At 46.0% G+C, this 279,517-nt stretch overlaps 1 protein-coding gene across 4 annotated transcripts; it reads right to left on the reverse strand.

Moving 5' to 3' along the window:
* Positions 1-67,765: 67,765 nt before the first annotated feature.
* On the reverse strand, positions 67,766-224,624 carry KIF26A (kinesin family member 26A). 4 transcript variants are annotated; one of them, XM_053361939.1, is made up of 16 exons: positions 224,235-224,624; positions 212,382-212,648; positions 152,106-152,621; positions 129,951-130,117; positions 101,663-101,846; positions 86,449-86,658; positions 84,035-84,128; positions 81,853-82,115; positions 81,400-81,583; positions 80,730-80,889; positions 79,578-79,740; positions 75,216-78,546; positions 72,513-72,721; positions 71,993-72,013; positions 70,034-70,184; positions 67,766-68,931 (listed from the first exon to the last, which is right to left on the reverse strand). In XM_053361939.1, exons 1-16 carry the CDS (start codon positions 224,367-224,369, stop codon positions 68,753-68,755), a joined length of 6,234 nt encoding a protein of 2,077 aa, XP_053217914.1. In that variant the 5' UTR covers positions 224,370-224,624; the 3' UTR covers positions 67,766-68,752. The 4 variants fall into 4 exon arrangements, with proteins under 4 accessions (XP_053217914.1, XP_053218000.1, XP_053218159.1 ...); XM_053362025.1 differs by having other exon boundaries at positions 72,531-72,721; positions 224,235-224,620; XM_053362184.1 differs by lacking the exon at positions 224,235-224,624 and adding an exon at positions 212,920-213,366 and having other exon boundaries at positions 72,531-72,721.
* Between the last annotated feature and the right edge of the window lie 54,893 nt (positions 224,625-279,517).

Below are 279,517 nucleotides of genomic sequence, written 5' to 3' on the forward strand. Positions count from 1 at the left end.
CAGGTAACAAAATGTTTTGGACAGCCCTTAGCATCTCTCTCTCTCTCACTCACTCACACACACACACTTTCAGGTTTTCTGCTGCTTCAGATTACAGGTATAGATGGATATAGGTATATGTGTTACCTTTTTCTTTATTTAACTACCACCATAAATGAGGCTGATGGTTTCAGGGAGTTTTGTACAACATCCCTCCATTTCCTCCTCCCTCAGTCCGCCAACATTTTCCCCAGCTGGCTTAGCATGACAGTTCCTTCGAATACACACTCCCTAATTCGGTCCATTACTTCAATAAACCACATTCTTTCCTCTAGACCTTTAAAAAAAAAAGACAATAAAAACTGGGCAGGAGGCATGAAATTACTAGCAAAATATACTTCGACATAACCAGACTTTTATGCTCCACAAATAAAAGATATAGCAACTACCTAATATATACATTAAATTTAAAGGGCTTGGGGTAGGCAAGAATTAAAAACTTCCCAGCGAACTGGGTGGATGGTTAATAATTATATATATAAAACAGTGCAGTGGCTGGGAGCAGAAGTCGTCTCTAAAGGGCAGCCAGAAGGATCTTTTATGTCCTGATCAGGAGTTGAAGCAGCAGCCCTTGTAACTCCTTAGAGATCACTCTCTAAAGAACAGGCAAAGCAGGGCTGTCTTTACACAGGGGTGCAAGGGGTACGGGGCACCTGGGCGCTGAATTCTGTGGGGTGCCAAATGTATACCTTTCGATCGGAAGAAGTGAAAAGCAATGGAGCAAAAGTCCCCACCACCCCTCCTCTGTCGCTCTGTTACTCCGTAGCGTCAAATATTCCCGACGAGTCAGGAAACAAAAGCAGTTTTTTCCACTGTGTTGTTGTTACAGGTGAGCAATTCCCCCCACCCCTAAAAAAAAGGTCAACAACTTTGGCTTCCCTCCTCCCCAAAAAAGCTCAATAAACTAAATTTGGGGGCGCTGGGCAGATCTTTGCACCCCAGCAGATCATATGCTAAAGATGACCCTGAGGCAAAGGGTTTCATTTCTTTTATTTCCAATCAGGAGAGAAAGCTGAAGGGACTGACGGACCACTTCCTGTTGCTTCAAGGACTGGAACCCCCTACTAGCTGGCATTCAGCGCCCGCCCCCCTCAACTAAATGTATTGCCCTGGGGCAGCCTTTCACAACCTAGTGCCATCCCCACCCCTCGCAGATGGTTTGCATTGCAATTCCCTTCATCTCTAATGTTTAGCCAAGCTGGCCAGGGGTAAGGGAACTTATACCTGAAAACCACTGCATTCTGAGAGCTTCAGTCTCACCCACTTCAGAGAACAACAGCGCAAAAGAAACATGTGCTACTTCCTTTTCCTCTGCTTACAGTTCTCTGTTAAAATTATTTCCCTGCATTTCTGCTATCAATCTCTCAGGAAACCTCTTGGCCCCAGATTGAAATGTGCCATCCGTTCCTATCAGGCCTGTGTTTTATCTTCTGCTATTCTGGCATATTTAGACGGGCAACTGTTCGTCTGCTTCAAAGTCATGCATTGGCTGTGACGTAGAGGTGGGCAAATATTTCAATTTCACTTTCTCATTTTTCCAGTCTTCAGGTCTCCACTTCTCCAAATCAGCAGTTTGTGGTTAAAAAAAGAAAAGAAAAGTCCTCATGCAGATTCATCAGCATTTTAGCAGAAATCTCTCCTAGTTTGGTATGCTATTTTGCCTAGCATGCACATTTTCGCAAAGCAGTCTTGCCTAATACAAGGCATCTTTGTATGCTATTTTCACTAATAATATATAGTGTTTATATGCACATTTTAGCCCCACCACATGCATTTTTGAAGACATTACTTGGCTGGAGAAATGCAATCCAAAATTCGGAAAAGCACAAATTTTGAAGGGTGGGTGTATTTTGGTTCACATCTTCTTTTAGAAATGGCAAATTGGGTTAGTTTACATTTAAACACAAACTTAATCACACTTTCTTCCCCACCCCTAGCTGTGACCCAACTGGCCATATTCTTGTCAAGGAAACTAACAACTATATGATTTTTAGAAGACATCTGAAGGCAGCTCTGTACAGGGAAGTTTTTAATGTCTGATGTTTTAATTTGTGGGAAGCTGCCCAGATTGGCAGCTATCAGTCAGATGGGTGGCAAATAAATTATTATTATTATTATTATTATTATTATTACCCACCGACAATAAAGCATCTGATGCTAGTCTTCCAAGGAACCATACAGTTCAAATGGGAGGGGTGCTCTCACCAGGCTAGAAGACATTTAGCTGGCTCCCATATATTTACTTCAGAGGAGGCTGGCAGCAGCAAAGGGCAAATGGCAATGATGGTCAGTCTCTCTTCCAGCCTCCAAGTGCAGTTCTGTACCCTTCCTGGCCAGGTGAAAATGGACCAGACCAATGCAGAGAGCAGCTCTTGAAGGTCTCACAGCAAGACTGACAAACCCAATTTCTCTGCAGGCTTTAATGCACCATCTCTGATGAAACTGACTGCTAAATTTTAATCAAGACAGTCTTTCTGAGGAATTGCGCAGTTCTTATCTTGGCAATTTTGGTACTGCTTCCTCTCACTTTCTAATTAGACAGTAGCGCCAGGAGGATGAGTCCAGGCTATTCAAGAATCCCATTCCCAACCTCCTTCATTGTGCTTGCCATTGATTCTCTTCTCGGGATGAGGGCCAACGTAAAAGGGCCTCAGGTGACACTGACCACTTTGCAAATTGCATTTGTAAAAGAAAACCAAAAGAAAACCTTCAATCCAGCCTCTCAGTGTCTCATTTGCCTTTCATATGCAGCTATTTTCCCTGTCAATAAGGGTATAATTTAAATCCACAGTGATCAATGACTGTTTAATATTTCCCTAAAGTGTATTTTCTCTGACAACACTGGAGATGTATAATAATGGCTTCCACCCTTTTTCTTGTCCTGTACACAAAATATCCTTCCTATATAAGCCACAGGAGAACTCAAGAGAGCTGCTATTTTTATCTTTCAGGGCTTATCTTGCTGCCATCACAGCCAAATGCATAGTCATTTTCTTGGTTGGTTAGCTACATAAAGTCTTCCACTGCTGCCTAGCAGCCTTTTACACATTCTCAAATCAGTCGTATTCCATGGTGGGAAAATGTCTGTTTTCACCAATTTCTTGTGAAATTCTCTTTGCAAACCAGATTAAAGAAGATGTTGAAACCAGAACGGGGCCTTATAGGTTCCAGCCCTGAAGCAAAACATAAGAACTAAGGGAGCTTCTGGCTGAGAAGATGCAGCTCTCTCTTAGTCAATTCTTTGAGGGGGGCATTAAACAAATTTTTTCATTGGATTTTATAAGTTCACGAAGCTAAAAATGAAAGCCATAAGTAAGGGTTGTTAACAAATTAGAAACATCCCATATTCCTTGCCCTCCTACCTTCCTAGCGTGGTACAGTTGGATTCTCATGCTTGTGTCAGTGTTGTGTCATTGTGCAACTTGGAGAAATCAGGAGGAATCTGGGTAAAACAGTCCATCATAGTTGAGATGAAAACGAAGACCATCAATCAGTGCAGGGGTTCCAACTTGAGGGGAGGGGGGAGAGCAGGTAAGCCCCGCCTTGCATAATCGATCAGATGATGTGGTGTGCGCACACACCATTTGAATGGCAGTGCCCATCAACTTCGTAGTGAGTCCAGCCCCTCAAATATTTATTAAGAGGCAAGTGTGGGGGCTCCTGGGGGCCAAGGAACTGTAGTCCCGCCATCTTTTTTTGAGAGGGCTAGGTCCCCTCAAAGTTCAGAGGGCCCTGTGTGCAATGTTGAATGTGCGACATCATGACATCGCGCCAGGCCCCCTCAATTCTCTGGAGAAGGTGATGCCCCTGTTAGGAGGACGAAGGGACGTCGACCCCTAGAAGTTGGCTCCTATGAACCTGTGGCAGCAATGCTATTGAAGGTCCATATATTTATGGTCGTCTTCTTCTTCTTTGGCGATCACTCGTAGCCCTGTAAGATTGTCATCCATAAACACGTTTTTAACAATGAGTCCGTAAGTGACTGTGGAGGCCAATTCTGGATCCACACGTCCTTCCACAGTGGGGACATTGGTTTCTGGGCGGGAGCTGATCACGGTGTGGATTTGCCAAGCGTGCAGCCATCACTGTCAATGAATGAATGATAATGAATTATAATTGGAGGCCAGGCAAAGAATAAGGATTGTGTTTGCCCTCATCCTGCTCATGCTCTCTTGGGGAAATCTTTACGAGAGTCTTCATCTGAAGACTTGCAACATACCTGCTAGCAATGCATGTGGCTGTTTCTTCAGTATTTCGTATTTTCTCACAGAGAGGTCCAGGTCTGGTCTATCATGGACCACTGGGTTAGGGAAGCTCACATCAGATTCTGAAGCAGGATCCCTTCCTGCCACTTACCAGATCCAGACCTGCTTAGCTTCAGTACAGTCACTCTGTCATTTACCACTAGGTTACTGCTTGATGTGTAGCACTGTTGAGGTATAACCCCTGTAAAATATGTTACTTGACTGTGCCCAGGCAACGTGGGACTTCAGTCAATGGTTAATACTTGCCTGTGTGATGTATTTCTATTGACAGATTCCTTGGCAAGGTTCAGAATTATTTTCTGGCATTCTCAGTATTAAGAGAGTTGACCAAACTCTACCTGGGCTCTGTAACATTGTGATTCTGAACAAAGGGACCTGAATCTTGACCTTATACCCAAGTACACCCAAGCCTGATGATATACATCTGGTAGACAGACCCTTTGTAGGCTCAGGAAATGGAATGGCAGCCAGCAAAACATAATAATAAAGTGGAGTCATTGACAATTCCACATTTTTTAATGGAGCCTAAAATCTGCCTTCTGAGGCTGTCTCCTCACTATCCCTCATGGAAAGTCTAGACCTGGGACCCATTTTTAAAATGGAAACTAAAATTGGATGCCTTCCACCGTGAGAAATGGATGAGGATGAGAATTGTGCCTCAGAGGGCTGTTTGTCATGTTACTTATTTCTGGGTTATGCAGATGGAGTCAATCACATCTCCACCTATCCCAGGAAGGAAGGAAGTGTGCACAGATCATACTTGCTGTCAACCTGTGTACAGAATGCACAGATCTGACTGAATCTTTCTCAACCTCAGAATAAATGAGCAAGGTGACAATCAACCCTAAGTAACACATAGTCATTGTCAAACAAGGAAACAGAAAAAAGGAATGTGCGGGTTCCGTATTTACATACACAATACAAGAGAAGAGCTGTGATTTGTTTCAGTGGCAGGCTTCAAGTTTTTAAAAAAGTTTTGTTCTCCACTAGGAATCTGTTCATTCCATTTCTCCCCATTTCTCATTTTTCAAGTCTTAAGTTCAGTTCAAATGTTTACAGGGTGTTGGTTGTTGCTGTTTATTAAAAAGCGTGAATTTTTTTGCTAATTTTCACTCACATTTCTCCTAAGATACCATTTTTTGTATGCGCTTTGCCTAGTATATACACTATTTGAAGCTATTTCGCCATGGATAGGGTGGGGGTTTTGAATGTTGTTTTCACTGATAGGCACATTTTTTATTTCACCCTTTTGTGGGAGAATTGCATTGCAAAATACAAAGAAGTGCAAATTTCAAATGAGAGTTGTGTGCTGGTTCTTGTACTGGTTTGGGAAGTGCAGAATCTGATCCCATTAAGATACAAATTAAACATATTCTCCCCCCCCCCAATTCCCTATGTTCCACAAAGCAGTGAGAAATCACACTTCTCTGGAAGGGAATAGGAGCCCTTGCTGCACTTCAATCCTCCTGGCAATCAGTATTTTTTTTCCTTTTAATCATCTGGCTTTCAGAAGTTCTGACATCAAAATAAAAACCCCTGATAAAAAGGCCACTCCTCTGTCACAACTGCCTCTTGGCCAGACATGAGATTAGTATACAGGCCACCTTCCAATCCAAAAGCATGGCAGAAATTCTTTAGAATCACAAGCTCCTTTGTTGCTTGACACAAAAGATGCACCATTCTCTATCCATTTCAAATTGTAGTATTTTCCTCGCCATCCATTTAGAGCTCGAACAGGGTTTGTTGGTTTGTTTCTATTCCCCCTCCCTGCTTTCCTCCTAAACTGGGGTTCGTGGCAGTCTCTGCAAATGAACCATTCAAAGAGTGTGAAAGGGGTTAAGCCAGTTAAAACCCAATGAAATTTCTTTTCGACAGTCCCAACAGCATGACAAATTGAGAGGAGAAGCCGGGGCACGTGAAAGGAGGACGAATTTCAGTCAAGCCACCCCGCAATTGTGAATGCCAGAGCGACTGGATCACTCAGAAGTCATCATATCCTGAGCATCGCTTCATTGTTAACGTCTATATTAGCATTGTCATCCCTATTGGGGGCGGAAATCATGCCTAAAATTGTGGTGGGTGGTTGTTGTTTTTTAAAAAAATCCTCCCTTCATAAAAAAAGCAGAAACAATTTTCTTTCTTGAAAGAAGACGGAGCAATTTGAGCTGGTGAGAAACTAGCAGATGAAACTAGTTGGAAACAATAGAGACCTTTCTGTGCTTCTCCAAAGGGAGCCCTCATCACTATTCTATATTTTCCCACTGAATTATTTCAGCTTTTTCAGAGAACGATAGAGAGAGATTGTGGTGACACGTTCCTCTTTGCTGCATTGCACTTTGTTTCGCCCCATTGTTATCTTGATGACTGTATGTGCTGGGCCAGCCCAATACATTCTGCTGCCTGAGGCAAGGGACAAGATCACTCACACATATCCCATTCCAACTAGCCAACTAGGCCAGCTGTTGGATCTTGCTTCAACACTGATGACAGAGTAGCATCCTCCACCGCATCGGAGTGCATCAGGCTGGCCTAGATGCCACCCGGGGCCAGGGGGCTCAGAAGGAATGACTGTAGAGCTACTGCTGCCAACATCACAGCATATGTTGTTGTTGTTTAGTCGTATAGTTGTGTCCAACTCTTCGTGACCCCATGGACCAGAGCACGCCAGTCACTCCTGTCTTCCACTGCCTCCCGCAGTTTGGTCAAACTCATGCTGGTAGCTTCGAGAACACTGACCAACCATCTCGTCCTCTGTCGTCCCCTTCTCCTTGTGCCCTCCATCTTTCCCAACATCAGGGTCTTTTCCAGGGAGTCTTCTCTTCTCATGAGGTGGCCAGAGTATTGGAGCCTCAGCTTCATGATCTGTCCTTCCAGCGAGCACTCAGGACTGATTCCCTTAAGAATGGATATGTTTGATCTTCTTGCAGTCCATGGGACTCTCAAGAGTCTCCTCCAGCACCATAATTCAAAAGCATCAATTCTTTGGCGATCAGCTTTCTTTATGGTCCAGCTCTCACTTCCATACATCACTACTGGGAAAACCATAGCTTGAACTATACGGACCTTTGTTGGCAAGGTGATGTCTCTGCTTTTTAAGATGCTGTCTAGGTTTGTCATTGCTTTTCTCCCAAGAAGCAGGCGTCTTTTAATTTCGTGGCTGCTGTCACCATCTGCAGTGATCATGGAGCCCAAGAATGTAAAATCTCTCACTGCCTCCATTTCTTCCCCTTCTATTTGCCAGGTGATGGGCCCAGTGGCCAATATCTTCATTTTTTTGATGTTGAGCTTCAGACCATATTTTGCGCTCTCCTCTTTCACCCTCATTAAAAGGTTCTTTAATTCCTCCTCACTTTCTGCCATCAAGGTTGTGTCATCTGTATATCTGAGGTTGTTGATATTTCTTCCGGCGATCTTAATTCTGGCTTAGGATTCATCCAGCCCAGCCTTATAAGTTAAATAAGCAGGGAGACAATATACAGCCTTGTCATACTCCTTTCCCAATTTTGAACCAATCAGTTGTATCACAGCATATACCACCTGCCTAATGGTAGGGCCAGCCAGCCTACATTGAGTTCTCCTATCCCAACCATGGATCCTTGTGTAGCCTCCACACACAAGAGGAAAAAATCTTTATGCTATTTTGGATTGTTCTAAAGGAGGTCTATTCAGACATATGATAAGACACCTGGCCTGGCAAGGCAGAGCCCTCCTACAAAGCAGAGGCTGCTGAACAGACTCGAGTTACGGTATTGGTTAGTGGTTTTTGTTGGGGAGGTACTAATTTATATTATTTATATTTTTTGTAATTTTGTTTTCAGAGCTTGTTATGAATTACGTGGAAATTGTTCAATTTTGTTGTGTACTTTTCGATGTGTTTTATTTATTATTTATTGTATTTGACTACTTTTGTAATCATGTAACTCTTTTCCTTTTGTAAGCAACCTTGAGCATGGTTCTAACTGTGGAAAGGCAGCATACATACAAGATGGCTATAATTGTTAGGATGGTGTTACATGTTCCATGAGCTCCGGTTTCTGTCATGGTGTTCCTTTGCACCAGAAGTAGCTTAGTCCTGCTGGCCACGTGATCTGGAAAGCTGTCTGTGCACAAACGCCGGCTCCCTCGGCCTGAAAGCGAGATGAGTGCCACAACCCCATTGTCGCCTGGACTTCACCGTCCAGGGGTCCTTTACCTTTACCTTTTTTAACTTTCATGTTTGCAGTGCTTACATACTGATTGTATTTTTATTACAGATGTATTTGCCACAATGGGCTCCCTTGGGAGGAGGATGGGATATAAACAGTGGCATAGCATGGGGGTGCAGGGGGGGCCGGCCGCACCGGGCGCAACATCTGGTGGTTAGGGTTAGGGGGCGCAAATCCACGGGTTAGGGGGCGCAAATTACTTGCCTTGCCCCGGGTGCTGACAACCCACGCTACGCCACTGGATATAAATTTGGGAAAGAAACGATATTTAAATATGAATATTTGTTCAGATTAATGAGGAAATGGGGTGGATTTTGGGAGTGCACGAGAAAGTGACACAGAGAGGTGAGAGACTGATCTATCCAACTCTCCCTCTTGTGGGCTTCCCACAGGCACTTGGTTCATCACTGTAGGGAACAAACAAGATGCTGAACTAGATGGACCTGCCATTTGTAGCATTGGCTTCTGCTGTTAAATATACAGGTCATTAAAATAACCTATGAGACGTCCCTCCCGATTCCCAGCATCCTAGGCCAAAGGTAGCCAACATGGTGCTATCCAAATATCATTGGACTACAACTCCCATCATCCCTGACTATTGGGTGTCCTGGCAGGGGCTGATGGGAGTCCCAACAACATGTGGAGGCAGCCACATGGCTGCCATTTCCCTAGATGGCCTCCAAGCTTACCTGTTGATAAACAGGACTTTCTGATGCTGAACACGTGTCATGAGCCTCGCAGCAGCAGGAGGGGCACCTGAATGGTGGCAACCAGAGTTGGAGGGGAGAGCTCTTCCCTTTCTACCCTGACCTCCCTTGGGGAGAAGGAGCCAGGATGCTGGCTCTCCGACCTGACTTTCCTCCAGAGCTGAGAGCCTTAGCAGAAACTCTGTAGGGCTTGGGGCAGCCGAAGGAGGAGGAAGAACTGGGGGTGGTGTTGGAGTGGTAAAGCCTTCATCCTACCCAGGGTTCCATAAGGGAACACCAATAGACACAGGCCTTTATTAATACAAATGTACATAGGGTCCATCTCCTAAAAAAATCAGAGAGAGGCTGTACTTTGATGCTCACAGGAATCATATTTTATGCACATCCAACTACATAGGTGATTGCCACTTAACCAACCAGACAATTGCAGCCATTATAGCCATCCTTCCCATCACAGTTACAACACAGTGTCACCATTCTGAAACAACTCAGATATTTTGGCTCTTCTGATTAGCCCACCCCATCTTTCTCATGTGCATACACATAACCATCTTCCAGGGTCTTTGTTGTCTTCTGACAAATTGCTCTGCACATTAGTGGTCTGCCAATGTGCGCTTTCAGTTATCTATGTTGATATTTTTGTTCTCTTCTTGACCTAAGATCTGATGTAATTACTATTCTTGGCCGATCTCCCAGTGTTTTGTTCTCCGGGTCATATCTTGTATGTTTACATTTCATTCCTTTCAGTTGTGCTGGGAACTGTAAGAGAACACAAGCTTAAAAACAGACTTAAAAACAGTCTGTTTGTTGAATTTGAAGTGCTGGTTTCGACCTATAAAGCCATAAACAACTCAGGACCCTACATAACCATCACCAAGTGTGCCTCATCCATGAGTGGTCCTGAAGGTGACAACACGAGAACGGGCCTTCTCTGGGGTGGCTCCCCATTTGTGGAATGCTCTCCCCAGGAGGTTTGCATGGTGCCTTCATTATACAGCATTAGGGGCCAGGAGAAAACATCCCTCTTCAACTGATGTTGCCTGATTAACATCCTACACCCTTTTAAATGTGCTTGTGGGAGAGGCTTTATTGGAATGTGTCCGTCCCCGCCCCCCGCCCCCTGTTTTTATTAGGTATTTTATGTTTTTATCTTGTATTTGTGTGTTGTGAATCATCCTGAGATCTACAGATGAAGGGCAGTATACAAATTTAATAAATAAAATAAATATTAGGAAATCAAGAAGAAGAAGAAGAAGAAGAAGAAGAAGAAGAAGAAGAAGAAGAAGAAGAAGAAGAAGTTGTTGTTGTTGTTGTTGTTGTTGTTGTTTGGATTTGATATCTGCTTTATCAGTACCCTAAGGAGTCTCAAAGCAGTGAACAACCTCCTTTCCCTTCTGTGAGGTGAGTGAGGCTGAGAGACTACAGAGAAGTGTGACTAGCCCAAGGTCACCCAGCAGCTGCATGTGGAGGAGTGGGGAAGTGAACCTGGTTCACCAGATTATGAGTCCACCACTCTACACCACCCTGGCTCTCATAGAATCATATAGTTGGAAGGGACCCCAAGGGTAATCTAGTCCAACCCCCTACAATGCAGGAATCTCAGCTAAAGCATCCATGACAGAAGTAGTGTGCAAAGCTCTAACTGCACAAATTGAATTCAGAAATGAAACAGAATTGGGGGGATTCTCCTACAGCGGCAAGGACTGAGCAGGAGCCTGAACAGAGGGTGTGATCCTGCTGCCTAGAAGCAGGTGGCACCTTAACAGATGGGAACGGATCCACCTACATGTTTGCATGTTTCACCTTTCAATAAGACAAGTGACTCTCACAAGTGAGCATGCCATGCCTCGTCTTTCAAAGCTTGGCATGCTGGATACGAAAACTTGTTGGGGCATCTTTGCAGCTTCTGTCCAGGTCTTAACTTCTTGCCTGCTCTTGACCTCCTGAATGATGACTCTTGAGCCTGGCATCTGCTGCTGCTGAGCCTGTACTGTTATTTGCCTGAATAAAGATTACTTACTTACTTACTTACTTACTTACTTACAAGAGCCTTTGCTTGTGTGTTTTGGGGCAGGAGCCCGGACAACACAGTTCTTCCTAGGTTCCCACGTTAAGTTATTTCTTCGTTATTTACATTTACATGTATGTTCCCCCCTTAAGACCTGCAAAGCAGCTTAGCACAAGGAATTAAAACATAATGGCAGCATCATAAAAATATAATTCAATCCATTATCAGTCGTAAAAGATTACTAATAGGACAAGGAGAAATCCTAGAAGCAAAAGGGCCATATGAGATAAATATGTTTTTATCAGTCACCAGAAACATAAACAAAAAACTTCAGCAAGGGTCGGGGACCGACAAACCTCCCTAAGGAGCAAGTTCCAATCTCCATTGTACCATTTATGTTTCAAGCAGACCCTGAAGCGTTCAATCAGATGCTTAAAAGACCAAATCCTTGCAGACTTCCATCAGACAAAAAACAGATGTTGCAGTCAATTTGGTTAAAACAGGGAGCCACTGTAGAGACATCTGGATTGTTAAATTTGCTCATTTTTGGTGGAGCCAGAGATGCTTCTTAGCGCTGCATTCTGAAGCCGGAGGTTCTGTGTAATAATGAAGCCTGGCAGAGCTACAAACGAGGAATTAGACTAATCCAATCGGGATGTTACCAAAGCATGTAAAACTGTTTTCAGACTTCCAAGGGTCAAGCAGGATTTAATCCTTCCAACATTTACAAAAAGAACAGCGAGGCTGGCTGAAGCAGATTTGCATTTGGATTTTAACACGGGTCTACGGAGAATATGAGATTCTGAGACGATTCAGAAAAATCCATCACAGTCATAGGCTGGACTATTTCAATCTGTGCCCAGCAGAGGAACTGGAAGGCAAGTGACTACCAGAGACGGGGCCTGTGATGGTGCCAAGTTATGAATCACTCCCCCCTCCCCCTGCAGACATGTTCACCCAGTCCTGGGCAAGGGAACCTCTGGCTCAGGGGCCAAATGTGGACCTCAAAGCCTCCCTCCCTGGCCCTTGAGACTCTCCTCACACCACACCTATCTCACCCAAGCAGCACCTCTCACTAGCTCTGCTTTGCACCCTCCACATGAAATGAAATGAAATTCATTATGGTCCCAGACCAGCTTCACATACCGTACTAAGCGAACATAAAACACAACAGAATTAAGTTTGAATTAACAATTGAATATAATAATAAACAATACGAATGTGACAGCCATTAGAAATGTACCCTCCGCATGTGTTTTCGCATGCTAACAATATGACATTGTACTCTGAGAACGCCTCTCCTTTGCCTGGGTGGAGGAGAAAGAGAAGCACATTAGTGTGTATGAAAACTAGCCTACCGTATAAAATTTGCATGTGTCGCTCCTCCCACTTTTGCCTCTGGCCCCGCCCATCTCTGCATGGAAGGTTGCCCAGAAGACGGTGTGGCCCTCTGGTTGAAAAAGGCTTCTCACCCCTGACCAGGAACCCCCTTTGTCATCCTACAGGCCAGTCCCCAACAACTTGGTGTCCTCCAGGCATTTTGGACTAGAACTCCCAAGACCATTGACTATGCTGGTTAGGCTGGATGGGACAACCTCCAGAGTGTTGTGGAAGCCTAGGCACTAGACAATGCCCATCCTAGTCTTTTAATATGAGCAATTTTAATGGCTTTTTATCTACCGGTTTTATCTCCTGATTTTATATGTTATCTGCTGTTTTATCTCATTACTTAGAATTGTACTTAATGTGTTTTATTACTGCAAGCTGCCTCAAGGCGATTTCATAGACAGAGAGAGAAATGTTGCATGTTAATAAGCACACAAAAGAAGTAAATAAATGTGGACTTTGGACTTAACCTCTCTCTGTGTGTGTCTTTTCATTTTCTTGTTTTTACATCAAGGAACCAATCCTTTTAACCAAATGAGGCTCACTGGAGTTGTGAGCTATTCCCCAAGTTGCAGAGCTGAAATGGGAAAACAACATGGGATCAGATGAAGGACTAAAAGCCCTTGTTGGGCTCTGTTTGCAGAAGAGTGGACAAATGAAGCTGGATCTTCGACAGTGAAAGCAGCAGCGAGTTGGGTATTTCTGGGTTGCTTAGGATCATAGAATCATAGAAGTGTAGAGTTGGAAGGGACCCCAAGGGTCATCTAGTCCAACCCCCTGCAATGCAGGAATCTCAATTAAAGCATCCAGGACAGATGATCACCCAACCTCTGCTAAAAAAAAAACCTCCAAGAAAGGAGAGTTCACAACTTCCTGAGGGAGTCCGTTCCAGTGTCAAACAGCTCTTATCATCGGGAAGTTCTTCCTGGCGTTTAGTTGGAATCTCCTTTCTTGTAACGTGAATCCATTGGTTCGGGTCCTAGCCCCTCCAGAGCAGGAGAAAACAGCCCTTGGGATATTTGAAGATGGCTATCATATCTCCTCTCAGTCTCCTCTTTTCCAGACTAAACATACCCAGCTCCTTCAATTGTTCCTCGTAAGGCTTGGTTTCCAGACCCTTGATCATCTTGGTTGCCCTCTTCAGCACACATGCCATCTAAGCAGAAAGTACTAGCTATGACTTAAAAAAAAAAAATTAACAATTTCAGCATAACAAAATTTCAAAATATATCATATTCATTATTTTCCCCTTTATGGAGGGTGGGATCAGACCAGTGGGGTGGGTGGGGAGCCACACACCTGCTGTTGGTGATTGAATGAAAGTTCCCATCGGCGTTAACAGGAGTTTTCCTTCCATTGTGAATAATATAAATGCCCGCCCCCCGCCCCAATTCTGACCAGAAACTTGATGGGGGCAGGCAAAGGCTTAAAACCACTTCTCCCCATGGCCACGATCTCGCCCTTGCCTCACCTCACACTTGCTCCTTGCTAGAACGAAACCCAGTGACACAATTCTGAACTACATGAAAAGTGTCGCATCAACTTTGGGCCTAAGCCAAGCTAAGTAGGTGCATAAATCACACCTTATATTTCTACCCTGAGACAACGGCACTTCGCTATATTAAGAATGATCTGTTCAGAACAGCCCTGGTTGGAGAGACTCCACCAAGGCTCTGGGCAGCCAGCCAAGGAGTTTTATACCGGCCTGCTTCCCAGAAGTCAAGGCTGCCATGACAAAGGGTTGCAAACCACTTATTTTGACATGGCCACCATTATAAGCAAAGGGGGCGTCTGTTTTTATTACCATGTTTGTGGTCTGAGGTACAGAGATAGAGTCAACAGCACCAGACAGAGGTGAACTATACAGATCATCAGCTGTTGCTGTTTTTTCCTTAATTCACTCTGCCTTCAAAGCTGCACGTGCTCAGTTTATGAGCACATAAAACCCGGCAGAGTCCAGAGCCTAGAAATTCCCATTTAAAGATACTAAACCTTAATCATAGGGAAGGGACATGGGTATTATTTTAAAAAAAATGTTGCAAAGGAAAGCAGGAGCACACCGATCACAGACAAGGAAGGTGGTTGCAAGCATATTGATAAACACACCGGGTCCCAGAAACCTGATTTGTCATGCCATTCTGTTATGTACTGAGTTGAATAGGATCCAAAATGCAGCAGTCTGATTGGTCCTAGAACAATAGGCTCCAGAATGCAGCAGTCTGATTGGTCCACAGAAGCCACCCAATCCAGCTCTAGGTGGAAGTGAATCTGCAACCTGATTGGCCTACAGGAGAATCCCGGAATTATCCAATTACGTGGGGCCCATTGTGTAAATAATGTATATAAAGCAGACATTCTGGGGGAACTTCCATTCCTCCTCACCACTATGAGCTGAATAAAGAGCATGAAATCCACTCCAATAAATTACATTTCCTCCAAGAGCCCTTTCAAATTTAAAGTCCTAATTCGTACATTACTGGATCATGAAATTTTCAGGCAGCAAAAGCTGTGCCAGCGCAGGACTGGTTTCAGGGGTGCCAACTTGAATAAAATATTGGGGGGGGGGTGGAGGTAAGCTCCGCCCTGCATAATCAATCACAAGATGTGGCACACACATACGCCATTTGAATGACAATGTCCTTCAACTTTGAGGGCCCACGGTCCCTTCAAATATTTTATGGGGGGCGGGACTGAAAGACCTCAGCCCCTAGAAGTTGGCTTCTATGGTGGCTGGTGCCCATTGGAGCTGGTGGGGCTTAAAGCAGTAGGCCAATGGTAGGAGGAGCCAGAAGCAATGACAGGTGAGACCACAGCCAATGAGAGGTAGAGCTGGCAGAATTCTAGTTTTGGACCCACCCTCCTCCCTGCTGAGTTCTGCAAAGGCAGTGTTGAGACTGAGGACAGGAAATGAAATGAATGTACAAGTAAGAAGGCAGTTCAGTGGGGGCTGGCTGAGGGCAGACTGCCGTTGTGCCCCTCATTTCCCCAAATTAGACAAATTCATGTGGGAGAAGACTATCAATGGCTATTTGCCCTGATGGCTATGCTTCTGAGTGCCGCTTGTTGGACTACAACTCCCATAATCCCATAGCTAGCAGGGCCAGCGGTCAGGGATGGTGGGAGTTGTATAGTCCAACAACAAGTGGAGACCCAAGTTTGAGAAACAGTGAAATCCAACAAGGTTCTTATGCTAATTGAATCAGCCCAGATAGCATGGCAAGTGATCAGCAAAGATGGACGTTGTACAGGTTCCCTATCTCTGCTTTAGACTAAATAAAGCTGGAATCCCTTGCTTTAAAAGAAAAAGTTAAGAAGCCAGTAGCAGAGGCAACAGTAAGAGCAATAGCAAATATGTCAAAAGATGTACTTTATTATTATTATTATTATTATTATTAAAAACACCATCTAGAAATAAATCAGCTTTGAGAAACTATTGTTTGAGATGGCAGGATAGACTGTTGTAATCCTGGTTCTGGGTTTTCACAGCTTTCAGACTGCTGCCGGCAGCCCCTTGGAGGCCTCCTCTCACCCAGCCTACGCAGCTCCCCCTCCAAGTTCTGCAGCAACACCCTTTAAAACCTATTTCCAGCTCAGTGAAGGGGGAAATGCGGCTGGTTTCCCCTTCGCCACTTTCTGCCACTAAACAGATGGCAACTGCTGGATGCCAGCGACAGAGCCCGGCCACCGAAACTTTATTGGAAGCTCCCACCAATGTGAACGAGCATCTTCAAACAAGCTAATTAAAAGGGCTCTTTTCATTAGCTGGGACCATCTGTTAGGCCACAGACCTGGTGGAATTGCAAGCCCGGTGGAGGTGGCTGGAGGTGGGGACACATAGCGCGAGGCCTCTAAAAGCAATGGCAATGACAAGCTAATGAGGTTTTTCGGCAAGCCTCAGATCGGAAGCCTGTGCATAAGAAAAGAAGTCATTCCTGCCTCCCTCTCAAACGAGACATTAATTATTAGCTAGGCGGGAAGACCTTCCGAAGGTTGGTTTGTTTTGCCAACGGGGTCTCCAAATGCTTTCTGAGCTGGGGCTGGCTCACACTAGTGATGTCATCAAAATTCATCCTTACCTGCTTTGGAATATAAACAGGTTGCGCTAGGAATGCTTGACTGTATTACAAAATCAGTGCAATCCCTCTCAAATGTTTTTCTCCTGCTGTTGGGTGCCCTCCAACACTACCCCTCTCTCTGATACCTGAAATGCTTCCACAGCAGCCCCTCAAGTGCCTGGGAGCTAGGTCGGGGTGACTGCCATTTAGTTTGAGGAAAACATTCCCCTCTAGGTGAGCTTCTGTGAGGTGGAGGATAGAGGCAAAGTGAAGCGTGAACCATGCGTAACATTTACCTTTGTACAGTAGGTTAGTGTCTACACTTCTCTTTACTCTCTTCAGACATTATCGGAGTTAAGGGATTCATTCCGACAGAGGTGGATTTAGGGAAACATAGCCTATTCCCCCGCACTGTGTGCTGAGCCAAGAGGATGCTGCAGGATGTGCTGCATTCAATGATGTAGAATGGAAGGCACCAAATTTTGACGTCACACAGAGCACTGCTGGATTTTGAAAGCCCCAAGTCTGCCACTGATTCCAGCCAGGCAAAAACACTCAGAGGGTGCAAAGCAGGGCTGAACGAAGGGTGTGTCCTGGGAAGAGTGGGGAGGGGGTGGCAAGAGATGAGATGTGGTCTCAGGAGAGTTGGGGGTCAGAGAGAAAAGGGGGGGTTGAGCTATCAGAAAAGAAGATCCCCACCCCCAAGCTATGGAAATTTTGTTCCCCTGAACAACAGACTCCAGCTAATGAAGTCCAGTGCCCTTGGAAGTCTATGTCCCAGGATTCCTTTGACATGGGATGCCACTTAGCAGTACAGTACATCCTTTACAGCATGATGGGTGCCTAAATTTGGAACTGAGCTTGGGAGCTTTCTGATTTAATGATGGCCTGGGGGGGGTGGCTAAGTCACACATGTGTGTTCTTCACTTGACAAATGGCAACTTCCAGTGTTGACTTGCACATGTGAACGGGTCATCCCAGTCGTCTGCAAGCTATCAAACATAGGATGACAATGATGTTTATTCTCCATGGAGCAAAGTGTTAGAGGTTCCCAATGAGACCTCTCATCCAGTCATTGGCCAGGAGAAGACCTGCTTAGCTTCACTATGGTCTCTGCATCATATATATTACTTTTCTACAGAATTTGGGAAAGTTCCCAGTTCTTCCAGGGGGGGAAGAAAAAACAATCTGGAGAACTTGGATTACTTTTTCCCAATGATACGATATAGTTCAGGGAAATGACTCTCCCTGGTGCAAGACAGCCCAAGCTGTTTAGCAACTTGAATTGAGCCCAGAAGCCAATGTAGATGAGCAAAAAATCGGAGTCCTACAACAATTTGGTCCAATACACTTTTCCTCGTTCAGTTTCCATTGGCAACCCTATTCGACACAATCACAACGGTGGCCCCACGAGCCAACAACCCAAAGAGTGAACTTGGGTGACACTAAGACAGTATGCCATTATTAGCACTATTTTGCGACCCTTAGACAGTTACCTTAAAAAAAATTCTTTGCTCATTTTATAGCTCCACTCCTACCAGCCATGTGACCGCTAACATTATGCCTGCGAACCAGGATAGCCGCCAAATAGCCGCCTTCTCAGCCAATATCACTTACTGAGGCATGAAGAGCCAAGCTTCAGCTGTGAATGCATGGCAGAGCAGCAGCTGACACCCGTCTCTTGGAAAATTAGGTTGGGGTGCAAGAGGATTCTTGCTGCTGGCTTTCATTCATTGACTTGGAAGAAGGGAAGTCAGGCTGCTCTTGTCAATGAAGCAGCGATCGCTAGCAGCTGGCTCAAATTTCCCATTAACAAGATCATCTCCATTTGTGTGCCAGGGGTTAAAGAGGGGAAGATCTAGAGCCCAGCCAAAGAAAATATATGCTTGCCAGTTGCCACCTCCCAGCTAACATTACCGAGGTTAGGAACAAGATAGGAACATAGGAAGTCTGTCCTACACTGAGTCAGAACATTGATGTATCTAGCTTGTTAGGCGCTACCCATGCTATTTTTCTAGAAAAAGAGGTGCCAGAGCTCACCATGAACTTGTTCTCTCAGAATGGCAATTGCACCCACCTGAGAGGCGCCAGAACTGAGCTCTGGCTGAAGAAAAGCCCTAGGCTCTATACTGACAGGATTTCAGTCCTACCTGGAGATGTTGGGGATTGAACTTGATACCTTCTGCCTGATAAGCAGGTGCCGTACGATGAAGCCACAGCCTTTCTCTGAGTAGTCCTACCCATAACACTACCAGTGGTGTCAGCAGGCCTCTGAACACCAGTTTCTGGAAATCGCAGGTGGTGGGGAGAGTCCTGTTGCACTCATGTCTTGCTTACCTGAAGGAGCTATACCTGACTATACCAAGGAGCGTCTCCACTCCCATTGTTCAGCCCAGACACTGAAGTCCAGCTCCGAGGGCCTTCTGATGGTTCCCTCACTGTGAGAAGTACGGTTACAGGGAACCAGGCAGAGGGCCTTCTTGGTAGTGGCACCCACCCTGTGGAACACCCTCCCATCAGATGTCAAGGAAATAAGCAACTATCTGACTTTTAGAAGACATCTGGAGGAAGCTCTGTTTAGGGATTGAATGAATGAGTCCTGTTGCGCTCATGTCTTGCTTACAGGCTTTCCACAGTATTATGGTTGACTACTTGTGAGAACAGGATGTTGGAGCTGATGGGCCACTGCTCTGATCCAGCAGGCTCTTGGTTTGGTTTGGTTTGGTTTGGTCTGGTCTGGTTTATATACTGCCCCTTCATCACAAGATCTCAGGCAGTTCACAAGATAAAAACCTTTTTAGAAGATGCAACTCGGGTGTTAATAAATCTGAACAGAATACAGTTGCAGAAATGGAGAAATAAAACTTTTATTTTTAAAAAATAAAATAAACCAAAAACTTACCTTGTAACAGGGGTGCCAACTTGAACAAAATATTGTGGGGGCCCAGGTAAGCCCCACCCCACATAATTGATCACAAGATGTGGTGAAAGGCAATAATAATAATAATAATAATAATAATAATAATAATAATAATAATAATTTTTTATTTATACCCCGCCCTCCCCAGCCAAGGCCGGGCTCAGAGCGGCTTACAAGCAATAATAAAAACAAGAAGAATGATTACAACTTAAAAACAAAAATAAAATACAACATTAAAATAATGGAACATTAAAATATTAAAATGTATCCTCATTGCAGGAGGAGAAGGAAAAGAAAAAAGAAAGAGAGGGAGGGACGGAGGGAATCATATTGGCTCCAAGCCAAAGGCCAGGCAGAACAACTCTGTCTTACAGGCCCTGCGGAAACAAATCAGATCCTGCAGGGCCCTGGTCTCGTGAGGCAGAGTGTTCCACCAGGCCGGAGCCAGAGTTGAAAAGGCCCTGGCTCTGGTTGAAGCCAATCTAACTTCCTTAGGGCCTGGGACCACTAGGGTGTTGTTATTTATGGACCTTGAGGCTCTCCGTGGGGCATACCAGGAGAGGCGGTCCTGTAGGTACGAGGGTCCTAGGCCGTGAAGGGCTTTAAAGGTCAAAAGCAGCACCTTAAATCTGACCCTGTACTCCACCGGGAGCCAGTGCAGCTTGAAAAGCACTGGGTGAATATGCTCCCATGGCAGAGACCCCGTGAGGAGCCTCACTGCAGCATGCTGCACCCGCTGGAGTTTCTGGGACAGCTTCAAGGGCAGCCCCGCGTAGAGCGAATTACAGTAGTTAAGCCTGGAGATGACCGTCGCATGGATCACTGTGGCCAGGGCGGGGCGGGAAAGGTAAGGGACCAACTGCTTGATGCGGCGAAGGTGGAAAAATGTCGCCTTGGCTGTTGCTGTAACTTGCGCCTCCATGGAAAGGGAGGCGTCAAGGATTACACCCAAACTCTTAATGGAAGGCAATGGCACTAATTGGGCCCCCGCAAGAGAAGGGAGTTGGTCCCTCATCCCCATGCCATCCCGACCTAGCCATAGGACCTCTGTCTTCGAAGGATTTAGTTTCAATCGGCTCCCACGAAACCATCCAGCCACAGCTTCCAAGCATCTGGTCAGTGTGTTCGGGGCCGAGTCGGTGTGGCCATCCATCAGCAGATAGAGCTGAGTGTCATCAGCATATTGGTGACAGCCCAGCCCAAAGCTCCGGATAATCTGGGCAAGGGGGCGCATAAAGATGTTAAAAAGCATCGGGGAGAGAATTGCGCCCTGCGGCACTCCACAATGCCCATTGACTTGGGGGGGGGTGTCTGGCGAGTGGGGCCCCTCAAATATTTTACTGTGGGGGTGAAGGGACCTTGGCCCCTAGGAGTTGGCTTCTATGCTATTGCCAGTAAATAACCTATAAGGCAAAAGATGTCATGTGACAAAGACACATGAGAGCAGAAGCAGCAAAGCAGGCTGGGAAGTGCTGGGACTGCACAATCATTTGGGCCTACTAAAGTTATTCAGGCCTAACTGCTAACTGTTGAGTCACTCTGACATGTGACTTAGTAGCCAGTTTCACCTTGTGTTCTCTGTAAGTTTTTCATCAGAGTCAGTCTGCCTTAGCTGTGAACAGAGTCAGTATGTAATCTCAGTCAAACTGTTTGGAACCATGTTGTTTATGAAGAAGTTTGTTTTAACTCAGTAAAGCTTTTATTCTTTAAAACTCTGCATTATTAATTTACGCTGCACGTCAGGTTATGGGCCCAGTGTTTTATGGATGGCGAATTGCTAAAGCTGGAAAATCAGGGTGCTGTTGGTGAGGACCTCGAAGGGACTGAAGGTCCAGTGGTGAGGCCGCGTGCAGCAGACCCGGTGCAGCAAGGAGCAGAAGCCATGTCAGCTCAGCAACCTGTGCAGTTTATTTATCTTGGCAACACTGCCCAGATGGAATGTCTGAATGGTAAGAACTACCTGACTTGGGCTCTCAAGATTGAACTGGTTCTAAAACATGATAGACTTTGGCACTGTGTGGAAACGGGTTTGAATCCAAAACCCTCTGAGCAGGAACGTGAAGAGCCAGAGCGCGTCAAAAGAAAACCAATGAATGCAGGGCAAAGCGTGATTCCTGTACAAGCTGATGCATGTTAGGGAGAGGTGGAAGGGAGGGGAGCTCAAAAATGAGCAGAAATGGAAGAAAATGATCTGGAACATGCTATTAGAGTGCAGGTTTATTATACAGAAGCCTGCATAAGCTTGGTGCTCATTGGCTGGCAAATCTGTGATTAGCTATACTTCAGACATGCCTATGGTCAGGAGGTCCAGCAATTCACAGAAAACCAGGGAACCAGGGGAAAGCTCAGCTGCCTATAAAACCCACGCAGGGCTGGTGTTTGCCCTCCCTCCAGGTGATCTTCCTGGGTGAAGCAGAACAGGCAATCTTTTCCTCCTCCACTTGTTGGGAGATTAAAAAAAAAAAGAGGTTGTAAAATCTTCCATTTCTTGATTGTGTGTGGTTGTAAATGCCAACTTGTTTTTAATTAAAAGGACAGAGCGTCAGCAGTTTAACAAGGCACAGGTTTTTCGTTTTGCTGGAAGGGTTGCTCCGGCGAGGTTGACTCTGCAGAGCGTTTGATCATCAGACGTGCATCTGAGCACATGCTGTGAATGAAATGGGCTTTATTCTAAAGTTCTGAGTCCCATCCGGACTGTGCATTTAAAGTACAGTGGTACCTCGAGTTACAGACGCTTCAGGTTACAGACGCTTCAGGTTACAGACTCCGCTAACCCAGAAATAGTACCTCGGGTTAAGAACTTTGCTTCAGGATGAGAACAGAAATCACATGGCGGCGGCACAGCGGCAGCGGGAGGCCCCATTAGCTAAAGTGGTGCTTCAGGTTAAGAACAGTTTCAGGTTAAGAACGGACCTCCAGAACGAATTATGTTCTTAACCCAAGGTACCACTGTAGTATAATACTACTTGAAACAGTCATGGCTTTTCCGAGTGCTGTAGTTTAAGGGTGCTGAGAGTTGTTAGGCAACCTCAATTCGCATCACAGACCAATAGTTCTCAGAGTAGCTTTTCCCAGGGGACTCTGGGAATTGTTGCCAGAATTCTTTGAGGGAAAGTCACCTGGCTGTGAACTGAAAGGCGATTATCGGTTTTAGCAGTGCATGAGCAAGAGGCCTTAAGAGATGTGTGCCCAGAAAAATTAAAGTGGGGATATTTTCTTGGTAAACTGAACACTAATGAATATCATTTATGCTAGGGCTGCGATATTTCCAGAGGTAAAAATCCAGACCCAAAAAAAGGTGTTGCACTTTTTTTGCATGATAGTCCAAAAAGTTTTGGAGTTCACCCTCTGGCTGGCCACCGCAACACATATTGTTAAACGTAAGAGTGTCAACAGTTGAACTCTTTTGTTGATATAAAGGTGATTTGGGTACCTATGAATACTCCAGTCCAAATAACATATAATATGCTTTTGCTTGATAACTACGGCCACATCAGATGTTATGCAGTGGTTTGCAGGGTTGGGGTTTATAAATGTTTCGTTGGGTTGGGGGATACATTGTTTGACTGTTTGCAATGCTATTTGGCACCATTTGCTTTTCCTACCAGCTGCTTTTTTCGTTCATTTTTAGGAAATATTGCCAATCAAGAAGCATTATGAACAGCTCCAGGCTTTATGCTTGCTGCATAGAACGCTGGTGTTTTCCCTAACAAATACATAATGTATGTCACATGAATAGGTATACACATTTTATTCATAGGGCCTTCTCAGTAGTGGCACCCGCCCTGTGGAACACCCTCCCATCAGATGTCTAGGAAATAAACAACTATCTGACTTTTAGAAGACATCTGAAGACAGCCCTGTTTGGGGAAGTTTTTAATGTCTAATGTTTTATCCTGTTTTTAATATTCTGTTGGGAGCCACCCAGAGTGGCTGGGGAAACCCAGCCAGATAGGCGGGGTATAGATAATAAATTTTTTTTTTTATTTATTTATTTATTTATTTATTTATTTATTTATTTATTTATTTATTATAGATCTGGTAACCTGATTATGCCAGGGTTCCTAATCAGGTGTTCATAAACCTTTATTTATCATATCTACCTGTTCTGTGTTTGCTACCGAAAACTGGTTTAATGTCAGACGCTTCTCATAGCAATCAGCTGCCCAGAATGAGTAGGATGTCACAATGTGATGATGAAGTCATTAAATATCAATCAAATATAAAAAATACCTTGTGGATTGATACAACCAATCAGATTTGGTTATGTTATGAAGTCATTGAAGGCAACTGACAGTGAGGACAAATAAGGGCATTTTAAATGAATGGTGCCTTTGCAAGGAGTTCCAAAAACATTTGTGGTGAAATGGTACATAGCTTTCCTTCAGCTCTGTTGGTAATCAAGTCTTCCTGTTTTGAACAACTACAGTGTTGTTGTTGTTGCTGCTGCTGCTGCTGCTGCTGCTTTTCAAAAAGACTTACACTAAAAACTACATCAAACTTTTAAAAAGAAAGATGATTAATGAACTCTCGCTGTAGTGCACATTGCTGCGGGGGGGGGATCACTTCCTGCCCTTCCCCTCTGTTCAGGTCAGGTGTTTGGTTATTATTTAAATGCAGCTACTTAATCTAATTGTAAAATATTCTTTCCCAAGAGAAGCAAAGAGAAGGAGGGCAAATAACAGTGGGCAAATTTGCTGATCTTTCAAAGTCTTTGATCACCAGCTAAAGGATGTTGTGTCCATTCCGCTCACTTTTCAGAATAAATTGTGAAGGTTTATAGAGAGAGGCAAATGGGGCCGCAGCGCTTGGGTTGCTACTGACCCTTTAATTAGAGCAGCAGGGTGGAAGTAAATAAACCCTGGCTTCTCTCTTTTATGACCTTCGATTTCTGACAGGGACAAGCTATACTCAAGAAACCTTTTAATAACCACGTTCCTTGCCGGTAGAGGGGGAAAGTGTTTGATCTTTCCTCTACAGGACGGTAGTTTCAGGCCAGGTGTTGCTGACATCGCAAAATGATTCACCTAAAAGCAACAGAAGAAAATAAAAATCCAGCGGTATTGGGGAAGGACATTTCTTTCTGTCGATGATCCCTGGGCTTAGTGGGAAAGCACATGGGGAGAACTGGGGTCCTTTAATGAGCATAGGCCATTGTTATGTAACTGCTGCGCTTCAACAAGCACAGTGTTTTATGGAAGAGACTGGCCTCTTCACTCTCGGCAATCCAAAAGAAAAGCAGACCCGGAGGGACAACAAATGGAAAGCAGAGAAGAAACCTTGCCTGTGACCTTTGCTTCTGCAACTCAGCTGCTCCCAGCTGCTCTAAAATCTTCTACTCTCTTAAACATGTTTTCCCTTTCTCCCTTCCTGCTCCCGAGGTCCTCACAGGGCACCTATGTGGTGCCACCCTTCCTTCTCCCTTCAAAACCCACCCCTTCCATGAAGGTTTTGACTTAATTATAACGCAAGAACAGCCCTGCTGGATCAAACCAAATACAGTGGTACCTTGGGTTAAGAAAATCAGGTCCGTTCTTAACCTGAAACTCTTCTTAACCTGAAGCACCACTTTAGCTAATGGGGCCTCCCGCTCCCGCTGTGCAATTTCTGTTCTCATCCTGAAGAAAAGTTTTTAACCTGAGGTACTATTTCTGGGTTAGCGGAGTCTGTAACCTGAAGTGTCTGTAACCCGAGGTACCACTGTAGAGTCTGCCAATCCACAGTGGCCAGCCAGAAGCCCGTGGGAAACCCGCAAGGAAGACCTGAACCATACAGCACTCTCCCCTCCCGCAATTTCCAGAGACTGGTACTCAGCATTATCCAACGTGATTGGAAGGCATTTCCTGAAATAGTGACTCATCCAAAGATACCCTGCGAGTTTCAAATTTACACAAACAATTCAACACTGGCCTTTCCAAGTCCCAGTTCCAGCATGCTGACCGTTACACCAGGGATGGCAAATGTATGGACCTTCATATGTTGTTGGATTCCGATTCCAGTCAGTCCCAGCAGCCAAGGCTGATATTCATGGACAGTGAGAACTAGTGAGAACTGATGGTCAGGGGCAGTGCCCCACGGAGGACCTTAAGGTCCACAAATAGCAACACCCTAGTGGTCCCGGGCCCTAAGGAAGTCAGATTAGCCTCAACCAGAGCCAGGGCCTTTTCAACACTGGCTCTGGCCTGGTGGAACGCTCTGTCTCACGAAACCAGGGCCCTGCAGGATCTGATTTCTTTCCACAGGGCCTGTAAGACAGAGCTGTTCCACCTGGCCTTCGGCTTGGAATCAATTTGATTCCTTCCCCCTCTTCTTTTTTCCTTTCTCCTCCTGTGATGGAACTCCTATTTGGGGACTTCCCTGGCTTTTTTCTGGTCCAATGCTGGATAGTTAGCATTGGTGAAGACGTGACGTTTCCATCCCCAAAAAAGTTTTTGATTTGAGTTTCCATTGAAATGAGGCTGTATTTTAATGTTTTAATGTTTTAATGTTGTATTTTAATCTTGTTTTTAAGTTGTATCTCAATCAATTTGTTTTATATCGGGTGTTAGCCTCCCTGAGCCCGATCTTGGCTGGAGAGGGCGGGGTATAAATAAATTTTTATTATTATTATTATTATTATTATTATTATTATTATTATTATGTCCCAGTATCTGAAGGCCACAGGTTTCTCATCCCTGCACTACACCATACTGGGGCTTAGCTCGCTAGGTGCTCACTTCCAATAGCCACGTGGTCAAACATCTACCATAACAGATCATCGACTGAGAATATATTACTGAGGTCTACAAGCCCCATTCAGACACTGGGCTATGAAATGTCCATAATTCCAAGCAATCTGTAAGAGCTCAGAACTTCTTTCTCTTTCAGCCCATAGTTGGAAGATGCTGTCCATTAGCAACCTGGACTGTTCTACTGGAAGACATTCCCTCCTCCTTTTGTTGGTCCTGATTACTGGAAGGCTGCCCCAGACAGTCTTTCCAAACGTTCTTTGCATTGCAAGCACCGATTAATGTGTCTGAATATTTTCACACCTCTCCGAGAACCCATTTGACGCCCTTTGGCAAATTCTTAAGGAAAGAGCGTTTCTTTTGTTTTTGTCTGATTTCGTTTGATTAAAACCAACGCAGTTGTGTTTAGATTCAGCATGCACTTGGTAAAAATTTGGGAGTCCTTCTTTGATTTATAGCTCCGGGAGGTTTCGCTGCCTTGCCAATTAAGATTCAGTAATACTTTTGCTAGTAAAAATGGGACCTCATCAGGAAAGGACTGCTTCAGTTTAATATGCATATAGTAATTACCTATTTTGGGGGGTGACATTTAATAGACTGAAGTTCATTGCTGATCGTTTCATCCTTTTGTAAGGGAGTTGCTGGGAAAGGACGCGCACTTAACATTTGGGGATCTGACAGAAGAGGAGAAAATTATACCTCTTGGCTATACCCTTTTGATCTTGTCTGCTCTGCCAAGGTGAAAAATAAGGTGTGTTTCATACCAGGGATTTGTGGCGTATTTGGGATTGTTGCCTCCTTGCTTTGACTGATTCTTGATGTTCAAGAAGATCCTAAACTTCCCATCAATGCAGCTTTTGTTTTCGTGCTCCCCCTTCCTTTATTCTTACCAAGCAATAATAATAGCAAATCATTGCTTTTTTTAATAGAGAGTTTTGGAGTGTTTAAAGATTTCACGTACGTTATACACCCCTGAAGTAGCCAAAATAACAAAGGTGTGATTGCCAAAGGAGAAAAATCAGGCTTCCTCAAACTCAGCCCTCCAGATGTTTTGGGCCTACAACTCCCATGTTCCCTAGCTAGCAGGACCAGTGGTCAGGGATCCCTGTAACACAGCTGCCCTTCTGTTTCTCGCCTCTGAGCCAGTGGCAGTTCCCAGACAAATAATAATAATATTCCAACACTCAGCAGCAACCCTTCTCCTAACTTGGGGTGCTGCTGTAGGTTAAGTGCACCAGTGTCCTGCACCTCTCAAAAAAGCAGGGGGGAAGTGCTTTTAGGAAACTCCCCAAAGGGTAGAAGTAATTCCAGAACTACTTTGCTGCATGTGGCTGCCACCCTAGCGCTCTCTATTTCTCTTTGGAACTGCAGACAGTTTGTGCAGATAAAGGCCTGCACAAACTCACACACATGTTCCTCATGAGGAGGTGCATATGAGATGGAACCAGCATTGCATTTTTGGAGTGAGCATCACAGGATCTGAAGCACCATATTTTGCACGACTTCATTTTGGATTTGTGGGTCGGTTGGCCCAAGTTTGAATTCCCCGCAATCCCTGCAATTCTGGGCACAGTAACTGAAGAGCGGGCACCACTGAACATTGCATGACTTTCTTCTGAGTAATCCTGCACAGAATTGGGTGCTCGGATCATAAATTAAGAAAGAACCTTTGAAGAGATCACTGGATGGGTCGGTGATTTTAAGAGCACATCTTCTCTCTACAGGTCAAGACATGTAAATTAACCATCAGGGAGTTTCTGAATCAAAAATGGGTAAACAGTACAGGGAACCTCTTGCAAAACTTCTAATAAATCCCATCTGGCCCTGCCATGAAGCTTGCAATTTCCTTGGTGCTCAGTACCCAAAGCTTGCCACTTGTAAAAATCATTCTCCAAAGCCTTCATTTTTCTGCTTAGCTACAAAAAAAAAAAAATCCTTTTAACAAGTGCATCTCTGAGCTTCCTCAGTTGGAGCGAGAAACTTCCCTTCTTAAGTATCTCTTCATTGCAGAGATATTTTTTTCTCTGTGTGTAAAAGAACTGCAGGGGTACTCCAGGCTTGACGATTTGTGCAGTGACTGCATTTCACTTTTTGAAAACTCCCTGTGGCCTTAAGTGGCAAATGGCACAACAGCCCAAGAAAAAAATGCTATTGATTGATTTTTTTCCCCCAGCCTCAAGATGCATACTCCAGTTTTTCTGCAGAAGCTGATGTGGACGGGGATCAATTGACAAACACAGGTCATCCTCTCTAGGGTCTAACTAACAGCCACCTTCGGTGGGGATACTCTGTGAGCACATGGTTCTAGTCCACATGAGCTCAGTCCTCACACTCAGCTGAACTAACGCCTAAGTATGTGTAGCTTAAAATAACTCAGATCTGTCCTGTGTTACCTTTTGCTTTCATGCAGAAAGACATTAAAGGAAGCTGATGTGGAAATAGGAAGAACTGAACTGAAGGCTGAAAAGAATGGCAAACAGAGAAACACAAATTCATCCATCTCTCTCATTGGTGGAGCTGGTACATTCCAGAACTCTTTGCCTTTCTCCATGACTATGAGAATTGGACGGGGGATATGCAGAATAGTAAATTTTGCGGAATACATTTTGCAATATAAGAAGAGCCATGCAAATCTGCTAAAGTCTAATGTATGCAGCTTGCAGAATCCTGCTTTTTCTTCTTGCAGAACTGAGATTGTGGAGCACAGAGACATTTGATTATTTTCTCTTTTAAGCCTGAAGGGTGGAAAGCCAGCAATTGGAGAGCAATAGCCTGAATTGCATTATGCTGGTGTGTTTGATGAAAGGGAGCAATGTACACTCATATGTGGCAAGTTGTTCTTGTCTATAATCACCACCAGTTCATTTGAGGTATCTGAAATAGTTTCGTTTTACCTCTGCCATTTACGTTTGAAAAATGCAGCAGAAGTGTTGTCTTGTATTCAGGGAGGGGCAGTGAATTAATTGTGCACGGTTCCTTTGAGGACTTCCCCATCCTCCACATTTAACCCCCTCCCTCTCTTCCTTCGGTTGTAGGGCACTTCCATGCTGTTGCTGCTTTCAGGTGGGACTCCCAAATCCAAGTTGTGGAATGACAGCTGTTTGGGAGCTCTGGCACACACAAAAAACCTGCTTCCCCAAAATATAAGCCTGCTTGCGTTAAGGAAAGTGACGAGAAAATGCCCCAGAGAGTGTCGAGTAACACTTGCTTTGACACAACATCACCTAACCTCCCTGCAAATAGGTCAGAATGAATGCTCATTAAATAGCCAGGTTTGTCTAATCTGCCTGCAAACAAATCAGGATGCCATTGGAACCACCTGCTGCAAGCATGTGTTAAGAGCCCTGCCACGGAACTGCCTATATAACTTTGTAAATGTATCAGTCTAGCTTCCAACACCTGCATAGAGCCTGAATTCAATAGTCAAGGTTCAGTAGGCAACACATATATATGGCCTTGTTTTCAGGGGTGGAGGAAGAGGAGGACAGGGGTGGTGTTAATCATGGTGTGACAGAATGATAACGTACTAGATGATATTCCAGTCATGAAAAACTTCACACCGCCCTCCCAAAATAAAATGTTTATGTGCTTGGGTATAGTGCACATCCATCATCCAAACTGCCACATGAAAACATAAAAATCTGCATGTTCTGATTTATTCCTATCGCCAACCCATTCCCCTGCTGTATTTGGAACTTTATGAAATGGCACATTTTCCGCACATGTCGAATGCGCTTTGCACCCTGAGCTGAGTGGTGTTGCCTCCCTCTCCAGCTGCCATTGGCCTCCCTGGTCCAAAGGAGGTGTGGGGTCCACAGTCCACCCTCCCTACCATCTGCTCCAGATCTCAAGGTGTTTGGAAACCAGCCACGAACCAGCAATGGACTCTGACCCAGAGCCTTGTGTTGCTTCAGTGAAGCTTCTGTGTGTTCATCATACACAACAGCATTTGCCCCAGACAAATGCTCCTTATAGAAACGGAAACCTGGGTCTTGTCTGGAAACATTTGGGATGTGGCTGAGATATGTTGCCCAGCATAGCTTGTAAGAGAGAAGTCAAAACAGAAGGTGTCTCTTTGCACCAGTGGTCTGGAAGGGGGTGGTGGTGGTATTCCCAGTCTGTTGGCAAGGAATGCTCCACACGCTGGATTATTCCAATCAAATGCTGCTCAGGAACCAGCATGTTGATAAAACAAGAACTGTGTTCCCAAGCTTTGAAGATTTGGTGGTGGAGTAATGATATTTGACACTTTTCGCTCCAGAACTGAATCAACCTGCACCTTTTACTGGAGGCAGGTTCTTCCCCCACATCTCAGAGTCATCCCTTCATGTGCGTCGTGTGATGTACGAGGCATCAGCTCACAGATCTCAGAGCTTTCCATTTCTGTGAGCTCACACACTCTGAAATCATTAGCCGTTTTAGGAGGCAGTCTGCCATGTAGCTACACCCTGAATTGCAGCCCACTCTGCTGTCTTGCAAATAGAGGAGGGAAATATTTGGTAGTGAAATTTGTACACACGCACCCCAGCTACCATTGGATCCTTCTGGGTAGGAAGGGTATAAAGGACTTCCTTCTTCCAGGTGATTCCCCCACTGAGCAACACAGTCTTTCTCGTCTCCGGTGTGGGACAAGATGTGAACCTACAGCTACCCTTTAAAATTCACACTTGTTTGGATTTTGTGATGCTGTTCTCCAATTATTGGACCCATCTAGTCCAACACCCTCTTCACACAGTGGCCAGTCAGCTATCTGTTGGCAATGGCATAGCATGGGTTGCCAGCACCCGGGGCAATGCAGGAGGCAATGCAGGACATGTACATTCAACTGCCTAACAGCATCTGCATCCCCAGGAGATGGCAGATGCAGAGCTAAGAAAAGAAGAGTCATTTCATTGTCTGGAGAGGTCACTTCCTGGTTCACATGGGGAAGCTATTTTCGATGGAGTCCAACAATGTAGGCGCACAGCTGTATTGAGGCAGCACTGGGTGTTCAAATTTTGCACCCCTAACTATTTCGCAGCCAGGGCAACTGCCCCTAGGAGCCCCCACGCTATGCCACTGCCTGTAGGAAGCCCTCATACAGCACCTGAGTGCAGCAGTGCTCTCTCCCAGCAACTGGCATTCAGAGGCAGAATATAGCCATTACAGCTAGCAGCCAAGAGTAACCTTATGAATTTATCTAATCCCCTTTAAAGCCATCTAAGTTGGAGACCATCAGGACGTGGGTGGCACTGTGGTCTAAACCCCTGAGCTTCTTGGGCTTGCCGATCAGAAGTCAGTGGTTTGAATCTGAGCAATGGGGTGAGCTCCCGTTGCTCTGTCCCTGCTCCTGCCAACCTAGCAGTTCAAAAGCACGCCAGTGCAAGTAGATAAATAGGTACTGCTGCGGCGGGAAGGTAAACGTTTCCATGTGCTCTGGTTTCCATCACGGTGTTCCATTGCACCAGAAGTGGTTTAGTCATGCTGGCCACATGACCCGGAAAACTGTCTGTGGACAAGCAACGGCTCCCTCAGCCTGAAAGGCAAGATGAGCACCGCAACCTCTAGTCGCCTTCGACTGGACTTAACCATCCAGGGGTCCTTTGCCTTTACATCCACTGTTTAACTATGCACTGTCAAAAGAAGTGCTTTCTTCTGCCTGTGGAGGTGTGGATTAAAATGGACATATGAGCGAGAATAGCAAAGCTAAGTACATTGCAAAGTGCTTGCAGACATTAGACAAAACTGCATCTAAAAACGTGTGCAGGGAGAACTGAGCAGAAAAATGTTGATCAACTTTCATGAGAACCTTCTTAATGATGCAGTTGAACTTAAGGCTGGAAAATGAGGATCCGAGAGAGCCCCAGACAGACTGTTGTGACCATCACTTGCTCACCCAACTTTGGGAATGGCAATCGAAACCCTGTCCCACCATGCACAACCCTAACAGTGTTGTTATTCTACACCTTTTGGCTTACGAAACCTTGCCCTCTTTCTCAGTCTCACTTTCTTCAGGTCAACTTTCTGTGTCCTTTTGAAATGGCTGTTTTGTTTGTATTACGAACAAATAAACTGATTAGCAGATGGCTGTTCATTTGTTTCTCCTCTGTCGACTTTAATGCAGCACAAATGGAAATCTTATTTAAATGGATAGTCCCGAAGCTCCTGGGAGAGCAAACCTCCTGGACACTAAGTGCCTAGTTTCCCCCCACCCCACCCCACCATTTATTTTTGCAAACAAAGCAAATTGGTCCTATAACAGGGAGCTGTTTATCTTTTATGTTTTGAACATTTGGTGGCATACAGCATCGTTAAAATATATTGACCCACAAGTTCAAACCAAATAGGATTGAGAATTAACTCAGATGTTAGCCCTGCACACTTCATCTGGAGGGATGTGAAGATGTAGGAATTTATCCTTCAGGTGGCCTTTCCTTGCCCTGCATGAAAAAGGTTCCAGATGCATGGTCCAGCATCTCCAGGTAGAGCCAGGAAAGACTCCTATCCAAAACCCTGGAGAACTCCTGCCCATTGGTGCACCACAACCCCATAGTCGCCTTTGACTGGACTTAACCATCCAGGGGTCCTTTACCATACCTTTTTACGTTTACCTAGCCCAGCATACCATAAAGAAGGCTGACCACCAAAGAATTGAGGCTTTTGAATTATGGTGCTGGAGGAGATTCTTGAGAGTCCCATGGACTGCAAGAAGATCAAACCTCTCCATTCTGAAGGAAATCAGCCCTGAGTGCTCACTGGGAGGACAGATCCTGAAGCTGAGACTCCAGTACTTTGGCCACCTCATGAGAAGAGAAGACTCCCTGGAAAAGACCCTGATGTTGGGAAAGATTGAGGGCACAAGGAGAAGGGGACGACAGAGGACGAGATGGTTGGGCAGTGTTCTCGAAGTTACCAGCATGAGTTTGACCAAACTGCGGGAGGCAGTGGAAGACAGGAGTGCCTGGCGTGCTCTGGTCCATGGGGTCACGAAGAGTCGGACACGACTAAATGACTAAACAACAAAGCCCAGCATCTTGCTCTCACAATGGCCAAACAGATGCCCTTGGGAAGCCGAGAAGCAGGACTTGAATGTAGCAGCGCTCTCCCCTCCTGTGGTTCCTAGCATCTGGAATTCACTGCTTCTGACAGTGGAGGTAGAACACAGCCGTCAGGGTTAGTAGCCATACAAAGATGCACTGCTTTCGAAAGCGTAGCTTCATCTGGAAAGGTCGGTGGGCGTCTCTGCTTGATTTGCCAAGACAATTCTATTAAGCAGCCGTCAGTGAGAATGTTTCAGCATTCTGAACCAAGGGAGAGCAAATGGAAATATGAATTAGGCCCATCTCCAGCTTAATGTCTGTGTTCTGCAGCCCATTCCTTATCTGTCCCTTTGTGAATGTCTGCAGCAGATATATCTCTGACACGCAATGGTGATGAATGCACTTAATCACTGATGCAAGCCAGGAGTCTTTAAATGAAGCCTTTTTTCTCTCCCCCTTCTAGCTGACTGTTCGAGCAAGCCTAATTTGGAAAATCTGTCATCTTCCATAGTCTGAAATTGGAGGCAATAGTTTAAAGCCCAGACTTGGTTAGCACGGCTGAAAGCTGAAAGCACGGCAAAGGCAGCATAAACAAGAGTCAGCTCAGTGGTGTTGATCACCAGTCACGCAAAGACCCTAGCAATTCTGCCTGTTACAATGAGCCAGTGAAATTCGCCCCTGATGCCCCATCTGGGCCATCCAGTGAAGGCACCAATCAACATGCAGTGGTGTGTGGCGAGCCATGATGATGTCACAGAATACACCCAATTAAAAACTTGCACAAGATAGAAGCAATGGTGTCTCCCCTACAACAGATAGCTCAGTTGGGAGAGCATGACACTCTTAAACTTAGATTTGCAGGTTCAAGCCCCATGTTGGGCAAAAGACCCCTGCATTTCAGGGGGTTGGACTAGATGACCCTTGTGGTCCTTCCAACTTGACAATTATACTATTCTGCTCCTCCCTGAACAGGGATTCGAATTCCCTGGAGCCCAGTATAGCTTGCAAACAACCCTTTTGTCAGGGAAGGAAGGATTGCACCTCCCTATCGCCATCATTATTAACTTTCAGAAAGAACTTGGAAAAATTCCTGTTTACCCAAGCATTTGGTGGCTGGAGAATACTGATCCTGCTAAACTTGAAATCACTGGTTGAGAGAACATTTTTAACTGTAGTTGCTTTCAGATTTTTTTTTTAAGACTAACTGCTTTGAGATGTTTTTAATCCAATGTTTTTAGAACGTTTTGACCATTTTAGAATGTTTTTGCTTTTAAATTACGTAACTCTTTCCCACCCAGGGCTCCCTGGAGAGGAAGGGTGGGATATAAATTCAATAAATAAAATACATTTCAAAGTAGAATGTGGCAGCAACTCATTCTCACGCGCTGGGTCATCCAAGCCACGCAGAGAGCTCCTGGGGATTTGGTTTCCTGCCCAGGGACTCTATAGTCACTGCCTTGCGCTCACCCCAGCAGCGAGCATGACTGCACAGTCGGCCAGCAATCACGTGGGTGTGCAATTGGGCTCGCCTGCAAATTCCACCCAGCTTACATTCTTCAAGCAGCATTTCAAGTGGTTTTGTTTTCCCCTCTGCTTTGTTCCCGCTGCGTGCCGTTTTCGTTGTGCGCACTCACAAAATGTGCTAAGGCGCACCAAACAGATAGCAACTTGTTGGGCATCGGTAGTAATCCAACTTATCACCATCAATTCGGTTGCTGGTTGCTTATGGCCATTCACTCTACCCCCCCCCACTCCCCTTACACTTTAATTTCAGGACTCAGTAGGCAAGATCATAGCAGTTAGTTAACGAAAGTATGCTCGTTTAATATATATATATATTATTTTTTAAAAACCTCCCCTCTCATCGGCTCTCAGAGGCGGCCTGCTCACCTCTTTTATTGCAGCCTCTGATCTGAGAGCTGAGCGTTTGAAAGGGGAGTTTTGCAGAGATTTGCTCTCTCTTCTGATGTGGTTGGAGGAGGAATTAAGCGAGGCCTCTTGCTGAGCCCAAGAAGAGCTGGTGTTCAGAACGTTGGAAGGCTTCCCCGACCATCGGCAGCCAGAGAATTTGGGGTGGAGCAAAGAAAAAATGTGCTCCAGATTTGGGAGAGGGGGAACTCTTAGCAAATTAGCATCCAACCCCCTTTTCCCTGCCCCTCGGCTTAGTTTCAGCTCACAGCCGTGGCAAGGAGGGACAACTAATCCCATCCAACCCTTGTCTGTCTCTGGATGGCCCTGCTGCAGCTGCTCTTATGCCCACTCCCAGGGTGTCTTCCTTGTTACCTTGCTTCTGTCTACAACCCTGGAGCTACAAAAGGAGGGAAGGGAAAGGGGGAGAGAAGTGACCCAAGCCGCTCCCCATCATGTTTGGCTCCCGTAAACGGCAGCCACTGTGAGATTTTGTAGCTGCGGGTGCTTGTGTTGCATCAGAAGCAACTATATATAAAATCACTTGTGGAGTCACCTCCTTCATGCCTGTTGCTGTCAGGGCTCGAGTCAAGCGTAGGTCGTCAACAAAGCAGTAAATCACCCAAGGCCAGTCAAGTTAACTCTTTATTCAAGGAAACAACCATAGCTCAAGCCTAGCGGTCTCAGCAACTCTTTCCAGGAGGTCTTGCCCTGCTGGAGCAGTTGCGAAGGCTGAAGATCCCCACCTTCCCAGTGCCCACTTGGACTCCTCCTTCCCAGGGTCTTTCCCACACAGCCTCAGGATGTGTCTGTGCTCTGACCGTTTCATTTCTCTGTGAGTTCTAGGAGACCAGGGGAGAGGAAAGATGGTCACAGCAGGAGGGGGAGACTCCCTGGCTTCTTCAGCAGCCTGTCTCCACTCTACCTCTTGGCCCTCCCCACCTCCAGCCTCTGCTTCAGCCTCAGAGTCTGAACTGCTGTCTGCCACAGACTCTTCCTGCTCACTAAACCCTGTTACCTCTTCAGCTTCCAACACCTCCTCCTCCCAGTCTGCTCCTTCTCCCTCTGACCACTCACTGTCATCCCACCATCAATCCCTTGACTCAGAGCCTTCTTCCCTCCTACCACTCAACTACATCCAGCAGGGTCATGACAGTTGCTGTATACCAATGGCTTATGTTGATATAACACCCGCCACTTGCTGGAGGAGCATAGGAGCCCTGGATTTTAGCCTGCCAAGGGCATTGAGGCAGAAAACCCCTGTCCTCTTTGGGCGAGAGCCTCCCCTCGCTCCTCCCCGCTCCTCCCCGCTCCACCCCCATATTCCTAGCTTTCACTTTAAAAAGAAAAAGAAAACGGTAAGGGCACACTCACGCTATAGATTTAAAGCAGGGAAGAAGGGCAAACCAAGTTGATGGACTATGCCAAAATGGCAAAATTGACTGGAAAGCTCAGGAACCAAGAAGACAAGAACTTTAAAAAAAGAATGGGGGGAAATTATAATTTATTTAGGAGACCATTGTAAGCAGATGAAAACATTAGCAGGATTTTAATCTCACTTGAAACAAAATAAAAAAAATCCTTCCAGTAGCACCTTAGAGACCAACTAAGTTTGTTACTGGTAATAACAAACTTAGTTGGTCTCTAAGGTGCTACTGGAAGGATTTTTTTTATTTTGTTTCGACAACAGCAAACCAACACAGCTACCTAACTGTAACTTAATCTCACTTGTAAAGTAACAAAAATTATGGATAATTCAGATGGATTTTTAAAAAAGGTGGATAACGGATTGATATGCAGTTGTAAATGTTGATATTAGGACCCATGGAGGGGATGGGGGAAAGTCTTAAGATTCAGTGCAATCTGTCTCTCTCTCTCTCTCTCTCTCTCATATATATATATATATATATATATATATATATATATATATATATTTCCCCGAAGAATCCCAAGGTCTGTTATTTGCCCCTCACAGCACTACAATTCCCAGCATTCTTCACAAACTACAGTTCCCAGGATTCTTTAGGGGAAGATGTATGCTTAAATGTGCTTTCAATGTGTGGTGTGAATGTGATCTAAGTTTCTAGCGTTTGTAGAACCCGAGATTCGAGGCAAACTAGGCAGCCACTATCCTCCCCATTGCTCTCGTTAGAAACTTGTAACCTTGCAGTTACATGTTTTTGTTTCTTTGTTTATCATGTTTTCGTTGCCCCGTGCCCCAAGAAACGTTCCTACAGATGCTCACACCAGCAACACAGATGAATTGTGGGAAATCTTCTTATTGCACCATTCCAAAATGCTCAAAGCAGTTTAGAAAAACGCTGGAGGCCAAGTGAAAAAAAACCAAGAAAAGGAGGGGGAGGGAACAACAGAGCAATTAAATAACTCCAGCCATTAGCTCATTAGATCCCCCAGCCAACATGAAAGGCCTTACAGAAAATCAGATAAAGAAGGGCATCTCCTAATCTTCCCAGACATAACATTCCAAAGCCTTGGATGTTACCGCTGGAAAGGTTCTGAAGCCTCTTGAATCCTGGCTGCTGGATTCAGACTCTACACAGTTACTGGTAATGTAACGAGCTTATTAAAGAGGACTATATATGGCTCCCTGGCCTGTCTCCAAAACACAGGCCTGCAGCAGATGTTCTCCTGTTCCATGGGAAGAGTTGCTGATTTGGATCTGATTCATTGCACAACTGGTTCTACAACCTAGTTCTATCCCGTGCGGCCGTTATTTCTTAATAAACTAGATAAAGGTCCTTGAGTTTGCAAGGAAGAGAATGTAGGAAGGAGTGGAGAAACCTGGTCTTCTCTCCAACTCGGCTTCCCGTTTCTCATTCCTTACCTTCCCAGCAGTTGTTGACTCCATTGCCTCAAGGAGGGCAGGGACAGGCCTGCTTTTTGTACCTGCCACTGCCCTGGGCCTTGTCTCAGCACCTGGCAGGACAAACCCGCTGCAAGGTCAGCAAATCACCCTATTAGATTTATCACAATGACATTACCGGGTTGTTGCTCCTGGGAAGTGGAAGGGAATCCTCGGTCCATGAAACCTATTACATCCACAAGGCCTCAGAAGTTGGTCCGCCATGCCGTTTTGGGTGAGCCACGCCCACCTTTCCTTCACCCAGTGGTTTTTTTCCTAAATAAATGTCTAGGGGTACTGTCATTTTCCTACTCATATTGAAATATTGCCCCTCAATTAGGCCATACTTAGATTCACAAAATGTTTAGGGGCATGCGTACCCCTATGTACCCCCCAGAAAAAAAGCACTGGTCATACGTGACATCATTCCTGCACTGCAGGGGGGTTGGACTAGATGACTCTCAATATCCCTTCCAACTCCACTATCTATCTATCTATCTATCTATCTATCTATCTATCATTATTTATTTCTATACCGCTTTATATTTTTAATAAAAATCTCAAAGAGGTTTACAGCATATTAAATCAATAAAACAATAGCCCGGCTGTTATGTACTGAGCTGAATCCCAGAACAATAGGATCTAGAATGCAGCAGTCTGATTGGTCCACAGGAGCCACCCAATCCAGCTCCAGGTGAAAGTGAATCAGCGACCTGATTGGCCTGCAGGAGCAGCCAATCAGGCTTCTGGAGGAGGTGAATCCGCAACCTGATTGGCCTACAGGAGCAGCACGGAATTAGCCAATCACGCGGGGCCCATTGTGTAAATAATGTATATATAGCTAGACGTTTTGGGGAAAGATTCATTCATTGCTACTATGAGCTGAACAAAGAGCATGAAATTCACACTCGACTTTGAGTATATTTCACCGGCAATGTTCCTCTGGCCTCATGAGGAGCCTCTTCAGTAGGGCTGGTGAGTCTGGACCCTGCTCCCTTGGCCAAGTGGAAAGGGCCTTGCAGGGAGCAGCCTTCATGCCTCACAGCCGGGTGATGTTCCTCCGGCCTCATGAGGAGCCTCTTTTGCAGGGCGTGATTTCAATTCCATGATTCTATGATCATATATGAAGTGGTTCTTCTGAACTCCTCCAGCTTCTGGAGACAGACATCAAAACGGGATATGGACCTGGATTATAGGTGGTTTCTGGATATTTGGATTAGGTTCATGGGCCCCCACAATCTGACTCTCCTGAACCAGATGTTTGTGGATCTTGCTGGCTGGAAGGCTTATAGGAACTTTCCACCCACGCTGACCGTTTGATCAACATTGGAGGTTATATTACACAGACAAGTATTCACTCAGGAGATTCTCCTCAGTGTCCTAGGTTGTGGTTGATAAGATTAATGAGGGCTGTAAGATGTGGGTTTTGTTTTAAAATGTCGGACTTGTGAGTCAGCCATTGCAACAGAACCGGTCAAGACTGTGTACATTTTATACTGATGAAAATGCTCACGAAGGAAAATGCCTGCCCAATATACTATGAAGAAGCAATTCATCATCAAGCAATAATCTTAAAAAAAAAAATCACCAATAAAAGGCATGCACTGTTTCAAGTGCAGATACAAACTGGGATTTTTAAAAAAAATCATCTTCAAAGGAACACTTGAGAATTGTGAAAAGCAGGGCTGGTGAGGCATTTGTGGTTCAGAATAAAGACAGTTATAAATAAATTCAATACAAAGGCAGGCTGGGATGAAGATCTCCACTTAAAGGGGGTTTACCAAGCACCGAAAATACACCATTGAAATGCAACAGGAGGGGAAGGGGTTTATGTGGCGCTGTGGGATAAACCAGAGAGCCCAGGACTTGCCAACCAGAAGGTCGGCGGTTCGAATCCCCACAACGGGGTGAGCTCCTGTTGCTCAGTCCCTGCTCCTGCCAACCTAACAGTTCAAAAGCACAAAGTGCAAGTAGATAAATAGGTACCGCTCTGGTGGGAAGGTAAATGGCGTTTCCATGCGCTGCTCTGGTTCGCCAGAAGCAGCTTAGTCATGCTGGCCACATGACCCGGAAGCTGTACGCCGGCTCCCTCGGCCAATAAAGTGAGATGAGCACCGCAACCCCAGAGTTGTCCATGACTGGACCTAACGGTCAGGGGTCCCTTTACCTTTTTACTAAAGGCCTAATGATTCCTACATCATATGGAACGGACTTCCTGATGAGACGGGATCTACAGGAGGTCCTCTCCTGCAGTGATTGTTTGGTATATGAGGAATGTGACTATCCTCCGATGCTGTATAGGACTTTGTACACCTTTGTATCAGCACCTTGAACTGACATGTGTTCCTATGCTCATTGTCACTGGAAGATTATGGTGAGTTTGTAGGTATGCAGAGAATGCATTTGCTTATTTTTTCACGAGTCTAACATCCCATCCAATAACAGCTTGCAATCGGAGACAGTTGCATCCCATCTAAATGGGAAGGGGTGGGTGGTTCAAAACATTTTACCACCTGAGGCCCACAAGGCCTTCTCATTTGGCTGCTGTGGTCAAGCCACGTCAACCAGCCCAACACATGTTGTCCTATGCGGCACCAAGTGTGTAGTAGGTAAAGATGTGGCTGCACAGAGAACAAATTTTCAGGCATTGCCTAATGATCATTGGGGCTTCTGTGCAAAAACCAGTCCACTGACATCATGGCAATGTTAGGTGATTGACAGGCAGCCAGCCCAATGGGAGTTCCCCAACCCCTACTTAGAGACACAGCAGAAGACTGAGAGGGCTATACAACTTGTGTGAGTCATCAAGCTGAATGAAGCTCAGCAGCCTGGTGGGTTTGGCGGGGAGGCTAAACCCAGATGGGTTTCTAAGCACCTGGCAAGGCACTATCTGTGGCTCTTGGACGGCATTTGGTTGGGTGAATCGCAAGTTGTGCAGGCCTGCAAAAGAGAGACCCTGGTATTGCAAAAGGCTTAAGTTATTGTGTTTGTGATCCCTGTGGAAGGGAGACCATGTGGCGGTATGGGAGGGGGGTGGCTGCCCTCTCTGGATCTGAGCTTTTAAGACTGCAATATGTGAGGGCGATGAAGAATTATTCCAATGAAAAAGAACTGTATAAATGGAACAGGGTTAGAAGCGATGCTTAGAGATTTATACTCTCCTTTATTCACAAGGCCCAAGCACTATAAATAATGCACTCTGCAGAGCTACAATAACCTCTCCATTGACAGCTCATCTGTAAAAATACACTGATCCTCTTCTTCTAATGTCTCTTAAAAAGCTCTTCTGAGAGTCTAACACTTTTGTCATCCCCAGCACAAATTTTTGTGCAGTAGGGACGGCATTTATCACAGACAATGCAGCCCAAAGAGCCGCAAGCTGGAATTGCAAGCTGAAACCAAAGGCTTATATACACAATCCCATTTTTTAAAGACTTATAAAAGGTAGCAAACGACTTCTGGATTTTCTCGCTACAGCTGAGTGCTGAGCTTCCATGGGTGAAGTATAAACTAGAGCTTAGCCTGGTTTCATGTTCATTTTTGTGCTAGTTGAAAAGCAGCTCCAATTTTCAACATTCACAGCAAAAGCATTAAGGTTGCATTGATAGTGTTTGCTCATTGTATATACTGTCGGCTCTCCTTTGCCTTCACTGTCCTTGGCTTCATTGTACATTTCCCCTATACAATCACTGCTCTGTAATCCAATCAGCTGGGATGAACAATGCGAATTTTGTCAAGGATGACGTTAGGGGAAATAGCTTTGCAGAAATGTGTGCATTAGGAAAATTTGTACCTGAATGCTGGTGAATTTTCATGGGGACTTTAGAAAGAAAAATCACAAACGAATGTGGGAACTGAACTTAAGACTGGAAAAATGAGAAAACCCAGAGAAATTGAAATTGACGGCATGCCCTCCAATGAAAATAAGGGTGTCCAATTCCATAATTACAATAATAATTTTATTATTTATACGCCACCCATTAAAACATTGAAAACACATCCCTATGCAGGGCTTCCTGCAGATGTCTTCTAAAGTTTGTAGAGTTACCAGTACTTATCTCCTCGGCTCAGGGGTCATATAACTCCATACCACCCAACATTTGTCTGATGAAAATATGGACATCCTAAGGAGAAGCAGGACATTCTGGGATCAAATCAGAAACTGAGATGGCTTCTGTAAATCCAGGACTGTCCCTGGAAAATAGGGACACTTGGACGGTCTGTGACAAACACGCCTCTCCCTATGGGTGGCCTTGCAAGGACCCCGTGCATGCTGTCTTGAGTTCTACAGAAGAAAGGAGAAGTTAAAATGTAATAAATAAACAAATCACCGCTATTTACACTCTACTATTGGTGCTTGGGGGAAGATCTGTGGCCTTTTTTCACCTCTAGGACTTACTACAAAAAGGGTTGTGTGTTCCTTTGCCTGCTTCCTAATGACCTAACTCCCATAAGCCTAAAGGACCTTAATTTCGTGCAGAAATGTGTGTCTCCCTTAGATCACCTCAGCCTTCTCTCTTGTGGTTTAAGTCAACATTCTCTCCCCGTCTCATGCTATTCTGGATCTAAATATAGAAGGAGGACACACGCCCAGGGCTCATTGCTGATGATTCTAAATGTAGATAATGACTGCACTTTGAACAGCAATCAAAGAAATCAATCAATCACCAAGATGACCTCGTGGCACAGAGAATCTTGTTAATCGCTGGTATTTAAAGGTATCTCTGATTACCTCATCTTAGGTCTGTAGAATATTTAAGTCTTAGAGAACAAGTTCAAGACAGAGCAATGCTTTGCTCAGCTCATGGTTTACTCCAAGTTCCCATTGGCTGGAATTTGTGGGTAGAATTTGGACTAGGGACACCAGGATTTAAATACCCACTGGGTGACCTTGGGCCAAGCACTGTGTCTCAGCCTAAATTACAGAGTTGTTCTGAGGAGGTAACAGGAAGTGAGGAACCATGTACCCCAACTCGATCTCCTTGGAGAAGAAGAAGTTTGGATTTGATATCCCACTTTATCACTACCCTAAGGAGTCTCAGAGCAGCTAACATTCTCCTTTCCCTTCCTCCCCCACAACAAACACTCTGTGAGGTGAGTGTGGCTGAGAGACTTCAGAGAAGTGTGACTAGCCCAAGGTCACCCAGCAGCTGCATGTGGAGGAGCAGGGAAGCGAACCCGGTTCACCAGATTACAAATCTACCGCTCTTAACCACTACACCACACTGGCTCCCAGTGTATGGAATATAAATGTAATAGTAATAATGAATAAGTCCTCAGGCAGTGGGGGTTGGGGACAGAGGGTGCTCCTAGTTGAAAACCTTCTTAGACCAGAAGTTGATTTTGCCAACACTAAAGTTTGGCCTGTAGGGACGCGGGTGGCGCTGTGGGTAAAACCTCAGCGCCTAGGACTTGCTGATCGTCAGGTCAGCGGTTCGAATCCCCACGGCGGGGTGCGCTCCCGTTGCTCGGTCCCAGCGCCTGCCAACCTAGCAGTTCGAAAGCACCCCCGGGTGCAAGTAGATAAATAGGGACCGCTTACCAGTGGGAAGGTAAACGGCGTTTCCGTGTGCTGCGCTGGCTCGCCAGATGCAGCTTGTCACGCTGGCCACATGACCCGGAAGTGTCTGCGGACAGCGCTGGCCCCCGGCCTCTTAAGCGAGATGGGCGCGCAACCCCAGAGTCGGACACAACTATCCCATACGGGCAGGGGTACCTTTACCTTTTACCTTTTTAAAGTTTGGCCTCTCCCAAAAGTCTTCTCAGTTCTTATCACAGTGGACCTCCCTATGGCAAGGAAGGAACCATTTGAAGATCCTGGAGCTGGTAGTGATTGCTTGCACCTGTACTTCATTTACAGCAGAGATCAGTCACTTCAGGGCAAAATCTGCCCACAGGACCTGCCCGCACTGAGCTATCTACACAGATGCATGGGTGTAAATGTGACAGAAATGGTCACAGCCCTGCCCAAAGTTCTCTTTCAGGGCTATGTGGTAGAACCCTGATCTAGCATCTTATCAGCCCAAGACTCCTTAGGCTTTTAGTTGGACCTATTACTCCATCAATCCTTCAAAGATGCTTCACATTCTACTCCAATACTTTTGAAATTCGAGGACTTTGTTCGTTCACTGCCACAGAGACATTCTCAGACCCTCTAAGTGTCCCTGTTTTCCAGGGACAGTCCTGGATTTACAGAAACTGTCCTGGTTTCTGATTTGATCCCGGAATGTCCCGCTTTTCCTTAGGACGTCCCTATTTTCATCAGAGAAATGTTGGAGGGTATGGAGTTATCTGCCCCCCCCCCCGAGCCATCTGAAGGCAGCCCTGTAAGTTTTTGTTTAAGGTTTGATGTTTTATTATGCTTTTATATATGTTGGAAGCCTCCCATAGGAGCTGGGACAACCCAGTCAGATGGGTGGGGCATAGATTGGAAAACTGTTGTTGTTGATAATGAATAGGACGCCCCTATTTTCATCGGAGAAATGTTGGAGGGTATGCATTCTCAATTTCTCACCTACTGAAATGAGAGTCGCATGTATAACTCCTGGGTTCTGTCTTCACTTACGGCAGAGTAAAATCACTCCTGCATAGAATCTGGCCCAACTTTCAAAGCAGTAGCTTCTAATGAAACACCTGGCTGCATCTCAGACTTTAGCAAACATGGTGCCATCACACCCATCGCATTAGAGTCTCCTTTAGATCCTCAAACATCAAAAGAAGCCTTTAAGCCAAGCGAATTCTTCATCTCCCAACCATCGCACATAATTTACACTGAATGCAAAAACGGCCAAATGGAATTTAGATTTAACGCAGAGCCATTTACCTATCTTTACATCTCCAGGAAGCAGAAGGAACTTTTAAAAAAAACACAATTTAAAGCACGAATGCATTTCACCTATATAATCCTACCTAGGTTTTGAGAGATCGCATGCGCTGCTGTCATAGAAGGCCACATGTGCTGGGCAGGCAGATGCCACGTGGCACTAGAAGCCTGTTAAAACAGTGCAGAGCAGTGTTCCTTGGTCAGAGCGAAAGTCATTCAGTTGCATCACACGGATCAGCCAGATGTGTAATAATTTTCTTTAGTTAGCTTGGCCGCTCTCCTGGACAGCCATATGTGCAGATGGCAGAGAAGCACATGATGCACAGCTCCCTGGGATGCTTTTACTGCCACTGATCAGCCATCAGAGCAGAGAAGCCACTTCCTTTCTTTCCAACCTTGATATGACGCTTTCTATAAAGAGGCAACCTCTGACTGTGGCTTACCGTCACATTTAAAGCAAAATGTGCTGAACGAGTGCAGCAAAAACTGTGGTGGAGACAGCTGAGGAAGGTTGGCTCCTGCTCTTCTCTGTCCAGATCTCCATAATACACACCAGACTGATACTCACATTGGGGCTGGCCCTATCTTTAGGCAGAGGGAGGAAGTCACCTCAGACAGCAGAGGCTGAAGGGCAGAGAACAAGCATGGAGGTATGTCCCGCACAGCCTGGCCCACACTCCTCAAGTTAGTTTGCTGTCCTCAGGAATGGTGAAGGACACGGTCAGTTTACCAGCATTGAAGAAAAGTTGGACCAGCTATCTAAGGTTCTTTACCACATGTCCTCTCAGGAGGCTGGCAACACAAGACCAGGCCTTTTCGGTGGTGGCTCCCTGCTTATGGAATGCTCCCTCCCAGGGAGGTACACCTGGCTCCATCACCAGCTGCTTTTAGGTGCAAGGAGGAAAGGTTCATTTTCAGCCAAACTTGGGCCTTCAGCTTGGAGAGTTTTAGATACTGCAGCCTCCTTTAGTAGATGGGATATGTATTTGAATGTGTTTTTGTTTTTATTAGCATTTCTTTTGTTTGTTTCATATTGATCTTCATCTTTCTGTTCTATTGTAGCTTACATTTGTTTTTAAAAAGCGACAAATAAGTGTAACAACAACACCTTTCTTTTTTATGATTTTCAGTTTTATACATTTCAATAATTTTACAATCATTTTAGCATTTCAAAACTCTACTTCCTTCCCCCTCTTTCTGTGGTTCCTTAAATTTATTTTTTTATATTTCCTGCATATTCCAAATTAACTTAATTTGCTCATTTATTCATCTACTTTAGATATCTACTCTTATAAAACTGCAGGTTGTTACAATAATCCTGCCAATGTTCTCATCTGTTTACAGTTTACTTGTAAATATTCAATAAACAATTTCCATTCTTTTATGAACAGGTTGTTATCTTGATTTTTTATTTTTCCAGTAAGTTTCACCATTTCTGTATATTCCATAAGTTTTTGTGTGGAACAACAGCAACAGCAACTTTCATTCTTGAAGGGCAACTTTCAAGACAATTTTCTATCTTTGTGTGTTTTGCACATGCTGTGGCACTCATGTCTGTCTGATTGGCCACAGGATGCTGAACTAGATTGGCCACTGGCCTGATCCAGCAAACTCTTCTTTCTTATATTCTTAAGACCCACAGACTGGGGCAGTGAATGGACAAATACATGCATGATTACAAGGGACTGAGCCTCTTGGGCTTGCTGATCAGATGGCCGGCGGTTCGAATCCTGGCGACGGGGTGATCTCCCGTTGCTCTGTCCCAGCTCCTGCCAACCTAGCAGTTCAAAAGCACACCAATGCAAGTAGATAAATAGGTACCTCTGTGGTGGGAAGGTAAACGGCGTTTCCGTCACGGTGTCCCGTTGCACCAGAAACAGCTTAGTCATACTGGCCACATAACCCGGAAAGCTGTCTGCGGACAAACGCCGGCTCCCTCGGCCTGAAAGCGAGATGAGTGCCGCAACCCCATCGTCACCTGTGACTGGACTTAACCGTCCAGAGGTCCTTTACCTTGATAAGCCCATGCCCTCCAACATTTCTCACTCTGTCCCAACTGACCCTCCTCGTCCCTCCAGTTTTGTCTGCCCTCCCAGCATTTCCACCACCGGGCCGCGGCAAACGCATCCTCCACCATCCTAAGAAAACCCCTTAATCCCAAGAATATTATTGGCACAAAAATGGAAGCAAGAAGAATTGCCAACGAAAGAAGAATGGCAGATGAAATTAACGGACTATGCAGCATTAGATAAATTAACAGGAAGGATTCGAAACCTGCAGGACCAGAGATTCTTAGAAGAATGGAGTAAATATGTGAACTATTTGAAAAGCAATTATAATGAACAGATTATGCTAGTGGGACTGCAAGAAGTTCTGTAAGGAGGACTACTTGAAATATTGCAAGAAAGACTATGAAGAGAATTATTCGTTAATGATAATTAAAAGTAATAGAGAAATTAAGAAATGCAGAACAAGTGATAAAGAACGGAAAAGCTTCAGAGGTTGTTGACGGAAGTCTAAAATATTGTATAAGATAAGGAGTTATGTTAAATGATTGTTGGAAATGATATGTTAAAATAACCAATAAAAATGTATAAAAAGAAATAAGAAAACCCCTTAATCCCTGTTTTATTTTATTATTCGGTAGATGTACAAAAATAAAAACATACACCAATAAATAAATTTTAGAAGGGGGTGAGATTAGACCCAGATGCATGAAGCATTTCTTTTAAGAACCCCTTGTGCTTCTCTCCTCTCCCCCTTTCTTCCTGCCCTCTGCCTGCACCTCTGAGCGGGTGCTTCATGTGAGGTTGGGCATCGGTGACGGCCACCTCTCTTCCTCCTCGCCTGCTCTCCAGCACCGGCTAAGAGGTTCCCAAGGGAGGAAGCCAGCAGTTGCAACCATGGAGAGGTCATGGAGAGGCAACAGGATGGTGCGTCTACAATCCAATGCAAGGGAGCCAGCCGCAAGAAATGTTGCCTTCTAATAGGGTTGCCATATTTCAAAAAGTGAAAATCCAGGCACAAAAGTTGTTGAGCCAAAGTAGCGGCAAGGATACTAATTGCTAAAAACTGGGGGGGGGGGGAGAGAAACTGTGCCAACAAAAAAGGCAAGACAAACTGTTAGAGTAGATTGAACTGGCTAGATTAACAGAGATCACACTAGACAAGAGTTTCAAAAAGCATGGGGGGAAATGCAGAGAATACTTCACAAAACAGTGCCCTAAAATACATACCTGGACTTGTTTCGATTAATGTCTGCAAGAGACTTTGTGGATATTTAAGTTGTAATTAGAAAAGTCTTAATAATTATCCATGAAGGAAACAGTTTATAAGAAGTAAATAAGGAGTAAACAAGATAAAGGAAGTCTTTTATTTGGTTTTTTGTATTGTTTGTATGTTATGCTCACTGTATGTTATGTTCACGTTTAATGAGGGTGGATTTGTGTATTGGGGGGTTACGTTATGTTGTAAATTTTTTTTTAATGCCTGGGTTTTCCGCAAAGTGAGGCAAGGAGGCTGATTTCGAGCCACAATGTTAGGTGCCAACGTTCATCTCTCAGATGCAACACTGCCAAGGGTCAAAAGTCTTGAACCCAGGCCTGGGAGATGGTCAAGCCAAGCATGAAAGAAGGATGGAGCATTCCTCTTTCCCAGGCTGTGGGCTCAGCAGTCTGCCTGCCACAGACTTCCCGTGTCACAAGTTATGTTACTCCCCCCCCCCCCGGAAAGGGGCTGCTAACCGGCAGGCAGCACCAAAATGCCAATTTTAATTAGGACCCTGATTTCCAAGCACATGTCGTAATTTATTCAGAGCGAGGGGAAATGCTCCTTGCCTCACAGGCGCACGCTTTGCAGGCTGCTGAGTTGAGCAAAACCAAGTTCCCCTGCATTCCCAGGAGGCTCAGGAATAGTGGGGACATTAAAAGGATCTGTCTGCTGGGGTGGCAGATTTAAGATGAATGTGTTAGTAGTGGCACAGTCTCCAGAGCCAGGGGAGGATAGGAGGCAGGGGGCGAGAAGTCATTCCTGGATTTCACTAAGGAGATGGCACAGAGAGAGAGAGCAAGAGAGAAATGGGGAAATGTTCTCACTTTGCTCCTCATAATCTATTATGTCTGCACTGCATACATTCCAGCTCCCCCTGTTTACAAGGGACGGACCTTTTTTTTGTTGACATCCCTCTCTGGTAGAGATGAACAAATCTGTCAATTTCCACTTCTCCCCCCCCCCCCCCGCCATGTTATGTTCAGTTGCTCCACATTTCTGTATTAGTTTGCAGTTTAAAAGCATCGTAGCATGAATTTCTCTTAGTGTTCACCTTTGCATGAAATTTTGCTGAATATAAACGTTATTTTGCAAAATAATTCCCTGTGATATAATGCACTTTGGCATCTTAAAGGTAAAGGGACCCCTGACCATTAGGTCCAGTCGTGACCGACTCTGGGGTCGCGGCTCTCATCTCGCTTTACTGGCCAAGGGAGCCGGCGTACAGCTGGGTCATGTGGCCAGCATGACTAAGCCGCTTCTGGTGAACCAGAGCAGCGCACGGAAATGCCGTTTACCTTCCTGCCGGAGCAGTTCCTATTTATCTACTTGCACTTTGACGTGCTTTCGAACTGCTAGGTTGGCAGGAGCAGGGACCGAGCAATGGGAGCTCACCCCGTTGCGGGGATTCGAGCCGCCAACCTTCTGATCGGCAAGTCCTAGGCTTTTTGGTTTAACCCACAGCACCACCAGCGTTAGTGGGGGCATTAAATGGCCAGGGGCATCTAAAAAGACTTCTACCTAAGGATGGGGGACCTGTGGCTCTCCAAGTGTTGCCTGGTGCTGATGGGAGTTCAAATTTAGCTGTATTGGGGTGGTACAGGTTCTCCATCCCTCCACTGTATTTTTCATACCCTCCAACATTTTTCCGATGAAAATAAGGACGTCCTAAGGAAAAGCGGATCAACTCAGGAACCCGGGTGGCTACTGTAAATCCGGGACTGTCCCTGGAAAACAGGGACACTTGGAGGGTCGGGTTTTTTAAAAAATAAAGCCCACAGGCCTCTTTCCCAGTTTACAGCTTGCTTGTTGGTTTTCCAAAGCTGGGCCTTGAAAGAGATTGGAATCTGCCCCGGCGACGACAGAGAATGGAATCTGCATCAGGTGAGCCTGGCAAACGTCAGCTTTGGTGCCTCTGCCAAGCCCATGGCGTGATCCTCCCCTTCGGCATCAAATGACAGAAGCAAAGCAAACACTGTCAGGAGCGTCTTCGCACTGTGCCAAGCTTGCCCGAGGGCATGTCGCTCTTCTGAGTGCTTTGGTCTCGCTGTTGCTGCCAGTCACTGACAGCCATGAAAGAGCTGAGCAGCAGCTGCAGGGCGCCTGGAGTTGTTGAGGGACGCTCTCCCACATTGCATCAGCCACATGGAGGCTGGCTGACATAGCCTTCCCCTGGCACTTTCCCCACGCCCCTCCATGGCCCTGACCGGCAAGGGGCCATAGCTCCACTGCTAGAGCTTTGCGCTGGCATGCAGGAGAGCCCAGGTGCAAGGCTTGATTCTCTCTCCAATTTGGCACAGAAAGCTGAGGAGTAGAGTTGTGCATCAGATTCGGCCAGAGCCCAAAGCCTGGATCGAATCGGGCAGATTTGGACAGAACTGGGCTTCGGCTGAGTCGGGTGGAGGCAACCAGGGCAGTCAGGTGGCAGGGAGGAAGAAGGAGAGACAAGCAGCCTCTGCAAACAGCCTGGGCTGTTTGCAAAAGGGTTTGCAGGCAGCCCTTCTGATCGGCAAGCCCTAGACTCAGTGGTTTAGACCACAGCACCATCCACGTCCCTCTAGTCCAGTAGAAATATTTTTTTTTTAAAAAAATAATAATTATCCAGTGGCACCTTAGAGATCAACTAAGTTTGTTCTTGGTGTGAGCTTTCGTGTGCATGCACACTTCTACAGATACACTGAAACAGAAGTCACCAGACCTTTATATACAGTGGTACCACAGGTTAAGTACTTAATTCGTTCTGGAGGTCCGTACTTAACCTGAAACTGTTCTTAACCTGAAGCACCACTTTAGCTAATGGGGCCTCCTGCTGCTGCTGCTGCTGCACTGCTGAAGCACAATTTCTGTTCTCATACTGAAGCAAAGTTCTTAACCCGAGGTAATATTTCTGGGTCAGCGGAGTCCGTAACCTGAAGTGTATGTAACACTGTATAGTGAGAGGGTGGGGAGGGGTATTATTCAGAAGGGTGGTGGGAATGGGTGATTGGCTGATAGGTGTGGTAAACCTGTTGACGACTGTTAACGACTGCAATTGGTCTTACAGGAAAAAGCAAGGGGTGAGATGGCCAAGCAGTTGTTAACAGTCAACAGTCAGTCAACAGGTTTACCACACCTATCAGATGATCACCTATTCCCTCCACCTTTCTGAGTAATACCCCTCCCCACCCTCTCACTATATATAAAGGTCTGGTGACTTCTATTTCAGTGTATCTGAAGAAGTGTGCATGCACACGAAAGCTCATACCAAGAACAACTTAATTGGTACCACTGGGCAACTTTTTAATTATATATATATATTGACTGCGTCAGACCAACATGGCTACCTACCTGAATCTAGAACCATCTAGTCCAGTATTACAGTGGGTCTCCTGGGTTCTTTCCCAACCCTACCTGTAGATGCCAGGGTGCCTTACGCACACAAAACAGATGCCATGAGCTGCTGTCGTCCCCCAACTTGTGTGCAGATGCACATTAAGATGAGCATACAGAGTCTTTAATAATGGCGCTCTTATCGAGTTAGGGACCGCTCCACTTAGAATTTGGAGTGCTAAATCCAAACCGGGGTTCCTTCCGAGGACTTAGGAAAGACACACGAGTGCCAGATTTTCAATGGGCATCCCCATGTAAAGCGATTAAAAGATTTGCCTCTGTGCTTTTCCGCAGGCAAAACAAACAAAAAAACAAAAAACCCGAAATACGTAAATAAACAATTTATGCCTTTTTCTGCAGCAAAATTAGGTTGATCAATTAAGCCTACTGCAGAAAAAAGGCAAATTAGTCTGATTAGTCTCAGCTACTTAAATTCAGAAACAGATGCCTTGTTTTGTGAGCCTTGCAGAGATTAAAGGCAGCGTTCACACACAAAAATTGGATTATGCACTTAAGACAATACCTAGCATTTTTATCCCAGCAGATGGGCTTCCACCATTAGTGAGAGAGGGGTTTTCCCCCCCTCCTCTTCTTTAATTGCTACTGAAATTCATCTGAAGCTGCTAAGAATATCTGCTTGGCCAGATTAGCAATGGGCGCCCAGGTTGATATAGCACCTACGTACCTCTAGCAACAAGCATGGCATACAGAGAGTAGTAGACCTCTCAGTTTGTCCAATCTGAAGCTCTCGTGCAAATTCATCACCATTTTAATGTGAATTTTTCCTAACATACACATTTTGGCAGAGCAATTTTCCTTAATGTATGTATGTATGTATGTATGTATGTATGTATTTATTTATATTATTAAAAAACACTATTAAAAAAAGATAAAGGGGGGGAGGAAATACAACAAAGGGACCGGTGCAATGCGTTCCCTGGAAAACATTTGTTAGGCGAATATTTGTATAACGAATCCATGGTTTCAACTGATTCCTATGGGAACATTTCTAATCTGGGATTTCTCTGGGCCCACCCCCTTCATGGTTTCTTCCTGAAATGGCTGCAGCCAACCAGCAAAGCACAAATTAGCGAGGAAGTGGGCAAATTCTATCTGTTTGGATATCTGAATCCATTGTGTGTATAGTGAGCTTTGGCCATAATTATTTACATTTGGATAAGAGAATTTTCACATAGTGCACACGTGGATAGCAGGACCTATATGTCTTAAAGTTACCACATGCCCATAACCGCCACTGTAGTGCATTTTTGAAATTAAAATACCATTTACCCTGAAGGCAGCCCAGCGGTCAGTCTCATCGGCACCTCAGTTTTGAAGGCCTGTCGAAATAAGGAAATGGGAGAAACCCCAGGGATGCAGGAGAAGGTGCTCATCTTAGCACCTGGGCAGGTTCATATAGTAGGGTTGCCATATTTCAAAAAGTAAAAACCAGGACATGCCACATTTTGGAAATTCTCCCCGGACGTCAATTCCGCCTTTGAAATCCTGGTAATGGCAGATACAATATTCCAGGTAAAAGAACCCCTGGATGGTTAAGTCCAGTCAAAGGCGACTATGGGGTTGTGGCACTCATCCCGCTTTTCAGGCCAAGGGAGCCAGCATTTGTCCACAGACAGCTTTCCAGGTCATGTGGCCAGCATGACTAAATTGCTTCTGGTGCAACGGGACACCGTGATAGAAGCCAGAGCGCACGGAAACGCCGTTTACCTTCCCACTGCAGGGGTACCTATTTATCTACTTGCACTGGCGTGCTTTCGAACTGCTAGGTTGGGAGGAGCTGGAAGAGAACAATGGGAGCTCACTCTGATGCGGGGATTCAAACCGTCGACCTTCCAATCCAGGTAGCCAGGTCCAAAACCAGTGCTTTTTTCAGCCAAAGCTCACAGGAGCTCAGCTCCGGCACCTCTCAGGTAGGCACAATTGCCATTCTAAGAGAACAAGGGAAAAGTTCATGATGAGCTCTAGCACCTGTTTTTCTAGAAAAATAGCACTTACCGGAACCCATTAGCCTGGACCCGAATTAGCAGTAGAAAGTGTGTTTCTGGGGGGAAACAAAGCACCCTTCCAACTGTCAAATGCAAGACTGTGAGCTTTGGAGTGAGCTCCACGTCCTGCATTGCATGCAAGCAAGCAAGCAAGCTGATGCATAGATAAATTGAACACTGAAAGTTGTACTGGGCTGCACCTCCTCACTTGCATGTGTCTGTTCTGGGAAAACCATTTTTAAGAGCTATTATGCTCAAGGTTTGGATTCTGAAAAGCAAACTGCTTTTCTTGGCTTCGTCATTCAAGGATGGGCTTGGCTCCTTGTCTAACGTTCCCTTTGCAAGGAAACCACAAAGAGAAACATTGCAAATCAGCAAGCTCTCATTTTATGTTCTTGGAACACTCAAGGCGCTAATAGCCAACAGTCCTGGAAAGATCGTAGCACTTATTTAATTTCATTTCGCCTCCACCTCCTCCACCCAAGGCCTGTTGTTGTTGCTGCTGTGTGATCTAACCGGGGGGGGGGGGAGGGGGGAATGGTGCAGCTTTATAAATGAAAATAAACTTGAATTCCCAGAGGCTTTATGGAATAGTATCCCTTGGGGTGTGAAATGTTAGCTATATGTGTGTCTGTATAAAGACACATGCACCCTCTTGTTGCTTTTCTTTTTCGGTTCCATGTCTCTAAAACAGGCAGGAACTGCTCTCCTTTGCCCTTTCTCTAGCGTTTTTTAGCAGAGATCGGGGGGGGGGGGATCTGTCATTGATGCTTTAGCTGAGATTCCTGCATTGCAGGGGATCAGACTGGATGGCCCTTAGTGCCCCTTACAACTCTACAATTCTATGATTCTAAGTGCTGACTATTCCATGGGGTTGAGACGTGGGAGCAAGTGGGAACTGGGAATGTCAGCACAAGAAAGCAAAGCAGCTTTAAAATATTAGGAACAAACACAAAATCGCCCTGGTAACATGGGACAGGCCAAAGATTCTGCCTATGCAGCAGGGAGAAAAATAAGCCCCAATGACTCAAAAACCACATGCGCTTGGATAAATACATGCACACATCAGCTGTTGGCATTGCCTCTTTACAGATTTGTTTTTATAGCTTATTTCAACTTTTATTTTCTGTTTTTGCCTCTCCCCCCCCCCATAGCTTTTAAGGAGGGGAACCTCTGTCTCCTTTCCTTTCTGCTTGTCTTCTGCAGTTGTATCAGCTTTCTAAAACTGAAGTATGTCAGTCAAAGCTGTGCTTGGGGTTCTGCCTCCCTCCTCCTTTCCTGCTGAGATATTTTGCACTGTTGTTAGTGAGACTCATTGGGAAGGCATTTAAGGGGGCACAACCCACAACACGGTGCCTCTGGAGCAGACTTCATAAGATGGGTGGAATATTTTTCAGACGTCAGTAAGTCAAGACCACAGTCACTCGTTCCACAACAGTTTTGGCTGCCAAAGAGAAGTTCTGCTTATTTGATAATAACGGAAAGGGCCATAGCTCACTCTAGAACATCTGAATTTCATGCAGAAGGTCCCAGGTTCCATCTCCAGGTTGGACCAAACATACCTGTCTGAGGTCCTGGAGAAGCGGCAGCTGGTAGTCAGTGTGAAAAATACTGAGCTGGATGCACTGATGGTCTGGTTTGGTATAAAGCATCTCCCTGCATGTCTAATACCTTGACTTGCCCATTTGAAAGCAAGTTATGGTGCTGGAGGAGAGAGCCCCATGGACTGCAGAGCCCCATGGTCCTGAGAGCCCCATGGACTGCAAGAAGATCAAACCTCTCCATTCTGAAGGAAATCAGCCCTGAGTGCTCACTGGAAGGACAGATCATGAAGCTGAGGCTCCAATACTTTGGCCACCTCATGAGAAGAGAAGACTCCCTGGAAAAGACCCTGATGCTGGGAAAGATGGAGGGCACAAGGAGAAGGGGACGACAGAGGACGAGATGGCTGGACAGTGTTCTCAAAGCTACAAACAAGAGTCTGACCAAACTGCGGGAGGCAGTGGAAGACAGGAGTGCCTGGCATGCTCTGGGATCACGAAGAGTCGGACACGACTAAATGACTAAACAGCAACAACAGCCCAAACTGTGCATAGACTTACCCTCTAGTAAGCAGGCAGAAGATTGCAGCCAAAGAATTGAAGGCTGGAAAAGACTTCAAGCCCCTGACCTATGCAGGAAACACACTGCAGCACCCTGATAGATGAAGCATCCCTGGTAGGTGGTCATCCAGCCTCAAAAGGGAGTCTGCAACCGTCACCTGTTCAACTGCAGTAGTGGATGGGTGGAGTGGCAGCACATCACCGCAGCCTACTGAGGTAGAGAGAGGGATGGAGGTTTGTACTTCCAGGAAGTTCTTAGAATCGTGGAATTGTAGAGTTGGAAGGGCCCCTGAGGATCATCTAGTCCAACCCCTGGCAATGCGGGAATCTCAACTACAGCATCCGTGACAGCTGGCCATCCAATCTCTACTAAAAACCATCAAGGAAGCAGAGTCCACAGCTCCCAAGGGAGTCCCTCCCATGGTAGAACAGCTCTTACCACCAGAAAGTTTTTTCATGATGCTTAGTTGGAATCTCCGTTCTTGTAACTTGAAGCCATTGGTTCGAATCCTGTTCTCCAGAGCAGGAGAAAATGAGCTTTCTCCCTCTTCCATGTGACAGCCCTTGAGATATTGGAAGATGGCTATCATAGCTCCTTTCAGTCTCCTCTTATTCAGGCTAAACATACACAGCTCCCTCGACTGTGGCTTGGTTTCCAGCCCCTTGACCATCTTGGTTGCCCTCTTCTGTGCATGTCTTCCTGTTGTTTAGTTGAAAAACCTTTTCTGGTGCTACCTTCTGGAGCAACAGATCTTCTGGAGCCCTCCAGATTTTGTTGGACTACAGCTCCCATCACCTCTAACGACTGAACATGTTGGCAGGAAGAAGAAGAAGAAGAGTTTGGATTTGATATCCTGCCTTTCACTCCCCTTCAGGAGCCTCAAAGCGGCTAACATTCTCCTTTCCCTTCCTCCCCCACAACACTCTGTGAGGTGGGTGGGGCTGAGAGACTTCAGAGAAGTGTGACTGGCCCAAGGTCACCCAGCAGCTGCATGTGGAGGAGCGGAGACGCAAACCCGGTTCCCCAGATTACGAGACTACCGCTCTTAACCACTACACCACACTTGCTCTCAGGAACTGATGGGAGCTAAGAGCCCTATAAGTTCTCCATCTCTTCCCTGATACACACACTGCCATTGAGGGCAGGTGCTGAGAATGGGGCTGTTTCCTTTTGAGTCAGGGAATGGTGGGTGGAGAAAGATTTTCCTACCCCCTTGGCCTCTCTCTGGCCCTCTGTTCCATTCAACTCATTGGCATATCCAGTCGGCAGCCATAGATCCATATGTTCCAGAGACCCCGTCCACCTCCACACCCCCACCCCAGACACAGGGATCCACAGAAAGAATGAGGGAGAGCATGTACTCTAAAGAGAGCTGTCGTGGTAAAGATCTACAGTACAAGCGCACACCTCTCGGAGTCAGTTTCCCCTAAGGTGTAGGCATAAATCTTGTGGAACACACACGCTGTCAGGGTTATGTCTCACTCTACATATTTTACAAACAGATTCCTGCAGGTCGCACTCTGCAAGAGGCAAGTTATTCCCACACAGAATATATGAGGACAAACCTGCCTTATGCTGAGCAGGCTCCATCTAGCTCAACGCTCGCTTCTCTGGCTGGCAGCACCTCTCCCAAGCCCCAGGGCAAGTCCAATGCGTCTTTAATATCCCTTGTGCATTGGCACAGCCCAGCCTCTCCCAACCCTGTTTCTGCTGGAGGTTCTCCAGAAGGGTTGATAAAAGGTAAAAAGGTAAAGGACTCCTGGACAGTTAAGTCCAGTCAAAGGCGCTATGGGGTGTAGCACTCAGAACGTCAGCGAATCCTCGTGACGGGGTGAGCTCCCGTTGCTCGGTCCCTGCTCCTGCCAACCTAGCAGTTCAAAAGCACATCAAAGTGCAAGTAGATAAATAGGTGCCGCTCCGGCGGGAAGGTAAACGGCGCTTCTGTGCGCTGCTCTGGTTTGCCAGAAAAGGCTTAGTCATGCTGGCCACATGACCTGGAAGCTGTACGTCGACTCCCTCGGCCAGTAAAGCGAGATGAGTGCCGCAACCCCAGAGTTGTCTGCAACTGGACCTAACGGTCAGGGGTCCCTTTACCTTTAAGATGTGACATGATAGAAGTATATAAATTTATTCACAGCATGGAGGAAGTGAATGGAGACTAGCTTTTTCTCCCTCTCTCGTGACACTAGAACCTGGTGGCATGAAGCTGAAGGTTGGAAGATTCAGGGTAGATAGAAAGAAGTACTTTTTTCTAACAGTGTGTAATCAAACTGTGGGATTCGCTCTCACAAGAGGCAGTGATGGCCCCAATGTGGTGGCTTGAAAAGGGGACTAGACAAGCTCTTCTAGTCTGTAAGAGCTGTTCAACAGTGGAACAGGCTCCCACGAGAGGTGATGGGCTCTCTTTTCCTTGCAGGTTTTGTTGTTGTGAGGATTAAACGAGGAGGAAATAATAATAATAATTCCTACACAAACTGAGTTTCTATCCTAGCCCAAATCCCAGGCTCAGTCCTTGGCAACTCTAGCCAGAGAAAGAAAATAACCTGGAGAGCTGCTGCAAGTCAGAACAGACAGCACTGGGTCGCTGCCCATCAAGTGTACATCAGCTTCTGACATTCCTATAAGTTAACATGGATATGGCAGAGACAGAGCCTAGGACTTTTGGTATTCTTTTTTCTCATAAAATTTATAACCCACATTTCCCTCTCCAATGGGAGACAATCAACTAACAAAAGCACAGGTTTTTGTTTTCATTTAAAAAAATATCTAATGATACTACAGAAGACAGTTGGGCACACAGGAGGCCTGAGTTCAAATCCTGACGCTGACACCATGGCATGAAAGGCTTAGAGGACACACCAGTCAGGAAGCTAGAGGAGATCTGGGTGGTCCAGTCTTTGCCAACCTTGTGCCCACAACTCCCATCAGTGCCCTATGCCCATTTCCCCCTAAAATAAACATTTTTGTAGACCTTCCCCCCCATAAAATGCACACTGCTGTGTGCATTTTAAAGAAACAAACCGGTACGGACTAGCAAATTATTTTTGAATGTAGATAAAATGAATTTCTCCTCCATCCCAATATGACAAATCCGAGTAGTAAATCAGAACCAAAGAAAAACAAAGAAGGGGCAAGAAGGAAGCTGGAATTTGGGGCCAAAGGATGACGAAGCATATGGGAACACTCAGGAGCTCAGGAATACCTTGGTGATCAAGCAAGGCTTAAATAGAAACAGGAAGTCGTCTTTTACTCTTTCCTGCCTGGGAATATCTAATTTGGAGCCTGAGTCACCTGCATCTCAGTTGTTCACCATATGAGGCTGCTGTCTGGAAATCCCAACAGTTCCTGGCAGTATCGATCCACCATTAAAACAAGTTTCGTTGAAGTTAATGGCTGAGTGAGGAATGGGCAGGAATGTTTCAATGAAGGTAAAGGGACCCCTGACCATTAGGTCCAGTCGTGGCTGACTCTGGGGTTGCGGCGCTCATCTTGCTTTATTGGCTGAGGGAGCCGGCGTACAGCTTCTGGGTCATGTGGCCAGCATGACTAAGCTGCTTCTGGTAACCAGAGCAACGCATGGAAACGCAGTTTACCTTCCCGCTGGAGAGGTACCTATTTATCTACTTGCACTTTGACGTGCTTTCAAACTGCTAGGTTGGCAGGATCAGGGACCGAGCAATGGGAGCTCACCCTGTCGTGGGGATTCGAACCACCGACCTTCTGATCGGCAAGTCCTAGGCTCTGTGGTTTAACCCACAGCGCCACCCGCGTCCCTTCAATGAATGTAATGCAGCATTATTCTTTAGCTTTAGTTTTTGCTTTCTCTTGCTATCTGCCCCATGCCTTTAGGATGGAAGGACCTATGTATTTATATCCACAACAGATTTCCTGAAGTTTGCAACTGAAGGTCCTTTGTGTCATTAAAGCTCAGTAAGGAAATTAACCAAACAAAACAAAACAAAACAAAACAAAACACAAAGCTCTGGTTTCTCTGCTACTGCTCATGACCCCGTCTAATTACATCTTCCACAACAGAAGCTGGATTAATATCTGAAGAATAAATGTGTGCAAATTCATGGTGGGGCAGAGTCGCGAATGTAACAAGAAAGGAAGCACTATTATAAATTAGAGGAGAACTGGAAGAATGAAACCAAGTGACAATTTCCCATCTGCAGGTCCAGTATGATGAATGGGTGGCTTTGCAGAGAGAGAGCTGCGTTCCATTAGTTGTGTGTTTCACGTCCCATGACATGTTTGTGTTGCATTTGTGGGTTGCAAGAGCAGCAGCTGAATGGGTCTGTGGATGGATTCAGTGGAGATTGGCCCATAAGGGCAAATGGGGCATTGCCCAGCCAACCTCGGTCTGCCCTCTCCCGGTATGCCCCGCGGAGGACCTTAAAGTCCATAAATAGCAACACCCTAGAGGTCCCGGGCCCTAAGGAGGTCAGATTAGCCTCAACCAGAGCCAGGGCCTTTTCAACACTGGCTCCGGCCTGGTGGAAGACTCTGTCTCATGAGACCAGGGCCCTGCAGGATCTGATTTCTTTCCGCAGGGCCTGTAAGACAGAGTTGTTCCACCTGGCCTTTGGCTTGGAATTAACTTGATTCCCTCCCCCTCTTTCTTTTTCCTTTCTCCTTCTGTGATGGAACTCCTATGTGGGGACTTCCCTGGCTTTTTTCTGGCCCACATAGGACCAGTCTGGATAGTTGGCCTTGGCGAAGATTTGACGTTTTCATTCCCAAAAAGTTTTTGATTTGAGTTTCTACTGAAATGAGGCTGCATTTTAATGTTGTATTTTAATCTTGTTTTTAAGTTGTATTTTAATCAATTGTTTTTATACCTGGTGTTAGCCGCCCTGAGCCCGGTCTTGGCCGGGGAGGGTGGGGTATAAATAAAATTTGTTGTTGTTGTTGTTGTTACAAGTCTATGAATCTATGACTCTATGGTTCTGCCTGTCACTGCGAGAAGCAAAGCTACAGGGAACCAAGCAGAGGGCCTTCTCAGTTGTGGCACCCTCCCTGTGGAAAGCCCTCCCATCAGATGTCAAGGAAATAAGCAACTACCTGGCTTTTAGAAGACATCTGAAGGCAGCCCTGTTTAGGGAAGTTTTTAATGTTTGATGTTGTTGCTCTTTTATTAATATTATGTAGGAAACTGCCCAGCATGGCAGCCAGATGGGCGGAGTATAAATAATAAATTAATATGATTATTATTAGCATTGGCTCTGGCACCACCTATAATAATAATAATAATAATAATAATAATAATAATAATAATAATAATAATAATTTATTATTTGTACCCCGCCCATCTGGCTGGGTTTCCCCAGCCACTCTGGGCGGCTTCAAGAAAGATGAAAAATACACTAAAATGTCACATATTAAAAACTTCCCTGAACAGGGCTGCCTTCAGATGTCTTCTGAATGTCAGGTAGTTGTTTATCGCTTTGACATCTGATGGGAGGGCGTTCCACAGGGCGGGCGCCACTACCGAGAAGGCCCTCTGCCTGGTTCCCTGTAACTTGGGCTCTCGCAGTGAGGGAACCGCCAGAAGGCCCTCGGAGCTGGACCTCAGTGTCCGGGCAGTACGATGGGGGAGGAGACGCTCCTTCAGATATACTGGACCGAGGCCGTTTAGGGCTTTAAAGGTCAGCACCAACACTTTGAATTGTGCTCGGAAGCGTACTGGGAGCCAATGTAGGTCTTTCAAGACCGGTGTTATATGGTCTGTTTGGCGCTCCCTGCCTTCCACCCTAGCAGTCCCAAAGGACACCAGCCACCAGTCTGTTAAAAGACCTCTTCCACCTGCTCAACAGGGCACAATGGTGCCCAGTAGTTCCCATTAGTAAACCATTTTGCAGGTCAGTGGTGTCTACACTACAAACATAAGGGGTTTGGTATCGTTTTATTTACATTGACTACTACCCCAAACTCCTAGGAACCATGGTTTGGTGAAGGTTCTGAAAATTCTCCGTCAGAGAACTCCATGTCCACTTGGGAATCAACAGCTCCCAAGTTGTTAAAATGGAAGAGAGAGAGGAGGGGTGCTTCTGTAAGCCTTATGGCAGGGTGGGGAGCCTGTGCCCCTTCATCTGTCGTCACACTCCAATTCCCATCAATGGTCAATAGTCAGGAATGATGGGAGTTGTAGTCCAGCAACATCTGGAGGGCTACAGGGCTACCCAGCTCTTGTGCCAATGAGTCAAACATGAATTGGGGATTGTCTGCCAAGGCAAATCTGCCCATGAGGCCATCTATCTGCTTGACTCTACATCTTGTCCTTGAGTCTACATTTACAACTCCTGATTTTCTAACATGGCCCTCAACATATTGTCCTTCCTGCTGTCCAGTAGGAGAGCCAGCTCTGCTTCAACCCTTTTGGATTTCCCAAGATGCACTGCCTCATTCACAGATATCTGCCAATTGATCCATCTTTCTTTGTTGTAGGGTTTGGTTAGCTTAAAAAACAACAACAACCACCTGGATTGATCTCTTTTAACTGATAGCCTTGTGTATAACGATTTTGTAATTTGGGCTGTTTACCTTCTGAGTAATTGCTATCTCTGCAAATAATGGTATGGTTACAAAAAGACAAATAATTGGAATTTATGTTTATAGATGGAGGGTCCGTAAGAATTCCACAGAAAACAGCTGGAAGTTCAGATTGTTCCTCTAAAGCAGAGGTAGCCAAACATGGCCCTCCAGCTGTTTTGAGACTAGAATTCCCATCACCCCCGACCACTGGTCCTGTTAGCTAGGGATGATGGGAGTTGTAGTCCCAAAACAGCTGGAGGACCATGTTTGGCCACCACTGCTCTAAAGCATTAAAAAAACTATAGTCTATCTTCTTGTAGCACACTCTAGCCAATTCATTCATCACTGGCAATATAAACTTTTATGAAGCAAAGGACATGGACGCATTCTGCTGTATGAAGTAAATCGGAGACCATGACCGTCTAAATCAAGTATAGGCAAACTCGGCCCTCCAGATGTTTTGGGACTACAACTCCCATCATCCCTAGCTAACAGGACCAGTGGTCAGGGATGATGGGAATTGTAGTTCCAAAACAGCTGGAGGGCTGAGTTTGCCTATGCCCAATCTAAATGATGTTGGATTGCAGTTCCCAGTACCTCTGACCATTGGCCATGCTGGCTTCCTAATGCCTGATCAACAAGAGATAAATCTAAGCACTCCATCATGCTCTGCCAGTTCACACGCTGTTCCTTTGGAGGTAGGCCACAGAGGATTCAGTTACCTGACTCCAAAGCACCATCCATAGTCCTGTACAGTGGTACCTGGGGTTAAGAACTTAATTCATTCTAGAGATCCACCTGAAACTGTTCTTAACCTGAGGTACCACTTTAGCTAATGGGGCCTCCCGCTGCTGCCGCCGCATAATTTCTCAAGGAGACTAGAGTACGGTTGCACATATCAAAAGGCATCGTTCATCTGAAGAAGGCTGCCGCTGAAACAACGGTTGAGCTCTGCACATACTCCAGCCTCAGCCCTGCTTGGAACTGTCCAAGATGCCACTGAAGCCTCACCTCACCGCCATGCTGCAGAAACAACATTTGAGCTCTGCTCTTATGTAGTCTCTGGCCTGAGCCCTGCACAGAGCCATCCAGGATGTCACCTCACACACCCCATACTGCTGAGGCCATTGATCAGTACACAACAGTGCTACAGCTGCTGTAATATGTAAAGCACTCCATCTCCACCCCAAATCACCCCAAATCATTTCATCTTCCCCTTCAACCTAGGAGGAAAACAAATTGGCCTCCCCATTTCAGAGCCATGAATATGGGTGGTCAGGGAAGGTCAGCCCTTCTGCTCTAGTATGTCACAAGGTCTATGCTCAACAAGAATCTTCAGCCAATCCCATCTCCCTGCATAATTTCCATTTTGGCAAATAATAACTATTATTATTATTATTACTATTATTTCTTATCCCCCCCCCTTCATCGCAGAACAATTTGAAATTCAGCATTAAAAATAGTTTAAAACTAACAACAATCACAAGAACAGGGTGGGTCTTGAAAATATATTATCTCAGGTTTTAGAGATCCATCTTCAACATACAATGAAATCTATACATTGAAGGTGCCAGACACACTTCTGTTTTTGCATAGGATATATTTGATACATGCACATTTTTACATTTTGAAATGTAATTTGTTAAGTGCTATAAACAGAAGAGGGAGTGGTACTGAGGACCCCAAGTCAGCTAAGCTTTTTGCAGATGTCTGGGGATGAGAGCAATTTCCAATATCTAACGGGAATTCTTCTTCCGGTCTACACTGTCCTGTGGTTGTTTATTTTTTATTTTAAATGCACAAAACGCCTCTGGGTAGGCATGCATAATTAAACCCCGTATAGTGAATAATTCAAATAAAATATAGAATGAGGAGAAGATTAAATCCATTAAAAGTTAAAATTACATAGTTTTAATTTTCCAAGGTCCTCTTGAGGCTGTTCCATCCACTTTCCTTATGACAGCTTGTCTAAGCCGATTGCAATCTCACGTCCCAGGCTGAGGTGCAGGCCTCCGGATCGGATCGGAGGAAAAGCGATGAGGAAACAAGGCTCTGGTGAACAATGGGGTCCTCCTGATGTTGCTCCAGGCCCTCTGCCATTAAATTGACACACCGATGACATTTCCTATCCACCCTAGGAACTCTCATACTTCTACCTCCAGGGCCCACTTGAGACGGCTGAAAATTCCTAAGGCCCACCTGTCACAAAATGGTGGCGTGAGGGCAGAGCTAGTCACAAAATGGTGGCCGGTGGAGGTCACGTTTGGCATAACCATCTGGGAATTACTGATATTTTCTCATGAAAGTGGCCTAAGATCCCCTGGTTTTACCTGTGAGAAACACAAGTTCTACACCTGATATATGAGATGAAATGTTTAGCTGTTTGGATCATTGCTAGTGCATGTACAAATAAACATTTGCTAATGAACCTGCGACGGATGCAGATCGTACTGCCGTCACTGTATGCACATTCAGGAGTGGCCTGAATAGTTGAAGAGGAATCCTGTAGGATATCAATCAAAAGAAGCGGACTCTCTCTGAATGTGGCGGCTTCTCCATCACTGGAGGTTTCTAAACAGAGGTCAGGTGGCCATCTGTCAGGGATCCTTTGGCTGTGATTCCTACATTCCACTAGATGACCCTTTGGGGTCCCTTCCAACTTTTCAGATCTGCGGTTCTATGAAAGCTGCAGTCCTAACAGAGCAGGGGGAAATAACCATGGACATCATTTTGGGCTTTCGGTTCAGGTGTAAAAGTTCCAAATGCAGTAGGAGCAATGGATGGAGCCAACTCACCAATTTTATTTGCATCAATGCTGCCAGGGAATACCTTCAATAGATTTTCATATATTCCCTTTTGGGACTACCTGCCAGCGCTGGGCTAGACAAGAGGCAAGGGGGGGGAGCAAGTTGGGGGGGGGTTACCTTAGTACAGTAGGCTAGTTTTACACACACACACACACACACACACACACACAGCATTATCAGAATTTAAGGACACATTCAAGCCAGACTGAAACCCTCAAGAAAGTTATGAAACAGGGATGGTGAGGGAGAAGGGTTTTTCTTGTTGTTACGGTTTTCGCTGGGGAAGGAATATGGCGTGGCAAGAACCCTGAGGCCAAACAGAGCAACTTAGCAAGATGCGTTGGCCCTCTGGGCTGTTTCCTGTCCATGTCCTAAGAGAGCAAACCCCTCCATGTACGTCCTTCCATTGCAGTTACAAGGATGCTCTACTCTGTTCTTTAAACTGCAAGTAAAATATTGTGTTATAAATCTTGTTATAAAACTTATTTCAAAAAATCCTCACTAACCCCCAAGAGGATTGTTTGAGGTGAAGTGAAGAGGGTGTTTGCTGATCCCGAAATTTAGGCTCTGTTGATACATGGGTCCATGTACAAAATCAAGGCTTCTAGGTGGCGCAGAAGCATCTTAACTACAACGCTTGACATTGCTGGGCAACTCCTGCGTTGCAGCAGGGACAATCGCTGACACTTTCCCTGGTCCTCTTTAAACAAAATAATAATAATAATAATAATAATAATAATAATAATAATAATAATATATTATTATTATTATTTATAGCCCACCCATCTGGCTGGGTTTCTCCAGCCACTCTGGGCAGTTTTCAACAAAAAATTAAAAATACATTAAAACATCAGACATTAAAAACTTCCCTAAACAGGGCTGCCTTCAGATGTCTTCTAAAAGTCAGAGAGTTGTTTATTTCCTTGACGTCTGATGGGAGGGCGTTCCACAGGGCGGGTACCACCACTGAGCAGGCCCTCTGCCTGGTTCCCTGCAACTTGGCTTCTCGCAGTGAGGGAACCAGCAGAAGACCCTCGGCGCTGGACCTCAGTGTCCAGGCTGAATGATGGGGGTGGAGACGCTCCTTCGGGTATACTGGGAAGAGACAATTTAGGGCTTTAAAGGTCAGCACCAACACTTTGAATTGTGCTTGGAAACGTACTGGGAGCCAAAACAAAATAAAACTCTGACCCAATGCTCTGAACTGTATCGGGTGGTCATTTAAATTTCCCACAATGCCCCGACACAGCTGTGCTCTGGGGCATTGTGGGGTTTTTAAAATGGCGTCTACCTTCCCTTTCAAGGTAAGCCTGTCAGTAGCAACTAACAGAGGAAGGAGCCCACTCAATATTATTACTATTATTATTATTATTATTATTATTATTATTATTAATACCCCACCCATCTGGCTAGGTTTCCCCAATCATGGAGGCAGCCCTGGACAGAATAGTACCCAGTCACTGAACTCAGGAGACACGTAAACAATAGATGCATATTTTTATTCACATGGAAAAGCTGAAGCAAGCCATTATAGTATACATTTATACAAAGGATTTTGGGCGGAAAAAAACCAACCCCATACAAAGCAAGATGATCAGAAAATATGGTTCCTTATGAAATGCCATTATTACATACACTATCAAACCATTCTGAAAGTTTTATTTTTGTTTGGCAACAGTTTTATCAACAGTTCTATCAACCTTAAAAATGGTTCCCTTCCAAAAACAAAAAAAAGCACAAGATTCATGCAGCATGTATAGAAAGAATCCTGAGAGTTTGCCTTCCTTAGAAAAAACTGTAAAAAGAGATATCTGCCTTTAAAAGTTCATAAAATGCAAATGCTATATTTATTGTCAAAACTATACAAAAATATGGACCTAACTTAATATTTACTTTAAAAAAGAAAAAGAAGACCTTTTTTATTAAAACCTCATTTCCTTGTGATTTTGGTAATAAACGTAATTCTTAATTCCTGCTCTCAGAAAGAGAAAGAGAGAGGGAAAAAAGCCACAGTGTTGTTTACAGACTTTCTCAGGTTAGATTACATTAAGGCAGGCACTGGCAACTTCAAATCCAACAGGCCAGATTAACCACCTGGCACCCCAATGTCATGTGGTAGGGTCATCATTTGGGGGGTACAGGCACCTTTTCCAATGAAAAGGCTTACTGTGATGGATACAACATGTGATGCCAGCCCCCTGGGGTCAAGAAATCCTAGAAAAGGGGATCTGTGATGAATGAGGTCCATTATCAAAGTGAGGGCCAAACTACACATTACGCAAAAAATGTCTGCATTAATGACCCAGTAGCTGCTTTCCCCCCCTACTCAAAGCCACCTTAGGCAATTCCCAGCACAGAAATGGCTGGATAGAGTGCTTAACCCACATCCACCCGCTGCTCTTCTAGCTCCTCCCCAGAGAGGAATTGCCCTAAAAAAGCAGCAGGTAGGGAAAGGGTTAAGCACCGTCCCCTGTGGCTGCTTCTCTGTTGAAAACTACCCAGTCCCAAAGTGGCTTTGATTAGGAAAAAGCTGTTGCAGTGTTAATGCAGGCGTTTAATGCGTGTTTTAAGGCATAGGTTGGCCCTTGCTTACCAAGACTTACTCTTGCTTTAACTCTTCCCACGTACACCCCAAATGGGCCATTCTAGAGTAAGTGGTTTTAGGCTAAGTTGATTAACTGAGTTTTCAGCCCACTGATCAGATAATTAATTAACGGGCTAAAACCACGTGCACTTGAATAACAAATAAAAACAGTGGTTTCAAAGCAGGGGGAAGTATACGTCCTTTGAAAAATTACACACATGTGTGTTGCAGCTTGGAAGAGGAATTCCTGCCTTCTTGATTGAGAGAACGGGGAGAACTCTCTCCCCTGTGAGAGTGCCTGCCATCCTCATCTTTTGCCAAGTATCTGTATTCAAAACAAGTTTAAACAGCATTTTACAAATCTTCCCTTTGATGAATCAGGAGGCACCTTTTAATCAATTGCAAGGTTTTTAATCGATTGTTCCAACCGACTAAGCAACCAAACAGTTCAGCCCTACTATTTGTATACAAAACGTGGAATTAAAAACATGTTCCTCGTGATCTGCAAAAGGAAGAGTACAAAAAATGAATACAAACCAGGCTATTTGGAATTTCATAATACACCTTTCCAATAGATAAATGTTCATAAAAATATCTTGAATCCTAAACCATGAAAAAGCAATTATAATACAATTATTTTTTGTTGTTGTTGTTCTGCTACATAAACCAGCTTTTCCATGAAACAAGGAGGCAAATTCAGGTATGAAAACATAATTTACTTATTGCTTTTGCTACAATTTTTGTTTTTTACATATAGTCATAAATTACACTATACAGTATAAAATATTTCATAGGAATACATTTTATGGTCTGTTTAGGTTTGCTGGTTTCAATTCTAGCAACAAATACAAAATTGAAAAAACAAGTCAACAATGAACAGTAAAGGCACTTCCGCTTTGCAAATAGAGTTGGTTCCTAATAGACTTTTCTTTTCTGCTTTCCTCTATTAGAAAATCAAGTTGATCTTTGTACATTTCATAGGTTGCTGAGGCACCGTAAAGGTTTAGAACATTCTAATTCCTCCAGGCTCCGAGAACATTCTTTGTCGCGTTAAGTCTTCATGTTTCCACCTCCGCTTTCCAATACTTCAACCACCACCGCCACCCATCTTTTGAAAGTTTGGCTCCACCTGCTCACGTCCCTTGCAGACCCGCCTTCAAACTTCCACTTCCCGCGCTCCATCCTGGGTGTCACAGATCACCCCAATGTCAAAGCAGGTGACTATCATGACGTGCGACTTGCACAGATTCACACACTGCTCCAGTTCCTCAGTCACTTGTTCCAATGCCTCCAGGTAATCTTGCGACTCCTTGTCGAGATCAGGGTCAACCTCGACTGTTAGCATAAAGAGAGTTAGCATAAAGAGAGTTAGCATAAAAAAAGTGGCTTTGTTATCCAAACAGCAGTCTCTCTCGGAATCAACCCTGTTGAAGCTGTTCACCTGGCAAATGTCACAGGTGAGCAGCAGTTGCATCATGCTGGCTTCAAGCAATGCTCCCCTCACTGTGACGTACCACACAATTGCACCAGGAGTTTGCAGAGTCTGGCGATAGCCTCTCTTGCATCTCCTGTGATGAACTGGCCACCCTCTTCCACTATTTTTATGGTGGGGAAGGAGGGCATAGTAACAACTATGTTCTGATCTTGTTGTTCAGAGGAATAGCCACTCCAGTGAGACATGATTGTCTGTGTAGGGGATATGGTTGTTTTGTTTGACAACCGCTATTCTGGTAGCAAGCAACTGGTTAAGGAAATGCAACCAACTTCTAACCAATCTAGAAATCCCAGTTGCTGGGACTCGCTAAAGGGGAGTGGCCTGGTGCACTCAGTTCCTGCTTTCAGAATTCCCACAGGACTCTATTTGGGTTCGCCACTGCAAGAACAGGATACAGAGTCCAGCCACTGGCCCAATGTGGCAGGCTCTTCTCATGTTCTTAAGAGCTTCTATCAACTTATGCAAAAACATGCCATTTGTGGGAGGCAACATCCATTTGTCACAGTGAGAACCCAGTTCCACCCTAAAGTCCACACTGGCTCTGATGCATGTTAGGGACACAGGAAGCTACACAGACTCAGGCTACTGGTCTATTTACCTCTGCCTATTATCGTTTATTTTATTTATTTCCTGAAGTGTTCCATGATCCACACTTTTCATGAAATCATATCAAGGCGGCATGCAACACATACAAAGTACAATTCAGTCAAAACGTTCATAACTGGGGGGGAAGCACCATTAAAACCATCAGTAAATACTGATTGGTTACAAAGCAAAAATCATGTCGCAAAGCCACAAACTGATGCAGAAATGGGGTGAACTGAACTTACGACTGGGAAAATGAGGAACCAGAAGAAAGTGGCAGATTTCCTCACCCCTAGTCTGTATTTCTGCACCATCTACACACAGAATCTTTATCGCGACTTGCTGGGAAATACTTACATTCTCCTTTCCACTTGCTTGGATCCAACATCAACCTACACTTTGTTTCCTCCAACTCATCTTTCAAGAACTCATGCTTTGCTTTCACTTCTCTAATCCGCTGGTGGCGCCTCTCCAGGATTTTCAGCTTGGTATTAAAATATATCAGGCCCTTTGGGGGAGATGAAAATTACCGATTTGTTAATTTCGCTGGCCATCTGCCTGCTACTCTCCAAAAAAGCCCCACAAAAACCTATTGCCCTTATCATTCCGCTTCAACCACTGTTGTGCAGCACAAGCACAGAACATTAAACAGCAGAAGGGTTTTCTCCCTCCCTGCTACCCTTGCTGGAAGTGGACTTCCATGGATGCTAATCTAATAAAAGCAACATGCTATGAGCACTTAAGGCATTTACTGCCACTCTCCCAGCTAATGTACTTCCCTACGAAACTCTTAAATTTCAGCTGTTACGAACAGAAATGGTTTCCTCATCACTGCAAAAAAGTAAATAAGTTTTAGTAAAGGAAAGGAAGGCAAAATCTGAGTGGGCAAGATTCCCAATCCATCCTTGTGCCTCTCTCTCTCTATATATATATAGTGCCAAGTCATATAAAATATCAAGGAGAATCAATGAAGTTTAAACAACTCCATAGGCCTGTTGGAATAAGAAGGTCTTCAAGAGATGCCTTCAAGCACAAAAGCCATGATGCCTACGGAATCACTGCTGGAAGGATATCCCACAGCACGAGACTGGTGATGCCGAGTGGTCAACTTCTATTTGATGCCAGTCGGGCCTTTGTAACATTGGGGACAGCTAAGAACCCATTGGTGCTGGAGGAGACTCTGAGAGTCCCATGGACTGCAAGAAGATCAAACCTATCCACTCTTAAGGAAATCAGCCCTGAGTGCTCACTGGAAGGACAGATCCTGAAGCTGAGGCTCCAATACTATGGCCACCTCATGAGAAGAGAAGACTCCCTGGAAAAGACCCTGAAGTTGGGAAAGATGGAGGGCACAAGGAGAAGGGGACAACAGAGGACGAGATGGTTGGACAGTGTTCTCAAAGCTACCAGCATGAGTTTGACCAAACTGTGGGAGGCAGTGGAAGACAGGAGTGCCTGGCGTGCTCTGGTCCATGGGGTCACGAAGAGTCGGACACGACTAAATGACTAAACAACAACAACAAGCACTCCCTAGTGATCAAGCTGGGATGTAAGGGCTCCGGCTGGACCTTAAGGAACCCTGACTCAAGTTGTTCAGGGCTTTGTATTTCAACACAAGTGCCTTGAACCCAGCCCAGTAATATATTGACATGCAAAGAAGGACTAGACTGGAATATCTGCAAGGGGGTGGGGGGGGGGGAGAAGACGTGCATATGCTTGCTTAACCCTTCCCACACACTCCTTGTTTCCTCCGCAGCATCTTCCCCCAGGTGCTTTTTCTCCATTGAATTGGGAAACCCAGATTCATATCTGAATGTGCGGATGGGATTGGGAGGAGAGAAGTGTTGCAGAAGAAAAGCAGGGGGAAGGGCTGAGACTCACACGAGCACATCCCTGATTTGGCTTCTCCAGGAGAAATCCTCCATGTTGCTATGTGCACACACTCTTCCTGCCTACCTCTTCTTTGATGCAAATGCTCCCCACTTTCTACTCACCCTAAGGGTTCTCTCTTGTTGCTGTTAAGTTTTAACAGACTGCAAGCCTGAGATTAGAGACCCCCCCCAAGTGATCTGTAAGAACAGTAACTGTGGGGACAAGCTAAATCACATCAGGTTGTATCCAATACTACCCATACTCAAGGTAGACCCATTGAAATTTATGGACGTGCCTGCTTTAGGTCCATTTATTCCCAACGGGTCTGACTCTGAATAGAAGTGGGTTGGCTACAACTTGTCCTCTTCACTTGGCATTCCTTAGCAAACACGGCAATTGGAAATTCTGTTTTTGGTATAAGGAAGATCCAAAGATATGACTTACCTTTTCAACATCCTGGAAAGGCTGTTGGTAGAAGAAAAAAGGAGAAGAAAAGTTACCCTTTTTTTAGTATTAGGGGGTAAAAATGGCACCAGACAAATGACTGCAATCCCTGTCACCAACTCAGAATTAACTGAATTGTTTTCCCAATTACAAGTAAATTAAACTCACAACATCTTGAATTTAACAGAATTCTAACCAGGATGCTTTATGCCATTAACATAAAGAGTTAATGACCCTTTGGTGAAGAAAGCCCATAAAATTTCATCAAGCAGGCAATGATTATAAAGCCTTCTCGTAACATATTAATTGATATTCTCCACTCACTCCATCAGCTACGTTAAACACAATTAATGGCAGACAGCAATTATTTTCTATGGGCATGGTACCCCAACATATGATTTTTTTTAAAAGGATAACGAAAGCGCTTTAATTGCATTCCATTCTCCCCTAATGCCATGCGTGAGATTTAGAGCAACAACCCTGCCTTGAATGCTGTGCCGTTTAAATTGTCCGGAGTTACCGTAAAATATGTGCTGACCTCAGTTTCCTCTTGTCTGTGCCGCTGTAATCGTTCCACATCATCAATCTCATAAACTTTAATTTCAAATGGCTCTTTCAAAGTGCCCGGCAAGGGTGGTAGATCAACCCACTGGCCGGTGACACTCTGCTTTCTCCCCAGGGACGCAGAATCTGGAAGAGGAGCTGGAATCAGTCGACGGCGCTGGAAACCTGAGATGATTTCAGAAAAGGGGGGGCAAAGCAAAACATGGAGCTTTTTTTTGCATTTTTCATCTAGCAAATCCATAAGCATTCCAAGCCAGACAAGCAGGCAGCTTACATCCACCTGCAGACAGTTAATAGTTATAAAAACCATATTTTAGCTTTGGAAGGGACTGCGAGGGTCATCAAGTTCAACCCCCTGAAATGCAGGAATCTTTTGCCCAACGTGGGGCTCCAACGCATGACGCTGAAATTAAGCATCTCCTGCTCTAAAATAAATGCATTGCTATCTAGATGAACATAGCCATGATCCCAGAGATTTAAGTCCACTTGAACAAAATGGGCTCACTTCTGAGCAACCATACAAAGCATTATGCTGTTGGGATTAGTCACCTTGCCCCCCCCCAAAAAAAACCTAAAACGCAGAGCAACATCAGAATGTATAGGAGTGCCAAAGCTCTAAGCACTCCAAAAGTTAAGAAGTAATTTATTGACAAGACGACAATTCCAATTGAGAAAGGGAACTGTTTGTCATTTTTTTTAAAAAAAAAAAGGCAAGACCTTAGAAAGCATTTCCTGGGGCAAAAGCAAATACAAATCCATCAGCCAGTAATACCTTCTCAATATGTGTGCAACCTTACACAGCTGTTAATATTGATTTGTGGGAGAGACTTAAGAGGTTGATGTGCTATGAAAAGAGAACAGCTGCAGCCAGGTCTTTAAACTGATTGCTCTACAATGAAGCAAATTGGTCACTGAGGCCAGGAAGCATACCATGATAGATACACACAGACACAGACACAGACACAGACACAGACACACACACACACACACACACACACACACACACACACACACACACAGAGTGTAATATATGTGTTTGTGTGTATAAACATATTAGGGCACTGATATGAAATGGTGCCATTCACAACCTTTCATGAGTTGTGAAATTGGGTACCATTGCATCAGTTCCTGCCCACTCCCATTCAGCATCATGCGGAGCAAAAAGGTCCATTGTTTACTAACCTGCCAGGGGCAGGTAGAAGAAAGATGGAGAGCACCTTTGTTATTTTGATAATGCAATCCATTTAATTCAGTGAACAGGAACCCAATCTCTCAGTTTCCTTAGTTTGAAATTTCTGAAAATGCTAACGTTTTCACCGTCTGGTGTTTCCAATGACAATAAACATATGATTAATTCAATATCTAAGTTTGTACCCAATTGTATCTCTCTGCTTAGGGAAAGCCTGTTTACTCCACTGAAGGATTCTGCACCCTTCCAAAATCATCTCCAGGTAGTTGGCGGGCCCCTTTGGGCAAGACCAATACAGTGTGAAGAGTGGAGGTGTTTAATTTGGCAATGCATAATGGACTACTGTAAATGATCTTATACTTGTAAACCATTTGAGGGGTTGGGTGGAGAAGGAAAGTTGATATTGTTATTACTGTTGTCATAGCGTTCGTTTTTTGTTTGTTTGTTAGTACTCATAGTGAAAATGTCTGTTGTCCCCATCTGAAAAATCAAAAGCTGCTTTAGCAAGACACGCTTCAGGGGGAAAAAGCTACTTTAGCAAAATAAGCCCCGAATGAATTGCTCTCTAACTTGGCTTGTCCACTATCAAACTAGATAATCTCTTACTCATTTCTTCCAGAAGTTGGAGGGGATGCTAGTCTAAGTAAACACTTATATGAGACGAAGCCACTTGGAACTGATTAAACAAGTGAATCTCCAATCTATTTCTAATTTCAGTTGATTGTCTAAATGCGTTGTAAAACTAATGAAAGCCTTAGGTTTGTAGCTAATTAGCAGCATTAATCACAAAGTTTAGTGCATTCTTTTTTTCTTGAAAAAAAATTCTTTTATATCTTATTTATTTTCACTGGGGGACCTGCCAATCAGAGTTGTGCAAAGAGACGAATTAAATTCTGAAACGAAGCACGGCATCTTAAAAGGAATAGTTTTTAAAAGTATGATGAATTTGAAGGATTCCTCCCCAACCACGCCTCAAAAACCACAGTCTTAAATGGGGATGAAGGGCAGAAAACAGGCTATTTGGGTTGCAAAGCAAAGCTGAAACAATCTCAGGGAGGTTGTGCCCCCCCTTAATTAAAACAATGAGGGCCCTGATCTGATTGGGACCATAGTGCATGAGGGGGAGGTTAAACCCCCACCCCTTCCCCCGCTGCGATCATGGAAAAATGAGCTCCTTGTAAAATAAACAGTGGTTTGGGGGCGGGGGGAGAGGACCACCTGCCTCAGGCATCAATATAACTTATTTTTTTACAGGCTAGCAGCAAGGAAGAGAAATGTTAAACCTCTCCCCCTGACACGTGGGGGTACCAATCCAGACCACCGCCCCCACCCGGTGCTTGGTTCCAATTTCCTGCTTCAAGCAACACATCTGGAGTAATGCGCAAGGGAACCATTTAAATCCAAGGAAATGGGAAGGCTCACATTAGGATAGTTGTGTGCCCCCCCCCCCGCCCCAGCTCCTTTCCTTACCTGTTGATCTTTTCTTTGGGGATTTCAAACTTCTCATGCGACCAGGCGAAGACATGCCACTTTCGCTCATGGAATCGTGCGCCGAGGATGCACTGCCGGTGGCTTCGCTGTCGCGGATCATGCTTTCGTAACCGCTGCTGCCGCCGCTGTGGTAGAAAAGAGCCGTCCGGCCCATTGCTGGGGGCAGCTCCCCACTCAGGACGCTGCTGTTGTCGCTCCCGTGCCCGCTGCTGTAGCGCTGAGGCCGCCTTGGGGCAGTTATCTTGCTGTACGGAGACGGCAGCACCGGGACCTGCGACTTCTCATCGCTCAGATTAATCCCGCTGTCGTTGCCGCTGTCAGAGTCCGTCGACACCCGGAAGTGGCTCATCTTGACCGAACTGCCCGACGCCAGCTCGTTGACACGGCTGTTGGCTGCCCTGATGGCCTGTTTGGTTCCCATGATGGTTCCTCGACCAGGCTTGCTGCTTACGCCTTGCAGAGACCGCGGCACGGCTTTCCCACTCAAGGGGATGCCGGAGGTCTTCCCAACGGATGGCGCCAACGATTTCACAGAGGAGCTCAAAGACTTGGACCCGCTGGCCGAAAGGCTGCGGCTCTTATTCCCGTTGGCCGGTGTCTTCTGGCTTGCAGCACCTTTGGCCTGGCTGTTTTTGCCAGGCAAAGGTGTGGTGAGTGATGGAGGCGACGTCAAGCCAGAAGGGACAGGGGGAACTCCAAGCCTTGGAACCATCCGGCCATTCCTGCCATTCCCAATGCTGCCATTTTCTCTACTCAGGTTGGCTTTCGATCCGACCGACGTCAGGCTGTCACACCTCTCGAGGGACATGTGGCTCCCATATCGATGGACAGCTTCATTTTTGGATGCCTTTGCCTTCAAACTAGAGGTCGCTTTGGGCAAGGAGTGGTCTGCCTTTAGGTTGCCTCTGCCGCCACTGTTTTCGGTAGCGCACAACCCAGCTCTCAATCGCAAATCAAACTCGTCCTCGTTCTTCGATGTAGTGGCCCTAGCAAGGTCCAGTCCTGAGGCCTTGCCCACGCCGTTCGGTATCCCTCCATTTTTCTGCTCAAGGCTTGATTTACGCACAGGGGGTGCTGGAGGTATTGTACCACTTGGTCTGGGCAACATGCTGGATTTTTGCTGCAGGGTTTTCTTTTTCAGGCTTCCGGTGGCAAAAACAGCTTCACAACTTCCCCTGCTCATAGCTTCTGCAGCCGCACCGCTGCTGTGCGACACAGGAACCACACCCAGTGTTGTAGCGCCTCTCCTGAGTTGCGGCATTTTTGTGACAGCATCGGGTTTTTTAGCCGCTCCACTGGACGTTTTGCAGGCCATTTCGCAACCATCGACAACCCTCTGTGAACAAGCAAGCATTGTCTGGGATTTTGTTGGCCTAGCTGTGCCATCTAAATGTTGGGCAGTCTTCGCCGACTGCTTCTCAGCGCTGAACATGGGAGAGTTTGGAGATATCAGCGAGTCTGCTTCCAAATGATCACCTGTACGAACCAGCCAGGGGTCTTCAAACATCACATGCGGTTTCTGCAGTTCCTTACAGCTGAGGGTGCTGTTGTTGTTGTGGGTTGGGGATGAGGTAGCTTTTGTTCTCCGGGGAAGACTGGAGTGTATCGTTTCTATCACCATTGTGTTTTGAGAGCTGGAAGGCTTAGCGTACGCTGGCTGGTCGGTGATGCAAAGAGCACTTTCTGTCTGAGATGCTTTGGTTACGTCGCAGTTCTGAGGACTCCTGTTGACACCCGGTGATGCTCTGATGGAAATCATGCTCTTGCTCTCCGGCTCCGAAAAGCAGAAGCCGCTGTCGTTTAGGGCGGCTTGCAAGGGAACAGGCGCGTTGGGAGAACCCATGATAAAGGGCTCCTCAGACTTGCTGCAGCTGTAAGAGGACTGAGCAAGAAAACCATCGCCGGACCGGCAGCCATCGCTCTCAATCGTACAGATGCTTACTTCGCTTAGCCACGAGCTGATGGAGGAACGTCTGCTACTGCTCGAGAATGGGTCTTCAGCAAAAGGCACAACGATATCAATGTTGACACCGGTGGCACTTGCCTGGGAGGTATAAGCATCAAACTCATCATTTATACTGCTGATGATACTAACTGGCCTGGATCCAGAGGCAAGGGCCTGCAGGGAGCAGTCGCTGTTGAAGCTGATGATGCTGGCAGGCCTCCCGTTATCCAAGATCCCGCTGATGGACAACTCCTCAACAACCGTGAAGACAAGCTCATCCTCGCCGTTGAGCTCCACGGGCTGCTGCAACGTCACCGTCGTCGTCAGGATATCCCGGTCGAAGCACTTGCTTCGGAAAGAGGACCGGAACCTATGGACCTCTATGCCATCTCCTTGGTGTTCTGTGTTGCTGGTTGCCGAAAATGTGCTTCCTTCAGGGTTAGATTCAGATTCGCTACCCACTTGCTTGCTCATTCCCACGGGCGGCGTCCTGATTGCGTTACAGTGGTCAAACTTCAGGTACGTTTGCTTGGTCCTCATTGGAGACTCCTGCTGCTGCTGAGGGGGTGGGGGTGCAGGGCTGGGCAACGGCCTCTTGGCATACAAAGATTTCTCTTTTACAACTGGCTCAGCGACGGCTTGGCTTGGCTCTTGATCCTTAGCGGTATTACATGCCGGCAACTTATAGGAGTCCTCTTTCTCTCCGTCCGAGTCCGCTCTCTTGCCTTCAGGCTTGGCTTGCTGTTTGGCGTGTTCCATCTTCGCAGGAGGGGCCTTCTTCTCAGGGCAGCTGCCATTGCGCTGGAAGTAAAGGCTGTGTCCTTTTTTGGGAGGCCCCGTTTCCTGCAAGGCTGGTTTTTTAAACCCCCCAGGAGGAGACGGTGGTTTTGGTTTGGACTGTTCGCTTTCCGTACTCGCCGGGACGGTGCCGCTGCAAGACGTGCCGGGGGCTTCCCCACCAAGGAACTTGGCAGGCTCTTCGCTTCCGTCGATGCATTCCAGCCGCTCCTGCAGCTCTGCGAAGGTGTTGCACTTAAAAAGGTCTTTGTCGGAGCTCTTTGCGAGGCCAGGGGTGTCCTTGTTTCTTTTCTTGTTCAGGGAAGGGATGATTGGAACAAACTCTGGGGGGCCTTCGTTATCTGTCAGCTCCCGGTCCGACAAAGCTGCACCGTTGGGACCCACGTAGATGACTGTGTCGCAGGACTGTTCGCTGCTTGAGGAATAATCGGTCTCGTTGGAAAGGTTCAGCACAGGAATGTCAGGGTCAAGAGCTACAGTCCTTGGATGAAATGGCCTCAGGTGAGGAGGTCTTCGTATGTGGCCCTCTTCACATGAGCTTTCTCCTCCAGAAGAGCTGGATGCATACTGTCAATTGCACAAAACAATAAAATGCATTTTTTCGCATTAAATGCATTAAGCAGGGCAGGTATATCCCTCCCACCCAATGGCATTTGCAGTTCCACGCCCCAAATCTTATTCTCTGCTATAATTATGAGCAACATTTATAAATAATCATGCTGCAGAAAATTTGTTTGGCTCCCTGTAACAGATTTAGAGCACTTGGTCCATTCAAGCAATGAAGAAACTGTAGCCGCCCACAACTGAAAAGAACCTCAGCTTTGTTTTGCCTCAGTAGAAGCACCGATCCTGGTAACTTCTGGTTTGTTGTTGTTGTTGTGTTAACTAAGAGGTTCTCTGATTATGATGCTCTATCATCTTGTAGTATCCTATTGTTATTATTTATAGTCTGCCTTTTTCCCAGACCAGGACTCAAGGCAGCTTATGGATAGAATATTAAAGGAACTTCAGGGGATATCAGAGGCAGCCTCCTCGGAGCAGAAGTGGCGGTAGTTTCCCATCCCTTTGAAAAGCCCTCAAATGCACCCACCTCCTGCCCTACTGCCTACAAAAGGGACGGCACAGTTCAGTGGGGAGCACTTCATAGCATCTGCATATGCAGTCTCAATATCTGATCTGCTTCTGTGCTGCTACCTTCCGAGAAGTGATTTTATTGCTGGGTGTAATGGGACAGTCACTGAGTTACTGCATTTTTAAAAAATAAAAAAGCACTTGTTGCTTTGCAGCTTGTATCAGGCAAGTAAGATCCATGAGTTAATGCCTGAGACACACTCAGGGCATGCTGCCGCCACAAACGATCTCCACTCTTTAGAGGTGTAAAAACAGCAGGCATTATCCCTGGGCCAAACATATAGTCTACCACACTGTTCTTCAAGCCTTGGTCTCCAGAAGTTGTTGGACTACAAATCCCATCATCCTTAGCTAGCTAAGCCAATCGTCAGGGGAAATGGGACCTGCAGTCTAACACACGGGGACCTAGGTTGAGGAATTCTGAGGTAGAGGAGAGAACTCTTGCTTCGCTGGTTTTGCGCACCAACCTTGGATTTCTTCTTCCTCATCCTATGGATACGGGAGGCAAGCTGGATTGTTGTGAGACTTTCTGCATAATTAGCCGGGGAATCCGATATGTGAGCTAGCATGGTCGTCCTGCAGTTGATGTTCCCAAGCGATTCTCTCAGCAGCATGGTCAGTTTGTTGTCCCTGGGGAACACGAGAGAAACACAAATGAGAACACGAGAAGAGCTTTGCTGGAGCAGACCAAAGGCCCGTCTAGTCCAGCACCCTATCCTTACAATGGCCAGCCAGCTGCTATAGGAAGCCTTGAAGCAGGACCTGAGTGCAATGGCTCAGTGTCTATAATAACTTACAATTCTTTCCTTATGCTTTCTAAGCACCACTTGCAGTTTATTCACTTGTGTTTGTTTTCTAAGGTTATATGCGAGTGTGAGATTTTCCATGCATGAGCCATCTCATGCTCACGTATAACCTTCAAGGAGAAGAAAGCAATCCAGCCCAATTTTGCAATAAAATAAAAATAGCATGCGCCTTATTGTGCTATTCTCTTTTTTTCCTTCTTTGAAATAATTTTTATTTGGTTTTACAAGTATAAAACTGTAACAATACAATCATACACATCCACATTTACAGATTCCTCCAAATCTCTTGACTTCCCACCTCCCCTCCATGGGTCCTATTATTAAACCTTTTCTACTGCATCTTTCCCAATAATCTGTATTTTGTATAACTCCATTGTCTCCATAGTACTGGCTACATTACAAGTGTTATTGTAAGCCTGCTAATGTTTTCATTTGCTTCTAGCGGTCTCCAAGATAAATTATGAATTTTTCCCATTCTTTGTTAAGACCGGTGCTATTTTCACACTGCTTTCATACTAAAAGGAACAAAACAACGCTGGCCTTGCAAGAGACTTGGGGGAAAGGCTTTTTTGGGGGGTCGGGGGAAAGAACTAACAGGAAGCAGCTACATGTGGACATTATCCGGACACAGCGGAATCCTTTCTGATTGCTTGGGGAAGGAAGTAATTAAATCTGGGGCTGTAACGTCCAACAGTGTAACACCTTTAAGGCACCATCTGACCTGGACTATAGGTAGGTGATAAGGCTTTGAAAAGCAATCTGAAAATCAGGTCAGAGGCCACGAGTTTCACATGGGTAGAACAGTGCACTTACTTGTAGGGCACATGTTTGGCATCATTGATTAAGGCCAGAATGACACTGCCCAAGGCGGACAGAGACAGGCAGAAGGAGCCCCCTCCATCTCGACTCTTGCTTAGAACCTTCTCACAGCTTCCCAGGTCAATGAGATGTAAACGGCTGCGTCCGCCTGACACTGAAAAGCAACAGCAACACCACTTACACAACGCTCACTAATCCAACCCTGGCTGGAATGGCAGAGAATCATCTAGTCCAACCCTCTGCAATGCAGGAATCTCAGCTGAAGCATCCATGACAGATGGCCATCCGTCATGGAATTAAATGGTGATGGGTGGATGGATGTAAAGCTTCAGTGAACAGGCAGAATTAGCTGACCAATGCACCAAATTCTAGGGGCAGTCGGTATCTAAGTCACGGCTCCCGAAGAACTCAGCTTACTTTCATACAGCATGAACCGACTTGAAAAGGTGCAAGGATATGTCAAAGGGACGAGCTTGTTGAAAGAAAGGGATAGAACTTCCTTCAAAATCCCATTGGCCAAGCAGATAGGACTGTCTGCAAAGGCGTACAACTGCCCTAACCCAGTAAAATGAATTCTTGACTAATATTAACCCGGTTCCACATGGATTCACTCTTCTAAAATAAGCGAAGGCAGTACGAATTAAATGTGAGCAGATCAACGTACTTCCGCCTTTTCCGCCTTTCTCCATGCGATACTGATAGATGTGGAGGGTGAACAGCATGTGTGAATTCCTCCGATCCTCTTCGTTGCACTCGGGTTTGCTCGTACTCCTGGCTGCCAGGGCTGCGTCGAGGAAGAAAGCAGCCTTCTCTGCTGTTGGGGCCCTTAACTCGCTTTGATTTTGAAGCTGGAATATAAACAAGAAAACGACTAATTAAGACGGGGTAACTGATCCCCCCCCCTCTGAACAGACCAAAGCCTCAAGGGTGCTAACGGAAGTAAATATGTACACTCTGGGATTAGGGATTAAAAATGGGAAAAAAGCAATTAAAAAGTATCGTCTTTAAAATTGGTGAGAATTGTTGTCAGATGAAAGGAATTCTTAAAAACATTTATATAAATAAACCAGGGAACAAGGGTAAACCAGAATTTCAAAACTGCCCTGAGAACACATACCTGAGTTCCGCATATCGGATCCTCGCGCAGATAGACCCCTGGGGACTGTCCATCCTGCAGGCTGCCTGTGGCTACTTCAGCTAACAAATCCTGAAGGTTTTCATCTTTCCCACTGATCTCCACAGCAGACACTCGAATGGAGAAACGAGTGCCGGTCTTCTCCTTCCGCTCGTTGATTAGTTTGAAGAGCCATGAGATGGCACAGGGAACAATGCCGAGACTTTGGGTGGAGTTATCCTTTCCAATCATTGTGTAGGATTTGCCTGGAAGGGAAAGCGGAAATTTTATAATCATCAAGCACATAGCAGTAGCCCCCGTGCTGTCTTGCTCCGGAAGGCAACGGGTGTGTGCATCAGCACTGTTCTTCTTACTGAAGAGAAAGAAGTAGGGGAGGGATGTTCTCCATTTTGCCTCTCTTTGTCCCTGTAGGTTCCTGTGTTGCGCTTCCTGTGTGGCTCATGGCGTAGAGAACCTTAGTCCCAGGGGCCAAATGCCAGGCCTCTCTGTTCACCCATCAAGACTCTACCCAGGCCACACACCTCACTAGCCTTCCTCTGTACCCAGAGAGGACGGACAGAGATAACAACAGCAACAACAACAATATATTATTTATACCCTGCCCATCTGGCTGGGTTTCCCCAGCCACTCTGGGTGCCTCCCAACAGAATATTAAAAACACGATAAAACATCAAACATCAAAAACTTCCCTAAACAGGGCTGCCTTCAGATGTCTTCTAAAAGTCAGTAAGTTGTTTATTTCCTTGACATCTGATGGGAGGGCGTTCCACAGGGCAGACACTACTACCGAGAAGGCCCTCTGTCTGGTTCCCTGTAACCTCACTTCTCGCAGTGAGGGAACCGCCAGAAGAGTCTCAGAGCTCGACATGCATTCATGTGTCTGTGTGAAGAAACTTACGGCTGACTGAAATGTCACCAACTATACAAAAGTTAGGACTCCCCTCATTTGTTTTACCTGCTTTTACCTCAGGCCCTGCTGACCCCTGGTATGCAGCCCCTGGAAGTCCGCCCTCAAGGGAAAGATGGCTGCCTGCCTTTAACACAGCTGCCCGCCCCGTCAATTACTGTGCTTATGGGGCAGAGAAGAGGCGACATCACTCAAGATGCCTCAAGGAACACTGTGAGGTGAAATGGCTTTCCCCTCATTGAACCTGGAAGTGGAGGCTAAGAGTCTGAAGTATTTCTCCGCTTTGTGGTGATTGAGGGTTGACCATGAAGTCCACAACCCATAACTATATCGCCCATGCAGCTCTCTGCAGCTGAGGGATTGGCAGTCGGCCGTAAGAAGAAACCATCTGTCTTTCAGGAATGAGAAAAAAATACCCCTGTTTGAACATGCCCTTATATCAGGGTGGTCCAACCTTTTTTGGTTGTCTTTGGCAACATTAGAGGCCCCTGCGCGCCCTGACAGGGTCCAAGAGTGCTCCCCTTTCCTTCCCAAAGGCTAGTTGGTGCTTTGCCCGTTTTGAGAAGGACGTGCAAGGGCTCTAGGACTCTGCCAGAGCCTTGCACCTCCTTCCTAAAGCTGGGCGCCTAGCTTAGCCAGCTTTGGGCAGGGGGTGTCAAATTTTGGCCTCACTTCCCTCCAACCTCACATGTGCATGACAAGAGAGTGTGCGGTCCACTGGTTCCATGTTAAAGTACTCTTGTGGCCCACTTGGTATAAAAGGTTGGGCCGCTCTACCTTGGATTATAGATAACTCCAAACACAGAGACAATGGGAGAGAACAGATGTAAAAAGTACCTTTCGCGTATGTCATTATTAATCCTTAGGTATTAAACTCAATTAATTTCTCCCAGTCTTGGCTAACTTTCCCCTCCCCTCCCCCAAGCCAATTAGTTTGTTGAAGCCTTATGGATCTTTTGATTTTTGTCATACCTTTCCCTACCAAAAAAAAAAAAAAAGAGCTGTTCCTGAAGCAACGAGGGTGTATGTTTGCGTGTGTGTGGCTGAATTTTCCCTCTGCCCCCCCCCATGGATTGAAAGAAAAAGTGGGGGGAACCTTAAGGTCCCAATGCAAAAATAAAGCGGGAGAAGTTCGCAAAGCTAATTAAAAAGAAATTCTAATCTATTCATATACTCCAGGTTTATTGTTCCAAGGGCTGACAGCATGTAATTACCAGACTGACATAGTAATTAACTGTAATGAATTTGGGAGCTCACCAAGCTTGACATGGCCAAAGCAAAAGATGCAGCCATCTGCACCGTTCACGACAGACTGGATTACTTCTGCGACTGTTCCGGAACAAACCTCAGCCTAGAAGGGAAGTTGGAAACCCGTCACGGAGCACGTAATCGGCATGTGCTTTCCCATGCCTTCGACATGAGAGAAAAAACCCAAACACAATGTTGTTGCGCATTTCATGGCATTAGTCGTATTATTTTAGTGTCTACATCTCATTTTCGCCCCCTCTAATAAAAGCTACTATCTAAGCCCACAATAGTTTCGTATCCCATTATCCCAGCTCCCATGGAGTATCAATTTTATGACCTCGGTAACAAAGGAGATGCTCTCCATCGAAGCGTAGGGCTAATATAATATCTCATCCATGCATTCTCAGTAATAAGCAGTGGCTTCACTGCTAAGGAGCTCCACCAGACATTGGCTTAGGGAAGGTGGGGGGACGAGCGGACGGATTCCGGAGCTTCAAATTAAAATTTTGAAAGTTCTCTTGTTTTATCTTTTGGGTCTTGTCTACAGGGGAAGGTGTTTGTGTCAGGTCCCCACACCCCCAAAAAATATTCTTATTATTGGTCCATATCCAACACAACACAGCCTCCTCTTCTTTCCCCTCCAGCCCCACAACCATGCACCTTCAAGTAAGTTTTGGAGGGTTAGGGCCCCCTCCAGAGCAGATTTTTTGGGGGTGCAGACAGAACAGGGAATGAAAACCCCAATATGTTGCGTGTGTGAAGCACTAGTTGCCACCTGCTATTATTTGAACTTAGTTGGTTGCTAGACAGAAAAGTTTCCAAGCAACTTAGGAAACTTGTGAGCAATATGGGAAGGGAGTGTGCTATCCCCCCCCCCCCATGGCAGAAATGCACACCTCACCAGTTCAAACAAGACAGGGGCACAGGGGAAAGAAGTGCAAGTCAACTCACACTTGCTCTCTTACTGCATTCTAGTTTTCACTTTATAGCACATTTTGCATTACTTCCAGCCTTCCAGAGAAGTTTGGGTTGCCTTGCATTTCCAATCCATTTGCGTGTCAGGATATCAAATAACATGGTAGAACTAGATGCTCTACTTTGATGTCTGTCAAACACTAAAGCTTGCCAAATGCTTAACATTTTGAAAAAGTGAGGTTTTGACAGAGCTTTGAAACTGACAGAAATCAGAAGTCTACAGTGTAATCTTTTTGCACCGTTCAAATCCCAAATTCAAAAAATCAATTCAAGCTTATACGTGCTTCTTTTCTGGTCTCCACGGCTATGAAAGAGAGACGTCGGCATACATGGAACCTGCAGAGGGAGATTTGGGGAGGAGGGAGGCCCATTACCCCCAGTCTCAACCTACTTCTGTCAGACACCCACACATTTCCTTAGTCCAGGCACCCCCAAACTCGGCCCTCCAGATGTTTTGGGACTACAATTCCCATCATCCCTGACCACTGATCCTGTTAGCTAGGGATGATGGGAGCTGTAGTCCCAAAACATCTGGAGGGCTGAGTTTGGGGGTGCCTGTCTTAGTCCAATTCCTCTTTCTTCTTCTTCTTCTGCTTAATCAAGTGGGTGACACTGCCAAGTTACTTGGGGCCAAGGGTTCATGCACCACCTCCTCCCTCCCCTTGCATGTGCACCCTGATGCTCAGCCTAACTTCCTGGTTTGAGCAAATCACAGTTTGCCATGCATCTATGTTGGGGAAACTGTGGTTTGCACAAATAATACCGTGAAAATAACCGTGAGAGATGAAGGTTTCAAATTGTTGTGGGAAACCAATGTGAGTACAACAGGCTTTCAGTTACCCCTGCAACTTATGGAGGACAATAGGAACAGTGATGGAGTGATGGGTTAGAATACCAGCATATTGATTTGGAGCTATGTGTTGTTAAAGAGTTTGAAGTTTGGAAACCGTGATCTTCATGGTTAGGAATTCACATGCTCCACACCCTTAAAACACAGCATAAAAACCACTGCTCTGTTGTGTCCTTCTCAGCTAAACACCTGAAGATGTGATAGATGTGGAATACCTCCTAAAATATCTATAAATGGTCTCCCGAACCTGAGGCTTAGAGAGGCATGTGATTGTGAACTGTGCCACTGCAATTCACAGGTTGTGTGTGTGTGTGTGTGTGTGTGTTGCTTTAAATAACACAAGGAAGTACAGCAGGGAAGTATTCATAGAGCAGAATTATCTCCACAGATATTGCTTCTTAATTTCACATCTGGGCTAAATTAAAACAGCGTGAGACCTTGCGAACTGACTATTAATTAGCATGCCTTCCCAGTAATTAAACCAACTAATTCAAAGGGGGGGAAATTCATCCTAAAAGCTGCGAAGAATTCTCCTGCTGAAATTAAAATGCCACGGCAGCGACCCAAATTATCAGCATTATATCCTCAGTTCTGGTACCTGGGAAGCATCCTGGGGGAATACAGCATCAAAGGCAAACATCTTTGGGACGGCTACTGCTCCTCTTCGGTGGCCAGCATTGGAAAGGCTGCTTGTAGATGGGTCATAAAGTGTGATCTGCTTTTTCCGCGGGTCCACCTTCAAAAACGACATGGATTCCGATGTGTCATGTGTTCCTTGCGACGGGCAAATTCTCACCATCACTTTTACCTGCAAGTCGTCAAAAATGCATGGGTTTAACTCTTTTTAACTCCAAACAAAAACTGAGCTCAGACTTAAGATCATGGCCACTGGGCCCATCACCTCCTGGCAAATAGAAGGGGAAGAAATGGAGGCAGTGAGAGATTTTAATTTCTTGGGCTCCGTGATCACTGCAGATGGTGACAGCAGTCATGAAATTAAAAGACGCCTGCTTCTTGGGAGAAAAGCAATGACAAACCTAGACAGCATCTTAAAAAGCAGAGACATCACCTTGCCAACAAAGGTCCGTATAGTTAAAGCTATGGTTTTCCCAGTAGTGATGTATGGAAGTGAGAGCTGATCGCCAAAGAATTGATGCTTTTGAATTATGGTGCTGGAGGAGACTCTTGAGAGTCCCATGGACTGCAAGAAGATCAAATCTATCCATTCTGAAGGAAATCAGCCCTGAGTGCTCACTGGAAGGACAGATCCTGAAGCTGAGACTCCAATACTTTGGCCACCTCGTGAGAAGAGAAGACTCCCTGGAAAAGACCCTGATGTTGGGAAAGATTGAGGGCACAAGGAGAAGGGGATGACAGAGGACAGGATGGTTGGACAGTGTTCTCGAAGCTACCAGCATGAGTTTGACCAAACTGCAGGAGGCAGTGGAAGACAGAAGTGCCTGGTGTGCTCTGGTCCACGGGGTTACGAAGAGTCAGACACGACTAAACAACAACAACAATTTCACCACCCACATAGGAAACGGTCTTATAGTGAAGGTAGACTGTTGGTCAGCATTTGAAATTCACTGGGTGCCAGATGCATTTTGCACCTGGCTACTGACCACTTGCGACCAAGTGTAGATGCCAGGGCACCAGAATGGCGCCTGACATCTCCACCATCTGGAGGTGCATGCCTGGCGATCCTTGGATCTGGACTGTTTTCACACACTAACAACACATCCAGTAGAATTCTATCTGTTGTATTTTATCTACACAACCGGAATGAATTTCAGGAACCCAAAAGTAGTATTGAAAAATATGGCTTTCAAGCCATCTGCCCCACAATGACAACTAGGCATTCAGTTTTGGTGACTGCAACCCTGGTTTAAGGAGCCATTTGGCACCTAGATTATACAGTATATCTTAAGTTTCTAACGCTGCTTGGTCCACCCAGCATAGCTCTATGCCACTTGGAATTGGCTTTTTGACAGGGTTCTTTTCCAGCTCTGGCTAGAGATTCCGGATATTGAACCTGGGACCTTCTGGATGCAAAGCATGTGCTCTACCACAGAGTTATCTTCTGCTATGGCCTGTGGGCTAGCACAAGAAACACTGTTCTGTTCTATTCATTGGGCTATGGCCCTTCCCCTAAGTAACAGAATGGAGGAAGGTTTGCATATTTATCATCTGAAGACTGTGACAAGTGTTGGCTTGCAAGAATGAATGGGGCAACAGGGAAATAACCTTGTATGTAGAGCACTGACATCATTTCAAATGCCGTGCTTTTCCATGGAGCCTTCACACACTCAGCTGCCAATCATTTAAAAGCACATGGTTGTCAAGCAGGGAGAAATAAAGTTGTGCAAATGCAAGTGTGAACTAGCCTACAGTCTTGGTAGTACCTGAGATAGCCGTTACCCCTCCAACTCATCTCTAGGGCTGGGCAGTAACAGGTTTTCAACATTGCGATATATCACCAGCTAAACATTGCGATATACGATGTCTGAAATAATAATGGAGCTATGCAGAGACATTGGCTGGCTTTATGGTTTTCCCCACATTGTGATTTTTGCATCACACACACACACACAGTTCTTGATACACTGCCAGGTCAAAAATTATGAAACTGATATCACAATATGGACTTCAAACCCGTTTTGGACAATATAGTGATATATCGCCCAGCCCTGCTCATCTCCTCTGCAGTTGCCCTGATACAACAGCTTCCTTGGGTAAGCAGGAACTCCAAAGCACCCATACATTCTAGCTTCCCCCTTCCCCTCTATTCTAAAAGGAGCACCAGTTCAAAGCGCTATGCTGTGCCCAGATATAACTGCTTATTTTATCCATCTCAAGAAATATTCCTTGGCACGCAGCACTGTACATCTTTTTTCCAAATAACGAAGAGGTTAAATATCTACTAAGGCCTCCTTGGCTAGGAAAAAAAAAATGTTGCTCTCAGGAACGCAACATCACTCAAACACGTTAGCTCTGCAAAGTGGTCCTCTTATTCTTCTGCTGTTTGGCTTTCTTTCCCTTCTCCGCCTCCCCCAGCGCCTAGGCTGATATGAATATGAAAAGACAGTCCTAGAAAATAAGCGAACCTTAAAATAAAAGAAGCAGTTGCTTCAAAGGGGGGGGGAGTGTATTGTAGGTGACACATTCAAGGCTGCGTGAAGCTCCAAGCAGTGCATGCATGCTAGAGAGCTTCCTCCGACCTTGACATATCGCCAAGAGGGCAGGAAAACGCTCCTCTCTGTGCAAAAATACACAAAAAAGAGGACACCACTTCAAAAACGCACCGAATTAGAAGGAAACTGCAAGCACACGTCATAGAAGAAGAAGAAGAGTTTGGATTTGACATCCCACTTTATAACTATCCTAAGGAGTCTCCAAGCGGCTAACATTCTCCTTTCCCTCCCACTGTGAGGTGAGTGAGGCTGAGAGACTTCAGAGAAGTGTGACTAGCCCAAGGTCACCCAGCAGCTGCATGTGGAGGAGCAGGGAAGCGAACCCGGTTCACCAGATTATGAGTCCACCGCTCTTAACCACTACACCATGCTGGCTCCCTGAGGCTGATGGCAGGGCCCTCCCAGAGATGGAGAAGATACCCAGCAGCTGCATGTGGAGGAGCGGGGAAGCGAACCCGGTTCACCAGATTACGAGTCCACTGCCCTTAACCACTACACCACGCTGGCTCTCCAAATACACCGGTAAACTGTGTTTATCTGCACCGAGTTTTACACTCAGTGTGGGATTGTGGCTAAGGTAATCACATTTCCATCCTGACCTTAAGAAGAATGTTACCTTCAACAGCAGCAATTTGCTGTAGTGTCTTAAAAACAATCACTTGGCTATACGAAAAGGCTGACCCTTTTCACACCCAGAGCCTAAAATATGTCTTCCCATAACGGCTCCTATACTCTTAAGTTAGGCCTGTAAACAGAAACAGAAATTATAATCATAATCTTAATAAATTCCAAGCGAATAAGAGGGGAAAAACCAGGCCAACATATTCCTTAGGAGTTTGTTGTTGTTTAGTTGTTTAGTCGTGTCCAACTCTTCATGACCCCATGGACCAGAGCACGCCAGGCACTCCTGTCTTCCACTGCCTCCCGCAGTTTGGTCAAACTCATGTTTGTAGCTTCGAGAACACCGTCCAACCATCTCGTCCTCTGTCGTCCCCTTCTCCTTGTGCCCATAATTCAAAAGCATCAATTCTTCGGCGATCAGCCTTCTTTATGGTCCAGTTCTCACTTTCATACATTGCTACTGGGAAAACCATAGCTTTGACTATACGGACCTTTGTCCTGAGGAGTTATTTGAGCTAATACCTGCCAGAACCCAGCACTGGGAAGGTGTCTCCTATCTAGAATTAAGAGTTGGCTCTTGGAAGGATTGTTTTTCACTTCCTACGTATCCTTTTTAAAGAAGTAAGCCAGCCCATAGTTCCCACTCAGCTGTCTTGTGTGTGAATGCAATAAGGAAATTAACTCTTCTCTCTGTAAGCTTTATGGGGTGGACAAGGACGTACAACATAAATAAAAACGTGTACGATTCAAACTTCTCCAATCAAGTAATGTGTACAAAAATGCACATATTAGAGTGCACATATGTGCATAATTTTAGGGGAAATGACATACAAAAATATCTGCCACTGGGGGAAACGGCTTGGTGCATATTTCTCAAAGCTCCACTTAATACTGAAACCAAAAACCTGTTTATTAGTTATGTTGAAGAATTTTCATGAGGATTTTTAAAAAAGAAAAAAGAACCCTCAACAGATTGCAGCAGAATTGTGGAGAACTGAATTTTAGGGAAAACGAGAAACTGAGAGAACCAAAACCGATGAATTTGTCCAGCCTTAGCCCCAAGCAGCAAAATGTTTGGGGGCCAGCCCCGATAGCCCAGAGGTGACAAATTGCTGTTCTTCCCCCAATTCCTATCCGCTCTCTATTGTGTCTCTCAGACAAAGCAACATGGAAGAAGCCAGACAACTACGAATGGCAGCAGAATCCATGGTTTTGTGGGTGTAAGGCACTGTCTCTATTTTCCTGGGGTTGCCTCTAGCTCTCTGCAGGGAGATGTGAGGCCGTGAGAAGGGGTGGAGGAAAGCAGGTGAGGAGGAGATCAAAAGGACATCTCAAGGGGAAAACTTCTTTTTTTTTAAGAGACTTACAGGCCCATAACCATGGGGGCGATTAAAGTGTTTCAATCACAATTCATCGCCCTAGGGATAAAGGTGATTCCCCTAGAGGCCACAACCTGCCCAGTCAACAAGAACAAGAGGAAAAGCCCAGACTTGAACGCCTGAGGACATCACCACCCGCATCCAGGGGAGCTGAGAAAAAGCTATACACTTGCAAAGTCAGCGGCAGAAAGCTAGCAATTTCGAGGAGTAAAAACAGGATGCGTCATCATCATCCTGACACCGAGCCCCTAATTTTCATAATTCATTGTGCCTTGCCCTTCCCCTCTCCTCTCACAAGTATGCAATCTCAGTTATGCACACTGATGACTGAACAAATTTAAGGGGATGAAAACACCTGCCATGTATTCAAATGCTTTTATTCCCTTAATTAAGCGTTTTTTAAAAACTTATTTTTTCTCTCCTGTGCAACAAGAACAAGTGACCTCATCTGAGAGCGAGAGAATTGAGGACTTCGCACAAAAACACTGAAAATGAGTTTGAATTGGCTTCTGGTGTACACATGTGCAAAGAATTCAAAAGTTACTTTCCAAAATGATGAAACAAGAGGCAGAGATGGCCACCAACTTTGGCGGCTTTGAAAGGGTTTTCTTTCTCCTAGATGGAACTACCTTCCCAGGTGGATGAGCCCCATGTGAATAGAACAAATTCATAGAGGATAAGGCTACTTAGCCACACACTCTTTTTGAAGAGCTAGGGCAAGGGTAACCAATGTTATGACCTCCAGAAGATGTTGGACCACAACTCCCATCATCCTGACCACAAGCCTTTCTGGCTGCGGCTGATGGGAAGTACAGTCCAACGACATCTGAAGAACACCATGTTGGAGACCCAAGGGCTGGAGAACTGCAAAATGATTTCATTCGCACCATCGCGGTCACAGAAAGATATTGAAGATGTCTGCCGAAATTTGTTCAGAGCATGCATTTGTATACCATATATATCTATATTCTCCATCTGTGCATTTGACAAACATTAAAATCTGAAGAGAAACATATGGTGACCTTTTCTGTCACACTTGAATATTCCTTGGCTTTCAGTTCCCTTCTTTCTGCCTTTTTAAAAAAGGACCTAAATCAGATGTGCCTTTTGGCTTAACCCATCAGTCCTCATCCCTAGCAAAAATGAAGTCTACATGACTGTACATAACTGCAGTTAAAGCTCTGTTGTACTGTTTGACAAGAGCTGAACGCAAGCTAGTGGAGAACCAGTCTGGTTTGCTAGTTTTCTGTTTAGACTTCTGTGTTGCTCTTCAATATAAAACTTTCAGGGCAATATACATAAAAACCAACTGAGCTAACTGGTGTTAGCAGCAAGTGAGAAAACTGGGAGAGCCTGTTTGCAAGCTATTTATTGGTCCCTCGCCCTGCAAACTCAAGCCTGAGATACCATCTTTCCTGATACCAAATGTCTTGTAGGCATTTAGGGCAGGTAAGCGCTGTGGGTTAAACCACAGAGCCTAGGACTTGCCAATCAGAAGGACGGTGGTTCGAATCCCCGGGACAGGGTGAGCTCCCGTTGCTTGGTTCCTGCACCTGCCAACCTAGCAGTTCGAAAGCACGTCAAAGTGCAAGTAGATAAATAGGTACCGCTCCGGCAGGAAGGTAAATGGTGTTTCCGTGCACTGCTCTGGTTCGCCAGAAGCGGCTTAGTCATGCTGGCCACATGACCCGGAAGCTATACGCCAGCTTCCTCGGCCAATAAAGCAAGATGAGCGCCATAATCCCAGAGTCGGTCACGACTGGACCTAATGGTCAGGGGTCCCTTTACCTTTACCCTTAAGCCAGAGGTAGCGTCTCTGTGTCACACAAAGTAGTAAGTCACCAAATGACTAAACTGAGATGTCAGGGTAATCAGAAAGAAGGACTTTTAACACTATATATTGTTGACACTATTCTGCTGGTGGGGGACCTCTGTTCCATGGGCCCATTCAGGCCTCCCAATTTGGCCCGCAAGACCATTCTGGCCAGGCCACACCCACCTGACACTCGCCTGACATGTGCCATCAGGTGTGGGGCAGGTAAAGCTACAGCTGTACCCTAAAGCCTTAGGAGTGTGGTCCTGGTTGTTTTCAGCTGTGGCTGGCTGGCATTCAGTGCTGTTTCGCTCTGCTTTCGGCAGATATCAGAGCACCCAAGTGGGATTGATATCCGGCCGAAAGCAGCACAACTTGTATTCGGCGCCAAACTGAAACAGCACCAAACACAAACCACCCTGCAAAGGAATAACTGGGAACACACTCTAAGCCACGTGCTTCCAAGTGCTCCTTTGCAATGCAGCAGGTGTTGGACCCATTCCTGCCATCAGGTGAAAAAAAGACTGCTCACCTATCAATGAGGCTCATGTGGGGATGGCCGCTCTTGAATCGGGCCCTGTTTGGAAAAAGTGGTCCCCGTCCATCAATAGGACTACTTCCTTCTCTTTTGCTACAACAGGGCAAGGGGCAAGATGGCAGACGTGACTTTCAAAGACCTAAATCCACATTGGCCGTGCAATTTCAACTAGCCTGTTTCTTTGGAAGGCTTTCTGCTAAGAACCAAGTTGTAATTTCTGCAAATTACCCTAAAACAAACGCACGCAAGGCAGCCCCACTAAGCATCCTCCTAAGAGCGGATGCTTGTCTTTATTCATGAAGCCGTCTGTATTATGCAAATCACACAACTATCTTGCTAATTAACTGCCTCTGTAATTCATGTGGGTTTTGTACACTGTAGGTTAACATTAAACTGCTGAACTTCCCAGATTTATATATTTGAGCCAGTCTGGGGGAGGGGGAGGGGGGTCAGTAGAATTACTAAGGGAAATCCTATTAAATTCCAAGCCTGTTTGGTTAAAGAGAGAGAGAGAAGAAGAAGAAGGGGGGAAAAGAAGATAATTGCACGTGCTGAAAAGGCTTCAAGGGACAGGGGTTTTCATGTGAATAAATAATTTGGAAAGTTCCTGGAACTGGATGGGCAGGAGGGTCAGGGTGTACCTGGTAACTAACTGTTAACAATGGGTGTTCATTTAAATGTCAATGCAGTGGATGGAAGGAAGATATCCTGGGAATGTCCTTTCCTCTCATTGATCTGGTTGTCAACATATAGCAGGAGTCAGGGGAAAAGAAAGGTTACCAAAGCAAAACATACACATGCACACAAGTTGTAGTCCTCCTGTTCCTGCCACTTTTAAAGGCAAATTAAGTGGATATATGCTGAAGTCGGCAAAAAAAGAAAGAGAGAACAAAGATTTCCCCCTCCTTTCAAACACTCATTTATGCGTACACAGCAAAACATTTAAAGAAGACTTGTAAACAGCACAAAAAAGACAATTCTCTTTTAGCATTTTTTCTTTCTTTCCTAGGGGAATAGTCCAATATAGGCAGAAAACAAGCACTGGGTTATTATCAATGAAGTCAACGGGCCACTAGGCTATTCAGATGGGGCTCATCCACCTGGGAAGGTAGCCCATCTAGGAGAAAGAAAACTGATGCAAAAACCCCACGGCTTTCAGGGTTATCTTTGGAAGAAGAAAAGGCTAAGGTGTAAACCCTACACAAATCCGGAGTGGAGTCCCTAAGGCCTTGTACACCTCCTTCAGGCAACTCCTGCAGCCAAACTGGTGTTCTTCATCCTTTGGACCACATCAGCAGCCCAGGACCTCCATACACACCGCCCAGGCGTTCAACTTCAGTTCTGGAGGTGCACGCCATTCTCTCTCTAGACAAACGGATGCCAATAATAACTGGGCGATTCATGTCCACTGAGTCTAACGGGTCTACAATGAGTATTACTTAGTTGGATTCAACCCAGGGGGCGTCCAACAACCACCCAGAAAGCAGTGGTGGATGGGGGCAGCAGCAAAGAGGTCCAGGATCTAAAGCCTAGAAGGGGTGGAAGGGAGAGGGTGCTCAACGCTTCCCTTGCCCACAATACTCCCGGGTTGTTTTGGAGAATGTCTGCGGAAAATCGTCCATAATTGCAATGGGTGGTGAAAGGGTTTAGCATTTCCCTTCCTGCCTGCTCTGTGTCCCCACTTGAAATTGCCCATGTTCTATCTAACCAATGGGCCACGCCGCCATAACATGTAGTAGTTACAGCCTTAGTTCAGAGTTAAAGGTGTTTTGTGGATTTAATTGCAACTGACAGATATATAACCCTTGCAAAATTGGTTTACTGTGTGCAGTTCTCAGACGCCCCTCCATGTACTGCTTCTGATAGCATATGGCAAATTTATATGCAAAAATGGCTACGCTAGGAGAGACTATCAAACTCTCGTGGGAGAACGTCAAAGAAGCACTTTTATATTGTCGCCGTTAGAAAGTGGCCTCTATTAAGCAAAAATTGATTCCCTGCTTCCCCAAAGGTGTGCACAAAACCATTTTATTTTATTTTATTTTCAAAGTAGGCACAGAATAGAAGAAAATATGTATTTTCTATACAATTTTCCACCTTTGGTTTCATTCATTGAACGTATTAGCTGGAGCGACTTCATCCTACTGTGTGCATTAATCATTCATATAGCTGCACAATGCATACAGGCTGTCTGGGGGCTGTTTTTTAGGATTGTTTTCTCTTGTTTTGCTTTACAACAATCCTATGAGGGAGATCACCACGAGTTTCATTTTCCAGAGAGGGCTATGGAGGGTCTTCAGCATTCAAAGGAGGAGAGGGAGAGGGCGATGCCTTTGACCCAACCGTAGGCATGGACTGAATTTTTTTCCAAGAGAGCAAGATGATTTATATTGGAAGCTGCATTGCAGTCATTAGGAAACAAGCGGCAATAAAGATGACAAAATTAAGTAGCTATTTGTTATCCATCAAACAACTATCATAAGGAGAAGTGATTAGGGCATACAAGCAGCTTAGGAAAAAGCCTACAGGATCAGTAAATCATGTTAGTGGGACTTGGCTATGGCTTGGGGAAATGAATAAGAAAACAAAAAAGACCAAATGTCATTTTAAGAAATGATAGAAGGCAAAACGCATGATTTTTCCAAGTACGTTGTTGGATGATTCAAGTTCTCTCTCTCGTGCAATTATGGGCATGCGCGTGCATGCACACCCTTCAATTGTCTGACATCAAAGGATTCTGTCATTCCAACAATTGTTGTTTTCTTAAAAAAAACAAAACCTGACAGGAGCTTAGGAAAAAGACAGGCATTTACAGTTACTCTGGTAAGCGATGCTGCGCTACAAAGCGTGTACAGAATAGAACCCCAGGAAAAACAACATTTTTTCACAGGGGAGAAGGGAAGTTCCTTACTAATCTACATAGGTTGGGGGGGCAGTCAAATTAGAATGCAATGCAGCAGCCGTTGCAAAAAGGATGTCTTTTTTTTTTAATACCACAATCTGATAAATTATCTTAAGTAGCACATTAATGTCAGAAATTGAGCATAATCTAACTTCTTTTGGTAGCAGTATTAAATGGCTTTCAAACATCTTTCCTACTAGTCTGACATTAAATTTAATAGCACTCAAAGAGACGCGAAAAAAAATGTTTCGGTTCTTCTTTTAAAAAAGGGGGGGCAAACTACAGCACTATTGCCTCTTAACCAAGATCCTGTTGAAATGATGTGAATTCTGAGGTTATTGGCACTTCTAGGGAACAAGATAAGTAATTTGCTGTGTAACATTAATCAAATTAACAGGGCCATAAGCATTCCATGTTGTATGTGTGTGGCCTAGCACAGAGTTGCATCTCTCAAGCATGGCTAATAGACTTGGAACACAGGCTTATGCATTCATTTTCTCTCCGATATTTCCAGTACAAATGCATCCCTCACCTGAACACCATTTGGTGGACATTTGTATTGGGACATAAATTTAGGAAAACATGAGCAACGATGGCATCACCTGTTGACTTTGCCTGTAGATGGCTTCACAGGTGCCCAGCATGGTGCGAAACACTCCTCTGAGTTTGGTGACTTGGGATGTTTGTACTAGCAATGAAGGTGTCCTCGGAATATTCCCACTATTGGCTTAAATTAGAGGTTTGGTGCAGATGCCAGTTTAACCGTAACGGGGCATCATCTCTGCAACTACATGGTTAACCCTAACCAGGCAACGAAAGCCCACTTCTACTCTGGTTGCACAGAATGGCTGGTTTGGTGCAAATGTTACAATAAACTATGGTTAGAGTCAAGAGGGTAAAGGTAGCAGAAGAGGAAGAGGAGAAGACGGGGGAGGAGAGGGGAGGATTTGTCTGGAAACCTTGTGATAGGGAACATTTTTTTACATGGGAGAGACTTGAGGGAAGATTGGGGAATCAGCAACTGGAGGTCTTTGGTGCCAAACACAGCCCCTTTAAGAGAATTATGGGGTCCCAAAGTAACCAGCCTAGAAGGTGTGGCATAACTGACAGCTGTGGCAATGAGGCTTACCGCCACCGTCACCTTAAAGGTTAGGACAGATTGAGAACTTTGACCTCTGGAAGTGGTCTTCCAGCAAATCTAGTTGCTGACGACGACACTAAATTAGCTCTTTCCAGCTCCATGATTCCATGAATTAATTCTGTCATAACTGTGCTTAAAATGTTAACACAAGTCTATGCTCCTTTTTCAGCTCTCCAGAAACGAGTTCTGAAGTTTAAAGCGGTAACCTTTTCTCTAGCTCAATCATAAGAGCCAGCTTTCATCTGACAAGGTAATTTAGAGAGATATACACTGGGGGGAAATTCTTGCAAGTTGTAATATGTTTCTTTAGTTCTTGCGCTCCTTTATTCGGTTGTTTTTTTTAAGGCACTATTTCACAAGAGGGGGGAAATCCAATGAATGACAGTAATCGAATCAATGGGGGCTTAATTTGCTAAAGAACAACACATGTTTAGATTCTACGCTCTTAACAAAAGAATCCCTCAAGATTGGCTTTTCTGCATGTATGTTTATGTAGTCAAAAATAATCTGTCTGCAAAATCTCTAGCAAGGAACTGAATCTGTAGTGGTAGCCAACAAGCTGTGCAGTGCCATTCCTGATTTATGCCCTCTGGGCACGGATGGGATTGTTCCCAATGCCACGTCTGTCGGTGAAACCTGAAGTTGCCCGTGTAGGAAATCTACCTGGCTGTTAACAACACTGGTGAAACTCTCACACTAGTGGAAAACTGCTGGTGTGAAGGAAATTCTGGATGTACCAAGGGGTCGGCCAGCTTGGCCTCAACCAAGGATGTATGCCCAGGGGGCACAAAAATCGTGCTTCTCTGGCTCAAAATGGATAGGAGACAACCTGCCCATCCACACACTCCCCAGGCAGCTGCTACACTGCTTTGGGTGGCCAACATCTCCTTGCCAAGGGCACAAGGGATGGTGGAGGGGTAACACCTCCTTGCCAATGGAACAAGGGATGGGGGGGTGCACAGATACATCTTCTTGCCCAGAAGGGAACGAGGAATGCCAATACGTCTCCTTGCCAAGGGAGCCTAGCGATGCCTCTAGATATAGTTCTAGGCATGAAACAGGAAGAGCAGAATCTAAGTGCAGGTCCTGTGTCTGTGCAGGAGTCAGTCCTACTGTTGATGATGCCGTAACACTACGTGTACAAAATAAGTGGTGCACATGGAAAGAAAACAGAGAGCCCAAGATTACCGTCTCCCCCTCAAACTCATGGACAATGCAAAGGATAAGATTGTAACTAGCTTACTGCAGCACAGCCCCAGAAATATCCATGTGCAGGATGGGATCACACCATCTAGGAGCAAAGAAATAGGAGCTTGCTGGTGGAAACTTTGGTGGTGGTGGGGTGCTTAACCTATAGGGGTGGGTGTACTTTGCACAGACAACAAAGACTCATCAGCCAGGAGAACCAAAAATATATAAAGGGAATAGCACTTGAGATCTCAGCCTTGCCTCAATACTTTAGATATCAGCATAAACCAACTCCTCTTCTTCAAATGAAGCTGCAAGGCCAAGGCACTCCAAGTAAGCAAAAGAGAGAGGCTCATCAGGGAGAGGAGCCCATCCCTCAAAGCATGATTCCTGAACATCCTTCATTTCTTCCCTGCAAATGCTCTAAGGAAAGAGAGGGATGTGTAGAGCTACTCATAAACACCAGCGACCACAGAAATGTCTCCTACCACCTCCTCACTGCAGTTAAGACAAAAAAATTCTACATATGTTTCAAGTATAGGGAAATAAGCCAATGTTAATATTCTCTGCTGTTCTCCAGAACCCTAAAGAGCCATCCACATTTTGCACCGTTAGTTTGGCCCTGGCCATATTATCTTTCTTTTTCACTGAGAATGACTTTATCATATACAGTGTGATGCAGAATATCAAAGGAATTAAAGCTTCTTGACCTCAGTTCCAATTTGTATGATCACTCAGTGGGGATTTCCTTGAAGCTCGACTTGGTACTTTAGTACCTCCCTGAAATGGAAATCGGCAGTAACCTGTACAATTATGCATTCCAAAGCTACTTCGTGTTCTTTCTAAACCTTGGGAGAGTGAATTAAACACTCCAAGATTTCAGCTGCAAAAACACGGCACTCGTTAAGAAACTTCATTTTGCGATTCCATTCTTGGGCCCAAATTCCGTGTTGCATTTTGAGGACCTAGGAGCGCTCCTGCAAGTCTCTTCCATATCAAAAACACAAAGCATGGGACCATAGTATCACAGAGCTGGGATAAATCCAGTGGCTCACCGGATCAAATCCCCCCAGTTATGGGCCTCAGATGTGGTGTGACTAGCAAACTCTTCATTCCTGAGCACCATTTTGAAGGTGGTGTATTTCATCATCATCATCATCATCATTATTATTATTATGCAGTATATCAAATTTATGAAATAAGTAAATAATAAACGTTGCTGCCATAAGAGCAGCTAAACATCTCTGGGAACCTTGCCATACCTGGTATTAGTCACCCCTGTTAGATTAATTTTCCTGGAAATGTTTCTTCCTTCCTTAAATTAAGATCGTGCAGGGTTCCCCTTACTGACACAGTCCAATGATCCATTTAACCTGCCGTTTTGCCTCTCGTAGTAGACAAGCCAAAATGCTTCAATGAACGCTTAGTAGGGCGTCTTTTTTCTTCTACCCAAAATGGCAGAGTGTCCTTCTGCTGGGTAGAAGGAACCAATGGGCTGCTGGAGAAACTTCTAAAGCAGCAGTAAACCTTTCTGCTGTTGTTCAAAAGAAAGAAAAACTTAAGGAAACCCACTGCTACAGGCTCCTTAAAAAGCCAGGTTCAGCTACACTGTCTGCTGCCTCCCCTCCACCCCACCCCATCAGATCGTTGAAAGAAGCTGGACATAAGATTTGGATCAGTTCTAGTATCCTATAGTAGCATAAAGGGAAATTCCAGACAACCTGTTAGTTATTGAGCATTCATTCTGATTTGTTCGTAGGGACGTCAGATGATGTTGCGTCAAAATAAATGCTCTCTCACACTTTCCAGTGTATTTTCTTGTCATTTCCCTTACTGAAAGAAGCCTGTTGCAGCTTCCTTGTGAAAGACCTTCCAATCAATTGCAATAGCACAACCTGATTTAGTCAGCATATGACTAAAGTCATTGTATGTGATTTGGAGCTGTCTATATGTCTAAACCACTGAGCCTCTTGGGCTTGCCGATCGGAAGGTCAGCGGTTCGAATCCCCATGACAGGGTGAGCTCCCATTGCTTGGTCCGAGCTCCTGCCAACCTAGCAGTTCGAAAGCATGCCAGTGCAAGTAGATAAATAGGTACTGCTCTGGCGGGAAGGTAAACGGCATTTCCGTGCGCTGCTTTGGTTTCAGTGTTCCGCTGCACCAGAAGCAGCTTAGTCATGCTGGCCACATGACCCGGAAAAACTGTCTATGGACAAACGCCGGCTCCCTCGGGCTATAAAGTGAGATGAGCGCCACAACCCCAGAGTCGTCTGCGACTTGACTTAACAGTCAGGGGTCCTTTACCTTTTATACATTTAAAGAACATTTAAAGCATATGACCACCCCCACCCCTCAAAGAAACCTGGGAATTACAGTTTCTCTCAAGCAGAGTTATAATTCCCAGCACCTTTAAAAACTACAGTTCCCAAGAGTCTTTGGGGGACTGACCTCTGAAGCAGTCTGTTCCACTGCTGGGCACTCACACCAGAAAAGCTATCTGAAAATCTTGCCCACCCACCAAAAAAAAAGAGAAAATCTCTGCAGCATGCAGTTCAGTTTGGTACAGTCATACTTCGGAAGTCGAACGCCTTGCATCTCGAACGTTTTGGCTCCGGAACACCGCAAACCCGGACGTGAGTGTTCCGGTTTGTGAACGTTCTTTGGTACCCGAACGTCCGACGCCGGTTCCGCAGGTTCCGATCGGCTGCAGCCAATCAGAAGCTGCGCCTTGGTTTCCAAACATTTTGGAAGTCGAATGGACTTCCAGAACGGATTCCGTTCAACTTCTGAGGTACGACTGTATAAAGATTTGCCAACTGCAAATCGAAACCTGTCCACTGTGATCTGAATCCAAGCAACCCACAGCTTGTTCATCCTTGTCCAATGGTTGCAAAGACTTGATGTATCAGATCAGCCTCCTAAGGGACAGAAACATCATTGCTATCCAGTCTTGATTCCAGACACATTTGAGTTTTTTACGATTCCTGTTGGGTTTTAAATGCTAATGAAGGAGTAACAAAGCGATGGAGAGATCAAATACCTTCCCAATCCCCGGGTTTTCTTTGACTTTCGACACAGCTCTTAAAAGGCATGGCGGTGCAGGAGGAGGACACATCTGCAGAATGCCACTGAAATTAGTGGCGTAGATGGAGAATTCATGGGAGGGCAGCAATGGGGCATGGTGCTTCTTTCTCTTCGAGGACAGGTTAAGTTTCTGGGCGGCTCTGAACAAAGTAATATTGAAGAAAGAAAGGAAAAAAAGGACAGTGTTATTATCTAGGAGGAGCAATTTAGGCCAGTAAACCAGATGTTCAGTGCCATCGCTGCCTGTTGAACAAATCAAGCCATTTCTTTTTGCAATCAGAATTCATGAGAACCTTTCGCCAGGAGATTAATAGAAGGAAACAGGGGCCAAAATATGGCTGGCATGACATTTGTGCAATTTCTCTCTCCAGTAGAGTTTCAATTATATCCTTTTTTTAAAAAAAGAGACTTTTGGCAAGAGCTAAGAAGAAGAATCAAAGGTTGCCAAAGCCTCACGTCATTAAATGCTGAAATCATCCCCTTGTCACTCGCAGGCCCAGATGGACTTTGCCACTGCTATGTTCACTAAGAAGTTATATTTTGTACAAAATAGACAAAAGGGAAAAGACTTCTGGCTATGGTTTACACAGGAGTTATATTTTGTACTTAACAAGGTAAGAGACAAAGTGGCTTCTGGCTATAGCATAAGCCAGTTGGGTTGTGAGCCCCACTAGGGGAGGTGAGGAGAGACAGTTGCATTTTCAAGCACACAAAAAATGAGAGCCCATGGCAGAATTCAGTTTGGTTCTTTGACAACAGAAAATGGATCAAATTCAATGTCCCTAATTTTTCATGTGCAGGTAACATTTCTGCATGGAGGAGCATTTGGTCATGAGAGTTCCAACCTGTAGTCTGATCTGGTTGAGCCCAGACTACAGCTTTACACCCACATTGAGAACTTGGCCTACAAAGTGTAGAATGCCTATTTTGCTTTGATGGAGCAGAACATGATCTCCAGATACAGAATCTCAAGCAATTCAGCTGGGACCAATTGTCATGTGATTCCTCCCCTCCTAGAACTGTCTCCCAATACCAGCAGTTATGAGGGAGAACAATACAGCAAGATCAACTCCATTAGTTTTGGCTGAGGCAAGCTGATATTCGGCTCCTCCCCTCTCAGACCTGTTTTCCTCAGCAGCCATTTCACCTGATCCCAACAATAATCATGAAAGGATCTGTATTTGTATTTGCTTCCTTTCCTGCTCTCTTTTATATTGTATCTAAGGTATACAAATACTTAGGAAGAAATGCCTTGGAAGAAAGGTATCGTGTAACTGGATTAAGCAAGTAACAGTGCAATCCTACACATGCCTATTAAGAAAAGAACAATGGACTTACAAGAAAGTGTACAGAGTTGTATAAGTAAGGAAGACATGCATGAACATTCATCCAAAATTAAGAGAAATATTTGCCCACTAGAAAAATGGCAGAATCTGAAGCAACATCTAGTAACAAAAGTAAGGCTGAAAGGCAGCGTGAACCAAGGGGCCACAGAAAACAGTTCCATCTTAAAAGCACAATTTAATTTACATAATGTTTACATAAATGTGATTGACAACTGGCATGAGGATGTCTTGCAATTCAAGGACATTACTGCTGCATTTTTGGTCCTCATACTTAAGTTTATTCTCTACGGCCAAACATCCACGTCTCAAAACGTTCCCGGGTTTATAAACGACACTTCCCATATTTTTGATTAATAGGGAATATTATGCATATTCTAGCTTCCATTATGTGCTATAACATGGAAATAACAAACAGGGGGGAAATAGCTCTGGTGAATACTTTCAAAGCTCTATGAAGGGATGTACACGGAATCCTGATAGATTAATGATTGCTTCAATACAGTCTGCAAATGGAGTCCCCTTGGGAGAAATATATAAAAGAGGATGCCAAGATTGAATTTACACATCCAATGTTTATTCAGACACCCAGGCTGAGTGTTAATAGCCAGATACGTTTAGCATACACAAGGGGATCGGCGAATGAAAAATGTAGGTCAAGTATGCTGTAAAGGTGTAAGTTCTGCCATAAAAGCCAAGGCCACAAACCAAGTTAGCCGTGCTCAGATGCACTGAAATCAACGGACTTAAATACATCTGACTGTGTTGGATTATGGCGTAACTTTTAAAAATAAAAAGAGCCAAAGCTGCCCACTGGAACTGGTAGGGTAAAAGTCAAGAATTCTAGCCAACGACAGGCAGAGCCCAATAATTCTAGGTATTCCTCCTCTCTGCCAAGTTCTACAGGGACAAAATGGAGGCTAAGGAGGAGGAAACTGACAGCCAGGTCTGCCTCCTGGACTGGCTGCATAAGAAGGCAGGAAGTTTAGGGTTAAACCATGTCTAGGATGCCTAGGGAAGGATGTCAGTTTCAGCAACTGATTTTCATAGAGGAAGACCACCAGGAATGAGTTGCTCTGCTCATTAGGCCTGACGCTCATCCAAGTCTGTGGAGATGGTGTTTTTGCTAATAAAGAGTTAACTCCATCTTTGAACTGTGCAATTACTGATCGGCACACTGCTGTGACACGCTGGCATTTTGAGAGGAGGGGAAAACTTCTTCCTATCCACTTTCTCTGCACCATGCATAATTTTATGTGCCCCTTATCCTATCGCCCATTCCAACTCGCCTTTCCCTGAACTAAAAAGCCTTCGAACAATTTTAGGGAAAAGCTGAAGCAGCTGCTAGAGAGGGTCATTAACGATAAGAAAGGCCAAAGGCAATGCTAATTTTACTTCACGTGGATCTTTAAAATATATACCAGACATTACAGTGCCCTCAGAGCACCCATTTGTACATGAAAGCATTTGGAAGAGCATCATCTGCCTTCTTAGTCACTTCTGAAGAGTATTAGCAGTATTGTTGGCACCGACAATTTCCAGCAGCAGATTCAGTGCATGAAAAGAAAGGGAGCCCCGGCTGAAAACAAGATGGAGGACTTAGATGCATGGAATGCAATGATCAAAAAGGCAAGGATTACCCAGTTACCCATCGGATCTTGGAATGACCACAAGAGAGCCTAGACTATTTATACATCAAATGCAAGACAGCTGCTCCCCCAGCATCTTTTGAGTTTCTGAGCCACTGAGCCAATGTCAAGAGGCAGAGCCGCAGTTTGCACCGCACATGATGCCTCTTGCAGCAAAAAAAATGAGCAGCTGCTACCTTGGTGGCCTTCCTTGGAGGAATTAATAAAGCTACGCTGTAACCAAAACTGGCATGGCACCGCGCCTGAAACAGCAACCGAGAGAGCAAGCAATTTTAATTCCCAGAGTGCTCACCGATTCCAGAACATGCTTAGCAGTTCGCCCACATGGCAGAAGGAGGGTAGCGCTTAGCCCCATGACAAAAGTAAGTGAAATCTGTTTTGTTTTCCCATCAAATGCCTCGGATGTTGACATAGGTGGGTCATACCAACTTGTGGCAGAATTGCACTTTGGGTGAAACCCAATGGCAATTCTAGGAGAAAACGAGAAGATGTTCGGAAAGCTTCTTCCAAATCATTGTTCTGTTTAGGCGCCGGACTTTTCTGTGACTGCAGCCAGCTGTGCCACGCCAAGTATCTGCCACAAAAAGAACGTTGCAGCAATTTGTGCATATGGTGGACATAGAGATCTGACAAGGAAAGCCTGCACTGGAAACTTTCAATGAATACCACTTATGTAGTAAGAGGAAGGCCATAGTTCAGTGGTAAAGCACGTGTTTTCCATGTAAAGGTTCCCAGTACAATCCTTGCCAACTCCAGTTAAGGTGTGGAAACCCTGAAGATCTATCTGCCACTCAGTATAAGACAAGGCTGAGTTATATGGACTAATGGTCTGGTTTCAAATATGGCGGCCTTCTACATAAAACAAAAAGAGTAAGGCTGCATGCCTTTCTTTAAAGCACCTTTCCCCCTCCTCCCCAAAAAAGGAATCCTGGGAATGTAGTTTGTTAACAGCAACCCTCTTGGGGTAAACTACAGCTCCCAAGAGTCTTTGGAGTGTGTGTACTTTGAATATATGATGTGTACACAGCCTAAAATCTAACACAATTACGAGGACAAATGAGCGATAACATGGTTTCCATTTACCTTCTTCAAGCTTATCACTGACATATTTCAAAAGAAAGAGCCTGTGGTTGATTTCTAGCTCATGCACGTGACATAAATTAGTTCTCTCCTTCTGTTCAATCCCTAGCATAATTCCCAGACACAATCCGCAAGGCTGAGAAATGAAGGGATGCAGAAGTCGAGGAGGACAACAATGAGATGGAAGGACCACATGTTTGATTCCTGGTGAGGAAGCTCCTCAAATTCTGACTAAGGTTAAGACGCACGCACTATTCCTTTCCTTGCGCTTACCTAGCCTTCTAAAAGGACTCCAGAAAAAGACACCAAGGCACAGACTTTCAACAGCTTTCCCAATTAAGGCTTCTGAAATGCCGCTGTATATTATTTTCCCCTCCGACTGTGAGATCTACTGTCTGCATTTTGCTTAACTTTTCATCTTTAATAGAAGTTGTCTTTTAAGATGCTCCAGAGAGTTCTTTGCTCATAGCTAGGTGTCACAGCAGAAAATAAAAAATGAATATATGGCACAAGGAGGAGCACTCAAATATCAAGTGACAAGGGACAGGCCTCTAACCCACTCTTTCCTCTGCACAATTTACAGATTGCTCAGTTGGCTGCTGCGCATGGAAGGCAAGGCAAAGCACACAGGGAGCCAGAGAAGACCAATTAACTAATGGCCTGCATCTGGAGAACAAAATGAAAAAGGAGGTGACAAACCCAGGTACACAAAGAAGTTCACACTGGCCTGGTTTGCACATAACACAAAACCATGGTCTAAAACACAACATGGTTTACCCAGTAACTTTATTGCAAATGATTAGCGTGCTGGTGCATGCTGTTCACTTACTCCTTACTCCTTCTTCCATGCAGTATAAGAAGCAAACTAAAATATGGGCTTAGCCCATACATTTGGGTTTGCTTCCTCTCTCATCCAGCACACGGAGGGGACACTGAAATGAATGGGCAACGGGCAACAGCATGCTGCTCAATCATGATAAGCCATGCTTTGTTTTAGACAATGGCTTTGTGGTACATAGGGACGCGGGTGGCGCTGTGGCTTAAACCACACAGCCTAGGACTTGCCAATCAGTAGGTCGGCGGTTCAAATCCCTGCGACAGGGTGAGCTCCTATTTCTCGGTCCCTGCTCCTGCCAACCTAGCAGTTTGAAAGCACGTCAAAGTTCAAGCAGATAAATAGGTACTGCTCCGGCAGGAAGGTAAACGGCGTTTCTGTGCGCTGCTCTGGTTCGCCAGAAGTGACTTAGTCATGCTGGCCACATGTCCCAGAAGCTGTATGCCAGCTCCCTCGGCCACTAAAGCGAGATGAGCGCTGCAACCCCAGAGTCGGCCATGACTGGACCTAATGGTCAGGGGTCCCTTTACCTTTACCTTTGTGTTACATGCTGTTATGGACCGGGAGTCAGCTTCACCTGCTGAACAGCAGCCTGAAGAGGGAGAAGACGGAGTGACTCCACCTGCAGCTGATCAGTCTTGAAGGACTCAGAGGTGAAGGCGCTGATATGAACAAGCTGGCTTCAGCCTTCTTAAGGCAGGGCTTCCAGTCTCACTGGAAACAATGCTTATTGGGCCTGGTCTGACCTTGCTGCTTCTTGCTCCTCTTTTCCTTTGATCATCGGATTCCCTGACCCCTGGACTGTCTGGCCATGTTGCCTGACCCTAGGACTGGACCTGACTTTGGATACAGACTCTGCCAATAGGCAGGTACACCCCAGAGACTCTGTTGCTTGGCTGGGTTCCCACTCCACTGAGTTCGCTCGTCATTGCTCAGCACGAGACTATGACACATGCCAAAAATGTTTGCTGAAATGTGTCTCTGAGCCTGATCTACAAGCTCCAGAACAGGGGTAAGTAAAGGTAAGGCTGTTTGTTTGTTTGTTTGTTTACTGGATGTTAATGAGCCAGGAACTCAGAGGGGCAGTTGCATACTTAGAACTGAGGACGCAGAATATTAGCTCAGTGCCAGAAGACATACACTGAATGAACAAGGAGCCAAGTTCAATTCCTAGTATCGCCTCTTTAAAGGATCTGAAAGCAGATGATGGAAAATAACTTTCCCAGTCTCAGACACTGGAGAGCTGAGGCCTTTCAGTATGGACAATACAAAGCTAGACAGGAAAATAATCTCACCAGATACAGTGGTACCTCTGGATGCAAACGGGATCCGTTCTGGAGCCCCGTTCGCATCCAGAAGCGAATGCAACCCGCGCCCACGCGGGTCGCAATTCGCCGCTTCTGCGCATGCGCGTGACATCATTTTGACCGTCTGCACATGCGCGAGCGGCGAAACCTGGAAGTACTTAGCCCGAAGCTATTTCAACCCGAGGTATGACTGTATAAGGCAGCTTCCTATGAACAGTGCACATTTAAGGACACAGCCTAGGAATTTGTTTACAGTACCTGGACTGAGATCACAGTCATCTCTCACTACTGGTTTTCCTCTAAGCTCTCTTTATTTCACCAGCTTAATTTAGGCGTGGGTGTGGAACAATTTTGCGGTTGCCATTGTTGAAGGATTAGGCGTTGATAACCCTTGCTGATCTGCTGCACATCACCCAGAGATCAGCCTTCTGTCCATCCCACTCCAAATAAAGGCGCAGATGCCATCATTGAGGAATAGAGTAAAAGAATGCCAGCCACCAAGCGTTCTTTGAAATCTGACTGCAGATAAGACAGATACAACCTTTAAAGAGCAGTGGAGAAAGCTGAGAAGCATCCTAGGTTCATTGAATACAGGTAGCATTTTTTTCCTGATTCTAGGTTTGTGGGGTGGACAGAATTAGTTCTGCAAGGCTGAGGAAAACGTCAGGTATGGCTAGTAGTGATAAGCTAGCATCTGTGACATTAACCAAGAGGATTATACAAACACATACCAATCTCTAGAGCAGTTTGGCAACCATTTTTTTAATTTAAAAAATTCCATTTTTTTTTAACATAAGGTGAAAGAATTTAAGGGAAAGTAAACATGCACAGGATGCTCTAAACTTCCTCTTAAAAGCAGGCAACCTAACTTGAAACACTGATGAGGAATGAGACTGAAGGCTGATCCGGCTGACATGGAAATTATGACGCCTCTAGGAAGGCTGACTCACGCTGAAGGAGCTGCTGTGACTTTTCTTCAAATATTTTGTCTGTCTTCATTACAGATGTATGCATCTGCCTATTTCCATTCCATGTCAGTTTCATATGCACCTAAATTATAGGTCCATTTGGTTCAAATTTTGGGGAGGAATTTAAAAACACACATTAAAAATGTGAATTTAAATAGTACACAATTCCTACAAATACAACTGTAGAGTTAGAAGGGACCCCAAGGGTCATTTAATACAACCGTCTGCAATCTCAACACGCAGTTCCCCATCCAATTTGAAACCACACCAGCCCCTGCTTAGCTTTGCAAATGTGCTAACAATTTTTATAGCTGCACCACTAGGAGGGAAGTGGTGCAGCACACTCCTAGTGGTGCAGCAATAAAACTGCTAGCATATTTGCATAGCTAAGCAGGGTAAAGTTATTCCCCTAAAATACACCCACACCCAGCCATGCTGCAAACACGGTGACCTGCAACTAAAAGGGGAACCGCGAGAAACACAGCAAAAGCTTTCTACCTTCTCTTTAAGTTTGCACAACAAATCTGTTCCTGAAAGATTGGGGGGGGGCTGTGTACTCTTATACAGAAGGCTGTTCCCTCACCACAAGACAAACCCCCAAAGAAAAAGCCCATGTAGTTTAATCTTTAGATAAGCAGAACTGTCAACATCTAGCCTTAGAGTCTATGTCAGTTCCTGATCTGCGTAGGGAACACTTAATGAGGTATTGAAAATGCAGTTACTGCAAAGTCAACAATGTTTACACACCCTACTGAATGAACTAGAGCAGGCAAAAGCGCCTCAATTGAAGCATGCTACTTCTGGACCCGAAAAAGCAGGGAGGTTGCATATTTTTTAATGTGCCACTTGTTTCCCTAACAACCAGCATGAAGTTAGCAGAACAACTTGAGCCTAGTTCTTAATTCCACCAAGAAATCTGTTTTTCGAACTGGAGTCCCACAGGCACAAACAGTAAGTGGATGACATGCAGGCATGGCCAAACTTGGCTCTCCAGCTGTTTTGGGACTACAACTCCCATCATCCCTAGCTAACAGGACCAGTAGTCAGGGATGATGGGAATTGTAGTCCCAAAACAGCTGGAGGGCCAAGTTTGGCCATGCCTGCTAAAGGTACGAGTGAGCAATCATAGGGTTCTCACTTAGAGTTTTCCAGCTGTTGGTCACATGCTCCAAACCCTACCCATTTGTGGGTGGAGCTTGGGACCAACGAATGACAGCCACACTGCAGGTTCCAGTGGAGGTCCTTAATATTATCACACCCTTGCCCTTCAGCTCAAAGGATGATAAGGTGAGGGTGGGGGAATTCAGCTCCTATGCTAATGGAAGCCCCAGCAGCCTTCATTTTTCCACGGAAATGCAAGGGAAGAATTAAGTTGTTTGTATTTTTTTCTTATACAGGGCCTACTGGAGAAGTGATACTTTGGCCAAAGCGTCTTGAATGTCAACTTGAGAGCAGAACCATTCAGCCACGATTCCTAGAGTGTAGATTTGGGGAACTGTCTGGTAAAGTAGAGCTAATTGCTTGAGAGACAGACAGACTGGGAAAGGGGTATTGAGTGAGTGGACTAAAATCCTTCCCTAAAGTAAAGAACATCCTTACTTCAGCTCTCTCTGTATGTATTTTTGTTGTTTTAAGTGACCGCAAAGCGACGGAACAACAGCAACAGTTGCATTACCAACAGTTTTCTAACAGAGTCAACTCTGCAAGCAGAGCACTTGACATTTTGGCCCACAATACCGCACTGAAGAGGAAAGCCACTTCTAACAGAAACTTTACTGGCAGTTCCAATTGCTTGTCCTACAAAGTTGCTGCTTTACATTACGGCTCACAGAAAAGCATACGCAGCAGGACAAGAGACCAAAATGGCATTTTGATTGACATCTTATGTTGACTGAAGGCCACTTCTCACCCTGCATTTCAAAAGCAAAGAACTCTCCTCCCTTTCTTTGGAAAGAAAGAAGAAAAAGAAAAACATGCAAAGTATTTTGTTTGAGTAATACATTTATCTGGCCCCCAGCCAGACCCGTGAACTTCAAAACTGCAGAGAAGTTTTGGCAGTTCATGGTTCTGGCTGGGAGCCAGATGTGCATATTCCCCCCATTCCAGAAAGACATTTGCATGCTTTTTGAAAGACATGAGCTTTATCCTGTGTATTTAAATGGTAACACGAGACGCAGACCTCATTCCTCCCAGATGCAATGAGGAAAATCAAGGTCTTCTGAGACCAAGATTTGGGGAATAACCAGACTTCATAAATCACAATGAAACTATTAAATTCTATCCCATTTGCCTTCACTTTTATTCCAAAAGGGAAAAAAGTAAATAAATAAAAATGCTATATTATATTCCTGTGTGCTCCATCTACATTCAGTTCACTTCAAGAGTGGTGTTTCAGCAAAAACCGTGCAAATTTGCAGATTGTTAGTGTGATCGATGGGTGGAAGGGGAGTTCTTGTTTGGGACTTTAAAACAAACAAACCAAGAGGAGCAATAATAACTGCTTTGCTGGATCAGACCAAGGTCCATCCAATGTCCAGCATCTGTTGTCCAGATGCTAGTGAGTGCTCAGAAGCAAGACAGGAAATGGAGATGGATGTGCAATCTCTTTAACATCCAAATGGACTAAAAACATAAAGCCAAATGGTGCAGAATGTGACTAGGAAGAAGAGGAGCTGCATTGCTCATTCAAAATTGTACCAGATCACATACCCCAACAGGTGCAAAAGGCACTCAAGTCTATATTCAACTATATTCAATATGGTAAGTATACGAGCAATGATATAGCAGTGCTTTCAGGGGAGGGGCAATTACATTTTAAAAGATAAAATATATTGCACAGCAAGTGCTTAAGAAGTGCAATAACCACAATGGAAAAGCTATCTTTCAGAAAGATGAGTCCACTATGCCCCTGCAAAACACACCTTCGAATACAAAATTCAGAAAATATACTGGCACAATTTGGTGCACCGTGTGGCAAGAAAATGCCAAGAAATATGGGCTTTAAAGTTTTATTAGAATAAACTCATGCTTTGAATACAGGAGATAACATTTCAGGTGATTGTGGGCCTTTTCTAAAAGCTGGAATTTTTTTTGGCCAGGGGATGTTGAAGAATTATATCTGATCTGGCTATCCCATCTTTGCAGACTTTTTGAGTCCCAAAATGCATCACACATTACATTATATGCAGGGGAACAAGCTTGCATGGGGCCAGTACCCCACCATATATATGGACTTTCTGGATGGGTATTGTGATTACCAGAGCTAACTTTGAAAGCAATCTGGGTCCCAACCACTATATGGTTGACATCCTTTCTCTACGATTAATCAGATCCACTTTCTTGGAAGTTAGTCCCATTGATCTCGGTGGGACTTACTTCTGAGCATACGATTGGTCTGCCAGACACATGAGCAAGTCACACAAACACACACAGAGAGCACATCAGTGGACAAACCCTCAAGCTTTATTGGGCTATGCCTGGGAGTCTTCAATCATAACACTGGCATTTTCTGGACCAACAGCCAAATGGCTTACTCAAGGGGATACTTAAATTATTCTCAGATTTATAGGTTTTAATGGGCACTGACAGCAATAAACGATGCATTACAAATCATAGCTGCGCTGGCGTGCCAGGTGACAAGAGAGTTTTCTCTAAATGTTATGTTGTGATGTAGTAGTTCTGAGCACAAAGGGAACAACAACAAAAGTTTCTAAAGCCTCTATCCCATCGAGAGCCTTCCACTTATACAACTTCAGCTCCAATAGTTTCAATGGGACTTAGGCATGACCAATTTACACAGGATTGCACCTGACCTTCTGGAGCAACTGGAGACAAAAGCTCAGAGTATTTAAAAACCAAATTCTCCACCCAAAATTATTCACATTGTCATTTTTCCCCCATGACGACCTACATGAATATTCTTTAATGGCACCAACTCTTCTGAGAGCAACATGGCAATATGTTGATAGTTCTGGAAGAACCCTTGGGAAATTAGGGGTGCCTAAAAACCAAAGTAGACATTATAAGGTAAACACAGAGTTATCAGCCCTGGATGGGGGATGTTCAACTCTTTCTCCAGCTACCAATTATCTCCTTCAAATACACCTCTGACCATTTTTTGCTTCACCGCCCCTTCAGGCTATGAGCCAAAACCTTAATTAGTCCAAAGATAGGGTCCTGCATTGAGCACCCAGTAGAAGATCAGAACACCCATTTGCCAAGGCAGCATCTAAATGTCAGTGAAATCAATGGGATTTACAGCTCACCCTCCATAGCAGCGTGAGGAGCTGAAGCCAGAGTGGAAGGAAGTGCGCTGAGAAATACAGACTTCCTCAAAGTTAGTGCTGGTTCTAGGTTTTGGAACCTGAAGATGCCCTTAGTGGGGCCTGAATGGACCTTGCTTCCACCTTCAGCTAACCACTCGTTTGCCATCTCCCTCTATAGCCAAAGCTATGGTTTTCCCAGTAGTGATGTATGGAAGTGAAAGCTGGACCATAAAGAAGGCTGATGGCCAAAGAATTGATGCTTTTGAATTATGGTGCTGGAAGAGACTCTTGAGAGTCCCATGGACTGCAAGAAGATCAAACCTATCCATTCTTAAGGAAATCAGCCCTGAGTGCTCCCTGGAAGGACAGATCGTGAAGCTGAGGCTCCAATACTTTGGCCACCTCATGAGAAGAGAAGACTCCCTGGAAAAGACTCTGATGTTGGGAAAGATGGAGGGCACAAGGAGAAGGGGAGGACAGAGGACGAGATGGTTGGACAGTGTTCTCGAAGCTACCAGCATGAGTTTGACCAAACTGCGGGAGTCAGTGGAAGACAGAAGTGGCTGGCGTGCTCTGGTCCATGGGGTCACGAAGAGTCGGCCACGACTAAATGACTAAACAACAACAAAGGGATCCCTGACCATTAGGTCCAGTCGTGGCCGACTCTGGGGATGCAGCATTCATCTCGCTTTATTGGCCGAGGGAGCCAGCGTACAGCTTCCGGGTCATGTGGCCAGCATGACTAAGCCGCTTCTGGAGAACCAGAGCAGCACACTCCCCTTTGTTAAATCCACGCCAAGCATTTAAAGCACCAAATTTAAGTCATGGAGAATCCTGGGAAGTGTAGTTTGTGAAAGGTGCTGGGAACTTTAAGGGTGTGAGATCAGAAGCCATAACAAAGTACAATTTTTAGGATTCTCTGTTAAAATTGAAGAATATACAGTGGTGCCCCGCAAGACGAACGCCTCGCAAGACGAAAAACCCGCTAGACGAAAGGGTTTTCCGTTTTGGAGGCGCTTCGCAAAACGAATTTCCCTATGGGCTTCCTTCGCAAGACGAAAGCCCATAGGGAAATCTCCGGGACAGCGGGGAAGCACAGCGCGTCTTTCCCACTGTCCTCGGACCTCCTCCGAAGGCTGCCGGTGGGGCGGAGAGACCTCCTCCCGCCGCCAGCCTTTGGAAGGCTGTCCTGAAGAGAAAAGCCCTTCTCCACACCGCCAGCCTGGCAAGCGGTCTCCATAGGAACGCATTAATTGATTTTCAATGCATTCCTATGGGAAACCGTGCTTCGCAAGACGAAAAACTCGCAAGAAGAAAAAACTTGCGGAACGAATTAATTTCGTCTTGCGAGGCACCACTGTAGCTTCGAATGTCAGGTGCAGGTGTGACTGCAGAGAGAAGCCACAGCAAGGAGGAGGAGGAGCAGCAACAGTGAGGCAAAGAGGCTCTAGAGAAGAAGAAGAAAAGTTTGGACTTGATATCCTGCCTTTCACTTCCCTTAAGGAGTCTCAAAGCAGCGAACAATCTCCTTTCCCTTCCTCCCCCACATCAAACACTCTGTGAGGTGAGTGAGGCTGAGAGACTTCAGAGAAGTATGAACAGCCCAAGGTCACCCAGCAGCTGCATGTGGAGGAGCAGGGAAGTGAACCCGGTTCACCAGATTACGAGTCCACCGCTCTTAACCACTACACCATGCTGGCTCCCTGAGGCTGATGGCAGGGCCCTCCCAGAGATGGAGAAGATACCCAGCAATTCTAACATAGGGAGCCAGTGTTGTACAGTGGGAACAGTGCTAGATTTGGACCGGGGAGACCCAGGTTCAAATATCCGCTCAGCCATGAAGCTCACTGGGTGACCTGGGTCAACCATACACACACACACACACACACACACACACACACTCAGCCTAACCTACCTTACAGGGTTGTTGTGAGGATAAAATGGAGGTGGTGAAGGGAACCGGTACGCTGCCTTCAGCTCCTTGCAAGGAGAAATGGTAAGAAACGTACTTAACCAATAAAATAGCAAATATCCCTGATGCCAACCCTACTGATAATGAACCAATATAGTAGTAGTAGTAGTAGTAGTAGTAGTAGTAGTAGTAATAATAATAATAATAATAATAATAATAATAATAATAATAATAATTTATTATTTATACCCCGCCCATCTGGCTGAGTTTCCCCAGCCACTCTGGGCGGCTCCCAATCAAGTGTTAAAAACAGTACAGCATTACATATTAAAAACTTCCCTGAACAGGGCTGCCTTAAGATGTCTTCTGAATGTCAGGTAGTTGTTTATCTCTTTGACATCTGATGGGAGGGCGTTCCACAAGGCAGGCGCCACTACCGAGAAGGCCCTCTGCCTGGTTTCCTGTAGCCTCACTTCTCGCAATGAGGGAACCGCCAGAAGGCCCTTGGCGCTGGATCTCAGTGTCCGGGCTGAACGATGGGGGTGGAGACGCTCCTTCAGGTATATGTTCGATGAAGTGCTTATGAGCACCTAAGTAGCTATCTGGAGCCCGGCCATGAAGTCTAAAGTATTGGGTGCATTTATTTGTAAGTGCCAAGGGTGATTAATAGCAGCAATAACAACAGGAGAGGCAAGGCTGCCGGAGTCCCACATAGAGAGCGCTTGGGACAAAGGCAGTCGACTGCGGCACTGAAACCACGCTCCTTTTTAATCCTGTTGCTGCTATGAATTATAACGCGGGAGACGGACATAAAGTATGTTATTACAGCATCATCTGTAATGCAAAGATTAACATCTCTCCTGCAAACAGCACCCAGGGGCAAGCAAACAAAGTCGGAGCCACTGAAGAACCAGACCGGCCTGCAGGCTCTACAAGTGTGTATATATATGATGAATGCCGAAACGCTTTCTATCATTCAGCAGTAAGAAACAAATATATACATATCTATTCACAATGAGCAGCAGTCGGGGTTTTATCGCTCAGTCTGTCAAGGCTGTCAGCCCCAGAGAGGCATTACAATAGTTAAATATCTAATGGTACCGAAGAGCCGGAATGTCACCAATAAAGAGAGAGAGAGAGAGAGAGAGAGAGAGAGAGAGAGAGAGGAAACAGGTGCACGCTGTCAAATTACCGCCCGCTTGGAAAGTCACGATTATCGCTTTAACTATGGAATGCTACAATCCCCAGTGAAGCAAAGCCCACCCCCCCAACCCGAACACAACAGCTGGTGCTCCCAGACCTGGAGGGGAGGGGGCGGGCAGGCGGGGAGATATCGAGATCGGTGCAAGTAACGAAGGAACGAGGTTAAAGAGGGGGGAATGTCAAAGGAGAAAGAGAAAAAAAGCTGGCTGAAGCAAACAGACCAGGGTTTTTGTTTTCTTTATTTTTTGAGATCACACCCAAACGTTGGTGGAGCGTAGGACAACAAAGAGCGAAAAATAAAAAATGGAAGGCACAAGAGAAATGAGGACCTCTGGTTGAGGAGAACCTCTGGAGATGAGTTATGGGAGTTGAGGTAGGGGCTTGGGGAGAGAGCCGGTGCTTCAGATTTGCAGGGTGGTAGCCACGGGGGGCAAGTGATGGTCTGGCTTTATCACTAGCATCCTCTCTAAAATTTCAGTTTTCTTTAATCTTGTCTCTCATTCAGGTGTGTCCACTCTCCCAGAGCAGAGTCCAGGAAGGACCAGCCACACTGCAGCTGCAGAAGGAAAGGAGGAGTTGTGACCCAAGAGATTGTACAACACACCTGGAATGGGACTGACTAAACCAGGAGAGCATTTCTCATGCCTGTTTTATCATCCGGCAAAGGCACGAGATTTACAGTTTGATGAATGTGATGTTGATTGGTTTTTAACGTCTACCAATATTTTCCCAACAAATATTCTATATCGTTTTACGTAAACCGCTTACAAGTTTGTTTGTCTATTAAGAGGCACATAACTCCTATAATTGGGACCCGCTTGAGGGCATCTGGGTGGCCATCTGGGTGAGAACAGGACTCTGGACTAGTTGGGCCACTGGCAAAATCCAGCAGGCTCTTAGAATCACAGAACTGTAGAACTGGAAGTAACCCCAGGGGTCATCTAGTCCAACCCCTTGCAATGCAAGAATCCTGCCCACGGCCATCCCTGGTTGGGCTTGAACTACCAACCTTTTGGTTAACAGTCAGATGCACTAGCCCACGGTGCCACTGGTGGCTTCTAACATTCTTAATAAATGAATAAATAAAAATGCATACAAGCAAATCTCTAGCCCAATAATTTGAATTAAGTAGTACTGTAAATAATTTTTGAGCAGAAGAGGGGGGAAAGTTGGAGGGGGAGTCCTATCTAAAGGGGGCCACCCAAACAGGCCACTGGAGACAGATTGTGCCAAGGCACCACAAAATGTTAACAAATGGGAGGTGAAAACAGAAAACCAGGGCGGAGGGGGCTGGAGTGCAGGAATCTGAGCAGAAGCACTCAGCACTGCAACATTTTGTTGTCTGCTGCCTACTATCCTTGACAGATGCTGATCAAAGACTCCTTCCAAACAGTGATTTTACCAAAGCCATTTCCCTTCCCCGGGACACAATCCCGCCCCTTGTGCAGGGGTGTGGCTAGCCCCCGCATCACAGGGAGTCCCCGCCACGCCACGCCCTAGGCCAACAAATCTGGTCAGCCAGGGGGCGTGGTGCGCAGCATTTAAGCAGCCGGCGGGTGGGAATTCGCCCCTTTTTTCTGGTTCCTGCTCGCGCAGTTCACCCACCCTCTTAATCCTTTTGACCTTGCTATGGACTTTGGTTGGTCGCCTGCTGAAGGGGCCTGGTAGGAATTTTTTCCACTTGGCAAACTGGCACCAGCCATTTGGTTTTTCTCCTACCTCGTAGCAAATCATCACAACTTTGTAAGGTTTGGCAGTAAGGCATTGGAGTATTTGGCTGGAGGTGAGGAAAGGTAGTGGCCATCACCTACCCCTCGTATTTCAAGGGTATTCTGTTAAAGGAACGGGACGCGGGTGGCGCTGTGGGTAAAAGCCTCAGCGCCTAGGGCTTGCCGATCGTCAGGTCGGCGGTTCGAATCCCCATGGTGGGGTGCGCTCCCGCTGCTCGGTCCCAGCGCCTGCCAACCTAGCAGTTCGAAAGCACCCCCAGGTGCAAGTAGATAAATAGGGACCACTTACTAGCAGGAAGTTAAACGGCGTTCCGTGTGCGGTTCTGGCTCGCCAGATGCAGCTTGTCACGCTGGCCACGTGACCCGGAAGTGTCTCCGGACAGCGCTGGCCCCCGGCCTCTTGAGTGAGATGGGCGCACAACCCTAGAGTCTGTCAAGACTGGCCCGTACGGGCAGGGGTACCTTTACCTTTACTGTTAAAGGAATCCGGGGGAATTGGTGTCAAATGTCTTTCTTCCAACACAGGGGGAGGGTTCAGGGCCTTGCCATGCAATTCAGTTTCACATTAGGCAAGTAGGGTAAAACTACTTCTACATCTGAATGCAAGTTGGGGGACCACATTTTTTTTAAAAAAAGGACACTGTGCAAAGAAAAGCAGCGTATGAAGCAACAAGAACGCTTCTCTCTAGTTGGGCTAGCTTTCCGCAGGCAGGGAGCTACTGAGAAAGGGGAACATTTTCCCTTATGTGATCTAAATTGGAAAAGCCCCTGGAGGGGTGTATCACTTCATTCTCCTGAATGTGCAGATCCTGCCCCTGAAGACATTTCAGTTTCCATCCTGTTCCCTTTGGTTTCTATCCTGCCGGTGTTTAATAAAAACTAAGTATTACTTCACTTGCCTTAAGGACCTGTACAAATTAGGACTGCCACCTTTTGTTTTTAAGAAAACACAGCAGCCCTGCCCTTGATGGATGATTGACACAGTGGCAGTCTCAGCAGAGCACCTGGGCCGTAGCGCTGGGTTCGCCTTGCACTGCAAAGGGTGCCTCTACATGTGTGTGTGCCTTTGGCTTAGTCTAGGATTAGCTTTTCGCTGAGATAGGCAAGCGCTCACAGCGCAGCTAATAGAATAGGCTTCCAACTGCATTATTGCGGATTCACAGAAAGAAAAGGAGAAATACTTGTGCAACTCAGCCTGTTGCGCAGAATGGAGAGGGAAGCATAATAACAATTATCGGCAACAATGGTCTGGGCATTGGAGAAAAGAAAAAAGGCAGACTCTTGCATGCCCAGAAGTCCTGAAACACTGTCAAACACTCTGAACACCAGTTGCAGGGAATCGCTCAAGTCCTGTTGATGGCTTCCCACAGGCACCTGGCTGGGCACTGTGAGAACAGGATGCTGGGCTGTATGGACCACTGGCTTGACTCAGCAGCATTCTTCTTATGCCATTACTGAAGAGAAATGGCTGGAAGTGGTGGTGGTGGTGTTTTACTCCCTTGTGAAGCAGACTTCAAATATTTCCATTTTACAGGCGGACAGGGTGATAGTGGCACTACTCACTCATTTACAACTCTGGTTGGCTGCTGAAACTCAGCCTCCCAGTTCCAACGCACATTCATTTCTTGCATTTTCCTTCCTTGTCCAAGCCTTCCTTCCCCTGTCGCCACACGCACACATACCCCTCCCACCAATCCTTTTGCTCTCTTTCCCAGTCTCCTAACTGCAGCCACCAGCCGCACATTTGCACACCTTCCTGCATCCAGACTGATCTCATTCTCTTACGCCGATAGCCCCTCTGATCCCATTGGCTCCACATGCCCCCTTGTTAACCCCCATCTCTAGTTTTGGATTGACTCTCCCATTCATTGCTGCAAGCCCCCCTCCTGGCTGTTCTTTTCTGTTCCGATGCCATTTGCTCTGGTCTGAAATTGCCTGCTTCTCCCGTCCCTCCCTCCTGCCTGATCCCTCAGTCCCCCTCCTGATATTCAGTCTATTAACCTCCCTGACTTCTCCATGGCTGTCAGCCTTCACAATCCCTCCCTTTCCCCAACTGCCATCTGCAAACATGTTCAACTCCAGCCCTCCCACTCCTGAACGCCTCCTGCAGGTTCTCTCCCCACCTAATCTCCCTTTTCTCCTCCACTACCACTGTGCCTTTGACCGGTTATTATTCTACATATCCTCTTTTATTTGATTCGCCTACCCTCAGAATATAAACTCTTCCTAGCAGGGAGTTCGTCTCCTCTACATTCATAAAGCACTGTGGAAAATGTGCAAAGCTGCATTAGAGAGGTTAAATCGCTTTTCCGAGAGTCGTTGCTGACTTCCAAGTTAGGCTCAAAAAGCTTATTCAGATTAAGCACAGTTCTCCTCTCCCCGACAAGTGCTAACATAAAACAGAATACAAGCCAGGCAAACATCGTTCTGTTTGCTGTTCATTAGAGAGAGACGCCACTTGAGTGCCACAGCAACGAAGAAAACAAGGGCCATGCACAGTGAAAGGAGACGGCAATTTCCAAACAATCTTGCTGCCTTGGCTAGCTGCTCTCCGTCATTCCAAGGTGCCAATGAACCAGACTGTGCATGCAACCCAAGAGTGACCACACTTTTAAAGGCCTCAATGCGTCAATGTGCAGTCCAAGAAGAACCACCTAATATCTTATACACACTAGGGAGCAACCCTCTGAACAACCCAAGGGATTTAATGCGACAGTGCAAGAGGTCTTGGGCAGCATGTCTCAGATCATATGATACAACTGCTTAGGAAGGGCTCCAATACAGGAGGAGGAAATGACAGAGGAGAGGAATGAATGGCAGGAACCTGGGTTGGAGGAGAGGTGGTCTCCCTCCCCCCCCCCATCAGTCGCTATGGGAGGGGGAACAGGGATGTCAGTTCTTAGCCCCCCCCCCATAAACCTTCCTGTACAGTGGAGAGTCTTGGTGAAGACGTGGGAGAGTCTGAAGCAGCCAGATGAGAAGGCAGAACAGGAAGTGGCAGCGACTGAACAGGAGCCCAAACAGGAGGGCGCAGTCTTGTCACCTAGAACCAGGTGCAGCCTTCACAGATGGGAGCAGACCCACTCACCCCGACAGAGCACATGTTTGCAATCCCCACATTCCTGCAATGTGAGTGAGTCTCATGAGTGAGCGCGCCAAGCCTAGCCTTTAATAGCTTGGCGGGCACGGCAACTTGTTGGGACATCTTCATTGCTTCTATCCAGTTCTGAACTACTTGCCTTGCTCCTGAACTGTGAGTCCTTAGCCCAATGTCTGCTGCTGAGTCTGTACCATTACATGCCTGAATGAGGTATCTCCCCCCCCCCCTCACAAGTAAGAGCCTCTGCTTGCTTGTTCGGGGAGGGAGCCAGGCCAGAATTCCTCAAGTCCCCTTACAAACACAATTAGCACAAATACGAGTCTGTAAAGGCCTCCAAAGATCCATGCATCCACTGTGGGTATGCTTGGCCACTGCAGAATATGGGATGCTGGGCAAAATAGAGTTTATTTTTGATCCAGCAGGGCTGCTCTTGCGTAATACCAAGTATTTTATCTGTCACCTTCAAATCTTGCCCTATGTGCAAAGGAATCAGAAGGCTGTTTTAGCTACACAACAACGCTTCAAGGTAAGGTGAATTGCCCAAGGACACACCAGGAGCTTCACACCTGCAGGGGGAGAACACAGGCTTTGTACGAAAAAGGTCCCCAGGTCCCCAGCATCCTTTAGGTATGGTTGGGAAGAAGAATTTCTGCCTGAAACTCTGGAGTGCTGCTTCCAGCCAAGTGTTGACAACGCTGAGCTAGATGGACCAATGGTTTGACTTGATGATGTTCCTAATCCAGCACAATAGTGAATGCTGAACCTTAGGTCAAAACAGTGTATACCTATGTGTGGCGTTTCCTATGTCTTGAGATTTGATTAACCCACTACTACAGACATAACAGACAGGGGGTGAGGTCCCTTGCAGAATTTTAAACATGTGCTCATTGAAGACCTTGCTATTGTTAGACGAAGAAGGCACACAGGTATAGAAAAGAGTTTCAATCTCATCCCCTCCTATTCCCAGGGTTGGTCCCATACATTTTGGAACCTGAGGCGAACCGCAAAATGCCCCTCCCCACTAAGGAAGAAAAAGTGAGTGAAGATCTACAAGTGGGGAATAAAGATCTACTACAACGCGGGTGGCGATGTGGTCTAAACCACTGAGCCTCTTGGGCTTGCTGATCAGGAGGTCAGCGGTTCGAATCCCTGCGACAGGGTGAGCTCCCAGTGCTTGGTCCCTGCTCCTGCCAACATAGCAGTTCGAAAGCACATCAAAGTGCAAGTAGATAAATAGGTACCACTCTGGCGGGAAGGTAAACGGCATTTCCGTGCGCTGCTCTGGTTCGCCAGAAGCGGCTTAGTCATGCTGGCCACATGACCTGGAAGCTGTACGCCGGCTCCCTCGGCCAATAAAGCGAGATGAGCGCCACAACCCCAGAGTCGTCCGTGACTGGACTTAATGGTCAGGGGTCCCTTTACCTTTACAAGCTTGTAGAGGCAGCATTGGGAGGGGGACTGCCAATGAGACGTCAGATCCGGCCTCCAAGGAGGGTGCCACAGCGATGACTGCCACTATAGCAGTGGCCGCAGTGGCAAGCAAACCTGGGAGGCTGGCTCTGCTGCCCCTGCAGATTCTGCCACCTGAGCCAACCTGAGCCTCACCTTGCGTCATGTGTGGGCCGGACTTTCCTATTCCTGCCAGATCCCATTCCTGCCAGATCAAAGAGGTACGTGAAGATGAAACACTCCATCCTGCTTTGTCTGCAGTGCAGTGAAAGTGCAGCTTTTCCTTTTTGAAAGCACAAGAGGAATTTTGTGCACAGGCGGATTCTAACTGAGGTACTTGACGCCCTTTCCACCTGTGGTTTGCATGCAGCAAACCATTTATCCGGATGCACCTCCTTCACACAGCAAGAACCGAGATCCATCGTACCCTGCAGAACTTTTAGCATCGTCCAATGCCTGGCAAATCACATGGGCATTGCATTCAGAAGACATTTTCATCATCTTAATACGGTGTCGAAGTCACCCTGGGCTGGCTCGACCACATGGCGTGAAAAATCTGCCTTTTGTTTAACAAGCACCCCTCATTTAAAGAGACTTCCCTGTTAGCACTCTTAGCAACACTTAAGGACCACCATATAAACTCAAAAAAAACCCACCCAACCAACCAAAAGTCTATGCAGGTTCGCTGCACAGCCTCCAGAAATTCTACATGCAGCACTGTTAAAAGGGCTAACTTGGTATCTGATGAGTCACAGAATCCATTTGCTTCTAGTGACCTACTTAACTACTAACCCAGTTATCTCTCTCTCCATCTGTCAAGACGGGTTTTAAATCATGCCAGCTCTGTGTGTGCAAAAGCTGCAGTGCCAAGTTATTCCCAGAGGGACGGGGGGGCACGTTGAGTAAATGTTTCTAGCTATTAAATATAGAAAACTGGAGGACTACATCATCAACTCAGTGGAGAAACAATGCCCACATTTAACAGCTAAGCCAAGTCTCAGGATGACAGCTTCCAAAGATTTAGCTGCAAATATTTCTAAAGCAGGCTATTTTAAAAATGCGTAGTACGTCTCCATACACTTTCCCCTTCCCTCCACGAAAATTATGAAAAGCGCTGATCATCTCAGAATAATCAGGTTTAACAGGTTAGAAGTAATATATGCTTCTAGTATCCTTAATACATCATAACCTCCTTTCGCGGAATTTGAATCCCTGTCATTCCAAACTACTGATTTTTTTTCTCTATTCTTTTTTCTTTTTAGGCTGATGCTTTTAACACGTTTCTATGGTTACTACCCAAGGTCACATCACAGAAGCCTGGACAGCAAGCAGTTCAGAAAGACAAAAGGCAGTTCACATCCATTGCTGTATTAAATAATGTATGAATGTTAAGGCACTCACGTTGTGGGGGGGGGGGGAGGTGAAAAAGAAAATTGTATGCACACCTAAGTCCAGGGGTCTCTGTTATCCAAGGCAGCACAGGAAGTATGTTAATGATTTAGAGTGTTTTGATGAATTTTCTTTTGGCACAAATGCTCTAGAATATATATTTTGACCTCAGATCTGCATGGGCAAATCGCTGAAAAATCCGAGAGAGGGAACTGCTGGAATAACTATTTTGATAAGGACACTTTAGCAGAATAAGATAGAGATTCCTTGCTGGAGGTAGATCAGGAGCTGCCCCAAATTTCCTTTCGGAAAATGAGCATCCCAGTCCCATGCACGCTTCCTTAGAAATCATCACTATATTAAATGGGGATTGCTCCCAGTTTGCAGTCTTAGTGCTCACACCTGCAAGAATTATAGCCATAACTGAGATAGAGAAGGACTTTTCCCTCCAGACCAAATGACCAAGGTCCCCTAAAGCTGTTTTTGCCTGCTCTGAATAGTTTTGAGTCTCTTGTTCAAGTTGTTGGTCGTTGACATAATGCAGGTCACATAAGCCATGAACACCATATAAACGTATGGTAAAAAAATAAAATAAAAAACACTGTGTCCCATAACGCATGAATGAACCAATAAATGGCTAGTCCTAGATCTGAAAATGTTGAAGATAAGTGGTTAATGTTATGTTTAGATATATCGGGGTGGGGAACCTCAGACCACGCACCAAATAAAACCATCTGGGACCTTCTACCTGCTTCTTAGACCATACACCTTTCTCCAGGGTGACACAACTCACTAACCCTGCTAAAGTGATTTTGCCTAGCTAGGCTGGGTTTTTTGATTGCAATAACACCTCTTTCATGTTTGGATGGAGATATATGCACCTTTGCACAATCCCATGTTCAATCCCCAGCGTCTCCAAGGTGGCCTGGGAGAAATGGCCCCCGTCTGAAACTCTGGAGAGCAGTTGTCAATCAGGTGATGAAGAAGAAGGAGTTAAGGATATTGACGAGGTGAAACATGTGCAGAGAAGGGTGACCAAGATGGTCAAAGGTCTGGAAACCAAGCCGTATGACGAATGGTTGATGGAGCTGGGTATGTTTAGCCCGGGAAAAGAGGAGACTGAGAGGATATATGATAGCCAGAAACTCCAGCGGGTGCAGGATGCCGCGGCGAGACTCCTTACAGGGTCCTCACCACAGGATCACATTCCCCCAGTGCTGTACCAGCTGCACTGGCACCCGGTGGAGCACAGGATCAGGTTTAAGGTGCTGGTTTTAACCTTTAATGCCCTATACGGCCTAGGACCCTCGTACCTACGAGATCGCCTCTCCTGGTATGTCCCACGGATGTCCTTACGGTCTTCAAATAAAAACATCTTGGAGATCCCGGGCCACAGGGAGGTTAGGCTGGCCTCACCCAGAGCCAGGGCTTTTTCGGCTGTGGCTCCAATCTGGTGGAACGCTCTGTCACAAGAGACTAGGGCCCTGCGGAACTTGACATCTTTCCGCAGGGCCTGCAAGACAGAGCTGTTCCACCAGGCCTTTGGCCAAGGCACAGTCTGATCCCCTCCTTCTGCAATCCTCATAGAACTCTAGCCCAATGCTTGCCATTAATTTGACTCTGAATTGATTTTCGAACAAATGGATTTTAGAATATATTTCAATTAATTGATTGTTATTTCATGTAAACAGTGTTATTTTTACTGTTGTTAGCTGCTCTGAGCCCGGCTTCGGCTGGGGAGGGTGGGATATAAATAAAATTTTATTATTTATTATTATTATCTTCAAATATCGAAAGAGCTGTCATTCGGAAGATGGAGCAAGCTTGTTTTCCCCTGCTCTGGAGGGTGGGACTCCAACCAATGGATTCAAGTTGCAAGAAAGGAGATTCTGACTAAACATCAGGAAGAACTTTTCTGAAAGGAAGAGCTGTTTGACATCGGAACAGGTTCCCTCAGGAGGTAGCGAATTCTCCTTCCTTGGGGGTTTTTAAGAAGAGGCTGGGTGGCCATCTATCATGGATGCTTTAGCTGAGATACCTGGATAGCAGGGGATTGGACTAGATTACCCTCAGGGTCGCCTCCAACTCTGCAATTCTATGATTCTGTGATTTATTTGTTTCTAGCCTTCAGCCAAAGATCCCACAGTGGGTTAAAACAGTAAGACAATACTGAGCAAAATGGACCAGTGATAAGGCAGCTTCTTAAGCCTCGAAGGTAGTCAAGGCCCCCCCTGAACCTGCCCCCAGCTCCCCAGTTCACAATAAACAGCAAAGCGAACCATTTATCAGAACTAATTGAAGCGCCTGAGCCTTGGAAGAAAAACACATTAGTCATTTAGCAGTTGTGCTAATATTGCAATGCTTTTCTTCCCATTTCATTAGGGGCACAATGTTCCAATGGCCTAATCATATGCTCAGTCACTGCTCAGCCAGTACCCTGAGACATGACAAGCTGTCTTGCTAGGCCTACACTTGATAAGGTGCCTGCTCTCCCAGTCACCTCAATTATTGACTGTATTTTATGGTCAATCTAATGGCCAAATGCTTATCAGCAAACCATCAGGTGCCTGTAATAGGAGAGTGACCCTCAGTTTATATGTACCATTAATGCTCATTAGTGAATAATTAGATTCTTTAATCCGCAAACTCAGAGGCATGCAAATATGACCAAGCATTCTGGTTCTAGAAATAAGTCTACTAAATGCTTCCTTTTGAAGATAAAACATCCAAATACAATTCTGGGCATTTGAGCAGTAAGGGCATGAAATCTGCAACGTGGCAGGTGGTTTCAAAGAGATTTGTCCTATCCGGAAAGAGATTTGGGGTTCTTGTTTTTTAATCTCTCAAATTGTAAAAGAACATTTGTAACTGGGGAGAAAGAGGAGGAAAGGCATATATTCCGTCTACATATACTGGTACAGAAATAGGCATTTGAGTAAGGCAAGAAGATAATATATTTATTCAGCTGGTTTTCAACATCCCACTTTACTCTCTCAGCATTCTGCCATATTCTAGTGACCCAAGTCACAGCAGGAGGCTAGGTAGATAAAGGTCTGGAGTTTTGTAAATAACATACAAAAAGGTAACAAACAATTATATTTAATTACAAATAATAAAAATTAGTACCTTCAAAATAAACTTCACATAGTTGTATACAGCTTAAATGCACTTTCTAGAAGCATAAAATCTATCCCTAGAGATTCTTAACGCCTTTTTTATGCATTGTCCTTATCTATATATGCACTTGTTCCCAAATATGATAGAAGCCACATTAGCTGAGCAGTGAAAGCTCTCACCTCTCTTGCTCTGAGATCAATTTATTTTTAATGCTCAACAATGGTACCTATAGAAGTCTCATCCACAATTAAAATTAATTTGTATGCATTGTTATAATTACTATTATTGGTACAGTATATATTTATTTATTTATACCCCACCTTTCTTCCCTGACAGGGACTCCTTTACAGATAAAAATAAGAACAGCTGAAAACATAGAAAAATAATTATCTATTAAAGAACCATTAAACATTGATAGTGGTGGTGGAGTGTAACTTTTATACTAAAAGTGCAAGGAAAGGGAGCAAACAACCACCTCTCCCAAGTCGTCTTGCTTTGAGCTCTGCTGCTTTGAGCTATTTTCTCACACTGGGTATCAGAGTTAGGTTGGGATAAATGGCTTAAAGCAGCGGGGAGTGTTAAAGTAAGACCTAGGAGCCTTACAGAGCCACAACAGAGACACCAGCATTTAAAAAGGAAGAGGGAAAAAGCACAAGGTCTTGTTCGTCATTCTGCCCAACTTGGACCCAACCTTGTTCTCTTTATTATTATCCAACATTTCCTCCATGGAGCTCAGGTATACTGTATACTGTCCTAACCGCCCCTGATTGTATCTGCACTTGAAGCTTATTTGGCGAGTGCACATTCGAACCCAGATCTCTCCTCAGTCCTCGTCCCATAGTCTAGCCGTGAGGTCACACTGCCTCTCAGCGAGCATTCTTTGCTCCCATAACCTGCTCTTTGATCCCAAGCTGTGCATTTTTGAACGTTCACCCCACTCCAAGATCCTTTAAAACCTCTGTAATTTCCCAGCAAGCACCTTTCATGGTGCAGTATTTGTGCCCTTGCACCTGTGAAAACCAGGACCCTCTCTTATTGCATATGGGCCTCTATCTAACATCTTAAGATTTTGAGAAAAGAAACCCTTTCTTCTTGTGCCAGTTCTCTGATGGGAAAATACTGCTTCTGCCAAGCTCTGTGAGCCCTTCTCAGCCAGAAGCATCTTCCTGATTAAGGAATGGTAGTTTGGGATGGCATTTGCCTTGCAGTCCGACACTAGACAGTCCTTTCTTTCGAGAGAGAGTGGAATTTGGGAGTTAACTCCGTTTCAAATTTTGTTTAGGTGCCAGATTGTATTACAACACATGTGCGAGCAGGAGAAGACTACACGCTTCCTCTTGAGGCTAATGAGTAAAAATATCAAAGTTAAATGTAAGAGTGTTGCATAATTAAGCCTGATGAAGTTGAGCAACCACTTTTAAACAAGGACTCTTGAGTCAATATGCAAATGCAGCCTGCGTACATTTCACTGAGCATAACAAAGCAAAATCTGCCCAAGTTATGTAACAGCTTGTGGGCACTATCTACAAAAGATAGAATCAGTGTGAGAAAGAACAAAAAAAGAGAAGTCCATGGGAGTAATGTTGGAACCCGGCAATATCAGGTATCCCAGGAGCTACAGAGAGAAGTGGATGGCAACACAGAAAGCGGCTTCACACCAAAGCAGATCACTCAGTCCTTGTAGCTCAGCACTGACCATACCACCAGAGAAGGAAAGCTCTGATCTGAAACCTCTGCTACCTTGCAGGATATCTTCAGAAGAAGAAAAGGCTAAAGAGTACACCTTACGCCAGGGTTTCCCAAACTTGAGTCTTCTGCTGTGGCCGGACTACAACTCCCATCATCCCTAGCCAGCAGGGCCAGTGGCCACGGATGATGGGAACTGTAGTCCAAAAACAGCTAGAGACCCAAGTTTGGGAAACCCTGCCTTACACAAATTTGGAGTGGAGTCTCTAAGTCAGTTGGATGGCACCTTGTACGTCTCCTTCCGGCAACTCCTGCAGCCAAGCTGGTGCCAAATGTATTGCTCTGCTTTCCTTGGTGCACATCAGCAAGGCCAAGAAGGGAAATATTGTCATCTAGGCAATCCAGGTCTTCCATGCACACTGCTCAGGCTTGCGTGCAGTGGAGGTCCCTTTGGTGCTGCTAACACAGCAGTTTGACTTCACCCCCAGAGGCGCCCTTGAATGTCTCTCGAGACAGATGAATGCCAACAACATACACCAGGGATATAAACCCTGGACTGCAACTTCCATCTTCCCTGGCTATTGCTCATGCTAGCTGGAGCTGATGGGAGATTTTAGTCCAATGACATCTGGAGGGCCTTCCCTTGTCTATGCTCTCCAGGTTTTCAGAAAGAGGGGCTTTCTGTTGTTCTTTTTAGTTGCCATTGTTCTCAGATGCCATACTGGGGCTCATGGTTTGGTGAAGGCACTACCAAGTCTCTGCTATGAAAATATCTAGCCTTACTCATGGGGCTACAGTTCCCAAGACCACCTAGTGTAAAGAGAATTACTGTTTGTCCACGCACACCTCTGTGAATGAGTGAGAAAAGAAAGCACCTTTGTACAGGCTTCCAAAGCACAGCTCCCACTTTTCCTGGCACAGGTAAGCAAGATTTCCAATAGAGAAGAAAGAGGTGGAAGGAAGGTGCCTAGCCTTTCGGGCACCCATTGCTTTTCTGCTACAACTCCACCCTGCTCCCAACCCCACAATCTTTTTCCCCAGCAGAAGTTGCAAGCTCATGCTTCCATTGCATAGTGATCCCATTCATTACCCAGGCATTCTCCTGCCTGAACTGCCATCTCCAACAACAACACCAACCGCCCAGTAAGCACTTGGTTTGTGGTCATTTCATACACAAGAGCAACGATGTAAATCGTAATGGTGAAAACTACCTTATGAAGAATGACGCTGCAGCTGAAGTCCCTGCAGAGACGCCGGCCGGGGCGACCAGACTTTGGGAAGCCAATGGCCCAGTGGTTCCAGTTTGGTCACAGTTGTTTTGCCCTGAGGTGACTTGAATATTGGAGCCTTCCCTTCCGCACTCTGCTGCTGTAGCCTCCTAAGGGAAAAGCAAAATTAAAAACAGGGAGTTATAAATATATTAACTTAAGACCAATAGTACTTCCACCCACCTGAGAACTGCTGTGGGCATGCAATTGGGTATTTATTTAACTTCATTCATATACCCATCATCATCATCATTATATTTCAATATACCTTGCACAAAAGAGCAGTCCATTAAAAAGCATCTTGCTTCAAGACTAGCAAAGATTTGGAGTTGCTCCCATGAAAGACTGTTGCTTCCTTCCTTCTCCTTTTCCTTTCCTACCTCACATAACTGCAAGTGCACATATTATTTTTTACACAGCTGTTCTGTGCGACAGCACTTCAAATCAGCGGTTTTAAAAATACAGTTACAACCACAACGAACGTTTCTTCAGAAACAACCAGTAGAAAAAGGGCAGGCCACATCCTTCCCTTTGGGCTGGTGGAAACCATGATGATAAATGGCACCCATCGAAACATCACCACACAGGTGGGGTTTTTTAAATAATAATAAAAACCACCCATGCACACAATGTGCTTCAGTACATTCACAATTGGGTAACACGCCATTTCATGCTGAGTGTCTTTCCCTTATTGGATTATCTGCAGAAAGGAAAATCCAAATTTAGTATGGGCTGCCACTTGGATAAAGAGGATGTCATGTGGACGCTGAGAGAGAGAAAAAGAGAACGAGAGAGGGAAAGAGAGAGAGAGAGAGAGAGAGAGAGAGAGAGAGAGAGCTTCAAATCCACGTTCAACACCCGTGTGAATGAGCCACAAAAGACAGGATGACTACCTGTCTGGGAGACTTCAGATCTCTTACTACAACCTAAACTACCATATTTACTTAGTAGCTATGCTATGTGGGACACAGATATTAGGCAATTTCGGCCCAGGAGACTACAGAACTGGGATGAGGATAGGATGTCAGGGAAATGAAATGATGAGAGAGGATGACAAAGGATGATGAGGGAGGATGACAGCATCAAACAGCAATAGAAGTGATGGTGACTGTTCAGAAAACACTAAAGATGTGGGTTTTGACAAGGGGCTTGAAATAAGAGAGAAGAAGACACCTTGATCAAATTGATAGGGAAGAATCAAAGATGACTCCAAGGCTGTGTTTCACAAAGACCGCCTGCTGCAGACTGTTGGCTTTTTCGACGCCAACTAAAAACCCATTTATTTTACCAAGCTTTCCGTGACTGAAATAATTTTTATGGGGCAGTTCACAGTATTTGTTGGTTTTGTCATGAACCTTACCCAGATTTGATTTCCGGTGTCTATCTTTTCTTTTAGTGTATTATTATGGCATAGTTTACACATTGGTTTTGTATGTTTGTAACCAGCTCTTGGGGAGGTTACAATGGATAGAAATTCCCCAAATAAACTAAACTAAAACAAATGCTATTTCCAACTGTAACTGCACAATTAGGCTCCGGTGGAATGAGAAGACAAGACCAATAGTGGCTCCAACAGTCAAAAAGGCAGTTTCTGCTGTAGAGGGAAAGAAGGAGCAGATGGGGCTTGGGAACCTGAAAAGGTCTCCCATCTAGAAGAAGGAAAACTCTGGTCCTAGACCTCCACTGCATTGTGTGACATCTTTGGGAGAAGAAAAGGCTAAGGAATAAACCCTACACAAATCCATGAGGAGGTTGGACGGCATCTTGTATGCCTCTTTCCGGCAACTCCTGCAGCCAAGCTGGTGCCAAATGTAAAAGGTAAAGGTAAAGGGACCCCTGACCATTAGGTCCAGTCGTGGCCGACTCTGGGGTTGTGGCGTTCATCTCGCTTTATTGGCCGAGGGAGCCGGTGTACAGCTTACGGGTCATGTGGCCAGCATGACTAAGCCACTTCTGGCGAACCAGAGCAGCGCACAGAAACGCCGTTTACCTTCCCACCGGAGTGGAACCTATTTATCTACTTGCACTTTGATGTGCTTTTGAACTGCTAGGTTGGCAGGAGCTGGGACCGAGCAACGGGAGCTCACTCCGTCGCGTGGATTCAAACCGCTGACCTTCTGATCGGCATGTCCTAGGCTCTGTGGTTTAACCCACAGTGCCAAATGTAGTGCTCTGCTTTCCTTTGGACCACATCAGCGAGACGGAAAGGAGGATCTTGTCGCCTGGGCAGCCGAGGACCTCCATGCACACTGCCCAGGCCATAGCTGTCAACCTTCCCTTTTTTTGCGGGAAATTCCCATATTCCAGCGCCGTTTCCCACTGCTTCCCGCTGCTATCCCGGATTGTTAGATATCCCGTAGACTGTCCCCGGGACAGGTGAGCCTGCTGATCCCTTATTTTCGAGGCTGCTGATCCCTTATTTTCAAATCTGAAAGTTGACAGCTATGGCCCAGCCTTGTGCCCCAGGGAGGTCACTTCAGTGCTGCAAATGTAGCAAAAAAAATGCGGGAGGCAGCAGCAATTAAGAGATAAGGGAGGGAGAAGGATTGGAGTAAAAAGGAATGGAAGACTTGAACGGAAGGGGGTTTGAGCTACTATCTGGAAGGCCACACCAGCAGATCTTGGGAGTCCTACCAGCACAAAGATTTGGATCAGGTGACTTGAATGGATCATCTAAACCAGTGATGGGGAACCTGTGTGCCTCCAAATATTGTTGAACTCCCATCACACCTAGCCCTTATCTAAGCCTGATAGTCCTGTAAGATGTTTCCCAAACCACCACATTCACCTGACAAGCCGTTTTGTCTTTCCTATATTCTGTACACAGCCACAATAATAAGCAATAAAAAGGAAGCCATGTCGGCAAAGGTCCATCGCTGGACAAGGTTAAAACCATGACCAGAGGCAGACAAGAGGAATAAAACGGGGACCCTTTGTTATAGGTAATGCACTGTTAAGCTGTCTGACAAGCATGAAAACATGGAAAACGATAAGCAGAACCCTTTTTGTTTTACGGCATTATTCGGTGGCTGGCAGAACGGTTTATCTGCTTCAGTTATAACTGTCAGGAATTATTTCTCAGTCGCGCATCATCTACAAGCACTATCTGTTTTAAGAGGAACAAACCAAGCAGGCGCATTTGTAGCATCTTTCCACATGAGCAGCCAAAAGAACCGAGTAAAAACATTGATTTCTTTTGGGGGGGATTGGGGGAGAGAGACACCTACAGACAAACATATAAAAGCCTTCACAGATACACACCACATTTCATATAACTCACATTTTCACAAGTGTTTTCATTCTCAGAGGAGATAGCTACTTTTATTTTATTTTTTTTTAACTTCCTGCAAAGCCGTGTGTGCAAATAGATCTTTGCCTGTTCTGGCAACCTGATTCAGAACCCACATCCAGTTATATAAATACCCAGTTATTCATATTGAGGGCACGGTGATTAACACAAAGGGGTCATTAAGACAACCCTTCCCTATTTGAACCAGAGGTGTTCTACAGAGATGATGCTTGCAGCTCCCACCCAGCTTTCTAACCTCAAAGCTACAGTCTCTCCAGCCGCAATGAAGTCTATCCACTTAGAACTATAGAGCTGGAAGGGACCAAATCTACTCCAGCCCCCTGCCTCTCCCCATAGGATCAGACCTGGACCCTGTGCTTGTCATCCAAGGTCCTTCTCTATGTACCTCCATCCCAGAGAGGTTCAGAAGGTGGCAACAGGAGAACAGGCCTTTTCTGTAGTGGCTCCCCAAATGCGGAAGGCTGCCTGGCGCCTTCGTTACCTGTCTTCACGGGACATGTATTTATGGGACCTCGTATTTACGGGACCGCTTCTCCTGGTATCCCCCGCAGAGGACCTTAAGGTCCATATATAATCATAGTTTAGAGGTCCTGGGCCCTAAGGAAGTCAGATTATCCTCCACCAGGGCCAGGGCCTTCTCAGTGATGGCTCCGACCTGGTGAAATGCTCTGTCCTATGAGACCAGGGCCCTGCAGGATTTAACTTCCTTCCGCAGGGCCTGTAAGACAGAGCTATTCCACCTGGCTTTCAATTTGAACTTAGTCTGATCTTTTATTCCCCTTCCTTCCCTCCCCCTTCCCTTTTTATGAAGATTACCCGCTCTGGGATCCCACAGCTAATTCTCCCCTGGTCTCCTCACTGGCTCAAATAGGACTAATTTAGCCAGCTAGCCCTGGTGATCATCTAATGTTTATTGGATGGATTTTCCCCCTAAATTGATTTTTGAATTCTGAATTTATTGTTATTCACGTTTTATACTGTATTTTATGCTGTTTTTCGTTGCATCAATTAAGTGTTTTAAATTTGTTGTTAGCCGCCCTGAGCCCGGTTTTTTGAACCAGGAAGGGCGGGGTATAAATTATTATTATTATTATTGTTGTTGTTGTTGTTGTTGTTGTTGTTGTTGTTGTTATTATTATGCCAGGCAAAAACATTCCTCTTTACCCAGGCCTATGGCTATTAAATCATCTACGGCCTGGGAAAGTGTGGAGGAGAGGACTGCTATTATGATGACTATTTTATTATTGGGCTGCCTAACAGTATGCTTGTTATTAGGTTTTTATTACGTTTTAATACATCTGTAACGTGTTTTTAATGTTGTACACCGACCTGGGATCTTCTGAAAAAGGCCGGTATATAAATTAAATTATTATTATTATTATTATTATTATTATTATTATTATTAACAACAACAACAACAGGGTCTGCATGGCTTCAGGACATGCTAAAACACTCTGTAGCCTATTTAGTCAATTATCCAGTTTCCCACCACAGCCAACCAGAAATGCCTATGAAACTCACAAAGTGGACAATGGGATGTGAGGGAACAGCCCTCTCCTGATCTCCTGATACAGTGGTACCTCGGGTTAAGAACTTAATTCGTTCTGGAGGTCCGTTCTTAACCTGAAACTGTTCTTAACCTGAAGCAGCACTTTAGCTAATGGGGCCTCCCACTGCTGCCGTGCTGCCGGAGCACGATTTCTGTTCTCATCCTGAAGCAAAGTTCTTAACCCGAGGTTAGCAGAGTCTGTAATCTGAAGAATCTGTAATCTGAGCTACCACTGTATTGTTATCCACTGACTGGTATTCAGAGTTGCCTTGCCCCTAATTCTGCAGGCAGCATATAGCCTTCCTGACTACTAGTCATTCATAACCTCATCCTTTGTCTTGATTCCCCCAGTGCAAGACACTATTCATGTGAATGTAGAGATCAATGCAATTCATTTTAAAACTATTTTTAGGAAGGACTGCTAAAAGTAGAGTCCAGGAATTCGTTTAGAAAATGCTTAATTAGAGGAGATGCCACAATACATATTTGTAGCTAGGGTTAACGACTCCGTGAATGGTAATGGATGATGTTTCTGCCGTCTGAAATACTACTCTGACATTTCAAACTAATTAGTTAAAATAAATTTAGGCAAAAAGAGACAGCGTTGTAATGAAGCACAAATGCAATTAAATACTCCCCGGGATGCCACCAAACTTTAAAATCCACAATGCTATAGATCATGTTTTACAACCATCTCCTATGGTGACGTGCTAGATCTTTTCTATAGTTAGTTAAATCCACTGCTCTGCATCTATTGCACAGAGACATAAGCCCTTTTTGTGTGTATCTTGAGTGAAGGAGGCATCACACATTACTGGGAATTGGGGCCATACTCTTGGCTCCAGCCTTGGCATGGGGCACTAGGGAGTGTCATTTTAGGGGGTGAAGTGAACTTTTTGCAAATTTCTTCAGTGAAAGGTCTTCAAATTATGTTTTGGGGTGTGAGGAATTCAAGTCTGCTATTTTTTGTGATTCGACAATTGGCTTGGTAAGTCTACTTTTGACGAAGAAGCACATACACTGTTTTCGGAAAACCAAATAATTTTAATTTTACTTTCTGAAAATGTCAGGTAATTCTAAAACAACAACAACAACAACAACAACATAACTGCAAGTTTTTGGCAATCGTTTTTAATGATTTCTGTGCATTTCTACACACATTTTACTTGCCAAGCAAAACTAAATTATGTTTAACCAAAATATGTTTTGAATTCCCAAGTCATGCTCCAACTTTTTAGCACCCCTCATTTTTAGAATTTGAAGGTTGAAAAATTAAACGCGCTCTAAATTCAGGCACAGTGTGGGCCATCTGTCCAGATATTCACATGTTAACACTGTCATCTGTAAGCCTACACAAAAGTGGTTGCTCACATGTAGGTTTTCCCACAACATACAAGCATACTAATACATGAACGACAAGCCATGTGCCTGATGCCAGAGGATCCCCTACTCGCCAGTAATTACATAATGCCCCCTTTAGGCAAGTAATGAGTAGAAAGGGGGCTTTGCATACACACAGAACCTTCTGAGCTAAAGGCCAATTCACACCATAGTCTCTTGTCCCACTGTCATTTCTGACTAAACAGGTGCACCAGGTTTTTGAAACATTGCCAAAAAAAATCCTACGAAACCTGTTTACCATATGCAATAGTAGGGCAGAAATGCTTCTCGTATGATCTTTCTCTAGCCTCATAGGATATTGGCCTGAGGAAGTAGCCCAGTCATTTGGCACCACCAGTTGATAAAAGTCCTACAAACATTACTGCATTAGTGTGTGCAAAGCAAATCTGAACAGTATTTTGCTCAGTTGCAGAGAATGTGCTGTGCATGGAGAAGGCCAGAGCTTCAGTCCTTGCCATTAATAAAAATAGAAAAGGGGAAAAGTTGTTTAAAGCACCTTGGAAAGTCACTGCCAGTCGCAGCAGACAATAGTCATGGACCTCATAAGTCAGACAACATGAAGCAACTTATTTCATTTTTCAAACGTCCAAAGGGGCCTGTTGACCTCCAGTGTCAACAGATATACCTTCATCACCCCAAAATATGTAGGCCCATACAACAATGCCCAAGCATCCGCCAAGAACAAAACCTAGTTCTACAAGCCTGGTTTGTATCAACGGAAGGGGTTGTTGCAAGAGTGTGTGCATTGATTGCTGAAAGAGGAGGGAAAATGGTTTCGGGCTTGCCAAGATAAATTAATTAGTGAAATAACACATCTACAGATGATCCATATCACTCCACTAAATCTTTAATTACTCAATTAACACCCTTAGAGTCAGAGGTTAAACAAGTTTTGCCATGTGCTGACAAGAGTGAGGGCGAAATTAAATACGGCACCCCCTGCCCCAGAGTTGAAGAATCCTCTCCAAAGGTTTTGTAACAGCGTGATAAGACTGCGGATCCTTCGTTGCAGGCACATGGTGACTGTCAAGTCTTCCTGGGACATGACTGCGGGGTAGCAGTAAAGGAATGATAAAATGCAAGCCTGTGTGCATCCTGAAAACCTTGTTCAAATCTCATATCAGCCGTAAGCTCAACAACTTTGGCTCCCCCAAAAAAGCTCAACTACTCTGGTCAATTCAATGGGTAGATCACTGCCAGTTTTTTTATAGTGTGAGTAGATCGCAGTCTGTTGGAAGTTGGACAGCCCTGGTCTAAAGCAACCAAAAAGCGGGGGATGGATCTAAATTTATTTGCGGTGTGGAGAAAATGGGCAAAGAGAAGCCCTTCCTTCCTCTCTGTTCAGGACAGACAAGAGAAAGAATTTCACACAGCCCATGTGGCATGGAGGGCTAATGTTGGCGAAACACAAGCCAAAATCTGCCTTAAGTGCATGGAGCAGTCATTCTCTTCTCACAACTCTTTTAAATAGAGGTTTTTCCCAGTCTGCATTGTATTTAGATGTTATATTGCTTGTGCGTTTGCCACCCTGGGCTGCTTGGGAAGGAGGGGCGGGATATAAATTTGAAATGAAAATAGTATGGAATTTGTTTTGTTTGTTTTGTTTAGTCGTTTAGTCGTGTCCGACTCTTCGTGACCCCATGGACTAGAGCACGCCAGGCCCTCCTGTCTTCCACTGCCTCCCGCAGTTTGGTCAAACTCATGTTTGTAGCTTCGGGAACACTGTCCAACCATCTCGTCCTCTGTCGTCCCCTTCTCCTTGTGCCCTCCATCTTTCCCAACATCAGGGTCTTTTCTCATGAGGTGGCCAAAGTATTGGAGCCTTAGCTTCAGGATCTGTCCTTCCAGTAAGCACTCAGGGCTGATCTCCTTAAGAATGTATACGTTTGATCTTCTTGCAGTCCATGGGACTCTCAAGAGTCTCCTCCAGCACCATAATTCAAAAGCATCAATTCTTCGGCGATCAGCCTCCTTGATGGTCCAGCTCTCACTTCCATACATCACTACTGGGAAAACCATGGCTTTAGCTATGTATGGAATTGGATTGAACAATATGTAGTGATGGCCACCAACTCTGGTGACATAAAAGGGCGTAAGACAAATTCATGGTGGATGAGCCTAACAACAGCTACCGAGTGATGACGTCAGAGGCAGTATGCTTCTGAATCCCAGTCACTGAGGAACAACAATGGGGAGAGCGTTTGTCCTCGTGTCCTGGGTACGGACTTCACATTGGCATATGGTTGATCACCATGTGGAAAACAGGCTGCTTGACCCGATGAGTGTAATCCAGTAAGGTTCTCCTGATCTTCTCAAGACACACCGAGTTCTTCCAGGCCTGCCATCCCATCTCTCATGATAAGATAATTGGAGTGGCCCACCTTAGAGGGTTGATTCATGGCTTAACTCACGATTAGAGTGCCATGAGATCTAACTACACCTCACATTCAATGTGTGATCACATTTAACCAATATGGGAAGATGTTGTTTTCTAGGCAGGGGTGTAGGTGAACAGAATCAGGAGATTATTGCGCAGAGAAACAAGATTAATCCTTGTCCCACACACACTGCCATTCTGAGGAGATCCTGCATTTTGTGGGATCAGGAGTGGGGAAGTGGGAACTAGCAAACTTGGCCCCAGAACAAGGGAAACCAATACTGACGTGTCCCACCCCATGTCTCACTGCAGGAAGAAGCAGAAAAGATGTGGAATGAAACCGCCTTTGGGGTTTCCTTGTATCTTTGGCACTTACTACATGTCAATCAATGTAATATTCAGGCATCACTCATGATGGTAAGGCTTAAAGCAATATACAATGATGCACTTGGGTGTTAGTTGTTCAGAAGCTGATGACAGGTGCCTTTGTGATTGGCAGAAAGCGATCTAGCAGGAATTAATGTCAGGAAACCCCATCTCATTTTCCACAAGCCCATCTGGCTACTTCTTGCTGAAACTTGGCTGCTCTACTCTTCCAGAGAAGGAGCCCAACAAAGGACCGGGCTCTAAAGCAGCCTTCCCCAACCTGATGCCCTTCAGATTTCATTGGACTCCAACTCCCAACAGCCTCAACCAGCAAAGCTAATGGTCATGGACAGTGGAAATTGTAGTATGGTGGCCTAAGGTTGAAGAACACTCCCCTGAGGCTGAATACTGCAGGAGAAAAATGATAATGTGAGCAAGCTATCATTCAGGAAACTAGTCCGCCATGACTGATCATCTCGTTGGGAATCCAAACATGGCTAGCCCTACCACTAGGCAGAGTGAGGAGACCATCTCACATAGGCCACAGGCCCCTTACACCCAGCTGTGCCTCATGAGCCCCTGGCCCACACCCTTCTACTGGAGGGCAGTTGTGTGTGCCACACAACCTGCCCTACACCCCCTAAGCTAGCCTATGGTACATTGGATTGCTGGGTCAAGCTGGCTGCCTGCTACCTTCTACCAGGCAATAATGAGAATGGGCTTGCTGATCTAAACAACTGGAAGCCATTCCATGTGCTGACCACACACCACTGCTACCTTATTTTGATTGGCTGGCTGCATCTTATACAGCCCGTAAACAAATGTCGTCTAGATGGTGCACAATTATTATTTTTAAAATACCCCAGTAAAATGGAAAAATGTGGACATTGTCCTGTTCCAGCGTTGAATTAAGATTCAACTGTCAGGCCAGCTGATTTCTGTACATGACATGGCAAAGAAGGGAGGGAGAATCTTGCCTTTTGCCCAGTGAGCAAAATGTCTTGGGTTGTCCTTGATCACTTTCCAAGGAATCCCTGGATTCTTTCGAAGAGTCTGAAAAGAGTCATCATAGCACTGAATCTACTCTGCAAGTCCGGAATAAGCAGTGTGGAAAGAAGCCCAACGGTTTACATTTTCATAGATTTTCTTTAATCCAGTTCCGACTAGCGCCCTGGCATACAAATCTGAAGAGCTTTTGTTTACTTAAGCTAATATAGCACCCCACAGCCGCAGCTAATTGAACAAGTTTGCATCCTCACAGAAACGATGGCCTGCGCATGAAACGGGAATAAATGGCATCACCTCAACATATTTCACCTTAAAGCTCTTATGACCTACCACCATTAATGGGAACAAATGTGACGTAAATCAGACTCCCTATGGGTAATTCCACAGGCTGTAAAACCTCCTTCCCTGCTAGCGTGAGACACGCATACGCACTTGGCCAAGGAATAGTCTTCCCTGACAGACCGAGAAGATCGTCATAAAAAGTATGCCAAGCGCACAGCCTATGCCGTTTTGTGGGGAAACATTTCCCAGCATAAACTTTTTACTGCTCCTTGACAATGTTTCCATCGGGGCTCATTATAAAATAGCGTAAGAGGCACTTTATGACTAAAATTCACTTCTGTAGTTGTTTTAGTACCTGCAGCTGTGGCCCAGTAACAAGAAAACTGTCTTTGCTGTCTGTGCCTAAACATGCACCTCTCAGACTTTTATGTATACGATGCGCCCCGGGTGAATAAAACCCACAGAGCAATCCCACAGAAGCCATCCCTCCAAACAGAGTTCTGCACTTTTATTATTTCTACACTGCAAGTGTTTTAAAAAATATCATTCGCAGTACTACTATATGTGCCTCTTGAAGATTCAGGCTGTTGGCCCATTTAGCTCAGGATTATCCACAGCAGTTTTCTTCAACCTTGGGGCTCCAGAAAAACCCTGTTGGACTACAACTCCTATCATCCCTGACCACTAGCTAAGCCGGCCAATTAGGTTACAAGAAAGGAGATTCTAACTAAACTTCAGGAAGCACTTCCTTCCTTGGAGGCTTCTAAGCAGAGACCCATGGACTGCAAGAAGATCAAACCTATCCATTCTTCAGGAAACCAGCCCTGAGTGCTCACTGGAAGGACAGATCCTGAAGCTGAGGCTCCAATACTTTGGCCACCTCATGAGAAGAGAAGACTCCCTGGAAAAGACCCTGATGTTGGGAAAGATGGAGGGCACAAGGAGAAGGGGATGACAGAGGATGAGATGGTTGGACAGTGTTCTCGAAGTTACCAGCATGAATTTGACCAAACTGCAGGAGGCAGTGGAAGACAGGAGTGCCTGGCGTGCTCTGGTCCATGGGGTCACGAAGAGTCAGACACAACTAAACAACAACAACAACAAGCAGAGGTTGCATGGTCATCTGTCATGGATGCTTTAGCTGAGATTCCTGCATTGCAGGAGGGTGGACTAGATCAGGGGTCAGCAAACTTTTTCAGCAGGGGGCCGTCCACTATCCCTCAGACCTTGTGGGGCCGGACTATTTTGGGGGGGGGATGAACGAATTCCTATGCCCCACAAATAACCCAGAGATGCATTTTAAACAAAAGCACACATTCTGCTCATGTAAAAACACGCTGATTTCCGAACCGTCCGCGGGCCGGATTGAGAAGGCGATTGGGCCACATCCGGCCCCTGGGCCATAGTTTGCCTACCCATGGTCTAGATTAGGTATGTCCAACAAGTCGATCGCGATCTACTGGGAGGTTTTGGTAGGTCGCGGTCGATTGCTGGTTCCCTTTCCTCAGTGGTGGTAAAACAGAATCGGTCCCTGCCCCCTCGCCCCGCACTCCATGGTTGCACAATCCCCAGAATGGAAGACGGAGCTTTTGCAGTGAGGCTGGTTGTTTCCTTGGCAATCTTTTAGTGAGCGACCTTTCCCCTTAAAAAAGCTCAGCAACCTTTCCAAAAAAAATGGAACTTTCCTCCCTAAAAAAAGCTCAGCAACTTTGACCTGAACCCCACCCCCCCAAAAAAGGGGTAGATCACTGTCAGTTTTTTATTCTGTGAGTAGATTGCAGTCTCTTAGCAGCTAGCCATCTAGATGACACTCTGGGTACCTTCTAACTCTACAATTCTATGACTAGCTCAGTCGGTAGAGCATGAGACGGTTAATCTCAGGGTCATGGGTTCGAGCCCCATGTTGGGCAAAGGATTATTGCATGGCAGGGGGTTGGACTAGATGACTCTTGTGGTCCCTTCCAACTCTACAATTCTTTTATTCTATGGCTGGGGGTGATAAGAGTCCCAGTCCTACAGCATCTGGGGACACGAGATTTTTTTTTTTTTTCATAATATTTTTATTAAGTTTTTCCATAATATCTCCAATCATACAATTTTAAACATCACATATTTTAACTTATTGGAGCTCCCTCAACTCCTCTGACAATCATCCATGCTTAAATTCCTATCTACACATTCCTTAATTATAGTATCGCCTTTTAATACACTGGGGACACGAGATTAAGGAACACTAATTGGCAGCAGCTCTCCTCCAGGGTTTCAAGACAGAAGCCTCTCCCAGCTCTACCTGGAGGGGCTGAATCAGGGGGCTTTTCTAAGCAAAACATGTCCCGCATCACATGCTGCTCACAACCTGGCTAGGTGAAAGCCAAGCTAAGCTTTCTGGCTCTTTTAGAACTCTGCTGAAAATGCCTCAGAGAAAGTTGGAGAAGATCTCGGGCAGGCAACACAGGAAAGCAGGAGTCTCTGGTTCCCTTTCTCCTATCTGCTTGTTCTCTTCTTGTCTCTCCTTTAGGGAGACAGGAAAGCAGAGACAATAAGTTGCTAAATGAGGAGGCGGGCAAGGATGCATAAGGAAGGATGCAGGCAAGAGCTTCGGCTCCCCTGTGCATCTGCCTACCATCCAATTCAGAATTCTCTTTTTAGAGCATCTATTACTTTTGGGTGAGGCAGCATCCTGCCCAGTGGGCAGGCAGCAAGTGACAGAGATTGTGTTGTTTAGTTGTTCAGTGTCCGACTCTTCGTGACCCCATGGACCAGAGCACGCCAGGCACTCCTGTCTTTCACTGCCTCCCGCAGTTTGGTCAAACTCATGCTGGTAGCTTCAAGAACACTGTCCAACCATCTCATCCTCTGTCGTCCCCTTCTCCTTGTGCCCTCCATCTTTCCCAACATCAGGGTCTTTTCCAGGGATAGGGATGCCAATATGAGATAGCCATGCATTAACATGGGGGAGTTGTTGTTGTTGTTGGGGAGTTGTTGTTGTTGTTGATGATGATGATGATATTGTGTATTTTGTGGTTGTATTTTTGTGCAATGAACTGCCCCGAGATCTTAGAATGAAGGGTGGCATGCATGTTTAATAAACAACAACAAAGCTTATTTATTTACATGTATTTATTCCATTTATTAATCACTCCCTATAAAGCATTCAAAGTGATTTAACCATCATTTCAAGTCCAATTCTATCCCAAGCATTTTTGCTGGAGTAATGTAACCTGCTATAATTGCTTTTTTTTAAGGGAGGGTGTTGCGGGGGGGGGAGAAACCTTGCCTGACCTCTATTTACTGACACACATTAGAAATACACGTTCGGCTTTTGTTGAGCTGAGACAGTGCTCCTTCAGCCAGTTGCTCAATATGCTTCCACAAACCCACTTTGATCAAAATGAATCACTTATCCGAGGCAGACAAAAATACACAGCCACCAGTTTTGTCGCCGCTTTTGTCATTTAACTCTACTTACTGATAAAGGAGGAGGGGTGGGATGGACAATGCAAACACCTCCAAGGTTGTGAGGAAGAGCCATTTGCTTTCGGCTCACTTTCATTACATCACCAACCTCCTCATTACAGTTCAAAATTCAAGCTGTTCAATACTTGCTCAAGTTATCTTACCAGATGTAACCGGATACATATGTTGGCCAAGATCCAGAGAAGGAACAAGCCCAACATCTGCAAGCACGTTCAGATGTGTCTGTGAGCTGCACTCTCAGGACCTCCCAAACTGCAGGGTATCCCAAACTGCTTTCTGCACTGCTCTAAATTCAAAAAGGAATTTCAGGATTTTGTATTCGTGGTTTTTAAATGACGGGGGGGAGAGAAATCTAGGGTCGTGTTAATTTGCCATGATCAGAGAATCATAAAATCATAGATTTGTAGAGTCGGGCTGAAAGATGTTCTCCACTCCTGCTCTAGAAATATAAAGCAATGCTTTCCATTGGGATTTTTTTTTACAAGTAAGCAGTAGGTCTGGATTTATTTCTCTGAAGCCATTTCAATCTTAAATCTTGCAAGTGCTACTTAAAAATTCTCAACAACCCCCTAATGATTGATCCTTGGTTACAGCAGGAAATGACCTCACCTTAGTCTCAAAAGTTCTATTTATATGCCCAATAATCTCATCATTGATTACTGTGACTGTATTCTAATTATAAATCCATTACCGCCTGAACAGTGAAATAAAATCAATAATACACATAAATGGGAGAAAGGGGTAACTAAAAGCCACACTCAATGCCATTGCATCCCACTGCACTAGTTTATACACTTTTTGCCATCAAACAATGCTACATCATTTAGCAGCAGCGCAATAAATCTCTTCCAATTAGCACAGCCGAACCGTTCGTCAGTTTTGCAATAAATTCCTTCAAAAAGAATGATTACAAAAAATGCTGGAAAAGTCTATGAAGCCCTCAAGTATGATCTGTGCAGCCTTTTCCACAAGTTGGGTTGTCACAACTAGCCAAGCATCCCGTATCCAGGAAACTCTTGTGTGTTGGTAATACGCAGAAAATATATTTATTGGAACTTGAATAAAAGAGCAGTGAAATTTAGCAGCACACTCAGTCTTGCCTTAACTACCATGTTCTTTAAAACACACACACACACACAGACACACTGCTGCTGTATTCACCTTATTAGCTTAGCCTAATATACAGCCAGGGACGCGGGTGGTGCTGTGGGTAAAACCTCAGCGCCTAGGACTTGCCGATCGTCAGGTCGGCGGTTCGAATCCCCGCGGCGGGGTGGACTCCCGTTGCTCAGTCCCAGCGCCTGCCAACCTAGCAGTTCGAAAGCACCCCCGGGTGCAAGTAGATAAATAGGGACCGCTTTACAGCGGGAAGGTAAACGGCGTTTCCGTGTGCGGCACTGGTGCTGGCTCGCCAGGTGCAGCTTTGTCACGCTGGCCACGTGACCCGGAAGTGTCTTCAGACAGCGCTGGCCCCCGGCCTCTTAAGTGAGATGGGCGCACAACCCTAGAGTCTGTCAAGACTGGCCCGTACGGGCAGGGGTACCTTTACCTTTACCTTAATACGCAGTCATCAAATGGAAATAAGTGGCCTAAAAGTCTTTGAACCCTTGAAACAAGCCATGCACGTTCATTCATTCATTCATTCGTTCATTCATTTATTATTGTTCACATACAAATTAAGCACAAATACTAAAGAGAAAGGAAGAAGAAGGGGTGGGGATACATCCACAATAGATACCATACATACAATACCCAATGCCCCAAAAATTTACACCCATGTGACTTCCCTCCACCAGTACTCGACATTCTTTATGCTTAAGTGTCATGTTAATTTTGCGTCTTTTAAATATTACTCTATAAATAATCAATTTAGTTATTTTGACTCCTTGTTTTCTTTACAAACTTAGTCTATGCATATCAACATATTGTCTTTGGAACAGTGTTTTTTCATATACTCTTCCAAAACACTGCCATTCTAATCTTAATTTCTGGTTTGTCTGGTGTCTTATGGCTGCCGTTAACTTCGCCAATTCTATAAAATCACATATTCTACTTATCCAATCTTCCTTTGTTAGGGCAGTATCCCCTTCCCAATTTTTAGCCTGAAGTAGTCTGGCTGCGGCTGTAGCATACAGAAATAGCCTTTTCTTATCCTGAGGGATGTCCTTTACTAGGATCCCTAATAAGTACACCTCTGGTTTCTTTTCCATAGAGGTTTTAAACATCTTTTTAGGCTCCTCGTGGATACATTCCCAGAAACTCTTTAATTTTCTCGCAGCCCCACCATACGCAAGCCATGCACATTTTTAGTACCATGACTGCCTGACGCAAGGGCCTCAATCTATGTCCTCTCTTCTCTGAATATTCTCTCATGCACACCTGGTGTGAAAGCCTGCCCCTGATAGGAACAGGTGAAATCTAGGCCAACCATTTTTGGTATGATTACTGGTGCTTGTTGGCTCAACTGGCTGCCGCAGCTAGTTTGGGCATGTCCCTTTACGAGAGACTGTAATAATACCCACTTGGCCTGCAGGTGAGAAAAGATCAAATGGAGGGGGTTGTTTGTTTGGGAGGGTTTTTCGTTGGCAGGATGCCTGGGATAAAGAAGTTTTCAGGACATTCACCCTCCTTATTGTACTGGGAAAGAGGAAACCAAGTCAAGTCTTTCTCGAAAAGGGCCGTCCTTGCTACATGCTTCCTGACCAATCTGACAAATGGTCAAATGTACCTAATTTAAATGAATTCTGCACTTTTCTAACAGTATGGGCCGAACCAGAGAATTCCATGGAGAAGAGAGGCTATGCCGAGCGGGAAGGAACCAGATTATGACTTCCCATCCACCTTTAAGTGTCCCTGGCCCACCTCAGGCCTGTCCAATGTCCATGGATAGGGGTAATGTTTGTGTTTTTCAAACCAGGGTTCCATAGAACCTCTGGGTTCTGCCAACAGAGGTTCCCCAAAATTTCGCAAACTCCTGCTTCAGACACTTCACTTTGCACTCCTTCCACCCAATGATCTTGAGAACTATTGCAAGTTCTAATTATTAACTAGTACAAATTCTAGTGGGTAGGACGCGGGTGGCGCTGTGGTCTAAACCACAGAGCCTAGGGCTTGCCGATCAGAAGGTCAGCGGTTCGAATCCCTGTGATGGGGTGAGCTCCCGTTGCTCGGTCCCAGCTCCTGCCAACCTAGCAGTTCGAAAGCACATTGACGTACAAGTAGATAAATAAGTACCGCTCCGGCGGGAAGGTAAATGGCATTTCCATGTGCTGCTCTGGTTCGCCAGAAGCGGCTTAGTCATGCTGGCCACATGACCCGGAAGCTGTATGCCGGCTCCCTCAGCCAATAAAGCGAGATGAGCGCCGCAACCCCAGAGTTGGTCACAACTGGACCTAATGGTCAGGGGTCCCTTTACCTTTACCTTACAAATTCTCTATCCTTGAATTTTTCCGTTAAATCATACAGAACAATATCTATCTCAGTTCTGTGTTGGACAGTTATGTATGTATCCGACTGCAGCATTCACGCACAAGAGAGATTTCAGTTGAGGTTCTGCGGGATATCAGGACATATTACATTTACTTTCTCTGCTCTGTGAAACATGAATCATACTGGAGGTAGAGACATGTCTTCTCCTTTCATTACTTCATTTCCATACGGCAGTGTACATATTTTCATTACTTCTTTGTCCCCGCAGGGCCTTTCTGTAACCCAAATCCTACCAGCAAAGTCTATTAGCTAACTTGCTGACTAGGTAAACATCAGCTGAGCAGTACAGCAACCTTGCCTTGCCTCAGTGTTTCTTGAAAAGTTGTTAGTCCCTTATTTATTGCCACAGCTTCCTCTTTGGTTCAAAGTTTGCCGTATTTGTTGTAAGGGATTCTGGTTCTCCATAACACTGACTATCGTCTCATCTCATCTTACCGTCAACATGACTAACAGGGACCACATTCTACTCTATCACCATTAACAGCTACCCTCAGGCTACAGATCCCAGAGCCTGCATGGGTACTCAATCCATCTGATTACCCAAGTATCTGCTGGATATGATTAACCATTCCTGAGGCCCCTCAGCACAGAATACAGCAACAGGAAAGCAGCAAGCACAGTGCACCAGTAAGATAAGAATTGGGTTTAAGTGAACAAAGAGCTATATGAGTTTGCTCTCTCCAACAGAGTGCATGGAGAAGCTTTTTTGGGAGCGGAAAAACACACCCCATAATGCAGTGATCAAGATCACTGGATCAAGGCAGCAGACTATCATATTCAAATACTCAAGAGGCACGAAACTGTTTTCAATCCCAATACTATTATTTTTATTAGATGCTTTCAAATCATACAGCTTTTTTCAATAGGCTATATATAACAGTGCATCATTAAAAAAAACCTGCATAAATGCTTAAAAGGAGGCGGGGCATTACCCCAGTAACTTAAAGGTAAAGGTAAAGGGACCCCTGACCATTAGGTCCAGTCGTTGGCCGACTCTGGGGTTGCGGTGCTCATCTCGCTTTATTGGCCGAGGGAGCCAGCGTACAGTTTCTGGGTCATGTGGCCAGCATGACTAAGCCGCTTCTGGCAAACCAGAGCAGCACACGGAAACATGAGCATAATGCAACCAGCATCTGCGTGTGCGCAGGTCGCAATTTGCCGCTTCTGCGTATGCGCGTGGCATCATTTTGAGCGTCTGCGCATGCGCGAGCAGCGAAACCCGGAAGTAACCCTTTCCGGGTCGCCGCGGGATGCAACCTGAAAACGCTCAACCTGAAGCAAACGCAACACGAGGTATGACTGTACATGCTTTATTGTGATTGGTTTAAAATTGTATTTTAAGTATTTAGAAAACATTTAATAGCCCTTCACAAACCTGCCCTGCCATTACGTTCCTTGGTAGAGGACTGTCAATATGGCAATGAGCATTCATCCTAATTTGCTTGTGGGGGTGTTTATGTATCTTAGGGATACCATCTCTTGAAGAGCAAAAATTAGGACAGTCTGAGCCGCTGCCAGCCCAAGCTGAGGAAAGGGGCATGTTGGCCCCCCAAAAGAGAAGATGTGCAGGTTTTCCCGGACATATGGCAAACCTAATATTTTCCTGTCAGTTATTCATGCATCCCACACTTCTGAATCCATTTCCCCTCCACTCTTCAAACCACAAGTAGTCGGCTAGCTCTTCTTTAGAGTGGGTTTGTTGTGCTAGGGCAGTAGAACCCCTTTAATCCACTTCAATTGTGCAAACCTAAAGTCCCAACAGGGACGCGGGTGGCGCTGTGGGTAAAAGCCTCAGCATCTAGGGCTTGCCGATCGAAAGGTCGGCGGTTCAAATCCCCGCGGCGGGGTGCACTCCCGCTGCTCGGTCCCAGCGACTGCCAACCTAGCAGTTCGAAAGCACCCCCATGTGCAAGTAGATAAATAGGGACCGCTTACTAGCGGGAAGGTAAACGGCATTTCCGTGTGCTGCGCTGGCTCGCCAGATGCAGCTTGTCACGCTGGCCACATGACCCGGAAGTGTCTCCGGACAGCGCTGGCCCCTGGCCTCTTAAGTGAGATGGGCGCACAACCCCAGAGTCTGTCAAGACTGGCCCGTACGGGCAGGGGTACCTTTACCTTTAAAGTCCCAACATGCATTTGAATCCCTCCTGTGAAATTATGTCAGTGTGGAGACTCCCTGAACCCCTTTTGGGATAAGCACAGGGATACTCAGGCACCCTAAGTTTCCATGCAGAAAGCCATGCAGCCCGTTTTCACTAAGATCCCTTAGAGCAGGCATATCCAAAGTCCGTTTTGAGGGCCTAATCCGGCCCGTAGGTCGATTTAATCCAGCCCCCGTAGCAGTATATGTCCTAGGGTAAAATCCTTTTTAAAAGCCCAAGAACTTTGGGCACCCCTGCCTTAGAGCACACCATTACTTTTGTTTTGGCACATATTGCATGAAAAAGCCATCTGCAAACCATGCTCCGTTTACTATGAAGATTTTACTGCCCTCGCGACAGTCACTTTATCCATTCTCTTTTCCGTTGCATTTAAATACAGTTACCTGGGAATATACAAAGGAACTCTCCCCCCCCCCCATTTGCGCGTTTCCAGTAGGCTCAGAGATTAATATCTATATCTATTAGAATCCCAACCAAAGCCCAACTCAGGTAATTACATTTTTTTTTAATTTAAAAAAAATCCTGCACTTTTAATTCAATATTTTCCTAGAGTTTAGTGAAGCCATTCAGTTTCGAACAGCTGTCATACTTCATGCGAGGATTATCTCTAAACCATGTACAGTTTGGATTCCAGTTTGTTAACTTTGGGGTGAATAAAAAGCTATTACGAAAAAGTAGCATTCATAATTACACTCTTCAGTGGACAAAGAAAATGCACTGGTTCTAGACGGTAATTATTTACACAGGCGTCAAGGGGGATTACCAGGCTACCTTTATGACAAGTTCAGAGCCTGATCACATAAAGTGGAACTGCTACAGAGGGATAGTTTTACTTCAATACTCTGACAGCTCAAAAGCAGTAAAATTGGACAAAAGGAGCTTAAACTCCCAACCCCCTTTTAAAGCAGTCTTCCTCAGCTTCGTGCCTCTCAAGATGTTTTGGACTACAGTTCCCATCAGGAATTGGGACTGATGGGAATTGTAGTCCAAAACTTCTAGACGGCACCAGCTGGAGAAGACCACTTTAAAGCAGTCTCTTGAACACTTCTAATACCAAACACAGTCACTGGTGCAAAACTAACACAGGGACAAAGAAATACTACAGCCAGTTATATAAACACGGAATTTCAGGCCAATCCTAACCATATTTTCTTAATAATAATAATAATAATAATAATAATAATAATATTTATTATTTGTACCCTGCCCATCTGGCTGGACTTCCCCAGCCACTCTGGGCGGCTTCCAACAAAGATTGAAAATACATTAAAATGTCATACATTAAAAACTTCCCTTCAGATGTCTTCTAAATGTCAGGTAGTTGTTTATCTCTTTGACATCTGATGGGAAGGCGTTCCACAGGGTGGGCGCCACTACCAAGAAGGCCCTCTGCCTGGTTCCCTGTAACTTGGCTTCTCGCAGTGAGGGAACCACCAAAAGGCCCTCAGCGCTGGGCCTCAGTGTCCGAGCAGAACGATGGAGGTGGAGACGCTCCTTCAGGTATACTGGGCCGAGGCCATTTAGGACTTTCAAGGTCAGCACCAACACTTTGAATTGTGCTCGGAAACGGGAGCCAATGTAGGTCTTTCAGGACCAGTGTTATATGGTCTCGGCAGCTGCCCCCAGTCACCAATCTAGCTGCCGCATTCTGGATTTGTTGTAGTTTCTGGGTCACCTTCAAAGGTAGCCCCACCTAGAGCGCATTGCAGTAGTCCAAGCGAGAGACAACCAGAGCATGCACCACTCTGGTGAAACAGTCTGCGGGCAGGTAGGGTCTCAGCCTGCGTACCAGATGGAGCTGGTAGACAGCTGCCCTGGACACAGAGTTAACCTGTGCCTCCATGGACAGCTGTGAGTCCAAAATGACTCCCAGGCTGCACACCTGGTCATTCAGGGGCACAGTTACCCCATTCAGGACCAGGGAGTCCTCCACACCAGCCCACCCCCTGTCCCCCAAGAACAGTACTTCTGTCTTTTGTCTTCTTAAAAGTAAGTCTCACGGATTCATGCCTATGTCAGCATGCCTACAGTTGCAGCCTTAGGGTGCAATTCTAAACATACTTCCTTGGTGGCAATAAAGAGTTGACATGGTCAACTGACTCTTCTGCATGATGGGGGAACAGGTGCATCGTCTTGCCTTACAGCATTTATCTAAAGCAACCTGCAATTGCAGGGCATTCTAAGAAGGCAGCACATTCACACAACCGTTCTTTCGCTTACCTTTTGAGAGGGAAGGATCAAGTGAATGGAGCCCTATTTAAGAGGACCTGTGTCACATAGAATGCTGGAAAGGAGGCACTCCACCACGCAGAGGAATCAGCTGTCTGAATAATGTCTATAAAGACCTGCAGTGAAACACCCCCAACTCATTGGTCCACCACTGTCTTAGACCTAACAGCCTGATTTGCTGGTGTTAGGGGTGTTGGGTGCTTCCCATTTGTTTCTAAATTTAAAAAGCCACTGCTCCACTCCTTCCTCCTGTTCTAAAACTACAGATAACATCCTCCCTGGGGCAGCACAAGCATCACACTGGCAGCAACATTCCAGGAAAGACCCATTCTAAACAGGGCAGCCAGAGCTCTGGAATTAACCTGCAGAGGAGTTTTCTGAAACCCACCAAGCAGGAAGAAAACACACCCTTTCCGGAACATCAAAGGCCAAGTCTTTGGTTACTTACTAGGCAAGCTTGAGGGAGAAAGCTGTTCATCCTGGAAATACTCCACATCCCTTCAAGGTACTGCTGAGCCTGGATCGTCACTGAGCTCAACGCTCCGCTAAGGCCACCGGGAGCCACTGTCACTTGAACGCTAGAGTTTGGGAACCCGCCTGCACCTTGCGGCCATCCAATTCCCTTCTTCCTCTCCGTCCCGGAGAAAAGGCTTGCAGTTTTGCCAGGCTGCCTGCCCACCTGCCCGGCCATGAGAGACACGTCCCTCTGAGAGGACACAGCGACCACGTTTTGGGAGGTCAGCCTTGGCAACACAGCAGCCATTGCCGCGGCACTTTGTGTGGGGTCTGCTGCGTCTTGGCAGCTGGCCTGGTCGAGGTTGTGGATGACCTGGAGGGCTTCTTGCTTCAGCTGGTTCAGGTGGGCTGCACAGACATCACACCTGCTCTCCCCTTCGCTCCTGGGTTTCTGTAAGTATTCAGGCACTTGAAGCTTGTCAAAAATTAAAGCTGATAATCGGGGGTCCTGAAAGAAAAGGAGAAGCAAAATTAAGTCAAAGGAGCAGATGAGGGAAAGGAGAGAAAGTCAAAACAAGCCTACAATGATGCAATCTAGACCCTTGATAAAGGACATGGTCAGACCTCACCTGGTCAGACCTCACCAGGAGTACTGTGTCCAGTTCTGGGCACCACAGTTCAAGAAGGACACTGACAAACTGGAACGTGTCCAGAGGAGGGCAACCAAAATGGTCAAAGGCCTGGAAACGATGCCTTATGAGGAACGGCTAAGGGAGCTGGGCATGTTTAGCCTGGAGAAGAGGAGGTTAAGGGGTGATATGATAGTCATGTTCAAATATATAAAAGGATGTCATATAGAGGAGGGAGAAAGGTTGTTTTCTGCTGCTCCAGAGAAGCGGACACGGAGCAATGGATCCAAACTACAAGAAAGAAGATTCCACCTAAACATTAGGAAGAACTTCTTGACAGTAAGAGCTGTTCGACAGTGGAATTTGCTGCCAAGGAGTGTGGTGGAGTCTCCTTCTTTGGAGGTCTTTAAGCAGAGACTTGACAACCATGTGTCAGGAGTGCTTTTATGGTGTTTCCTGCTTGGCAGGGGGTTGGACTCGATGGCCCTTGTGGTCTATTCCAACTCTATGATTCTATGACATAGGGTTGCATTGCATCCAACCAAGTTCAGTTAGCCAAGTTTCAGGCTATTTGGCCATCTAACGCAGCCAGGGCCACTCTGGATGGCAGTGAAGCGCCAGTCTTGCACATCACCTGTAACCTGATCCTTTCAAATGGAGGACTGAACCTGACATTTTCTGCACACAACACTGGCGCTCTTTCGTTGAACTGCGGTCCCTCTCCATAAAGCCAAGACAAAATCACTGTTCCACCTCGTTCAGTACTTTCTGCTCTGATTGGCAGAAAGCCAATCCAGCAGAGAACTTTCCCACCACTTGCCACCGTATTAACAGGAGACCCTGGGGGTTCAGCCTGGGAATCTTTCTGCACTCAAAGAATGGATTCCGTCACCAAGCTATGACCCCCTCCCCAAACATAAATGTCCTATTCCGCTGAGAAAAGCACCAATTCACAAACGAGGTTGCCTGATGCATCTCTCAGTCTACATATGGGGCAAGTGGTTTTGCTGGTTTTCTGTGCCTGAAAGTAATCAGAGTATGCAATTATTTCCAGACATGGCAGAATCACCCATGTTCTGAGGAGGTGGCCGTTGTGCCTCTACATGAGTAACTCTGGGCAGGCCTCCTGGCACTCATGTCCACCCTGCAGTCTTTCCACGTGAAATTTGTTGGCTGAACGAGATGAGCCTTTGGCTTAACTATGCTTCTTTTAATGTAGCTGTTAGCAGTTTGCGAACACGGCCTCATCTTCACCCATGATGGTCTGCATATGCATCAGGCTATCCACCCTCTTCAGCTCCCTGACGGACTCTCCATGGCTGATTAATACACCATAATAAGCAGCGTTACTCTGCAATGCCCAGCGTGAAAATGATTATCAGACACTAACAGCAGAACTTATGGTGCATTCAGTAACTGCTCATCTACTTACCTTTTTAATTAACTCTCCATTTAAAAAACAAAAAAAAAAATCTAATATACACATCTCTTCTTCATGCTCAGAAACAACCTTGGGACTTCCATGCACCCCCCCCCAACTAATATCACAACTCGTTTTCAAAGGCTCACGATATTCAAGCCATGAAAATTGGACCTTGGAGCATTAAAAAGAGATTATAGCATGACCTGATGGACGGCTTTCCTGTACTCTGTTATTGTTTCCTTCTTGCCGAAAGCAAGGAATCAGAAAGAAGTGGATATGATGGCCATTCACAATTTCCACATCTCTTATCGGGGGACCAGAGCAGAAGATACACACTTTCAAAGAATCAAGCATGGGAGGAATGAGCGACCCCTACACATGACAAATCACACTTTTGCCTCTGATAAACAGGTTCAGCAGGTTTTCATATTGCCTAAAACAAACAAGCAAAAACCCTGTGAAGCCACTTTGACCAGAGGCAACAGTGAGGCAAAATATGTGAGCATACCTGCCAGAAACCACTTTCAATGCTTCTTTGAAAGTACTGTCTATCTTCTAAATTTTCCAGTCACTTACGGAACCTGGGCGTTTCAGCTAATACATCTTTACGCTATAACTGCTCTTGATGAGAAACACAATTGAAGCCTGCAGCTACTTTCTGAGCCGCTAAGATATACACACACAGGTGCTGAATTAAAAGCATCACCTATTCTTTTCCCACCGAGTTTTCCTCCCTCATAATTTAATTCGTTTCAAGGCTCGGCAGGTTCCCCACATAACCTTGTGCCACCAAGCTCCTGGAGCCCCTCATTCGGAAACTCTCATTGCCTATCTCCTAAAACATGCAAAAGGCTCGCTTTCTCCAAACAGGACTATCGCAGGGATTAAAGCAAAAGATTAAATCCAGCTTGCTTGTAAATCTGCAGCTAACACTAATGCCCTGCAAAAGACCCGGCCAACTTCAAGGGCTCACGTTGAGCTCTTTAGACAATTAAGGTTTTAAATGGAAAGATCAGAGCCCAGCTGATGGCTTGTGTATTTAATTCAAAGAAGGAGGGGGAGGGGTGCTTTAATTTCACTCGTTAGTAATGAGGGCAGACAAAGCAGATCACCTATTTGAATTAGGGCTGTTTCTAAACCACCCTCCCAAATTAGCTCCCCTCTCAAAACACACACACAGCCCCAAAGTCTTGCTGCTTTGATGACAAGCTGTGAATGCTCACCAGGAAGCAAATATCCCATTATAACCCACCTTTTCCAACTTTAATTAGGACATACATCTGAAGCTTCTCCTCCTTTTTACTGCCCTGCCACTGATACTTGGAATTACTCATTACCCTCTTATACTCAAGGATCATTTCTTGCAGTAAATGGGTGAGCACACTACTAGTAATTATCTCTTGAACCTGAAAAATGGAATTAGGTATACAGTGGTACCTCTGGTTGCGAATGGGATCCATTCCGGAGCATCGTTCACAACCCAAAAGGAACGCAACCCATGTCTGTGCACGCACAGGTCGCGATCTGCCGCTTCTGTGCATGTGCATGACGTCAATTTGCGCATCTGTGCATGCGCGAGCGGCGAAACCCGGAAGTAACCCTTTCCGGTACTTCCGGGCCGCCGCAGGACGCAACCTGAAAAGACGTAACCTGAACCGAACGTAACAAGAGGTATGACTGTACAGCCATGCATCTTGCCATTCACATGCTTGTGTGTCGGGTGGGTAGAGACTACCTGCAAGCAAGCGACTAAGTGGAAAACTGCACCTGAGCCCCACCCGACACACCTGCTCCTATTGCCGCCAGCTCAGCCACAGCACCCGCTAGTTGCCAGCTCAAGTCCTCTAAGCTGAGCCTAACAGTTGCCATAGACTTGTATTTATGTTTCCTTACATGGTAAGAACAGTGTAGTGGTATAGTGGCAATAAACACGAACACACACACACACCCTCTCTCTCTTGGTCACTGTCACATGCTCTTTAGTGTGTGCAGTTGTCACAGTGATGTGCTGTATGTTGCCAACTAGAAGCAGCACCATAAGACTATGACAACTGCAAGCCCTGGTTTTAAAGGGCTGGGACGTGAACCTAAGTTAATACAGTGGTACTTTGGTTTTGGAACAGCTTAGTTTATGAACAACTTGGAAATAGAATGCTGCAAACCCGGAAGTAGGTGTTCCAGTTTGTGAACTTTGCCTTGCAAGCTGAACACATTCTGCTTCCTGTTGAGAGTGTTCCATTTGTAAATTGAGTCCCCCGCTGCTAATCAGAGGCTTCCGGTTGGGTCTGTCGGCTGTTGAGTCCTGAACACCCACGCAACACAGAGGTGATATTTGGAGCTTTTGCTACTTTTTTGCCTTTTTGTTTGTGCGGCTTTTTCGGTTTTTTGACTGTGACTTGTTTTTGTGACTGTGTGGAACCCAGTTCAGCTACTGATTGATTGTGTGACTGCAGAAATGGATAAAAGCCCCCCATCCAAACAATGACTATCATCAGCGCATGTAGGGGGGGGGAATAATTTTATTTTTTTATCATCTACAATACCGCCTTATTTATTTTATAGTACAGTACATTGATTATTGCTTTCATGTTATGGATCAATGGTCTTGTTAGATAGTAAAATTCATGTAAAATTGCTGTTTTAGGGGTTGTTTTTAAAAGTCTGGAACGGATTAATCCATTTTGCATTACTTTTGATGGGAAAGCACGCCTTGGTTTTGGAACGTTTTGGTTTTGAAACAGACTTCCAGAACGGATTAAGCTTGGGAACCAAGCCAATATGAGAAGGATAAAACATCAGAATGCAGTAATGTAATACAATTTGCATCACCTTTCAATAAGCTCTGTTTGGAGGTGATCATGCACTTCTTTGTATCTGACCAAGGAATTCGCAAGCATCATTTTTCTGTCTTCTCAGGTCTTTCACAGACCAGAGTGAGCTGCTTCACTCAAGCTGGTGAGTATGTTCCATATATTTTAAGCATGCAGCTTTCACCAAAGAATCCTGGGAGCTGTAGTTTGTTAAGGGTGCTTGGAAATGTAGCTCTCTGAGGGGTTAAACTACAAATATTACACGTTTTCCTGCACTACATTCTGGGGAAATCGCAATAGAAACATTAGCAATTTCCCCTAAACCATTATGACAAGAGTGGGAAATCATTGTTGTGGCTGTTTTAATCTTTACTGAAATCACAAAGGAACAAAGGCATACATATCCTTAAAGCATCTAATCAAACAAAGAAGAAAAAGTAAAACAAATCACACAAATACCCGTCAGAAAATAAACGTGTTCTGATTTCAGAGCCTGTTCTAATTTCAGAGCCTGTTCTAAATGTAGTGCTGCTGTTTACAGACTTAGTCAAGAACGTCTGGTAATTCCAGAAGTCCTGGGGACCTGGGTCAAGTATGGATTATTCCGTATACTTGCGTATCTCACTAGGGTTGTAGCTTCTTGCTGCCCCCAGTATTTCAGCCTCTCCCCTCCACACACACCTTGTACAATGATTTATGGGTTCTACTGAAAGGCATGTTAATTATGGCTTCTCTCTCTCTGTGGCTGGAGACCCTGTTGCAGGGGGGAGGAGAGAGAGACTTTGAAGTTTCAGAGGAAGTTGCTTATGTTCAGGGCAGAGGAAACTCCCTCCCATTCTACAAAGACATTTTCTAAAACACAGGGAAAATTAAACCCAGATCAGGGCATCCACCTCTGCTTCTAACTAAAAATTAAAAACTACCTGAGATGCAATCAGGAATGTCCCTTGGATAAGCTGGGCTTCATGATGACTGTCATAAGCAAACATTCATTAAATTACACGGCAATGCTGCTCTATAAACCCTTGTTTATCTCCATCTTCTAAAGGGAGGCTGGAGAAGGTGTGGACTTCCAGATGTTCTTGGACTCCAGCTCCCATCAGCCCTACCCAGTGGTCAGGGATGATGGGAGGTGTGGTTCAGCAACATCTGGAGGGCCACGTTATACACCCCTATGCTAAATGCTTAACCGTACATGAAAAGTCACCTTGTGTCTGGGAGAGGTGCAAATTCAGGGAAACCTGAAGAGGAAGGCAATTCCAGGTGTATGGTACATCCACCGAACCAGCAGCAGCTCAACCAGATGCCTTCATCTTCCCCAGCTGCAACAAAACATGTCTCTCCCATCCATATTGGTCTCTATAGCCACAGCAGGCGCTGTAACTCTCCAACAGTCTGACTTCGCCCAGGAAGGCATTCAACCACTTGTTAAAACCAACAGCCCTCCCAAAGTGGCTATAAAGCAATGCCATCGAGACTACAACACCAAAAACCACACACAAATTAGAGACAAGCAGCATGCTGCAGAGGCTACACCAGAAGCCTTCTCCGTGACAGCTAGTTATCTATGTGAAAAGGTTTCTTTATTTATTTTCATAGAGCAACATATGAATCCTCAGCTACAATCTGGAGTGTTTTAGCCAAGAAATAAGATATACCACCTTTGTGGGATATAGACCCACTGGAACGACTTCTACCAACATCACTGCTGCATTCCTATGATGATGGTGACACCAAAGGAGTATTATTAATTGGAGGGCCAGTAGGTATTAATGTTTAATGCAGGTATTAATGCGTAAGCAAGTAAACCTTTGGAGGGCTAAATTTTGATCACTGGGAGCTTCAACTCAATTCACAGCTCCACCAGCAGTTATCTCAGCAGGATTTCCTGCATCCATGTTGTCTTCCCACACCCTTGACAGATCAGTTTTCCTGCCAGAATTCACATTTATTTATTTACTTATAAGTTTTCTACCTGTCCTTTGAATCAAGTGATCCTCAACTTAGGATGAACAATAAGCCCCCACATTCAACTTCTTTGGGCACCAGTATTGTGAAAGTGAGAGAACAAAATCTTCTCTCTGTCCTCTTTCTCTACCCCACGCATGATTTTATGCACTACAATCATGTTCCCTCTTACTTGACTGTCCCCCTCCCTCATTTTACACCTTCTCAAGGTGTTGAAAGAGCCCCTTATAAACAGCTCGGCTGGTTTCTGTGAACTATCAACAATAAAATAAGAATAACCAGCTCCCTGTAGCAAGGGGCCTACTCCCCATCTATTCCCCACACCCCACAGAGACCCCAGCTGTGCGGTGAGATTACTTCTATTTTTTTCCACTTGGTGCAACAAAAACACCTGGCTAATGGATGGGCGTGACGGAAACACAAGTTACTGTTAGAAACATTAAATGTCACTTAAAACGTTAAGCCAGCCCTGTTAAAGGGGTTTTATTATCCTGTGACAATCCCCGCCCCAATCCACACACTTAATCTCCCTACCCCACAGCCCTAGTGAATCTTCACTTTAATAGCCTTCTTTCCATATAAAACATTATATGGAGGCTACCCCCTCTGGGGTTGCACAAGGAAGGCGCTGGAGTCTGCAACCAAATGCTGCCAAAGGTGCTGTGAGCCAAGAGGGGGGTAGGTCGGTGAAGAAGCTGTCCACAAAGGCTACCTTGCAGACAAAAGGGAGAGACAGACAAATGAGATCCAGTGGTTTTAAAGCAGGGGTTGGATGGCCATCTGGAAGGATGCTTTAGTTGAGATTCCTGCATTGCAGGGGGTTGGACAATGACCTTTGGGGTCCCTTCTAATTCTACAATTCTATGGCTTAAATCTATATATATATATTAAAAACCAGTAGAGTGGTACCTCGGGATGCGAACGGGATCCATTCCGGAGCCCCGTTCGCATCCCGAACAGAACGTAAGATGCGACAGCGCATCTGCACATGCGCAGGTCACGTTTCGCCGCTTCCGCGCATGCGTGTGACGTCATTTTGAGCGTCTGCGCATGCGCGAGCGGCAAAACCCGGAAGTAACGCGCTCCGTTACTTCCGGGTCGCTGCAGAGCGCAACCCGAAAGCGCTCAACCTGAAGCATATTTATCCCAAGGGAAGACTGTAATTGCAGCACTATGCACTCTTACTTGAAAGTGACTGACTCCTACAGACTGAAACTCAGTGGGATTTCAATTTCCTTCTTCCCGACTAAGCATACACAGCATTGTGAAGTTGCAGCCCTAAGCACGGCGGTAGTTACTTCTGAGACCCAAACTTAGGTCTCCAGCTGTTTTTGGACCACAGTTCCCATCATCCCTGACCACTGGTACTGCTAGCTAAGGAGGACTTGGACTTGTAGTCCCAACAGCAGCTGGAGACCCACATTTGGGGAAACTTGACCTAGAACTTTTGAGATGCTGCATTTCTAATGAAGGTTGGGAGATTCAGCACTTCTTCGCAGCACGTGGTTAAACTATGGAATTCTCCTCCCAGGGGAAGTAGTGATGGCCATCAACTCGGATGGCTTTAAAAAGGGATTAGACAAATTCAGGGAGGAAAAGGCTATCAACATCATGATGAACGTCAGCCTCCACTGTCAGAGACAACATATCTCTGAGAACTAGTTGCTGCAGAGTGCTGTCGTTCTCAAGTCCTGCTTCTTGGTTTCCCACCGGCATCTGGTTGGCCGTGTGAGAGCAAGATGCTAGGCTAGAAGAACCATGGGCCTGATCCAGCCGGCTCTTCTTAATGTTATTATGAGTAAGCATGCCCAGGCTGCAGGACTTCAACATTATGCACATTGATTTGAGAGTAAGCCGCAGTGAACTTAGTGGGACTTGCTCATGAGTAATCAAAGAGGCTGCAGGGGACACTGTAGGGGCATTTTGACTGCTTTATACGAAATATTCAATAGGCTGAGGACCATCTGTGTTTGCGCCATAATTCTGGTCTGCTGCTTCAAGATTATCTAATAGCATTTCCACACTATTGCAGATCTGGAGCTCATCATAAATGCAGGTTAAAATGCGCTTCGATGCACGCCCAGCGAACACCATTCGACACACGCCCACCTGAACTACAGACAGATGTGCTCTTCCTATAGATCTATAAATCTACCACTGAGCTACAGTTATTCCCTTTTGTGTCAGTGCTCAGAGAGGAAAAGGGAATCAATCATCCATATGATTGAACTGCAAAAATGTGCTACAATTCAGAGAGAAGTGTTGTTTCAGTCAGATTTAAATTAGGACATGGGTGGCTAAGTTGTTTCAATGACCAACACCTAGGGTGGAAGGAAAATGGAGTGAGGAAGTGTTAATCCAGAAAGGGAAAAAATCAAGCTCAGTGGTAGGCACTCAGTAGTAGAGCATTTGCTTTTTGTGCAGAAAGTTTGGCATTTCCAGGTAGGGCTGGGAGGGACTGTCTGAAATCCTGGAGAACAGCTGGCAGTGAGTGTAGGCAATACTGAGCTAGATGGATCAATCGTCTGACCCCTTTCAGTGTTGCTATGTTCCTAACCTGGGCCCCTCCAAAGTATGAGACTACAACTCTCATCAGCTCCAGCCAGCACTGCAGGAAGCTGGAGAAGGCTGCTCTAAAGGAGACTGATACCTGTATCCCCAAGGTCAACTTTTCCACTCCATTGTCATCTCGTGGGTCATTGTCTGCAGCTGGATCCATTGCCACCTCCCTGCTTTCAAAGCAGAGCCTTGGTGAGACCATGGCTTTCTGCCAAACAGATATACCTACACTGATTCTGGGTTTCCCACTAAGCCTGCTGCTGCCTTTGTGCTTGAGGTCGGGGAGGCGACAGGGAAGAGGAAGAATCAGGGTTCTAGGCGGGGCTTGGGATGTGGTCAGACGGGTTATTAGGAAGCCCAGGGGAATTGTGCATGAGATGAAACAGGTGACACCAAACTGCAGATGACACCAAACTGGGAGGGGTGGCTAACACCCCAGAGGACAGGATCACACTTCAAAACGACCTTGACAGATTAGAGAACTGGGCCAAAACAAACAAGATGAATTTTAACAGGGAGAAATGTAAAGTATTGCACTTGGGCAAAAAAAATGAGAGGCACAAATACAAGATGGGTGACACCTGGCTTGAGAGCACTACATGTGAAAAGGATCTAGGAGTCTTGGTTGACCACAAACTTGACATGAGCCAACAGTGTGACGCGGCAGCTAAAAAAGCCAATGCAATTCTGGGCTGCATCAATAGGAGTACAGCATCTAGATCAAGGGAAGTAATAGTGCCACTGTATTCTGCTCTGGTCAAACCTCACCTGGAGTACTGTGTCCAGTTCTGGGCACCACAGTTCAAGAAGGACACTGACAAACTGGAACGTGTCCAGAGGAGGGCAACCAAAATGGTCAAAGGCCTGGAAACGATGCCTTATGAGGAACGGCTAAGGGAGCTGGGCATGTTTAGCCTGGAGAAGAGGAGGTTAAGGGGTGATATGATAGCCATGTTCAAATATATAAAAGGATGTCACATAGAGGAGGGAGAAAGGTTGTTTTCTGCTGCTCCAGAGAAGCGGACACGGAGCAATGGATCCAAACTACAAGAAAGAAGATTCCACCTAAACATTAGGAAGAACTTCCTGACAGTAAGAGCTGTTCGACAGTGAAATTTGCTGCCAAGGAGTGTGGTGGAGTCTCCTTCTTTGGAGGTCTTTAAGCAGAGGCTTGACAACCATATGTCAGGAGTGCTCTGATGGTGTTTCCTGCTTGGCAGGGGGTTGGACTCGATGGCCCTTGTGGTCTCTTCCAACTCTATGATTCTATGATTCTATGAAACACAGAAAGCTGTCGGGCCACTGGTACATCTACACCAGTATGGTCAACACGTGACTGGCAGTGTCTCGCCAGGGTTTCAGGCGAGAGTCTAAACACAATTGAATCATCAGTCACTGAAAAGCAAGGCAGCTGATTGCCAAAAAGAGAGAGAGAGAAGGTCAGTCGACAACTCTAATATGCATATATACACCAAAAGGTCTTAATGGAGCCATCTGGACCACCAGCTAGGTAAATGAGTGGGGAGAAGTGGCAGATTGGAAGACCCCCAAAACACATTAGTAGCAGCATCAATTACAGCCAAACCACACCCAAGTGTGAAGTTTCACAAGTAGGCATTCTAGCACACTTACGCTGAGCTAGTTTGCTCACCTTGTCCAGCATGATTTTTTGCAGGGGCCACTGAAAGGTCATCCTTTGAGATACTTGCCCATAAGTAGCAGAAAGATAAGAGAATTACGACCAATCTTACACAGCTGCTGCAAGAATGTTAAGGCTTCTACCGAAAACAGATTTTAAGAAATTGCTATTTGAGAAGCCTTATCAATTCAGTGGTACCTCTGGTTGCGAACGGGATCCATTCCGGAGGCCCGTTCGCAACATGAAAAGAATGCAACCCGCAGTGGCGCGTCTGCGCACATGCAGCTTGCGATTCGCCGCTTCCGCACATGCGCGTGACGTCATTTTGCGCGTCTGCGCATGCGTGAGCGGCGAAACACGGGAGCAACCCTTTCCGGTACTTCCGGGTCACCGCGGGATGTAACCTGGAAGAACGTAACATGAAGCGGATGCAACATGAGGTATGCCTCTGTATTCGCCACTGGTTCAGTGTGAGCAAGTCTAGCTCAGAAAACAGGCCTGCACACCTTGCGACTTAACAGCAACATAGAGCAGCACGGCAGAGAGAGCCTGATAAACCTCCAGGCCCCCTGGTACTCCCAAAACAGAGGGGCTAAAAGTGACAAAATATGGCAGGTGGGCTGCGCTTGGCTTGGTGGATTGTGCAGACCTGTTGAACTCTTAATGTTTCATTGTTAGGTGAAAACTTTAATCTCCTTTTTCCAAATTCCCCATAGCGCAATCGGCACAAATAATGCAAAAAGCAAGTCAAGGTGGATGGTTGCCTTTGTTCATTCGTAAGCCTATGGGCATCTCTGTGAGTGATCACTGCTGTAGTGGAGTCCTCATGACACAGCGAGACTTTGCATGAAACACAAATGTGCCTGGAGATGCAACTCCGTAAAAAAAACAATCGCCTATGTAAATAAAATGGTAGATAAAACATCATGCGGTGAAAATGTGAGTGCAAATAAACATGAACCAACAACAGGAGACCATGATTATTCAAGCAAGTGAGAAACCATTAAAACACAGGAGAACACAGAGGATTTCTGATCAGCCACTGGAATTCTATCTGTGCAAGTAGTGTTTTAAGTCCCAGATAAATCCACGGGAAAAGTTGGTGGCAGGTAATTTAAATTCTATTTACCGTAACTTTCTCTCATCCAGAGCTTGGGGTTTTTGCTCATGTCTAGGCGTATTCCTTAAAATGTTGTATTAAACTAATGTCTCGTTAAAGAAACTAAAATTATTAATCATATATTATTATTATTATGCCCCTCCCTCCCATAAAAAAATCTTAAGGGACTATTTTTCAAAACTGCTTTCTTAAATACACACAGATAGATCTCTCTTTATGTGTGTGTAGAGAGAGAGAGAGAGAGAGAGATAGATAGATAGATAGATAGATAGATAGATAGATAGATAGATATAGATAGACAGATATAGAATGCAAAAAAGATCAATGTTAATGACTTTTTAAATGTAATTGTCTTCCCAGTTTTATGCCGTGCTGCTTACAAATTAGTTTTTACCTAACATGACATGCTGCAGTATCCATGATTATGCTCTCTATTGATAAACACTTTGAAGGGAGAGTCCTGCTTCCTGCTATCTATTCCTTGACAGAAAACAGAGTAGGGCGATCAGCAAAACCAGAGGCAATTCAGAGCAATCAGGGAAAGAGGAGGATTAATTGTTTGCTTTAAAAAAAAAAAAAGATTACCAAATGCATCACACAAGTGGCATCAAAAGGCATTTGGCAATTTTCCCAGGAGAGCAAGAATATGAGTTATGTATCTAAAAGTAAATGGTGCTGTAAATTTGTGCCACTCACTGCTTTAGAAAGATCCAGTAAATGCGGAGTGGTGAAATAAAAAAAAGCCACAAAGGTTTGAATAAAGTACTTGAAAGCTACTTTTTAAAAATCTATCAATGCTCTGTTGCAGTGGAATTCAAAGATTCTGCCTTCAGGTGATCTTTTACACCAAGTATGGTCCTCCAATTCCCATCAGTCCCAACCACCATAGCCAATGGTCAGTAGCTTCATAGCTGATTTGAGACTTGAACCTTGCTACAAACATAAGAAGAGACCTACTGGGTCAAGTCATCCTCTTCTCAGAGCAGCCAACCAGATACCTATGGCAAGTGGGCAAGACTCTAGTCTCTTCCCACCTGGTTATTCAGAGCAACCAGTTATTCAAAGACATACTGCCTCCAACAGTGATGACAGTACTGATACAGTGGTACCTCTGGTTGCGAACAGGATCCATTCCGGAGTCCCGTTCACATCCTGAGTAGAACGTAACACACAACTGCGCGTCTGCACGTGCGCGGGTCATGTTTCACCGCTTCTGTGCATGCGTGTGATGTCATTTTGGGCGTCTGCGCATGCGGCGAAACCTGGAAGCTCCGTTACTTCCGGGTCGCCACGGAGCGCAACCCGAAAATGCTTAACCTGAAGCTACTTCAACCCAAGATATGACAGTAGTCTTATCCTCCATGAGATCCTCATTCACACACTCACTCACTCTCTCTCTCTCTCCCAGCAACATCCAGCAAGACAGAATACAGGAGATGAGCATAATGCTTAATTTCTCCCTAACCCATATGTGAAGTGGAGGCCAGGGAAACTTGCAATGCAATTGTGCCACGTTATCCCAGAGAGAAGAGGGGAGGATAAATGGCTGCCTTCGGCGCCATAATGTCTAGACCTGGTCCAAAGTAGCAGGGCTGGGAATGACCTTTGCCTGGTGCCTTGGAGAGCCACAGCCAATCAGTCATGAGAAGGCTAAGTTAGGTGGACAGATGTAACCTTCAGCAGTCTGGTGGTGCCCTACAGATGTTGTTGGACTACAGTTCCCATCAGCTCCAGCCAGCATGACTAATGATTAGCTATGAGGAGAGCTGTGGGACCAAAACCTCTGGAGGGTACAGAACTGGGGAAGGCGCTAGACCATCGGGGTGACTATTTGCTCTAAGACATTTTCATCCCATTTTTCAGGCCAATCTTACCTCCCAAAATGGTTCACATTAATTTTAAAAAGGGAGAGAGAGAGACCGAGAGAAACAGGCTTACAAACCAAAAGGACAAGACACACACTAGACAGCTCAGTTGGTAGAGTGGGAGACTCTTAATCTGCGGGTCGTGGGTTCAAGCCCCATATTGGGCAAAAGATTCCTTCATTGCAAGGGGTTGGACTAGATGATCCTCATGGTCCTTTCTAAATCTACAGTTCTATGATTCTAAGGTAAGGGGGGTGGAAGGAAGAAGCAGAGGAAGGTGATCAGTCTGACAACGCCATTAAAAAGTGATGAGTTGTATGGAGGAATTTATAAGCGCCTGGGGCCAGGGTTGGTCTTCCCTTGCTGGTGGTCTTGCCTGGATAGAAGTGTGGCAGCTGAATCAGGAGCCTTTGGTTCCCCGGCCAAGGAAGGGGGCGAGAATGTGCTAACCCTTACATTTTTGCAGGACAAGGTAAGAGGCAGCTTCACAGGTCAGGCTCACCTCTTTTCCAAAATCAGCCCAGCTAAATTTCACCTCCCACAGCCCCTGCTATGAAGTGTGTTTTGTCTCTGAGGGTTTTTGTGTTTTTTTAAATGCCAAGTCTGGCAACCCAGTTCTGCTGCAATGTGTTCGAGTTACTCAAAAGCCTCTCAGACGCTTTCATGTACTTTGGTGGTCTCCTGTAAAGTTTTGAAGTTATATGTGTCGACTATAAAAAAAGTTTTTTTAAAAAAAAAAACCAGCCCAGCTACTGGAATGTGAACTCCGCTGGAAGCAGGAAATGAGAGCAATCTAGTATCTTTACATCTCAGGTGCCTGTCAGTAACTTGATTGCTATAACATCCTTTCCTCTTATCTTGCTGTCAGAGTCCCCCTTCTGATGACTTGGCTTGTAACCTCGAGCCATGCTGGGGGTGGAGAGGGGGCCTAATCTTTCTGGGTTGTCCCCCACAAACAGACAGGGAATTTCAGCAAGCCATTGTAAAGTTTATTTAGGGGAAGGAAAACAAAATAAAGGCAATGGCTGCGGTTTTAAAGTAATTAAAGACACAAAGAAAGCCCAGAACCCCAAAGAGATCAGTTATCACGTTGAAATGTAAAGCAAAACACAAACCAGACTACTCTGAAAAACAGTAATTACCATCCTACAAAATATTACTTTTAATCTCTTTTCTTTACGATCTAATTAAACAGATATTTTACTTCGCATTTGCAAGATGTTTCTTTCCACTTAATTTGAATCAATTTTAACATTCCACATATTCTATAAACCACACACCCAAACTAGTCAGTAATTTTATGACTTTTAATTTGTACATTTATTGTTGGTTTTAAGTAATCTTTGCATTATTTTTTCCCCTCGCTGCTCCTTGACTTACTGTAACTTTTTACAGAGCTGATTCCACCTACCCCGGTTCTGTTTTGTGGGGAAATGTGGCCGTGTTTTCATGCAAAACCCATTTACACTGCTTTATCTGCATCACAGTTACTGCCATTTATAACTTGTGCATTTGGAAAAAAATAATCATAAAGCCATCACCACGTTCAAAGCTAACCTGCTGTGTTTTCAAACGCCTCCCTCTAAATTTGCATTTCTGTAGAATGCTCTGACAGAATTTTAAATAGGAGTCTCCAGGTTTTCTGTTTTAAAACTGTTCCCTTCTCTGGGGCTGGTGAGAGAGATACTCAGCTAGTTTGCTTTAGAAGCTGCAACTCATACCGCAAATTCTGCCCCAGGTGGCCTTAAAGGAACTCAATTTCTCCACGTTTGTCTCCTCCTACTTTTTTCTACAAGCTGGACATTACTGCTTTGGAGATTGCTGAAGCCCAGAGAAAGAGACTAGAAGCCAGTTCACACTTCCCAGCAGGCCTCATGCAAAAGCTTTGGGAGCATCACTGGCAATGCTTCCACATGGGGTTGTATATGTTCTAGGCATCCTTTAAGTTTACGTGAACACAGCAGCATCTTTTCAAGCCATCACAGCAATGCAAGCCTCATGTGCCATGGAAAGGGTCCCCCATTTTATATCCCTAGGTACCAAACTTGCAAAGAAGCTTCCAAACATGTACCTGGCTAGTCTCATCCCTTGGCCAATATGTGAACGATGTCAGCCTGAAGCAGGCCCCACATGCACACCAATGAACATGCACAGGACTCCCTCTGCAGGGATGTGAACCCTGATTAACCATCTGCATGTGCGTATGAGGGACACAGGTGGTGCTGTGGTCTAAACCACTGAGCTTCTTGAGCTTGCCAGTCAGAAGGTCAGCAGTTCGACTCCCCGTGACGGGGTGAGCTCCCATTGCTCTGTCCCAGCTCCTGCCAACCTAGCAGTTCAAAAGCATACCAGTGCAAGTAGAAAAATAGGTACCACTGCGGTGGGAATGTAAATGGCGCTTCCGTGCGCTCTGGCTTCCATCACAGTGTCCAGTTGCACCAGAAGCAGTTTAGTCATGCTGGCCACATGACCCGGAAAGCTGTCTGTGGACAAACGCCGGCTTACTTGGCCTGAAAATGAGATGAGCGCTGCAACCCCTAGTTGCCTTTGATTGGACTTAACCACAGGTAGGCAAATTAAGGCCCAGGAGCCGGATCCAGCCAAATCGCCTTCTAAATTCGGCCAGGGAATGGTACGGGAATCAGCGTGTTTTTACATGAGTAGAATGTGTCCTTCTATTTAAAATGCATCTCTGGGTTGTTTGTGGGGCATAGGAATTCGTTCATTTTTCTCCAAAAAATATAGTCCGGCCCCCCACCAAGGTCTGAGGGACAGTGGACCGGCCCCCTGCTGAAAAAGTCTGCTGGCCCCTGGACTTAACCATCCAGGGATCCTTTGCTTTTATTACATACCGGCCTTCAGACTAACAGTGATTGTGCACCGGCCCAGCTTATTTGCCAGCATATAGCAGGCAGGGCCACTCAGACACATTCCTGGGGGTTCTTTCACGTGTCTAGTGCACATAGAAACAAAGAACCATAGAATTGTAGATTTGGAAGGGACCCCAAGGGTCATCTAGTTCAACCCCCTGTAATTCAGGAATAACCCCCAAACACAGCATCCGCATTGGCTTCTGAACATTTGAGGCTCTTGCTTGTCCCAGGTGCTTTCAAGCAGTACTTTACTCTTAGGGGGAAATCCTGTTCAAGTTTTCAACAGAGTACCTGTTGTCATCCTCTCCCAATACAATTCACAGAACAACTACATCTCTGAGTTACTGCTTTAAAAAAAAAGAGGGAAAATGACAGTATATCCATCACAAAATGGCCCCGTGCTCATCACATCTAAATGAGGTTTTTTTTATTCTGGGCACAGTGGATGGGATGATCACAGCTTATGCTCTCAACAGGATTTATTTTATTTTATTTTATTTTGTTCCGACTACGGCAGACCAACATGGCTACTTACCTGTAACTAGAACAGGCCTATGAGGCAGGGTTAGTAAAGGTAAAGGGTAAAGGGACCCCTGACCATTAGGTCCAGTCGTGACCGACTCTGGAGAGCCGGCGTACAGCTTCCGGGTCATGTGGCCAGCATGACTAAGCCGCTTCTGGCAAACCAGAGCAGCGCACGGAAACGCCGTTTACCTTCCCGCCAGAGCGGTACCTATTTATCTACTTGCACTTTGACGTGCTTTCAAACTGCTAGGTGCGCAGGAGCTGGGACCGAACAACGGGAGCTCACCCCGTCGCGGGGATTTGAACCGCCGACCTTCTGATCGGCAAGTCCTAGGCTCTGTGGTTTAACCCACAGTGCCACCCGCGTCCCGCGGGGTTAGTCTGTGAAAATGTGTCTTCTGAAAGACCACTCAGTGGGCATCATAGATGAGGAAGAGGCATTTGGGGGGGGAAAGCTCCATTGAGGAACCACAGTGGCTCTCAGCTTGTTCATACAACTAGATCTCCCCCTCCTCCCTCCCCACAAAAAAGCATGTTGCTAGTAGCAAAAAAACAAGCGGGACATCTGTGACAATCTCTGGATAATTTAGTCCCCTAATTACAGCTGAGCAGAACAGGGCAAGGTTCACTTCAGGCAAAAAATGCTGGGACACAATGTTGGGCAGCAAACTGATAATTCATTTATAAACTTCTGCCACCATGGGAGGGGGGTTTTGAGTTCCTGCATCAGGTTCTGAAATATCCTCAGCCAACTCTGGGCCTTGAACCTAGGAGAAGACCTCTGTGGGCATGGACTCGTGGTGCAGCATCAGAAACTAATCACTCTTTTGTGGTTTCCAGGGAAATGGGAATAATAGGAGTTACCCACCTGTGGCTGTGAACATGAACAATAATCAGTTTGCACCTATTAAAGCCATTACTGGAAACTGATTAAAATCATAGCACTATGCCACTGTATTGATTGCTGCATAGCAGGCACATGAAACTTTAAAGGGGGATTTTGTACCCACAGAAAGGACTGGAAGCTCAGTGGAAGAGCATATTCTCTGCATGCAAAAGGACCCAGGTTCCATCTCCAATTAAGGCATAGAAAGACACCTGTTTGAAATCCTGCAGGCCTGCTGCCCGTCAGTGCAGGCCAGCCTTCCCCAGCCTGGTGCACTCCAGGTGTTTCAGACGACAACTTCCATCAGCCCCAGCCAACATAGCAGCATTGGACTACAAATCCCATTAGACCTGCAGACGATGGGAGTTGTATTCCAAAATACAACTGGAGGGCTGGCAAAGTCTACTCTGAAATGTACCTTTTAAAAGCGAACTGTGTTAAGATGCATTCCCCACATGCCCACTTTACAACTTCCTTTAATAAACGAGCCCACAATTGACACTAAAGAGGGGGTGGTCTGCATTGATTCACTGGCGGGCCACTTGTTCTTCGGTTCCTCCCACAAGCCATTTAGAGGAAGCGTTTAGCTCACCAGCCCATCCTACCTCTGGGAGCAAACGTCACTTGCATTTATCCTGCATGCTAATTAGAGCGACACTGCTACAGCATTAGCTGCTGAAGGAAAAAAATGCCATTATGCCCTGTTCGCAAAAGCATGCGAAGTATCCCAAGGGGTAATTTGCACTGCAAAGCCATTTCCACCAGATCCTGGGGAAAGGGGGATGACTATTGTCTTCTCTTTCTCGCAGTGCTGAAAGCCCCACCCTTCCTTTAATGAGCTCAGAGTAATATATATACCCCTGTACACAGGATTTTAAGGTAGCCCCTCATTCAGATAACGGGCAAGCTTTGTTTCAGACATTGAGACATACAAAGTACATCAACACCATTATCCAATCTCGGAGAAGGCCTGGGCTTGCCACAGAGTGCAATTTCAAGCACATCCAATGCAAACTGAAAAGCACATTGCTCCCAAGGAATTCATGGAACTGTAGTTTCCTGCTCACTGAGCTACAGTTCCCAGCACCCTAAACAAACTACATTTCCCAGGATTCTTTGGGGGGTGTCATGTGTTTTAGATGGGTATTAACTGTGCTTTAAATGTATGGTGTGGGTCTGCCCTCAGCCCAATCTCTCTCACCTGTATGAGAGTACCTGCTTTCAAAGGTCTGTATGTTGTAGTAGTCACACTTTCGGGATTTATGTGTACACTTTAAAAATAAATAAATAATAACTTTAGAAGTATGTGAATAGGTCTTAAGAACCGCATTAAGAACACATGACTCCGGACCATTGTCCATCACTGCCCGATGCATGTCTATGGAATATTTGGAAACATTCATCTTTCATTCGCACATCACATGTTGACTACAGAAAACATTAATGCAATGCTGAACTCACCTTCCTGCAATGCAAAATTGTGACGCTGCTAAAAGGGCAATGAGAAGGTATGTAGCTCAGAGTCAGTGGCAGAACCTTTTTGCATGCAGAAAAGTTACAGGTTCAATTGCTGGCATCACTAGGTGAGGCTGGGAGCAATCCCTGGAGAACTGCTGCCAGTCATTGTAGACAATACTGAGCTAGACTGACCAATGGTCTGACCAGCATAAGGCAGCTTCGTATGTTCCTATGAAGGGCCATATCTCAGCAGGGGTGGTGGGACAAGAATAACACACAAAATCATTAGGGCTATCCTTTTTGTCTCTTTCTTCATAAGATGACATGGGAGGGAAGAGCTAAGACTGTAGCAACTGCAATCATTAAGATGTGCAAGGCAGGCAGAAATTCAACAGGTGCAGCTTATAAACACACCATCAAGCTTGGGAAAGTTCCACGTGTTGAACCTCTGCCTATCAACCAGCTGTTCAAAGCACACAGGGGCCTTAGAAAGTTTACAGATTGCTAACATAGTCAGCTTCTCTGTGGCAGCTGTCCAGTGTCACAGTCTTATGATGGGGGGGGGTTGATGGGGGTGGCGGCAGTGGGGAGAATCCTTAATATAGAATAGCACTGCATGGCTCACAGACCAGAGGTGTCTCCAAGTCCTCAAGACAACCAGCTTGCTAAGTTGAGCATCTAGCTGCTGTTCTTCTCTTCATCTGATCTATTTAAGTCTTTGGCCAAATGACTAGAATAAAACATATCTGCATCTGCAATATTCTGCATGGCAAATAAGTTTTCCCGCACCAATCACTGATAGAGAACACTAACTGCAGCCAGTACCTCTCAATGCATGTTTAAATGAATTCATTACATCAACACACAATCTGAGGACAAGACAGTGTCCTATCCTGGCTAAAACGCACCATGGAAATAATCTGAGATTGATTTTGTGCCATTTCCCATGTAGTCCATGCACAGGGATCGCCAGCCTTTGGGGACCTGTGTACACATTTGCCAAGTGCAGAAACTCTCTTGGGCACAGCACACACTTCCAAGTACAAACCACAGCCTAGTCTACTGGCTGCAACAGCAGCAGCACACAGAGAAGGGATAATAATAGAGAGATATAACCTTGTGCCTAGAGTGGAGGAAGTGAAGAGAGACATTTTTCTCCCTATCTCATAATACTAGAACCCGGGGTCATCCAATGAAGCCGAACATTGGAAGACTCAGGGCAGACAACTTGGGGTAACTTTAAAAGGTGGTTAGACAAATTCCTAGTGGACAAGGCTGTCAACAAGCCACTATGGTCTACCTCCACTGATGAAGGCACCATGGCTCTGTCCATCAGTCACTGGGAATCCTAGGTGGTGAGGGTGTTGTTGTACTTGGGTCCTTGCAGAATACCTGTAGGTACCTGGCTGGCCACTAAGAACAGGATGCTGAACTAGACAAGCCTTTGGCCTGACCTAGCAAGGCTCTACTGATGTTATGATGCACCAAGGCTCTTTTTGTGTCTCCTCTTGCAGCCCTTGCTAAATGCCCTGGGAATGTTTCAGGGATACAGTACTTGGACGTAAATGGAATTCAATCTAGTTGGCTGGCTTTAAAAGAGGATCATACGAGTGAATGGAGTATAATGGGATACTAGCCATGCAAGATGCTTCTGAACACCAGTTGCCTGGAACCACAAGTGGAGATAGCACTGTTTACACTCACTGTTACACTGTTAGGTTGGACTGGTCATGTTGTGAGGATGCCTGATTATCGTCTTCTAAAGCAACTACTCTATTACGAACTCAAAAATGGAAATGTAATGCTGGTGGTCAACAACAAAAAAGGCTTAAAGACTCTCTCAAGGCAAATCTGAAAAAATGTAGTATAACTGGGAAATACTGCCCTGTGAGCACTCCAACTGGACAACAGCCTTTACCAAAGGTGTCATGGGCTTTGAATACGCTCAAACTCAGGGCAAAGGGGAGAAAAGTGCTAAGAGGAAGGCACATTTGGCAAACCTTCACCATGATCAACTCCTATCTGGAAACCTATGTCCCCACTGTGGAAGGACGTGTGGATCCAGAACTGGCCTCCACAGTCACTTACAGACTCAATGTTAAAACCATGTTTATGGAAGACAATCTTACTCGGCTACGAGTGATCGCCAAAGAAGACACTCAGATGCTGCTTGCAGGCTTCCCACCAGCATCCATTGTAGATGCTGGACTTGTCTTGTGTAGTCCAACAATGTACAGAGAGCACCAGGCCGGGGAAAGTTTGTACTGGGGAGGTATGAACCGTAATGATGACAACAGAGTGGAATGAGAAAAATGGACCCATCTAACATCTTCTCCTCCCTGAAGTGCTACTCCTAAAACTGGATTCTGTGGCATCTCCCTGAAGAATCTGCTGGGTAAACACATAGCTCAGCTGACCCAGAGATATTTTGGTGGACGCTTGCAAGAGCAACAGATACTGTACCCAAAAAAGCACATTTTCCATCTCTCTCACACACATGCACACAAAGCAGATGGAGCAGAAGAATTAAATGGTTGGGGGAGGGGAACTGAGGGGAACAGCAGACATAATTCTTCAGAAGGTACATTACTAATATTAAGTATTAGTACTACTATCACAATCATAGTGAAACGTAGCACAACCATGCTTACTCAGAAGTAAGTGGCTCTGAATGGGACTTATTCCAAGATAAATGTTCAGATGATTCCAGGCTTTAGTCCTAATTAACTTTAGCTAGATTGTAGCCCAACTGTGCAATCACTGGATTAAAAAGAAAACCACAGATATAAAAGATCCATTTGATACATTCCAGCTTTAAAGTTCAAACACCCTTAGATTTTAAGGCACCAGATTAGTGCTGAACGTTGCTGCTTTCGTTTGGACTGCCTATTGATTTTTATAAGGTTTTCATGCAGTAAAAATATGTACAGAATTTAGATGTCAAGTCGAGTTAAAACAGAAATTTCCACCCACTTCACAAATGGGTTTTTGCAGCAATAGATTACGCTGTCTCAACTGTGCAATAAATCACTTCTAAGATCCACTCTTTAAAGTGTCTTCCCGCTGTTATAGGCAAATATTCATATTTTTTTTAAAGGAGAGCAGCATGTACATTTAATGTAGCTCGCTAACATAGGATGATACAGTCTGACAGCTAGAGAAACCACTTCAATTGTGCCTAGAATTGTAAAGGTGTCCTTTGCTACGCTGGCAGGGGGTGGAGAGGAGTTGCATACCTTCCTATTTGCAATTAGAAATGCAGTTGCTCAAAGGACAACTTTTCTGATATTCCTGGCTGTTCACAAGAGTAGCCCACCAACACAAGAGTAGAAGAGATATATTTTCTAAACCTAAATGCTGGAGATCTGGGAGATGTGACTTGTCTTTCATTAAGCACCAGGAGACACAAGCCTGCATCTAATTTGCAAACTTCAGTAACCAACACTCCCTCTAATAACAAACTCAACAAACCAAGTCTGTGGCCAAAATGGCGCCACTAAGAAATGAGAGCAAGGGAGAAGCATGCTTGGATGAACCCCGAGGTCTGCAGAAACACTCGGCAGCCAAGGAATGTAGAGTAACAGTTGTGGGGAGAGAACAGAACGGGAGGAAAAGAAGAGCAGACTGCCCTGTTTCCCAAGGTGCACCATGGGGAGGAAGATTTCGGGTTTATAAAAGCAGAGCAAAGGTAAACTCCAAGAAATCCTTCATGGAAGAGGTGGAGAAAGGTTGTGGAAGATACTCATGTGATTGCAGAACATCACACCATGCTCTCCTGACCTAACAGCTAACCCAAACTTTGTTTCATGGAAGCTTATGAGACATAAAACTGGACTGGTTTAGATATAACATCAAACCATCATTTGGCATTACGTCAATGAGCCCATGTGCTCCTTCCTCCTCCCCCCACTGTCCATTTCTTCTTGGTGGTATCTTCTTGGCAAGCCATAGCCTATCATTTCATCCAAACCAGGCAAACGTATGGTGCACACTAGCCACCGCTTGCCTAATATGGATTGCATAGTAAACTATAGGTTGCTGAAACCCCGGCAACTAAGAGAAGGAATCACTGCATGCAAGTGTGGGGAAGAAACAAAGGGCCACAAGTCTCATTATTCACATAGTGCCAAACCATGGTTTGGTGTTGCATCTGAATGTGGTCATGGGTGTAGCCAGGATTTATTTTAGGGGGCAGGCTTTATGTTGGGGGGGGGGACAGAACGGAGGTTTCTGTGATACAAGTGGCCAGTAAGTTAAGTATTTTTATTTATTTACTTGATTTAGAGGGGGGAGCAGTTGCCCCCCTTGCACCTCCCTGGCCTTTAAGTTTCAGCTCCACTTTTTAATCCTGCCTAGTAAAGTCAATTGCTGCTTGCATGGTGAGCCCCTGGGCCCCGCAGTTACACACAGACACGAATATGTTGGGTTCATGGGATAGATTAGGCCACAACATTATTGGTTACAGATGTGAGCGGTTTGGCTTAGACATTTGGGTGAAGCCAGACTGTATCCTGACTCCTGCCCGTCTGCAGGAAGTCTCTAAAGCAGGGGTCAGCAACCTTTTTCAGCTGTGGGCCACAGTCCCTCAGACCATGTGGTGGGCCAGACTATATTTTGGGGGGGAAATAATGAACGAATTCCTATGCCCCACAAATAACCCAGAGATGCATTTTAAATAAAAGCACACATTTTACTCATGTAAAAACACCAGGCAGGCCCCACAAATAACCCAGAGATGTATTTTAAATAAAAGGACACATTCTACTCATGTAAAAACACGCTGATTCCCGGACTGTTCGCAGGCCGGATTGAGAAGGCGATTGGGCCACATCCGGCCCCCGGGCCTTAGGTTGCCTACCCCTGCTCTAAAGTGTCAACCACCAATAGGGGGAGCCCTATGATATCAATTAAGAGCACCCCCAGGGTCACCAATGGGGTCGTGGCATGGCCCTCGCTTTATTGGCTGAGGAAGCTTCTGGGTAATGTGGCCAGCATGACTAAGCCGCTTCTGGCAAACCAGAGCAGCGCACAGAAATGCCGTTTACCTTCTCGCCGGAGCAGTATCTATTTATCTATTTGCACTTTGACGTGCTTTCAAACTGCTAGGTGGGCAGGAGCAGGGACCGAGCAATGGGAGCTCACCCCGTCACGGGGATTCGAACCGCCGACCTTCTGATTGGCAAGTCCTAGGCTCTGTGGTTTAACCCACAGCACCACAAGGCTTACGCAATGCCTAACCTTACAAAGTTGTGACGAAAAGGCTGGTGCCAATTTGCCAAGTGGAAAAATTCCTACCTGGCCCCCACAACCGGACAGCCGACATTAGTCCATAGCAAGGTCAAAGTCAAACAACACATAAAAGAGGGTGTGGGCAGGCTGGGAGATCTGACGAGAAGGCGCATGGAGGCTGCACCCCAGCCGCGCTGCGGTTGAAGGCAAGCGGCCATGCACCCCCGGCTAACCCGATTGGTCAGCTGGGAGGCGTGACACGGCTGGGAGCCCTAATGACACAGGCAGAATCCCTCTGCCCACTGCTAGGTCACTGGGAGGTCCTGGATGTCCTCCCACAAAGCCGCACCCCCTATGAAAGAACCATATAGTGTATCAAAAGATATGATAAATATGTGAAGATTTGGGTTTCTGTTTCTTCTGTTTTCTTCTTTTTTAAAGGAGAGGGGTGGGAAGAAGAGAAGAGGGCCGGAGGGAAGGGCAGCTGCCTTGAATGACAAAGTAGCAAAGCCACGTTAACTACACACTTGCCTGAAGGCATCTCCTGAGCCATAAAAACAACCATCTGCGGAACCCGCTTAAACACAGACGTATATTAGTCCGGGTTACAGGTAGGTTGCCGTATTGGTCTGCTGTAGTCGAAACAAAATAAAATAAATTTTCAAAAATAAAAAATTCCTTCCAGTAGCACCTTAGAGACCAACTAAGTTAGTTATTGGTATGAGCTTTCGTGTGCATGGACACTTCTTCAGATACACTGAAACAGAAGTCACCAGACCCTCGGGTTACATACGCTTCAGGTTACAGACTCCGCTAACCCAGAAATAGTACCTCGGGTTAAGAACTTTGCTTCAGGATGAGAACAGAAATCGTGCTCCGGCAGAACAGTGGCAGCAGGAGGCCCCATTAGCTAAAGTGGTGCTTCAGGTTAAGAACAGTTTCAGGTTAAGAATGGACCTCTGGAATGAATTAATTACTTAAACAGAGGTACCACTGTATATAGTTATTGTGAAGCTATAAGCACTCGCCTCTTACCACTTCAGTGACATGAAGATACCCAAACGGAAACTTTTATTTCTTTCCTTTTGCCCAAATCTCCTTTTTTTAAAAAAACAAACACAAAAACGTTCTATTTAAAAACATATTGCAAGCTGGGTGTAACTGTAAGTGACCTGATGCCTTTTCCTGTGTTAACATCAGAACCAGGAAAGAATATCACCAGCTAACAGCCAGCCGTGCCTGCTGCAGGAGGGAGAACTGTAGCTAACTTATCATCCAGTATAGGAAATTCCGATCGTGCGTACCAATTAATAACCCAGAAGTGACTGGGGTTTTGTTTTTGCATTTCACAATCCCAATTTTGATTTACAGAGAGAACTTCCTTTGGAGCCACCCAATATTCCATTAAGCAGCATGTGGAAAACTGCACAGGATAGATACAATCTACAAACCAAAAGGGGGAAAGGATTTAAAACACACACACACACTTCCAACTGCACCACCCTAATCACATTTTTTGTTCTCCTCTGGGAGATGCACTTTGGAAAGTCACTTCCTCTCCCTGCCCCTTCCTCCCACCACTCCTGCAATGAACAGACTGGGCACTTAATCAAACCGGCAGCAACAACAGGAACTAGCAGCTACTAGTTACAATGGGATCAAAATATTTTCATGCACTGACACTCAAGCCAATCCGCTGTCCTTGAAGGCACCACTTTAATCCACTTCTGTCCTCCTAAAGCAAAAGCCATTAACGAAAGTGACTCCTCTTCGCCCTGTGAAGCATCCAATATTAAAAAGTCACTGCTTTTTAATCACCATCCCAATCAGTGCCAGGCACTCAGAATTGTAAGAGGCATCTGAACAGTGCTATAGTTGGAAGGCAACAGACCAGAAACACGCTTCACGTGACACTGATCTTAAATAAGGCTGGAACCTTAAGACTGCTTACGAACTCATCTTTTCACGTGCCTGTGTCATCTGAGATCACACTGCATCATGGGTTTTGGAGTCTCAAAATGCTGCAATGGTTTGTCGCAAACTGTTTAGATGCAAGAGTGCAGGTTGTACCTTGGTGCAGGAGTCATGCAGTGTCTGCTAATGGTTGAATAAAAGCAGAAGCCTGCAGACTCTCCAGCAATCGTTAGCAACCTGCCCAGTTACTGCAAGTGACAGAAGTAACCTCCAAGTGCACCCATCCTCCCTCTCCTATTACAAAAGCAGCTGAAACATTGCACCTGGTTATTGCTCTGACATCTGCTTTGTTTTTATGTGTTCCTAAGTTGGACCAAAGAGGAAGGTAGCAAACTTTATGGATTGATCGTGATTAAAAATGACAAGGTTACATTTGATTGGTTACCAAACCACCAACCCCCACAGCAGAAAAGACAGAAAACCAAACACATGCAAAACAGCTGTAAAAATTCTGCACAATATTTTAAATACTTGAAGTTTTTCCCTTATTTTATAATGAGCCATATGCGCCCAAACAGCCTTCAAGCCACAGCAGAAGAAGGATTTTTATTTTCATCTGAGGATCATGCAATAAAATGAAAAACGAATTCGGAGCCTGAAACATCACAGTTGTGCCGAGCATATTTTTAGGCATATGGCAACTTTATAATGGCCATTGGGGATGAAGAGCTCAGACAGTATAGCAGACAGTGGATTTAAGATGTTTCACATAAAGTGACATTCTCCTGGAGAAACAAGGGGGACGGGAGGAAAATTAACTATGCAGTTGCCACAAACTAACCCTACCTTAACTCTTAACTTGCTGAAGCTTTTCTGAGGACAACCAAATACCAAGATACCAAGATCCACACACATTTTTATTTCCTCACACGCTGACACTGATAAAACAGGTTTGCCAGGCTTTTGAAACAAAGCAAACCCCTACGAGACCCGCCAAGCACTGATACATCAAACCAACTCTTTGCTGAGGAAAGTGCGGAATATATCGTCCGTTTCTAACGGGACTCTGCATACCTCCATTGGAGCATATTTAGAAAATGTATGCTAGATTCAGCAGACTTGTTTAACTCATACTGGCCTGACCAATCTGCATCTTAGGGGGTCAATGTTAATGAGATTTGATCCGGGGGGGGGGGCGGGTTGGAATCAAGAAACCACTGTTATAATCATATAAAGTTTATAGAAATACTAAATAGTAAATTATACAGTGGAACCTCAGGATGCGAACGGGATCCGTTCCAGAGCCCTGTTCGCATCCTGAACGCAACATTAGACGCAACGGCACATCTGCGCGTGCGTGGGTCACGTTTTGCCACTTCCACGCATGCACGTGACATCACTTTGAGCGTCTGCGCATGTGCGAGCAGCAAAACCCAGAAGTAACGCACTTCGTTACTTCTGGGTTGCCACGGAGTGCAACTCGAATGCGCTCAACCCGAAGCACATTCAACCCGAGGTATGACTGTACTAGGTACTGTACATGGGGGGAAGGGGAGGTTGAAACTGTTCTTGCCTGAAGCATCACATTATCCGGAAAGGATGATGAAAGAAGACAAAAGGGGATGGGGAAGGTTGGAGACTTTGCAAAATTCAGCTACATGAACCTTTCAAGGCCTCGCTCCCAACCTTGCAGGGCCTCCAGTGAAAGTTTTAGTAGGCAACAGCAGACTTTGCAGATGCAGGCTACAAGAGGAGACTGCCTGTGATCCCCTGGGTCCTAGCTTCCACTTCTCCTTTAGTCTCTACTAGGGTGGGCACATGCCAAGTAACGTGTTGCAAGCTCCCCCCACTTCGCAGCATATAAACTGAATGGAAGGGGGGAAGAAATAATTAAAATAGAACATCAACAGGGAAATGCCAACTAACATCAGCCACTGAGTGTACAGCAGCAAGAGAGGCCTAGTGCACCCAGGTAAAGGTAAAGTACCCCTGACAGTTAAGTTCAGTCGCGTACGGCTCTGGGGTTGCAGCGCTCATCTCACTTTACTGGCCGAGGGAGCCGGCGTTTGTCCGCAGACAGTTTTTCCAGGTCATGTGGCCAGCATGACTAAACCAGAGCAGCGCACGGAAACGCTGTTTACCTTCCCGCCGGAACGGTACCTATTTATCTACTTGCACTTTTTGGCATGCTTTCAAACTGCTAGGTTGGCAGGAGCTGGGACTGAGCGATGGGAGCGCACCCCATTGCGGGGATTCAAACAGCCGACCTTCCAATTGGCACCCAAGCCAGCAGGAAAAGGATGCTGGACTATGTTACTAAACCTTAGGACCTTTGGTTTGTTCCAGCACACAGTTCTTAAAGGCAAAAAGTTAAAGGTGTCATCTTTCGAACAAGCTGAAGTGGAGACTTTAAGAACTGACAACTATAGAATTATCTGAAGCTGGATGCTTTGCAACTATTTTCTAAGATGCTGTCAGCTCACTGCCAGGGACACAAATGTATTTTGATTTGTACAGGCTGGTCTATGAGTGTTCGGTGGGACAGGCCATTCAGGGGATAGGGAGCACCTCTGAATTGGAGCCTGAAGGCTGGGATGAGAGAAACAGATTAGTGGGGGAAACAGCAGATGGTTTTGTGTGAAGCAGGAAGCAGGAAGAGGCAAATTAAAGAGGCAATCCAAACTGCACACTTGCACCCGAATTCTTTCAGTTTAATGGTTTTAGCTGTTTCCAAGGAACCACAAGAACCCTATAAAATCCCAGTTTGGTGAATATACTGAGAAGAAGTAAGATCAGCAACAGATAGTCCTGATGTCCTCACCTAGGAGACAGGCATCCAGCCATGACTTCATCCAGCGGGCCATGCCATTTCCCCCATCCAATCAGTTTCCTGTATCTTTTCTAATCAGTATCTTATCCACTTTCACCCCAAGCTCTCATTCCCAGTCAGCCATCACCAGTTGACACTACATGAACATATATGTGAAATTCAGGTCCGTCCGTCCCCGCCGACATGCATTGCTTTACCCTTGTTTGCATTGAATTACATTTGTCATTTTACCGCCGATTCACTCAGTTTGGAAAGGTGAAGCTCAGTTTGGAAAGGTGAAGGTCCCAATGGTGATCTTTGGGAAACTCCACCATTTATACCCCTCCATTCAGATAGCTGCCCACTTATTCCTACTCTCTGCTCCCTGCTACTTAACCAGGACTTCTCCTCTTATTCCATGACTGCCTCAGTTCCTCAAATGTCAAACCAGATATGCTTATAATCATAGTGAAAAGACAAGGCGCTGACACCAATCACAACCCCGGTGATAGTTAAATCTTAATGAAAACCTGGCTTTTCAGTCACTTAGGAAGCTCCCAAGCAAATGACAGCTACTAGAATGCCTGCTTTTGCAGGGAGGGTTAGCGGAAATTATTCTTCCTGCTGAAAATGTAGAATATCAAGTATATTTTCCCACCTCACTATGTTGTGTGAGGTTCCTTTCTGCTTCCAGCAAACTAGCTCAAGATGGAGGACTCTGCACACTGGTGCTGTGTTTTTTTTTTAATTAAGTGTTTGTGCTTGCTGCTAATTTCCTAAACACATCTCCTAATCTTGCTGCAGACACTGGGTGTCATCAGCAGGGGCACGTGTACTCACCTTGCTCTCGAAAATATTACAAGATAATAATTGACATTTCCATCACAGCGGAACGTGGAACAAACAAAGCACACGAGAAGGTTCTGCACCCAATTAAGATGCGTTCCAAAGAACTGTTGAAAAATTGCTCCCTCCCAACGGACAGTTTTTCTTCGTGTCAAAAGATGCTGTGCACAATCACCAAAGTAACCAATCATTTCCCTTCTTCTGCATATTGCATCTAACACCAGAGCAGAAATAATGTTTTCTCTCATAAAGGTAAAGGTAAAGGTACCCCTCCCCATACGGGCCAGTCGTGTCCGACTCTAGGGTTGCGCGCTCATCTTGCTTAAGAGGCTGGGAGCCAGCGCTGTCCAAAGACACTTCCGGGTCACGTGGCCAGCGTGACGAAGCTGCTCTGGCGAGCCAGCACCAGTGCCGCACACGGAAACGCCGTTTACCTTCCCGCTATAAAGCGGTACCTATTTATCTACTTGCACTTAGGGGTGCTTTCGAACTGCTAGGTGGGCAGGAGCTGGGACTGAAAGACGGGAGCTCACCCCGCTGCGGGGATTCGAACCGCCAACCATACGATCGGCAAGTCCTAGGCACTGAGGTTTTACCCACAGCGCCACCCGCGTCCCTACGTTTTCTCTCATAGCTCTACTCTAACTAGAAACCTCCTGTAAACACCTTATCCCCAAAGCCACGGTTATCCAGAGTCATCAAGTGTGGATCGCTGGAGCCACACTACTTTTGATTACCTACAGTGGTGGTTTTCAAACTTTTCAAACCCAGAACGCTACCTGACAAACTGAAGACAAACGGTCTGCAACAGAGTTTTTAAGGCCACGACGGATCACAGAATTGCAGTGAAAGCGCGCTGTGTACTCAAAGCAAGGAATAAAGAATCTTTTGCCTCTGTCACACACAGAAACAGCGAGAGAGAGAGAGTAAAGCACACCCCACACACTTTGTGACTTCATGCACCTGTGCTTCTTCTCCCAGCGGAAAGCGTGTTAATACCAACCCCCAACACAGATAGAAAAATATTCTTGGATCAAGACAGAACTCTTGTGCTGACAACTGCTAGTGTTGATCCATTGCTTGCCTGCCACCCATTCTAAATCACTCTCATTCCTGGACTATCTTATCCAGCAGAGGAGAGACTTTGCAACCCGCTTCAGAAATGCCACACCTTCCTTTGCTCTGATAAGCATGTCTGAACATTCTTCCCTCCGCTAGCTGACATGGCCTGATGGCAGCCATAGCACACACAAACATCTATCACCTATCTATCATCTATCCCTGGAGGAAATGGCTGCTGCTGCACCGTGAGTGTGGGGGAAGGCCGCTCCCTCCTCAGGCTAATCCCATCTGGCCTAGGGGCGGGGCCCAGGCTCACCTCTGTGACAGCTTTAAGGACACTGGTGCTGCTGCAGCAAATGTTAAAGATGTTTTTATATATTTTAAGGTGTTTTAAAGGTGTTTTTACTGTTTACTCTGTTGTACCACCGTGAATGGTGGTTTTTAATCTATGTATTTTTGTTTTGTTCCGTTTTGTTTTGGTTTGGGGTTGGATATTGAGTGGGGTGGGGATTGGTTTTGTTTGGGTATAATTGTTTTTGGTTGTTTTGTTTTTCTATTTTGTAAATGGAGGCAAGTATGAGGCTTGGGATTGCTACCGTGGAGGGGCGAGGGAGGTATGGCGGTGGGGGCAGATGCTATAGGCGAAGGGGATCGAGATATGGATACGCTCGTACCCCTTCCAATCTGCGCCCCATCCCGAGGGACGAGGGTAGGGTGAGCAAGGATTACTCACCTCCTTCACTGGTGCTGTGCAATGCCAGGTCTATAGGCAACAAAACCGCCACCCTGCGAGATTTCTTTACCTCGCAGGGGGTCGATCTGGCTTGTGTGACGGAGACCTGGGTGCGCGAAGGGGAAACTGTTACCTTACGAGAGATGGCGCCCCCGGGTTTCTCCGTCCTCCACCAGTCACGGACTGTGGGCCGGGGGGGGGGAGGGGTGGCATTATTAATCCGGGAAGATTGTTCTTTCAGGGCTCTACCATCGCCATTGATCCCCGGCATTGAATGTGTTGGCCTAGTGTGGGGCTCTGAGGTGAGCTTGGCTGTCTGGCTGGTGTACCGGCCACCTAGCGCACCAGCAGCCACCCTGTCAGCCTGCTGGAGGCGGTGGCAGGCTGGGCCTTGGAGTTCCCTAACCTATTGGTATTGGGGGACTTCAACATCCATGCTGATGCCACTCCCTCCTCACAGGCTCTGGACCTGGTGTCTTCCATGGCGACACTAGGGCTCTCCCAGTTTGTTTCGGGCCCCACACATCAAGCAGGCCACACGCTGGATTTGATCTTTGGCGCCGGTATAGATGTGATCATGTCTCCTTCGATGAAGGTGCCATGGTCTGATCACTACGCTCTGAAAGCCAGGATTGATTTCCCACCCTGCTTAGGTGGTGAGCCAATTTGGGCTCGCCCGCACAGGCTGATGGACCCTGATAGATTCCGCCAAGCCTTGCGGGACTTTGCTCCCCCTGGTTGACTCATTGACTGAGCTTGTTGAGGGCTGGAATATCCAGCTCCTGGCAGCCATCGATGAGATCGCACCTAAGCGCCCTCTGCGACCCCACAGAAACCGGGCTCCCTGGTTTACCGAGGAGCTTCGGAAAATGAAGCGGGATCTCAGACGGCTAGAGCGAGTATGGCGGGGTGCCCGTGACGGAGCCTCAAGAACATCTTATAGGGCTTTTATGAAAACCTACGAGATGGCGGTGAAGGCTGCTAAGAAGTCTTACTTCTCGGCCTCCATTGCATCCGCTAGCTCTCGCCCGGTGCAATTATTTAGTATAATTAGGTCTTTAACGTCCCTTGAAGGACAGCCAAATTTATATAACAATCTGACACACAGCTGTGAGGCATTTGCGAGCTTTTTTGCGGAGAAGGTCCTGTTGCTCCGCCATGACCTTCCTGCCAATTTGGATACAGTAAATGAACTGGAGGCCCCTCGACTGTCCTCGGGTCCAGTATTGGACCACTTTGACCAGATATCTCCAGCCGATGTGGACAGACTCCTCCAAGCTGGAAAGCCCACCACCTGTCCTCTTGACCCGTGCCCGTCATGGCTGATTAGAGCGTGTCCAGACGAGGTGCGGGCCTCCCTGGGGGATATCATCAATTTGTCCCTTGGCACCGGGATATTCCCAGGGGAACTGAAGGAGGCAGTGGTGCGCCCGCTCTTAAAGAAAACATCATTAGATCCCTTAGATCTATCCAATTACCGCCCGGTTTCGAATCTTCCATTCCTGGGTAAGGTGATTGAGAGAGCGGTTGCTGAACAGCTTGGTAGGTTTCTGGATGAAACATCGGCTCTCGATCCATTCCAGTCCGGCTTCCGCGCTGGTCATGGGACCGAGACGGCTCTGGTTGCCCTAACAGATGATCTCCGCAGGCAGCTGGATCGAGGCGGGTCGGGGCTGCTGATTCTTCTAGACCTGTCAGCAGCCTTCGACATGGTCGATCACGAACTCCTAGACCACCGCCTTGCCGACGTGAGGATCCAGGGCACAGTCCTCCAATGGCTGCGCTCGTTTCTCTCTGGTCGGGGACAGAGGGTGGCGCTTGGGGAGGGAATTGTCATCGCGCCACTCCTTGGTGTGTGGAGTGCCTCAGGGTGCGATTCTCTCCCCGATGCTTTTTAACATCTTTATGCGCCCCCTCGCCCAGCTTGTCCGGAGTTTTGGGCTGGGTTGCCATCAGTATGCCGATGACACCCAACTCTATCTGTTGATGGATGGCCATCCTGACTCGGCCCCAGACACACTGACCAGATGTCTGGAAGCTGTGGCTGGATGGTTACGCGGGAGCCGGTTGAAGTTAAATCCTTCGAAGACAGAGGTCCTCTGGCTGGGACGGGACGATATGGGATTGAGGGGGCAACTCCCATCTCTTGCGGGGGTGCAATTAGTGCCAGCACCGTCCGTCAAGAGTTTGGGTGTAATCTTTGATACCTCCCTCTCTATGGAGGCGGATTACAGCTATAACAAAGGCGGCATTTTTTCATCTCCGCCAAGCTAAGCAGTTGGCCCCTTATCTCTCTCGCCCTGACCTAGCCACTGTGATCCATGCGACGGTCACCTCCAGACTGGATTATTGTAACTCGCTCTACGTGGGGCTGCCCTTGAGACTGACCCAGAAACTCCAGCGGGTGCAGAATGCCGCGGCGAGACTCCTTATGGGGTCTTTGCTGCGAGACCACATTCATCCGGTACTATACCAGCTACACTGGCTCCCGGTGGAGTACAGGATCAGGTTTAAGGTGCTGGTTTTAACCTTTAAAGCCCTATACGGCCTAGGACCCTCGTACCTACGGGACCGCCTCTCCTGGTATGCCCCACAGAGAAACCTACGGTCTGCAAATAAAAACATCCTGAAGGTCCCAGGCCTCAGAGAGGTTAGGCTGGCCTCAACTAGAGCCAGGGCCTTCTCGGCTGCGGCTCCAATCTGGTGGAACGCTCTGTCACAAGAGACTAGGGCCCTGCGGGACCTGACATCTTTCCGCAGGGCCTGCAAGACAGAGTTGTTCCACCAGGCCTTTGGTCAGGGCACAGCCTGACTCCCTCCTCTGACAACCTGCACAGAATTTTGCTTAATGGTTGCCATCAACTTGATTTTAATTAATTTTTATAATGAAATATTTTTAGAATGTTGGATTATTTGATTGTTTGATTATTTTATTGTTGTTAGCTGCCCTGAGCCCGGCTTCGGCTGGGAGGGCGGGATATAAATAAAAAATTTTATTATTATTATTATTATTAAACTGCTATCGCACCCGGGTTCTGCTTGCATGCTTCCTATATGACCACTGCAAGAACAGGATGCTGGGCTAGGTGGGCCATTGGCCTGATCCTGCAGGTCTCTCCTTGTTCTCAAGGTCTGGGGTGAGGAGGCCCTGCCCTACACGTGTGCAACAGGGGAAACTGAAATGCTGAGTCGTCCATCAAACGAAATACATTTTTTCCAAGACGTTTTACAACGGGAGTGGTAAATGGCGGCCGTTTTCCATGGTTTCTTTTTTAAAAAATGGCAACACTGCAAGGTCGCCAAATGAGCAGCGAAAAGGAAGTGTCCTCCGACAGGCCGAATTATTTCTAGACGGAAAACAGGAAGAAAAGTTTGTCTATAAGCTCCCTTTGCCTTTTTACTGCAAGGAATATGCATTTTTTTAAAAAATGTAACCCTCACATTACCTCATTAGGAAAACAAAAACGGTGTCGTTGTTATCTTTTCTACGGTTCTGCCAGAATAAGAAACACATAAATGTCAGGATTTCTCCTGGTTCTCCGTATCTAGTTACTCTACAGTCATCAGTGATAAAACACTAGACAAAAAAAAAAAAATCACCAAGGACTTACCATCAAAGAATGTTAGAAAAATCCCACAAACAACCCATAACACAAATATAACTGTCTGGAATGCAGTTCCTTTGTTCTGAGCCTTTAAACAGAACTGACAGGGAGGCATAAATCTGCTTTCAATAATTCCTTTACGAGGACAATATTCTAGCATCACAGACCTAAAAAGCTGTGCTTTTTCTTGGGTAAGATATATTGTGAAATATTCCTGTCTGAATGAACTGCATCTTTTACACACACACACCCCTCTCTTTTTTTCTCGTTTCCGCTGAAGTAAGTTGTCCATATCCATTATGGGTATTGCAAATATTTATTTATATATTAAGGTGGAATGAAGAAGACACAAGTCTTTCTACATGGGGTTCAAGTCTGCTTTAGGTTTCCCCCCAAAGGTTCAGGATACAGAATTTTATTTCTTTTATTTACTGTATTTGTTTCATTGCATTTATACCTCACTTGTCTTCCTTCATAAAACCCATGACGACTTATATGTGGGTTGTAGGTTTTGACCAGACCAGAACCAAACCTGCTTCACTTCAGCAAAAGGTGGTGACCTCTCATGTGTGGTGCATATTTGATTTTTATTATCATAACCACAATAATAAAAGTTAAAAAGTCACTTTGGAGCTTGAGCTGCCGTCTGTGGTTTTAATGCAGTATATTTAATTGTTTTAATTAAATTGTAGCTGAATATTTTATATAGGCAGATACAGACATTAATTGATAGTTACCCAACGGGAGCCTGTAGGATAACGTGTCTTAAATATCGCTCAAAACTCAAGATTACCACACCCATGTATTTATTATCAGACTATCAAAATCAAGTCTTATTGTTCCAGGACTGGAAACATTCTAGACAATCTCTAGGTGAAAATGGGCTTTTCATTTACACTAATAATGGTTCATGATAGGGGTCTTTCAATGCTTTGTTTTTGCTTTGTCTGTTCAGTGTAGACAATGTGCTCAATGAGATGGGATGGGACCAATTTAAATGAGGGAAGGCTGTAGCTCAGTAGTAGCGCACCTGCTTTGCAAACTTAAAGACCCAGGTTCAGTCCCCTGGGATCTCCAAACAGGGCTGGCGATGTCTCATGTCTGAAACGCTAGAGACCTTCTGCGAGTCCATTTAGATAATTCTGAGCTAGAGGGACCAATGGCCTGATTTGGTACAAGGCATCTTCCTACAGTCATATTAATTTTTCAGCTCACTTCACCTGGAAGGAGTTCAGCTGCTCATTTCACTACACTTAATAATACAGCTTCTCTTTCGTTCTCAAACACTATTCAGCAGAAAAGGAAGCCGGAGCCCAACTTGTGTGCGTCTAAAGGAAGCCTTGCGTTACTTTCCAAGTTTGGCAAAGGGTCGCTCCTTTGGCCCAGAAACAAAAACAAAAGGGACAACATCAAACTCAAGCACTGGAAATTATAATTATGACAGCGCCTCAGCCCAGGCGAGCAACAATTGAGATATTGTTTCTGCCTTCACTACTAAGAATAAAATTCCTGTTATACTGTCTGACAATTGTTTTGTCTGGAGAGTTCCCACTGATTTACTTACTGCCTTTCACCGGTAACAGGATGCTCAGTGAAAGATTTTCAGGCTGGAAGAAGCTAGTTAGTACATCATAATACACATTTCACGGCATATGGTATGAAATGTCTCAACCCAATCTAATTAACACAGCACAAAAGAAGATCAGCCTCAACGATGTGTTGGAACAGGAATTACTGTGATGGGCAAACTTTCTTTATTGCTGTTGCATTGTATGAATTACTACTACTATTAATGTGACTGTCCACACTTCTGTCACTCTGTTTATATTACTGTTGCTTGCATTATTACTTCTTCAGGGTTTTTTAGTAGTCTGGTTTCTCATCCTCCGGGTCACATGAAGCATCAGAATCTACATTTGGCTGCTTCTGAAAATGGCAGCCACACATCTAGCTCCTTCTTCTCTGAGGCTCCACTGCAAGATCTACTACAACTTTATTTTATGCTGACATCATGATCATCTGCATTTGCCCACCTCAGGCCCTGCCCAAAGCAGATGTGAAGTGGAGGGCGGGGGAGAGAACTCAACCGTACTGTGACATTAGAATACAGCTAAGTTGCACTTCACCGGGGTAGCCAATGTGGTTCCTCCCTCCAGATGTTGTGGGCTGCGACATCACATCCCAGCTGGGGCTGATGTTGGCTACCACTGCACTTAAAGTTGGGTAATGTCAAGGAATGGATACCGAGGAGTGGGCAATGGGAGAAATGGGGTTGGAGACTAACCTGGAAGAAGGGATCAGGGACCTGGGGGAGCCTGTAACAGCCAGAAGACAAGAGTCAGATGGAGGAGAAGCTGTAGGATTGGGGAGTGAAGAACAGGCGCATAAGTCAGGCTGGTGTAGAGTCAAGGGCTTCCACACCTTCTCCTCCTGCCACCAGCTCTCCTGCTCTGCTGTCTCCCAGGACCAGGAGAGGAATGAAGAGGGAGTAGCAGAAGCAGGTCACATACAGGCGTAGTCTTTGCCTGCTTGTGTTCAGCTTGGGTGGGGAAGATGCATCAACTGAGGTCGGCAGAGGGCCTCTCTGTTGCTGCAACTGCCTCATTGGGTGCACACCTAGGAGCAGCTGAGAGGCTTAGGACTGAGGGACATGCCTTTCCCTAACTTGTAAGCGTATAGTTAATTCCTCACTCTGGGCATTCCTTGCCTGACAGCAACGTGACAGGTGACATATGACTGCTTTAGGAAGCAGCCCAGTGTCGAATGCAAGGTTGAGTTTGTCCCTCAGACACCCAGATATGAAGACAGTCCAGATTTCACTCAAGGGACTACTGCTAAGTAAGGGAGTGATACAGTAAAGAGATGGAAGTTTAGTGTAACTGAGCTAGGAACAGCAGGCCAGGAAGGGTTGGAGCAACATTTGTTTGTTTTTTTAATAGGGGGAGCAGTGTCAGTCAAAGCCCTGAATACTTGTGACAGCCATTTAAAGAAGAAGAAATCCAGCATGTTTCTGCTGCTGAACCTGCCTACAACTCATGCTTTCAAAAAACAGGCATCTTCTTTTCTCATGAAACCTTCGCTCACATCAACTCTGAGACTGCGCCAAACCATCTATATGCTCATAATGCTTCAACACTTTGCAAATAAACTTTCTTCATTCTTGTGGCTGGCTCTACCGCTAATTTTAAAATGTTGTGTTTCATAAAATGCTACTTGGGTGTAGAAAACGGTCAAACTCTACAAAGAGTCTACAAAGTCTATCCATAAAGTGACTAAGCCACTTTTTTTCCATATCTGTGATTGAGCAATGACTTACCCACTACTATTCATTGCAGAATGCCAATGTGCATGGCCATCACTAAAACAAGGATAAGGAACCTGTGGTCCTCCAGATGGTTGCTAGACTACAACTCCTATCATCCTTGACCATTGGCCAAGCTGGCTGGGGCTGATGGAAGTTAAGAGTCCAACAGCATCTGATGGACCAAAATTCCTCCATCCCTGATCTAAGAGATAACATCCAACAAGGAAGCAAACAGCAAAAGATGCACATTCACTAAATGTTCTGTGCGAACAAACTCTTCAATCGCTAATTTAAAATCATCTTATTTTAAGCCCCTCCACTCGGCATTACAACATTACAACATGTCATTGTTTACCAGTCACATATTGTTAGTCATAATTACCATGATCTTTATCCAATGCAAAAAAAACAAAAAAATCAGTATGAAAATTATATTGGAACAGCCAGCCGGAATGAGGCATATGGCTGGCACAAAAACACACAAATGAGGACCACTACGGAATACAGACAATCTGTGGGCTGGCCTTCGTTGCCAATTTCACTGGTAGAAAATCAAAAGCGACGCAAGCCAAATCCAGATGATTCTCTGTTTTATTATGGAGCTAGTTTAAAACTAAGGTAATTCCATCCACTGCTATAGAAAGAAGCCTTTATTGATGTGGGAGGGGAAAGCAAGTAACTATCACAGGAGGCCTGGCATTCCTGGTCATCACCATCAACACAGTGGTCCTTTGCAAACTGTTTCCATACATTTATGCAGTGGTATAGCATGGGTTGCCAGTGCCCGGGGCAATACGGAGGGTGGGTGTGAGGGAAATGGATGGAGTACGCATGCACATTCAACTGCCTAATGGTGTCTGCATGGCCCAAGAAATTGCAACCACAGAGATAAGAAGAGTTGTACCATTGCATGAAGGAGTCATTTCTTGGTTTGCATGGAGAAGCTGTTTTCAACGGAGCCCGACAATGGAAGCGTACAACTGTATTGAGGCAGTACCAGGTGTTTTGCGCCCTTAACAATTTTGTGCCCAGGGCAATCAACCCGTGCCCCCCTCTTATTACGCCACTGCATTTATGGCATCAGGTTGCACCAATACTGGCCACAAGAAGCCTCTGGACCAGTGCAGGGAGGGAATACCATTACATGGGCCAGTCAAGTTTAGGAACGTTAAAGTTGGAGAAGACTCTCCACATAACTTTCTCTTGGTGGGGAGCAAGTGCCACCCTGGCAGAATTTCTCCCATGCAAAGTGAGTTTAACAAAGGTCGGGGGCGGGGTTGACAGTGGGGATGAGCAGCAATGTTGAGAGGACCATTGGTTGTTATATTGACACCCCCACCCCAAAAAGAAAATCAATGATTTTGTGTGGCTAAGTTTTGTCAACAGGCAACACTGAACATAGCTGTATCTAGGTGCCATCAGGAGTTTCCTTGTTTGAGAGAGATAAAATTTTTGTTTAAGAGTGATAACCAAGTACTGTCTAGCTCAGGCACAGGCAAACTCGGCCCTCCAGATGTTTTGGGACTACAATTCCCATCATCCCTGACCACTGGTCCTGTTAGCTAGGGATGATGGGAGTTGTAGTCCCAAAACATCTGGAGGGCCGAGTTTGCCTATGCCTGGTCTAGTTTCCTAGCTGGTGCATCATCGAAGCCTTTTATGGCAGATACAGCAAACTGCACAAAAACATTACTAAGAAGAAGAATGGAGATAGCTCAGCTGGTTAGAACGTGGTGCTGATAACACCAAGGTCGCAGGTTTGATCCCTGCATGGGACAGCTGCATTGCAGGGGGTTGGACTGGATGACCCTCAGGGTCTCTTCCAACGTTCTGTGATTTATTTATTTATTTATTTATTTATTTATATCCCACCTTTCCTCCCAAGCAGCGCCAGGCTCTCCCCATCTCCCCATTACCTAAACAACCACCCTGTGAGGTGGGCTAGACTGAGAGTTGGTGGCTGTCCCCACCCAGTGCTGTGAGATAGGTTAGGCTGAAAGCCAGTAACAGTCCCAAATTCACTCAAGAAACTTCATGACTGTGTGAACATTTGAACCCTGGTCCCCAAAGTCCTATTCTGACACTCTAACCACTACACCCCACCTGCTCCTCCATGCCACACACCTCAATTCATGAACCACCAGCCATTTATTGCAGACAAAGAGCCTGTTTACAGTCCCAAGAAGGAAGCAAAGCCAAGAGATTGATAAGCCCCTCAAGTGCCCAGAGCATGTCTGGTTGACTTTGTTGTGCTAGCCTGAGCTAGAATAACCTTTTATTTAGTGGAAGGGGCCAGTCTAGAAGGTCATCTTGGTAACCTTTACCCTATAAAACTCTCTCCCGCCCTGTTTTGCTCTGGACCCTGAAACTATGTGGAACCTAAAGGCAGGCTTTGGATGATTACAGAGATAGTCCGTTCCTACTCCGGTAGGGACGCGTGTGGCGCTGTGGGTTAAACCACAGAGCCTAGGACTTGCCGATCAGAAGGTCGGCAGTTCGAATCCCCGCAACAGGGTGAGCTCCCTTGCTTGGTCCCAGCTCCTGCCCACCTAGCAGTTCGAAAGCACGTCAAAGTGCAAGTAGGTAAATAGGTACCGCTCTGGTGAGAAGGTAAACGGCGTTTCCGTGCACTGCTCTGGTTCGCCAGAAGCGGCTTAGTCATGCTGGCCACATGACCCGGAAGCTGTTCGCCGGCTCCCTCAGCCAATAAAGCAAGATGAGCGCCGCAACCCCAGAGTCGGCCATGACTGGACCTAATGGTCAGGGGTCCCTTTACCTTTACCTTTACTCTGGTGAGTAGGGTGATAACAAGGCCTTTACGTTTTAGCTCTGTTTATGATGATTAGCACAAACCCAAGAGGTGTGGAGACAGAGAAAGTGGAGCCAGTCACGCAGAAAAATGCTTGTTCAGATACCTTATCTATACTAGTCCACTGCAGCGATCGGATCAGGGATTTCAGCTTGCAACCAGGTCTGGGGCAAGTCCAGATGTTTTGGACTACAGCTCCCATTAATCTCAGGGAGTTCAGCTGTGCCAGCTGGGGATGATGGGAACTGTAGTCCAGAGCATCTGGAGGGCAACACATTGATGAGGACAGCTTATTATAAGGATGATCTGATATGTATTATTGTTCTTGAATTGCTCCGCATTTAGGCACATTTGCATGGGGAAGCAGCACCCAAATTAAAACTGGAATAGCAATGTTTATAACAAGAGCAACCGTAAGTGATTTAATGCAAATAAAGATTAAGAGGGAGAAGATAAATTAAACAAAGGCTATCCATTTCTTTCCTTTTCTTTGATAGGGTTCTCACTTCAAGCTACCAGTTTAAATGGCGGTGCCTCTTTGTAAGACGGTTTGCATTTCTGATTATACGCTAAAGCCTTCATTAAACTAAAGCTGAATCTATGCATGTCTACTCAGAAGTAAGTGCTACTGAGTTCAATAAAACACACTCCCCAAGCAAGCATACACAGGACCGCTATCTTAGAATGAAAGAGTTGGCAGTGCAGCTAAGATTTCTCTCTTCCCTTTTGAATGCAAATCCATGCAAATAGGGGTGCTAAAAAATTAGGGTTCCAAAAGTCAAAGGTAACCTCTAGAAACACAGGAGGCTCCCTATCCATAGAGGGTGATGAAAAAAGATGAAAGGCAAGCAGAGCTCATCCATGCAGCCCTCATTCCCTCCTGTGTTTAGTTAACACAGCATCAACACCTGAATAGACCTATTGTTCTTCAACGGGATGGGACTTAACTTCAAAGCTGGCTAGCAGAAACTAACACTCAGCTATCAAACCCAGCCATAAATTGTGGACCCCTGCACTATGGCTTACCACCAGGGTTCAATGACCTAAACTATATCATTATTTGAGGTCACAGGTTAAAGCATTTCAGAGGTGTAGAGAACTTCAACCAGTTCAGTCCGCAAGCACGAAAATCCTATCCACATTTATTTATTTGTTGTTTTATATATATAAAAAGAGCAGGGACAATATTTCCCCAATGCAAAAGACTAGCCATTAAAATCTAATTAAAAGCCACATACCCATCATAGTAAAATTATGCAAAATATATACAGTGACTTATATCCCACCCTCTCCTCCTACATTCATCCCCCCCCCCCCCCGTGCTCCTTCGGAGCTGCAGATAAAAAATTAACAACATTGGGAGAAATATCTGCAATATGCAGAACATGGGTATCAATAATGCATGGTTTTTACTTTATCTTGTAGGTAAATTGCTGTAGGAAACGGTTCTCCCGACAGATTGCAGAGATCCTGGATGTATTATAAATTGCTTCTCCTTAGAAAAATCCACAAAAGAACAAGAGCGCAATGGATTTCATTGCTATTCAGTCATACAGGCAAAAGAGACCAAATCTTGCTGAAGGAATGCCAGGCACAGAAATCTTCCTTTTCCGCCAGGACCCAGACCCACATCAAGGCGCTGAACCTGGGCCATGATTGCCATGCAGGAATTTAGTCTGTAAATTTTCACAAAGCTTTCGCTTAAAGAGGGAATTAAACACACAGAATCCAGCCCAACCAGTAAGGAAGCCTAGTAACACCAAAGCTGATTTTGGTGAGTTATTAAGGGTGGCCATGCGTCCTCCTTTAAGGAGGACAGTCCTCTATTTGAAAGGAAGAGAGTCCTTTGTTTGAAATAGTTCTCTGCCCAAAGGACTGTCTGGTCCAAATCCTGTTTAAAGATAAAGGACCATAGGAAGCAGTGCACTTAGGTAATTATAGACTCCGGTTTGAAAGGTCTTATGGGGTAGGGGACTTGCTGGATGATCATTTATATTACTGTACTTCGCTAATTTCAAAATATGGTAAGTTATCATTCTGATAATTGCAGCCCTGGACGTCTGTCGCAAACTCCTGCCCCGATGGCACCACAACTGAACTGCGAAGTCACACGAAAAGGGGGGGAAACGGCCCTGAAAGAGCACGAAAATGGTGCAGAAATCCCACAAGCCTTTGCAAATGCAATCCCAAGAGCCCTTGCTCCAACCCTTTGAGGCCTGTGGAGAGTTGGGAGTTTGAGCAAAGGAGGTTTGGAGGGTGTTTGCAGGCGTTTTCAATTGTGTCCCCAATATACACAATTTCACTTAAACATGCAATGCCTCAGAACGCAACCCTGCGTAAATGGGGAGTTGCCTGTAATAAACATTATGAAAACTGGCCTCAGGCACCAGGCCCATTGGCAAACCAACTCTGTGCTGCAAAGATGTCTGCAAACGTGTCATGAAGATTGGAAGGCTGCAATCATGACATGAAGGAATGGCTGCTGGGAGGAGTGCAAAGAGAAGTGCCATGGTGCATCTGCAGCAGCACAACCGGACGCCTTCATCTGCCCCAGATGCAACAAAACATGTCTCTCCCATCCATATCGGTCTCTACAGCCACAGCAGGCACTGTAACTCTCCAACGGTTTGGGACCACCCTCAAAGGCACACTCCTCCATTGTTGACGGATGCCAACAACATGCAAATTAGCATGTTCACATTTTATGCGAATCTTCACCCTCTTTGAGTAGCCACTCTAGAGTCCTTCAGTCAGACGTGATCCTTACAGCAAGTTCACTGATCCAGGCAGCAAGGAAACTCCGACCAAAAGGGCTATCAAAATCACAACAATCTGTTTTGCGAATCCTGCCAAGTACGGACGCCCAGCTGAACGTGTAAAAGGTTCCTGCAAACTTCGAAGTGCTCAGAAAAGCAAGGAGCACGAAACAACGGTAACTCGAAAGTTTGAGTAGCAGAATGCTAAAGAAAATAGCCTAAGGTGACCACAACAAGGGCCTGTGAAGACAAGGTGGGCTAAAGATCATGCTCTATTGTACATTTAAGCAGCCCAGGCGAAAACTGAAAGCTGGGCAGCAATCAATATTCAACCTCTGTCAGTTCGTGGAGATCTTCCTGTTCCCTTAATGGCAACGTGGAACGCCTCCTGACACATTTGAGTGTTGCAGTAGAGCTGGAAACCTAGCCCTGCAAAATCCTTTGAACGCTCGAATGAAGGCTTTGCATTTCACAGCTTACACACTTGCCATTAGTCAATGCTGAACCTCAATAGAGATATCACGTTCCACATTTTGTTTGACGTGGTTTTCACAGCATCGTATCCACAGAGCGGCATAGAAATCCCTCCAAACAGTTAGCAGAAGATGCGCTAAGAGCTAAATGAAAATTGATCATTTCCCCTCCTGCCCGTCTGGTCTTCAGTTTAATCAATTCTGGACAGATACTGGCATATGGAAATACTGGGACGCATTTGCTAAAACCCAGGAACACTGATAAAAAGCCTGGTTTTAAAGCACAATTCGTTTCCAGGCTGGACTGGATTCAAGGAAGGAAGGGGAGCTTGCAAGGCCAAAAAAAAATGTGCTTTTGTACAGAGAAATCTGTTTGAGGGAAAGAAGACTATTGCCTTGGAATAACAATGGTGAAATATGAATAATGTTATGCTGGTTTTCAGTGCAATTTTATACATGCCAACTCAGAAGTAAACTCCACAAGGATTCCAATGCGGCTTACGCACAGGTCAGTGAATACTTCTTGCGGCCTTAATGTGCAGTGTTACTAGAGATGTAAATGTACACTGTAGTCCTACAAAAACGATTCCATTTCAACAGAATCCAGATCTTGGCACCCAAAGGCTCAATCCAGATGTAATGCTGGTTCCCAATTAGCCAGGGATGGGAAAATCTTTTGAGCCAGTGCATCAAATCTGATGATACTACCCATCAGTCAATGGTCTGGCATAATGATGATCGACACCTCTCAATGCACAGATGTGATTGACACCTGTGAACGCACAGTGCTTCCAAAGACCACAACAGTCAGCTAGTTGTCAGGAACACGGGAAGTGCTGTGGAAGGAGCTTTGCCAGTTAATAGTGTCTGAAAAGCTCCCTTTGGCCAAGACGCACCTTTACCTTCCCCATACCTGATGGCACATTTGACATCATCAGGCATAGGGCAGGTGGGCATGGCTTGCAGGAGACAGCCTAGTGGGCCAAATGGGGAGGCCTATCAAGCCAAATTGGGTGCATTGGCTAAAGCAGGCATAGGCAAACTCTGGCACTCCAGATGTTTGGGACTACAATTCCCATCCTCCCTAGCTAACAGGACCAGTGAAACATCTGGAGGGCTGGAGTTTGCCTATGCCTGGGCTAGAGGTTCCCCAACCCTGCTGTAAACCATGGTTTGGAGTTGAAGATCCCTCCTGCCCTCCCTGAAACAAATTCTCCCACCACTTCTCCTGTTGCCATTAACCGTGGTTTAGGAATGCACGTACAACAAATGCAAAATCAGATTCCAGAAGCCAGCTGGTAAACCATGGTTGGGAGGACCACCTGTGCTGATTGCTTTGTTTATTGACTCGTCTTATATTTTTCAACATTCAGCTGCGCTGCTTTTCCATATTCACCAAAGGAACTCAATTGGTTGTTTCTTCTGAGTAGACCCGTGTAAGATTCTGCAACCCCAAAAATCACCCAATCAGGACTAAGCATGCTGTTTGGGGGAGAAGCAGAAGACCAAGGAAGGGGATGGAATGAAGTATTCTGGGAAACAGCACAAGTGACTAGAAACCAAGCTGAGATAGATCAGTTGGTACAGCATGAGACTCTTAATCTCAGAGTCGTGGGTTCGAGCCGCATGTTGGGCAAAAGATCCCTGCATCGCAGGGGGTTGGACTAGATGATCCTCGTGGTCCCTTCCAACTCTACAGTCTATGATTCTAAGCCTGAAGAGGAGAAGTACACACTGCGACACTTTGCTGCATGTGGTTTCTAACTTGGAAACCGCTTCCTTCACTTAACAAAGGCAGCAGCTCCCAAAAGCAGCTTCTGCAAACACACACTTTGTCTCGCTCTGACTTTCCAACAAAGCTAGCTGCAGTCAAATTTCGGGTCTATATTTAGGCTGGAATCGGTTTAACTAACCCAGTGGATTGTTTCCTTAGGTTCCTGCCTTTGTCCGCAGTTCCTGGAGCGTTAGCTGGTCCACCTGCAGCCAACCTCGCCTCCTGGGGTGCTCTACGGTTTGCCAGCAGCAGCAGCTACAGAGCCCAAACATGTGAACTTATATGGGGAATGGAGCAGGGCAGGCCCTCAGCTGTGTAGGTCAGTGCTGGGGAAGGTGGGACACCCTGAACTTTGAGAGGGGAGAGGTTCTGGGTATATTGGAGGACCTCAGGGAGACAGGAATGGAGGAAGGTTGCAAATAAGCTATTGCAGATCCTCCCAGCGTCTCTATTTTCCAGGGACATCCCTGATTTAGAGAAGCCATCCCGGTTTCTGATTTGATCCCGGAATGTCCCACTTTTCCTTAGGACGTACCTATTGGAGAAATCTGCAAGAAGATCAAACCTCTCCATTCTGAAGGAAATCATCCCTGAGTGCTCACTGGAAGGACAGATCGTGAAGTTGAGGCTCCAATACTTTGGCCACCTCATGAGAAGAGAAGACTCCCTGGAAAAGACCCCGATGTTGGGAAAGATGGAGGGCACAAGGAGAAGGGGACGACGGAGGACGAGATGGTGGGACAGTGTTCTCGAAGCTACCAGCATGAGTTTGACCAAACTGCGGGAGGCAGTGGAAGACAGGAGTGCCTCGCGTGCTCTGGTCCATGGGGTCACGAAGAGTCGGACACGACTAAACAACAACAAATTGGAGAAATGTTGGAGGGTGTGGAGTTACCCGATCCCAGAGTCATCTGAAGGCAATCTTGTATAGGGAAGGCTTTTTAAATGTTTAATGTTTTATTGTGTTTTTATATATGTTGGAAGCTGCCCAGCGTGGCTGGGGCAACCCAGTAAGATGTGTGGAGTATAAATAGTAAAATTATCATTATGGAATGGGACGTCCCTATTTTCAATGGAGAAATGTTGGGCGGTATGCTACTGGGGCATACAGAGACACCTGGGTCAGCTACATACAACCTGAAGATAAAGGTAGGCACCCAGCTATAACCTACACATGCCTTCCATGGGAAGCAACTCAGGAAAAACAGATGGAATGACATATGAGGCATTTTCTGGAACCTTTTCCTACACAAATTTCCCTATTGGGAGAATTTGCTCTGAGATTTTCTTCTCTTCTTCAGTTTCCAACATGAAATCTTCTGAGCTAGTACTTTGTGACCCCATGGACCAGAGCACGCCAGGCACTCCTGTCTTCCACTGCCTCCCGCAGTTTGGTCAAACTCATGTTGGTAACTTCGAGAACACCGTCCAACCATCTCGTCCTCTGTCGTCCCCTTCTCCTTGTGCCCTCCATCTTTCCCAACATCAGGGTCTTTTCCAGGGAGTCTTCTCTTCTCATGAGGTGGCCAGAGTATTGGAGCCTCAGCTTCATGATCTGTCCTTCCAGTGAGCACTCAGGGCTGATTTCCTTCAGAATGAACCTAAACTACCGGGTTCAAATTATAAAAAAAGGAGATTCCAAGTAAACATTGGAAGACCTTTCTGACAGTAATAGCTGTTTGACAGTGGAATGGACTATCTCAGAAGGTGGTGGGCCTCTTCTTCACTGGAGGTTTTCAAACCGAGGTTAGATGTCAGAGATTCTTCAGCTGCGATTCCTGCATCGCAGGGGGCTGAACTTGATGACACCTGGGGTCCCAACCCTCCACTTCTATGATTTGAACAAGGGTGAAGGAAAGAGCTAGCCCACAAATCCCTGCGTGCCCCACTTCTTCCCACAGATGCGTTGAATTTCCAGTTTGCAAATACAGTGGTACCTCTGGTTACGTACTTAATTCGTTCCGGAGGCCCGTTCTTAACCTGAAACTGTTCTTAACCTGAAGCACCACTTTAGCTAATGGGGCCTCCCGCTGCTGCCGTGCCGCCGGAGCACGATTTCTGTTCTCATCCTGAAGCAAAGTTCTTAACCCAAGGTACTATTTCTGGGTTAGCGGAGTCTGTAACCTGAAGCGTCTGTAACCTGAAGCATCTGTAACCTGAGGTACCACTGTACTGCCTAAAATGGGGCTTCTGTTTCCACTGGAAGAAAAGAGCAACACCGGCGTTGAGAAACCTCTGCAGTCACCCGGGGTGAGTTCTTTCCTCCAGCAGCTGTGCTATTTAACATGTCTGAGAAGTCGGAATCGCCATCGCTGAACACTTGGCAGGAACAATAAAGCAGGCAAGCACATATTTCAACAGGTTCAAAGTAACCTCAGATGTCGGCAGCAGATGCTCTTTCTGAACACACGCCCGTCCCGGCGTATCCCCCAGGACTTTTTGAACTGGTTGGAGCGTTTCCTCCCCTTCCCTCTAATAAGCCAGGGTGCTGGAGAAATTAGCCAGGGAAAGAAAAAGAACAACGGTAATTACCCACCCACCGCCAGCCTAGGAGGCCTTCATTATTAATTGCAGCCTTCTCCTGCCTCCTCCGGCCTAGATCCCCCACTGGGGAGAATCCATGCTGGCCTGGGGGTCAATGCTGCATAATGACACCACTTCACCTGCCTCTGTGAAAGTGAGCGGCCAGGAGGGAAAATGCCCGGCGCGACTCTCATTTCGACAGGGCTCAAAACTCAGAGAGGAGGCGCCAACCCCTTAGGTGGCTTTTAAAGGGTAGCAGCTGACAAGTGCAATCAGTCCTCCGCCTTGATTGCACAGCTGCCACAAGGATTGCCAAATGTGTCTCGTCTCGGTTTTGGAGGGGTGGCGGGAAACTCCCATGCCAAAGGGGGAGGATCCTGAGACCCATAGCTCAAGCCAGGCAATGATGGGCAGCCTTGCTTACGCCCAAGAAACCGCTAAACTAAGCGAATGCCCATCCTATGGCTCTGTAGCCGCAAACTACGGTTTACTGTGCCGAAGGCGGCCGCAGACACTTTGCTCATCCCCACCCACAAAATGGGGGGGGGCGAAGCACAACCCTTGGCTGAGCGTCACATCCAAATCAGGGAGCGTGATTTGTAGTTTGGCTAACCAAGGAGTGAGGAACCTCAGTTGCCCCCTCCCCAAAATATCAAGTAAATAAATAAAAAATGCTTAACTGAAAGCAGAAACTGTAGAAAGTTTTTGACAGGTTTTTCTGAGCATTTGGGGTCAAAAGAAAGTAATTTGAGACAACTGTTGTTGAGACATTTCATTCTGAATATGCTAGACAGAGCCAGACAGAGGATGATGAGAGGTGGGTGTCCTTGCCCCCCAACATAAATCTTGGCTATGCCCATGCTTGGGGGGCAATTGTGGCCCTCCAGGCCTCTTTATGTGACCCCTGTAACTCCCTCACTGGCCCTGCTTTTACCCCAAGTGAACTCTGACAATGCCTCTTGCTTGTCTGGAAGACAGATAGGCGGATGTGTCAAAAACTACCCTACTGTACACCCAGGTAAAATGTGCATTTGTTGCTCCACCCACTTTTGCCTCTGGCTCCGCCCACCATTAGCATGTGGCCCTCAGAAGGTTGCTAACCAACTGCGCTAACCACAACTCCCAGTTTGGACATAAAATATGGCTTGCCCTGATGCAGTACACAATTTGATTCTGGGTTGTTGTTTTTTATCAGAACGGTTAGGGACAAAGGGTTATGAAGGTCCCTGAAGCACCATCCCCACAAGCACCGAAATCCCAGCCAAACCCCATCTCTCATTTCCATAGCAGTGACCAGAGGAAGGAGGACCACTGGGAGCAGCGCAAAAAGAAGAAACGCCCCGATGCATCTGCCGCAGCACAACAACTGGACACCTTCATCTGCCCCAGCTGCCACAAAACATGTCTCTCCTGTATCGGTCTCTCTACAGACGCTGCAACCGTCCAACAGCTTGACCTCACCCCCAAAGGTGCTCTCCTGCATTGTCTCCTGAGACAGACTATGTAAACACAACATGATCCCAGAATTAGCTGTGGGCAAAAGATCATGCACAACAGTGCCGTTTAGCTGTTTTATGGGAGGAGAGGGGATCAAGATCATAGAATCATAGAGCTGGAAGGGACCCCAAGGGTCATTTAAGAACAACCCCCTGCAATCTCAGCTAAAAGCATCCCTGACAGATGGCCATCCAAACTCTGCTTAAAGGTAAAGGGACCCCTGACCATTAGGTCCAGTCGTGACCGACTCTGGGGTTACGGCGCTCATCTCGCTTTATTGGCCGAGGGAGCCGGCGTACAGCTTCTGGGTCATGTGGCCAGCATGATTAAGCCGCTTCTGGCGAACCAGAGCAGTGCACGGAAACGCCGTTTACTTTCGCGCCGGAGCGGTACCTATTTATCTACTTGCACTTCGACGTGCTTTCGAACTGCTAGGTTGGCAGGAGCAGGGACCGAGCAACGGGAGCTCACCCCGTCGTGGGGATTCGAACCGCCGACCTTCTGATCGGCAAGTCCTAGGCTCTGTGGTTTAACCCACAGCGCCACCCAAGTCCCTAAACTCTGCTTAAAAACCTCCAAAAAAGGAGAGCACACCACCTCCCAAAGGAGACCGTTCTACTGTTGAACAGCTCTTACCATCAGAAAGTTATTCCTGATGTTTAGTTAGAATCTCCCTTCTTGTAACTTGAATCCATTGGTTCAAGTCCTACCCTCCAGAGCAGGAGAAAACAAGCTTGTTCCACCTTCCATGTGGCAGCCCCTTGAGATATTTGAAGATGACCATCATATCTGATCTCAGTCTCCTTCTTTCCAGGCTAAACATACTCAGCTCCTTCGACTATTCCTCATAAGGCTTGGTTTCCATCCATCCACCCGCAATCCCTGCCCTCCAACAGTTGGTTAGCACTGTCAACAATAATCCAGCAACACACACTCAGGCCTGGCATGTAATGGGTCTTGTTGCAGATAGGCACCATGGAGTCAGGAGGCCGAGTTAGTCCTTACACACATATTTGCAAATGTTGTAACTATAAATGCAGAGGGGGTCCAGATTGTGCCAGCTCTTTTCCCTATGCAATGACATTCCGTCTAATCCACTGAGCCGCTAAAGCAAACACAGAAACCTTGTATGTTCCTACTCCCCCCCAAAAAACATCAGCAAGTTAACTAATTTCCTCCCCACTGTTTAAATAAGAAACCCCCTGAAGGATCCCTTTGAGAAATCCATGCCTAGGACAATTATACAGGGCGTGACGCAGTACAAAATGAACAATAAACAGAACAGCGACTTGTGGGTTCCACTTGCACATGACAATTTTGCACAGCAGCTTCAGAAAACCAAAAAGCACAGAGCACATGGTATGCATTCAGTTCTATGGGAGGAGGTAACTGGACGTACTCAGGGACAAATCTTTGGATGGATACTAAAGCTGATCTTTGCTTCTGGTGCTACTGAGAACCAAGCCTGCCCTTATCCTCACAGCTCCATCCTTGGTCATGCTAGAACAAGGATAGTCAGTATGGTGGCTCTTCAGACACATTTTGCACCTGGCTATTGGCCACACAACCAAGTGAAGATGCCTGGATGGTCCTGACGTCTCCACCATCTGGAGGTACATACCTGGGGATCCTTGGATATTGACTTCTTTCACATATTAAGACCTCACCCTGTAGAATTCTACCACGTATATTTTATCTGCACAATCAGATTGAATTCCAGGAACCGAAAAGCATTTTTCTGTGTAGTCTGAGCTGTGAACAATGTTATGGTGAATTGTTGTTGCTTGTCTTCACTCACCCCACCCCACTGCCCTTTTCAGTTGTGAAGAATATCCCTACGTTATGAATGGTCCAATTAAGAAAAATAGGAAAAGGCAAATACTTAGGTGGACTTTCCCTGGATCAAGTGACTTTTCTTCTTTTAAGTCCTCAAAGTTCCTAGCGCAGGGATGCCATCTGAACTAGCCAGAAGTTTAACTGATAATCAATCCTACTAGTCAGTCCATCCTTTGAAAAATAAGACTTTAGAGCCATCTCGCCCAAAAATGACACCTAAACATTCTGTTTTGGCGACTGAAACCTTGGTTTAAGGAGCCATTTTTCGCCTAGCTTTTTATATTTGAGTTTCTAACACATCGTCCTTGACAACTGGGTTATGCTGGCTGGAGCTGATGGAAGACAACTTGGATCCTCTTAAGACTGCAAAGGGAGTTTGGGGGATAGATAGATGACAAGGGACTCAGGTAATCTCGCTTTTAATTATCTGTTTGTGAAAGGACAAGAGGGAACGAGGTTAAACAAGTCACAGGTTTCTCAAGGAATCTGTGTGTTTGCTGGTCCTTGAGAAACCCATTTCACAAACTGATCTTTGGCCAGCAAACAAGTCATTTGATTTCCCTACCGTTTGGAGCTCGAATTTGGAGCCATTATCAGCAGCTCTGACTCGAGGAAGACAATTTCCTTCTTTCATCAGTAGTGATAATCAGCAGCCGAAACTCACCCTTCTTTCATCTCCAAAGCACCCACCCATCATCAGGACCAGGTGGGGAGACCTTTCTGCACTTGTGATGAAAGATCCCTTAATTATCGTGGCAAAGGACACAAGTCTTTTGAGTATATAGACGAAGTTCAAAGCAGTAGGTTTCCTGTGTTTACTCTGCCTACCGGAAAGCCAGAACAAGCCACAAAGGACCATCCTTGACTTTTTTTTGCTTACTATTTTTCACAACTAGACAGAAAAATAAACTGAGGCTGCAACAATCCCATAAACACTTACCTGAGAATATTCCCCACTGAACATGGGAGGCACCGATTTCTGAGTTCAGAGGACTGAACTGTAAGACTGGAATCTGAGACACACTTAAAAGGGAGTAAACCCCGCTGAATTCAATAGGACTTACTTATGAGTAAATATACTAAAATGAGGGTTGTTTTGCATGGCTGCATCAGAACTGTTCTCTATTTTTTTTAGTGCCCTGCACCTGTGTAACACTACTCCACATAACAGATGTTCAGATTTAATACATACAAACACCACACCATACATTTAAAGAACATTAAAGCATGTTATTTCCTCCAAAGAATTACAAAGTATACAGAAGAACAAGTCTTGCTAAGGCGGAACCAGCATGGCTTCTGCAAAGATAAGTCCTGCCTCACTAAGCTTTTCTGGTTCTCTGAAAGTGTTAATAAAAGGTGATCCAGTCAACAGGGTATACTTAAGACTTTCAAAAAACTTGGATAAAGGGGCTCCAAAATAAGATTAGCAATCATGTATACGAGCAGAGGTCCTCTAATGGACCAGCAACAAGTTAAGAAACAGAGAACAGGAATAAATGGAAAGTTCTCCCTATGGAGGAATGTAGAAAGTGGAGTTTCCCCAAGGATAGCTATTGAGACGTGCTTTTTAAGTTGTGCACTAACTATCTAGAGTTAGTGAGAACTGAAGCAGCCAAGTTTCCCGATGATATCAAGTTGTTCAGGGTCATTAAAACAAAAAAGGGATTGTTGAAGAGCTCCAAAAGGATCTCTCCGAACTGGACAAACGGGCAGTAAAATTGCAAATATAATTCCAAGTAAGAAGGTTATGCAATTAGGGCAATCTTAAATTTACATATAATATCATGGGATCTGAACTGTTGCTCACAGACCAGGCGCAAGACATTCAGATGGCAGGGAGTGACTTGACGCAGATCCCAACCTAGTGAGTGACAGCTGTGGACAGCGGCGCCCAGTATAGGGAGCAGAGAGGGCTTCAGCTACCCCAAGTTTTGGGGGCAGGGGCAGCACTCCACCCCATATTGAGGGGTCCGCCACCGCCGGGCACCCTCCACGCACCCCAACCTGGCAGTCCAGGAGCCAGGCAGGGGCAGGGTCAAGCCGCTGGGGTCTTTGCTTCACTCCTCCCAGCCACAGCCCAGCAGCCCAACAGCTGGGAGAAACCACTGTAGAGATCACCCTCTGTGTATCCTGCCAGGTGGCATCACGTGACACATCACATGACCTCAGCACCCCTGGCTGTGAAAAAGGAGACTGTCACGCTAGGGAGCATTAGGAAAGGGATCGAAAATAAAACAGTCAATGCCATAATGCAAATATTTGGTGCAGCCACACTTAGAATACCGTGTACTGTTCCGGTCAGCTCACCTCAGAAAGGATATTTCTAGAGGTGGAAAAGGGCAGCCAGAATGATCAAGGGGCAACTCCCCTATGAAGGAAGTCTACAACTTTGGGGGCTTCTTTGTTTGAAAAAAGGAAAGTGGGGCATGAAAGAATTCTATAAAATCAGGCATTCCTCACCCCTGATCCTAGAACCTAGAGCTGTCCAAGCCAAGTTGAATATTGGAAGATTCAGGAAAGACAAAATCAAGTACTTGGTTTAACTACGTAACTCACTTCCACAGGAGGCAGCGAGGGACACCAATCTGAATGGCTTTAAAAGGGGATTAGACAAATTCACAGAGCACGAGGCTAGCCGAACGAGATGACCCTTTGGTCTGATCCTGCAATGGTCTTCTTACATTGATACTTGGAAGCAAGTGGAATGCAATCTTGCCTTTGGAGCAACCCTGTTAAATTTCTGGTGCTCTTGAGGTAGCTATTGCATTACTGAGACCCAGAAGAAAAGGAGGTGGGGATTCATTTCCCTATCACCAAGTACTTATCAGAGGGTGTTCCTTTGAGACAGGCAGAAATGAGACCACACAGACAGGCCAGAGGAGAGGGAGAGAGGGGAGGTGGCCTCACCTGAGCACCTAAGCAAGAGCCACTAACTTTCTGGAGCTAGTACTATTCTTTTCAATCCCCTGACAAAGACCCATTTATAGCTGGAACTCCCATTACCTGCAAGGAAGGAACCGGGAATCGTTTAAGCACCATGTGTTCTCTGCAAGGCCATTATACCCTATGCGCGAACAATAGGAAATTAACCTCCTATTCACTGACCGGACAACACAAAAGTCTAACAGTCCTGCCTTTGACATTTCTTGTTTCACATGAAAGAGACAGAAACCCCCCATCAAGTCAACATAAGAAGGGTTTTCCCACTCCCTGATATCAATAGGCTTTGCATCAAACTCTGAAACAGCCAACATCCGATCCCCGCAGTCTGACACTGGATTACAAGGCGCGCCCCCTGCCCCCACTTAAAGACACTTATATTTAGATTCCATAGGAATTTTACATGATCATACAGGAAATCTTTGAATGAAAATGAAGGTCAGGGCTGGGATTGGCTTCCTCTGCCAGGGCCTCTTTCTCGCCCTCCTCATTCTTTCAAATACCCAAATAAGCATTGTTTAGAAAACAATATACTTCCACTGTTATTTATTAATTATTACTGTTACTACTACAAAAAAAAAAACAGCAGCTCAAATGCATTTGTATGGGCGTCTTGAAAATAAAATGCTAGGCTCTTCACATCCTTTTTTTTTTTATCCAACCATCACTGAAACTTTTTTTATAAAGATCTGGCATAAACTAGTTACTGACCCTTGACTGTGCATAAATCAGCAATCATGGGGATTGATTTTTTAATTTTTCTTTAAAAAAAGATCTGAGGGCAGTTCACAAGATAAAATTAGAACGAACAACTAGTTACAATTATAAAGAAATGGCCAGCTTTTAACGACTTAATTTTTCAACTTCAAAAGTTTAACAATTAAAAAAAAAGTTTACTTTTTTTGGAAGTGTAGGTTTTTAAAAAATGAAATCTGGCTTTCCAAGAGTCTTCCCTGACACAGCAACTCTGGGACTTTATCTTGAAGCCGCTCACATCTCTATCCTAGTTGCCGCTTGAAAAAAAAATCTCCATTTAAAAAATATTTAAATCTCATATTTCCCATAAAGCCCACAGTGGCAGCCAAGGGTCAGTCCCCAGGTCGCCTCCCACCCAAGGAGCTTACAAGACTCCAACCTCCTTAAATTCGTCATGTTTGTTACACTGTGTGCCTTAATAATAATAATAATAATAATAATAATAATAATAATAATTATTTATTTATTTATTTATTTATTTATTTATTTATTTATTTATAGCCCGCCCATCTGGCTGGGTTTCCCCAGCCACTCTGGGCAGCTTCCAACAGAATATTAAAATACAATAGTCTATTAAACATTAAAAGCTTCCCTAAACAGGGCTGCTTTCAGATGTCTTCTAAAGTCTGGTAGTTGTTTTTCTCTTTGACATCTGGTGGGAGGGTGTTCCACAGGGCGGGTGCCACTACCGAGAAGGCCCTCTGCCTGGTTCCCTGTAAGTTGGCTTCTAGCAGCGAGGGAACCGCCAGAAGGCCCTCAGCACTAGACCTCAGTGTCTGGGCAGAATGATGGGGGTGGAGACGCTCCTTCAGGTATACTGGACCGAGGCCATTCGTACCATGCCCTGGGCTCAAAAGACAACCTTTAACAGTAAACTACTACAATATACCTGAAGTGCAGGTGAAGACAACAAACCTTATCCTGGGATGCATATGGGACTCCTGTACTGTCCTGCCAAGTGTTGAAAAAGAATATTTAAAACAGTTTGGCAGGCTCCTTCAGGCACTCAGCTGAACACATGAAGACTTACCGCAAGGGTGGGGACCATTTCTCAAGGTAAGGGCCGCATTCGTTTCTGAGCGACCTGCCAGGGGTGAGCAGGGCCATGGGTAAAAGTAAGCAGGGCAACGCAGGTGAACTCCACTGTTGTACGAAAGGCTAGTCTCTACACTCAGGGCTCATCCACGCTGGCGCTTGTCCCATACCTAGAAAGCACCGATCCAAGTGGTTTTGCCTTTCCCACAAAAATCCCGCTCTTTAGCCCTAAATCAGAACAAACAGCAATCTGCAGGAAACCTGATTGCCATTTGATACAATTAAGCACTAAACCATGGGTTTTCCCAGGGATATGAAGCTGGGCTGGTGAGGGGTGTGGCCTGGGAGAGGGGGTGTGGCTGGGGAAAGGAGGTGTGGCCTGGGGAAAGGGGGTGTGGCCTAGGGGAATGGTATGCAGCTGATGGGGTGTGTAGCCTGGGGAGGAGTGTGGCCTGGCGGGACTGGGGCAGAACAGGGTTTTTGCTGGCTTTTCCAATGGTGTTTCAAATATACGCGATTTCACTGATGCGCACAGTTCCTTGGAAAGTAACCCCCATGAAAATTGGGAGGTTGCCTGTATACAAATTATTATTATCATTATTACACAAACACTAAACCTGGGGAAAACACTGTGCCTAAGGCAAAACCTGCCCACTGCCCAGACCTCACAGACAGGTGTAGGGAACCTGTGGCCCTCCAGATATTGTTGGACTGCAACTCGTTAAGGGGGTGATATGATAGCCATGTTCAAATATATAAAAGGATGTCACATAGAGGAGGGAGAAAGGTTGTTTTCTGCTGCTCCAGAGAAGCGGACACGGAGCAATGGTTCCAAACTACAAGAAAGAAGATTCCACCTAAACATTAGGAGGAACTTCCTGACAGTAAGAGCTGTTTGACAGTGGAATTTGCTGCCAAGGAGTGTGGTGGAGTCTCCTTCTTTGGAGGTCTTTAAGCAGAGGCTTGACCACCATATGTCAGGAGTGCTCTGATGGTGTTTCCTGCTTGGCAGGGGGTTGGACTCGATGGCCCTTGTGGTCTCTTCCAACTCTATGATTCTATGATTCGTTATGATCCCTGACTACTACTGATCACGCTGGCTGGATGAATGGGAATTGATGTCCAACAACATTCTATGGTGGGTGGCACAGGTTCCCCAGCACTACAATAAGGGTTTCAGTGCATACTGATCTGTACACAACATTCACACAGAGATATGGAGTGTGCTCTAAAAAAAGTAGCCATCCTTCTAACAAGATGCATGCTCACCCCACATAAGAGGCAACAGTCGCAACATGCAGGAATGTGTCCCCTGCTACTTGTGCCACTGTACAAAGATGAGACACATGCAGAATCGCATGCAGTCTCCTCCAGGGTACAGAGAAGTACCCCTGAATTTTTTTCAGGGTTGCACAGAAGTTCCCCACTGTGTGCAACAGCACAAAGGTAGTTATGGCTATTTGTCCCATGCTCTGGGAGTTGGGCAGCTACTCTCTGCAAATATGCACATATCCACTGGTGCTTTTAAAGAGAAGTATTCATAGACATACGGAGGACTAAGAGTACAAAAGGGCCCCCTATGCCAACATTCAGAGATATGGAGAAGTAAAGCAAAGCATTATATGCAGGTATCATGCAGTGTAATGCATATCATGTTTGGAGATTATCTGAGTGTTCTGAGCAGATCTCCCAGGGTTGTATAAATCTATCCTTTGGGGTTAACGGGTCTGAGTATAACACAGGGCTGAACAAAGAACTCTTGCCAAGCCAGCTAAGCACAAAGCCGTGTGCAGCAGCACAGCGCATGACGTACAAGGCACCAGCTCCCAGCCATCTAGACAGCACCTCACCAGCTGGGGAGAGAAAATGCTGGGCACTTTGTGCAAATCATACACCAGAATTCAACACTTCGGTGCAAGGAGAAGCAGCACAATGCTGAGCACTGTTCACAGGGCGCATCTGAGCGCTATGCCGTGTGGATGGATAAACCACACTGCACAGTGTGCAACGGTGTACACAGAATTCTCAGAAACGTGGGCAGTTAAAAGTTTTTCTTTTCTTTTCTTTTCAGCTGGTGAAATATGGCACATGGTGGAAGAATGGGAAACTTAAGAGGGCTACATAGTGCAATGAGCTGCAGCTAGGAATCCCAGGTATCCTGCAGGAACCATGTGACAGAAGCAAGACAGAGAGAAACCGAGGTGTGCAAGGAATGTACACAGCTACCAAGGCTACAGACAGCAACATTTCAGTGGCACGGGGAAAGGGGTAGGAGTTTCAGGTTGCTGAGGAATACACTGCTTGCTGCAAGCGCAACGAACGTTAAGTGCATCCAAGCCAGCGTTGGGATATCTAGCCGAGCAAGTATACCGACCAGTGTGCAGCAACGGGCACAGATATACGAAGCATGGGATATACACGGATATTATACTATTCGAGCAATGTGCGCGCTTGTAGTTGGGCAACTGATAGAGGGGACTTTTAGCGCTACGCAAAAAAAGTTGGAGAGGCCTTTGCAAACTTGGGATTTCGAAGCACCAGCCAACCCAGCGTCCCAGTTCCGGGCCAACCCCGCTCCCCAACCCCATCCCAGGCGGGCGCAGACCTACCGGCGGGGTCAGGGAGTTGCAGCCCGAGGCCAGTTTCACCGCTTGCCTCTTGAGCTCGGCCAGCTTGGCTTGGCAGCTTCGGCACCATCCTCCTTTGGCCGCTCTCTCGAAGTGGCCCAGCTCGCCCCCCGAGGCGGCTCCGGCGCCCTCCGGAGCGGGGCGGCTGCCGCAGCGGTCTTCGGGGGCGGCGGGCTGCAGGAGCCTCTTCCGCGGCGGGAGCTCCAAGGAGAGGGGCGCCGGTTCGCGCAGGGGGCTCCCCTCGGCCACCTGTGGGAGAGAGGAAAGCGGGAGACGCGATCAGGAGGCTGCCCTGGGCGGGCGCTGCGTAAAAAGGGAGCGGGTCCCCTTTTCCTCATTCTATCTCTCTCTCTTGCAAAAAGCGCATTGCAAAATTCCGCTCCGGGAACGGGAAAAAGGGCAAACTTCCAGTCGTGCAAGGCCGGCGAGATCTCTCCGGGGGAGCATCGAGCTGGGTCCCAGTTGCTGCAAACAACGACCCCATCGGGAAAGGAGGGATCACACTCACAAATGCACTTACCCCCAGCACTGGCATGTTACAGCCCGGTCCAGGGAGCGCGCAGCTTTCTCCCGGGCTCTGCAGACAAGCGGATCCCCAGTTACAAGGAGAATGCCGGCGGGGTGCAGACGCCTCCCGGCCCCGAGCTCTCCTGCTGCGTGCCCATCGCGAACCAAAATTAAAAAGAAGTCGTCCCGGGACAGAGGATTCCTGTTGCAGAAACGGAGCCTCGCTTCTCCTCCGCCCTCTTTTGCTACTGACTGTCTCTCTCCCCCCCCCCCCCGACTGTTTTGTGCAAGCGAAATAAAGTCGTGCACTGCTTAAGAAAAACTCTGCCTGCAAAACTCTCTCCGCTCCGACTCCTGTTGCTCGCTACGTGATGTTTCCTCCCATAGTGGCAAAAGCAGCGAGGAAAGTTTAGGGTTGCAAAGTTAAAGCAGCAGCCCGGGAGCGAGTTCAGAAGGGGAGGAGACGGCATCAAAGGGGAGGGAGAGGAGGAGGGAGGGACTTAACCCCCCTTCATCCCCCACCCCAGCTTCCCAAGAAACGGGATACTACTGAGTTCATGGGCAAGCGGAGCACGTGGAAACCGAGAGGAGTGTTAGGAGGAGAGAGAAATGGCTCAGGTTAGCAAGCTTGCGAGTTAAACCTCCTTCGGCACTTTCCTGGCTTCCAAACCGAGGCGAGTCAATCTGGTTTGGGTTGGTGGGGTTTGCTTTTAAGAAGGCCCACGTTTAATGGTTTGGCTGCATACTTTGTTGCTTTTACACCGGATTCATTGGGGGCTTCCATTGGAGTAAGCAGCGTGATGGCTGGTTTTAAAATCAAGGAAGGGGCAGAGGATTCACACGAATTTGCACACACCCTATGGACTCTGCTAGAGTTTTAATATTTCAAAAGGTGCTTTTATTTATAAGTGCAGAAGGGATCTATAAATGGATGTATACACACATATATAGGTAGATAAATAAAGGTGCCTTGCACACTTCTGTGAATATAACAACTTAAAAAAAATTCATTTGCTGCCTCCCACGTTGTTTTTGATGTGTTTGCAGAAACCAAAGTGACCTCTCCTGGATCCAAACATGGTGTATGGAGGTCCTGGGCTGCCCAGGCACTTAAAATTGCACATCGGTCTCACACACACACATATCCCATTGTCCTATATGTGATTTGTTTGCCTTATATTGTATGGGAAGCATGGGTCAGGCATAGGTCTGCAACCCCCAAGTCATCTAGGCCAAAGCCTGCCCCATTATTGGCAGACAGTTCAACGCCTATATGTACATGTCGTTTAAAAACGGTTTGTGACTGCATTGCTGATCAATGCTTATCCAAAAGGTCACAGTAGCGGGCTTTGGAATGTATAGGCTTAGGTTGCGGACCCAAGACATTTTGCCGCCCGAGGCAAAGGATAAGATGTTGCGCCTTCCCCACACAGTTCTCCATACAGATGTTAACTGGACTCGCAGCTGAATCTTGGCATAATATTGCTGGTAGAATAGTCTCCTCTGAGGGGGCAGACCAGATTAGGGGGTCCAGGAAAAGCCATGTGGAAACAGAAAGGGATTATCAGGGGCACGAGAAGAGCAGCGCGGAACTGCTACTGTCCTCTGAGGCAATTGTTTTTTCGCCTAATGGTAGGGCCTGGACCTCATTGAAGCTTTTGAATGCCCAAATAAAAGCTGGAGAGGAGCTGAGGAGGATTGTTCGAGAGTGTTTTTTTTGTTCCTCTCTCCCTCTCTCTCTGAATAAGGATTCTCAAAAGTGGGAGGTCACTGGGATAGCTCAGCCAGTAGAGCACAAGACTCTTAATCTCAGGGTTGTGAGTTCGAGACCCACATTAGGCAAAAATAAATAAATTCCTGCATTGCAAGGGGTTGGACTAAATGACCCTCGTGGTCCCTTCCATCTCTACAATTCTATGTTTCTTCAGTCAGTGAGCCATAGCGTAAAAGTATGCAACTGGTGACTCCCAACTTCTCCCTCAAATGCAAAGCTGAGAGTCAAAAGGGCGACTCTCTTGTATGAGAAGCATCTGTAGTACCGCAATATGGTATCAGGATGTTTGGAGGGAAATGTAGTGACAGCCACTAGCTTAGGAGAATTAGACCTGCAGAGCTGGAAGGGGGGCTTTGTGGTCATCTAGTCCAGCCCTTATAATGGAGGGTGCAAGTACCATGCCAACCCTAATTGGCAGCCATTTGGCCCCTGCTTAAATACCTCCAGCCAAAGAGAAACCACTGCCTGCCTCCCAGGACATAAAAAAGACACCAAGACAAATCCACAGAAGATTTGCCTGTCAACAGCTATTATCCATGAGAACTAAGTGGTGCATCCATGTTCAGAGGTAGTTATATCTGGATGCTGGAAGTATCTGGCTAGCCACTGTTGGAAACAGGATACTGGGTAAGATAGACCCTGGGTCTGATATTCCTGGGTTAAGGTTATTAGGTTAGACAACTCATACCCATGTAGACAAGATCAGAGTCATTGATCCAGAACAGTTAGCATCCCCTGGTCAGGAAGAAGCTGCCCACACTGATCCAAATCATTAACCCACTCTAGCCAGCAGCAACCCTCCAATATTTTAGTTCCAATACATTGTGAGGCCTACATTGCCTCCCAGTACATTTCCGAGCACAATTCAAAGTATTGATGCTGACCTTTAAAGCCCTAAACAGCCTCAGTCCAGTATACCTGAAGGAGCCCCACCCCAATCATTCAGCCTGGACCCTGAGGTCCAGCTCCGAGGGCCTTCTGGCGGTTCCCTCCCTGCAAGAAGTGAGGTTACAGGGAACCAGGCAGAGGGCCTTCTCGGTAGTGGCGCCCGCCCTGTGGAACGCCCTCCCAACAGATGTCAAGGAAATAAACAACTATCTGACTTTTAGAAGACATGTGAAGGCAGCCCTGTTTAGGGAAGTTTTTAATATTTGATGTATTTATCACATTATTATTATTATTATTATTATTATTATTATTATTATTATTCTGTTGGGAGCCACCTGGAGTGGCCAGGGAAACTCAGCCAGATGGACGGGGTAAAGGTAAAGGTACCCCTGCTCGTACGGGCCAGTCTTGACAGACTCTAGGGTTGTGCGCCCATCTCACTCAAGAGGCCGGGGGCCAGCGCTGTCCGCAGACACTTCCGGGTCACGTGGGCAGCGTGACATCGCTGCTCTGGCGAGCCAGAGCCGCACACGGAAACGCCGTTTACCTTCCCGCTAGTAAGCGGTCCCTATTTATCTACTTGCACCCGGGAGTGCTTTCGAACTGCTAGGTTGGCAGGCGCTGGGACCGAACAACGGGAGCGCACCCCGCCGCAGGGATTCGAACCGCCGACCTTTCGATCGGCAAGCCCTAGGCGCTGAGGCTTTTACCCATAGCGCCACCCGCGTCCCTATGGACGGGGTATAAATAAATTATTATTATTATTATTATTTATTATTATTATTATTATTATTATTATTATTATTATTACTACTACTACTACTACTACTATACACACAATGGTGTTGTTTGCCACATATGCACCAGTATTAACTGCAGTCGTGAGCATGTCAAAAGAGGGGAGGCATGCATGCCCAGACAGCTGCCCCAGCTTATGTGCACAGTGCATTTACACACCCGAATTCTGTGATGGCCACAAACACGACTGCCCTACCAAAGTTTGCATTTGCCCTGTAGAACCACCTTGAGCCCCACCAGTCCCGGATCATGGCCTCCTGGGTGGCTGCCAAGAGCTTATGTCCACTTCTGAAGCCCCAAAGCAAGATTTGTTCAGTCATTTGCATTCAGCTTAGCGCAGGGGGCAGGGGACCTCTCTCAGCTCAGGGGCCATATTCACTTCTGGGGACCAGAGGCAAAACAGGCAGAGCGACACACAGACATTTCGCCTGTATGCGGTAGGCTGATAAAAAAGGTAAAGGTACCCCTGACCGTTAGGTCCAGTCGCGGACGACTCTGGGGTTGCGGTGCTCATCTCGCTCTATAGGCCGAGGGAGCCGGTGTTTGTCCGCAGACAGCTTCCGGGTCATGTGGCCAACACGACTAAGCCGCTTCTGGCAAATCAGAGCAGCGCATGGAAACGGCGTTTACCGTCCTGCCAGAGCAGTACCTATTTATCTACTTGCACTTTGACATGCTTTCGAACTGCTAGGTGGGCACGAGCAGGGACTGAACAATGGGAGCTCAGCCCATCACGGGGATTCGAACCACCAACCTTCTGATCGGCAAGCCCTAGGCTCTGCCTGAGCACAAATTCAACACATCCCTCTCTCTTTACTTCCACCCAAGAAAGCAAGGACCCATTTCAAGTATCCCAATTAGGGTGTGAAGCAAGCCCATGCAGGGTGTGTCCCGGGGAGATGGGGTGTGACTGGGGAGCATCCCAAGGGGCTGGATAGACTCAGGGGTCCACGTTTCACCGCCCCCCCTCCAGGCCTGAAGATCCCCATCCTTGGTTTCAGCAGGTCAGAAAGTACCGGTACTTAAAGCAGTTCCATTGGGAGGTGTGTTGATGCACTGCTACCTTTAGCAGGAGGTAGGGTCTCTCCCATTGGGTCCTGGCCCCTGCAAACTTCCAGCCCGGCCATCAACAATGTGTCTTAGGGTCTACCCCTTTCTCCAGTTGCTAAGAGTAAGTGGGGGCCAGTCAACCTCCCCCCTCCACTTTTTGACAATAAGTCATTCTGAAGAAGAGATGCAGCCGCCAGCCTCAGAGCAATTCACTCTCTGGCATTTTGTCCCCCACGAAAGCTGCAATCTTCCATACTTTACTTGGAAGCAAGTCCTATAGAATCACAGCAGTACTGCCCTGAACATGCCTGATCTTGGCTGCTCTCGGAAGCTAAGCAGGGTCAGGCCTGGTTAGAACCTGGATGGGAGACCGCATGGGTTCCGCAGGCTTTTCCTCTTTGGGAGTCAGTGTGGTATAGTGATTATAGTGTCAGACTGGGACCTGGTTCAGATCCCCACTTGGCTGTGGAGTTCACTGGGTGACCTTAGAAGTCAATGCCTGTCAGCCAAACTATTGTTGGAATTCAGTGAGGAGAGGAAGACCCATATATGGGTCTTGGAGATAAAGGTGGGATGCAGATGCAATAAATAAATACCTAAAACTGATGAGACTTACTTCTGAGTAAACCCACATAGAATTGGACTGTATGGGAAGCGTCAAACCTTGCTCTTAGAGTAGGAGTAAGGGAACTTTTGGCCCCTCCAGATCTTTGCTGAACTGCAGCTCCCATCATCCCTGGTCATGCTTGCTAGGGCTGATGGGAGTTGTAGTACAGCGAAATCCAGAGGGGCAAAGGTTGGTTGACCAGCCCTGATCTACATGAATGAGAGTCGAGGTCTTTGCAAAGTCACACACCATCCCATTATTCTCATCAGAGAGCCAGGATTGGCTGCCGCTCCCTGTCGAGTGTAGCGCAGCAGCCAATTGGGTTTGCTGCCTCGAGATGTATACAACAGCCTCCATGCTAGTCTGGCAGCTGCAGTCCACAATGATTGAAACAAGATGGCTTTAGTGAAAGGCATCTGCTGAGGCTAGGATGACCCCTGCAGAATGGATGGGGTGGCCCTGATTCCACAAGTAGTGTCACAGAATCATGGAATTGTAGAGTTGGAAGGGACAACAAGAGTCATCTAATCCAACTTCCTGCAATGCAGGAATCTGAGCGAAAGCATCCAGGACAGATGGCCACCCAACCTCTGTTTAAAAACCTCCAAGGAAGGAGAGTCCACAGCCAAACAGCTCTTACTGTCAGAAAGTTCTTCCTGATGTTTAGTTGGAATCTCCTTCCTTGTAACTCAGAGCCATTGGTTCAGAGCAGGAGAAAACAAGCTTGCTCCATCTTCCTTTAAGATATTTGAAGATGGCTATCATATCTCCTCTCAGTCTCCTCTTTTCATGGCCGGTCCCTCGCTTGAGCGCAACCCGTTTGTTTATTTATTAATACATTATTTTATTTTATTTATTATTTAATTATTTGTTGCACCTTTTTAAATAAATGGATACATAAATAAAAATGCAGTAAAGGGTACAAGGAGGCAAAAAGCACCCATCATCCGACTGTGTATCAGGCATCATCCAGTGTTCGGTGGCAGAGCAGATGTTTTACATCAAGCATGGGGAACTGGCATCCTACCAGATGTTGCTGGAGTGCAGGTCCCACCATCCCTTGCCAATTGCCCGCGCCATCTGGAGCGGATGCAAGTAGGAAAGCATGGTCCCGGGCAGCGTGGTGTAGTGGTTAGAGCGTCCAACTGGGAGCTGGGGAAACCACCAGTCAAATCCCCGCTCAGACATGAGGTTTGCTGTGTGACCTTGGGCCAGTCACTCACCCTCTGGCTAACCTACCTCACAGGTTTTTTGGTGAGGATAAAATGGGGGGGTTATGGGGGGTGGAGAACAATGCATGCCACCTTTCATCTCCTTGGAGGGAAATGAATGGGAAAAAACCAAACATTAATTAGAAGGCCTTGGTTCCTCTGCCATTTTTTACATGCACAAATCTTAGATCCAATCTCTAGTTAAAAGGATCAGGTAGTGGCAGGAAAAGCCCTTCTCTGTCTGAGACCTTGGAGAACAATTGAATGTCACTAAGTGGACAAATATTCTGTCTTTTTCTTCAAAACGTGGCTGCACTTTGCAGTGGGGCGTGGGTGGGTGGGGAGATCTGCGCCAACCCCAGAAACTGTGGGAAAACCGTCTCCCTGGCAAGCCTACCCCCTGGTCCTGGACCTTCCAAGGAATACAGCTTGGAAGAAACTGTTTTGTGCCCTCCTGCCCCCACCTTAAAGAGCCAGGTCAGTGTGATGGGTCAAGGCGTCGACCTGGGACCTCATTCAGCCACGAAGCTCACCTGCCGTGCGACTTTACGACCAGTTGCAACCTTTTCTCCTAACCTACCTCACAAGGTTGTTGTGAGACCCAACAGAATCGGCCAGTGCACCGCAACAAGGCTTTGGGGTTGCACTGGCCCCCCAAAAAGGGCCGACAAATTTAATAAATAAATGTTCCGTGGTAGATATGCAGGACTTCCTTTGGTTTTGAGAGGAACTTTTACCAACTGCATTCATTGTCTTAAAAAGAAAACTTCAGATGAGCGATTTCAGGCCTTCGGTCTTCTTACCCACTGGGGCTGCCTCTGACTGATTTCAAGCTTGCTCAAAAGTAAAGTGAGTTAGGGCGGCCATTGGCTAAACATAAGCCAATGAGAAGGAGCTGGATCAGGACAGCAGCCCTTCTAGCCCAATATTCTATTCTCACTGCGGTCTTCAGGACCCTTTGCAATAGGATGCCTGAGCCACACACAGCCTTGCACCTCTCCTTACAGCACCGAGTCTCCATTGCCAAACCGACTCCTTGCAAGATCTGCCTGTTCTCTCTGCCTGCCCACCCCCCTTCTCCTCGCAAATGAATTGATGGAGATGATTTCTACAGAGGAGCCCTGACCTGGCAGCTGGAGAAATTAGCATAGTGAACTAATTGCCTAGTCAGCTGCTGTTTCCTATTGTTTTGTTTTGAAATCCACCCTTAAAAGAAAAACAGTTCTGCCAGATTTTCTGCATGGGGAGCCTATGTGATGAGCCAAGCTTTAACAATGCCCTGGGTCCTGCTTGTGAGCTCCCCAGAGATCATCTGGTTGGCCAGGATGAGACCAGGATGTTGGACTTAGCTGGGCCATGGGCCTGATCCAGCAGACACTACTTATGTTCAAAGTTCCATCTCATAGAGTCATAGAGTTGAAAGGGCCCCCGCGGTTCATTGCAGCATCAGAAAAAGCTAATGCTATTCTAGGCTGCAACAACAGAAGTCTGGTGCCTAGATCAAGGGAAGTCATAAAGTCACTCTATTCTGCCTTGGTCAGACCACACCTGGAATACTGTGTCCAGTTCTGGGCACCACAATTTATGAAGGATTATTGACAAGCTGGAACATGTGCAGAGGAGGGCGACCAATCTGATCAAAGGTCTGGAAATCAAGCCTTATGAGGAGCGGTTGAGGGAGCTGGGTATGTCTAACCTGGAAAAGTAGAGGAGATATGATAGCCATCTTCGAATCTCTAAAGGGCTATCTCATGGAAGTTGGAGCAAGCTTGTTTTCTCCTGCTCTGGAGGGTAGGACTCGAACCAGTGGCTTCAAGTCACAAGAAAGGAGGTTCCGACTCAACATCAGGAAGAACTTTCTGACAGCAAGAGCTCATGACCTGAATTTACTCCCGTTAAGTTACACAAAGCATGGCCAATGTGGTGCCGCCAAGATGGTGTGGACTACAACTCCCATCAGCCCCTGCCAGCACGGAAATTGGTCAGGGATGATGGGAACTGCAGTTCAGCAGCATCTGCAGCGCCACAGGTTCCCTTCTCATGCAAGGGAGCCATTTTTAATGAATGCATATGGGGTTAAGAGTTTGCCCCGAGTGTGTCCCCTGCACACATCGTGTTTGCAGTTTTGAGCACTGACCAGGAAGCTGAACGTCACCTCTCTGTAAAGCTTCTCTGGTTTCTGGCTGAACCATTCACACGTGCTTGATTTCTCTCCCCACCACAGGCTATCAGTGGCTACCAGCCATGATGGCTATGCCCTGCCTTTGCAGTTGGAGGCAGCGATGTTTCTGAACACCAGTTGCTGGAAACCACAGGGGGAAAAGAGAGGTCTTGTGTTCGAATCCTGCTTGCGAGTTTCCCACAGGCATCCGGCTGGCCACTCTGAGAACAGGATACTGGTCTAGATGGGCTATTGGCCCAGATCCTGCAGGTTCTTCTTTTGTTCTTGCAGCTGAACGTGTGAACGGACTCCAATCTGGGGAGAAACATCCCTTTGCAAGTGAGGCAAAGCAGCGGGGAAGTTTCTGCCAGTGGAATTTGACCTGAGATACTGGCCACCGCTTGACGCTGCAGTCACCCAGAGACGCACGTGTAAACCGGCTCGATGCCAGAGGCACCCAGCGGTTTGACCTGATTTCAAGCGTCCCAGGGAGGCGAGCAACACTCTTTGAATTCTTCCAGAGCAAAGTGAGTTCGTGCGGCTGCTAGAATTTGTAGCTACTGCTGCAATTACACGTTTGAGAAATCCTTTCTTAGCTCTCTTTTTTTGCGGGGTGGGGGAGAGGAGAGAAGAGAGGCGTGCCACTAAATTGGCTCAACCGCATAGTCGAGGTAAAAAGGCTGAGACTTCCCTCGCGAGGAGCGATGCAATCTGCGGCTGGCGGTTCTCCGGTCCCTGTTACTAGAGCGCCATCTGCCGGCCGCGCGTGGCTCTACAGCTGCCCGGCTGGAGAAAATTAAGCCATCTCTCCGCATTGGGCGAAGGAAGGAGCGCGCGTCGAGGGGTCCCCAGGACCAGATCTTCTCGGTCAACGCTGCCAGTCAGCCTCGCCCCGAATAGCGGAGCACACCGGCCCCCAGGAGCTCCGCACAGGCGCCTCATTCCCATCCGCAATCCATCCAGGGGCTGTGCCCAATACTAGGTAGCAAGCGCACCTGTTCAAGATTTTTTGGGGGGAGGGTCTTTTTTCTCGCGTTCATTGTTGCTAGCCAGACGCACGCGCCCCCGCAGCCCTGAAACGGGCCAAAGCGTCCCGGCCAGGCGCCGCTGCCCTCCCCATTCAAGGCTCAGCCTACAAGGATCCCCCGACCCCCTTGGCCACGTCTGGGGGAAGGAGACCCGACGCTCCCAAGCGTGCATGGTTGAAGAAGGCGGGCGCTCCCGGGCTGGCGTCTAACTTTAACGCGTCGAGGGGAAAGCGGGGCGGTGGAGACGCCCAGACTGCCCTTGGGGGGGGGCGACTCCGCCTTCGCTCTTGAGCCGTAGCGCTAGCTCGGGCAACCCTCAGAAGCGTCCCCGCCTCCTGCCTCCCCCCGTCGCCGTCCAAACTCCATCAAGCGCGATCGTGGCTTGCTTTCGCTCCACTTCCTTCGGCGCGCCAACACCCAGGCGCCTCGGCCGCTCCCTCTCGCTCGCCCCCGCTCTCTCACACACCCTCCATACACGCGAGTCCCCTGAGGCAACGTGGGAAGGGCGCGCTCTCTCCACCCGCTAGTCCCCTCTCCCCCACCAGCCCCCAACCCTCCTTCCAACCACCACCACCCCCGGTTTTCCCCTTCCAACCTCATCGAAGTAGCCCACCCCGAACAACCCACAGCCACCCCACCCCACCCCTCGCGTCCTCCCCCCGTTCTTAGCCTGGCGGCGTCTGCAAATGTGGCACTTCGGATCCAATTTGCGAGAGCAGCAGGCAAGGAGCGTTAAGAGGCGCCAAGCCGGGCTGGTGTAGCCATGAGGGAGCGGGGGGCGGGGGCCGCTGGCATTTCCAGGCTAAGTAAGCCCCCTCCTGGACCAACTCCCGTCCAACAACGCCTTGGCTCAGCGCCGACAAAATAATCACCGGGAAGCACGCGCTTCTGAGCATGGGCAGAATGCCTTTATCTCCACCGCGGAATTAAACATCAGTGTTAGGATTTTTTTTAATAAATAAAAAGTGGATAGGGGTGTGTCTTGAACCCCAGCAGTTGATCAAATCCTAAAAGAAGGAGGCTCTTGCACCAATGCACCCCTGAGCAAACCGGCTCAACCCTCAGCTCCGGAGACCAGAGACACGTGCGCGCAGCCCTCCTTCAGGTGGTTAAATGAAACTTTCCGTAGGGAACTGAGAACTGAAAAGGCGGGTGCTAGAGGATCCCGGCGAGGCGAGCCCTGGTGGCATTCTGCCCGGTGCGCAGCTGGGGCGGGGTCTTTCCATTAGCTCTGCTTCCCCTCCAGGCTTCCTTTCCCCCGCCGCCGCGCAGTTAAACATCGCCTGCCTCGCATCCGCGCCTAAAGAACAGGCGTGCCAGGAACAGAGTCAGCCTGCTCCGGAGCGCAGGAGGCCGCCGGCAACTCGCTCAAAGACCCCATGTGCCAGAGAGCCGGCGGGTTACAGAAGCCTGCCTGGACTCCCAAGGTCCTATTATCGCCATTGCTTATGGGAATAACCCAAGAAGGATTCCTCAGATATTTTCTCGCTCTTTCTGGCGCTCGAGCGACACGCGCTTCCACCTACCGAGCGCTGTCCCTGGTGCTGAAAGCGCGTCGGAGCCACCGAAGGACCCTTTCCTTATTCCTAGGCACACAAAAGTCCACAACTGCTTCTACTTTCTCTCTGTGTGTGCGTGTCTCCAGCATCCCTCACCTGGATTATTTATTACCACGCTCTCTTTAAGTTTTTGCTCCATGTGCGCGGCCTAAAAATGCAAAGTCCGAAGTAAGGTGCCTGCAGCTCCCTCTTGCTTGTCGGAGTCCTTAAAAGCCACCCTCCGGCCACCCACCTCCCCAGACCGTGTCTTACCTTGCCTTTCCTCCTGAGAAGATGGCTGGTAAATCCGAAGATGATCTCGGAATCCAAGCAGAGAGCTCCGATCTCCAGCAAACTGGAGTTTTTCCTAGTAGCATTGGGAGGCTCCGTCGATTTTTGAAAAGCCATAGTTTTTAGTTGTTTGGGGGCAGCGGGGGAGTTAACCTCTCCAGCTCCCTGAGCAATATCCAAGGGTTGGCAGGGGTAGGGGACGGTGTCACGCCTTCATGGTCCTTTGCTGAGACGCGCCTCTGCTGTGGGTGAGGCTCCAACGGCTACCCAGCCCCGCTCGCTCTTCCTTTCCCTCGTTCTGAGCCTCTCAGCAGCGCACCTTGCGGGAACAACCTCCTGTAGGAACGGCAGCGGCTGCTCTCCGCGTCCCGCGCAGATTTTATCCTCTCCCAGGTCGACTCCACCAGGCAAGACAGAACCCCCTCTGCCATCAGCTAGCCGGGGCTGAGAAGGTGCGCTCTTGAGGGCTCAAGGAAAGGGCTGGGTTAGCCACAGCTGTCTTTCTTTCACGCACCCCGCAGTTGTAGATTGGGGCGCAAATATCCAGGAAGCTCGATCTGTGGTGCTGAGAGGATTAAGGTGGGGAGCGAGTTGAAGAGTTTGGAAGGAAACAAAGAAATCACTTTCCAAATCTGGGCAGAGCGCAGCTCCGGGGAACGGCGGGGGTGTGCTTTAGGTGAGCTCCTCCAGAACAAGCGCGCCGCCCATCCATCCAAGCTCCCTTTGGCCGCCACCACGGGTCCTACTTCCCCACCCACCACCCCGTCCCTGCTTTCCCTCGGAGTCGCTGTCCAGCAGCTGATCAGCCTCGCTGAGCGCACCCTGGAGGCTGGCGCAGGGAGAAGGAGGAGGAGGCGGCGGCGGCGGCGGCAGCAGCGATAGCCCAGCCCATGCTCACTCTGCTCCGCCAAGCAGCAAAGTTGCCCGCCTGGCCAGGCTCGAGTCGGCGGCTTTCTCTCTGGCGCTGCTATACCGCGGCCAGGAGGCAAGACCGGTCCCTGCTCCAGCCAGCGCTGGTTCTGAGGCGCGCTCTGCTTGCCTAGCTAGAAGGAGCCCTGATCGCAGCCCCTGCCGCAGGGCTGGGGGGAGGGGGGGCGAGGAGCCACCAGCCCCCCCTTCTCCAAGCCAATCTCCTCCCCCCCACACCCACCCACCCTTTCCAAACGCAGCTGCCTTCGGTGACATCAGCTAGCAGTGACAAACAGACAGACAGATAGCGCCACGGTGCACTGAAGGGGGAAGAGCAGGATCGATAGGCTTCCAAGGCTGGGGAGAGAAAGGGAGGAGTGGGGGGGTGCGGAGGGTGGGGGGAGCTCCATTCAGAGCATTGATCCCTTCTTCAAGACACCCCACCCCTCCAGTCCCCGTGCGTATGCTGAAAGTGAGTTGAATGAGCTGTTTAGCCCAGCTTGGCACTGGAGGTGTGGGGAGAAAGAGGGGGAGAGAGGATGTGGCGCGCAGCGAGGAATCGCCAACTTAATCCTCTTAACTTGGGCATTCATTGCTGGCACTTCCAAGGAGCGCTGGAGCAGGACGTAATCTCGGTGCCATTCGGAGTCCTTTCTTCTGGAGCTAATCGACCCTCGCTCCCCAACGTGAAGATATTTGACAGGGTTAGAAGCCACCACAGTCTTCCAGCTGCAGCGTGTCCTTGGGTTGGTCCGTGCCCGCATGCTTCTCTTCATCACGTGAAAAGACGTGGACGTGTGAATGGGCCATTGCGACATCAAACACTGCAGGCACAGCTTTTCCCCTCTTTTCTCGCCTGAGATGCTCTTTAGTGGTCGCAGGTTCACGTGTTCACCATGTGAGCCGGTGTTGCCTAATGGTTAGAGTGCTGGAACTAGGACCTGGGAGACTAAGGTTCGAATCCTCCCACTCGGTCATGAAGCTCACTGGGTTACCTTGGGCCATCTCTTAGCCTAACCTACCACACAGTTGTTGTGAGGATAAAATAGGGAGCAGGAGAACCATGAACACCACCTTAAGATCCTTGGAAGAAAAAAGGTGGTCCATATAAAGGTAATAAATAAACTTTAAAAAAATGTGTAGAAAAATCTACATGGGTGAACCAGCCATTTGTTCCAGGTTACACTATATTTGGTATGTTTTCCTTCTATTGGGGGTCACCCGTCTTTATGGGCCAGTGGGCGCTTCTGTAAACTGATAAAACTTTTGTTGGCACCCCATAGCCAAGACAACACCACAACCTAGTCTATTTGGCACAACAGAATGCTTCTTTTAAGCCTGATTTTATGGGGGTGGGGGAGAGGCATGAATACCATGTTGTCAATCCTTGTTCTAGGTTCTAGAAAGAGGGTTGATCAAAGTTTTGCTCCTGGAGGACCTCTCAGCAGGTTTAGGCTTGGGGTGGTTATTAGGCAGACAGAGGAAGGACTGAATGAGGGTTGGTGGGAACTATGTTTGCCCTGATGGGCCAGCCTTCACTGCTTTCAGTGCAAGCTTGACTGAAGCTCTGTTACCCTTCCCTGCTCACAGAAACAGTCAGAGCACCACGTGCCTAGAATAATGGAACTATAGAGAAAAGCAATGACGAACCTAGACAGCATCTTAAAAAGCAGAGACATCACCTTGCAGACAAAGGTCCGTATAGTTAAAGCTATGCTTTGCCCAGTAGTGACGTATGGAAGTGAGAGCTGGACCATAAAGAAGGCTGATCGCCGAAGAATTGATGCTTTTGAATTATGGTGCTGGAGGAGACTCTTGAGAGTCCCATGGACTGCAAGAAGATCAAACCTCTCCATTCTTAAGGAAATCAGCCCTGAGTGCTCACTGGAAGGACAGATCCTGAAGCTGAGGCTCCAATACTTTGGCCACCTCATAAGAGAAGACTCCCTGGAAAAGACCCTGATGTTGGGAAAGATGGAAGGCACAAGGAGAAGGGGACAACAGAGGACAAGATGGTTGGACAGCATTCTCAAAGCTACCAGCATGAGTTTGACCAAACTGCGGGAGGCAGTGGAAGACAGGAGTGCCTGGCATGCTCTGGTCCATGGGGTCATGAAGAGTCGGACACGACTAAACGACTAAACAACAAGAGTTGAAAGGAGTTGGCAGACAACTACCTCTTGACCAAAATCTACTTTTAAAAGCCACTATGTGTGTGGAGCACCTGAAATGCAGAGGAAGGTGAACCATAACCCTAAACATACCTGAGTACTACAGCCCAGGTGTAAACCAACCATTCTGGGGCTCCCAGAATATGAATACTCACTGGTATAGTAGCTGCTGTTGGAAGGGACAGAGTTAAGCATCCCCTCCTCCTCCTCTTCCTGCTCTACCTTTCATCTGCCTCCCTCTTCCAGTCCTCTATCCCTAAAGATGAATGAAGCACTGCCCCGCCAACCTCAGCCTGCCCTCAACCAGCTCCCACCTGCCTGTCATCTCACTTACAATTAGTCAGGGGGTGCTTGGCTCTGGCTCCACCTTCTGCTGGTCTTTCTGCCTCCTGCCCTACCAGATCCCAGTTGACACCAGCCACCACCAGGCTCCTGTAGATGCTTTTCATTTAAACCACACCTGCACACACAAGGAGGCAGGTTGGCATCCCTTTGTCTCAGAAGGCGATGGAGGAGTGTGCCTTTGGGGGTGCAGTTGAACTGTTGGAAGGTTGCAGCACCTGCTGTGGTTGTAGAGACCAATACAGGAGAGACATGTTTCTTTGCAGCTGGGGCAGATGAAGGCATCTGGTTGGGCTGCTGCAGATACAACAGGCCGTTTCTTGAAATTATTATATCAGTCACAGACCAGTTCCAGCCCACATACAATATCAAGGAAGTCATAAAACATGATAGGGATACATTTGAATTTGCAATTAGGTATAACAAGGACAATATAGATATAGCAACAGTTTATATATATATATATATATATATATATATATATATATATATATATATTAAAACCTAGTCACGGACATATAACCTAAAATTATCATTTAAGGCCTTAATCATTATGATAGCACAGCTTGTTCCCTAAGTTTTATGGCAATCGCGCAGAATTTGGCTACCCTTAATGTGTTCTCAGGATCCTTGTCCTCTACCAGGGATTTTAGACACTGAAGTTCGGATTCATTTGGAGATTTTTGCATAGCAGGGGTAATAAATACAGAGCGCATATCCTTGTAGAAACGGCACAGTAACAAGGCATGAGAGACAGTTTGTACCTCCATGAAGCCACAGGGGCAGACTCGTACTGCGTATGGTTTACCCTCAAATCTGCCCTGCAAAAAGGCAGATGGCAGCACACTGAATCTTGCGAGGGCAAATGACCATCTGTATTTAGGTATTTGTAACTTTGACAAATAATTTGCTGGGGTAAATCCTCTCACAGGGCGTTTCTTCTTTCTGCGCTCCTCCCAGAGGTCGCTCCTCCTCTGGTCACTGCTATGGATACACAACCTGGCTGTCTGTCTCCAGAAACTGTGGTCATCTGCAAGGGATTCCCTGAAGTCAGCTCCCCACGCAGCACATTCTTTTTTTTCCCCCTTTCAACCTTTTTTTTTTTTTAATAATATTTTATTAAGGTTTTAAAGATACAGCAAAAGAGAGAAAAAAATGCCCAAAATCTTCCTGCCACAGCACATGTGGGCATGGAAATGTGGCTCCTTGCAGTGTGGGCCTGTGGGCATGGAAACGTGGCTCCTGGCAGTGGTGAGTTGCCCAAGACTCTCTTCCCTAAAGCAGTGTGCTCAGCACTCAAGCCTGGTAGACCTTCATCCTGGTGTTGTACGTTAGCATCATATTCTGGCACACCGCAGGGATGTGTGCTAAGTCCCTACCTGTATTCATTGTATACATACGATTGTGTATCATCTGACCCGTCAACTGCAATTATTAAGTTTGCAGATGATACCACCATAATGGGTTTAATAACAGGTGGAGACGAATCAGCGTATAGAGGCGAGGTCCAAAAAATAAATACATGGTGCCTAGGGAACAACTTGCACCTTAATATCAGCAAGACAAAGGAGATAGTGTTTGACTTTTGAAGGAAGAGAAGAGAAGAGAACTAGCCCCTCTGTACATCGGGGAGGGCTGTGTGGAGAGAGTCTCTTCCTTTAAATTCCTAGGAGTTTATCTCAGTGAAGACTTGGAAAATAAATACAACCCAGGTGGTTAAGAAAGCCCAACAGAGACTCCATCTCCTCAGAGTATTGCGGAAGAATGGTATCAATCAACATTTGATGATCTCCTTCTACCGGTCAACAATAGAAAGTGTCCTTTCATACTGCATCACGGTGTGGTACGCTGGGTTGACATCATCTGATAAGAACTGCCTACAGAGGGTGGTGAATACAGCACTAGGTATTATGGGCTGTCCTGTGAATCCGCTGGATGAAATAGCAGAAGAACCTTGCCTCAGAAGAGTGAGGAAAATTCTTAGGGATGATTCACAGGACATGGGGGATGATTGTGTATTCTCACCGTATACAAGTTGTACAAGTGACAATAAAGCATTTCAATTTCAATTTCATATTCTCCCATATTCTTCGGAAAGGTGAGCCATTGCCGTAGCTGCCTTGCCTACACACTTGTCCAGTTCAGCGTCAATGGAGAGGATTGGGAGACTTCAAGGGAAGTAATAGTGCCACTGTATTCTGCTCTGGTCAGACCTCACCTGGAGTACTGTGTCCAGTTCTGGGCACCACAGTTCAAGAAGGACACTGACAAACTGGAACATGTCCAGAGGAGGGCAACCAAAATGGTCAAAGGCCTGGAAACGATGCCTTATGAGGAACGGCTAAGGGAGCTGGGCATGTTTAGCCTGGAGAAGAGGAGGTTAAGGGCTGATATGATAGCCATGTTCAAATATATAAAAGGATGCCACATAGAGGAGGGAAAAAGGTTGTTTTCTGCTGCTCCAGAGAAGCGGACACGGAGCAATGGATCCAAACTACAAGAAAGAAGATTCCACCTAAACATTAGGAAGAACTTCCTGACAGTAAGAGCTGTTCGACAGTGGAATTTGCTGCCAAGGAGTGTGGTGGAGTCTCCTTCTCTGGAGGTCTTTAAGCAGAGGCTTGACAACCATATGTCAGGAGTGCTCTGATGGTGTTTCCTGCTTGGCAGGGGGTTGGACTCGATGGCCCTTGTGGTCTCTTCCAACTCTATGATTCTATGATTCTATGACACACATTGTCATTACCCACACAGTGGGTAAGGCCAGTAGCTCAGGAGTAGCACATCTGTTTTGAATGTGGAAGGTCCCTGATTAAACCCCTGGCATCTCCAGGGGAGAAACTCCGATCTTAAAACCCTGGTGCACTTCTTCCAGTCCTGAGGATCTGACTCATTATAAGGCAGTTTCCTTTGTAGCATCTTGTTTGGCCTTAAGATACTCCATAGTCTTGTATTCATGCCTAAAGGCCACTGTGAAACTGGAAGCCAGTATCTCTGCCTCCTGCCTTCACCTTTGGCTACCAATAGAGCCTGCTGGTGCCTCAGCCCTGCCGGCCAGAAAAATCCTTTCCTGCTAATTGAGCAAGGGTGATGGATTCTGTCTCTTTGTGAACTTCCTATTTGCTTTACGGCCTTATCAGCCAGTTTTGTGAACGGCGGAGGCAGCTGTCAGTGGGGCTAGCCAGCGTACAGGTGCGAGCAGGGAAACAAGACCGCATAGGAGAAAAGGGACTTATCGAAGGCCAGAAGGATTCCAAACAAACCGAGGCAAGAAATAAGCACCGTTAAGTCCATCCATTCACCTGTCCTACATAATCATAATGAACTCATTCCCTGAGCATAGGCCTTCATGTAGACGCCATATGGCACCATCCATGCATAAGAAAGGAGGTATAAACAGCTGTGGGGGAACTCTAAGGCTTGCAGGCAATCTTTGGAGGGGGTAGAAATAGTCTAATAGGGACAGTGCTTGCTCAGGGAGCAGGGAATGCTGATTGATTGTTGGGGGAGGAGAAGAACGGAAAACATCAGGGAGAAGGAATGGAATGGAGCATCCTGGTGGAGGGCCTGGCCAGCTGCAACCCTGAACAGAAGCACTTCATGCTGCAACACTTTGTTGTAGGGTCCACCTGTTCATATATGAAAGCCAAGAACCCAAGATTCTGTTCTGCTTTCCCAGCATGCTAGCCTCATTCAGGTGTTCTTAAATTGGAGCATGTTGACTGGGAAAGTCTGCAGTGGGGTTGTAAGCAACCCGGGCTGAAAACACAAACTAAATGAAGCTCAGAATCCCTTCCAATGAATGAAGCTTAGAATCCAGTTCTATGATTGACCCCAGCATCAAACCTGGTGTGGTTTCAGCTAGCATATATTTTTTTAAAAATAAATAAATCAGTGCAGGTTCACTATTATGGGTTGCTGCTCCAATGCAAAACCATGGAGGGTGCTGTTATATTGGTGGTGCATCAACTCTTTAATGTCAAGAGCCTCCATATATCCATTCCCCCCCCCCATTTTTTTCATTTTATGTACAGTCCTTTCAACAGAAGACTTTACATCCAAAATAAACCAGAATACAAGCCAAAACATGACTCACATATTTTCATTTGCACCAAATTCTTCTTAAATTCCCTTGTTTTTTCTATTCTTTAGTGTTAGTCTTCTTTTAACTCCTTATTCTTAGCCTCTTAAATCATCTATGTATCCTTAACAATTTTCCAAGTATTGCCCTATACCTCCCTCCCCCCGACCCATTGCTTCCCTTCACCCATGTGCGATCTTCTCTACATAATATTGTTTCTCGTTGTGTTAGTTAAAGTTGTATTGCTTCGTATATTTTATATTATCATCTTGTGTCCTTGCACACTTTAGCTATTGCTAATTTGAGCTCCAAACCCAGTTCTTTCCATATAATCCATATATCAGGTTTTTTTCCTGTGTTCATAGCGATTTGTGCTCATGATGGTATTGTGTGTAGCCAACCCCACTTTCAATACTGTACATCTTTCAGTGTAGGCACACTGCTTCATTTCCTAGTGGTCTCCACGTCCTGCATCTTTCTGCTGAAATGGCGCAACTTTTCATGCCACAAATGTTCAGAGCAGGGTGTTGTTCTGCTCTTTTGTTGTGCTGCAGTGCAAGAGCGCCCCTCCATCTGGCAGCAAGGCAAGCGCAACTGGGGGAGCATTGCAGAACGACTGATAAAAGCAGCATGATGCGTGGACGGTAGGGTAAAAACCCACCCTCAATATGCTAGCATCGTGCCAATGGCATGTTACAGAATGCACTCAATGGAAAAACACTGATATGGACTGGCTGGATACAGAGGAGTAGTGGGAGGCACCAGCCAGGGGACCCCCAGTGGAAGAAGGTTAGAGGGAGAAGGAGCAGGCTGGGAGGAGGAGAAAAAGTGACAGGCTTTAGTGAACAGGAAGAGGCTGTGGCAGAGCGCAGTTCAGACTCCACGGCAGCAGAGGGCGCTGGAGAGGGCTGAAGCCAGGAAACAGAGAGGCAGGCTGCTGAAGAAACCAGGGAGCCTCTCCCTCCTGCTGCAACCAGATCCACCACCACCCTGGTCCCATAGAGCACACCTAGAAATGAAACAGGCAGAGCAGAGGTTGGTTGTGCACAGGTGTAGCCTGAGACTTCGTGGGGAAGTCCCTGGAGAGGAGGAGCCCTTGTGAGCACCTTCAGTCCTTGCAATTGCTTCATTGGGGTAAGGCCTCCTAGAAAGTCTTTCTGACACCACTAGGCCAGAGCTGTGGGTTGTTTCCTTAAAGAATGAGTTAATTTCACCGGCCTCGGGTAATTTATTGTTTGGTTGCTGACCTACACCTGACAAACATTAGCCTGGAGAGGCCCACAACCATACAAGCTTCCTATCTGCTGGGTAACAGATATTGGACTGAGAATGAGAATGTGGGCAATTGCAGAGTGTCCCACCTACCTGAACTTTTCTGACCTCCTGAGATCTCCTCTCATTGGCCTGGTTTCTGTAAAACCGTTCCGTCTTAAATTGTATCCCAGTTGGACCAATGCATAGGTGAGGATGTTGAGGCAGAGGAGGAGAGGAGACCCCCAGCAACCTTGTGTAACTCCCCCACCCCCAGTTTCCCTTAAATAAGCCCTGACAAAGTGAAAAATCCCCCAGGTGTCCTGCTGATAACGGGAAAGTTATTAGCTTTCATTCAGGGTGTCCAAACTGAAGTAAAACATCCACCCAGGCGATTGTACGTAATAATGGACTAGATAAAGTCCATTTTTCTTGGGCCCTCTGAAAGCGATCCTTGGGCGTTAAAGCAGGTCTCTTAATAAATATCTTATCTCCTCCCCGCAGAGGCCTCGCTGCAGATAACCAGACAGCCATTACTGTATCTTTAATAATAACCACCCGAATTTCCATCAGGGCCCCTTCATAAAAGGCTCCCCTGGTTTAAAGGCCTCTTTGAGGGGGGGGGAGGTCTCAAATCTCAGGAATGGCAAAACCGAAGACGGAAAGGCAGAGTGGGTGGGGGGAATGGGGTGCTCACATCTCTGGCAGGCCTCTCTCTGGGAGGGGTGTTTGGATTCAGCCCCCCCTCTCCCAATGCCACCCACAAATTGCAAGCAAGGCAGTCCCAGCTGCTGACTGCCCACAAAGACTTCAAACCCGTCCGAGATATACAAGCAAATGGCCTGGCTATACTTCCCAGGTGACCCCAGTGGCTCAGAGGGCAAGGAGTACAGGACTTTTTATACCCAGGGGATCCATATACTTCTGTCTCCAAATCATTATAGGTCAAGGGAATGGTGCTAGGATTGCTGGATTCTTGCGCACTGGCAAAAAGGGATAGATCTCTCCCCAGCTCCTTTGCATACCACCTTCCTATAATAAGCGGCAGTTTAGTATAGCACACGTTTTAGAGTCTGGTTTGGAGCGTTGGGTGGAGTGCTCATACTCCCTGAACACCCCACAGTCATTTAAGAAGGCTGCAAGGCAAAGCTTGGTAGCAGCTCTGCAGCTGGTCTGTTACTAAAAGCACCACACTGAATTCAGGAGAGATTTTCATTTGACACTCTGGTGCTTCCTTGAGGATTCTTCTTGGGCATCCTAGAGAGTATCCCTGGGGGAACTTAGAGGAAGGGGGCACCTTGAATGAGCAGGCTGTTGTTTTTCTCCTGTACAGTTTTTGGGGCTACTATAGCAAATTGCTTCCTAGGGAAGCTGCTTATATGCACAGCTGGTCATAGTTCTGCAATAAAGCTGCAAAGCTAAGCAGGGTCTGGTATGGTTTCAAATTGGATGGGGGACCGCATGTTGAGATTCCTGCACTGTGGGAGGTTGGGCTCAATGACCCTCATTTTGAACTCTACAATTCTATGATACAGTCATACCTCGTGTTGAGTTCCACTCTTGTTACGGACTTTCAGCTTACGAACGTGGCAAACCCGGAAGTCTTTACTTCCGGGTTTGCCACCCGCACATGTGCAGAAGAGGCGCTCTAGTTGCAGACTTTTCGCGGTGCGTACAGCACCCCAAAACGGATTAAGTCTGCAACTAGAGGAACCACTGTACTAGAATCCATCTAGCTTAGTGCTGTATATACCATCAGTGTAGACCAGTGTAGACCAGGATTTGTCAAACTTGGGTCTTCAGCTGTTTTTGGACTACATTTCCCATCATCCCTAACCAATGGTACTGCTAGCTAGGGATGGTGGGAGTTGTAGTCCTAAAACAGCAGGAGACCCAAGTTTCAGAAACACTGGTCTACACCGATGGGAAACAGCTCTCCAGTGTTTCAGGCAGCTTTCCCCAAGGTTTGTCTACTTTGAACCCGGGACCTTCTGCATGCAAGGCAAATGCTCTGTTCTTGAGCTACAGTCCTTCCACTAGATGATGGCGCCTCTACAAGGATCCATAAAAGCTGGGTTACCTGCTCTTGATTGGGTTACACTCCCTCTGAAGGAGCAGGTATGTAGCTTGAGGGTCCTTCTGGGTCCTTTGCTGTCGCTGGAGTCTTGGTTGGCCTCAGTGGTGCAGAGTGCCTTCCATCAACTTTGACTGGTGGCCCAGATGCACCCTTATCTGGACAGGGCTAGCTTAACTTCTGTTGTTCTATGCTCTGGTGACCTCTATGTTAGATGCAACACATTATACATGGGACTGCCTCTGAAGAAGGTTTGGAAACTTCCCAGGACAACTACCCGGACCCTGTGATCACCATCTGAGGTCCTTCTTGTGCGTTCCCACCACAATACATCTGGAGGATGGGGACACAAGAACAACCTTTTCTGCAATGACTCCCCACTTGTGGAATGCTCTCCCCAGGGAAGTTCAGCTGGCACATACCGTATTTTTCGCTCTATAAGACACACTTTTTCCCTCCTAAAAAGTAAGGGGAAATGTGTGTGCATCTTATAGAGCGAATGCAGGCTGTGCAGCTATCCCAGAAGCCAGAACAGCAAGAGGGATTATTGCTTTCGCTGCGCAGCGATCCGTCTTGCTGTTCTGGCTTCTGGGATTCAGAATATTTTTTTTCTTGTTTTCCTCCTCCAAAAACTAGGTGCATCTTATGTTCTGGTGGTTTTTATAGAGCGAAAAATACAGTATACATCTTTAGGTACCAAGCAAAAATGTTCCTCTTCAATCAGGCCTTTGGCCGATCAACGTCTGATATCCTTCTAAATGTGTTGTGGGAGGGGGAGGGGGTGCGGAGCTGGTTATTGGCTTGTTTTTGGTTTTGTTGTGTGTTTTGTGTCCTTTATCTTGTATTTTTATGTTGTGAACCACCCGAAGATCGACGGATGAAGGGTGGTACACAAGTTCAATAAATAAATAAATAAATACAGGAGTCCAGGCAGAGTGTCTGGTGGCGTTGGGTGGAAGGAAGGTGTCTGTGGGACTGGGTACTTTGGGCTACTCTACTGTAACAGCAGGCCCTCCCACCATAGGGACGAGGAATCTGGGCATCTTGGTTTCTCTCCATTTCTCAGTTTCTCAATCATAAGTCCAGTTCTCCACATTTCCACACCAGTGGATGATTTGTTTGTTTGTTTATAGGTCTCATGAAAATTCACCAGCATTTTAGTATGAATATTTCCAGATAAACATATTTTTGAAAGCAAATTCCCCTAATATAATGATTCCCCCCCCCCCGCATTCTTTCTGCTAATATACACATTTATATGCAAGCTTTGCTCTCGTAGGTGCATTATTTGTGCATGTTACTTGGTCAGACAACTGCACCGCCAAATTCAGAGGCGTACAAATTTTGAAGGTTGTGTTTCAGTTTGCGTACTGTTTCAGAAAGTGTGAGTTAGGTACAGTCGCCTTTATATGCAAACTGAATCAAGTTTCTCGCCTAGCTTTAGGCCCTAGTTGTCCCGGAGGTCTCCACAGGGTGGCGCCCTTCTTCCTTGGGAGAGGTTTTCCCCAGAGTCATGATCAGGCTGGGCTCTGATACCACCACGCTTCCTAGATGAGCCATGTGTAATCCCTGCCTTCATTTACATCATCATCATCATCATCATTTTATTTGTATGCTGCCTTTCCACAGTTAAAACAAGGATGCTTACATTATGAAAAGATCTTGTTGTTGTTGTTTAGTCGTTCAGTCGTGTCCGACTCTTTGTGACCCCATGGACCAGAGCACGCCAGGCACTCCTGTCTTCCACTGCCTCCCACAGTTTGGTCAAACTCATGCTGGTAGCTTCGAGAACACTGTCCAACCATCTCGTCCTCTGTCGTCCCCTTCTCCTTGTGCCCTCCATCTTTCCCAACATCAGAGTCTTTCCAGGGAGTCTTCTCTTCTCATGAGGTGGCCAAAGTATTGGAGCCTCAGCTTCAGGATCTGTCCTTCCAGTGAGCACTCAGGGCTGATTTCCTTAAGAATGGAGAGGTTTGATCTTCTTGCAGTCCATGGGACTCTCCAGAGTCTCCTCCAGCACCATAATTCAAAAGCATCAATTCTTCGTCGATCAGCCTTCTTTCTGGTCCAGCTCTCACTTCCATACATCACTACTGGTAAAACCATAGCTTTGACTATATGGATCTTTGTCGGCAAGGTGATGTCTCTGCTTTTTAAGATGCTCTACATAGTTACAAACACAGCAAAGCAGCCATAAAATTAAATAAAACACATCAAAAACTACATAACCAAACTAAACAAGTTCCACATAAAAATAAAGATACAAACAATTAATATCAATAGTAAAATAGAAAGATAAGAGCAAGTTTGGTATAAAATTACGATCTTAGCTGGTATGCTTGTTATTGCATTAGGATGGAAAGAAAAGGATAAATGGACCATGGAAAAATGGAATGACTATGTTTTTGAATATATACAATCTGATATATTTGAACAGGTAATGACGGAAGATACATGGGAAAACAAATGTCAAAAGATTTTGAATAAAGCGACAAGTTATAGGAACTGGATAGCACAGGGGCGAAGCCAACCCAAGCATCCAAATTAGAATGAATAACCTGTGCACATGGTTAAAGATCTGAAGGGAGAACAAATTTTGGGGGGAGGGGTTAAAGGGGAGGGAAGAAGGGGGGAATACGCTTCAGGTTGAACGCTTTCAGGTTGCGCTCTGTGGCGACCTAGAAGTAAGGGAGCACGTTACTTCCGGGTTCTGCTGCTCGCGCATGTGCAGACGGTCAAAATGACGTCCCGCGCATGCGCGGAAGCGGCAAAATGCGACCTGCGCATGTGCAGATGCACTGTCGCGTCTTGCGTTCCATTCAGGATGCGAACAAGGCTCCAGAACGGATCCCATTCGCATCCCAAGGTACCACTGTACTGTTATGTATAACTAATAGGAGGAGGATTTTGATGCATGTAATTGTTAGATTTTCGAATGAATGGTTTTTTTGTAAGTTATTTGACATCCCTGGATGAAAGTGTGAGTATAAAGAATGGGGGGAAAATAAAAATAAAAATTAATATCAATAACAGCAAAAACTCCTGACAAAACTTCCCCCAAAATACCCCAGTCCTAGCTGGGCAGCAGTTCTTATGAAGCCTGCCAGGCCCTGGCCTGGACCAGGTGGAGAGAGGCAGGAAGGGGACCCTCAGGCTCCCAGCAGGTCAGACTTCACTATGCTGTACAGCCAATCAGATTTGGCTATGGTGACATCACTGAAGGCAAATGAAGTCAACTGAGAGGCCGAGCAAGAGAGCAGGAGAACATTTAACGTCCAGACCCAAAGACATCCAGCCAACAAGTGACTCGTCTTTTGAAGCTGCCGATGAAGTTCCTAAAAAACAGGGAGCCGTTTCAGCCCAGCCCTATTATATATAATACTCGCTGTAATGGATATATTTATTGCCGTGTCTCGCAGCTGATATTGAATTTATTGAATATATTGCTATGATCCCCCCCCCTTTTTACCATTTAATTTACTAAGAATACAAAGGTTTGGTCTACAGGACCCAAGGGAAATCTAGGCAACACTGAGCAAAATCCATGAAATTCAATGTAGCACACTAATCATGGAGGCATTATAGTATTAATTGCTATAATGTTATACTTCTAATCCTATCTTATACACCACAGCATGTAATTTCATTGGGGAGAAAGAGAGGGGCGAAGCAGGAGGGTGGGTGGGGGAGAAAGAATTGAATTTAGCTCAGTTGTGTAACTTAATAGAGTGGTTTGACTCCTACATAGCCGGGACCGCAGGGTTAATGCCGCCCGGAGAAATCCGCAAAGGGAGGCGCAGGGACAAACAACTTCTGACACCCATGTGGATGCCTAGATGTCGGATTCCTTGCTTTTTCAAGAGGTGCCCAGGCCACATAAACGATAATTAGAATTCGTTGTAAAGATGATTTATCAAGTCTATCATTGTGCTTGAAAAGGCTAGGTCACCCATGAACGCTGATGAAATTTCCAAGATCTCATCCCCGGGGATTTCATATTTTTTTCCCCTTTTGCATCTGCTGCCCTTTGAGATTGGGGGAAATGGCCCCAGGCAAGCTTCTCATTAATACGAACCGGAAAAATATAAGCATTTTGTCAGGCATAACATTTTCCTCCACTTGTCTACCTGACACGATCAGACCTTTAAATAACATGATAATGGGAAGCACATGAATGTCCACGAGGACATCTTTTCCCTTGCTGTTGAGTTCCGCCAAGCAGAATGCATTCCCTAAGACAGAGTAATAATTTAGTATGGACAGTTGTTGATATATATATATATATATATATATATATATATATATATATATATATATAAAATCCTGGAGACTTAATGGTTGCAGTCCTGCACCTTCTTTCTTGGAGATTAGCTCCCTCACACTCTGTAGAACTTACCGTGTTTTTCACTCTATAAGACGCACCAGACCACAAGACGCACCTAGTTTTTGGAGGAGGGAAACAAGAAAAAAAATATTCTGAATCTCAGAAGCCAGAACAGCAAGAGGGATCACTGCGCAGTGAAAGCAGCAATCCCTCTTGCTGTTCTGGCTTCTGGGATAGCTGCGCAGCCTGCATTCGCTCCATAAGACGCACACACATTTCCCCTTACTTTTTAGGAGGGGAAAAGTGAGTCTTATAGAGCAAAAAATACGGTACTTCTTAGTGCACATGTACAGGGGTTCTCTGTAAGAGATATAAACAATTGTTTATTTTCTTAAAAAACTATTGCAGTGCATTAGGTAACCTTGGGCCAATCGCTCTCAGCCTGACTTAATTCAGAGGGTCATTGTGAGGATGAAATGGGGAGCAGAGCAATGTGCACCACCTTAATCTCCTTGGAGGACAGGTGGCATATAAATGTAAAAAATAGTAATAATTAATAATTTTGTGTGTGTGTGATCAAGCAGTTTACAAAATAGCGCTTATGTCATATTCAAAAGGATGGGGAGCTTCAAAGGATGGACCTAGGTCACCTTATCTAAATGATATTCTAGTAATAAGAGATAAAAATTTGAAATTATAAATTTGGGAGGTAAATCATATAAGGACAAAGTAGTAGGATATGAATTTGCTGAACTAATTGTTAAAAAGGGATATAAAAAAGGGAGGCATGAGGAAGTCAGGAAAATAAGTTAATTGAAGATGAATAATTAGAAAAGAGTGATTTGTGTTTTTCTTATTTTATGTTTTGTGTGTTGATTGTTCTTTTTTCCCCCATGTTAAATGTTTGTATTTTATGTATTGTGAAAGTTTGTATTGTTGTGTTTTATATTTTCTCTGTGTTTTTATTGTTCTACTTTTCTATTGTTAATCTTAATAAAATATTATTTAAAAAAAATAAATGATATTTTGATTATTCATTAATACTGACCCTCTTGCCGCTAGTGGAAATGTTAAGCATTGCTGTTCACAGAGTCATAAGAGTTGGAAGGGACCACGAGGGTCATCTAGTCCAACCCCCCGCAATGCAGGAATCTTTTTGCCCAATGTGGGTTTCAAACCCACAACTCTTGAGATTAAGAGTCTCATGCTCAACCAGCTGAGCTATCCTGTTAATATGGTTTTGATTATATAATAGTGTTGCGTATTTTATTTTAGTTCACTCCATAAAATTTATCTACCACTTGGTTGTAGAGAAAACCTCAAAGCAGATAAAACAATAAAATTGTTACTAAGAAATTTGCAAGCACAATTTAAAACATACAGAAAGATGAATCCACAAGAGAAAATAGATTAAAAACCAATTAAAGCTTTCTGCAACATCTTTCTGCAACATCTGGGTAGGCTTGTCTAAATAAGAATGTCTTCATCAGGCTCTGAAAAGAATGCAGTGAAGGCGCCTGCCTCATATCAAGTGGCAAGGAGTTCCAAAGTGTCAGTGCTGCCACACTAAATAGAGAACAAAATGTGGGGGAAATCTGAGAACCTGGGAACCCAGACAAGTTCATTCATAGCTAACAGTAAATGTAATTTGAAAAGGATCACCAATGAGCAACTCTCTTTTAAAAATTGAACGTACCTTCTACATGCCAAGCAGTTGCTCCACTACTGAGCTGTGGCTCTTCATTGAATTCCAGGGATAAGAAGCATCAAGGAGGGGGAAACGGATGCTGCTGCAATTTACCGGTTTACTTGATTAATCCACCAGATAACATGGATCAGTGTGATTCCTCAGTCAATAGCTTAACATATGTGTGTCATTTGGGTCTCAGCTGGAGCTGGTCCTATCTTAGGGGGCTTGGCTCAGACTTGAAGCATGAAGATGCACACCTAGGAAAAGCTCAGGGCCTGATCCCCGCATGTTAAAACACAGAGTGTGCACACACTGCGCTCCTGCGCACACTTCCAGCAGATTCAGGAGAGCCCTGAATCCCTTTGCCTTCCTTGCCAATAATAATAATAATAATAGGAGCACAAGATGACACCTGCCCCTGCTCTGCACCAGAGGTGTAGGAAGGGGGCGCAGGGTATGTGGACTGCCCTAGGTGTCATCGCTGAGGGGGGTGACATTCGGCGGCACCCACCCGCAGCTCCCAAGCCTACCCCGAGCCATCAATGGTTGGGGGGGTGACAAACAAAATTTCTGTACCTGGTACCACCTGACCTTGCTACGCTTCTGCTCTGCACTGAATCAGAGCTCAGAATGGGAAGAAGCAGTGCGCTTTTCAAGAAAAATTGGTGCCGGAACTCACCACAAAGTTGTTACGGTAAGTTGCCAGGTAACTCGGGGCAGCCCTGAACCGATGCTGGTTTGACAACAGCTGCTTTCACCGCCCACGGAGGTGCTAAAAAAATATGGCAATCTGTCTCCCTAGCTGGTTTGGGGGGGTCACCCCTGGTTCTGATGCAGGTCAAATAAATGCATCTTTGCTGGTCTTATTCTCTTAGATTCAGGCGGATGACATGGGCATCTTACGGTAAAGGGTAAAGGGACCCCTGACCGTTAGGTCCAGTCGTGGCTGACTCTGGGGTTGCGGCGCTCATCTCGCTTTACAGGTCATGTGGCCAGCATGACTAAGCCGCTTCTGGTGAACCAGAGCAGCACACGGAAACGCCATTTAGCTTCCCGCCGGAGTGGTACCTATTTATCTACTTGCACTTTTGACGTGCTTTCGAACTGCTAGGTTGGCAGGAGCAGGGACCGAGCAACAGGAGCTCACCCCATCACGGGGATTCGAACCACCAACCTTCTGATTGGCAAGTCCTAGGCTCTGTGGTTTAACCCACACCGCCACCCGCATCTTAGTCTGGGCATCTTAGTCTGGCTCTAAAGCTTAAAGACCACTGCTGCTACACAAGAGACGGATTAAAGAAAAGGATATTTGATTTGGCCCATAGACGTAGCCAGGATTTTTGTTGGGGGGGCAGAACCTCAGTTAGCTATGTATTTTTATTGATTTTTATTGATTGGGGGGCAGCTGCCCCTTCCTGACCTCCCTGGCTACGCCCATGAATTGACCCTGCAGCTTGACAAATCATGGCTAGGAGCGGTTAGGAGTTTGGTGGAGTCACAGATCTTTAAAACAAAAAGTGTAGACTTGCACATGCTGATCAGCTTCTGTTAATAATAATAATAATAATAATAATAATAATAATAATAATTTATTATTTAAACCCCTCCCATCTGCCTGGGTTTCCCCAGCCACTCTGGGCGGCTTCCAATAAAACACTAAAATACAATAGCCTATCAAACATTAAAAGCTTCCCTAAACAGGGCTGCCTTCAGTTGTTTATCTCTTTGGCATCTAATGGGAGGGCGTTCCACAGGGCGGGTGCCACTACCGAGAAGGCCCTCTGCCTGGTTCCCTGTAGCTTTGCTTCTCGCAGCGAGGGAACCACCAGAAGGCCCTCGGCACTGGACCTCAGTGTTGGGGCAGAACGATGGGGGTGGAGACGCTCCTTCAGGTATACTGGACTGAGGCCATTTTAACTTGAGATGTTCGTTTCAGGCTTTTCAGAACTACGTGAGGGCAAGAAGCGGGGGGGGGCGGAGCACTGCCCCAACATGGTGCCCACCTGATAGGTGGCAGAACTGCGCTCTGGCTGAAAAAAAGGACTAGACAGAAAGCAAGGCAAAGTTCAGGCTAGATGCAGCCAGAGGTTCCTGGCTGGAACACAGAGCTCTGATGTTGCTTGAGCAAGAAGCAAAATGAGTCTGAGTCCTATATAATAACAGCATCAGCATCAGCATCCTAATAGTTTGACTCCTGGAAGATGCCTCTGGTCTCACTGGGCCATCTGCAATGGCATTCTCTGAGTCTGAGGACAGCAGTGCCCCATTCTCAGAGAGCCACTGGTCCTGCAGGGATCCAACAGCAGTGCTTCTGGGCAGTGCCTGAGTCCCCTTCCCGTTCTTGTTTGGAGTCCCCAGCTGCATCACCTGAGGAAGAGGAATTTGACTCCTGGTCTCTGGCAGGCAGCATCAGGCAGCAGAAAGGAACATTTTAGGGAATGGGAAGCTTGTGCTCAGAGACATATTCCCAGCGCACCTTTTTTGTTGCCATGCTGGAGCTTGAGAAACTTGTCTGTGGAGGGTGCATGGAGGGGGAAAATGAGGAGGGGGGGATATTCTGCCAAGCCCCACGAAAAGTCCTCCATGTGCAGGTGCTGCAACTGCGCTCAAGCTGCAACAGGCCGCAAGTAATTTGGCAACCCTAATAGAACATCTGGAGGCCTGCCAAAGTCTGAGCCTGATCTCTTGCCACGGGCTCTGTAATATTTATGCACTCTGGATGGCTTTAAAAGCCAAGGGTTAAGCTGATTTTATTTTATTTTCTGATAGGCTGTGATATTAAGCATCCCCTAATGGAAATGTAATTGTGTTAGGTTTGCCTTCGCAAAGAGGGTTGTTAGGGCAGGGGTAGGCAAATGATACAATGGGATCTAGTGGGAGATCACTGGATGATTTGCTGTAGATTGGCAAAGGCTTGTGACTCCCAGTTCTTTTAACAATGGCAAGGACAAAAGGCCCCTGCACTACTAAACCAGGCTGTTATGATCCTTATAGTTATTCTAATGCAGATGTGGAGGTTCTGTTTTATTTTATTTACAATGTTGCATGCACCCCAACAGGCCAACTTGGCCCCGCAACTGTGGGTGCCCAGGGCTGTGGGTGCCATGCAGAGTTCATGTCCCTGGCACTGAAATTTGTGGGTGCCCGGCCCCTTCATGGGGAATTTTGTGGGTGCTCAGGCACCCAGAGGTCATAGAATCATAGAGTTGGAAGAGACCACAAGGGCAATCGAGTCCAACCCCCTGCCAAGCAGGAAACACCATCAGAGCACTCCTGATGTCCAGGGAGTCGACACCTATGCACCCCAATCACTGAGTGGACAGAGATTCCAGGTGTTCCACTACTGAAGCTGAGAGCCAGCGTGGTGTAGTGTAGTGGTTAAGAAAGGTGGACTCATAATCTGGTGAACCGGGTTCGCTTCCCTGCTCCTGCACATGCAGCTGCTGGGTGACCTTGGGCTAGTCACACTTCTTTGAAGTCTCTCAGCCTCACTCACTTTGTTGTGGGGGAGGAAGGGAAAGGAGATTATTAGCTGCTTTGAGGCTCCCTAGGGTAGTGATATAGCAGGATATCAAGTCCAAACTCCTCCTCCTCCTCCTCCTCCTCCTCCTCATCATCATCATCATCATCTTCTTCTTCTTCTTCTCCCCAGGGTTTGGTTTCCTTGGAATGAAGGTCAGAGGAGACTGTCTTTAGGATACATGTTTTTATTTGCACATATATACAGCCTGAGCAGAGGATGGAGAGCTCACAGCATTAACACTCCTGGCCTGACTGCAATGGCTGCCGATTAGTTTCCGGGCCCAATTCAAAGTCCTAGTGTTGACCTATAACGGCTCAGGACCTCAATACCTTAAGGATTGCCTCTCCTCATACGCATCAACCCAGACCCTGCGCTAGTCATCTGAGGCCCTTCTCTATGTCCCTCATCCCAGAGAGATTCAGAAGGTGGAAACTATGGAAAGGGCCTTTTCTGTAGTGGCTCCCCAATTGTGGAATGCTTTCCCCAGAAAGGCTCACCTGGCACCATCATTACATGTCTTTAGATGCCAGGCAAAAATACTCCTCTTCTCCCAGGCCTATGGCTATTAAATAATCTATAGCCTATGAAAGTGGGGGGGAGAGGACTGCTATTATAATGACTACTTTATTATTAGGCTGTCTTTCAGCATGCTTTTTATTATGTTTTTATAAATGATGTCTAGACAGCATCTTATAAAGCAGAGACATCACTTTGCCGACAAAAATCCGTATAGTCAAAGCTATGGTTTTACCAGTAGTGATGTATGGAAGTGAGAGCTGGACCATAAAGAAGGCTGATCGCCGAAGAATTGATGTTTTTGAATTATGGTGCTGGAGGAGACTCTTGAGAGTCCCATGGACTGCAAGAAGATCAAACCTATCCATTCTGAAGGAAATCAGCCCTGAGTACTCGCTGGAAGGACAGATCCTGAAGCTGAGGCTCCAGTACTTTGGCCACCTCATGAAAAGAGAAGACTCCCTGGAAAAGACCCTGATGTTGGGAAAGATGGAGGGCACAAGGAGAAGGGGACGACAGAGGACGAGATCGTTGGACAGTGTTCTCGAAGCTACCAGCATGAGTCTGACCAAACTGCGGGAGGCAGTGGAAGACAGGAGTGCCTGGAGTGCTCTGGTCCATGGGGTCACGAAGAGTCGGACACGACTAAATGACTAAACAACAACAATAATTGACGTACTGTAATGTGTTTTTCACATTGTACACCGCCCTGGGATCTTTTGATAAAGGGCAGTATATAAATTGAAATAACAACAACAACAACATAATGATAATGATAACACTCAGACAGATCTTGCTTCCTTCTTGGGTTAGCAAGGAAGCCCAAGTCACAGTTTTGTGTCCAGGACAGTGGGAGACAAGCCTCTGTCTCCCTGGCTTACCAAAACTCACAACCAAATTCTGTTCTACTTTGCAAGGAGATGTTGCTTCCGACTAGGTATGGAGGGTGAGGAAAGTTACCCCCATTTATGGCAGCAGGAAAATGTATTTGGACATATAAATGGTGGTACCTAACTGGCCAGCTAAGGCCATTATCTTACAAAGAAACTGGCCTGGCCAGTTCAGCAGATTCTAACCTCACAGATCTTCATATTGTTAGAATTTATATCCCGCCCTTCCTCCCCAGGAATACAGAATCACAGGTGTGAAAGGGAGCCACAGGTATTATCCAAGCTGTCCCCCCACCAAACCTACAACAATAAGATATTTTACCCACCCATCACCATAAGGTCCCAGGGTGCGTGACAGCAATATAATGCAGAGTTAGAAAGACAAATACAACAGTTACAATCTTCTGCATGCAAAGCACTGAACTAGGAGTTTCACCACAGAGTTATGAATTTCACCTGAACCAGGAGGGGCTCTGAAGTCAGTTTTCCAAGCTAGGTCTTGGCAATTAGGGGATAATGCCTTGCCAAACTTCATGGGGACCTCATTCTCCAGGAGCATTCAAATGCAAAGGCTTTTTCGACTCGCCAGGCTCCGATGTCATGGGCAACAAATTGAAAAAATCCCTGCTTCAGTCCGTTGGTGAAGGTCAGGGGAAAGCAGGCCTTGACAGTTGCCCTAATGAAAGACAGTTGCCGGCAATCTTTTGCTCAGTTGTCCATGGCAGGGAGGCACTGGGATCTCTGCGTAGTGGCGGTTCTAATTTCCATCTAATTTGCAAGTCATAAAGAGAGAGGCCATTTGTGATCCATGAGCTTCCATTTAATTTCTTGTCACCCTAATCATGCCAGTTTAACCCTCGCTCGCTTGCCTGAGTGCCTCGCACGCTTGGCTGCTCCACTGCCTTCTCCTGCAAATGTTACGCCTCCTAAAACGGCGCTGGGTTTCCGTTCTCCCTCTTCTGCAATTTTAAAAAACCCCTCTGCAGTCAAATGACACTGAAATTACCTCTGGTCAAATTGCCTTTGTGCTGCAACCTGGAAGGACAGGTGAGAGCAAAAAGCCAAAGACATGGAAAGGATTTCCAGAGTACTTGAAGTTCTGATAGTTCTGAGCTTGTCTTATCCTCCAGATATTTTTGGACTACAAGTCCAATCAGCCCCAGCCAGCATGACCAGTGGCCAGGGATGATGGGTGTTGTAGTCCAGTGACATCTGGAGAGGACTATGCTAGCTAGTCCTGATTTATCCTCAAGCACTACAATAAACCAAGGACTGATCTAACACTGACCATTGATGGGCACACAAGGCCTTACCAGGCAAGGCAAGGCATTCAAACTTTTGAAGATTTCTCCAGACAAATGCTACAAAAATCTCCACTTCCTGGTGCAATAGTGTTGGGTCATCCAGCTAAATCCCCAGGGACTGATTGATCGAAATGTTGACTGCTTAGAAGAAGGGGAATGATACAGATGTCATGGGATAACACCAAAAGAGGATGTAGGGGCTCCACAATAATTTTAAAAAGTGATGCCTCCAAATGGGTACTTGATCAACTATCTACATAATTATATGACCATTTCTTTGAGTCTCTTGCTCCGCATATAAAACTGACCGTAGCACAGAAATAGTAGGAAGGATAGAGTGTGTTTCAGTGCTGCCCCCTACTGGCTGCTCTCGGGAAATAGCTCCCACGCTCTCTTCTGGCTAAGGCATGCAGGCGTCTTCAGGACTTTGGACAGCTCCACAGGTTTTTCGGCGCTGCTCCTGCAGCTGCTGCCCTTGAGGGAATCGATCGGGGCCGTGGAGGAAATCCCACCCCCATAATCAGCTGGAGAATTTAATGACACAACAGCCATTCGACCCCCATAACCCAGAGAGAGCGGAGTGCGACAGAATTATTACAGACAATCAATTACATATCTGCGTCCGACGTGGGGTTGGTCGTTTACATAACTGGTCGAGCGAGGCGAGTGAAGAACAGCTGAGCACATGCTGGGAGTTGCCATTTTTTGGTCCTAAATCAAATCCTTGAAACTGGGCAGATTTTTAAAAATATATATATTTTTATTGATTTTTACATGAAATTTCCCCAAAAAATACAACATATTTTCTCATCTTATTCAGTGTTTTGGACTTCCATCAACCACATCTGAAGATTTTTCAATCTTTATCACTTAATCTGCATTTCATTAATTTCACTATTACTTTTAATAGTCCTTCCCTAATAGTTCTCTTCATACTTTTCTCTGCAATATTTCACATAGTCCTCCTTAAAAACTTCTTGCAATCCTACTAGCGTAATCTGTTGGTTACAATTGCTTTCCAGATAGTTCACATATTTACTCCAGTCCTCTGAGAATCTCTGATCCTGCAGGTTTCGAATCCTTCCTGTCATCTTGTCTAATTCTGCATAGTCCATTAATTTTGTCTGCCATTCCTCTTTCGTCGGTAATTCTTCTTGTTTCCATGCCAATAGTACTCTTGCTGCCGTTATTGCATATAAAAACAGTTTATTATCCTGTCTATTAATATCCTCCGCTACAATGCCAAGCAGAAATGCTTCTGGTTTTTTTAAATAAATGTATATTTCAACATCTTTTTCATCTCATTATAAATCATCCCCCAGAAGCTTTTCAATTTTTTTACATTCCCAACTGGGCAGATATTTTTTGCACAGCCTCGATCTAGCCCATTAGGGCATTGGCAAACCTCAGCAGAATACAATAATTAGAAGGCTTCCCAGTGGATCATATATCCCCATGCCCAGCTCAAAAGAAAGGGATATCCTATGTCTGAAATAAGGCCAGGTTCATAGAATCATAGAATCATAAAGGAACCCCAAGGATCATCTAGTCCAACCCCCTGCAATGCAGGAATCTCAGCAAAAGCATGAGATGTGATTGAGCACTGCATGCAGAAGGCCTTGGGTTCAACTCTTGGCATGTCCAGGTAGTGCTGGGAGAAACCACCACCTGAAAATCCTGGGGGAAATCTGCCAGGCAGTGTTGATGATACTAAGCTATATGGAACAAGAGTCTACCCTTGATATAAGGCACTTCCCCACACAAAAGGAGAAATGCACTGCTGACTGACTCATAAAAGGATGAAGTGTGTTTGTGCGCATGCATGTGCTTGTGTGTGTTTTCTTCTCTTCCCCTTGGATAGACCAACCACCCTCTGTGTGTTTTAGCAAGCCTGAAAGCAGGGTAAGGGACGTGGGTGGCGCTTTGGGTTAAACCACAGAGCCTAGGACACAGAGCTGATCAGAAGGTCAGCGGTTTGAATCCCCGCGACGGGGTGAACTCCCGTTGCTCGGTCCCTGCTCCTGCCAACCCAGCAGTTTGAAAGCATGTCAAAGTGCAAGTAGATAAATAGGTACCGCTCCAGCAGGAAGGTAAACGCCGTTTCCGTGCGCTGCTCTGGTTTGCCAGAAGTGGCTTAGTCATGCTGGCCACATGACCCAGAAGCTGTACGCCGGCTCCCTCGGCCAGTAAAGTGAGATGAGCGCCGCAACCCCAGAGTCAGGGGACCTAATGGTCAGGGGTCCCTTTACCTTTAAGCAGGGTAAGGGATGCAGGTTTAAAGGATGGGCCATGGGTCAGTGGCAGAGTCTCTGCTTTACATGCAGAAAGGTGCATATTTATTCTCTGGCATCTCCAAGTTGGACCAGGAAAGACCCCTGACTGAAATCCCGGAGAGCTGCTGCCAGTCTGTGTAGACCATACTGAGCGAGATGGACCAGTTCCCTCCCTCCATATAAGGCAGCTTCCTTCGTTGCTAAATGTTTCGAGAGCCGAAGTGGGCAGGGAATGATTGCAGAACAGCCAGAGCATAAATACAGGCAATTCGATATATTTAAAGTGATTGAATTATATCCGTGAGCAGATAGGCAGATTACTGCATCTGTGTTTTTCCTTATAGGCTAGCGAGATGACATTTCTGTTACGAAAAAGGAGCAATGCAGAAGCGAGCTCCAGGTGGCTGGAATGCCAAACAGGATGTTGATGTTATGGGACTGTACCGTGGGAACAGGGGACGGTCTATTCTGTGCACTGAGCACCGGATGTTAGCTCAGAGTGTCACATGACCCTGTACTGGAAGTACATGGGTGGAGTTATTCTCTCTCTGCAGTTGGTGATGAGAGACTGCAGTCACGATTTCTCTGTACTGCTGGAATGACAGAAATAAAGGCATGTAAATACATTTCTGTCTGTCTCTCTCCCCTCCCTGGGAATGGGAGGGGTGGAGTGGTGTGTTCTTCTTCACGTTGAGAAGAATCGCCGATTGAGACCTCGCCTTGGTCTTGCCGGGAGTCGCAGACAGGGAGGTCAACAAGGTTTCAAGCCGGGCACCTGGAGGGTGGCCAATTCCTCTGACTTTTGGCTTGAAAAACCAACAATTTCTCTGTTTTTAAATTAAAGGTCAAAATCCAGATAGGCAGCTACATTATTCTTCAGGAAGCCAGGCTACCACACTTACGCTTCTGAATACCAGTTGCTGGAAGGTGGCAGGGGGTGTGGTGGCGGCAGGGTGCTCTTGTCCTGCGTTCGAGTTTCCTACAGGCACCTGGTTGGCCACTGTGGAATAGGATTCCAGACTAGATGGGCCATTGGCTTGGTCCAGCAGAGCTCTTCTTGTGTTCTTAACCTCTAGTATATTTATTTTATAAAATTTATGTACTGCTTGACAGTTGATTAGAGCATAGTGCTGATAATGTCAAGGTTGTGGGTTCAATCACCATAAAGGTCAGCTGCATATTACTGCCTTGCAAGGGGTTGGTCTTTCTTTTTTTGCCATATAATATTAATTAGTTTTCCAAATTTTTAACAAAACGATGTCAAATTACATCAAATTTGACACAATTTCCCCCAAAAAGTTGACTTCCTGCTCATCGTCCTAGATGCGTCCCTACTTTCCCTCATTGCTGCTTGATATTATGGACTAGGTAATCCTCAGCAGAGCTTCCAACTCTACAATTCTATGATTCTATGAAACTGCAACAAGTAAATAAAAATTAAATAGAAGTAAATAAAAAGTAAATAAAAAAAAATAAAATGTGCATTATGCAATTTCTTCCCAAGCAAGAGTCAAGGATTTACAGCAAGGAAGTTTCTTTTGTCTCATCATTGCTGTTAATTTGGAAAACTGAGCAGGAAAACTTCCAGTTTCTTCCAGTTCAACAGAGAAGAGAGAGCAAATGCAACGCCGTTAAGTCTCCTTCCGTCCATTGTGGTGTATCTAACCCTCATTTATCAGCAGGTGGCGCTATGCAGCCAAAAACGGATGACGGGGGGGGGGGAGGTTGGAATGAAATACATTAAGTAGCTTTTGTTTTAACTGACCTTGAATTGTCTATATTATATACACGTATTTTTAGAATGGAAAGGTTGTCTGTAGATAGCTTCAGATGCATAACTGAATGAGAGAGGGAGGGAGAGATGTCTAATAATAATATAATAATTATTTATTATTTATACCTTGCCCATCTGGCTGGGCTTCCCCAGCCACTCTGGGCGGCTTCCAACAAAATATTAAAATACAGTAATGCATCAAACATGTCTAAGTGTTTCTGATATTGTAGAATGGGTGGGCTACCTTCTATTCCTATTCCAGAGTTGGTGGTTGACTACACAGAATTAAGTTGGAATCCAAAATCATAGAATTGTAGAGTTGGAAGGGACCCTGGGGGGTCATCTAGTCCAACCCCCTGCACTGCAGGAATATGCAGCTGTCCCATACGGGGATCGAACCTGCAACCTTGGTGTTATAAGCACCACACTCTAACCAACTGAGCTGAAGCCTTCCAGATGTTCTTAGATTCCAGCTCCCATCATCCCCAGCCAACATCATGGCCAACAGGCAGGGATGGTGAGCGATGGAGACCATCAACATCTGGAGAGCCACAAGTTACCCCATCCCTCGTGTAGACTGTATTTTTGGTAAATGGTGCTCTAAGTGTGTTCTGTACTGGTGGTTCTCAAAGGGTGTCGCAGGAGATGAAGGCAAGTGTGGCAGGATGATTCAAGGACAATCAAAGACGCATTGAAACATTTCAGCATACTATAGTATAGCACGATATCAAAATATATATTTTTATTTGCAGAATGCGGATAGGTGTCTTTTTCAAAATGACAACAAGAGCGTCAAATGATACTGAGGACAGTCCTCACTTGTGCTTTGCAATGTACAGTGGTACCTCGGGTTAAGTACTTAATTCATTCCAGAGGTCTGTTCTTAACCTGAAACTGTTCTTAACCTGAAGCACCACTTTAGCTAATAGGGCCTCCGGCTGCCGCCGGAGCACGATTTCTGTTCTCATCCTGAAGCAAAGTTCTTAACCCAATGTACTATTTCTGGGTTAACAGAGTCTGTAACCTGAAGCGTATGTAACCTGAAGCGTATGTAACCCGAGGTAGCACTGTATTTCTTATCAATTAAAAAAAATGGTATTCCACAGGAGTGTTTCATAGAATTGTAGAGTTGGAAGGGACACTAAGGATCATCTATTCCAATTCCTTGCAATGCAGGAATATGCAGCTGTCCCACACAGGGATCAAACCTGCAACCCTGATGCTATCAGCACCATGTTGTAACCAACTGAGCTATCCAGATTCAAACATACTATGCAGTTTGACTCTTACTCCCATTGAACTCAGTGGGGCTTATCCATGAGTAGAGATAGACAGACAGGATTGCATTGCAGTGCGAGCAAATTCTGAAAGTGTGGCTCAGATTGGAAAAAAAGTTTGAGAACCACTGTTCTATGCCTATGCTTTCAAAAAAAACCAAATTAGTAGCGCAATGGTAAATTCCAAAACTTAAACACTGTTCTTGACAACTCTCATACCTGGACAGACAACTGTCCACCCTCAATCACCATGCCCCTTCTTAAGATTACACAACAAAAATGAAATTTTGACCAATTTTTATACACTGTGGTTTCAGTTCCAAGCCTTTCCCCCACCCTCCTTTGCTTAACATGGGGCCTGATTAAGAGCTCTTGTAGACCCAAAAGTTTGCTGACTATTTTGTGACAATTTGCTGCTCTTGTGGATCCTGCCGCCCAAGGCAGTCACTTCACCTTGCTTCATGCATGGGCCAGGCCTGTCGAGTATTATAGCATACAAACCATTTTCAAGGGCAGCTGCCCAAATAGTGCATTGTAATATACACGACATAGCAGCTTAAGATACAGTCAAACATGTTGTTCATTTGTTAGGAATCGGAATATTCAATTAGAACAGGACTTATTACTCTTCAGAATTCATTGTTAACAAAGGTGCTGGCCATTTTCTAAACAATTGCATTCTACATATGCCAGTTTTTGACTTTGAGTCTGTGGGTGTTCCCATTTCTCTGGTGAGATACCTAGCTCATCAATTTGTAAGGAATGCAAGCCACTTTATAAGCTACTCTCGGAAGACATGTCGGGATTTTACGAGGTGTTTGGGACTCTCAGTCCTTGCCCAATGCAAAGTCAACCTGCCGCATCTGGCCTGGTGTCAGGTGGAACACTGATACACAAGCCTGCAATTTTAGGAGATAATACAATGGCGCTCCATTAATTTTGGTTTCTGTGATATCAGTTTTATCTCACAAATGTGACTCCACGGACCCATAAAGAGGTTTCCTTCAGTAATTATCGAGCCATGAAAAACACCGTGTCACTCTTCAATCCATGTGCTCTTTCAGTCACCATTGCCCAACTACTTTCCGTATACAATCTTTTCACAAAATGTGAAGGCGGGAAACATTAACCCTGCTGTGTGGGAATCCCTTGCAGACGACCGCATTGCCTGGAAACAGACAGTCGAGTTGTGTATCCACAGCAGTGACCAGAGGAGGAATGACTGCTGGGAGAAGCCCAGGGAGAAGAAAGGCCATGGGGCATCTGCAGCAACACAAATGGGCTCCTTCATCTGCCCCAGCTGCAACAAAACATGTCTCTCCTGCATCGGTCTCTACAGCCCCAGGAGGCACTGCAACCTTCCAACAGCTTGACTTCACCCCCAAAGGCACACTCCTCCATTGTCTCACAAGACAGACAGGTGTCAACAATGCCTTGCTTTTCCCCCCTGATGGGACTCAAGATGGCTGATGGGAGTTGTAGGCCAATGATGTCCGGAAAGCATTGCTCTAGGTCAAGGTTTCCCAAACTTGGATCTCCACCTGTTGTTGGACTACAACTCCCATCATCCCTAGCTAGCAGGACCAGTGGCAAGGGATGATGGGAACTGTAGTCCAGAAATAGCCAGAGACCAAAGTTTGGAAAACCCTCTCTAGGTTCAGAGGCAGCAGGGGTGCCAACTTGAATAAAATGTTGGGGGCCCCAGGTAAGCACTATCCCACTTTACTGATCCCAAGACGCGGCTCACACACACACACCATTTGAATGGCAATGCCCATTAACTGGGGAGGGGGCTCAAATATTTTATGGGGAGGCCAAAGGGACCTCAGTCCATAGGAGTTGGCTTCTAGCAGAGGCTGCTTCTCACATGGACTACCTCCCTCTCAGGAGCAACTACGGAAGAGGGCTTGTGGGCTTCCTTTAGGCATTTGGTTGGTCGCTGCTGGAAATAAGATGGCGGACTAACTCCACTCCACAGCAGGAGGCAATATACTTCTGAATACCAGTTGCTGGAAACTTGAGGAGGGGAGAGTGCCATTGCACAAAGGTCTAATGCATCCGATCTCCAGTCTGTTGCAACAGGGAGGTTCTTAAGTTCTCTTCTATCCCCAGTCGGTCTTGTAGACATGCATGGGCAAAGCTGCCATTATCATCAACAAGGCTACTAAATTCATTAAACAGTTGGTGGTTTTAGTCCATCCTTAAACAAAAGAAAGAAAGAAATTGAAAAAGATCCTAACACATTGGACGTGTGACTGCAACATGTAACATTTGATGAGGGGTTTCCCCCCACCCCATCCCTAAAGCTGTCCAGCGCATGAAATGTGGTAACTAAACATTATTTTTAGATTTATTTCTCCTTGTCATCCCAAAGACTCCAGATCTACTTTATGATGCCGTGAAGGTTAAACCGCTTATGGAAGAGGAAAGGAAAACTCTTCACGTAGGGCTGCCATAAAAACGTCAGAGTATTATTTCTAATTTTAGCACCCTCTGTGCTCTTAAAGCTGCTTCTCACACTGTCAAGGCTTTGTGTTTTGTTTTGTTTTGTTTTTAGGAGGGGGTGTGATAATTCAAAAACCCCGCACGCACGCACGCACACACGCACACACACACACACAAAAACAACCAGTGCTGGAGAAGTACCAGGTGTTGAAACAGTAAGAGCTCATAGTGGGTCAGAGTTGGGTGGGAACATTTCAGTGATGGTTTACAGATCACCATCAAGTACAACTCTCCACATGAGAGAGGAGAGGACATTCACATCTTCTATGTTTCACTTGTGTGCAAGATGTTGCTTTGACATGCGGGTAGTAACCATTCCACCCGGCCGCGTGCTGAAGAAGGAGAGGCAGAAGCAAGACCTGACCAAGACATTTTGCTGCCTGAGGCAAGGGACAAAATGGTGAGCAATCCATTCATTCCATGTACAACGACCCCACTTTCTGCTGTTCTTGGGAGTAAACAGGGCAACAGGGGATGAAGGGCAGGGTTAGCGCTAGGCATAGCTCTGTCTGCCAGCACCTTGCGACTCTTCCAGTCAACCAGCACCTGCCACCTGAAGCAGCCGCTTCCCTCGGCCCAACGGTAGGACCGGCCCTGAACAGCAGGATCCATTCATCTGCCTCTTGGCTCTCTTGAGGGGGGCAGGGGGTGCCCTCCCAGGCATGGGATAGCCGCTCGGGTGCACGGAGTGGTGCATGTGCCCTGCAGCCAGGCGTGGAGCAAGCCACCCACGAGGGCGAAGCGAGCAGCCCATGGCGGGCCTTAAGCATGCCGCCCGCCCGTGACTCCCAAGCCTCTCCCAAGCTGTCTGTGCTGGTCCCATGGGTCACCCAAGAGGCGAGGTCCAAGTCCGGTCTGTGGTCAAAGATGCAATGTGGAGGCAGTCCGTAGTAGCTGAAGCTGGGTGCAGGGCAGGGAGTCGGACGAAGTCAGGAACAGGCATGCAAGCAGGGAGCCAGGGTGGGTCAGGAGCTCTAGCAGAAAAGCAGGACAGGGTTCAGGCAGGAACTAGCAACCAACAATGTTGCTCCTGCAACTTGGGACTGAAGCTGGCCAGCTTTTCTCTGCCCCGAGGCATAAGGCGGCCCCGATCCTCTGGTGACTTGCCTCCTCCTGTGGGAACTTAGTTCCCTCCACCTCTCTGCCCTGAGCCTCTGTAGCTCAGGAGAGGCTGGAGGGTTACTGGACCCAGAGGCAACCTCAGCTTCCCCTGACGGGGCTGAGAGTGGAGCACCTGCAGGCAATGGGTCCTCCATCACCTCAGGAGCCAGAGCAGACTCAGCTGACGCCTGCACCTGAGGATCCAGCACAGGTGAGGACCCTTCAGGCTCATGCCCCAGCTCAGCTGTTCTGGAGGTGGGGAATCCTGCGCAGGCTGGGATCCCTCAGGTTCAGCATCCAAGTCCAAATCCCAGGCCATCACACTGTCAAAACGAAGGGGGAAGCGGGGAATGCTGCCGGCAAAGCGGTGCAGCTCCCCTCTTCTCCCAACGGCTTGGGGTAGGTTTGGGAGTTGTGGGCGGGTGGTGCACCAAATGTCAGCCCCCTCAGCGAAGACACCTGGGGCAGTCCACCCCCACCGCACCCCCCTTCCTCCGCTCCTGTCCCCACCCAGGACTGTCTCCCTCCATAGGGAGCATGCGAAGCTGCCTTATATCAGATCAGAACATGGCTCCATGTTCTGACATTGACAGACAGCAGCTCTCCTAAATTTCAGACATGGGATATTCTCAGCCGAAATGAAGATGTCAGGGACTGAACCTGGGATATGCTGCATGCAAAGGTGCCATCCCGTCTGGTCATTTTAAGTATTATATAATGGGTAAGAATTAGTATGCCTGTTGTCTTTGTCCATGGAGTTTTCTTGGCAAGGATACTGGAGTGGCTTGCCGGTTCCTCCTCCAGTTGGATCACGTTTGGTCAAAACTCTCCACTATGACCTGTTCATCTTGTGTGCCCTGCTCGGCGTAGTTCATAGCTTCTCTGAGTTCTTCAAGCCCCTTCGCCACGGCAAGGCAGTGATCCATGAAGGGGACAGTGATCCATGAAGGATGAGTGCTCACTGGAAGGACAGATCATGAAGCTGAGGCTCCAGTACTTTGGCCACCTCATGAGAAGAGAAGACTCCCTGGAGAAGACACTGATGCTGGAAAAGATGGAAGGCACAAGGAGAAGGGGGCGACAGAGGACGAGATGGTTGGATAGTGTTTTCGAGGTTACCAGCATGAGTTTGACCAAACTGCGGGAGGTAGTGGAGGACAGGAGTGCCTGGCGTGCTCTGGTCCATGGGGTCACGAAGAGTCGGACACGACTAAACGACTAAACAACAACAACAAAAGAATTAGTAACTAGATTAAAGCATTTCTCCATTTTCTTCCCATTTTCTCTCTCCCCCCCCCCACCCGCCCGCCACTTTTGCATCATGTCTATTGGACTGTAAGCCTGCAGGCAGAGATGTTTCAATCTCTGTGTAGCTCTTAGAAGTTAGGAGCGTAATTAATTAACTAACCTAGGAGGCACTCGGAGACAGCCACTGTATTAAGAAACCAGCAAGGTTGTGAGATTCTTGAAGCGGGCCGATTCCTCCTCTCCCCTTTCCCATGCAAGATCATTTCCATGTTTTCAACATGGACAATTAAGAAGCTGTCAGGAATGCTAACATGTGCGTCTTTCTCTTTGCCAAACCCCCGGAAAAAAAGGGAAAAACTACTGTGTGTTTTCCTCAATTTCACTGGGCTTGTTTCAGCCTGCTAGAGAGCTTGAGAAATACAGCTAGCGGGCCACCCTATGGTGACTCCCAGCAAAATTAAACTCATTATGCCATTGTTAACCTCACCTAACCTGTTTTTGATGTGAGACAGCGTAGTGGCATGACCTGTTCCAAGCAGCCTGTTCCACAGACATCGTGATCTTCCAGACCAGCTGGCACAGGTCTTTTAGGAGGAGAAAAATGCTTTTGGGGAAACCAGGCTGCTGACTTGGATTTGTTCACACACTTTACTCTTGGTATTCACTTTGTGACTCAGTCTGTAGAGCATGAGGCTCTAAATCCCAGGATTGTGGGTTCGAGCCCTGTGTTGGGCAAAAGATTCCTGCATTTCAGGGTTTTGGACTAGATTGCTGTATTGTTTTTAACACTTGGTTGGAAGCCGCCCAGAGTGGCTGGGGAAATTCAGCCAGATGGGCGGGGTATAAATAATAAATTATTATTATTATTATTATTATTATTATTATTATTATTATTATTATATATGAGCCTCGTGGCGGCTTCCAACTCTACAAATCTATGATTCTGTCAGCAAAGTGTTCCTTTAAATCTACAACATTTAAAGGTCCACAGACACTTCATGGGCATGATCCAGCTAAGTGCTTATGCTTGCCTACTGAAATCAAAGGGGACCCGCCTCCCCGCCCCCAAGCGCTTAACCTTTGCAGGTTTATACCCAAGTCTTAGCAAAGATATTTGCCGCTTTTGCATTAAAATATGGAGCATGTGTATTTTCAGTAATGATCTGCCAGAAGCCTTCATCTGCCCCGGCTGCAACAAAACATGTCTCTCCTGCGTCGGTCTCTACAGCCGCAGCAGGTGCTGCAAGCTTCCAACAATTTGACTTCACCCCCAAAGGTGCAGTCCTCCATTGTCTCCTGAGACAGATGGAGGCCAACAGATCTGTTGTGTAAGCTAATATCTCTTAGGCAGGATAAAGGAATGTTTTTATTCCTTTAAAAAAGTATATTGCAAAAGAAGAAGAGGAGGAGGAGGAGAGATGGGGAACCCTATATCCATGTACCCCCAGCTTCCAAGCCGAATTAGTCCTGGCAGGGGTTCCACAGGGCTAGTTTCCTCAAGCCATAGTCACCTGCCTGATACTTAACATCATATGACGTAGCTATAGGGCAGAAATTCAATTCAGTTCATATTCTAGGCAAACCTACCCAATCTGCACTTTTGAAACATGCACTGAAACATCATTTGAAATGCACACTTCTCTAAAATTTGCCTTGCAGTTTTCAAGTCAGGTAATGTGTGCACAAATGCATGTGCTAAGGTAAAAAAAAAAGTGTTAAAATGCATGAATTCATGAAACTAGCATGCAGAAAGGTACTGCATTGGGATACATTACTTTGCAAACGTGTGTATATTCTAGGAAATTGCATACAAAACATGCATTTTAGGAGACGTGCATTTTAGGAGAATTGCGCACTGAAAGGCTGGTGAATTTTAATAAGAACTACTTTAAAAATAAATAAATCACAAACCGATGTGGAAATGTGGGAAATGGAGCTAAAGGCTGGAGGAACAGAAAGAAATTGAAATGAACAGATCTGCTCATCCCAAACATGATTGTTAGGTAAGGAAATGACTGCGAAGGAACAACGGGGAGCCTTAAAGTGCACTCCTGAGTACTCCTTGGGCAAGCAGGGCTTCCATTCAGCGACTATTAAGCTAGCACAGTTAGAATTGCTTACTGAGGAGTTATTCCACTGGCTTCAATTCAACCTGCTTTGATGAAAGTAGCTTGAGGACTATGCCCAGTGACTTGAAGGAAATTAAGTCTCTGAGAGTCATGTGGGTGCTGGAATTTATTTCTTTATTTAAAAATGGCAGTGTACAAGGAAATTGTTACATAAAATTATCACATCGTGAAATAGGCAACCACTCACTGAATTTCATACTTCTCCAAATGTCAGGACACCATTCCTGTATTTTTAGTGAAAGCATGTCTAGAAATCGATACTTTGCATGAAGACATTTTAAAACCTGTACTTAAATGTGGATTCCCCTCCCAAAAATAAATAAGTAAAGCAGAAGTTATTCCCGCTGATTTCAGTGAGGATTTCTCCCAGTTAAGGGAGTATAGGGTCTCAGCTGTAGTCCTATACTGCTTTGCTCCTGCACAGAGTTCCATTAGCCCTGCCTTCCCCCTGATTTTATCATCAGACTGCATTGAATTGCAAGGAGTAGCCTTGTACATAATTATCTGGAAGATGCTCTATAGTGCAAGCTTTTGCATTTTTACTGAGAATTAAGTTCCATTGTTTCCAGTGGAAATTATTCCCAGGGAAATTATGCAGAATTGCACCCCTATTGGGGAGATTTCAGCCAGCAAGTAAAAAACCTCTTACATCATCTGTGCTGACTTCCTAAGGTAAAAGCACGTTATTTACACAAACCTATCTCTCAAAGAACTCTGGGAATTGTAATTTGGTGAGGGTGCTGAGACTCTCCAGTTAGAAATCATCCACTCCCCACAAAAGAAGAATTCCAGTTTCCCTAGGGAGACAGGATGGTTGTTGAAACCACTCCAAGGCTGAAAACCTTTGCATTCTTATCTAGGAAGAAACCCCACTGGAGACATAAGATTTACCGTACTTCTGAGTACATAGCCATAGGATTGTGCTGCAGATTTAAGCTCTGGCAGGCCCTGGATCGTTCCGCAAGTTTAGAAAACTCTCAGCATGAGTTTCATTCAAGTAGGCGCTGCACAGATTGCGAGTCGCCATAGCAAATGCAATATATATTGTAACCTGACAGGTGATTGGCAGCCCCCCTTAGCTCCAGGCAGGCAATATAAGCAGCAAAGAGGAGGGGAGTTAGTTTAGTGGATTGTGTTTGGCTCGGTTGGCCACAAGTTGTGCAAGCCTTGATTTAAGGCCCGTGACTTCAGACAACCATTTATCAACTGGAAACTTACTACAGCGTTCTGTGCAAAGCTATTTGGCCAGCCTGTCCATGTTTAGCCTTCTGCCAAGGGGTGAGCAGAATGTCCCCGTCCCCCCCCCCGCCCACACACCTTTCCACCTGCTCAAAAAGCTGGAAGAACAGAGGGAGGGGAGGAATATTCTCTTCCCACTTGGCAGGGCATTGCACTATAATAAAGAAGAGCAACAAAGAATCTTGTGGCATCTAAAAGATTTTTAATGGATTTTTTTATCACACGGAATATGTTCATTGGCTTACCAATGGCCGCCCATCTTACTAATTACTGGGTCTTTTTGTGAATGGTCACTGCTAATAAGGCAGTTACCATCGTCTGAATTTTTCTGCATTGCATTTGCTTTTGACATCGCTGTTCATAAGGCACCACCAACCCAACACCCAACCATGTATATACGTACCTGCAATGCAGGATAATACTTCCTAAATCTGACGGAGTGGACTGTAATCCACAACAGCTTGTACTGTAATAAATTTGTTAGTTTCTGCAATAACTACTTTGTAGCTTCTTGCTGCAAAAGACTCGCACAGCTACCCCCTATGGAAATTGAAATAAGCAAGTTTTCTTTGGGAATTTGGATTCTCTCGTTACTCACTTTTAAAATGGGACATGTGTGAATTCTCTACAGCCAAGAGCAATACATATCTGTATTTTAAATACAGGACTAAAACAAGGGAGAAGACATGTCATAAGGTTGTTACCTTTCATACAATGTTCATGCATTTGTTCAAGGAATTGTTATTGTTTAAACTATGCAATTGTGATAGAAAATAAACAGACAAGAATAAAATATAAAGTTTTTAGCACGAGAAATCAGCAGCAAAACATTTATTTGCTTCTAACATACATCCTAAATATTCTGTCCCAATCATTAGTGGAGTTTAGCGTCTTACAACACAAACACATTTTTAAAAGGTTTCCCCAGAGTTGTTGTTTTTCGGACAGGCCAGCCAATTCACCTAAGGTTGCCATTCAAAGGGTGCTTACCTAGAAGCAAATTACGCAGAAATCAGTGGGGCTTCCTCCTGTGTCAACATGGTTAGGGCTCAGCTATTAATGATTAAGCAGCTGTGTATCTCCTGTACACTAATCCTGCACTGGCTTCGGTGTCAATCTGGAGCAAACCATCAGGTCATCATGGGGGGGGCAGCTTAAATAAACTTAGCAGCTCCGAGAATGCAGGATTCCAGTCCTATGGAATGTTCTCAGGCAAGTGCCCTGGGAGACTTTGACACACACTTACTCTGAAGCAGTTCCACTGAAACCGGCTGACGTACAAGAAACTGTTCTAGGGTAAGTAGCGTTTGAGGCTGTAGTCCTCAAATTCCTTCCTTCCAAAGGAGGTCTTAGTGACTTTTGCCATGGAGGCAACTGGGAGGGGAGGAGCAGGTGTCATCATTCTGCAAACGCAGAATGATTTATCTGCTCTCATTTTGGCAGCCATTGAACCAATCTGTTGGCGCACACAAAGGTGCGTGTGGGAACTGGTCCTATACGCCCAGGCGAACACACCTTCCTTTCAATATAGACCGGAATTACCTGTGGGACTTGACGGCTTGCTCACCGACTCTGCACCAGCCCAAATTGTTCCAACAGGGCTTTTTGTCCTCATCTCATCTCGTCTCTCCCTCCCCGCTCCCAATATCGCACTCTTTCTATTTCTCACCCATTTGACAACAACCTGTCACACCCCCTAACTTACTAACCAGCGGAATTATTCTCATAGAGTGCCTTACACCTATCCTACTCCATATTATAGAACTGACATCCATGAGGACTGGAAACTTATTTTTAAAAACACCCTTAAAGCTGATTTTTAATCCCTGGATGCTGAGTGCAGCTTGATTCGCTTCCTATTAAATATGAAAGGAAAGCCCAATTTCTTTGCTTGTTCGCTTACTCCACTGATTACAAATTTTGAGGGATGGGTTAAAAGAAAACCAAACCCCGTCCTGAATTTCTCATCTCCAGGGCAGCTTCGCCACGTTCAGTGGGATGCCTTTGCCGGTGGCTGTCGGATGGTGTCCTCTCCCAAGTCGGTTTGTCCCCCTCCCTCGAAATGAAACGCTTCCTCCAGTGACTGCAGCCTGAAGTCCACACAGCAAGTTCTTTCGCCTCCTCCATTTCCAGCTCGCGATGCTCAGGCCGCCCGGGTCAAGTGGTCCTAAACATTTCACAATTATGCTACAGAACTGTTGAACTGTTAAGAACCACTGCACCCAGCAGGCTTAGGTATCATTTGGAGAGGAGGGGGGGTCGGGAGGAGTCGTTTGGCGTCCCCACCCGCCTGCAGCATCTCCGGAGACCTGCTTAAGCCGGACAAAACAAAAGCGAGAGAAAAAGACAACAAAGTCAAAAGAGGGGGGAGAGGGGGAGAAGGGGAAAAAAAGAAAGCACAGACAGGCCAAAGACAAATCCCTTTTGATCTCACCCCCCCACCCCCTCCCCAAGCTAGTTGCGCGGTTTGCAGACAAAACCACTTACGAGGTGTCCAAGCAGATCCTTGGAAAGGGGGAGGAAATAAAATCTCTGCGCCCAATTCCTGCGTAATTAGGAAGGGCTGGAGAGGCAAGAGGGGCGTGCGGGGGTCCCAGCTCAGATGCAAACTGAGCACCTTAAATGCCATTATCCTCATGGGACACTAAAGCGGATCTGGAGCCACGAGGTGCCAGGAAAGCAAAAGTTTGTGTGTGTGTGTGCCTGTGTGTGTGTGGCCAGCGCTGTCTTCTCGCTCGCCGCCGTCTCCGGGTGGAGGCAGGTAGAAAGGTAGGCAGGTAGGTAGGCAGCAGCAGCGTCTCCGTCCCGATCTGCGCTGAGGCACCTCTACCTGCCCCGCCTTATATACCTGCCCCACTCCTTCGCCGTCCCCTGCAGCAGAAGTCAAGAATGCGGCCCTCGCCCCTGCCACGACCTGTTTTTCCAGGCGGCCTTTGCAACGACAGCAAGCCAAGTGGGTGGGTTGGTTGGGCGATGATGTCGGCGCGAGGCTCGTTTCTTTCCTTTTTGTTGTTGTTGTTGTTCTCCCAAAGCGATCATCATCTGGGGCGGTGTAAACGTCAGCAGCCAGAGAGAGAGAAAGAAAAGAGGGAGAGTCAAACCTGTTCTGCGCTGCGCGTTTCTGCAGCCGCCACCGCCTCCTCCCCAGCTGCTGCCAGGTGCGCGCTGAAAAGTTTTGTCACCGGGCGGGGAGCAACTGCTCAACAGGTTTGGCAGAAGCCGAGGGTGGCTCCTTAAAGCATAAGGAGGGGGAGAGGGGAAAAGGTGAGTTTTTTTAAAGGGGAGACTCCACCCTGGGCTTTCCCCGCGCACGTTCCCCTTGCCAGGAAGAAGCTAAAGCGAGAGAGCGGGTCTCCAGGTAGCCAAAACGGCGCCGTGACACCCACATAAGGGAGGTAGCTATCAGACAGCCTGGGAGAAGCTAAGGTTTGCAGCAGGACAAAAACAAACTATGTTGTTTAGTCGTTTAGTCCTGTCCGACTCTTTGTGACCCCATGGACCAGAGCACGCCAGGCACTCCTGTCTTCCACTGCCTCCCGCAGTTTGGTCAGACCCATGTTTGTAGCTTCAAGAACACTGTCCAGCCATCTCGTCCTCTGTCGTCCCCTTCTCCTTGTGCCCTCCATCTTTCCCAACATCAGGGTCTTTTCCAGGGAGTCTTCTCTTCTCATGAGGTGGCCAAAGTATTGGAGCCTCAGCTTCACGATCTGTCCTTCCAGTGAGCACTCAGGGCTGACTTCCTTCAGAATGGATAGGTTTGATCTTCTTGCAGTCCATGAGACTCTCAAGAGTCTCCTCCAGCACCATAATTCAAAAGCATCAATTCTTCGGCGATCAGCCTTATTTATGGTTCAGCTCTCACTTCCATACATCACTACTGGGAAAACCATAGCTTGAACTAGACGGACCTTTGCTGGCAAAAACAAACTATAGACAAGGCAGTGATGACTGGACATGCTTGGTGGGATCTTGCCTGCTGGATGTTGGGTGGCAGGAAGACGCAATGCAATAAAGCATAGCTGGCTAGCTGTCAACCTGAGTAGGGACAGAACATAAGAAGAGTCTTGGATCAGGCCAGTGGGTCACCTTCTCATCCAGCATCCCATTCAGTGGCCAATTAGAAGCCTCTTGGCAAACCTGCAAGCACAACAGCACTTGCGATTCCCCACAGCTGGTGCTCACAGCCACAATGCCCTCAACAGTAGAAGGAGAACATAACCAAAACACATTCTGCGCTTCAATATTCCATGCTGCAGCATCTTGCTGCAGGCCCCATTTGCTATACAGTGGTACCTCAGGTTACATACGCTTCAGGTTACAGACTTCACTAACCCAGAAATAGTGCTTCAGGTTAAGAACTTTGGTTCAGGATGAGAACAGAAATCGTGCTCCTGCGGCGCGGTGGCAGCAGGAGGCCCCATTAGCTAAAGTGGTGCTTCAGGTTAAGAAGAGTTTCAGGTTAAGAACGGACCTCTGGAACGAATTAAGTACTTAACTTGAGGTACCACTGTACAACAAGCCATGCTCGTAAGGAGTCTGAGGTGCATTTGATACCCAGAACCATTTCCGCGCTACCCACAACTGCACTCACAATATCTCCTGTGGTGCTAGTGGCTCCCCTCCCACTTTACCTTCCAGTTTTATTTAAATTGAACTATATTTATTATTGCACTTGTATTTTGCTCCAAGGAGCTCAAGGGAATGCACATGATTTTGGCCACTTCCCGTTTAATCCTCAGAACAACCCTTTGAGGTAGGTTGGATTGAGAGATGGCAGCTGGTCCGGTGGACATGTGAGAAAATGAAACAGTTTTGGGAACAGATTTATAACAAATTGGAAAAGATATTTAAATACACTTTCCCGAAAAAGCCAGAAGCTTTCTTGCTAGGCTTGATGGGAGAGGAAATAGAAAAAGCAGGTCAAAGGTTATTTATGTATGCTACGACTGCTGCCAGAACTTTGTTAGCCCAAAAATGGAAAGTACCAGAATTACCAACAATAGAGGAGCAGCAGATGAAGATGGTTGATTATGCAGAACTAGCAAAACTGACCTGTAGAATCCGAAATCAGGAGGAAGCAAAATTCCAAAAAGATTGGAGTAAATTTATGGAGTACATAAATAATAACTGTAGAAATTTGAAGACTCTGGCAGGACGGAAATAAAACTTACGATGTAGATAGGATTGGATACAATAAGAAACTGTGGAAAAGGAACTGACATAAGAAAACCTGTTGAAGGGAGGGAAGGAAGTCAATGCTCAGCAGAGTGTGGGGAAATGATTGTTGAATGTTACTGTATTTTGTTTGTTTGTATTAAATGAAACACCAAGACAAAGCATTTATTAAAAAGAGAGAGAGATGGCAGCTGGTCCAAGGTCACCCAGTGAGTTTCATGACTGAGCAGAAACCTGAATCCTAGTCTCCCAGGTCCAGTGCAGCCTTCCCACCCCAAAGTCCCCTTTTTCCAGCACTTGGGCTATCCAAGGGCACCCTGCTCTCCCCACCCCCTCCAAGGCAAACCATCCGTGTTCTGCATCCTCCCCAAATGCATTTGGTGTCCTTGCACCACGGCAACTGGTTTTACTGGATGGAGGGTGTGTGTGAATGTGTAGGTGTAAGAACGTCTGGAACATAGACTACAGGACAAAAACAATAGTCACGCAGATCAGTCCACCCACCTTTGCCTCTGGCCACACCACCAACTGGCCTGTGGCTCCCAGGAAGAAGCTGCCCACAAGGGAACACAGTCTTCAGATGTCCCCCATCCCCGCATTAAACAGAGTTATGGAGGACTGAATCACATGTGCATGTAATAGCATAATAAGAGTCCTGCTGGATCAGGCGTGTGGCCCAGCTAGTCCAGCATCCTTTTTCTCGCAGTGGCCAGACAGGTGCCTCTGGGAAGCCTATGGGTCAGACTCTCCACTTTCCATGGTTTTCAGCAACTGGTATCCAGAGGCATATTCTATGTACAGTTTCTGGTGTCTCATCACAACCCCTTTGCTCACCAGTTGAGGCCCATTCACACACGTTTGCTCAACATGCAAGCAGTTTTTGCAGTGCAAACCGGACCAGAGATAATTCATGCAAGTGGTGGAGGCGGTGGGATTGTGGCAGCAGGCACCGTGACACACTACACATGTCTATAGAGCATCTGAATTGAACCAAGCCATGTAAAAGTGTACACAGAGAGAGAGACTTATTCATTGTTGTTTACTGCCAGTGTTACCGACGAACCGAAAGCTTCTTAACATCAAAACGGATTGAGAACATCCGGTAAAAACCTAAAAACACAGCTAAACAGATAAAAGGCAGACCTACAGACCCCACCCCACTAAAAGAGGCCACAATGCCACCCTTCAAATTGTTGTTGTTGTTGTTTATTGTGGTGCTGTGGGTTAAACCACAGAGCCTAGGGCTTGCCAATCAGAAGGTCGGCGGTTCGAATCCCCACAACGGGATGAGCTCCCGTTGCTCAGTCCCAGCTCCTGCCAACCTAGCAGTTCGAAAGCACGTCAAAGTGCAAGTAGATAAATAGCTACCGCTCCAGCGGGAAGGTAAACGGCGTTTCCATGCACTGCTCTGGTTCGCCAGAGGCGGCTTAGTCATGCTGGCCACATGACCCGGAAGCTGTATGCTGGCTCCCTCGGCCAATGAAGCGAGATGAGCACCACAACCCCAGAGTCAGTCACGACTGGACCTAATGGTCGGAGGTCCCTTTACCTTTATACTGCCCTGCATTCAAAGACCTTGGGGCAGTTCACAAGATAAAAATACAGGATTGAAGCACAAAATAAATAGTTAAATCAAGGGCCAAAGCCCAGGGGGTTTGCTATTCCCAGTGTCGAAGAAAGGATTAAACAACCAATTGCCTGCATCTTATAGGAATTCAGTAAGACCATAAGTCTACACAGGTCCACCTAGCTCTACATTGTCTACAATGGCAGGAAATGGTCCTCCAAGGTTTCAGGCAGGAATCTTTCTGAATCATACCTGGAGAAGCTGAGGACAGAACTTGGGGCCTTTTGCAATACAGAGCAGGCATTCTGCCACTGAGCTGTGTATCCCATCTCCGTTCACGTGGAAATGACTAAGCAGGTGGAACAAAAGTTCCTGGGCATCCAGCCTTCCCTCCGTTCAAAAGACAGCCGATGTTAAAAATGAGTCGATGAGCAGGGATATAGATTGTTGTCATGGGCTTAGCCAAGGGGGGCCGGCAGGCGCAGCTCCCCCTGCTAAATCAATAAAAATACTTAACTAACTGAGGTTCTGCTCCCCCTAACAAAAATCCTGGCTACACCCATGATTGCTCTGCATGTAATTTGCTGGGTGTAAACACACAGACGTGAATGATTATCACTTGTGAAAAACTACCTTTTGGGCTTTTTGCTTTTTTCCTGCACATGATAATCATTCCACTTAGGGACTATATAATATATCTCTAGGAGACTTCACAGATTTTTAAGTACTGGTGGCATGGGGTTTTGAATCGCAATGACCAGTTCAAAATAGGGCTACCTTGAAATGACTCCTTCCTTCCTTCCTTCCTTCCTTCCTTCCTTCCTTCCTTCCTTCCTCCCTTCCTTCCTCCCTTCCTTCCTCCCTCCCTCCCTCCCTTCCTTCCTTCCTTCCTTCCTTCCTTCCTCCCTCCCTCCCTCCCTCCCTCCCTCCCTTTATTTTAATGTATGTGGTTAGTTGTTGGCATCTGTCTGTCTCAGGAGACCATGGAGGAATGCACCTTTGGGGGTGAGGTCAAGCTGTTGCAGAATTGCAGCATCTGCTGTGGCTGTAGAGACCAATGCAGAAGAGACATGTTTTGTTGCAGCTGGGGCAGGTGAAGGTGTCTGGTTGTGTTGCTGCAGACTCACCATGGCGTTTCTCCTCTCTAGGCTCCTCCCAGTGCTCATTCCTCCTCTGGTCACTGCTGTGGATGCACAACCTGATTGTTTGTCTCCAGGCACTGCGGTCACCTGCGAAGGATTCCTATGTGGCAGGCTTGACGTTGCCGGCCTTCATGTCACATAGAGCATGTCTTTGGGGATCCTGCCATCTTCCGTTCTGTGGACATGGCCAAGCCAGCATAGTCACTGAGACAAGAATGTTTATAGGTAAAGGTAAAGGGACCCCTGACCATTGTGGGGTTGTGGCACTCATCTCGCTTTATTGGCCGAGGGAGCCGGCGTACAGCTTCCAGGTCATGTGGCCAGCATGACTAAGCCGCTTCTGGCGAACCAGAGCAGCGCACAGAAACGCCATTTACCTTCCCGCCGGAGTGGTACCTATTTATCTACTTGCACTTTGACGTGCTTTTGAACTGCTAGGTTGGCAGGAGCAGGGACCGAGCAACGGGAGCTCACCCCGTTGTGGGGATTCGAACCGCCGACCTTCTGATCGGCAAGTTCTAGGCTCTGTGGTTTAACCCACAGCGCCACCCGTGTCCCAAGCCAGCATAGTCACTGAGACAGGAATGTATATACCATGCTGTAAAAACAACTTCTTGGGCAGTTAACCTAAAGATTACACAGGATGGCCTGTTGTGATCTTTAGCAAATCTTTCAACAGAGTTTCAGACACCCTGCAGCATATTTTCTGGGCCCTGGAACAGTTGCTACAGAGATTGGTGTGCTGCAGATAGACAGTAGCAAGAGAAACGCATGACATGTCCCAGGAACTTGCCCCTTGTAGGAAATTCTCTGTAGGGAAACAGTATCGGGTGATGAGTAATGGCTTTTCCCAAAGCCTTTGCTAATCCCGTAAGCAAGCATACCTTGACTAACTGGCCTGTTTCCTAAACCCTGAGCAATGAGACTACTTTGACTATTTCCCCCACCCACCCACCCGCTGGCCTCCTTCCAGTTCTGAGGAGACTCTGCCTATCATAGCTCTCAAACCTAAACAAGACTCCTAGTCGCATGACATCTGCATAGATACATAGGGAGGGAGAAGCATGTTCCCATTCTAGACAAATTCCTGTGGACCTGTGAGGAGAGACTGTAGCTTATTAGCATCTTTCGCATGCAAAAAGTCCCAGATTTGGTCCCAGTCAAAATGCACAGCTAGCAGGTGGTGGGAAAAGGCCTTTCTCTCCCTGAGATCCTACAAAGTTGTCGTTAGTCACAGTCAACAACACCAGGCATCAATGGGCAAAAGTCACAAGGCAGGTTTCCATGTTTCTAAGTTCTGCTCAAGTCAAGAGCCTGGCAAGATTGTGCAAAGATGACCTACGTGTATTTTCATGTTATCTCACCATCTAAAACCATTCGGTCCTGTTGGATCAGGCCAAAAGCCCATCTAGTCTAGCATCCTCTTCCCACAGTGGCCAACCAGTTGCCTATGGGAGGTCTTGTGCTCCACAGCAACTGGTATTCAAAGGCACACTGCCCTTGACAGTAGAGGCAGAACATGGCCATTGTGAGTAGTAGCCACTGAGCTACACACACACACACACACCCCCGCATGGTCTTGTTCCCACTCAGTTACCTATAGCTCAAACCCCATGAGCATACAAGTGAAAGACCTTTTTCTGTTATTGGTACAACGAAAGAAAAAGGAAATATTAACAGCGGCTCTTTTTTTGTAGCAATGCATCTCAAAGGAGGCTCCTATACTGAAGCTTTAGGAATTATGCACATTGTGTTAAATTTAAGAACTAGTTGATTAATTACGTTAAAAAGCAGTGATTTATTCTATCAAAAGTTCTTTAATCAGTCAATTGTCCTACTGTTAGTCCTGATCTGGATGGATGTGTGTATTTGTCAACTAATAGGCCAGAAGTGTCTGCGCTGAAAGCACCAATTACCTGTTGAGTTGGTAAGAACAGCCAAATTCAGTCCCCAATCCTCTCTAACTGGTTATCAGTCCTAGAAAAGAAAAGACACTAACTTTCTGTTTCATCCCTGACTGCCAGGGACTTGTGGACTCGGCCACTGCAATCCAGCTATCTTATTGGAGGAAAGAACTGCTGATCTGCTCTCTGCTATGCTGCAGTGCCACTACTGCAGATGGACAGTGGTGGTGTTGCCGCTGCCAAGCTACCCTTAGGGTTCCAACTGGCCCCAAGAGGCTGCTGACTTTGGCCTGGAGATGCATAATCACAACATGCTGGGTTGCGCTGTCTCCAGACCACTAACAGAACCTCAACAGGTTGTTTACATCTGGATTTGCTATAGGCTGCCATTGTGATGCTAAATGCGTCTAACCGATCGTGATGCAAACATGTCATGCTTACTTTTGCCAGTATAATCCTTTTTGACAAGAGAGCATTATTACTGCTGAACATTGGCATTGTCAGTAACCTATTTTTGTGCTCTTAAATCCCTTTATTATAGCCTCCAACTTAGTTACAAAGTTGAGCTTCAACAATAACTTCAGCAGCCCCAGTGGAGTACTGTATATATTGTAAATTGATGTAAATTGGTACATGGAAAGCGCTAGATCTTGAAATCTTGCTAGCTTGAAATTTATTTTTCCTAGTGCTGTGAACCTGCCCTATTATAAAGTCCATTGGTTAGACAGGCTTTTTAGCAAAGGTATTGATTTGATTTTTGTTGAGAGTAAGAATGTCCAGCAATTAAAACATATTACAAAGTTTTCATATACATTCATCTTCTCTGAAGCCTTATTAGGCAGATGGCATCAATGTCTCCTGTCTCCCCTCTGTTTGCCATCCCTTTATAGTGAGTTGTGTACATTTTCTTCTGCTATATGCAGTGAAATCTAGTAAAGTAGAGCACTTGAGACAGTCAGGTTTCGCCCAGAAGTGGACATTGAGTCTTTTCACTCTCCCTTTCTTCCCCCAAAATAGGCACAGGAATCGAGTTGGCATTGGAACTTCAACCAAACAATTGTGTCAGTCCTGTACATACCAAGTTTTATTATAAGACCCCAACAGTTAAGGAAGGTATCACAACACATTGTGTTTCACCTCTTGATTGCTCCTTTGGAAAATGCTCAAGGGGGTCAAGTATTCCGAAGATCAATGCTCCTAATTTAGCAATGGCCCCAGCTATTAGGTAGATGCTAGGAGGAACATCGACAGGAACAGAAATGTGCCATCAAAGCTTGCCTACAGCTCTTAGACACAGTGGAGAACACTGCCCTGTTGCATTTGCCTAAATAAGAAACATGTGCCAGTTGAGTTGGTTCTTGTACATGGAATAGGAGGGAGGGATTCCTTGTCCTTTGACCCAGATGTCTTTTTCATTGTGATTTTAATTTTTTTAATAAAAAAATAAATTTCACAAAACATATATGCATCTCAAATTATAAAAGCATTGGAATAAACAGGCCCACTGCCCTGATCCACCAAACGCTTCTTATGTCTTTACGTCCTTATTCCATGCAGGAAGATTGCAGGTAGAACAGACACATGTAGACTTTCAGGGCAATGTGCTTGATCCCAGTTCCCTCTATTCTTTTTGCCTCTATGCCTTCAGGCTCAATTCCTGAAAAGGGCTGTAAGGTAACAAACCAAGAAGTCTCCTCTTTAGTTGGGTGCACAAGAGGAGGAACGGGTGAGCTCCATGGGGAGGAAGTAGGACTCAATCTGGCATGATTTTCGATACCTACATCTAAACCCAGCCACCGTGCTAGAAGCACACAGGGCAAACTAGTGAGCAGGCAAGAGTAAACTCAAGGCCTTACTTTTCTTGGCCAACTAAACCTTCCCCTAGAGATGGAGGAGAAATTCAATCCCCTATGCCTTTAAAGCTGAATTTATCAATTGTTCACCTTCCAAAACAGTATGTGAACCCAAATAGAGCTATCTTGAGAAATCTGTGCTTTGATTAATTTTGCAAAACAATTCTCCAGCCAGTGTTTACAAAAATGTATAAATTTGGTGAAAGTGTGCATAAAAATGAAGATATTGGTGAACATAACTTACAAAAATGCATATATTAGGGGGAATTGCTTGCAGACCTGCATATAAAAACGTGTTTTATGAGAAAGTTGCACCAAAATACTGATTAACTTTCACGAGGGTTTTTTTTTAATAATTTCAAATTGCTGCAAAATGTGGGCAACTGAAGTTAATATTGGAAAAATGAGTAACAGAGATTTAAAATACGACAGCTTCTTCCATCCTTACCTTCCTGTGCCCGCACGCCCCGCCACTGCCCCAAATACCATTTACTACTGGCAACATTTTACCAAAAAAAATCAATTTATTGTGGAGACAGTGCCTCCAGTTTGAAATCTGGCATAGTCAAAAACCGTAGCTCAGAAGATTATGTCTACCCAGCTTTTATTGGCATAGCTCTCCTTTCTCACTAATCCAGACTTTAACAAACCTGGTGCCCCCCAATTGCCATCAGTTCCAGACAGGCTGGTCTAATCTTTCCAAACCCTACACAGGTATCACTTTGCCATTTAAGTTCTAGTGCTCATAGCCAAGCAAGCTTTAAATGCATCACAAAGGGAAAATGAAAATGAATCATTTGGCGATCTCCTGGATTGCTTCCTTTGCAAGTTGCAACTCACCCCAGCATTTTCTGCGTAGGACGGATAGTGCATTTTGCAAGACGTGTTTTGCAGAATTATCACACCATGTCCATGGGCTTTGCCCATTGGTTGCAGCAGAAGACTCTTCATTTACCACACATTATCATTGGCAGAAGCTGTGCCAAGCCACGGGCGGGCAATGCATCATGTAGCATCATCAGAGTCGCTCAAGTTCCATGGCTTGAGCAGGCTTACTCATCTTCTTGGAATCAATAATGCCTTTTAAAACAACATACTCAAGTTGGTATTCGGCTCATAAATATGCCTTGAAAGATCTTCAGCAACCAGCCTCGGAAGAAGCTCTTTGACTATAACAGCTGTCCTGGAATCACAGGTGCCAGGTCAGGAGAAACAGCAGTTCCCATCCCCAATTCTCTTATTCTAGGGCACATATGATAATTCCTCAGAAGCTTATGGCCAGCTCACTTATTGTATGCACAGGCTATTGTTATAAGCAATTAAATGAACCTACATACCAAGTCCCTTTGATTTTAAAAAAATGTGGGGGGGGGTGGATGACTGATCTAGGTTGGTAACATTCTATAGTTGTTGCGAAACTTCAAGAAGGAACGATGAGAACTGTTTCCTGCATCGTATTCAGGGACAGTGAATTAACTCTGCACTGTCTCCTTAAGGGCATCCCAACCTCCAGACTTTCCCCTTCTCTCTCTGTCTCTCTCTAGTTTTGGAGATGCCCTGCTGAAGGCCTGTGTTTGGAACCCTGCCAGCAAAATTGTATATAACCCTTGTGAAACAAACTGGTTAGCAGCCCTGAATCCAGTTGTCCCTCTTTTGAAACACGCTGGCTGTGATCCAACTGCCTCCAAAAACAACCCTGCTGATCCTGTTGTTTGGAGGGGAAAGCAGGTGAACCAAACCCAGTGGTCACCCTACTTTACCTCTTTGAATAGTCAACCAGCTAAATCCAAGCTTTTTAGAAATATATGCACATCCCTGACTATTAGATTGGGCTATGGCTGTTAATGCCCATGTTCCACTGCCACCGTCGGAGGCAATAATTGCTTCTGAATGTTCGGTTCTGCCCTCGCTGGTCTTGGAAGGATCCTTTAAAAAAGTCCCATATGACCAGAGAATTGGTGCCTGTCCATTGGGGGATATAGGAAGCCCTGAACACATATTTTTTAGATGTCCCTTTTACAATCAGGCATCTAGAGAAACCCATGACCCCCCTGCTGGAGAGGCTTGCTGACCTCCTGGTAAAGCAAAAATTTGATCTTCTCCTGTTAGGCATAAACCACAAGACGACCCAGATTGTCGCCAGATTCTGTGCACAGATCTGTAGGCGCAGACGTCTCACCCCCTGATTCAATCTAGTTTGTTAAGAAAATTCCCAAACCCAGATCCACGGGTGACTTTGGGTCATTTCTCTGAGGTAGTCTATTTTTAAGTTTTTATGTGTTTATATGTGTATCACACTTTTAAACTTAAAATCCATTGTTGTACAGTGGTACCTCAGGTTACATACGCTTCAGGTTACAGACTCCGCTAACCCAGAAATAGTGCTTCAGGTTAAGAACTTTGCTTCAGGATGAGGACAGAAATCGTGCTCCAGTGGCGTGGCAGCAGCAGGAGGCCCCATTAGCTAAAGTGGTGCTTCAGGTGAAGAACCGTTTCAGGTTAAGTACGGACCTCCGGAACGAATTAAGTACTTAACCTGAGGTACCACTGTATATTGTTTCAAATGTTTGTTTTGCTATTGGAATTGTAGTTCCATTTGTGTTTCTCAAGCTGGTCTCTGGCCGTAATAAATGTCATGCTCATGCTTCTGAATACCAGTTGCTGGAAACTGGAGTGAGAGAGAGCGCTTTTGCTCTCAGGAGCTGCTTGTGAGTTTCATGCTGGCATCTGGTTGGTCACTGTGTGAACAGGATGCCTCACTAGATTGGCCACTGGCCTAATCCAGCAGGTTCGTCTTTTGCTCTTAATGATACATACAACTCCCGCTTATACGTGCAATTCCACACCTAGCCAGGTTTGCGCAATTTAGTAGTGATTTCTTGCAATTCAGCAGGGAGGGCACCAAATCCTGCAGCCTCCAGATTTGGTGCTTGGTTTTATCTGTTCCATAACATTGATACTTGGTTGTAAAAACAAACAAACAAACAAAAATGCACCAAACGTTAAAGCAGTTTACAAAAGATAAAACAGTAAAACCAAGAAAAATTCACAACCTGACTACAAAATACGAAAACAGATTAAAGTCACCTCAAATTTCCAAGCATCTGGGCAGACTTGTCTAAACAGGAATGATTTTAGCAGGTGCCAAAAACAAGTACAGTGAAGGTACCTGATTGCTCTCAAAAGGCAAGCTCCACCGACTGAAGCTGATGATTTTGGAAGACTGTTTAGGCAGTTTGATTTTTTCACTATATGGATATCAAGTTTGATTTACCATTAACTCAGCTTGTAGTGAGATCTTATATAAAAAGCAGAAAAGGTAACAACCCGAATGTATTGCAAGCCTGCAGTGTGTGGGGTGTTGGGGTCAGCACAGGAGCACATAATAATAATAAAATTTTATTTATATCCCGCCCTCCCCAGCCGAAGCCAGGCTCAGAGCGGCTAACAACAGTAAAAATAACACAATTTACATAAAATCACAATCAATTAATTGAAATACATTCTAAAATCAATTCAATTCTAAAATCAATTCAGAGTCAAATTAATGGCAACCATTGGGCTAGAGTTCTGTGAGGATTACCAAAGGAGGGGGTCAGACTGTGCCTTGGCCAAAGGCCTGGTGGAACAGCTCTGTCTTGCAGGCCCTGTGGAAAGATGTCAAGTCCCACAGGGCCCTAGTCTCTTGTGACAGAGCGTTTCACCAGATTGGGGCCAAGGCTGAAAAAGCCTTGGCTCTGGTTGAGGCCAGCCTAACCTCCCTGTGGCCCGGGATCTCCAAGATGTTCTTATTTGAAGACTGTAAGGTCCTCCGTGGGACATACCAGGAGAGGGGGTCCCGTAGGTATGATATCCCAGGCATGTCCAACAACAGCATGGGACATTCATAGAATCACAGAACTGGAGGGCACACCAAGGATCATCTAGTCCAACCCCCTGCAATGCAGGAATCTTTCACCCAACATGGAGCTTGAACCCACAACCTTGAGATTAAGAGTCTCATGCTCTACCACCTGAGCTATCTCATTCAGGCATTGTCTGCAGTCACTTGCCTGCACAAGGAGCAATGTGTTGAGAAACAAAATGTCGGAGATGATGAAGGCAAGCATGTGGACACAGTTTAGGTCTCAGCAAGCAAACTTAAACACACAACCCATAATTAAGGCAGCACACATACGTTCTGTTTACGTTGTCATTTTCATTTATAAGCTGTCACCATCACAGCCAGCTTAAATTGGGTCCTGGAAGACACTTTCCGTGTTGGCTTCCTTTTGATGTTTATTTCTATCATTATTTTAGGGCCTCGTTAGCTTAATCCACTGCGCAAACCACGGTTAACCTGCTTGCCTTTAATTTACTCTCTTTGCGCCAGGGCTTACTACTTTAATGGATGTTGAAAATGTGACCGATCAGGCTTGGGGCGAAGTTACTCCTATAGCTGTCCGTCAGCTCATATTCTGGGCTGGATCAGCCATCTGTGGTTTGGAGGTCAAACTATATGTTCCAAACGTGTTTTTCCACAGTGCAACCCCAAACAGCCCAGGGGATGAGCCAAGCCTGTGCATAAGCAGAATTTAGGATAAAACCGGTTATGTAATTCTCACCTGTGGCTGTGTTGCCAAGGGGCTTGAAGGGAAGCACATGGCGAATCCAGATTGCTGTTAGACTCTCGTTAATAGTTTCAGTCACCCAAAGCTCTTGGATCATCATTTCAGTCTAGGAGGAGGGTGGAGGAGACAGATGGAAGCAACATTCTCAGCAAGGTTCTAGCCTCTCTTTGCATACATTCAAGATTAAATTGCAAAGAGGAAAAGGAGGCAATACAAAACACTTCGAGAGCATCTGTTGCGGTGATTTTCTTCTTTATATCACATAATAACTACGGCAATGTTAACACAGGCCAGCCAATCTTTTTAAGCAAAAGGATTTGTGGCTTTGGCATGCCTCCCTCCCTAGTATTTAGGTCCAAGTTGATGCTTGTTAAGTATAACAATTCTGTGCATAGAAAGTTAGAAATATGAGTCCTTTAGAGGAATTCACTGCATTGGTGAACTGGCTTAAATCACTGTTTTAGTATACCCCACAAGTAAGGCGCATAAGGCACTTCAGACATTTGGGGACTCTGCTCTTAACACGGGGCAATTTCTAAACCCTCAAGATGATGGTGAAGTTGCCCTTTATATCCAAGATGCTCAAGAGTTCTGACAAAAGGACTGAGCACGCACTGACTCCAAAGACATAGGTCACCTCCCGACTCTCACTGTTTTGCAAGAGGGATTCAACGGCATACCAGATATTAAAGTTTCTCCAATTAAAGAGTTCTCACACAACAAATCCCTTTTTAAAAATGGACCTTTTGCAGTTAGGGAAGTGATGGGGGGGAGAGAAGTGTGGGGTAACAATTGACAGTAATGTAGTAGGCTCCCAGTTATCAGGGGAATTCACTTGGCACCAACTCTTGTCATTTTTTGAGGGACAGACCAAAACATTTTTATTTTCCCAGGCATTTGGGAAATATTAATAATCCAGCCAAGTTTTTAGTGGCTGCTTCTGGTGTGGATTCTTACGTAAGTTGGGGGGGGGGGTGTGTGTGGATATTCTAGGTTATGCTTTTATAAGTATTTTATTATATAATTTTGTGTTTTCCTTTTCTTGGACTTGATTGTGGGCTCCTGGTCTTCCTGATCACTGTTGGAAACAGGATACTGGGCTAGATGAAGTCCATTCAAGCAGGACTTGTCTTAAGTGTAATAAGCAGGCGCCTGGGGTTATGGCATTGTTCACCAGCAGAATACCATTGATGGCTGCCATTCTTGTTAACTGAACAGATCAATAAATCCTCCTCCTCCTCACTGCCCCACTAAAAAAACCACAACCACTTAGTGCTGAGCTAATATTTTTCAGAGATTTTATTGAAAGGCATAGCAAAGAGATTGTGATTATTTCCACAGTAACTCCCACTATTACACAGTGGTGGGGGAGGTCTAATGTGCTGGCAGCAGAAACAAAGATGCACAAAGTCACCCTGAAAAGTATCACAAATCTTATCAAAAGCGATTAAGCTGTTCTCAAAATACCTACATGTATTTTCTTCCCTGAAAGGTAAAGGGACCCCTGACCATTAGGTCCAGTCGTGACTGACTCTGGGGTTGCAGTGCTCATCTCGCTTTACTGGCCGAGGGAGCCGGCATACAGCTTCCGGGTCATGTGGCCAGCATGACTAAGCCGCTTCTGGCGAACCAGAGCAGCGCACGGAAATACCTTCCTGCCGGAGTGGTACCTACTTATCTACTTGCACTTGCTTTCGAACTGCTAGATTGGCAGGAGCAGGGACTGAGCAACGGGAGCTCACCCCTTCGCGGGGATTCAAACCGCTGACCTCCTGATCAGCAAGTACTAGGCTCTGTGGTTTAACCTTCAAATATTTCTCAGATTTCTCTTTAGGCAAGAGCCCACAGAAAGATGGTTACAAATTTTGGCATTATTTTGACTTCCTTGCAAATTACCAAGATTTTACCACCACCGCAAGCGGGACCCTCCAAGTGACGACCTTCAACAAAATGTTGTAGTAGCATGGGGAAGGGGAAGGGGACCTGTCACTCTCCAAATGTTGCTGTACTTCAAATCCCATAATAATTATAATTTTTATTTTTAGTACTCTGCCCATCTGACTGGGTTACCCCAGCTACTCTGGGCAGCTTTCAACACTAAACACTCAAAAACTCCCCTATACAGGGCTGCCTTCATATTTCTTCTAAAGGTTGTATAGTTACTTTTCTCCTTTACATCTGATGGGAAGGCATTCCATCAGCTCCAGCCAGAATGGCCAAGAGTCAGGGATGGTGGGAGTTGTTTCCCTGCAACATCTAGAGGGCCACAGGTTACCCATCCCAGTTGGAGTGTATTGTCATCTCCAAACAGGAGTCCTCAGGTTTAGGGGCCAGCTGGCCATACTCCCGGGTTTTCTGTTTTTCTCCTCCAACCAACACTCAATATCCTGTTG

This window comes from Podarcis raffonei, chromosome 1 (assembly GCF_027172205.1).
Source record: "Podarcis raffonei isolate rPodRaf1 chromosome 1, rPodRaf1.pri, whole genome shotgun sequence".
Taxonomy (NCBI): domain Eukaryota; kingdom Metazoa; phylum Chordata; class Lepidosauria; order Squamata; family Lacertidae; genus Podarcis; species Podarcis raffonei.

Coding starts and splice junctions, on each gene's coding strand:
- KIF26A (XM_053361939.1), bottom strand. CDS start 224,369: ATGGCTTTTCAAAAATCGACGGAGCCTCCCAATGCTACTAGGAAAAAC. Junction 130,118..152,105: donor TTCTCCCTCAAGCTTGCCTA/GTAAGTAACCAA, acceptor CTTTTCCCTTAG/GAGGCTACAGCAGCAGAGTG. Junction 101,847..129,950: donor GCAGCGTCATTCTTCATAAG/GTAGTTTTCACC, acceptor TACTTTGTTCAG/AGCCGCCCAGAAACTTAACC.